Here is a 238,395-nt window from a genome sequence, read left to right on the forward strand (position 1 = left end):
CTCCCCCTTCCTCCTTCTTCCTGCTCACAGTGTCTTTGGAAAGATACCCCCACCCCCCGCAAAGATTAAGGACCCTGGCATCCCCTGTCGTCTGCCAAGGCCGGCCGTGAGGCCTTGGAGGAGCCCCCTGCTCTCCCCCGTGGGGTGCCTCTTCTTCCCCTCCTTTCCCCTCCAGCTGCCTCCCCCAGAGCACAAACTCCTTCTCCAAGAAGGAGACCTGACAGCCCCTTTTTGATATGTAGGCACCTCCCTCCCTTCTTAACTTCTCCCTCCCTCCGTCCCTCCCCTCCTTCCTTTCTTCCTTCCTTTCTCCCTTCCTCCTTTCCTCCCTCTCTTCCTTCTCTCTCTTCTTTCCTCCACCATTCCTTCCTTCCTTCCCTGCCTTCTTTTCTTCCTTTGCTTTCTTCCTCCTCTCCTTTCCTCCCACTCTTCCTTTCTTCCTCCTTTCCTTCCTTTCTTCTTCCTTCTTTCTTCCCTCCCTCCTAACTTCCTTCCTTCCTCCTCCCTCCCTCCTTCCTTGCTTCCTTCCTTCCTCTTTCCTTTCCTCCTTCCCTTCCACCCTTCTTTTCCTTCTCTTCCTCTTGTGAAAAAGAGGAAAAGAGACCAGTAGCCACCTTCTTGCCTCTTAGGATCCCCTAATTCTACTGTGGAGCGAGTGCCCTGGGAAGAGGGAGGGGGAGCCACACAAAGCACACTCTTCCACACTGACTCCATTTGCACTGTGGATGCCCCTTCCCTTTAAAAGTCACCCTGCTCTCTCCTCACAGACATACGGGTTACCCTTGCCTGTGGTTAAAAGAGGCTGCCCTGTTCTCTCTGTGGTAGCTTTTGCTTCAAAGAAAGCTCTTGCCCCAGCCCCTGGGTCCCTGCTGCTCATGGGCTGGAGGGCAGGACCCTGGCTGGTTCTCCTTTCGGTGGACCCTTCCTCCCAATACTTCTCTGCACAGCTGGTGGACACTCAGTATCCTTTGCCAACTGAATGGTTCTCTCTTCCTGTGCTTTGGGTGTTAAGTGCGATCCCTGGTCTCTGATAAAGTAGGGCAGAGAGCCTCTTAATTTTTGTGCTGGGGTCCTGGTGACCCTTTAACTTTCTTCCATCCCCACCCTCTGCCCTAAACCATGGGCTGGAAGAAGAAGACTTTGCATGACTATGCTGCCGAGTTCACAGACCTGGGGGTAAAATGGCATCTGATTGAACACAGTGAGTCTGGGGCCACCTCGGTGGTGGAGACTCTGTACTGCAGATCCTGTGAGATGCCCATCAGGGTGAGGAGGGACCGCATCTTGGAGCATCTCTCCTCTGGCAGGCATTATAGAAACTGTGGGCTCATTAAGCAGCAAGGAAGCCTGTAAGTGTCTGGGAGCCCTCTGCTTTTCCCATAACTTCAGTGGAAAGCTCACTTGGAGACCTTCAGTTGGAAAGAAGCTTTTGATAAACCCAGGATTTGCAGGGGACAAGCAGAAGACAAGTAGTCCTAGGGCATAATTGGGATTTTAAACTTCTTTCTACTAGGTTCCTCAGTTTCTTCATCTGTCATATGAGGGAATTGGATTCCATGGTCTCTTCCAGCTCTTAATCTATGATCTTCAATCAGGGTTAGCATGGCTCCTGTCTGAGCCTGTCACAATCCTGTAGATGGAAGCTTTGAATGGAGCCACTTCAAAACTAAGGATTCATTCCTAGTGGAGAGAGTGCTGGGCTCGGAGTCAGGGAGCCTGGGTTTGAGTTCCCCTTAGGTACTTGCTCTCTGTGACTGAGCAGGTTTTTATCCAGTCTGAACCTCCTCTACATTGGAGGTGGTGGAAGCACCTGCTTCACAGGGTTCTCCTGTGGATTCCGTGAGATTGCATATACAAAAAGCTCTGTAAAACTTAAAGCAATACACAGACCTGAGCAATACAGTCACAGACGCACCCGTTTTATAGATAGCTGTCAGTCGGTCAACAAACATTTACTTATGGACCAGCCACTGTGCTGAGTGTTGGTGATACCAAGGGATAAAAGTAAGCCCTTTCCTCCAGGAGCCCACAATCTAACGGGGTGGGGAAGGGGTACAGACATGAGACAAACTGGGTATGTGCAAGATGGCAGCCAAGATGACGGAAGGTCAGCATGGGGGAGAAGTACTGGCAACAGCACGATTGTGAATCAACCTTGAAGGAAGCCTGAGAGGCAGATATGAGCAGAGACAACCTTCCAGGGCCTCCTGCAATGCTCAATTCTGTGGTGTACAGCGTTGTTGTTGCTTAGTTGTTCCAGCCCTGCCTGACTCTCCATGACCCCATTTGGAGTTTTAAGATACTGGAGTGGTTTGCCTTTTCCTTCTCCAGCTCATTTTACAGATGAGGAAACTGAGGCAAACAGCGTGAAGTGACTTTCCCAGGGTCACACAGCTAACATATACAACTGCAAAATACTTTTGCAATATCTGGGTCTTAGGGGGCTTATTTTAGTTGCTTGGAAGGCAGGATAGTGTGGTGGATAGAGAGCTGTCCCACCTCTGACACATCCTGGTTGTGGGGGCCAGTACAAGTGACTTAATGAGCTCTCAGTGCCCTAGACAACTATCCAAGACTCTGCAGAAAAAAATGGCCTCCACGAGGAAGAGGATTTCTGTCCTAAGGGAATGTCCTGCAGTAATGAAACCACAGCACCAAGTATGTTCTTAATTATTTTTCATTCCTTGCTTTAGTTATTTGCACATAATAGATATTTAAAAAGTGCTTATTGATTGGTAAGAAATTGCATCTTGAATAATTCCTTGTGTCTTGTTCCAAGGCATTTCCTTAGGGACAGTTTTTTTAACAAAAATTTATGGGCTGGGCCCATTAACTATTTCATCCTTCATTAAAATTAATTTTCCTCTTTTGATCTAGATTAGCAGCCTCAGACTTCAGTAGCAGCCTCCCTGTACAGCTTGATCCTCCTCCAGCCTTGCTTTCTCAGCCCTCCTATGTTTTACCGGACATTGCCTGCCTCACCAATAACAGTGCCAGCACGGTGCCTTCACCTCCTTCTTACCACAGAGCCTTGCTCCCTGCTGATTCCACTGCCATCAGTTCCACCACCAGTGCCGTGCCCGTCAGAGAAGACCCAGCTCCATCTACCTCCATCAACCACCTTTCTGCATTCACGACTCTTCACATGAGAAGCCCAGCAGTCACCTCCAGACAAAGCCCCCAAAGGCTTGTTGTTTTGGAAGCATCCAACAGTGTGGTTTCTGGAAGTGGAGCGGGATGGCTCCCTAGTGATGGGGCCTTGGGAAGCAGCCTTGGCCTTGCTCTCTTTGGTGTAGGCAATGGGAACAAGGCACTGTTTCGGAGCTTAGTGGAGGAGGACAGCTGCTGCTTGCTCTACATTGTTGAAGATCGGCTGTCGGAGGTGGAGCAGGCCTTCAGGTCGGACCATTTGGTGAACACCCGAGTACTTGGGGAACAAAATGGTGGAGTCGTACTTAGTGATCAGCGGTATGGTTTACCAGAAACTCCAGGGCACGCTTCTTCCTGGGGCCCTGTGGGTTACGTTGTCTCTTTTGGTTAGTGGTGATTCCAAGGGCTGGACCAAACAGAATCCTGGGAGTCAGCATTTCTTATACCCTATTCACTCTTAATCTGGCTACAAAACAAATAGATCAGGCTTGGTCGCTTTGTCGGTGGTCTGAATTTCCTGTGGCTCCCAAAGACCCCTCTGCGAGCAGCCAGATGCAACTTAGCGGATTCTCTGTTATTCACAGAGCTCCATCAGGTGGCCAGCAGTGAATCAGACACCACGCCCTCCCCCCAATTTTTGGCTGGACTGTGCCAATGTAGTTACAGATCCAGCCTATTCCATTAGCTTCTCTATACCCTATTTCCTATTTCCTTCTTTTCTTGACCTGTCACATTTTGATATTCAGTAGAAGTGATAAGTCCTGCCTTGTCTTTAGTATTGGAAGTAAGTATTCTGAAAATCCTGAAATTCTGAAAGGTGACGTATAAATGTGAAGAATTATTATTGATTGGGGCAGCTAGGTGGCACAGTGAGTACAGCACCGGCCCTGGAGTCAGGAGGACCTGAGTTCAAATCCAGCCTCAGACGCTTGACACATGTACTAGCTGTGTGACCTTGGGCAAGTCACTGAACCCCAATTGCCCTGCCTTCCCTGTCCAAAAGAAAAAAAAAAAGAAATTCGACCATCATGAATCTGTTTAAATTGAATGACCTCTCTGATGTGCTTTCTCCTCGTGGTAGTGTCTCCGGAGTCATTATCTGTTCACCCCCTGAAGCAGCTTCTGAAATAGTGATGGACGCATTGAGAGCAGGTAAGGAAACTACTTGTGATTTCACTCCTTAAAAAGAACCAGGCTTGGATTTTTCCAGTGGGACCTCTTGTTTGAGAGGTTCTGCCTGCCTCATGCTGGATAATCCACAGGAAAACTTTAAAATAGACCTGAAAATTGACAAAGATGATTTTAATTAGACCCCTATTTTGTTCTAATCAGTATTAATCGGTTCCATAGGGGTCGTGATTGTTAGTGACATGCTCCTCTAGTAATATACATTTAGGCAATCTAGTCGACTAAGATGGTTATAGGAATTACATAGACTAATACATGTTTTACATATGTTAGATAGAAGAATCATTAGCAAAGGTTAGATAGATTCTTTCTTATGTTAGGTCCCAGACTTTAAACTACCAGTTATAAAGTTCACTTGCCTAATCACAAGAATGTTGATGATGGGCAGGCTGTCTTGATGTGATAAGGAAAGTCTCCCAATTTATTTTTGTACCTCTGGATCCCTCTCTGGCCCAATGTGAGAAGGGGACCATCTTATGACCATTTAGTAGAGATGACCCTTGCCTCACCTATCTTCTGACCATTTACTTTGCAGCTTCTGACTAAGGCTCTGGGGAAGGGGGGCATCTCAGATCGTGAGGAAGATTCAACGAAGGGGGTCTGGCCCCTTTAATAAATGGTTATTGGCTCAGAGCTCGGAGGTTTTTCTTGAGATTGGATCCCACATAATTGGAAACCTTCCCGATGGAGGTCCATCCAGACCATCCAGCCTGGATGGCATTGTGTCAAAACTGTGTACTGTAGAATTGGACTAGCATCGGCTCACAGGACGTAGAGGCAGAGGGACCTTTGAGAGAGCCTAGTCTGACCCCCTCCCATTTGTATGGCTGTGGAAACTAAGGCTTCATGCCTCAGACTTGCCCAGCACGACAGAGGGACAAGAGTAGTAATGACATTTACATAGTGCTGTAAGGTTTACGGAAAACTTTACAAATATTATCTTGATTGATCCTCACAACAACCCTGGGAAGTAAATATCATCCCCAATTGGCAGATGAGAAAACTGAGCTGAGGGAAGTTTAGGGACCATGCAGGGTCATAGAGCTAGTAAGGGTCCGAAGTGGGTTTTGAACTCAGGTCTCCTTAAGTTCAAGCCCAACACTTGATCCACTGTGCTACCTAAAGTGAGAATTTGAACCTCGGTGCTCTGACCCCAAAGCAAGTGCCACTTCCCTCATGCATGAGGATTGGCAGACAGAAAGGACTGGACCTGATGGCAAAGGAAGAAAAGTGTTAATTCACCATACAAATTTACATGTGGGCTGTGGAGGAAAGTTCCCGTTCCTGAACTGGCCAAGGTTTGGGTGGACTGGAGAAAAGCAGGTGCCTCCAGCAGCCTGTGACGGCCTGTGTACATCGTCATGAAAACTTGTGTCTCTCTATTCTCAGTGCAAGGTGGCCTCAGTTCAGTATCTTTCTTGTTTGTTGTTCATGTTTCACTCTTGGTCATTTGGTCCTGGAAGAGGATGCCTTCCTCTGCTTTCCATTCCCTGCTGCTGTTTGAAGATCATTATAAATTTGTATATTCAGAACATATATGCAAAACAACCTAGGGTGTGGAGGTTGGTTGACAGTTCCAGTCTTTGTTATAAAGGAACTATTAAGTAAGTCCCTCTGAAATAGAAAGTGGTTCAGTGTACAGAGTGTTGGGCCTGGAGTCAGGAAGACTCATCTTCTCGAGTTCAAATCTAGCTTCAGACACTTATTAGCTGTGTGACCATGGGCAAGTCACTTCACCCTGTCTGCCTCAGTTTCCTCATCTGTAAAATGAGCTGGAGAAGGGAATGGCAAACCACTCTAGTATCTTTGCCAAGAAAACCCCAAATGGGGTCATGAAAAGGTAGGCACATCTGAAAACAGCTAATCAGCAACAAAAAATCTGAAATAAAATCACAGGGTTATGGCCTGATGGGACCTCAGAGGCCTCCTAGTCCAGTCCCATCATGTGAGGAAACTAAAGCCCAGAAAGGTCACACTGCTGACCAAGGCAGCCTTTGAATCCTGTGACTTCAGACCAGTCCCTTAATGCTTGGCCTTTGGTCCACTAACCCACTTACCCCTCTTCCCCTTCTGGAGCCACAATCAAAGTAGGAATGCTATTCCTACTGGAAAAGGCATATCAGCCTGTTCTCCTGTGGCCCCACTCCCTATCACTGTAACCTTCCAAACCAGACATGCTTCTCTGGCTCCCACCCCTGTGTGCGTGTTGTCTTCTTCTGTTAGAAATAAGCTCTTTGAGGGCAGGAACTGACTTCACTTTTGTATTCACCTCCTTAGTACCTAGCTTGTCACTTGGTACCTGGCAATCATTTAGTAAATGCTTTTTCATTCATTCATCTATAAAATTAAGAGGTTCAACTGGATGACCTATAAGGTTCTTTCAGCTCTAAATTTATGAACCTCCAATATTACAGGCTGTATCGTTCTAGCGCTAGCAGTGGTGGATTTGCAGCGACTCTTCCTGTTGCTGTTGTCCTCCCTCCTTTCCCTCCTTACAGTTGATGTCCAGTCATCTGTCCAGTGATTCTGGCCACAAAAGAGAGGAAGGGAACAGTCAGGCATATTCACTGCCCTTTCCGCAGGGAGCAATAAACATCCCTCTTCTGACATGCTCCGGAAGTCTTGGGGTTACCTATGGCATCTTCAAGTCGGTGCTGTTTGAGGAGAGGAGGAGACCTCCTGGCCGCAGCCCCAGAGAGGCCTTTCCTCCAGAAGAGTTCTTTGGTAGCGTGGGTAATGGTGTCGCCCAGAGAAGGTTAACATGGAAGCAGATCTAGGTTCTTTCCCCACCTGATTCACCGTGGGACCCATGGCATGAGTCTGTGAGGGGGAGGGGGCATAGTTTGCGGCATCTCAGTGACCATTTAGATGAATGGCTCATTTATGTAGCTTTAAGGTCAACAAAGATGCTGTCCTCACCGCAGCCCCGTGAAGTAGGCAGTGTGCGTAGTATTTCCTACTACACCAATGGATGGATGAGACGGTATTTACTAGGTGCTTACTATATGCCAATAATTTTACCAAGTTATAGGGATACAAATGGAAACATGGGACAGTCCTTTCTCTGTCAGAAGGGAGACCGTATGAAGGAGGGTTCAACTTTGGAGCAAAGGAGGAAGCCCAGTGGTCCTTGTGATGCTGGGTCAGGTCCGACGACCAGGCCTGGTGGGCTGGAGTAAATTCTGGCTTAGGGAGATGAGGTGATTTTCCCAAAGTTACATGGCTAGTAAGTGTCTGAACGGGGATTTGAACCCAGGTCTCTCCTGTTGACAAGTCCAGTGTTCTTTCCACACTATGTTTTAAATACATTATGTCCCACAATAGATTATGATTTTTGATTCCATTTTGATTTCATTCTTGATGTTGTAGCCAGAATGGACTTTGTTTTCTTTGAATGACTCAGCTCGCCTCGTTGAGCTTCCCTGGACGCTGGGGCTTGCTCTTCCGGGGCAGGACCAGAGCTTCCTGTGTGATGAGTCGTGGCGCTGGCTGAGGGGAGGTGTGTTAATGTGGTCTACGCTGGGGGAGGGGCCAAGTCAAGAACCAATCGGCCCTGGTCGTTCAGGCGGCGCTTGATGATGTCAAAAACTCTATAAGAGGGGAGAGGACAGCTTGAAGATCCTCCTTTCCTTTTCCGGTTGGAGCCAGAGACACCTACAGCCGAAGCTGAGCTGCCGGTAGCAGAGCTGACTAGAGGCTAGTGGGTAATCTTCTTACCGTAGAGGGGAAGCATGTATACAATTTTGCCTTATACCATCTCGCTTCTCTGTGGCCTCCTGGTTACTCTTGTAAGGCGGACTTATTGGGCCTGGAAGCTTTTGATGAAAATATCAAAATGGGGATGCTGGTTTGTGGGCTTGTTATTGTGGAGTGTAAATACATGCTTTAGTTCTCCTGCCTTCTGCCTAGAGAATTCCTTATATCCTGCGGTTCCGGACCTTTTAGGCACATATGAGATTCTCTTTGAAATCATAAATTCTGCCTTCCTAATATATTTGGCGATGAGGTGGATGGGATCGCTAGATATAAGATCTCTGTTCAGAAGCAGAAGAACTTCAGAGGAAGAGATGAATACCCCAGGGTGGGAAGATCCATTTTATTCCTCCTTAGCAAAGGAATTGGCTAAAAAAGCCAGACCCTGTGAAAACTGGGAACCAAGGCTACAGAGAGGAGATCCTAAGGATTTGGAAAGGTGTTTACAAGAGGTTGGGATTCAGTCAGGGGCATCACTATCTAGGCAAAGCTGGATAGTGTTATCAGCCTACCGGCTAGTATATGAAAGATTGAGATTAAGTGAAAGAGATGGGAGCACTCCTACCCCACAGCAAGAAGGGGAATCTCAGATAGCAGGAGAACAAATTGCTGCTCAAGAACCCACTGACTCAGATGAGAACTTTTCTATTAATGTGGCTAGGAGCAACAGGAGGCCAAATAAGCCAAGAGTGCATCCCAACTCAGCCCAGACAAAGCCTGACTGCCTGCTTTGTCCTTGCCATGGTGGCAGGGGAAGCGAGTCGGGGGAAAATGAGACAGTGTTAGGGGCTGAGACAGAAAACGCTACTAGGGTTCAGGACATCCCTCGCACAGAGAATGGGAGATGGTTAAATACTCAGACAAGCGTTCGTCCCGTAGAGAGGAGGAGGACAGAAACCCGAGGTGGCAATTTAGTTACGAGGGAATTTCAGGAAGATTTCTCACCACAAGAGGTCACAGATATTTTGAGTAGATTCAGCCAAAGAGTAGGAGAACCATTAATATCTTGGATGGTAAGGCTCAGTGATCAAGGGGCCGGTGGAATATTAGTAGATAAGAGGGACTGTATGAGATTCATAGGTGTCAGCCACAATCCTCTAGTTCAGCAAGCTTTTAGGGAACATCATCAGCGAGGAGATGATGCTAGCAGGACTACTCTGTTGGCATTAGCTGCTGCGGGATGCAATAAGAGATATACTAATGATTCTATGTGGCCCATTGAGCACAGACCCTGGTATTCACTTAAAGATTGTATCATGAGACTAAAGGAGGAGGTAATGAAGACTGCTATTATGACAGGAACTGCAGACAAATATTACAATGATCCCATAGGAATCCCTCATAGGAATTTAATAATTAGGACAGCTCCCCCTGCTTATAAACAGCTAATTTTGAATCTGTTACTTGGGGAAGTAGGGACCCATCTTACAGAGGTGATAAATAAGATTTTACAGTTACATGACTTAGGAGACTGGGGAAGGGATAGATCTCGAGAGAGAAGGGTGAATAGCCAGCAAACTTGGCGCCAAAATGGAGTGACAAGAAAAGAAATGTTCACTGCTCTATTGAGAGCAGGGGTAGGTTTTGAAATGATAGATGGCATTCCAACCAATGAATTGTACAGGATGTACCGAGATAAAGGACTCGATAACAGGAGAGATAGGGAAATAAGAACTGCTCCTGCAAATGCTACAGATGTTCAACCTTCATACTCAAGTGAATCACATGCTAGGGAATACTAGGAAACAGGCCAGGCTCCAGCCCAAATTAAGGAAATACGTAAGCTGGATTGCAGACCTCACATTAACTTGACCATATATTGGAAAAATGGGTCAAGTACAGTAACTAGGGCATAAGTAGACACTGGGGCCAAGGCCACCCTTATCTATGGGAATCCAGACAAATTCAGCCATGGAACTCCTATTACCATCACAGGACTAGGAGGGACTGAAATATCAGCCAGACAAGTTAAATTAATGATGAAAATTGGACAGTTGCCCAAGAAAGAATATAGTGTGGTTATTGTGCCTATTCCTGAATACATCATTGGAATAGACATTTTGAACGGTATGACCTTAAATTTACCTGAAGGGAAATACCAATTTGCTGTGAGGAAAATAGGCATTAATGCAGTCTTAGTGGGGAAAATCAAGATGGATCCAATCACTTTGCCCGAACCTTCCCAAGTAATTACTTTGAGGCAATATCGTGTGCCAGGTGGGCAAGATGAAATTGCCAACACTATAAGAGAATGTGTTGAGGCAGGAGTGTTAGTCCCTACAACTACTCAATGGAACAACCCTGTCTGGCCAGTCCGAAAGTCAGATGGGACATGGAGGATGACAGTAGATTATAGACAGCTGAACAAAGTGACTCCTCCCTTGTATGCTGCTGTTCCAGACACGGTTACTTTAATAGAGAGAATACAAAAACATGAAGGGACTTGGTATGCAGTTATTGATTTGGCCAATGCCTTCTTTACGATCCCAATAGACCCCAAGCAATGGAACCAGTTTGCTTTTACTTGGCAAGGCTGACAGTATACATTTACACGCCTGCCACAAGGATATATTCATAGCCCAACTATTTGCCACAGGATTGTAGCTGAGCATTTGGATGAATTAAAGCTACCTGGTGTACAGCTTACACATTACATAGATGACATCATGATACAGGGAAAGAATATAAAAGAAGTGGAGGAGAGCTTAGCATTATTAATTGACCATATGAAAAGCAAAGGATGGGAAATCAACCCCACAAATGTTCAAGGGCCAGCTCAAACTGTAAAATTCTTGGGGATACAGTGGAATAGAGGACTGCGAGAAATTCTCCCACAAGCTCGACAAAAAATTCAGGATTTTCCCACCCCTACTAATAAGAAAGAGGCCCAAAAGTTCATAGGGCTATTTGGTTATTGGAGACACCACATCCCACATTTGGGACAAATTTTAAAACCCTTGTATAAAGTCACCAGAAAGAAATATGAATTCAATTGGGGCCTTGAACAAAGTAGAGCTTTTGAGGAAGCAAAGGCTGCTATACAATTAGCCCTGGACTTACGGCCTATGCAAAATGGGCCAGTGGAGTTACAAGTGACTGTACAAGATGACTATGCAAATTGGAGTCTGTGGCAAAAACAACAGAGCCGAAGTGTACCTTTAGGCTTTTGGTCAAGGAAACACCTTTTGAGAAGCAGCTGTTAGCTGCATATTGGGCTTTAGTAGAAACTGAGCAACTAACCCTGGGTTATGAAGTGATATTAAGGCCTGGAATTCCAATTATGACTTGGGTAATGAGTACCCCAGCTTCTCACAGAATTGGACATGCACAAGAGGCAAGCATAATCAAATGGAAGTGGTATATTCAGAATAGGTCCAGAGCAGGCAAAAGTGGAGTTTCTGCTTTACATGAATCAGTGGCGAACATTGGCACTGAGAGAAATGAAAAACCCCTTGAATCTAAGCAACAGATGGTGCCATCCTTAGTGAAATGGAATAATGGGTATGATGGACTAAATGTAGAACAGAAGAAACATGCTTGGTTTACTGACGGGACAGCAAAATACTTAGGACAGAAGAGACATTGGAAAGCAGTAGCCTATAACTCTGGAAAGTTCTGGGATAGGAGGAAGTAGCCAATATGCTGAACTGATGGCAGTACATCAGGCCATCAGAATGGAGAAGGGAGGACAGTGTCATATATTTACTGATTCATGGGCGGTAGCTAATGGATTAGCTACTTGGATGCCTATATGGAGGAATCAGAATTGGGAGATTCATGGCAAACAAGTTTGGGGTAAAGAGTTATGGGAAAATATATGGGACATGTCTTTGGTTATGGATTTGTCAGTTTTTCATGCTGATGCTCACACGACCCTGACCACACCAGAGTGTGAGTACAATGCACACGCAGATCGACTAGCAAAGATTGCCACTAAATGTATTGTCCCTACTCCAACTCCAACTGATGACTTAGCCTTAACGAGATGGGTCCACCAGACCGCCGGCCATTTAGGGGTCCAGGCCACCCACCGATGGGCACAGGATCGAGGTATCAGTATCTCTCATGCGTTGTTAAAACAAATAACAGAGGGGTGTTGTATATGCCAATTAGAAAAAGAACGAACTCTTCCTAGGATAGTAACTGGAGAAATAGCAAGGGGAAAAGTTCCAGCCCAAATTTGGCAGATAGATTATATTGGCCCACTACCCCAGGATAAAGGATGTAAATATGTATGTACGTGTGTTGACACCTATTCAGGTGTACTAGTGGCTTGTCCTTATAAGGACACAACTCAGAAAAACACCTGTAAAACCCTAGATATTGTAAGTTTATACTATGGAACCCCAATGCAGATTCAAAGTGACAATGGGTCACATTTCAAGGGCAAAGAAGTGAAAAGATATTGTGTGTTGAACAATATAGAATGGATATATCATATTCCATATTACCCACAAGCATCTGGGCTGATTGAAAGAATGAATGGATTGTTGAAAGAACAGCTCAGAAAATTAAGCTCTAATAATTCATATCTACATTGGAAGGATAATTTGTCTATTGCCTTACGTAATTTGAATAATAGGCCCTTAGGGGGGAGTATACCTCTAGACAGAATGATGACCCCAAATTTGCAGATTAGAGAACAGCAAACACGTGAGATCCAAAATATTGAATTTTGGACTGTGAGGGAAGATGTCCCCCTACCATGTCCAGGAACACCTGGTTCGGCAGGATATGATTTACATTGTATAGAGAATTTTAGGTTGAATAGGAAAGAGATAAGAAAAACCCCTACTGGAGTATGTATGAGAATCCCCAAGAATCATTTTGGACGGATATTACCTAAACCAGGATTAGTAGCTCAAGGAGTACATGTATTGGCTGGAGTGATAGATTCGAATTATCAAAAAGAAATTGTTGTGACACTCCAGAATTTGGGTGAAAAACCTGTACAATTTGGTAGGAATGATAGGATAGTTCAAGTGATTATTATCCCCTGTGAAAAAATACCCTTTGTGAAAACTGACCCTCCTCCCAGAATAACTACTAGAGGGGCAAAAGGGGCTTGCTCCATTGATAGAATAAAGTTGGGAGCTAAGGTATGGGTAAAACGGAAGCCAGATGATATTCCAAAGGCTGCAGAAGTCATAGCCCATGGGAAGAACAACACTGTAACAGTTGTCTATTCAGGGGAAGATAATTACCAAATCATACCCCTGAACCATGTATTTTACCATGAATAGGGCTATAATATTAGATTCATAGACCCCACAGGTATGGCTGATGCTGGTAATTGACACAAGCCACTCAGAGGGAAGGTGACCTTGTGTGATTAACGGATGAAAGCTTGTACATCTGGGGAAAGGCTGGGAGGACAATCCTAGTCTATCTAGGATGGGATCCTCCTGGTTTCCCTTGTACATCTGGGGAAAGGCTGGGAGGACAATCCTGGTCTCCATCTAGGGTGGGATCTTCTTGGCTTAGTTTCCTCATTGTGTTCCGTTTAAAAAGAAACATTTCCCATCTGAGTTTGGCTCTGATATTGGATCTCTGCATAACTGAAATTTCAACTAAACTGGAGATGATTTTATTTGAAGGATAATAGCCCATACTTGCCTACTCTTTTTGTTCTCTGTTTTAGTTAACCTTGTCGCTAGTTCTGTCTCCTGCAGGTTTAAGCACCCTGCAGTTTCCGGTGACTGCCTAAGCATGTAGCATTCTTGGAATTCCTGCCAGCTCGCTAAAGAACTGAACTCTGGAATTGGACTCTTTGGGGCAGGGACACCTCTACATCCAATTTCAGCAAGAAGAAGCTATGGAAAATGAGACCTTCACCCCTTACCCCAAGATTTTGAGCCCCAGTTGTTTGAGGGGGGGATGATGATAGTGTTCTGTGTACTTATTTTGTGTTATCCTTGCTATATTGTTTTATTGTTATGATATTATTGATCCTATGTAATGGATACGAAGATCTAGGGGTGGACATTTGAATTATTAATAATTATTTTGGGATGATTGATTGAAGAGATTATCTGGCTGGGATCTAGGGGTGGATCACATTTGAATCATAAACCAATATTTGGGAATGTCACTGAATGATATGTTTTGCTTTATTGTGAATGATATGTTTTAGTTTCCTGCATAATTGGATCACAATGTTCTAGGATATATAATTTAATTTGAATTATGATTGGATTGTGCATCCTAGAACATTGTGAGGGGTGGAGTGTAGCCAGAATGGACTTTGTTTTCTTTGAATGACTCAGCTCGCCTCGTTGAGCTTCCCTGGACGCTGGGGCTTGCTCTTCCAGGGCAGGACCAGAGCTTCCTGTGTGATGAGTCGTGGCGCTGGCTGAGGGGAGGTGTGTTAACGTGGTCTACGCTGGGGGAGGGGCCAAGTCAAGAACCAATTGGCCCTGGTCGTTCAGGCGGCGCTTGATGATGTCAAAAACTCTATAAGAGGGGAGAGGACAGCTTGAAGATCCTCCTTTCCTTTTCCGGTTGGAGCCAGAGACACCTACAGCCGAAGCTGAGCTGCCGGTAGCAGAGCTGACTAGAGGCTAGTGGGTAATCTTCTTACCGTAGAGGGGAAGCATGTATACAATTTTGCCTTATACCATCTCGCTTCTCTGTGGCCTCCTGGTTACTCTTGTAAGGCGGACTTATTGGGCCTGGAAGCTTTTGATGAAAATATCAAAATGGGGATGCTGGTTTGTGGGCTTGTTATTGTGGAGTGTAAATACATGCTTTAGTTCTCCTGCCTTCTGCCTAGAGAATTCCTTATATCCTGCGGTTCTGGACCTTTTAGGCACATATGAGATTCTCTTTGAAATCATAAATTCTGCCTTCCTAATATAGATGTCTTTAGGCAAAGGTGTGTTTTGTGAGAAACTCCCTAGTTTGGATAGAGAGATTGCTGAAATGTGCTTCGATGAAGCTAACAGATGTGGGAAACCATTAGTCTGTGGATTCTACAAGTAAGACCTGTATTTTTGGCTGTGGGTGTTTATTCACATTTGCACTTAAAAATCAATCTTTAGGGAATTTTTCTTGTAACTAATGTAACAGTCCTTATAAGGATTGAGAGGATCTCTTATTGAGAGAGAATAAACCTTTTGTTTTTTCCCCAGTACATGATGAGGGGTTCCAGACAGACCCCAGGCCTCAGGAGACCCATGGCCATGTCTGCTTCAGTTAACGGCTGTGGCACAGTGCTAGACGGTCTAGCAGTTTTGCTAGAAGCTGTAAAGTTGGTGGGAGAGACATTTCTTGGCGTCTCACGGGCTCTTCCTTACCTGGTGATCAGGTTGTGGATGACCGGGGTTCCCTCTTCCTGTTTCATGTGTCCCTCTCCAGGCGTTTTGATCCAGCTTTACAATTCTTGTACCAGCAAGTCCGTGAGAGCCACGCACTAGGGAGGATACATCGGATAGCTGTTGTTAGCAGCCTCTATCCGGCAGCTTCTCTCAGTTTACTAAGAAAGTCAGGTGTGACTCACTTCTACGGAAGTCAGTTCTGTTATATGTCTGTCAGGTAACACGGTCACACCCGGAGGCTTTCCTCATGGCTAGAAAAGCCTGTTGGGCATGTGCGTTTTTGTTGGGTGCTTCTGCCTCAACTGAAACTGTCAGCAGTGACTTGGTTTGTTTCCAGGTGGGATCTTTTATAATGCTGCTGTGCACGACATGGACATTGTCAGTCTCTTGTTGGGAGAGAGTGCTCCAGACACAATCTTTTCTTTGGGACATGCGTTCTGCTCAGGTAAGAGGCCTGGTTTGTCCTGCCACTGGCTGAAGTTTCTGAAAAGTACAGGGTCTCATTGAATAAATGGAAAAGCTTTTATTGAGCCAGACTTGAGGTACAAGATCCAGACAGTCACTACCCTCAGGGAGCTTCTCTTCTAACATGGTAGTCAAAGTTATGGTCGTTGAAACCAGAGAAGCCATGATGAAAATGTGTGCATGGTTTGCCTTTTACTTACAGGATCATACTCTTCGTGTTGGAAGAGACCTTTGGAAGTCACCCGGTCCAGCCCCCTCATTTCACAGAGGAGGAAATAGACCTAGAGAGATGAAGTGTCTTGCCCAAAGGCACCCAGATAGCAAGAGCCAAAGCCTGGACTTGACTCCCTGGCCTTCGTGTCCTGTGCTAAAATCCTTCCTCATAAAGCCTAGTGAGCTGAATTCTCTATAGAGCAGGAGCATGTAACTGTGATGCTTCCAGAGCAGGACACTTCCCAAGCCAGTTTCCTAAAATCACGGTTCCTTTTGCTCCCTAGCCTCATGGTGTCTCATCTAGGCAGAGAGGTTGGACTTTTCATTCGGGGCTAGTCACATTTACTGGAGGTTTTCCATGAGAACCATCTATCCCAGGGATTCCCTGCCCAGCTACAGAATTGTAAGAACAGGGTGATTATTAATAAATACCCTGGATGGCATCCATTCTAATCCATCCATCCCTAGCTAAAGGCAGGGATAATGCTTTCGCTAAACTTTTTCTCAGCTCCCACCCTCCACCTCCCACCACCAGCCCCCCAGTACCTCTCACAGCATTGTGCATGCAGTAGGTACCCTATAGATATTTTATTGGACTAACCTATGAGACTAGAGCCCTAGTCCAGACACTTCCTGTAGCCTCAGGAATTTAGCTGTTAACTGAATCATGTACCATTTCCACACATTAAGAGGAAACAATACAAGAGAGTATAGAACTATTTCATACATGTTACAACCAGGCTCAGGGCCTCCTGGGGGCAGGATAATAGCCTACCCTTCTACTTCTGTTATTTCCAAACATTTGGAAATGAAAATGCCCTTCATTAAACACTTACTCTAGGCCAAACATTTGGGATACAGATAGAAACAAGAGATAGTCTCTATCTTCAAGGGGCTCACATTCTAACGAGGAGGGACAGCCCATAGAGGTGGGGGCAGTGGCAGGGCAGAAGGGAAGGCCGGGTGTTCTGTGGGGCTTCAGTGAAAGGGCAGGTGGCAAGTCCCAGGTGTGCTGATGAGGAGCCCAGCTTATTGTCATGCTTTTCAGGACTCCAGCGTGGTGCCAAGCACAGTGCTAGGCCCTGGGAATACAAAGATAAAATGACACATTTCTTGCCCCTAAAGAGCTTACATTCTTTAGGGAGTGACAACAGATACAAACGTAAGTATATTCAAAATATGTAGAAAGTCATTTTGGGAGGAGACACTTGCCCTTGGGAGGTGGCATTTGAGCTGGGCTTTGGCCAAAACCAGAGAGGAGGAGGAAGGAGTGGAGGGGCCCTGTGTAAGACAAAGGATGAAAAGTGTATAGGAATCCCGGAAGTCTTTAACATGACTTTGTGCTTTTATTAGTCACAGCAGCTTAGACATTTGAAAAATAGTAATACTTCTAAGCTCAAGGTAGTATTTATTAAGGCAGCAACAGGAAAATGGGCTTCTTATTCTCTAAGTTACTTATTATGAGTCATTGATTGGGATGGACTTCTTAGGGTGACTTTGAAGCCCTGGAAGTCCATGGCCACAAGTTGAAAGCTGTCATCTTTCTCTCCCCCCTCCCCTCCAGCACAGTGTAGAAGGCTTAAGAAACAGCTCTTTTTTGATGGCATCTGGCCCCTTTTCCTCCCTGGCTATCTAGGGAGGTATTTTTAATTCCGTTCTGCAGTGGCCACTCTGTGCCAGGCACTGTCTAGGTGCCCAGGGGTAAAAAGTGAACCTGGCCCTGCCTTCAGAGAGCTTGTGTTCACTTTGGCCGCTCCATGTTGGGTTTCAAAGAAAAATCCTGCTGCTTTTGTGTGTTCAAATGTGAAGTGACCTAAAGTAATGACCTCCTTTTGTCCAGATGTGGCCTCTTTGAAAGATGCGGACAGTGTCATGATCAGCATGAAATTTCCTAGCGGGGCCATTGTGAGTTTGGATGTCAGTCAACACTGCACCAAAAGCTGTGACCTGAGAGTGGAGGTAATGTGTCCTTTCTTAAATCCCTTCTTCTTGTGATTGTAGAAACAACAATCCAGATCAACTCCCAATCTTCTGTATGCAAAAGATGAACAAGTGACTCAACTCCTGTCTTCTCCCCCGCCAAAAGAATTGGTTTAATTCTGATAGCTCAGGTTTATCCCCATTTGTCAGAGGAAGTAGATAGATGTCTCTGTAGCGCCTGCCCTTGCCTGGGCTGGGGAAGGGGAAGAAGGGAAAGGACCAAGCATTTATTAAGGAGGCACCTACTCTGTGCCAGGCACCGTGCTCAGGACTTTGCAAAGATTGTCTCATTTGATCCTCACAACAACCCTGGCAGGAAGGCACCATTATTATCCGCATTTGACAGATGAGGAAACTGAGGCAAAGAGAGGTTAAGTGACTTGCCCAGGGTCACCCAGGTGGTAAGTGTCTGAGGTTGGATTTGCACTCAAGTCTTCCTGACTCCAGGCCTAGTGCTCTGCACTGTGGCACTCCCTAGCTGCTGGTATGTTAACTTTATGTTTTGCATGTTTCACGTTCTGTCAAGACTCACTTGTTCTCATTCATGGTTGGATCCCTTTCTTTCCCCCCTTCTCTTTGTTCTGTGCAGGCTCAGAGCTTAGAAAAAGTTTGCGTTCCTGTGAGATTATTTTGCTTCTGTACCATCAATGTTGCAAAGATGTCTAAGACAGGAGGGCTTTTTAGGGGTAAAATGTTCTTTAAAGGTAATGTTTGCCACATTGCTGTTACAAGCAGTTGGTGGCTTAGAAGTGGGTTGTGTTCCCATAATGCATTTGAATCAGGCTGTACTAGGTGACTGGTATCATCCCAGCCAGCTTCAGAGCTGAGCTCCTACTATCCCAGGCCATTTGGAATTGGAGTGTTTTCCCCACAGAAATCACTTGCATTCTCTGTGTTAGCCAAGTCCACTTAGCCCCAAGTGCCCCTGGGATTGCCATCTGGCTTTGGGAGGGAGGGAGGAGGGGCCTGGGCCCACAGAGGTTCAGATTCCTGAAGGGTTGGGCTTCACCAGTAAGTACAGAGCCTCAGACCAGCAGGGGATGGGACCAGAAATGCTTCTTTCCAGGTCATTTTTATTTTAACCTCCATCCACTTCGGAATATCCCTCCCTGATCCCCTCCCCAGGGCACCATCCCTTGTAACAGAGATTAAAGTTTGACACAGGCAGGGAGGAAGTTGAGCAGACCTGTCCTTGGTCCGCCCCACATGGCCTGTGTTCTCCACCTGTGCTCCTTCTTTTGCTGTGAAGGGTGGGAGGCACATCTCGCTCTTCTCTGAGATTGAGTGTGGTCATTGCAGGGAGGCCGCTTCATTTTATTGAGGCAGGACCATGTCTTTTCTCAGTCCACTGGGATCAGGAATACCTTGAGACCTCCTTCCCCCACTTTTGGAGGATTAGAGGTTCTTGCCTGGGCAGGAGTTTCAGGAACCCAAGGGACCTGGGGATCATGTGAGAGGCAAGGAAGTGAGCATGAGAAATGGGTCTGATGGTTCAGGGGATTCAGGGGGTTCAGGCTAAAGGTCCAAGGGCCCAGGACCTCCTGCTGTGAGCCCCTGCTTGATTGACTTCCTCTGCCCCCCTGTCTTTTCATTTTGTTTTTGGTGCTTAATAAATTCTTATTGGACCAAAGCATCCAGATCCCAGAGATTGGTTTGTCTGTCTTTCTGTTGTTACTCCATGTTGCTTCTGACCAGGCTGGTCCACTGTAGAACAGGATAGTCCTTTTAAGATTTTCTAAAGTTGTTGCTTTGAATGACAGAGAGGAGAAAAGCCACATAACATTATGGATCACGAGCTGGCCTTGGACTCCAGTCCCGCCTCTGACCCATGACTCATGCTGGTTGGGTAACCCTGGGCAATGCGCAGAACCTCTCAGTACACAGGGCAGCTCTCTAAGAGGGTCAGCTGCATTAGACAAAGGAGTCTCTGCACTAGGCGTCCTTTACAGAGAGAAGGAAGAAAGATGGATAGAGAGAGAAAGAGATGGATAGAGAGAATGAGAAAGAAGAGATAAAAGGAGGAAGGGGAAGAGAAAGGATGAGAGGGAGGGAGAGAGATGGATGAATGAAGAGAGAAAGGGAGGAAGAGAGAAAAGATGGATGGGAGGGAGGGGAAGAGAAAGGAGAAGAGGAAAAGAAGATGGATAGAGAGAATGAGGAAGGAGAAAGGGAGGGAGGGGAAGAGAAAGGATGGGAGGGAGGGAGAGAGGGAGAGATGGAGAAAGGTAAAGAGATGGATAGAAAGAATGAGAAAGGGAGGGAGAGGGATGGATGAAAGAATGAAAAAGAGGGAGGAGGGAGAGAAAGGGAGGGGAAGAGAGAATGAGAAAGATGGATATAGGAAGAGCGCTAGATGGAGAGAGTATAAGAAGAGATAAATGAGAGAAAGGGGTGGAGAGAGAATGAGAAAGGAGGGAGACAGAGAATATGGACAGGAAATTAAATGACTTCTTACATCCCCTCCCTTGTTTTTCACTTCTGTCACTTCCACCCCCACCCACACATACACACCTCCAATTATACATAAATATTGATGGACTTTTGTACTAAAAGGACTGAAATATCTAGCTTGTTGATGACGTTTCAAAGCAAACAGCCTGGCTGCCCAAGGCTTCTCATGATGAGGACTGGGGCTGGGTGAGAACAGGAGAGGCGAATGCAGAAGTGACCTAGAGGCTGGGACCTAGCGAGGCCCATTCTAGTGGAGGATGGTGAGAGGAGAGACTGAGGCAGGAGTGACTGCAGAGCTTTGCCCTCCTCTGCCCCTCACTTGGTCCCTCAGCACGGCCAGCCTGTAGTGACCCCGAGGGAAGGAGAGCAGGTGGGATAGGGGTGGGATGCTGCCCGCGGCCTGCAGGGGAGAGACAAGGAGAGAGAGGATGGGAGGAAAGTCCCACCCTGCTGCAGCCCAGAGGCCAGGGGCAGCAGCGTCCACTCCTGAACACCTGTGGTTGCCTGGATACAAGGGTCAGACCTCAGTGCTTCCTGTATGTGCCATATCCCACTGAAATAATTTCGAATCATTAAATTCCATGTATTTACCCTTTTAAAAAGGGTTTAAAAAAAAACTACAGCAAAACAGCTTAGACTACTATTTGTCACCATGAGTCCTCTTTAACAACCTCACTAAATCTGTCTCCAGCAAAATAAACAAAAACCCCACACCTAGTTGCCCCCTGCCCTATTCCAGCCCTGGTGAATTCTAACACTTTTTTCTTAAACATTTCCCTAGGTCCATGGTTCTCAAGGGACATTACGGGTCGATAATCAGAATCCCTTAGGGATTACCGAGTGTGGAACCTCTGTGTCCATGTACTCACACACACATGCCCATTGGTACCAAGAAGCATATAGAGGACTCTTTTGACACTTTCTCAGAACCCTTAAAGGTTAGAAACTTCTTGATGCTTAGCAGAAAAATTGAAAGTACTTTACTTTCGATCAAAATACTCCTTTTCAAACCATTCTCAATGAATAGCCTTTGTTATTCTTGAGTTCAGAGCTCTTTGTCAACCACCTTCAGAATTTTTGCTCAGTGTGACTTTTTCCTTAGTTGGGTTTTTTTTGATCATACCAATAGCTGTTGTTTATATAGTGCTTTCTGAAGTGCCCATCATCTCACCGATACCTCACCACCACCCTGAGGAAACTGAGGCCCAGAGAAATTGTCATACAGTAGGGAAGTAACAGATCTAGGATTTGGACCCGGGCATCTGATCTAAATCACTGCTACCTCTGCCCTCTCAAGAAATTTAGGCTGTCGGACACAGGAATGTGAGTAATCTTCCACTGCTGATGTGAACACCCTGTCAGCTGTGGGCCTTTATTGAAAAAGGGCTGTAGAGCTTTTCAGAGATGATAATTCCCTGTTGGCTAAAACCAAAGCAGTGGGGCCCAAAATTCATCCTTGAAAGAGGAACCCATTTTCTCATGGTGTAGGCATTAAATTAATTCTCTTAAATGAAATAGCAATTTAAAGGGTGGGTCAATATGTTCCTAAATAGATGGATCAGATTTCTCAGTATTTGCTGAGCCTTCATACATATGGATGATGTTTCAATGGTGGGCACCCATCCACAGAGTGCATTAGATGCCTGTGCTGGAGTGGGTTGAAGAATGGGCTCGGGTAGTACCACACTGGGAAGTGACAGTATTAGAAAGTGGCCATGCACTTCAGTGGTGTGACATGCCTTCGTAGATGGCATCCTACATTGTTGTGGCCAAAAATATCTGTCTCATCTCTTCTTAATGATGAGACTCTGAACTTAGTGAGGCAAGTCATTGGCCCAGATACCCCATCCATGATTGGGCTAGGCCTGGAGGCCCCAGATGCCTCCAGTGAATCCAGAATCACTTGTGGAGCCAGTGGATGAATACCTCACTGTTCTCCCTGAATCACTTTCAACCTACTGCCTCTCTCCCCATAGGAAAAGAATCCCCAGCTATCTCCAAAGAACAGTTTCTCTGGACCATTCAGGTGGCTGCAGCAGCTGAGTAGTCCTGGAGGAATGGGTCAGCTGTGGACCTAAGCAATGAAGGACAAGAGGCAAATGCAGCATGGAGTATCAAGACGGAAATGCTGTGAAGAGGGAAGACCTTACTGAAGTTTTGCTGAAGGAGGCAACCTTTTACCTATTTCCATTAACATTAATTTTAGAAATTTAATTGCAGAGTCTTTTGTGACTTTATTTTCATTGGAAACCATGAGCTAGGAACTTTGGGGAAATGTGTGTATACAGTAATGGTGTAGAAAATAATTTTCTTAGGATGTTATGTTAGGCATAGAAATGAAGCTTGGAGGGCATCATTCTGGCGGTGTGTATCTTTCTTTGTGTTTGAAGGAGGCTTTTAGGTGAGAAAGGCTGACATTTTGTTTTTAAATAACCTGTCAACACATATGCATTATCCATCCCGAGAAACATACCAGCCATTTACTTTCCACACTGTGCAAGGAAACATGCTTATATGAAAGTAGTATTTTTGACCCATGTTGGATATATGATAGGGGCGGGGTGGGGTGGTGGCGGGGAAGAAGGTTGGAGTGATACTCCTTTTTCCTTTGAGACACGGTGGGACAAACAATTTTAGATAGGGCTCTTCCCCCTCGCCCCCCACCACCACCCCAGACAGTCAAGTCTAGATGGGATTATGTGTAAATGTTACAGAAAAAGATAGTGCCTTCCAAAATGGGCCACTCTGCTTTAAACCAGGTTTGGGGGTGCCTTTTTTATTTTACGTCAGACTTACTGCAGATGTTTTTATATACTTGAAGATTCTTGTCTGTAATTTCTCATATCCTACTTTTTCAAACAAAAGTAAGTTTTCTAACAAATAAATTAAAATCATCCTTGTGTTGAATGTGCCAGTGTCACTCCGGTCGTTTTTTTCTTCATGGAGGACTCTTTTAATGCAGTCTTTTAATACCTGTTTGCCAGAAGTATCACTAAATTCATACAGAGTGGCTAACACTTGTGATTCAACACTATGCTTTGCGGGACTCGTTTTTCACCCAGATCACCAAGGCCTTAGAAAGCCATGTGCTTAGGACACATCACACAGCCTCCAAAGCGGCAGTCATCTTTATAGGCCGATTTCCTGGTGACTTTTATATGAAGTTGGTTAATGAACAAGAAGTAAACTTTGTGAGCCCAAAGGCAGTTCTTGTCGACAGTCCTGCAGTTGGAGGCTTTCCCTTCAGCACGTACGTGGATGGATATCTGTGGGTTCAAAGCCTGACTCATTACCAGAATTGCTTCAGCTAAAGAGAAGTCCAAGTTCTAATCCCAACGACCTCTTGGCAGCTCAGCATGATGTAGCTTCCTGTGCTCAGCATGCCCTCAACCATACGTAGTGTCCCTCCCACACAGACTCGTCCATAGCATACACTCATGTCTCAAACAGGACACCAAACTCTCTGGAACTTGTGGCAAGGCAGACATCTCTCAGAATCACAACTCACTATATTGCTTCACCTCTCTTCTTCCCTCCATCCTCCACCCCCTAAATAGGGGGAGAGGCCGTGTGGAGCAGTGGAATGAGACAGCTTCAAAGTCACAAAGACCTGAGTTTGAGTTCCAGCTCATTCTAGCTGTGTGACCCTGGGCAAGTTGCTTGACTGCTCCTTGCTCTAGGCAGCCTTCGAGGACTTGGGTGTCATGCTCCTTTGGCAGAAGGACTTTTCTCACCAGGAAGCCCCCTTCACCAAGAAAATCATAGGTGCAGTCTACGTTACAAAAGCCATCGGGTAGCTGTTGGGGGTCTATTCTATTCCAGCCTGGTAGGACCTACCTTGGACCCAGGGAAGAGCTGCGTCTGCCCTTCTCTAAATCCAATTACTTGGTCAGCAAGTAACTGACTCAAGTATTTCTGTGTTGGGCCAAGTGGAGATGGGAAGTACTGCTCAGTTATTGAAAATGGGCTGAATAGCATTGTTAAGTCCTGCATGAAGGACTTCAAAATTATTCTTAAAAATTATTTTAATATTATTCTTTTTTTAATAGATAGACCAGTGATTTCATTGGTGTGGGGGAACTTCCAGTGTAATTTGCTTCACCAATGCAGAGCTGCCACCCATGTTTAACATCATAGGCTTAGAGCAGGGGTTCTTAACTTGGGATCTGTGAAATTATCTTTCTCTAATATTTTGATGACTATATTTCAATATAGTTTCCTTCGTAATCCTATATATTTTAAATTGTTATTTACCAGTTATTCTGAGCAAGGGTCCATAGATTTCACCAGACAGCCAAAGGGATCCCACGACGCAATAAAGGTTAAGAACCTTTTAGAGTTGCCCAGGGTCACTGAGAAGGGTGTGTGACTTGGCCAGGGTCACGCAGCCAACATATGTGCGAGGTGAGACTTGAACCCAGGTCTGCCTGGCTCCAAGGCTGGCCCTCTTTTCACCATGCCTTTCTTCTTAACTTGGATTCAGAGGTTTTGGATGCAGTACTCAGACTTTGCAGAGAATTGTTCTCAAAGGCTTGGGTTAGCAAACACAACCGTTGTCAGCCTCCAGAGCTGTTAGCCTGCCTGCTAAAACCTTCCCTGTTATTAGTAGCATTGTTTTCTGCAGGTCCTGAATAGCAAACAAGTCAGAATAAAAGTTGACTTTATTAAACCAACTTAACAGTTCTCTGCCTCGATTTCTTTATCTGTAAAATCGGGATGATAGCCTTTGCCTCTCCACAGGATGGTTATGAGAATAAAATGAGCTAATATTTGTAATGCACTTTGCAAACCATAAAGCATTACATAAATACTAGCTGGGATTGTTATTATTAATTAATATTATCCTTTACACGCGTTCAGGCCCATTGGCGGCCTTATATGAACTCACAGCATTTGGGGAGTTATCGTATAACCACAAGAGGCTTTTCCATTTGAACATGTGCTTTATTATGTTATAAACCCACAAAAACACAGCTAAAAAAATAACACATTTTCCCAAGATAACATTACCCAAAAAAAGTTAACAATATTGTTGGAATAGATCCAGTAATACTGCCTGAAGAAGCATGATATAACATTGAAAACATGAATGATTTTTTTAATAAGTCTTAAAGCATTTAAAGTGCTTTAATTTGCTACTAACATAGAAGCATGTGTCTGTGTATCGAAAACACTGGAGGGTTCTAATCCCCCACACTGCAGAACTCGTACCTGTAGCTGGTTCTGGTTCAGTTCCTAAAGGTGATGTCACTGAGTGCCTGATGGGTAAATTGCAATGAAATGACCTTTTTCTCAGCAGAGGAGGATCAGGTAATCTACCTTAAGACCACCATGTATGGCCAATTCAGGACCATTTTCTTATTGAAAGTTAATATGGTTTAGTGGCCTTAGAGGAAACTTTAATAGATGGAGAACAGTGAACTATAGTACCTACTGAGACTCTGAGGAATGGACTTGTGCCAAGTGCCTAGACAAGGCAAGTGCCAAGACCTAGACAGCGCCTGGTAAACACTTAATAAATGCTCATTACCTGCAATACTTTAGAAACCAAGATGAACCCTGGAGAATCTCAGCCCTACCCCCTCCTTTTTTAACCAATCACCCAAAGCAAAGTAACCTTAGTCCTCTTGCATTATGGCCAGAAGAGTGTGTTTATTTCTCCCTTTTTTTCTGCGTCTCCAAGATTTTTTCCCCCTTCTTTGATTGTTTTATTCAACAAGGTACTTAAATGTGATAGACAGCCTTTGGAATCACAGTGCTAAAATGTAGAATTTGGGAAAGGTATAGACTTGAGCTCCTTAGAAGGAGCTTGATACTCCAACAAAGGGGTTGCCTTTGATGGTGAAGGACTGGCTTCATTTTAATCTTTTCTTAATGCATCTGAATTCTGGATCCAGGAAGGCAAATTTGCCCTGATCCATTCACTAGATTGGCCCTGTTTAACCTGAACTTGGCGTTTTTCATGGGACTTTCTCCTCCCACCCTAGCCCCTAATAATCAGATGAGGCTAACACAAGTCATGCCCAAATGTACTGCCAGGGGCTTTTGTGAAAACTCCCCCTCTACCCTCCCATACACACACCAAGGCACAGGGAGAAAAATCTCATTTTAAGAAATTAGCCTAGCCGTGACTTCCCTGAAATACAGATCACCCATTTAATCATCCAAACTTTGTCCCGTAAGACAGAAAACATAACTTTATCTGCTTCAGCAGTTCTTAACGTGGGTTCTGTGGGTTCGTGCTTCTGAAAATATTTCGATAACTTTATTTCAATATCATTCATTTTCTTGTAATCCTATGGATTTTATTATATGCATTTAAAAACAAATCTGAGAAAGGGGTCCATAGGTTTCACCAGACTGCCCAAGGGTTCCAGAATGAGAAAATGGATAAGAACTTTTCTAAGTCACTTAGCAAGAAATATGCTGGTTAACCTGGGATTAGGCTATGTGAACTGTTACTTATCTGCAAATACGTTGTTTTTCCTCTCTAGCAGAATGCTGCTCTCCTTGAGGGAATGGATGTTTCCCTTGTATAGTCTGTTAGTCACCACACACAGAGCCTTAATAAATGCTTACTGAGGGAATGAATGAATGAATTGTCCTAGGAGGAACTCATCTTGGGGATAAATATTTGGATCAGTTCCTTAGTGAGCATAAAATATTCCTTGGCATATCACACCTAATTTTTGTTTCTTCTCTGATTCTGCAATTCTCCTCCCCACCCACTAAGCCAAATGGTCACAGATGATAGAGTAAAACTGTTCCCATAGAAGAATATTGGGATAGAGAGCAGACCGGTTGAGTTCAGTGGTAGGTAAAGGGAACTTCCAGATGAGAACACTCCCTCCTCCAAAGCAGGTTAGCAAACTTCTTTCCAAATCATAATCTTGGAGAACTGCCAAGAGCATCGAGAGGTTAAGTTGCTTGTCCAGGGTCATGTATGGAAGAGAATGCCCCGATCAGATCCCTCAGTTGCAAACATTTAATTGCCCTTTCTACAGATGACATGCAGTACCCTGACCTGGTACCAGGACTGTATTTTTAGACCTTCCAAAAGACCCCCCATAAACTGGTGGCAGGTTTGAATGGATTTGCTATCAACCTTTCTTTAGCTCATTTTGTTGGCTGAAAATCTGGGCATGAGACCTCCACATGTTGAGAAGGAAACATTTTTAAAAAATCCTGAACTTTAGTGCAGAAAAATGTTTCACTTTATCAAATATGAGTAAATACCGGTAGTGTGAGAAATACACTGTCCCCCTTTGTGCTGAGCAGAGGTCACGTGAGTGTCAAATTCTGGGGCCACAGCATTCCAATGTGGTGGTCAGTTTCCCAAAAAAGATTGAGCACTTCAGTAAATCCATCTTTCCCCACTGAATTCAGAATCCAAATGGAAAGAAACCACATCATGGAGGATTTGGGGAGCGGGGATCAGGGAGTTCGGGGTGGAAAAGAAGGAGGCCAGGGTATGGGGGAAAGGAGCAAATTCTAAAAAGACTATCTGATTCTTGGCCAAACTGGCCACAGCTTCTGAATGGATCTGATTCACCCTCAAACTGGCTTTGAAAATGGCTTTGATTGGGCCTCATTAGTAGGGGATGAATAAGCTACTTTGAAAATGGGCTTGAAAAATCAATGATTTCCTTTATAGAGCAGATGCAGGGGGTGAGCTCACACGTACACAGACAGAATTTGAAATACAACGACGTAGTCAAGCTTCTTTGTGGAGAACTGAAGGACGTTGAAAAATACTTTTTTTTTTTGGCAGTCCATCAGAAAGGCAGATCCCCTTGTTACAAAGGGTCTGAAAGCTGGCAGAATCCCTTCAGAAGCTAAGACGCAAAAGATTTGAAGTCAGTTTTCATGATGACACTCATCTTCCCCATTCAGACATTTCTGAGTGGACAGAAGGAGGGTGGAGGGCAGAGAAAGACACTGTCTCTCCTTTTTATATTAAAGATCTTTTCATGAAATGTGATATGTACTTATAATAAATCAATTGGATGCACAAAATAAGTCTGTGCTGGACTACAAAATATTCAGGCGGCCCACCCTGAATGGGCTACTTTGAGGAACCTCCACCCTCTCCCTTACACCTCTCCCAAATCGAAGGACATCAGAAATGTTTTTCTGGAAGAGGAACCCAGCAGATGGACAGACCACTCTGGCTGGCTCTGAGCTGCTTATAACTCAAAGCTCCAGTCCTGGGAACAAACAAATGAAAGAAAAAAAAGCAAAACCTTCTCCAGGGGCTTAAGGCTGTAAACTCTTTGCCATCTCCCATACCTGGAGTTTTTCTTTTCTTTTTTTCCAGTCTGTTTGGGGGAACTTGCACCTTGGGAAGCCCCTCCTGGATCTTCTCCAGCCTTTCCTTCCCTCATCCTCAGTTGATCTCTCCATCTGTGAACTCTTCTTTAATGGACTGTTTGCGGGATTTGCAATCAGGGAGGTCAAAGCCAAAGTCTGCCCACTCGTCTGCCCCACTGCGATTGGGGATGGTGATCGTGTGGCGGACTCGGAAATGCACAGCCTCCATCACGCGCTGGCGCTGAAGTTCCCCCGAGCTCCCAATGGAGATGGTCGAAGCGTTACTACTCGAGCGGATAAGCTGCTGGGCCCCGTAGTCATGGCTCTGCTTCAGCTCCTGAAGACCCCTCCAGATGGTCATTCTGTATTGATCAGGAATCTTCAGGGCCCCAAGATCCTGCAAGATCCACGTAGCAAATACACCAAGATTAGAATGAGATAGAGTGGGGAGGCCAGGGGCAAGAGAAAGTGTCCTCTCTCATCCTACTGGGGACAAGGGAGTGGTATATTTCTGTCTTCAGTGATGGGGAGTAGAACCTCCACTCTGGATCAAAGCCAAAACCTGGTGGTTATGGGGCCATGCCTTACCACAGAAAGGAGCTAAGTGGGAATGTCCCGTGGCTTTGACACTAATGTGAACATGAAGGGAGCAGATATCTGTGCTGGAACTCCCAGGACTGATATCCATCCATCCATCCATCAATATTAATTGGCTGATTTCGTCCACAAAGTCTCCATAGTAGAGCCTGGCTCTCAGTACAGACATCTCCTCTCTTGGCTAAAACACGTATGTGTTTCTAGAGATGCTCTTGGTTCTGTAGGGAGGAGGGGCATTTCAGAGAAGCATCATGGGAAGGCAAAGCCTTGGGCCTCTCTAGTTTATGGGAACAACCACATGCCATCTGATCTGGTAATGTCAACTGAAATAGAGCTCAGCTAGGAGAAATGAAATTCCAGAAGGCGGCTGCCAATAGGAAAAGCTAATAGAATGGAGACGTGAGTGACTATGACTGGAGGCCCAGTGGCCATCACTGGCCTGAGATGTTACTGGAAGACAGAAAACAAGGAGGGTGGTAAACTAATCTACTACAAGGCTACTCCCTTAAAAAAAAGATGGGGGAGGAGGACAGACTGGACCTACAGATTCAAGGCCAACTTTGGAAAAAGTGAATATAATCCCAAATCCACCCCCAACACTGATGTTAGAAACACAGGCACCACACTTGGCAAGATGGGAGTTAAAACTTTCACTCGGACACAGCTTGGCAACCTGATGGCCCCTGAATTCGGCCACTGGAATGAAGGTCAGAAGGCAGCAGTTGGTTACCGAGCACACAGACTGCCTCCCTCCAGGAGTTAGTGATGACAGCATCTGAAGGCTGAGCATGGCCCCAGCTACCAATGACAAACCGTTGTTTTTCCTTTGGTGATGGCCCTGGACTGGCAACAGCCTTGGGAGAACCCTGAGTGCAGTGAGTCCAAAGGAAGCTAAGGAGTGGGCAGGGTGTCCAAGGGGCTCAGATGGTACCACTCAGAGAGTCCCAAGGTTGCTATTTGTGTTTGTAGGAATTAAAAAACACGGGTTTGAATCCCAGGTCTAACGGTAGCTACGTGACCTAGGGCAAGTCACTTAACCTGCTTTTTACTTTCTCATCTGTAAAATAGGGTAATAATACCATATAAGAGGCCACTAGGAGGAATGTGCTTTGTCTTAAAGCCTTCTGTTGGTGTGAGCTACTACACATCTCTCCAGCCATAGCAAGGGAATGATGAGAAAGCCTCAGTGACAATTGTATGTGTCTGTTTTAAATTGGAGAAGTGTTAAACCAAGCAGATTTTTAGTTCAACAGAACCACATTCCAATTTATTAGATTAAAATAGCATGTTTATTATTTAGATTAAGAATAGCGTCACTGTGTTTTAGTCACTATCCCCAGAGCCCTATCAGTTCTATGAACAGTAAGCCAGTGGCATTCTAATAGCCATGTAACCTGAAGAAAAGCGTCTAACTCATGGGTCCCAATTTCCTCATCATGCTGAGAACTTACTTTAATTGTATGATGCTTTAAGACTTATAAAAGGGCTCTGCACGATGAGAGGACTGGATTACATGATTCTCTGAGGCGCCTCCCAGATTGGACCTTCTGTGTTCTAGGGTCCCTCTTAGCTATTGCCATTCTATGTTCTAAGGTCCTGCCCATCTTGGAAGTCTGTGTTCAAGGCTTTCCCCCAGTTCTGACCTTCTGTGTTCTAGGGTCCCTTTCAACTCTTGACATTCTATGTTCTAAGGTCCTGCCCATCTTGGAAGTCTGTGTTCAAGGCTTTCCCCCAGTTCTGACCTTCTCCGTTCTAGGGTCACTTTCAACTCTTGGCATTCTATGTTCTAAGGTACTGCCCATCTTGGATGTTGTATGTTCTAAGTTTCTCCCGGCTCCCTCCCAGGTCTGACCTGTTCAGATTCTGTATGACACCACTAACCAGGAATAACAGTAATAACCCTGATGGCTATTTCTATTACATTTATGTAACTCGTTCTGGTTCCAAAGCACTCTACAGAAGCTCTCTCATTTGAACTTCCCAGCACCATTGTGAAGACAGTAGAGCAGCTAGTGGCATTCCCATTTGGCAGATGAGAAAATTGAGGTCAAGTGACTTGCTGAAGGTCACACAGGTAGTGAGTGGCCCAGGCTAGGAATAAACCTGCATCCCCTGAGGACAATTTCTCAGTGCTCTTTCCACTAGACCAAGGATGCCCCAGGAATAGCCCTGTTGAGGTGAATATAAAATAATAAAATATAGAAAGTCTAGTTCCTGCAATCTTGCACTACGTGCAGTCTGAGTGCTATAACCATGAAGATGGGAAGGGTCACCAGCATGGGGGTGGGCAACTGATCTGTGACTCAGTAGATAAATCCTATGGACTTGCCCAAGACATTAGGAGGTGAAGTACCTTCTTTGGGATTGGTCAATCAGCCAAAGACATATCATAGGCAAGACTTGAACCCAGGTCTCTCTGATAATGCCATCTAGCACCTCAAAATGCAACCAGTATCATTTAGCTACACATAGTTTTCTTATCCAACTCAATCTATTTTGACCAAAATTTGTTGCAGTTTGACTTCTAAATCATAGCCAAGTTTAGGGGAATGGAAGACCCAATTCTTTTTTTAAAAAAAAGGAAGATGGAAACTCAAATAGAAATCAGGATTATGGAGGAAGGGAGGCTTTTTTTTCCCTCATCATTAGACAGGAAGGAAGGAAAATGCTCTTTTCCTTTCCATGGCTGTCCCCCCCCCCCCATCTTTGTTTTTGTTTTTGTCTAAGTGTCGAGAACTTAGGCCCGATAGAGCTAGTGGAAAGAAGAGATCTGCCCAAGGCATTTACCTCTATGGTTAGATTCTGCAGGTGGTAAATGTTCTGCAGCCCTTGGGATGTGAAATACTCGATGCAGTTTGGACACCCCAATCCTGTTAAAAAACTGAAGAAAGAGGTTGGGAAAATAAAGTGATGTTAACTTCTTAAGTACGTAAGCCCTGGCCTCATATATCACCAGGACAGGACCTGCAAACCCTCAGGGAATGGGCTGGCTCTTCTCAGTGACAGACACTGGGATTCCTCCTTAGGCTTCCTCCTTTAACACACTGGCAAAGGCCTCAGGACTAGAGACACATCAAACCTTGGATAAACTTACACATGGAGCAATACCAACAGTGTAAGTCAATGCTCAGCCCTTTGCACCCTCCCTCTTTCCCCAGTTGGCTGTTTTTTTTTTCATAGAATCATGGATTTTTGAGCTGAAACAGAACTTAGAGGTCACTGAGTACAGCCCTCAAATTATACAGATGAGGAAACTGAGACCATAAAAATCACATAAGTAGTAAATGGAAGAGTGAGGATTTGAACCCAGCCTTTCTCATATTAATTAACAAGGAGAGTAAGTTAAATTGGAGCTCTTTGATGCTCTTGCTTCCAGCATCTGAAATTATTTCCTCTTTTCAGACTCTACTAATAGTCTGTGGATGGTATAGAGAAAAATGGACCCCACCACAGGAGACTCAGAGTCTCATCACTAACTATTTGCCCACTTAAGCTGCCTTTAGGGACTATCACCATGGTTAGCCTAGCCCACAGACAAGCCAGATTGCAGTGCCCCCTTTTCTTGTACACGGAAAAGACATTTGGGAGACCTGGGGGATTTTTCTATACAATGGTCACTGCCTGGGGTCCAGAGCCTTTATCCTCTTCCAAACCAATTAAAAATCAGACATGCAAGGCTCCGTTGGAGCCCAGGTAGACAGGAATCTCCTGGAATGCATGGATACTCTTCTGTTTCTTATGCTTCTTATCCTACTCTCCAGCTCCTTACTCCTACTGAATAAAGGACTCCATCCACAGCCAACACTTGCTAACCAGTAAGACCCAGTAATTACTGCCCATTGTACAATGTGTCCCAAAAGTCTCAGTGCGGCTGGAGTGGCTTTACACCTTTTGGGACAGTCTGTCTGTGCTCAATACACCCTCCCTTGAATCACAGCCCTGACCTCTATAGTCCAGAGAAAGTTCTGTGGGCTGGGCCTCACTGATATGGCTCTTATAAAAAATCGACCTGAAATCCCCACAGTTGCCTTGGGTTTGCATGGGAGGAAGGGGGTGAGCTGAGTACTGAGGCAGAAACAGCTGCTTTCCTACTCTTCCAATTTCAAAAGGAGGATGCATTTTTAATAATGGGAAAAGGGAAGTTTCTCGGGGCTCAAGATTTGACTGAAGTCAGCGTAGCCAGCCAATAGCCAGATTTCTCCTTTGACTCCAGGGCAGAAAGATGCCCTGAGCAGTGATTTCTCAGTTGGAACTGGTGACCAGTTAGTGGAATGGTAGCAGCAGACAAGTTCTAAGGTTAGCGGACAGGAGAACGAGGCAGGGTGCAGGGGTGGGGGGGAACAAGAAAGCTAAGCTATCACACAAGTGTCCACATGCCACACGGGAGGGGCCCAGAGAGAGGCGTACCTGACGAGGCTGGGGTCAGCATTGTATGGGGGAGGAGGGGTGCAGTGCGACCCTGAGACCATGGACTGGGAGGAGTGGCCACCATTCATTTCACCGTTGGACTGCATGGGGTGACTGTGGCTGTTCAGCATTCCAGGGCCTGTGGACAAAAACAGCAAACCTGCTATTGGCAAGGAAGGGAGAAAGCTCTTTGCTTTACCAGGTGAGAGACTGAAAAAACTAGGAGAGGAGATCCCCCTGTGGTTCATGAAGGACCATCTGCTACCTCCTTTCAAAGCATGTCGACCTCTTCCTGGATCCTGCTCTTTCCCACACACTCTACCCAGATGACCTAGTATTTATTTTACATATGTTCTCCATCTACTTGTATGTGGTACAGATTGCCTCCCCTTTCAGACTGTAACCTTCTCCAGGGCAGGAACCATTTCACTGTGGTCATTTCATCTTCAGAACTTAGCTCTTAATAAATTCTTGTTGAAATTGTGGCTACTAAGATCAAAATGGAAAAGTGGACTGAATGTCCTAACATACCCCAACTTTTCTGGAGAATCAAAACCAAACAAAACAGAAGAAAATTTCCCTTTCGCCTCTTGGCCTAGGCACATGGGACCCCCTTAGGGCCAAGAAGGCACATACATATATTTTTTAAAGTCTCTTTGCTTGTTTCTCTCCTGTGCATCCAGCCTTTTCTATTTATATTATAGTTATAGATTGTGAGCTACAGGAGGGCAGGGATTTTTTTGTCTGGATCTCGGATTTCCTAAGTATGGGGGAGCTTCCAGTGTGGAAACTCCCTCTACCAGCTGACAATGACTCTATACCTTACAGTCTTAAAAGAGTTCCCGGGGTTGCTAAGAGGCTAAAGATGGTTTGTCTAAGGACACACAGTCAGTGAGCATCAGAGGTGAAGGCTGAACTCAGATCTTCCAGACTTAAAGACTTACTCTATCCAGTACTAGCCATACTGCCTCTCATGTTTATTGGATGGAGTTCCATTGAATTGATGGCGCCTCCCTTGAAAATATATACAAGATTACTGGCCATTCTCTGGTACTGTTCTGTATTTTTCCATCTCTGTTTTTCCATGTGGGAGTGATCATCCCCCAAGCCTGGAGCTCACTCCCTGCTCATTCCCATCTGTAAGAGTTAAGGAGACTCCTCTCCCTTCAGCAATGTTTTCTGGGTATTTTATCCGGATGGTGCAGATTATTATCTCCTTGAGGGCTGGGGCTGTTTCATTTTTGTCCCCCATGCCTCCCACAGGGCTAGGTAGGGTAGATAGTTAACAAAATCTGTTTGTAAAGTAGATACAAACAAATTTGTTGAGTATAGTAGACACTCAACAAATGCTTTTTGAATTGACTTGCTTGCCTCTCCTCCTCCCCTTCACATTCCACCTCACAGTATGTCTATCTGCCTTCAAGTTACACCCTCACCTACCCCACCCCAAGAAGTTAAATTCCTTAAGGGCAAAAACTTATTTTTCATCTTTGCATTCCCTAACACCTTACACACAACAGCTGCTTAGCATTTGTTGAAAATCATATTTTAACAGTAAATATTTATGGAACTGATAGATTTACTGAAATGAAGTGATGAAAAATTTGACCTCTCACTGTAAGAGGGTATTAGTAAGAGACCAATGAAACCCAACTGAGCTTCCCAGGATCAGAGGCACCAAGCAGATTGCCAGAGGAAGTTTTTTCTTCACCAATGCTACAAACTCAGCCTTCTCATGTTCTCACCTTCTTTCTCTACTAAGCATATTTTGAGTTGGGAGGCCACAAAGATGTCCCAGTATCTCCTGGATGATACTCTGAACACCAACATTTCTGGATGCTCTCCACCAGTCCATCCATTTCCATTCATTAGCCTGGTTCTTTTATCTAGCTCTAATTGGACATCCTACCACCTGGAGGGGGAATTTCCTGGGCCACTCTCTCTGCTCCTGTGTTAGAGTTCCCTACCTCATAGTACCACCATCAAAGCAGGCTTACCCATAGGCCCCAGGTTGGGCCCTCCTGCGGAGCTATGCTGCTGAGGCTGCCCCACAAGCTGGTTGACTGAAGGCAGTTTGTTGAGACCCCCATGGACTTTGTTCATGGGCGAGAGGACTGGGCCGTAGGAAGAGGGGGACTGTAAGTGACTCCTGCCAGTGAAATGAGAAGAAAAAAGATGAGATATCACACTTGTGAACCCAGGAAGCCTTTCTTTGAAACCACAACCTAGTTTTCCAGACAGATGTCCTATTACTTTATTTTATATTTGTTTTATATTATTTCTTGTTACTCTCCCTCACATATTTCTACATTCCACCAAAATGGCTGACCTCTCCCATATTTGTGCCTTTGTCTCTTGCTCGGAATGCTCTCCTTGTTTCTGTCTTTTCAAATCCTTGGCTCCCTCGAAGGCCCAATTCAAAGTGCCATGTCTTAGGGGGAACTTCTTCTGGTGCTCTCTCCCACATCTTCAAATGATTATGAATCTATATCTATATGGATATCTACATCTGTGTGTATATATCCATATATATGTATACACACACATATCTACATCTACATATATATCTAAACAAATAAACATACACACATGCACATACAATCTGTGTACCTGCATCACCCCAGTAAAATGTAAGACAGAAGACAGGGTCTCTCTTGTTTTTGTCTTTGTTTTTCCAGTGTCCAGCCCAGCACTTGGCATACTGGAGGTCTTAATAAATGCTTGTTGGGGGCAGCTAGGTGGCTTACACCAGCCATGGAGTGAGCAGTTCAAATCTGGTCACAGATACTTACTAGCCTGGGCGAGTCATTTAACCCCAATGGCCTCCCAAATAAATAAATAAATAAATGCTTGTTGAGTGAATTGGACAAATAAATAAAATTATATTTCTTTCCCCTGACCTTACATAGCAATTTGTGTGTCTCTGATTTTCTTTTAATTCTCTGTCAATATGTCAAGGCCCCATAGTTCCATCAATCCAGTCTCCCTGGATACAGATTTCAAGTCTTCCACCGTTTTCTGAGTTGCTATGGCTGGGAAAACTCATTGCCTAGTGGCTGACCTGCTGGTGATGAGCCACTAGGTATTGAGACAGACTGGACTGTGGATGGCAATCCACTGCTAGTCACTTGGTCTGTACCTGGAGTCTTCCTATCCAAAGATGGTGGTGGTAATGATGCTGTGCTTGTTGATGACGATAATGCCTTTAGGCTTTTGCAAACCTTCTAAGTGAAGTGCTTCCCGCATAACAACCTCATGAGATAGGCAGTACAATTATCATACGCAAAGTTCGGAATGGTTGTGATTGACCCAAGATCACACAGCTAGTAGGTACTATGTACTTAATGTTACCTTTTACTAGCCTAAAGAACAAGAGACTTCAAGGAGATGGCCAGGTGGAGTAGAGGATGGATAAATGGATGGATATGCATATGAGTGAATAGATAAATGGGTATACAGATGGAAGGATGGATGGAGAGATAGGAAGATGAATTAGATGGACTGATAGAGAGATGGGATGACTGAATGGATGGGTAAATGTATAGAAGGGAGGATGGATGGAAAGATGGATGGAGAAATAGGATGAATGAATGGATGGATGGATGGATGGTTATAGAAGGGAGGATGGATATACAGCATGGAGGATAGATGGATGTATGGGTGGATAGTCATGTAGGCCTGTGGATGGATGGAGAAATGAATGAGAAAAGGGTCAGAGGGGAGATAGGAGGAGTAACTAGTACTCACGGCCTCTGGAGGAGCTGCTGCTGCTGCTGTCGATAGGAGTCAACAAGTTGTTGAGGTACCAGCTCCATAAGTTCCAGGCTTTCCTTGATCTTCATCAGTATTTCAAAGTTCTCTCGTCCACGGACCTGAGTTGGAAGCAAATCAGGACAGAGATAAGCCCCCTGATGCGTGAACCTACTCATCTTTCCAAGACCCACTAAAATGCACCTCTCCATTGAAGTCTAACTCCCTGACTCCAAAACAATCCCTCTTCTCTTTGCTGTGGTACGACAGAGCAGGTGTTAGCTGAATCACAAAATTTAACATTTTTAGCCCACATTGTGCGATATTATTCTCTGGTAGATTTGGGGCGCATGGATTTTATTTCTCCAATTAGACTGTAGAGGCCTTGAGGGCAGTCCATCTTTTTTCCCATCCCCTACAGCACATGGTTCGGTGCTAGATGCATAGAGATGCTTAATAATTATTTGTCTGCTCATCCAGGCCCTCATCCATCTTGCCTAGACATTAGCATCCTTCTGCTCTCCCTACTCCCCACTCACTTCTCTCTCCAATTCATCCTCCATATAGCCTTCATCATCATCTTCCTAAGGTAGAGGTGTTTCTACGTCCCTCCTCCACTCCAAAGTTTTCGGTGGCTTCCTTTTGTTTCTAAGATAAATGATCAACTTTTTAGCCTTGCTTTTGAGGTCTTCTCCAATATGGCGCCAACCTACATTCCTACCTCACCTCACATTAATCACTGCCCTTCACACTCTCCCTAATCCAGCTCCACACTGCCTCCTCCTGCCTCAGTGCCCACACAGGCCTTCCCCTATGCCCGGAATGAGCCCCTTTCTCATCAAGACTCAGCTCAGGTGCCACCACCTCCCTAAAGCCTTCAACGCTTCCCCCGCAGCTGAAGGCCTTCTCTTCCCTCCACTATTCCCAGAGAACTTTTTCTTTATTTTGCATTCATCCTCCATTACCCTGTAATGTTATGTTCCTCACATGTATCTCCCATCTGTGCACAAGTTTGTCTCCCCAACAGAGTATAAGTTCTGTGAGGGCAAAGATTACCCTGTTTTTGTATCCGCAGAACCTAGTATGGTACATGGCACATGGAAAGTGTTCAATTGCATGGTGTGTTTTAAAAATCAGTTTTATGGACACTTTTAGTTTTCCCATTGCCTAAATTTCTCCCCTTGAGTAAATGCTGGTTCAATGAGTCAATCCTCTTGGAACAGGGTGCAAGTTCCTTGAAGCCAGTTACTTCTGTTTTCATACCGCCTGGACCTAGCATACCTGGAGCAGCTTGGGGGCGCCATAGTATACAGAGCACTGGGCCTAGAGTCAGGAAGACCTGAGTTTAAATTCAGCCTCAGATACTTCCTAGCTGTGTGGCTCTGGGCAAGTCATTTAATCTGTTTGCCTCAGTCCCCTCATCTGTAAAATGGGGATGATAATAGCACCCTCCCCCCCACCCCCACCCCCAGGGTTGTTGTGAGGATCAAATGAGATAATGACTGGAAAGTGCTTAGCCCAGTGCCTGGCACATAGTAGGCACTACATAAAAGTTAGTTATTATTCTAGTGCCTGGCACATAGTAGGCTCTATATAAAAGTTAGCTATTATTATATTGCCTGGCACATAGCAGGCACTGCATAAAGATTAGTTATTATAGTGCCCGACACATAGTAGGTACTACATAAAAGCTAGCCATTATTATAGTGCCTGACACATAGTAGGAGCTACATAAAAGTTAGCTATTATTCTAGTGCCTGCACATAGTAGGTGCCACATAAATGTTAGCTATTATTCTAGTGCCTGGCACATAGTAGGCACTGTGTAAAGATTAGCTATTATAGTGCCTGACACATAGTAGGCACTATATAAAAGCTAGCCATTATTGTAGTGCCTGACACATAGTAGGAACTACATAAAAGTTAGCTATAATTCTAGTGCCTGGCACATAGTAAGTGCTACTATTATAGTGCCTGGCACATAGTAGGTATGTTGGATTTGTTAAATAGACTTTCCAGGCCATCCCTGGTCCTAATCCCAAACCCACAACGCTTCTTGACCAGGAGTCTTTCATCATCCCCAACCTGGTCAGAGGCCCTGCCAGCAGGGGGCTACTCACAGGCATATAGTATATCTCCTCATCCCCATGTCTCCTCTTTTTCACATTGGCCACCAGGGCAGGGATGGCAGGTGGGCTTTGCTTGAATGCTAAAGTGAGACAGGAAAGACCACTCATTAGCACGGACAGCAGAGGGGTTCGGGAGGAGGGGAGGGAAGGTGATAACCAGGAGGGTGTAACAGGGACAGGAGGACAGAAATCTGATAACAGCCTGGTAAGGAAGGCACTCACTATTTGGTTCTCAAAAATATGTACATCTCTAACATCCTCATTTCCCAGTAAGGCCAAGTCATGATTTCAATGCTTAAAAAATGTTAAGCTGATTAAGTTATTTCAGGGGTCTGGGAAGGATAAGTATGGAAGTAAATCTTACCTTGGCCCGTGCATAGATGGGCATATGCTCAAGTTTATATATAAACACAAGAAAGAAAATACACACATGTACACAACAACCCGAATGTCTGAAGACCATGGAAACATCTTCCAACATGCTAGCCCAAGCCCCTCTTCAATTTACAGGAATGAATTAGGAGAATACAGTCCTCTAGTATGACTAGGCCTAGTAGGATTTGGGGTGGTTGTGCTAGTGACCATAATAATAGTTAGCGGTCTAAAGTTCGCAAAATACTTTCTAAGTATGATCTCATTTTATTCTCACAACTCTGGGAAGTGGCTGCTATTATTATCCTCACTTTACAAATGAGGAAATTGAGGCAGAAGTTAAGAGCAATCAGTTGCCAAATCTTGTCAATCTGACCCTTCTCCAGCGTTGTCTCCAGCATCAGCCTCCTCTCCACTCATGTGGTTAACATTCTAGGCTAGGGCCTCATCACTTCTCACCTGGACTAGTGAAAGGAGCTCCCTTTTCTGAGACTGACTTTTCCTATCTTGCTAAGGCTGGAAGTGCACTGGCCACTGGAGAGCCAGATCCCATTACTGACCAGTAAAGGAGCTGTAACCTACCCTGTTTTTCCAGCCTGGGATGGTGGCAGACTGGGGGGCCCCCTTGGTGCCGGAAGCTCAATATATTGGTGTCAGACTTGGTGTGTATGTTACCAACAGCTTAGTCTATTTTTTTTTTGTGTATACACACACACACACACATAGATTCTTCTTTTTCCTCCTTTCTTCCTTTCCTCTTTCTCCTTCTCTTCCTTCCTTCCTCTTCCTTCTTTTCATTTTCCCTCTCTTTCCTCATTCTCCTTTTCTTCCTTCCTCCCTTTCTGTCATTCTTCTCTTCCTCCCTCTCTTTCTTCTTCCCTTCCTTCTTTCCTTCCTCTCTTCCTCCCACACATCTACAAATATGTCCAACCTTTCCTATCTTTTTTAAAAAAAAAACACCTTTCGTTAGAATCCATCATTCAAACAAGCTATCATCCTCGTGCCCCTTTCCTTCACAGTCAGACTCCTAGAAAAAGCGGCCTCCATTTTCTCACTTACTGCTCACTTCTCAACCCCTTATAATTTGGATTCCCACCTCAACATTCAAATGAAACTGCCTTCTCCAAGGTCACAAGTGATCTCTCAATTACTAATTCTCAAGGACTTTTCTTAGACCTCTTGACTTCTCTGCTGAATCTGATACTGATGACTCCTCCTATGTTTTAGATACTCTTCTGGAGGCTTTAGTGGCTTTTTCCTTGTCTTTCCTTTTATCTGTCTGACATCTCCTCGACCTCTGTTGCTGGATCACCACTGTATCAGATTCCCTAAGTGTGGCTGTCCCTCAAGGCTCCTGGTCCTGTGTCCTATTCTCACTACCCTCTCTCGGTTTGAGGGAGTCCAAATTATCCACAGTCAAACTCAACCAGGTCTTTCAAAGACAGCCTGGAAAGCAGAGATTTATTAACCGCCAGAAGTTTCTATTAAAATCATTTTGATTCATCAGCTCCCACAGATTCAACTGTCAGCTCTATGCAGATGTCTCCCCGGTTCACCGACCCAGCCCTCCATTCTCTTGAGCTTCACTCTCCGAGTTCTGTTTAATTTTGTCTTTGTATCCTCCAGTGCCAGGTGTGAGGCAGGCACTTAATAAGGGCTTGTGGAATTGAGTCACTGAATTAAAACTCCCCACCAAGGAGCCAGACTTACTGCGTTTGGTAGCGTTCCCATTCTTGGCTGCATTCTCGTTCAGAGCTTGCTGTTCCCGGTAGTGATCTTCATCTGCTTTTCGGTCTCTGCCAGGGCAGGCACAGATCCGCCCCTCGAATGACCTCCGGCCTAGAACCTGCCCACTGTCAGGCAAACAGAAGCAGAGACTCACTGGTTCATTCACTCATCTCTGTGGCATGGAGAATGCCAAGGGTCTCCACACACCCACAGCTCCAGTCTATACCAACTGACCCCAACCGACCCTTTGGCAAAGAAACTTGGGCCAGAACCAGCCTTGGCAACATCACTCTTTTGGTCTTTTCCCTGTTTTCTTCTTAGAGACAGGAAAGGGGAAGCGGTGGGAATGGAACTCAGGGTATTCACTCCTGAAAGTGAAATGACCCATTCTTCCCACCAGGAACTGAGATGATTCAAACCTTCACCCAGAGAATCTAGTAGGACCACAGGACTATGGATAAGCCCTCAGAGGCCCATAATGCAATTCCCTCATTTTAACAGATGAGGAAGCTGAAGCCAGGAAAAATGAATGGACTCATCCAAGATCACACAAGTAATAAGGGGCTGAGCAGAAACCTGAACTCCAGTCCCACCCAGTAGTGCTCTGGTGCTTAGGAGCTGTCCCTGGGGAGGCCATCACCCTATGCAAACACTTTGAAGGAATTAAAAAGTTCCTGCAATTTCAAAATTGTCTTCCACTCTGGGACAAAAAGAGAAATCAAATAAATAAAAGTCATCGGTCTGTAAAAGCTGGAAGGGACATTCTGGAAAACTAGTCCAAACCCCTCATTTTGGGGATAGGGAAAATGAGTTTCACATAATAAAGCCTAGACCATGGGATTTTCAAATGGGAAGGGACCAGTAAGATGGTTTAGCTTTCATACAGATGTGGAAACTGAGGTCCACAGAAGAAAGTTCGACAGTGACAGAGGTCAGATTCAAACCCAAGGATCCTAACACCAATGTTCCTTCCCTTTCACCAAATTGTCTTTCCTCCTGAAGCCCAGTGACGACATGCCTCACTTTCTCAACACAGCAAATGACCGGCCTGTTGTCTCGTAGGGGAACATTAGGAGACGCATTCAGTCCAACATCTGAAGGCTTCTTGTCTCACACTATCTCACACTGCTATCCTTCCATGTATCCCTCCCAAGGTATTTGGGGAGGCAGTTTGGTGCAGTGGATATAGAACTGGGCTTGGAGTCAAGAAGTCTTGGATTTAGATCCTGTCCCTGACACTGACTAGCTGTGTGATTCCAAGCAAGTTACATAACTTCTCTGATCCTCAGTATCACAATCTATAAAATGGGAATAATATTATCCCCTTCTTTGAAAGGGTGTTGTGAGAACCAAATAACACATATGTAAAGAGCTTGGAAAACCTTAAAAGGAATAGGAACTGGCCTTGTGATTCCAGTGATGTCACACTCAAATCCCTACCTGTTACACATTGACTAAGAAAACAACAAATTAACATTAGCTATCTTGTATTATATTTTTGTTTATTTTGTTAAAGATTTTTCAATTAAATTTAAATCTGGTTGGGCCCCAATGGGGAGTTTTGTAGGCCATGGGTGCTTCTCTGGCTCTGAGTTTGACACTTCTGGTACAAGGAACTCCCCTGTCAGGAAACTCCCTCTACCAATGCAGGTCTACAACTTCTTTGCAATTTAATCTTTTCTCATCCCACCTCATCCCATCCCACCCCGCCCTCTCTCTTTCTCATCCTATCCCATCCCATCCCACCCCATCCCATCCCATCCCATCCCACTCCATCCCACTCCATCCCACCCCATCCCATCCCATCCCATTCAAGTTCCCCATCTGACTCACTCTCTAGTCTCCAAGGTGATGATGATGAGAATGGGCCTCCGGTTCATGCCTCCCACACAGCTACTGTTGCACATGAAGTTGTATAGGATGGTGGTGAATTCAGTCCCCACCTGCTCTCGGGAGAAGTGAGAAAGGCACAGGAATGGACTACAGCTGCGGTACTCTAAAAAGCATACACTGCCCACTGAATGGTTCAGGAGACTCTGTGGGCCTAGACGCAGGGTCTAAGGGAAGGCCAAGGCTGTCCAACTCAACACCAGACAAACTCAACTCTGGCTTTGGATAAATCTGTAAGGCAGGGGCTCAGTTACCACTAAAAAAAAATTTCCATTAAAATCATTTGGAAGCATCCAACCATTTTTTTTGGAGGGGTGGGTGTTTGTGTTGGTATTTGAAAAATCTTAATAGAAAGAAAACGTCAGCCACTAGCTACAGAACCAAGGTTAATTGGCCACATGCCAAATGACTAGAATGCATGAAAATATTCCACTAATATTATAGAAACAAAACTTCTGTTCTAATCATTGTTTTAGTAATTTGGATCTCTGGGGATTTGCAATATTTTGATCTCAACCTGGAGTCCCTGATGCTCTATGGTACTGATTTGTCAAGAATTTAATGACAGAATTATACTTTTGACTTGTTTCTTCCCTCCTTGCTGCCTTTTCAACTCTCTTTTCTGTGTAGTCTTGTTCCATTAGAATGTAAGCTCCTTGAGGACCAGGACTGTCTTTCATTTACTTTGCAAAGTTCCTTAGTAAATGCTCAATAAATACTGATTGCTGCTTGTTGTTAGATAAACACTCTGTCCTGGAGTCCCAACTATAAAGTAAACAGTGTGGTTGTAGATAACTGCTCAGAATTCTCTAGCAGCTCCTTGGAAAGGCATATAAACCACCAGATTTCTCCTGTAAATTGGAATTCTTGTGAGGTCAATCAGCTATCTTGTGGACTGTGAAGAAGAATCAGCATCATCAATAGGACCTTTAGCCATTGCTTGAGAAATTAATATGCCTATGTTTCTAGTAGGCCTGGTTTCCTAGAACACAAGAAGGAGTAACCTGAAAGTATTTAAGAAGAGCAAAACCTGGGGAAAAACAGGAATGATTTAGTTTATTTGGTTCTACTATTTACATGGTCCACATGTAAAAAATGCACCTACTGAACTGTATGTGTGTCTGCATGTTTAACCAATGAGGTGGAACAGTGGATAGAGTGCTGGACATGGAGTCAGAAAGACATTACTTCACATCCAGACACTTACTAGTTTTGTTACCTTGACCAAGTCACTTAACTTCTGTCTCCCTCAGTTTCCTTGGCTGTAAAATGGGGACAATATACCTCCCAGTTTGTGGTGAGGATAAAATTAAACAATATTTGTGACCTGCTTTGCAAATCTTAAATTGCTATAAAACTGTATATTTCAGTACATGCATGAGACTATCTCAAATCTCACTCCACCTCTACAGACACTTGTATAGTAATAGAAACCTGAGTCTGAGATGGAAGATGCCTGATTCACTATCTCAAATTATGGACCTATAGGATGGCAGAGCTGGGAGGGGCTGTAGAACAAAGAAAGTAAGAGGCTCTTAAAACAGAGAATGTCAGAGCTTCCAGGGACCTACTTGAGGATATGGAATCTTAACAAATTGGTCAATAAGGATTTATAAAGCTCTTACTGCTAAGCCCCGGGGATACAGGAATGGGGAAAAACAGTCTCTACTCTCAAGGAGGCCACACATATGTTATGTGGGGTATTCAACGTATAAATAAATAGAAACAAACATAAGAGAAAGGGAACCTCAGAGGAAAAGGCTCAAGTGGTCAGGGGGACCAGGAAAATCCTCCTGCAGAAATAAGGATCCCTGGAGAAATGCAAGGATTCTAGGAGGTGGAGGTGAAGAGAAAGAATTCCAGGTACATGGGACAGCCTGGGTAAAGGAGTTGGGAGATGGAGTGTCTTGTGGGAAGAACATCAAATGAACTAATGCTACTGGATCATAGAGTTTGAGAAAACAAACAGAAGGAGGGGACCAGGTTATGAAGAAGATTTTCTGTTTAAGCTTGAAGGTAAGAGAGAGACCCTGGAGCTTACTGAGTTAGGGAGAAGCATGACATGGTCAGACCTGTGCCTCAGGAAGAAAACTTAGCAAGCTGAGGGGAAGATGACTGGCGTGGAGAAAGACCAACTAGAAGGCTATTGCAGTAGTCTAGGCAAGGGGTGATGAGAACCAGGGTGAAGGCTGTTTGGGGAGATGGGGAGAGAGCACAGATGAGAGATGTTGGGAAAGTAGGCTTGACAGGACTCCCCCATTAGCTTCACGGTCATAGGCTACATGTTTGGAGTGTTCTCCGTCTCCCCTCATGCACAAAGAATATTGGCCGCCAGTGGATCGAGGGCTCTGCTCCTCAAGATCAGCCCCCTCAAGGGCAAAAAGCATCTTGGATTTAGGGGGAAGAGAGTGGTGGGTCAGGGATGACGCTGAGGTTGCAAGCCTGGGTGACCAGGAGGATAGTCTTGCCCCTTTATGGTAAGAGGGAAGAGCAGAAGAGGGAAGGGATTTGGGGAAATGACGGTGAGTTCTGTTTTGAACATAGTGGCTCAAAAATATACTGAGTTTCAGGTGCCTATGGGATATTCAGCTGTAAACGTCTAACAGGAAGCAGGACTGGATCTTGGAAGAGAAGCTGACTGATCTGGGAGTCAACTCCATAAGGACTTTATACCACAGAATGCCACAGCTGAGAGGGACCTCAGAACACAGAAGACTGAGGCTGAGAAGGCCCCAATAGCAAGCTAGAGGTAAAAGGGATCTTATATCTCAGCACATAGAATGCAAAATCTGGAAGGACTCTTAGAACCTAGAATGTCAAGAGTTGCAAGGGCCCCTAGAACCCAGAATGTGAGAGTTGGAAGGGTCCCTAGAACCAAGAATGTCAGAGTTAGAAGAATCCTTGGAACCTAGAATGTCAGAGTTGGAAGGGTCCTTAGAACCTAGAACGTCAGTGTTGGAAGGGTCCCTAGAACCTAAAATGTTAAGAGGTGGAAGGGTCCCTAGAACCTAGAATGTTAGAGTTTGAAGGGTCTTAGGACCTAGAATCATCAGAAGTGGGAGAGATCTCAGAAGCTAGAATACCAGAAAAGGGAGACATTTTGGAATATAGAATTTCAGAGGTGGAAGGGGCATTAGAGCATAGGCTATTAGAACCAGAAGAACCCTAGAATGTCAGAACTGGGAGGAGGTTTAGACCACAAGATATGAGAGCTATAAGGGCCCTTATCACTAGAAGAACCTTTAAATTATCATTTACCACAAAGAACCCCTGTGCCACCCTCCCCCGGAATTTCAAAGATGGAGAAACCAAGAAGAAATTTAACCACATAATAAGTTAGTGGCAGTACCAAGACTAAGCTCTAAGACTCTGGACTCTCTGGCCCAATCATTTGGACTTTCTGGGAACATTCAATGGGATCAGGAAGAACTACATTCTGACCTAGCACCTCCAACACTTGCTAGCTGTATGTCCGGGGGCAAATAACTTAACATCCATTTCCTCGTCACATAAAATAGAGATCATGACAGCACCTACCCCAGAGCTGTTGTGGGGATCCATGTAAAATGCTCTGTAAATCTTAAAGTGCTCTGTAAAGTCAGCTGTTGATTTCTTTATTGGTTTCCCTCCTCCCCCCCATGTTGGAAAGTTGGTTGGGAAAACCGTGCAGTCCTAAGAGTGCTATGCCACTTGAGACCACTAGAGGGAGAGCTAGGTCTTGCTTGTGAACTTGTAGAACATGAATCTAATCCCTTCATTTTGCACAGTAGGAAACTGACCAAAAACATCGAAAAGACTTGTCCGTGGTTGCAGAGCTAATTAGGGGTTGATTCTTGAACCAGGTCTCTTGTCTGCTGTTTGCCCCTCCCCCCCATTCCCATCTTCTCCCCTACCCCTGCTTCCGTAGCACTAAGTAGTCTCTCTGTTAGTCCTTGGTTCTTGAAGAGGACCATGACATCATGGAGATGATGCCATGACGTGCAAGTGAACTGGATTTAAGTGAGGCAGGGCTGTGCAAAGTCACCAGCCTCACTTTCTCCTCTGGAGCCAGCTGGGTCCAGTGGCCAGATACACAACAGGATGACTGGAGTCTCTGAGCTCTTATTGGAGGAAAGCTGGGATAGGAACTGGGAAATGCTTTTTCCCCTTAAGGGGGCTGATCTTGAGGAGCAGAGCCCTCGTTCCACCGGTGGCCAATATTCTTTATGTGTAAGAGGGGAGACGGAAGGCTAGTGCCTTCCCTTTGGAGACGGAGAACAGCTCAAACATATAGCTTATGGCAGTGAAGCTAATGGGACAATCCGGACAAAGATGAACAGGAAAAACACCTGAATTCACAAGAGCCTCAGATACTTCCTAGCTGTGTGACCCTAGGCAAATCACTTTACCTCCCCTTGCCCTGGTGTGCTCAACCGTAAAATGGGGATCATGCCTATTTTTCAGGGTTATTGTGAGGATCAAATATTCATAAAAAGCACTTAGCACAGTGCTGGCATACAATGGGAACTGTATTAATGTTTATTCCCTTTCCCCCCTCCCCCCTATATCATGGCTTCCAGGTCCATCACCATCACAACTGGTTCTCCTGTGAATGTTTTCCTCAAAATATGGTCCCCCAAAACTGATTACAGTCCTCCAGATGGGAGAGATAAGGGAAGAATGAGGAAATGAATCCATGAGGACAAGAAGCTAGAGGAAGTGGGGTTGTTTAGTTCTTGGAAGGGAAGGCTACAAGGGCTGACTTGGGTGGCCTTAGATGAATCCCAGAGGCATTGCAGTGAGCTCTAAGCAAGACCTCTTTTTCACCAAGGTAGATGGACATGAAAGATGGGGGGGGCCGAGGTGAAGTCTCCAACCTTTCAGGGCTTCAGGGAAGAAAATGAAGGCCATCTGGCTTACCTGGGGTGGCTCATATGGCACCATCACACTCTGTCGCCCGGTGACAGGATCGTCCACATACTGAGAGAGGTTACTGCCTTCCACTCGGATGAGGTGGCTCGCTGGGGCTGACTGTCCTGCCAGGAGAGAGCTCAGAGTCAGCAGGAGCAGTGCCTCCAATCCTGGACCCCTATCCCCTACCCCTATTCCCTTTCCAATGTTGCGGAAGGCCCACGTTATAATGACACAGAGCCCTGTGAAGTGCTTTTCTATGTGGGGCTGTCCCCAGGCCATTACAACAGAAATAGTTGTTCTGCCTCTAATCCTTTGATGGATTAATTTCTCTCATTCCTAGGTCTGATCAGGTCATTCTCCTTGCTTAAGAGCTCTGCAAGTTCCTTAGTGCCCACTGGAGAAAGTTCAGGCTCTTTAGCCCCGAGTCCCAAGGCCCTCCACAATCTCACCCCAGCCTACCTTTCTACCATTCCTTTGAATTGTACCCGCTGTTTATCCACAAGGTTATAGGACTGTTGGATCAGAGATGGGGACCTCAGAAGCCACTCAGTCCAGCCCCCTCATTTGACAGGTGAAGGAACCAAAGCCCAAATAAATCAAGTGACCTGCCCAAGGTAGGGAGTGTCAGGGCAGGGATTGCCAATGGAGTGTGCCACATGCCACATTTCAACCAGTCTGATCATCCTGCCATTCCCAGAACAGGCCCCACATGTTCTACTATTCTGTATACCTAGAATGCCCAAACAACCCTCCCATTGTTATCCCCACTTATTGGAAAATTATACTTGCCCTTCAAGGCCCAGGTCAAATGCCACCTCCACCAAAAAGTCTTCCTTGATCACACCTGTTAGAAACTGTATTTCCCTTTGTTGACTGATAGGGTAGAGAAAATGCTGGCCTGAGATCAAGTATTAGCCTTGCGTATACTAGATGTATAACCTAGGAAGCCTCTACCTGCCTCAGAGCTCCAGCTTCTTTATCTGTCAAACGATGGGCTTTGGGCCTCTTGCCCATCTTGTGCTGTGAAGGATGATTTCCAAATCCTTCTTTCCTATGAGACTGTAAGCCCCAGAAGGACAGGGCCTGTGTCATATCTATCTCTCAAGCCCCAGCAGGGTCTTACACTCACCTCTGCCTCTTAGAATGCTTGGCTATCTTCAAGATTTTGATCAAAAGTCTCCCCCCACAGGAGTCCTCCCAACTGCTAGTGCCTTCCCTTTGGAGATCACCATTCTACATACTCTGCATATACCTTGTATGTACATGTCTACCCCATTAGAGTGTAAGCTCTTTGAGGGGAGACACTGTTTCCCCCCCCCTTACTGTTTGTATCCCTAGCATTCAGTACAGTGCCTAGCACCTTGTAAACCTTTAATAAAGGTTTGTTGATTGACTGGTGGGAACCTTAGAACTGTTTGATGAATCGAGTTACTCATCCTTATATTCCTTTGATACAGCAGATAGAGTGCTGTGGCTGAAGTCATGAAGACTCATCTTCCTGAGTTCAAATCTGGTCTCAGTCGCTTGTTAGCTGTGTGACCCTGCTTGCCTCAGTTTCCTCATCTGTAAAATGAGCTAGAGAAGGAAGTGACAAACCACTCCAGTATCCTTGCCAAGAAACCCTAAATAGGGTCATAAAGCGTTAGACATGACTGAAAAACAACCTTCCTTCTAGAGGTGGTCAAAGACCTAGGGAATGTTTACTGAACTGAATTTATGGGCTTCTAGCTGGCACAGTGGATAGAGTCCTGGGCCAGGAGTCGGGAAGACTCGAGTTCAAATTTGGCCTTGGATACTTATTAGCTGTGTGACCCTAGACAGGCATTTAAACTGTTTGCCTCAGTTTCCTTATCTGTAAAATGGGACAATAATAGCACCTACCTCCCACCGTTGTAGTGAGGATCGAATGGCATGAAGAACTGTGCCTGGCACCCAGTAAGTGCTACGTAAATGTTAGCTATTGGTCCATCCTGGCTTCTGGTCTTCGCCAGTTCTGCTGCTGGGTGGCGCTTAATGCACAATGTAAATGCCACCCCATGGAGCCCCATAAGAACCCACCTGGGAAGTGGGTGCTACTAGTATCCCCATTTCACAGATGGAGAAACTGAGACAGATGGAGGGACACTGACTTGCCCAGGTTCACACATCTCTGATGTGTCCTAAGGCCAGATTTGAACTCGGCTCTTCCTAACTCTAGGTCCCGCACTCTATCTACTGTACCATGATGCTTCTAGACTTTAAGCCCCTTGAGGGCAAGCCTAGTATCACATCCATATCTGCACCCCCAGCACCAAGCATTCTCCATGATTGTGAACAAAAGCTCCTCTTCCCCCTACCCAACCCCACCTTCATTGAAGTCTCTGCCGAGCTCATGGTTGGGACATCGCTTCACCACCTCGGTCACGTGCTCTGCTTTCTTGTAGACGGGCATGGCCCGGATGACAGTGCCAGGCGGAGGGGGTGTTGACACCTTGATCTGGATGGGGCATGTCTTGGCGATCTGGCAGTACAGTTTCTTCAGCAGTGGTGAGTACTGGAACGGAGAAGCAGGTGAGAGCTGAGGTGGGGGGGAGGTTTGGCAGGAGAGGGAGGAGAAGGGGAGGCAAAGCTGGAACTAGGGCTTTGCCCCAGGTGCCCCAGTTAGGGGGCCTTATCACAGAGTTAGCGGAAAGAGTCATGATCGGGAGCCACCAAGTAACACACTCTCCAGCCCCATTTGCCATGTTTTGGTGGTATCCCCCTATTAGAATTTAAGCACCTTGAAGGCAGGGGCGATTTCATTTTGTCTTTGTATCTCCAGTACTTAATACAGCGCAGCACACATTAATAAATGCTTGTTGACTGATTAATCTCACTGCATTCCATTCTCTTCAACAAGCTTTTATTAAGTGGCTACTAAGTGCAAGGCACTACAAATCACAAAAACACGATGGTGTCTGCCCTCAAAGAGGCTGTACTCTGTTGGGGGTGGGGTGGGATAGAGATGTAACATCCACATAGATCAGCAGAAACAAAGTTACTCCAAAAATCCAATGGAGATATGATCTCATCAATGTAGGTCTTCCCTCTAATGATAACAGCTTTCATTTATTTGTGTGGCAAATACTATGTGCCTGGCTCTGTGGTAAGCATTTTACAAATAGTATCTCATCTTGTCCTTACGACAACCCTGAGAGGTAAGAGCTGTTACTATCCCCACTTTATAGATGAAGTAACTAAGGCAAGCAGAGGTTAAGTGACTGACCCAGGGTCACACAGCTAATAAGTATCTGAGGCTGGTTTTCAACTCAGGTCTTCCAGACCCCGGGCCCAGCTCTCTATCCATTGAGCTATCTAATGATACAGCACTTCATCCATCCATTCCTGCCCATCCTGTGTGATTCTCACATCCATAGATTTGTGTATACATATACACAGTCATCTGAGGGGGAGGGGTACCACCAGCAAATGGGGGAGGGGCATTGGGAAAGACCTAGAGTAGGAAAAACTATGCTCTGAGGAAAGCTGGGAAATCCAAGAGGGAGGGGCACACTGTAGACAGGGGACGCTACCTATGCAAAGGCATTAAGGGAGAAGATGGAATATTGTCTATTGGGTACAGCTAACAGGCAAGTCTGATTAGAGGGGCAGCTAAGGGGCACCATAGTGCACAGAGCACTGGACCTAGACTCTGGAAGACTCATCTTCCTGAGTTCAAATCTGGCCTCAGACACTTCCTAGCTGTGTGACTCTGGGTAGGTCACGTCACCGTTTGCCTCAGTTTCCTCATCCGTAAAACAAGCTGGAGAAAGAAATGACAAATCACTCCAGTGTCTTTGCTAAGAAAACTGGAGGAGGGGCAGAGTGGTGGGACATAGAAAGGGGAATAAAACAAAACAAAGAGAAAAAGATAAGAGGAATTCACATGAGGGTTCCATATAGCTGGCAGTCGACAAAGGCTGAGAATGGATCTCTCCCTGCTCTGGATTTCTCCAGCAATTTAAAATGTGTATTCTGTAATTAATTAGCACATGCTTTGAACCTGAGCTCTAATGATTCTACCTGAGTCCTAACTCTTTAGCTAAACTGGGAGCCTCTCAAGGCCAGGGATGATGCCCACTCCTTCTTTTGTCTCCCCCAGACTGTGCCTCAAACAGTGCTGAACAGAATAGATACTTCCTAAGGGAGATTTAACCCGGGGGTCCATGAACATTTGAGATACACACACACATATATGTATGCATGTGTGTATATGTGTATGTATGTAGATATGCAATACATAGATAGATATATGTATTTCAATATGATTTATAATCTTATGTATTTTCCTTTGTGTAGTTAAAGACATTATTCTGATAAGGGATCCATCAGCTACACACACACACACACACACACACACACACACACACTGTTAAGAGCTCCTGTCTCACAAGCTTGATGCATTGACGCGAATCAGGAATGAGTCACAGAGTCTCAGAAGTGGGAAGGACTTCAGCAGATGTCTAGTCTCATCTGCACATGAACAAAAACTCCCCTCAATAGCAGCTCCAGCAAGTGGTCATCCCTGCCACGATCTAAAGACCTGCCATATTAGAGAAGCCGCTTTCCAAGGCAGCTCATCGGACTCGTGGACAGCTCCTAGGATGGGGAATTTTTCTTTACCCAGAGCTGAAACCTCTGCCCACTGTTCCTGGTTCTGCCTTCTGAGGCTTGCCAATCTCTAATCCCTTTTTCACATGATGGCCCTTCTGATACTCAGGATAGTCACCATTTCCAACCTCCACAAACCCAGCTCAGTCTTTGCTCTCCAGGAATGGAACCCAAGACACCTAAACTGAATTTAGGGAACACACATCATCTCTCAAGTTCTTCTTCTCTGACTTCTGTCTCCTAATTCCTTTTTTCCTCCTCCTCTAGCATACTGAAGCAGTTGGAATTTCTCATCTGTACCATTTGTGATGAGAGGCCTTAAAGTTCTGCCCACTAAGCCCTTCGAGCTTTTCTGAGTAAAGGGACTGGGTACTTTTGGGGGGAAGAAAGGTTGTCCCCAACATGCTCAAACAGGCAGCCTTTTCTGAGGGATCCCAAATATTCACCCGGAGTGCCGGGAGCTGTTCCATTCCAGTTGGCCCCTCCAATGGATTTGCTGAGACAAGTCAGGCTTAAGTGCCTGAGAGTGAACAGGGAGAAGACCTTTTTTTTCCAAGGCTCAGATGAACCCCACTTTAAAAATACCCAGTGGTATAGAGCACAAAGAGATTTTTATCTTGAAAACTATCTTTCCCTCTTGCCTTTTCCTTCCCACTAACTCTGAAAAATAATTCATCTATCCATCCATCTATCCATACATACATCCATCCAACAAACATTGCCAGGAGAACCTGTGGTGACTGGCAACATTTCCTAAAGCCTTTGGAAGTTATCCCACTATCCCAGGACAACACTAGGGAGCTCCTAGAGGGGTGTGGTGTACATAGGGTGCAGGTACTATTAACTTACACTGTTCTATCTGGATTCAGTCCCTACCCTTTATCCCAGCTCAGTGGAATTGCCTGGGACCAAAGTAGAGGGCTGACTCATAGATTCACAGAATCATAGACTGTCCAATCTATAAGACTGGAACATCTAGTCTAATCTCTTAATTTTACAGAGAGAGAGGAGACTGAGTCTCAGAGTTGTTAAGTGGCTTGTCCAAGATTACAAAAGCAACAAGTGGCAAATCTGGATTTCAAAGGGATTTCATAGCACATCATCATTTTTTCATCATTCCCACCATGCTAAACAGCACCGTCATGGTCAGCATCTACAGACAGTATATGTAAAACCATATATAATGAAGCTGGAGATTTTGTTCTGGCGATCGAAGTGATGGAGGCTGGCACAAAAAGTGGCCCAAAGCTTTTGCCACAGCTAAGGAGATGAGTGCCAATTAGTGCACTAGAAATTTTAGAGACCCATGAAACATCAAATCCAGTCACTGGGGGCAGTCAGATGGCAGGTCCTATGGGTTATCCCAACGGCATTCTAACTGTTCTATCCCAATTCAACACACATTTTGTCATGTGAAAATTTCTCAGTGTTTTTATATGAACTTTTTGGTGCTGAATTCAATATTCAGAATTTTTCCATCACCCTGTGTTACTGAGTGACACCTACATTTTGATATAACTTATGAGACATAAGGTGGTAATGCGGTGGTTTGGTTGGAGGGGGGACAGGTGGGTTCGAGGGAGGATAGCGAGAAGTCACTCCATGAGTTGTGCATGAATACTCTGTGACATCCCTTAGATGCTTTAGCTTAGATGCCGTATGGGAGAGCAGGCTGAGACATGCTCATGTGTGTTCAGTCATGCAGTGGAACACTCTACATGGAGGAGACTGGTCTCCCAATTGTATGCCAGGTGTCATCTGGTAAACATTCCTCTTATTTATAATCCTATTTTCTACTTTGTAGGCACTGGTGTGCATTACTTAAATTCTTCTAAGTGTGTCCGTCATCCAAAAAGTTTCTGTTATGATACGTGATGTTATCATACTTTTGAATCTCAAGAGACGGAACTTCACTGCTCTGGTAAGAAAACAGAGGGACCATATTTTGGTTATGAAAGAGGCGATCGGGATAAGGCTCCTGGAGCCCCTCATATGTAAGGTCTCTCCGTTAAAACGACAACTTGGCTTCATGTCATATGGCCTTTCTGGCTCCTATGATTTAGAAAGAACAAAAAGACCATTCAACAGATGGCTATTTTGCTCAATATATACATCAGGGATATGCAGATTTAGTTTAAGCATACTTGTGAAATGTCAGATTTGCCATGAGCTGTGAGATCTGTTCTGTAGAGACAACCACCTGCAGTATGCAAAGCACCAGAGACTTGGGAGATGGATGAAGAAGATGAACCTAATCCACAGCCATCAAGCTTTACTAAGTGCCTAAAATGTGCAACCCAAGTATTAAATGCTACTGTTTTATGTGTGAATGAAATAGCATGGATAGGAAAAAACCCACAACATTAAAAAACAAAAAAGCTGGTGTTAAAGGAAAGACTTAATTCTAGAAAAAAAAAATGTGGCAAGCTAAACATTTCTGACCACCTCTTCATTTTAGCAAGCTGGTACAGTGGATAGGAGCTGGACTTGTAAACAGGAATATCTGAGTTCAAATTCTATGTCTGATCCTTACTAGCTATCTGACCACTGGCAAATCTCTCTACCCCTCTCAGATGCGGTTTCTTCCTCTATAAAGTGAGCAGGATGGACCCAATGGATTCTAAGGTCTCTTCAAGCTCTAAAAATTTGTAACAAAAACATTTTCAAGGCAGTAGGTCAAAATGATACAGGTTTCTTTGTCCAAAAAATAAATGCCCACCAGTCGGTGTGGCTAAAATCAATGTGGGAGATATCTATGTCTCTCAAATAAGAAAAAATGAAGAATGATGAATAAAACTGAAGGAACAGCATGGGAATCCTTTTTTTTTTGAGCAATCAAAAATTTTTGGGAAGATTGTATACAAAGCAGAAAGGTATCAAGAAATTGTCAGTCACCTCTCTAAGTTTACAAAGTTATGGGATGTCATTCAAGATTTCTCTCTTGGACGCACATTTGGACTTCTTCCTAGAATACCTTGGTGTTATCAAGTGATGGGCGCAGGGAACAATTCCATCAAGAAATCCACAAGAGAAAAGCAATGCCAGGCCAAGAAGAATCTGGGCATGCTGGCAGACTCTGAGGAGGGAGGCCCCATAAATATAGCCAGAAAACAGCAGCATGACATTCCAGGTCAGTCCAACACATATAATTTTATTTAGTAAGAACTATTTTTAAAGTATAAAATTAAAAATATAAAGTATATAAAAATATAAAATTATAAATTATAAAATATAAAATTCAGACTGCTATGAAGCAGGTGAAGGATGGACAAAATCTGAATTCATCCTTGAAATCAGTATTAAAAAACACTATACAGCGTGGCTAGTTTTGTGAATGTAGGAGGACTAAAACCTGTTTGGTTGTTACTGTTGTCTAGCTTATACTAAGCTCATAAGTTAATCTTGAGCGCAGCCCAGCCAAGCCCAGGTCCTTGGATGCAATCATAGAATTAAAGGATCTTCATGTCCATGGGCCCAAAGGGTTTAGAGCAGGGAGTAAAATGGGGACAGTTAAGCTCAAGGGCTTTTTGTCTGCTTCTTAATAGATTTCAGGGGGATTGTGACTTTAAGAGATGGGGGAAAATTACATCTTTATTTTCACTAATCTCTAACTGAAATTTAGCTTTTTCTTGAATTATTACAAGTATAGATAACAAAACCTTTTTCTAGGAATGGTGTGCCCAAGCTTTACCAGACTGTCAAAGGAGACCCTGATATACATGAAAAAGGCCAAGAATTCTTGCTGTAAGCTGATGCCTTCTTTTTACAGATTGAGGAGACCAAAGTTCTGAGAGGTTAAGTGATTGCCCAACATGACCAAAAGGCAAGTGGTAGAGATGATCATGAAGCCCAGGTCCCCCGACTTCATTTGTAGTTCTCTTTCTATTAGAAAGTGGAAGTCAATCCTTTGAGAAAGGAAGACAGAAAGAAAGAAAGAAAGAAAGAAAGAAAGAAAGAAAGAAAGAAAGAAAGAAAGAAAGAAAGAAAGGAAGGAAGGAAGGAAGGAGGAAAGAAAGAAAGGAAGGAAGAAGGAAAGAAAGAAGGGAGGGAGGAAGGAAGGAAGAAAGAAAGGAGGAAAGGAAGAAGGGAGGGAAAGAGAAAGAAAAAGGAAGAAAGGAATAAAAAGGGAAGTAAGGAAGAGAGAGAAAGAAAAAGAAAGATGGAGCAAAAGAAGGAAAGAGAAAAATAAAAAGGAGAGAAAGGGAAAGGAAAAGGTGAAAGAAAAGCAGAAAGAAGAAAATAAAGAGAGAGAAATAAAAGAGAGAGGAAAGAAAGGAAAGAAGGAAGGAAGGAAGATGGGAAAAGGTCAATGATTTTGCAAAAGATCAGTCTATATAACTCTTGGCATGGGAACCTCCTTATGCCAGTGAAGACTGCAACCAGTCCATGCACTTAGTAGTTCTAAGTTCTAGGGAGTTAGTTAAGATCCCAGAGCTAATGAGTAGCTGAAGCAAAATGAGAGATAGACAACTGGGGAAGCCATCCTTGAAATTAGCAGCAAAAAATACTATGAAGTTCCCCGATTTTTATGAACATGACATGAATAAAACAAACTGGCTTTTTGTTGCCTAGTGTATCCTGAGCTCTCCATATATACACACACTGTGCCCTGTACCCCAGTTAAAGAATACTTTAATTGTTCTCTACAGGTAGAACCATTCTCATCAGCTTCTCTACAGGGCAGCTGTCCTAGCAGGGACACGTGAGAATTTCTGTCTCTCTGTCTCTCTCTCTCTGTCTCTCTCTTTCTCTCTTTCTCTCTCTCTCTCTCTCTCTCTCTCTCTCTCTCTCTCTCTCTCTCTCTCTCTCTCTCTCTCTTTCTCTCTCTCTGTCTCTCTCTTTCTCTGTCTCTGTCTCTCTCTCTCTCTGTGTTTCTCTCTCTCTCTCTCTCTCTCTCTGTCTCTGTCTCTCTCTCTCTCTCTCTCTCTCTCTCCCTCTCTCTCTCTTTCTCTCCCTCTCTTCCTCTGTCTCTCTCTCTCTCTCCCTCTTTCTCTCTTTCTCTGTCTCTGTCTCTCTCTCTGTCTCGCACACCCTGGCCTGCTACAGAAAAGCCAGCTGCCCCCTTGTGTTTCCTCTGTGCCCTGCTGTGTCCATGCCAGCACAGACTTGGCTGGCCAGCAATGAAACGCGGCATGGGATCAGAGGACCCTAGATCTGTAGCCGGAAGAAAATCTCTGAGTCCAACCCTTTGTTTTACAGATAAGGAGACTGAGACCCAGGGAGGTGAGTGACTTGCTCAGGGTCACACACCTACTAAGTATCTGTGTCAGGATTGGAACTCCAGCCCAGCACCTTACCATTGTATGGGATGGTGTTTGTACTCATGAAGAGCACTGGATGCGTGCTGTGGGTCCCAGCACAGCGGACACCTAACCTGCACTCTGCAGCCTCCTTCCACTTCTGACCCAGGCCTCAGTCCTTCAGCAGAGTACCCACAAAGCCCCAGGGAAAGCTACGGTGGCCCTTGCTTTTCCAGGGACACATTCTGGAAAAGTTGCATGTACATTAAGCTTGTACGAATAGAGTATTTGCTTATAAAAGGAGAGACCTAAGTTACTGAAAGAAGCCTGGTACAGGATCATCGTGCCCACCGGAAAAGCAAAGGAAAAAGCAGAGAAATTAGATCTGGAAAAGACAGTTGGGCATCACCTGGTCCAACTCTCTCATTTTACAGATGGGGAAACTAAGTCACAGAAGTGACTTGCTCTGTGTCACTCAGGTTGTGGATGTAGAGGCAGATGGCACCACAGAGAACATTTAGCTCACCCCTTCATTTTACACATAGGGAAACTGAGGCCAGGGAGGCTGTGACTTGCTCAAAGTCATCTGGATACTTTACCATGGGACCATAGCTTTCGAGCTGAAAGGGACCACACAAGTCACATATTCCTATCACCTCATTTCACAGATGGGGAAACTGAGACCCAGAGCATAGAAATGACCCACCCAAAGGCACAGAGGAGGGGACACAACCAGAGCTCAAACCACATCCCCTGACTCAAAATCCTTTTTCCTTTTCTCTACAGTCTCCAGGTCAAACTTCTCAGAGGATTAATGACCAGAAGGGACCCTGGAGGCCAGAGTCCAACACTCTCCTTTTATATACAAGAAAACTGAGACACAGAGTCAAAAGGATCTGCCCACAGCAAAGGGCAAAGTCAGTATGCAAACTTAGGTACTCTGAACCTAGAGTCAGGAGGACCCGAGTTCAAATCCAGCCTCAGACACTTCCTAGCTGTGTGACCCTGGGCAAGTCACTTTGCCCTGTTTGTCTCAGTTTCCTCATCTGTAAAATGAGCTGGAGAAGGAAATAGCAAACCACTTCAGCAACCCCAAACGGGGTCACAAAGAGTTGGACACGACTGAACAACAAAGCTGAATCTAAAGCCAGCGTTCTGCTCACTAAGGCACGAAGGCAAAAAAAATCATCCCTAGTGCAGGAGATGAGAGGCAGGAAAAAGGAATGGACAGAGCCCCGGCTCTGACATCTATCAACGTCGTGGCCCTGGGCAAGCTGCTGAGCCTAGAATCAGAAATGAATGAACAAGGAGACCCCTGAGGAGCATGACCTCCCCGGCTCCAGGGAGATGAAGCCCAAGGTCACATCTCTGAACCGACGTGTCCTCATCTGGAAATGAGGGATAATGCTGCTTTCTTGAAGCAAAGTAGTGTCGGGAAGAGAATGCTGACCTTGAGATTCAGGAAGAACTGTGTTCAAATCCTGCTCTTGATCTTTACTGTTTACATAGTTCTGGGTGGGTCACTCAACTTTCTTTCATGGTTCCTGCATAATGCAATGAATTGCATTTACTGCTCGTCAGTATAATGAGGATGATGAAACTGAGTAAGCATTTATTAAGCACCTGCGCTTAAGGCTTGCACTGTGCTGAGGGCTTTACAAATATCATCTGAGCCTTTGTGACAACCCTGGGAGGGAGGCACTATTATGATCCCCATTTGACAGTTGAAGAAACTGAGGCAGACAGGGTGAAATGACTTCTCCAGGGTCATACCTCTGGGAAGAAACTGAGGTCTGACTTGAACTCAGGTGTTCCTACATGGCACTTTAGATCATGAAGCTCAGATGAGATGCTTTTTGTAAAGGACTCAAGAATTCTTTTGAAAATCCCCACAGAAATGTCAGTTCCTATTTGTTCAGGTTAAAGGCAGTGTGGTGCAGTAGAAAAAAGAGCTGATCATGGAGCCAGGAAGATCTGAGTTCAAATCCTGCCTCTAACACATACTCACCCTGGGTAAGTCATTTGCCTCTCAGAACTGTCACACTCAAATAGCCTTGGAAGCCACTGAATTCTCCAGAAACATCCCTGGGGGCTGCAGACTGGCTTAGTTTTAAGATGTGTCATTATTCCTGTTTTCTTGTGTTTTTATTTTGTTGACTATTTCCCAATTACACATGAACCCAGTTCAGGCTGCAACTGGGGAGAACTGTGGGTTGCATGTGGCCTCAGGTCTGGGTGACAGGTAAGGTCCATAACCCCCTTACATTAGAACAGAAACTTGGCTATCCTTACTTCCTGGTTGTTTTTTCTTAAGTAAGTTTTTATTATGGTCTTTCTATCTGCTTACCTCTATATACTGAGTTGTCTCAAAGCATGGCCCTCTTGGGATCATTCATTTACTCAACAAATCTTTGCTGACTGCCTGGTCTCAGCTAATCTAGGAAGACTTCCCAGAGGGGGTCTATGGAAGGCACAAGGACCCACAGGTATGGGTTAAGCCTTCTACCATCACCTAATCTTTTTTCTGTAAGATTCCGGAAACCACCCTGGAATTTTGTTTGTACAAATCTCTACAGCGGATTCAAACAGGAGCAGCTGTTATCTCCCCAAGGAGCTTATTTTTTATGACTTCCCAGGCATAGCCAGTTTCTGAAGAAAGAACCTGAGACATTACTTACAGTCAGTGTAAACACAGAGATTTGCAGAAAACACAGCCCTGGGCTGTGTGTGGAGGAGGGAGGTGAGAGGGAGGTGCTGAGGGGGAGATTGAGAAACCCAGAGGAAGGGTCTCCCATTGGAGGGAGGAGGCCAGAGGAAGGGAGAGTTAATGACTACAGGGCTGGCCAGGGGTGAATTTTACCTGGCTGGGATGGAGAGGGGTAGGGGAGAATAGGATAACAGAAAGAGAATGGCCTTGGAGTCAGAGGTTCTGAGTTCAAGTCCCGCCTCTGCCCCTGCATGACACCTCACTCAAACCCATCTGCAGATTCATCTGCAAAATGGGTGGATGAGTGGAGTTTGTACTAAATGACCCCTAAGGCCAGTACCAGTTCTATGTCTATGATCCTAAGTCACTTAAACTCACCGGGTCTTAGTTTAGATATTTTCAAATTGTAGGGGCTGGGGAGAGATGCAACTTAACATTTTCCAGCCCTGAATTAATTTATTAAGGCCCACTATGGATAAAGCAGGGCAGCTAGGTGGCACCATAGTGCATAGAGTGCCGGGCCTGGAGTCTGGAAGCTGCGGTAGTCCTGAGTTCAAATTCAGCTTCAGATATTTACTAGCTCTGTGACCCTGGGCAAGTCACTTCACCCTGTTTGCCTCAGTTTCCTCATTTGTAAAATGATCTGGAGAAAGAAATGGCAAATTACTTCAGTATCTTTGGCAAGAAAACCCCCAAAAGGGGTCATGGAGAGTCAGATACAGCTAAAATGAATCAATAAACAACCACTATGAAATGTATCAGACACTGTCCTAGGTACTGGGGATACAAGGTCCAACACACTGTGAAACAGACTCCCCCTACAGCTCTGCCTTTTGAAATCCTTCCCTTCCTTCAAGGCCTAGTTCCTCTGAGTAGCCTTCCCAGATCCCCCAGCGCCTGGCACATAGGAGACATTTAACAAAAGAGTGTTCGTTGGCTGACTGGTCCTCCAGGTGAAAATGTTCTAAGAGTTCTCTGCGTTTGGTGTCTGAGCATCTGGCTCCAAATCCTGGATCTGCCACCGACAAGCTGAAGGACATCAAGCCCATTTCCTCAACTCTAACATTTGGTGTTTGAACTAAAGGCCTCGGAGCTATAATCCTCTCACCCTCAGGTCACTAGGCCTGACCTGTCCCATAGGCTTAGCCATAGCTGAATTAGAATTACAGAGGTGTTTTGTGTGAATGTCACTTGCCCTTCCGAGCTTCCTGAGGGCAGGGGCACTGTCTTCTCATGCTGTGTAGCCACTATAAGCAAGCATGGTGCCCTGCAGAGCGAGTATTTCATTGATGTTGAATAGAACTGAACTGACCTGGCTTCAGTTGGAAAAAGGGTTAGCAGGCCACTTCCTGAGTCCCACAATTCACGTTGGAGAGGCTGAGTCACCAAGCAAATAGATAGCTCCTATGAGGCCATACTCTCACCACTTACCTCCCCTCCCCCAAAGTATGACCAATATGAAGATATCTGCCATAAACCATCAGAAGTGCCAGTCAAGGTGGAAGGTGTAGGGTGTTTTTGGTACAGTGGACAGAGCACTGGGCCTGGAGTCAGGAAGACCTGAGTTCAAATCCAGCCTCAGACACTTACTACCTGTGTGACCCGGGGCAAGTCACTTAACCCTGTTTGCCTCAGTTTCTTCATTTGTAAAATGAGCTGGAGAAGGAAATGGAAAATCACTCCAGTATCTTTGCCAAAGAAAACCCCAGATGGGGTCATGAAGAGTCAGACACAATTGAACCGACTCAGCAAGTCAAGACGCATTAGCTGTAATCCCAGCTCTGCCAGTAAACTCACTCTGCGACCGTGAGAAAGTTGCTTTCCCACTTATGATCTCAATTACCCTACTGTGAAATGCTGGGGTTGACTTCCTGGGAATGTCCCCCTCCCCCCAAGAAGGCCAATGACAGGATGGTTCTATATATGCCAAAATAGCAATGGTTGCGCTTTGGGGGGGGTGGGTAGCAGGAATATGGAAACACAATGGGTGCCCATGGAAATGATTGAGGGTACTGTGCATGGCACTATCATGGAACGGTGTTATTGCATTTTAAAAAGTAAAGAAAATGAGGAATTCAGAGTCACTTGGGAAGACTTCTATGGAGTGATGCAGAGGAAGGAAGAACCAGGAGATCGGTATTCACAATGAAACAGAGGCCATTCCCATCCCTTCTCACCTGAACTACAGCTAACTCCTCACTCCTCCAATCCACGCAGCTACCAAGTGATAATGCCAACGTGCAGATGTGACCATATCCTTCCCCTGTTCTAAAAGATATCATAGCTCCTTCTTGTCTCTAGAACGAAACACAAATTTGTGTTTGGCTTTTAAAGTCCTTCCATGGAAGGACTTTATGGTCCAGCCAACCTGGGCTTCTTGCCATTTTTCATAAATGAAATTTCATTTCTGGTCTCCATGCCTATATATAGGCTGTGCCCTATGCCTGGAGTACCCTCTTTTCTGGAATATCTTCCATCAAAGTTTAGCTGAAGTGCTACTTCCTATATGAGGTTTTCCTGGATCCGTTCAACTACTAGTGCTCTCTAAAAGGGAAATATGTATTTTGTATTATTTTTTCATTTAATAAAATGTGAGTTCCTTAAGGGTAGGGGCCATTTTGATTTTTGTTTCTGTACTCTCAGCACCAGCACAGTGCTTGGTGCATTGCAGGCCTCAATGGATGTATGTTGGCTGTTTGTAAACCACACTCAAAGAGCACAGATTAAAAAGGCCCAGGTCTCTCACTGCATCCTGGGCCATCTCCAGTTGTCCTGATCTATGTCTGGCCCACTGGACCCAGATGGCTCTGGAGGAGAAAGTGAGGTTGGTGACCTCGCAGAGTCCTCCCTCTTTCAAATGCAATTCAAGGCATCATCTTCCTGATGTCATGGTCTTCTTTGAGAATGAAGGACAACCCCCCCCCCCCCGACAAACACGCACAAAGAGTACATGATTCAGTGCCTTGAACACAGTAGATATCTAACAGACAGACTCCATGAGAAGGGTCAAAATACTAAGAGGTGAAAGGGGGCAGGGGGTGCGGGGGAGAGAGAGAGAGAGAGAGAGAGAGAGAGAGAGAATTTCAGGCTTGAGGGACAGCCAGTGCAAAAGCATGGAGGTGGGAGATGATGGGTTGTATATAGAGGAAAATAGCAAGTAGTATCACTTAGCCAGAACATAGACCAATCAAACAATAAACATTTATTAAGTGCCTACTATGTGTCAGGCACTGTATTATGTGTTGGAGGTGCAAAAAAAAGGGTGGGAGGGAGACAGTCCCTGCCTTCAAGGAGCCTACAATCTAATGGTGTAGAATAGAGGAATGAAGTGGGACCATATGCAATAAGCCTTGAAGGGTGGGCAGGATTTCGACTATGGAAAGCTCTAAATGCCCAAGAGAAGAGTCTATATTTCATCACAGAGACCACAGGGAGTCAGTGAAGCTTTTTGAGCAGGGGAGTGATCTGGTCCAACTCATGCAGCTGTATAGAGGATGGATTGGAGCTTTGCTGAATTGAATAGAATTTTCACTCCCTTGCTTGGAGGAACTGGGTCTCCCCATGCCATGAAGAACCATACCCCAAGGCAAGTGGTGGGCTTTCCAAGGGGGCAGGGGCTTCAGATGCCCTGATGGCTCAGGCCAAAGACATAGCCCAATTTCATAGGCCAAAGACATAGACCCCAATTTCAAAACCACATCCAGTTGCTTGGCAGGGTTCTGAAAAACCTGTGGAGTTCCAGGAAAGAGGGGCCTGAGTTCTCCCACTTGGCAGCCGAGGAGGCTGCAGGTGAGCTCAGCTCCTCGCTGCCTCTGTCAACACTAATTTCGGCTGTTGCTTGCTCTCCCCTCCACCCCCATGGGTGAGCAACTTCGGGGCTTCCTGAGCCAGCCTACCCTTTTCAGGCTTGTCCAAGTTCATGCAGGCACCACTGCTGGCTTCCCTTTCTCCAGGTTTTCAGAGGTTCACAGATGGAGGAAGGGGCAACTTCTTTGTTGGGAATGAGAGGCAGAGTGGAAAGAATGCTGTCTGGGGAGTCAGGAACATGGGTTCAAATCTCAGCTCTGCTACTTAACTTCCTTTGTGACCTTGGGCTGGGTCTCTCTGGGATTCAGTGTCATCTGTAAAACGAGGGAATTGGACTAGATGATTTCTAATGTCTGTCCCTTCCAGCTCTATCTAAGTCTATGAGCAGAGGCCAGGACAAACAGAAAGGCCAGTGACCCACTGGGTGGTAAAGATTTAGACCTTATGCACAGTATCCAAGACTAGGTTCAGTTTTAAGGAATAAGAATGGCTTGAATTTACATAGAGCTCTAAGGTTTGCAAAGCATCTACATAATTAGCTGATTAGAGTCTCACAACAACCCCCATTTTAAAAAGAAGAAACTGAGACCGAGATTGAGACAATGTTAAGTGACTTGCCTACTAAGTGATTAAGGCAGGATTGGATCTCAGGTCTTCCCAACTACAGGTCTAACACCCTACCCACTGTGACACCCAAGAAGGTAATTGTTAAATCACAATGTCCACATAAGGACTAGGGGAAGACACAGAGGATTTGGGGGCTGCAGATAAGGATATTGGTGGAAGTTGGGGCAAGGGAGGACAGGGACTGATTCTAGCTGTCTTCATGTATTTCATGGATCCAGTGATGCAAGAAACTTCAGCAGTCACTTAGTCCAACATTTTAGAGAGGAGGAGGAAAGTAAGGCTCAGAGGTAGTAAATAAGAGAGCCAGGATTTGAACCCAGGATCTCTGACAGCAAAGCCCGTGGTGCTCCTTCCATCACAATACAGGGCCTCACATGGAAGGACAGATTTTGAATGATTCTCTTTGATCCCCTGGAGCAGAGCTGGGAGCGAAATGTGGAAGGTACAAAGAGGTCAACATAAGCTCCTCTAAGAGAAGGAGAGAGAAGTCATGGACTGCTGGTGCATAATTCCGATGTCAAGAAATAGCTGAAGGCCCCCAGAACCTCAGGTGAACCCCCAATGGGGAACTTAGGGGAAGACAGGAAGAAGAGCCACCCAGGATGGGTTGTGATCTGCACAGCTGAAGGGAATGTCCAGGTCCATGAAATGGAGTACATGAATAAGGAAAAACAAGGAGAACTCCCAAAAGTGGAATGGGTGACTTCCCCCCACTCCAAGGCTCTCCCCAGAGGTAAGGGGTTTTGACTCAGGAGAGGTCTTCAAAGGCTGTGACCCCTTGTTCTGTAATGGGGTAGTGGGGATCCTTGAGTTGGAATGGATGGATGGATGGCCGTGGAGGTCCCTTACCACTCATTCTGAGAGTCTATGAATCTGGGATAAGCGCTCATCCCATGTAATCCCATCCAGGGTGAATGAAACCCTCCACCTCAAGCTTCTCTCCACTCCACAGACAAAGTGACTTCCTTAAACACAATCTGTTTGGCCTGGTCTCTCCCTAATCAATCAGCTCTAATGGTTCTGATGGGGTGCTTGTGCTCAGACCCTAATTCTAACATCACATTTCTCCTTAGCCTCTGCTTGGGTGCCTGTGCCTGGACCCCAATTTCAAAACCACATCCAGTTCTAAAATCACATTTTCCCCTAGCCTCAAAATACTGTCTCAGGCAGTTACTCTCCAGTTCAAGGGCAGCATGCCCTAGCAAAACACTTATCTCTCCTCCTGATACTACAGCCAGCTGTGCCTATAGAATTTATTAGTTTGGACTCCCTGTGTACAGCTAACTGGCTGTGCATGGGCCATAATGATATTTACTACTTACTGACCTTACTGATATGTATCGTAGACATAGTCAAATATATACTCCCTTACATTCATCTTGTCTAACAAGACATTTGATGGAAGCAACCTGCATTCAGTCCTGACCATTAGCTGACTTAGTAACATTTCACAGTCAAAACCATACTGCCATGTCACTGCTGCCTCCCCCCCCCCCCCCCCGCACCAGACTATTTCCTAGTGAACTCTGTGTAAGATACCTGCGCAGTAGATACAAAAAGTGCATGTTCCTTTAAGAACTGACCACCCCTTAACCACTCCCTAATCCTACTCCAAAATACCATACTTAAACTTTCCCTGCACCCCTGTAAGGTTGCAGGTTCCCTAAGAACTCTTGCCCACTGTAAAGCATAATAAATCTTTGCCACCTTGACTTAAAGAATGCTTGAGATGATGAATTCATTCCAGATGGCCCTGACCCTCTCTAGTACTTGGGTCCTTGAGGGGTACTCCCCGCCAATGACCCTGTCTGGGAACTCCAGTCTTGGGTTTCCTGGACCTTATCTCCCCCAACACTCAACAGCTTCCCACTGCCTTTAGGATCTAGTACAAACCAATCTGTGGAGCATTTCAAGCCTTTCATGGACTGGCCTCATCCTGCTTTTCCAGCCTTATTATACAGTATTCCCCTGCACAGACTCACTCTGTGGTCCAGCTACCCTTCACCTGACTTCACTTACATCTCCCATCCCCAGTCCTCCATGCCTGGAATGGCCTCTGTCCTCCCCCCAGCCTCCCAGCCTCCCTGCCTTCCTTCGACTCAGCTCAAATGGCACCTTTTACAGGAGTCCAGGCCTCCTTCCTCCCAACCCATCCCCTATCCGCAGCCTTCCTTCTAAGGACACCTCAGAACCCTCCCCGTGTGTCTAATGTGCACCTGCTGCCTTCTCATTAGAATGAATGTAAGTTCCTTGAGAGCAGGGAAAGTCTGGCTTTCTCTCTGTACTCCCAGTACTTAGCATTTCCTAAATTTGTAATAAATGTTTGTGGACTGCTAGACTGATCCACTGACAGACTAATTAGTGGAAGTCCCCCTAGGGCATTCCCATCCCTAGACTGTGAGGTCTTTGTTCTAGCTCCTAGAGAGCCTTAGGTCAGGTAGAGGGAGAAGGTCGCTCCACTTCCACCCTCACGGCCAGCACACGCCAAGATTTTGTGAGCCAAGACACTGGAGGACCCTCCACCACTGACTCTGCCTGATTCTTTCCCCCTGTTTTCACATCATTCCCTTTCACACACTCTACGTTCTCGGCCAAGGGGCTTACTGCATATTTCCTGAATTGGACAGTCCAGCTGCCTCCAAGGTTTTGCATTGTCTATACCCCAGGATCTGGAATCCCCTTGCTCTTCCCCTCTCCCTCTTAAGACCCTTAGCTCTCTTCGGAGGCTTACTCCAGCTGCCACCAACTCTGCGAGGCCTTCCCATGGACAGCTCTCTGCATCTCAAACTGTCTCCTGTTTGTAGAGCTCTGTACATATTTGATTCTCCACACCGCCCCCCCCCCCCATAAAATGTAAACTCCATGAAGGCAGGGAAGGTTTCATGTTTGTCACTGAATTCCGAGGACTCAGCTCAGTCTGTCTGCAACCCAGGGAAATGCAGAAAATGCCGATTAGTGCATCCACTGTGCTAGATTACAGGTACACAAAGAAAACTCAAAGTAGCCCCTGCCCTCAAGAAGCTTATATTCTGCCAGAAGCTTCATAAATGTTTGCTGAGTTAAATCAAACAGAGAATATGTATTCTCAGCAGATGCTCTATGTTTCACCCTAAAAGGCCTTCTAGCTCCATCCTCTCTCCCATTCTATAAATGAGGGGACCTCACTAGCTAAAAAACCAGGTTGCTAAGGCCAAAAGAGTGACTGGAGTCTGGGAAACAGTATTTGAGCCCTAGTGAGGAGCAACTAGGTGAGGCAGTGGATAAAGCATTGGCCCTGGAGTTGGGAGGGCCTGAGTTCAAATCTGACAAAAGATACTTACTAGCTGTGTGACCCTGGGCAAGTCACTTAACCTTAAGTTCCTTCCCCTAAAAAATTAATGTAAAAATCAAAGATAACAAGTATGAAATAAAAATCATACAGGGGGTTAGCAGCAGAGCCAGGAAGTCTTGTCAGTCCAGATCCCAACTCTCCTGCATCTTATCTTCTCCACCCCCGCCAGACTCCAGGACCTCCCACAATCCATGCTCAGCAGATAGGGGCTGAATGATAACAAAGGGTGATGACTTCTGGGGATAAGTTTCCAAGAGAGAGGAGGGGTTGTGGTCACCCAGCCACCAGGGAGGGCTCCACAGGAAGTGAACCCGCCGCCAGCCCCGACACGGGGCCACCTCCATGGTTGAGTCAGCAGCAATAGACTGCAATGTTGTAAGACCTATCTCTGGCTTAGTCAGAAAGCTGGCAAACAACCTCGAGGAGATGCCTACTGTGGGCAGAAAAGGGTGTCACTCTTCCCATGGGACAGCTCCCCTGGAAGGCTGGAGGGACGAATTTATAACTATAGGCCCTCCAACAAATTTTAAGTCTAATATGGGGAAACAGGCAGTTATGGCAAAAGGGCCGCTAAGTGATGCCACAGTTCACAGAGCACCGGACTTGAAGTCTGAGATCTTCCTGAGTTCAAATCTGGCTCAGACGCTTTTTAAGCTGTGTGACCCTGGGCAAGTCACTTGAACCTGGTTACTTTAGTTTTCCATCTGTAATAGACAAAAAAATGGCAAACCACTCCACTATCTTTGCCAAGAAAACCCTAAATGGGGTCATGAAGAGTCAGATACTACTGAAATAACCAAGCAACAACAGCAGCAAAATGGGGAAACAGAAGAAGCCAGCTTTTTAACAATGAAGAGGTGATAAGGCATAGTTCAGAGGTGGAGAACCTGTGGCCTTCTAGGTCCTGAAGTGCAGCCCTTTGAGTCCAAGTTTTATAGAACAAATCCTTTTATTAAGGGGATTTGTTCTGTGAAGTTTGGATTCAGTCAAAGGGCAGCACTTGAGGACCTAGAAGGTCACATGTGGCTTCAAAGCCACAAGTTCCCCACCCCTGGCATAGTTGTTAAAAGCATGATACTTGACCACAGGAAGAGCTGGGTTCAGATCCTGCCTCTGGCATTTACTAGCTGCGGGACCTAGGCAAATCACTAAGCCTATCTCAGCCTCAGTTTCTTTACCTGTAAAGCGAGAGGTTTTGGATTTCAATGACCTCTAGGATTCCTTCCAGCCCTAGATCTAAGATCCTATGATCCCACCTTTGATCCATCTTGGCCGTGTGATGCCAAGCAAGTCCCTTAAACTCTTTGACACCCCAAGGATCTCTTTAAGACCCCAAACTGCAAAGCAACTGTCAATCTGGATTGGCAGAGGGAGTCTTAGGAAATAACAGGTCTGGTTCAAAAACAACCAAGCAAACAAAACACAAACTCAGGAAGATTTGTGTTACCCTGGAGTCAGCACCAGGCTGGGAGTCAGGAGATCTAGTCCTGGCCTTGCTTTCCTCCTGATAACCCAGGTGACTCTGAACAGATAATTTCCTTTTCTAGGCCTCAGCGAAGGGACAGGGTGTTGGGTTAGATATCTTCTGAGGTCTTTTTCCTGTTCTAAATTTATGATACTATGATTTGTAAAAATGAAGGGTTTCAGCTAGATTTTCCTCTGAAATCCTTTCCATCTAGGATCCTAGGAATAGAGACTAGAGAGATAATCTAGTCCATCTTCCTCATTTTAAATAGAGGAGGAAACTGAAGTCCACAGAGGACCTGAGAGGGTCTTGGTGTCATTTAGGGAGTGAGCAAGCCCTGATAGAACAGGAAGTCGCCCAGGCTGCTGACCTCATAGACCAGTGATCTCAGCCCAGCCAGCTGTTGCAATGGCTTCCCTCCTATGGGGGCACCAGGGCAAAGCCCATTATCAGGTTATTCAGGGGATGGGGAGGGGAGGTGATGTTTGGGCCAGGTGTTAACATGCTGACAGCTCCTGTCTGAGAAGCCTTTCATGTCCACATTCCCGGGCAGCCCCCAACATGCCTGGGAAATAAAACGGCCCTGGAAGAGGAGGCCATTGTGGTGAGTCCTTTGGTAACAAATTCTCTCATTATACCATGTTATGACATGGCTAAGACTCCGTTAAATAGCAGAAGGATTGCCCTGCAGGGAGGAACGCCGCCGTCCCGCACGGGCATGCCTCCCTCCACCACCTTATCATGTCTCAACAATGCCGGGATCGTCTTCAAAGATCCCGTATCGAGAGCATCCATTCTGCAGGGATGCCCAGGTAACCTGGGGTGGGTGGCAGGGGGTTCACAGGGCGAGGTGGCATGAGCCAGGCCACATTCTTCTTCCTCGACTCCAAGACCCCCAGCTCCGGCCACTATTCCTCTGGGAATCTGTCACCCTGGTTTGGCCTCTCAACCACACTTTGGCCCGCCTTGCCTAGCTTCTCCTAGACCATCTCCAATGGAGACAAGAGGCTCCTAACTTCATCCTCCTTGGTTCTGTCCCCTGACCTGACCCACACAAGAGCTGGGCATTTCTGGTCAGAAGAGTCTAGGAACAGTGTGATTCCACCAAGACACGGAGGTTCCAGACAAGGAAACCCCCTCCATCAATGCAGCTCACCACCCTCTCTGCAATTTAAAGTTTAATATAGAGTTGCCTACACATACACACACACACACACACACACACACACCTTTTATAGGGTTATATAACTATATATCAGGCAGCCAGGTGGTACAGTAGATAAGGGTGCTGGGCCTGGAGTCAGAAACACCTAAGTTCAAATCCACTCTCAGACACTTGCTAGCTGCTGTGTGACCCTGGGCAAGTCACTTCACCTTGTTTGCCTCAGTTTCCTTATCTGTAAAATGAGCTGGAGAGGGAAATGGCAAACACTCCAGTATCTCTGCCAAGAAAACCCCACATGGGGTCACCAAGACTTGAAAACAAATGAACAACATGTCTATATACAGCTATATGGTTACACATATCTGTTTGTGTATGTACGCTTATACATTTATGAATAGTATATATATGTACACACATAGTAGTTATTGTTCAGTCATTTGAGTCATGTCTTACTCTCTGCAACCCCATTTGAGGTTTTCTTGGCAGAGATACTGGAGTGTTTGCTATTTCCTTTTCTAGCTCATTTTACAGATGAGGAAACTGAGGCAAGCAGGGTTAAGTGACTTGCCCAGGGTCACACAGCAGCTAGTAAGTGTTTGAGGCCGTTTTTGAATTCAGAAAGGTCAGTCTTCTTGAATTCCAGTCCTGGTGCTCTATGCACTATGGTGCCACCTAGCTCCCTCATTACGTATATATGTGTAGATGCGTATACATTATATATGTACATGTGTATTATATAGATATATACAATATACATCTATGCATACATTTGTACACACTTACTTATATCTATATAAATATATATATATACATATATACAAACAGAGTTTTATAGAATTTCTTAGAGAAGAAATATCAAATGTCTAGCCCATGGGCTATATAACACTAGCCAGTGTAGCCCCAATTAGATTAAAATATAATTGGGAAATATTTAATAAAATAAAAACACTATAGAATACAGATAATGCTAATGTATGGTTTTCTAAGTCAATATGTGGCTGGCAGGTAGCCTTATGTATGGTTTTGGAATGGGATCTCCTTTTATTTGAGTTTGACATCAGTGACCAAGGGCACCAAGAGGTTAAGGATCACATAGCCAGGATGCGGCAGAGGTCAGATGCCAACCAGATTGTCTTGGCCCAAGGCCAGATCTCTACCCACTGTGCCATGGCTGTCTCTACAGAGCATTGTAATGGAAAGAAAGTTGGCAGGTGGGAAGTAGGAGAGAGAGAATATAGATTTCTATAAATTGAAAAAATAAAGTTGGACTAGGGTTAGGATATCTGTTTTCACTTGCACGCTGTATGACCTTGAGTGCCTTCCTTTCTCTGAACACCAATTTATTCATTTGAAAAAGGGGTCTGTGGGAGCATAGAATTTTAGAACTAGGTCTCCTCTAACAGCTTTGTTTCATAGAAGGCAAAAGTAAGAGTTTGTCCAAGGCCATACAGAAAACATGCCTCAAAACTGACATTTGAACTCAGGTCCTCCCTGTGACTCCAAATGCTTTGTGTACCATGATATCTTTCACACACTGCACTGCCTTCTGGAGGTCCACGCCCATGTTAGTATAAGAGTCTCCAAGTGTCAGATCAATGTCAGTGAAGGAAAATCTGCAGTCCTTCACTGGAGACTTATCACCAACCAGTATCCCCATTTCATAGATGATAAAAAATGAATTTCACTGAAAGCAGAGCTCAGTATTGGCCCATTCTGAATGGGACAATAGGAGTAACCCTTCTCCTATTTCTCTTTTGCTCTTGGTGTCCACATCCCAAGAAGACAAGGTGTCTGAGCGATTTGTGAAGTTTTCCATGTACCTAAAAATTCCAAAATATTTCCTTGTGATTGCCCCAGGCCAGGTGTGAATGGAGCTTCTCCTGGAATGGCAGAAGCTACAAGGATCCCTGAGCTAGTGTGTGATTCTGAGATTGGCTATCATCCCACTTAACCGGCTGCCAAATGGAAAGGAATTTCTAAAAATCTAGACAGGGGACAGTCCTTGTCTGCTTTAAATTGGACTTGTTTAGCTTGGGAGTGAGAGAGGGAAGAGAAGAGAAAAGGGGAGGGAATGGAAAAGAAAGGAGGGGAAAGGAAAGTCAGAAGGAAGAGAAGAGAGGAGAAAGGAGAGGGGAGGGAAAAGGAGAGGAGGGAATGAAAGAAGGGGAGGGGGAAAGGAGAGAAAAAAGGAGGGGAGAGAAGAGAAAGGAAATGGAGAGAAGAAAGGAGGGAGAGAAGAGGAGGGAAGCAAAAGGAAAGGAAAAGGAGGGAAAGGGAGAGGAAGTAAGGAAAGAAGGGGAGGGGAGGAAAGGGAAAAGAAAGGAGGGGAAAGGAGGGAAAGAAGGAAGAAAAGAGAAGAGAAAGAAAGGAGAGGGGAGAGAAAAGGAGAGGAGGAAAGGAGAGAAGAGGAGGGGAGGGGACAAAAGGAGAAAGGGGAGGGGAGAGAAGAGAAAGGAAGTGGAGAAGAAAAGGAAAGGAGAGGAGGGAAGGAAAAGAGTAGAGAGAAGAGGAAGGAAGGGGAGGAAAACAAAAAAGAATGTGTGTGTAGAAATTGACAGTATGGCATCATGAAAAGAGCCTGGGAACTGGAGACTTGAACTGGAGGCAAGACATGTGAGTTCAGATCCTGGCTCTGACACTTAATAGTAACATGAACTCAGGGCATTCTCCTTCCCTACGTCGAGCCTCAGTTTCCTCATCTGTTTCCTTCACAGGCTCAAATAAAATACAGTATATTAAAGGGCATAAAACCATAAAGCACTATTGCATTAATCAGCTATTGTTATAAAACAGAATCTGCATTTGTGTGGGTCCATATTGGCATAATAACAACAGTGTTTACACAGCATTGTAAGGTTTGCAAAGTGCTTATATATGTTATGATATGTTGTCTCAGTAGCAGGCTGTCTTCCTGCATTTTCTTTCCCTTCACACTGATGGCTCTGAAACAAAGACCTGTAACGTGAGGCTTTGAACTGGCTGATCTCTAAAGTCCTTTTCACACTGACATTCTGTGATCCTGTGATTCTGGGTCCTTCTCCAGGGGAACTGTTAAACAGGTAGAATGATTAAAAAAAAAACCCCAACTCTTGGCCACTGTCCAAGGGAGCTGTCCTTGGTACATGTAGGAGGTAGGAGAGTCCCACGTCAGGTGGATTGGGGGCACTGATCAATCACTCAACAAGCATTCATTGCCTACCACATGCTAAGCACTGTGAATACAAAGACAAAAGGGATATTGCCCCTGCCCTCAGGGAGCTTACTTTCTACTGGCTTCTGATTGAACAAGTTAGATGGGGCTTCTGGTAGAATAAGAGACAGCAACATCAGAATGCTGATCATTGCCCCATGGGTTTCTCAGTTCATTAGTTCACCTCCCCTCCCCAGGTTCCAAGAAGTCCGACAAAAATTTCTTTGGCAAAGAGTCACAACTTTTCAGATACAGAATGCAAATAGTACAAATCATAGCCTGGCCCAGCAGATAGTAAAGCTGTCTTATCATCTTTTAGTCAGTCCCAGTCCAATCTCTGGGGATGGGTCCAATAGCCCTAAGATCTATAAAAGTATCTGGTGGACACCTAAGAGTACTGTCTGTTGGCTGCTGTTCCGCCATATGGTAAGCAAAGCTAAGCAAGACACTCTGAGTCATGAAAAGAGCACCAAATTTGGAGAGAAGGCCTGGGTTGGAACCACTTCCTACCTGTGTGACCTTAGATAAGTCACTTCCCATTCTGGGCCCTAGTGTTCTTCTCTGTAAAATAAGGGGGCTGAATTAGAGGATCTCTTCCAGCTCTAATTCCTATAACCCTAAACCTTCCAAAGCCAAGAAAGCATGAGGTTAAAAAGCCTTGGTTATTCTGTAAGTTTCTAAGTCGAATTCTTATGGTCACTTGATAGCCCTCTGATTTGGTCTGCACAGGCTCTCTGCATTTGGGAGAATAATCAACTGAGAACCACCATATCATTAGAAGTTCCAGCCACACTGCTCACCTCCCCCTGCTCCTCTTCTTCAGTCTGCTTCATTTCCACAGTGGGCTGCCTTATGGGTGCCCACCTCCCCTGGCTTTCTACAACTTTTTATGCGTTGTCTTCCTTCATTAGACTGTAAGGAAAACTTGGGAAGATTTACATGAACTGATGCAAAGTGAAGTGAGCAGAACCAGGAGAACACTGTACACAGTAACAGCTACAATGATCAACTATGAATGACTTAGCTATTCTCAGTAATATAATGATCCTAGCCAATCCCAAAGAACTCAAGATCAGTCTGGCAGCTAAGTGGAAGAGATTGGATGTTACAGAGAGAGACCTTGATTTTCAACTATGACTTGAGTCACCACCTTAAAATCTGATTCCCGCCCCCTGGTACACTCTCACTCCCATCCAGGAAAGTGGAAAAATACAAGAGACACAGCAGTTCCCTCCCAAGTCCTACAACAAAGGGCCCAAAGGCTTCCAGAAGAATGGAGAGTAGGGAGGCTGTTAGATCAAAGATGCTCCATTAGAATACAATCCCCTGGAGGGGCCAGGGTTGTTTGGTTTTTGTATCTGCATCCCCAGCATCTAGCACGAATAGGGCTGGCTAATGCTAGGGGCTCAGTGAATGCTGGTTGAAATGAATCAGATCTCTTGGTCTAAATGGTCATGCAGCAACCAGGTTTCATGTTTTGCTGGGTGGGTGGTGGAGGGTGGGGCAGGGGGCCCATTGCCCAAGAGAGATGCTATTCAGGAGCCACTTAGGAGCTGTGCTGCAGCTGTTTCTAGAGAGACTGGTATGCCAGCTCCTCTTTGAACCCAGGCCCAAGGAAAATAAGGGTGAGTTCTCTCTGCAAAGCATGGAAATTCCAAATACCAGTGGCAGGCTGATTCAGGCATCCCCCAGATGGATCTTCCTTCCGGCAAGCCCTGCTCCGAAGGAGCAGTGTCCCAGGCTCTGTATCTGCCAGACTAATCCTCAAGAAACCACCAGCGAAGGCTACAGTGAATGGGCTTTCTGGATTCAGTCCCTTTATGAGCCTCCGAAAGGAAGGGCATGGAAAAGGATGAGGAGGGATTAAGTTTTTGTTTAGAATTCTGAGATTTTAGGAATGAAAATCTGTCTTAATATTTAGTGGAAAAAGCCAAGAGAACTGTTTCTGTCATTCTGTGCCCTTTTCTGTCTCTCCTCCCTCTTTCTAATGATATTTTTCTCTTCTCTTTCTTTTTTCTACCTCTTTGCCCCTCTCTGGCTCTGCTGCTCCCTCTCCCTTTTTTAATCTCTCTCTCCTTCCTGTCTCCCTCCTATCTTTCTCTTTTTCTTTTGTGTCTCTCCCCTCCCTCTCCCCTTGCCCCTCTTTCTCCCCTATGTCCTTCCTGCCTCTCTTTTATCTCTCTCCCTTTTTCTCTTCTCTCTCTCCCTCCTATCTCTCTTGTCTCTCTCTCCCTCTTTCTCTTCTCTTTTCTCCTCTCCCCCTTCCCTTCTCTTTTCTCCTCTTCCCCTTCCCTTCTCTTTTTCTCTTCCCCCTCCCCTTTTTACTCTCTCATTCCACCCCACCCTCATCCTCTCCCTCTTCCCCCTTTCACTCCATTTTGTTTGTCTTTGTATATGTCCCTTTTGACTCTCCTGTGAGTGAGCAAGTGCTGTTTCATTCACTGTATTTGTATCCCCAGCACCTGGCACAGTATACAGTAGGAACACAATAAATGCTTGTTGGTTGACTGATCTCTCTCTATGTGTCTTTCTCTGCTTCTCACGGTCTCTCTCGTAATCTGTCCCCCCCCTTCCCACCTTAGTAGGTCTTTTTCTGCTTTTCCATCACCCTATCATAATCTCTGGGTTTCTTACTCTCATTCTGTGTCTCACATAATTGCTGTTTCTCTCAAACACTCCCTTTATCTCTTGTTCTGTCTCCCTCATAATCTCTGTCTCTTCCTTGTTCTCTCCCAACCTCTCTTCCTGTCTCTTCCTCCTCTCCTATTCTCTTTGTTGTTTGTTCTTTCTGTCTCTTTTCCCCTTTCTCCGTCTTGTTTATAATCTGTCTCCTCCTCTCTCCCATGAGCTTTCCCTCTCTGTCCCTTCTTTTTGTCTGTCTCTCTCCTCTCTCCCTTCCCTCCAAAGCTCTCTCTCCCTTCCTGCTTCTCCTTTTCTAGAACCGCTACATGGATGTGTTTCAACAGATTCCCAGCTGATAAAATCTGATTTATCTTCAACTGTTGACACAGAATTGTCTAGACTTGTCTGCTGCAGGATCATTGTATCTCCAAGTTTTTATTCTAACTTGAAGGAAATGATTTGCCCAAACAATTACTTTTGTTCCTGCCTCCCCCTCTCTCTCCTCTGCCCCTTCCATCATCTTATCCAAGACTCATTCCCTGCTGCAACCCACGCAGCTCAATAGAGCTGCCATCTTGGTAGGAGAGCTAGATGCAGAAAGAGACCCAGAGAGTAAGTGGGGAGGGGGAAAGGGAGGAGAGAAGGAGGATGGGGGGCACCTAGGGCTGTTAATTTTCTTGTACTCCCTAAGAGGCAGCTGCGATGCCCTGTCATGGTGCAGGTTGGGACAGGCAAGCAGTGGAGAGGTGATAATAACTTGTCTGTCATTTTCCTAGGACATGTAGCATCTTGCAAACCGCAAATACCGTTAACCAGCTTGGGTGAATCTGTTACAACAAATTCTGGAAGACATGTGGGCTGTACTGGGATAGGGGTTTGTTGTTGTTGTTGTTGTTTGGTGTTTTTAAAAATGATTTTTAGGGACCGTTTTAGACCACTTTCAGGGTGGATTGCATGCACGTGTGTATAAGTGTGCATGCATGTGAGGGTGGGTACGTGTGTTCAAAGTCCCTGTGGTGGCTCTTATTTCTCTTTCAAGGTAAGAGAAGGTCTTCATCTGGGGACTGTCCAAACACCCTGAGAGGCAAGGAGACCTGAATGCTTCTCTTAAGCTCCCTTATTCTCTCCATCCCTCAAACACGATTCAACAATATCGGCAATGTGCCATCTAAATGTGGACCTAGAAGCTGGGGAGGACCAGGGACAAGGACAAGAGATAGGGGTTATGCACAGAAAGCAAAATCAACATAAGGCAGGGAGGACCACAGCCTTGGGAACCAGACTACAAATGTGAGACCTATGTAAACCAACAATCCTACAAGTCAAATGAGATGAAAGGAGAGGGAAGAGATGAGGAGATTCTGAGTAGCGAGGGATTCAATATACTAAAGAAACCATAACTCATGAAATCACAAAGCATTGGAGTCAGAGGGGACGTGGTAACACAGAACATCATCAGAGCTGAAAGGGACCACAAGGCATAGACCACTCCAGGCTAAGAAGGGCATTAACACCGAGAATGTCTGAGCTGGAAAGGAACTCGGAAAACAGAATGTATCATAGTGGGGAAGAGCCTCAGCACATAAGAAATAAGAGTTAGGAGAAATCTGAGAGCTCTCCTAGTCTAGGGGCAAACATGGCTGTTTTTTTTTTTAATCATTTTGTTTTTCTTTTTTCATTTTGTATTTTAAGTTAAAATGAATAAAAAATTTAAGAATAAAAAATATTTGGATAACTATTTCAGTTTGGTTTTCTTTGCAATCCTATATATTTTATATTATGCATTTAAAATGTCATTCTGAGAAGGGATCCACAGACCTCACCAGATTGCCAAAGGAGTCCACGAAACAAGAACAGATTAAGAACCTCTGGTCAAATCCGACCTCCTTCTTGAACAAATGAGGAAAGTCACTTTCCCAGAGTCACAGAGTGAGTTCATTTCTGAGCCAAGGCTAGACGCCAGGTCTCCCCTCTCTAATCCTCTCTCCACTGCACCCATTTGAGTTCCATTCTTAGCTTTTCCTTTTATCTGGTGTGGATGTGAATGTAATCAACACAGATTAGGAAAGACCAGCCAGGAAGATTCTAGAATGGGTGATCCCTTTCTGCTTCTTCCCTTCTGTGCCCCGGCATCCGAGGCATCTCTTCAATTCTGCCCCAGCCTGCCTTTCTAGCCTCTTTCCCACTATCCCCCGCATCCTGGACGACTCACAGTCCACAAACACACCCTCTAGCTTCCTGCCTCCACACCCTTGTTCATGGCAGACTCCTGTCTGGAATGTCCTCGACCTCTTCATTCTTCAAGGTTCAGTTCAAATGCCACCTCTCATATGAAGAGTCCATAATAAAGTGGTATGGAAAAAACACTTCATCTGCTATCAGAGAGCCTGGGTCAGACTTTCAGCTCTGATAGGCTGATTGACCTTGAGTAGGTTTATGAAGCTCTTAGCACAATGTTAGGCACAGAGAAAACACTCTGAAAATGCTAGATATTATTATCTTCATCATTATTTCACTTCTATGGATCTCAGTTTCCTGATCTGTAAAATGGGTAACATGATGGGTATTTGCAGTACTTCTTCCCTGGGGTTGCCCTGAGAAGCCAAGTGAGATACCATAAGCAGCTTTAAAAAGCACACAAGGAGAGGTACATAGAGCACCCCCCGAGAATCTTGGGAGTGGGAAGGGCTATCAAAGGGCATCAAGTCCAACCCATGCCCGAACAGGAATCCCCTCTTGCACATCCCTGGTGAATGGCCATCCAGCTTTTGCTTGAGGACTCCCAGGGAGAGGGGCCCACCCCACACCCTGCAGGGCAGTCCATTTCATGTTGGATGATCTCATTGTTTACTTACATTGTGTGCCCCACCCCAGCTCCCGGTTCTGCCCGTTGGGCCCAAGGTGAATAAGGCTTATCTAGCTTTGAAAGGACAGCCCCTCAAATACTTGAAGACAACTAATAGCTTCACTCCCTCTCTTCCCTCACTCATCCTTTCTCTCTCTCTGACTCTGTCTATCTGTCTCCCCCCCCCCCCCCCCTCTCTCTCTCGGCAATGAGGTTAAGTGACTTGCCCAGAGTCACACAGGTAGTAAGCGGCCTCTCTTCTTCAGGATAAATTTCCTCCATCCCAGCAGCCCTGGTGGCTCTCCAGAATATCAGTATTCTTCCTAAAATGCTGGATAAATTGGGACAGCATTCTTTTAAAAAAGATTTCTGCCTCTGCCCTTGTGAAATGCAGGGCATTTACCCTCTTTTCTCTTGTGTATTGGCAGGAAACAGTTTGATTTCCAAATACCTGAAATGAACCCCATATTCTAGATGTGGTCTGACCATGGCAAGGGAAGGGGGAACTGTCACTGTATGAATAAGCTATTCTTTGTCTCTCCAGGGCTCAGCACATTGACAGGCACATAGTGAGTGCTTAATAAATACTTATGCTGCTTCCGTTTGTCCTTTGTTTTGGAAGAGGACCACAACATCAGGGAGGTGATGCCGTGACTTGCAAGTGAATTGGATTTAAGTGAGGCAGGGCTGTGCAGAGTCACCAGCCTCACTATCTCCTCCGGAGCCATCTGGGTCTAGTGACCAGATATAGATCAGGAAGACTGGAGATGGCCCAGGATGCAGTGGGAGACATGTGCCAGCCACAGTGGGTTAAATAAGAAAAAGAAAGACAGTCCCTCTTCTCTTATTACTGATAGACCGACTCACTGATATTAAAAATGAAGGCACAGAAATGGTGCTGTGGGGATATGGAAGATAGGAAGGGGGCTAGTACTAACATAGAGTAACCTTTCTTTATAAACTAAGCACATTAAGGTCTGTATAACACTTTACACTCAGTTGGCTCATTTGTTTCTTATAGCAACCATGTGGCAGTAAGTGCTATGAATAGCCCCATTTTACAGATGAGGAAAGCAAGGCAGACAAAGGCAAAATGCCTTGCCCAGAGTGCCACAGCTAGGAAGTATTTGAGATGAGATTCCAATCCAAGTCTTACTGCCTTCAAAGTCGATGCTCTATCCATGTTACCATACTGCTCTCATGGGAAAGCATACAAAAAGAATTTTTGGCTTGATTCATTAATAACAAATGAATTAACTGATACTCCTTTCTGTTTGCCCAGGAGAATTTTCTCAGGGTAAAGGAGATGAGGAGGGTGTTTGGGTGGATAAAATGCCAACCCAATGCAGGGCAAGGTGGATATGCTAGGAAGGTGAAGGGAAGCTGGTCCTAGCCCTGGCTGGGACAGAGACAAAGTATGCCAACCAGGCATGATTCATCGATTTGCCACTCCCTGAAATGCACAACAAACCCAGGGCATTCCAAACCTATGACCAAGAGAACCAAACTTATGAGAACCATTGTGTACATGTATATTTTATATATTATACACACATATGTATATATTTACACACACATATGTACATACAGGTGAACTGTATTTCTTATAAGTCTAGTTCTCACACACATAAACACATATGACTCTCAGATATGTATGTACACATTTGTTCACATCTATATTATTTTTCTAAATAATACTTTATTTTCCCCCAGTTACAATTTTTTAACATTCATTTAAAAAAACTTTGAGTTCCAAATTTTTTCTCTTTCTTCCTCATCTTCTCCCCTCCCTGAGAGGGTGAGGAATTTGATATCGGTTATACATGTTCAATCATGCAAAATATATTACCATGTTAGTCATCACACATACATTACATGCACACACACACACACACACACACACACACACCTTTAAGTTTTTCAAAGTGTCTCATTTAAGCCTCATAACAGCCCTGAGCGGAAGGTGCTATGCAGGTATTATCACTCCATTTTACAGGTGACAAAACTGAGGCTGGGTGATGAGGTGATTTGCCAATGGTCACACAGGAAATAGCCCTTCTAAAGGTCTTTAGTGACAGTAAAAACAACAGCCACCTCCGAGTAATAATAGCCGACATACACACAGCACACACGAGGTGTCCCCCCATCTATGACTTAATACTGCACTAAGACTTTTGGGACACCCGGTAATTTTGCTCCCTTCATCATCTGAGAAATCATCACCTCCAAATTGCCCCCTTTCATCTGACAGTTAATAAAACTGAGGCCCGGGGAAAGGAAGTAACTATAAGTAACCTAGTAGAATAAATAGTAGAATTGACTTGTGGTTTCATTAGTCTTGGGAACTCTCAAGGGAGGAAATTCTATGTACTAATGCTGCTCAGTACCTGCTCCCCCACTCTTGGGCTTAGACAGTTTCCTGGGACACTGAGGGGTTAAGCAACTTGCCAGGGTCAGATCTGAGGTGCAACTTGAACCCAGGTCTTTTTGGTTTCAAGGTGTACTCTCCAGCCGCGACACACATACCAATTATTACATTAAAATGCTTCTCCTAGCAAGCACTGTCACTGGTGCCCACTGAACAGTAAAGTCGGTGAGCTCTTTACCTGTGGTCCATATTACCAATGGTCTATGACTACACCATGGGAATCACAAAATTTTAAGATGGGAAGAAGCCTTCAGGATTATATAGCGCCACTCCCTTATCTTTAACAGAAGAAGATCTGAAGGTCTAGGGGATGGAATGACGCATCTACTTATGGTTGGTATGAAGAAAAATCCCAGGCCAGCTTGGAATCCTTTCTCATTAAACCACCGCCTCAACCCTCAGTGCCCCCTTTCCTAGCTTCTCTCCTCAGTCCTGAGCAGCCAGCCCTCTTCTGCCTCTCTCCCCCAGACAGGGGCCAGGCTGAAACTGTCCTAATAACAGCTACCACTTCTGCAGAACTTTCCAGTTTGCCAAGCTTCCCATCCATCTTACTGACTTCAAAGTCTGCCCATCCTGCCCATCCAACCCACCACTCTACCAATGCTGTCACACTGCCTTCATGGCAAATACGCAATCAATTTGGGATTGATTAATGAATAAAAAACTGATGAACCAGTTCCTCCTTCCAGCGGCCTTTCGTGCCTGCCCAGGAGTATTTTCTCAGAGTGATGGACCTGAGGAGGGTGTCGGGGTGGATAAAATGCCAACTCAATGCGGGGCAAGGAGGATATGTTAGGAAGGTGAAGGGAAGCATGTTCTAACTCTGGCTGGGACAGACAGAAAGTATGCCAACCAGGCGTGATTCATTGATTTGCCACTTTGCTATTTTACAGAGAAGGTAAACTGAGGCTTTGGGACTTTAAATGACTTGTTTAAGGCCACAGAACTGTTAAGGGTTAGACTCAGGATTTGAGCATAGGGCTTCCTGACTCCAAGTCCAACATTCTGTCCACTAAATCAAGCTGCCTCAGTTTGACTTAGCGTCCATCGACCACACACTCTGCACAGGAGGAAGCACTTTCAGGCTGGCCTGAATCTCACCTCTGACACTCACCTGGCTCTGTTCCCCTGGGCAAGTCACCAACCTGTCTGACCTTTACTTTCTCTATCTGTAAAATGAGTTTTATAATAATAGCACTTTGTGTAAAGCCCTCGGCAAACCTTAGAGCGCAGTACAAATGTTAGCTGTCATTACTGGGATTCTCACCACCATCATTGTTATTTGAATTATGACTCAGACACTTACTATCTAGGTGACCCTGAACAAGTCAATTAACCACACTAAGCCTCAGTCTGTTTATATTTAAAATGGGGATAATAACATCATTTACCTCACAGGGCCAAATGAAATCACGTATGTTGAGCTCTTTGCAAACTGTAAAGTCTGGCTAACTCTTGTACTACCCCTAAATAAGTCCCTAAGGGATAGCCCAGGAAGTCTCCATCAGAGATGAGAATCTTAGAATAAAGAAGACGATTCTTAGAATTTATACATTTTTTGGAGCTAGAAGAAACTTTAGGGACCTCAGTCCACACCCATCACTTTGTGGTTGTGGTTCAGTCATTTTCAATCATGTCCAACGCTTCGAGACCCCACTTGGGGTTTTCTTGGCAAAGACAGTGGAGAGGTTTGCCATTTCCTTCTCCAGCTCATTTTAAAGATGAGGAAACTGAGGCAGACAGGATTAAGTGACTTGCCCTGGGTCACACAGCTAGTAAGTGTGTGAGGATTTGAGGATCTCATTCAATCATCACAACAGCCCTGGCCTATTATTACCCCCATTTTACAGACCAAGGCTAAGAAAAGTTATGTGATTAGCCCAGGGTCACTAAGTGTCTGAGGCAGGATTTGAACTCAGATCTTCCTTATTCCAAGTCTCTCTGGCTATCCACCACACCACATAGCTGCCAAGTAAGATGGGGAAAACTGAGAACCAGAGAGGGGAAGCAACTTGGTTAGGGTCACACAGCAGGTAAGAATGGAGCCAGTGTTCAGCCCAGGCCTTTCCTAACTCCAAGTACAGGACTCTCTGCACTGTATAACTGCCCTGACTCTAGTACTAATAGCAGCATCCTTGTCCATGGTACTTTATGCCCTGTCAGACCCCCTTCCCTCTGCCCTGCCTCCCTGAAGACCCTCTTCTGTAAGGGAGCAATTACTAATTAGTAATTACAAGCATCATGAATGTCCTTTTCCAAGCAGGGCACCAGAAAGGGGAAGAGGCCACCCAGAGTAATGCAGTTCAAGGCAGAGCCAGGATTCAAGCACCAGCTCTAATCCCACCCCTGATCCTGCTGGGACTCACTGTGCCTTTCTGGGCTTCTGTTTCCTTATCTGTAAAATGAGGGGGTGGAAAGAGGAAGTGTTGCACAGTGGAAAGAGCTCAGGCTCTAGAGACAGAAGACCTGGCTTCAGGTGCTGTCTCTGATACTCATGACCTGTGTGACTTTGGGTGAGTCACTTCAGCTTGGGCCTCAGTTCTCACATCCGTAAAATGAAGGAGGCTGAGCTAGACAGCCTCTAAGGTTCTTTTCAGCTCTAGACCTAGGAGACTCTGAATTGAATGATCTATATAGGATAGAGCACTAGACCTGGAATCAGGAAGACCGGAGTTCAAATCCAGCCTCAGTCACAAGCTAGGTATTTGACCTTGGGCAAGTCACTTTATCTTATTTGCCTCAATTCCTTCATCTGTAAAATGAGCTGGGGAAGGAAATAGCAAAACACTCCAATATCTCTGCCAAGAAAACACTAAATGGGGTCACGGAGAGTAGAACCTGACAGAAAAACAACTCTACAACAAGTAACCTTCCAGCCCCAGATACTGTGGTCTGAAGTGAAATTCACGCTTTCCAACTTAAAATCCGGTGTTCCTTCTTCAGCCTCAGGCAGCCCTCACCTTTCCCTGAAGGCTGGATGACTGGATAGCGCCCCGTGGAAAGACGCTTTCCCTCTACACACAACCTAGACTTTGGTTCAGCCTCAGGAAAACCCCTCACAACCAAGCCCAAGTTTGACATTTGTAGCAAGGGACTGTTTCCCAAAGCCACAAAGCTCTAACTTCTCAGAATGAAACTGGGGCTTGTTGGTCTTTTCCCTGGAAGGCCAGGACCCCCCCCGCCCCACCCTGCGAACTCCCCTGGAGCATAGTGAGAAGGAAGAGAGGGGACATGGTGTCTGCAGTTTACACTGAGATGAATTACTTCAGACCCCCATCTGTTCCACCTTCCTTTTCTCCATTCAAACCTGCCTCCCTGAGCACATCGGCCTCTCCTGAAGAACATTGGCTGCTGCTTTTTAGGCTTCTGTCCCCTCTCTCATCTGACTTGACTTCTAATTGGCAACAGTGAGAACCTTCTCCTCTGCAACCTCTGACATCTGGAATGGCCACACCATATCCCTACACACTTCCTCCCCACCACATAATCAAGAAACAGTTCACAAAATAAATAAAAATACAATAAAATACAGGTAACATTATATTTAAAAACTAAGAAGGGGCAGCTAGGTGGCACAGTGAGTACAGCACTGGCCCTGGAGTCAGGAGGACCTGAGTTCAAATCTGGCCTCAGACACCTGACACACTTACAAGCTGTGTGACCTTGGGCAAGTCACTTAACCCCAATTGCCCTGCCTTCCGCCCTCAAAAAAATTAAAAACTAAGATAATGTGTGGTGCCCCAGTTTCTTTCTTATTTTTCCTCCTACACACTTTTTATATCTTTCCTTACAGGTTCTCCTCTCCTTTCCATTTTCTATCAGGCTCAAGGATCCTCCTGGCTTTGATGTTCCTACAACACGTATCTTTCACCCTGCTAAAGAAGTCTCTGTGGCTCCCTACTGTTTCTAAGATAAAATACAATCTTTTCAATTTGACATTCAAAGTGCTTCACAATCTGGTTCCAACCTCTTTTTGCAGTCTGAATCCCCATGACTCGCCCTCTACCACCCTGTGTAGCTTCTTCCTCTGTACAATGAAGAGACCTGCCCCTTTCAGCACCAAATCGAGCATCCTATGAGAGACACATTAAAAGCACTTTTTAAAAAAGAGCTCTTGGGTTTTTTTGGTTCTGCTTCTTCTTTCTCATCATGCCATTGGCCATAATTCTTCTTTACAACTTCACTAGTGTGTAAATAAGTTCAATGAGAAGTTATATGTAGAAGATATATCGGATTCCATGCCATCTTGGGGAGGGGAGGAAAGAAAATCTGGAACTCAAAATTATGTAGAACCAAGTGTTGTAAACCAAAAAGTAAAAATTAAAAAAAAAATAAAAAAGTGCTGTAAGTGTGCTGTGTTCTAATCCTCAGGAAGGTGTCGCATAGTTTCATTAAATTATTTGATTTTTTTAAATCTGTGAGTGAACAGAGGAAACCTGTATTTTTTAAAATGTCTTCAAGATTCAAGTCAAAGTGCAAACCTTCAAGGCAGGAGCAGCTAGGTTAGAGCACTGGGTCTGGAGTCAGGAAGAGCTGAGTTCAAAACTGGCTTCAAACACTTACTAGCTGTGTGACCCTGGGCAAGTCATGTCACCCTGTTTGCCTCAGTTTCCTCATCTGTAAAATGAGCCAGAGAAGGAAATGGCAAATCTCTCTAGGATTTTTGCCAAGAAAACCCCAAATGGGGTCAAGGATAGTTAGACACAACTGAACAACAACTTTATCTCTCTTGGCCTCATTTTCCTCATTTGAAAAATGATGGGGGTTGGCCTAGATCAGGGGTTCTTAATTTTTTCCTTAGGATCTTGACCCATAGGCAACGAGGTGATGCAGTGGCTAGAGCGCTGAGCCTGGAGTGAGGAAGACCTGAGCTCAAATCTAGCCCCACTCTTGCTAGTTGTAGACAGTGGGCAGGCAAAACTCCCATTCAGTCCTGACATTCTCTTGTCTCTAGTGCCTCTGTCTTGGGACAACATGGGGACTAAAGGAGAGAGACCGTTCTGACTACTTGCTCAACTCCTACCCTGGTGTGCCCACATCTGGATGATTGTATTCAGCTCTGGGGGCCACAGTCTAAGAAGGACACAGGTAAGCTGAAGACTTTGCTGAAGACAGCAATGATGTGTCCATGGGTGTCCATGAGGTCACACCATCAACCACAATGGCGGGCAAACTTGAGGTCACACCATGTCAATTTTGGCTGAAGGATGTAGAGGCTTTGGGCTTGAACAAAAGAAGATTCTAAGGGTATGTGAGAATGATCTTTTAAGTATTTACAAGAAGAGTAACACGAGTCAGAAAAAAAGACATATTCTCCTTGGCCCCAGAAAGAGGAACCGGGAACAATGGGATTTATAGAGAGGAAAATACAGGTTTGATGTCAGATAAAACATAACACTTAGGAATGTCCCAGAGAGGAAAGGGTCCCTCTATGAGCTATGGGATTCCCTCTCTTTGGATGTCTCCAATCTGAGAGTGGAGAGGCCCACACAGTGCAGGGGAGATCTTTGTTCTGGTGTGGGTTGGATTGGCTGGCTTCTGAGGTCCCTTCCACCTCAAGGATTCAGTGACTCTGGAATGCCCAGAGGCAGGAAAATGACTTCAGAGTAGGGGTGTCCTAGCCCAGTGGAGATGGGACGTCAGGATTCAATCACCCAAGTTCTCTTCCAATGGTAAGGACTCTGGGGTCTGGGTTTACAGATGCATCCTGGGAGCTCAAGGCTTCATGTACAAGTTCACAGACTGAAAAAAGTCCCAATTGTGTCACCAGAGACCTCACATGTGGCAAAGAACAGAAAGGAAAACCCCAAGTCTGGAGATGGTTTCTGCCCAAAGCTCCCTCCTCAACTTACAGATCAGGCACTCTGGGAATTTAAGAACTGCCATGAGCACTCAGAATCTTGGAGGCCTGACCTCTGCCCTGACACTAAGCCTAGGCTGGGGTTTGGGGCAAATAAGTGCATTTTCCTGCCTCTGTTTTCCCCATCTCTTAAATGGGGCTAATAACATTTATCAGTAGGTCTAAGAGGGCTAATTAAGCCATGCCCGTGTGTGGTTATGGGGGGCACTTTAAAGAAGGCAAAATCGAGAACTTCCGCAGATAGGTATTGCTCTGATATTAGGGTGAGCACTGAACTTGAAGCAATTCAATAAACATTTATAAGTACCTACTATGTGCCAGCTCTGTTCTAAGTGCCAGCCCAGGCACCTGGGTTTCAGTCTCCTCAGTCCTAACAATGGCAAATGTAGCCCTGAGGGCTCTCTATTTCTCTCCAAGGTGGGTCAGCTACAGTTCACCCTAATTATGGAGGACTCTTCCAGAACTTTCATGCGTCAGTCAATAAAAACCCACAGCACCAGGAACTTTGGGGGAGGTGTGGAGAAGAGGAGAAGGGACCAAGGCTAACATTTCCCTCTTCTTTTGGAGTAGTTTTAGGGCCCAACCCCAGAAACTGCTAGGGGAGGGGTCCAATCACAGAGCCAAGGTTATGTGAGCTGTACGTGAGCTTGGAGCTCACAGGATCTTAAATGAACCCAAGGAAGGGGCCACAGAGGTCACCTAATCCCATCCTAGCCTCTCAGTTCCAACAGTAACCCTCAAATGAAAAGACCTGGATTAAAGTACCAGCTCCTACTCTAGGAGAAATGGAAATGACATCGGGAAACATCAACCCATCCTGGACATGAGACCCTGGGCAAGTCCCTCAACAACCCAGACAAATCTCTAAGGCCATGTTTGAGAACAGTGGCCAATGTGCATTGGGTGGGGGTGGGGGTGGGGGTTCTCAAACAGGAGCTCCTCACACCAATAACATCACAGTTCTGAGGGAGAAATGTAAATAATAATAACAAAGGTCAACTAATTTTTCTCAGCCTCAGTTTCCTAAATGATAAAAATGGAATTCGAGCCCTTCTACTGACTGACCCACACCAGATAAGTGACCCTGGGCAAGTAATGTTAGTGTCTAAGGCATCTCGCTAAGACCATGAATCAATTTCCAGTCTATACCAGTGGAGGAGAGTTTCCACACTCCTTTAAAATCATGGTGCTGGACTGAGACACGAATATCTAAATTCACACAAACACACACTACCTACTTCAGAAGGCTGGTGTAAGGTAAGCTGTGTGTAAGCCCTTGAAGGACCATTAAAATATGGGGTGACTCGATTATTTTGATGAGCCAGTCTTTTTCCAATGCCTCGCCATACAATCGAGATGACTCCAGGTTTTCAAAGACTATTTCAGCAGAAATCCACAGAAAGGAGTCCTGGATTTGCGGTCAGAGGAACTGGATACAAGTCTTGGCACTACCTATGCAACCCTTGGCAAAGTGATCACCCTCTCTGGGACTCAGTTTCCTCATCTGTAACATAAGGATGTTAATAAAAATAAAAACCAATTTTCATTTTGCCCTTTAACATCTGCAGAGCATTCTCCATGAATTACCTCATTTGAACCTCTCCAGCAGCCCTGTAATTCTCCTCATTTTACAAATGAGGAAACTGAGGATCTATGTCACATAGTAAGGCAGGATTTGAACCCAGGCAATCCTGATTCCAGATCCAGAATATTGCTCACTCTACCACATTGTTCTCCAACAATCTTTAAATTTCCATCCAGGTCTAAATCTCATATTCTAGGAAATCCAACTTCTAAGGCAAGGTTCTTCACACCTTTTTTATGTTCTGGACCCTTTGGCAGTTTAGGGAAGCCTATGGACCCCTTCTCAGAATAATGTTTTTAAATATATAAAATAAAATACATAGGACGACAAATATATTGAAATAGTTATCAAAATATATTAAAAAAACCAAAAACAAAATCATAGACCCCATGTTAAGAATCCCTAGACTAAGCAAGGCATGGACAAAGTGCATCTTAGTCAGCGGAGGGAAAACCCATACCATTACACAGAGCTACGGAGAGGATTGACTGTCAAGCATAAATCCGAGAACCTCATCAGGCTTCCAGAGAGTGGGACAACCTTCCCAGAGCAGATGTCCCAGGAGGCCAGACTATGAAACATCACTCAAGAACTCAAGACAGTGCTACCCTGCAGGTTCCCCCCAGAGAATCTATCCCACAGTCCTGTGGGTACACAGAACCCTAGGTCTGTCTCAAGGGAGCAGACACCTACTTGGCTTGGGAAATTCCTGGGCTGAACTCCTTTGCATGGAGTTCCTTCCCTGGCCCAATGTCCTGGCTGGGTCATCCTTACCCACCGCCCTCCCCTTGGGTGCTTCCAAGTCCATGTGCTGCCCAGTGGGCAGAACAATTATTCCAAATTTCCCCTTAAGTGTTCCTGTTTCCTCTTAATAATCCCTGTTTCATCTTCACAATAACAATCATTAGAACTCTTCCCTCAACTCTAACTGCACATAATTGTTTCTGATGCCAGTAAAAAGTATTCATTCCACTTGGGCATTCCATAAACTTTTGGGATAACGTAACTGATACCATTGTCATGTTGGAACATCTCAGCTATTATGCTCCTGCTTGAATACCTCCGTGGCTGTTGGAAGACTCTTTCCCAAATTCATTAGTCTTGACTCAGTTCCATTAGCTTCTGGATTCATCTGCAGAAGGCACTGAGATTCCAGGGCTGGCATTCCAAGGCTTCCCACTTGCGTTGTTCTTACCAGATGGGCCTCTTTTGAAGGAGATGCTATCTGCCTCTCACCCAGGGCCAAACGTAAACAAGGGTGCCTGCATGAGTGTGCACACACCATCTCAAGGAAGAGCGGTGAATGGAAATTTGCCCCTTATCTTACCCTGGCACTCTCCCATGCCCAGAATGGCCTCCCTCTTCACCTCTACCTCTAAGAATTCCTACTTTCCTTTGAAGTTCAGTTCAAACATCATCTTAAGATGTGGCACTAGTCTTGACCATGAGGTTCTTTTTGACCACCCTCCCCTCCAACGGCAAGTGCCTCCTCCCACCCCGGAAAATTATCTTGTACTTGTGATTTTATATGTCCATCCATACTGGTACATATGATCTCCCCTGACAGAATGTCAATCAAAAAGCACTTATTAAGTACCTGATACAAAGAAAGACAAAAACACAGCCTGCCTCTGTGCTTTAGAAACTCACCGAGGGTAAGAGATGTTTCTTTGTATTCCCTGTGCATAGCACAACGCCTGGCACAAGGTTAGATTTTGAGCTGGGAGGGACCTTATATGCTGTCCAGTTCAACTTACTCATTTTACAGATGAGGAAACTGGAGCACATGCTTAGGTGAGATCTGAACCTAGGTCTTCCTTATGCCCTATTCATCCTGCCTCTCAATATTCCAAGCATCCTCAGTGGGATCTGAACATATACCTTTAGGTGAAGACAAGAACTGGAGTCTGGTCTAGTGGTTAACTTAACAAATGCTCATTGACTGACTGAATATTGGTACTGGCCTCCTTAGCTGGAGGAGTTCTCTCTGGGAAACATCCCATATTTGCAAAAATATTTACAGTAGCATTTTTTTTTGTTGTAGCAAAGAGGTAGAAACAAAGGGAGTTGCCACTGATTGGGGAAATGGCTAAACCAACGTGCCACATGATGGTGATGGAATACTATTGCGCCATAAGGAGTGATGAATATGAAGAATTCAGGGAAACTTGGTAAGACTTGTTTGATCTGATGCAGGGCGATCCAGGAGAACAATTTACAGGGTTACCACAATAAAGCAAAGGAAAACAACATTAGAAGGCATCAGGATTCAGATGCGTGCAGTGATCAGTTTTGACTTCAGAAGACCAACAATGCAATCTGCCTAATGTGTATCGCTGGAGAGGTGGAAGATTCTGACTTCTTAGTGAGGCATGCATAGCTACTGCGTTGATATATTTTGCTTGGGTCTATTTCATTGTGAGGTACTTCTCACAAGGGGAGAAGGGGCCTGGGGGTGAGACTGAGTCATTGGGAAATCACAGTGATTTTTTTTAAGCATCAGTAAAACTTGATCCTCAAGGCATTATCTCTGCATGTCCCTGAACTTTCAATTGGCTGTGTAATCATTCCATATACTAGAAAGGGTGGCCATCCAGGGTGCCCTGAAGAGTTTGGGACCTGTCATGGGATGGATGGTCTCTCCCATTCACAGACACGTGATGACATTCGCAGCCAGCGGGATCAGATGATTTCTCTGCTCTAAAGCTATACTGCAGTTACTGATCACTGAATAACTTGTTTCACACTAGTAATCTCCATACGGTTTTTTATTCTTTCTGATCCCTTGGCGGGCAAGGCACCCACTGGGCTCTGTCGAATCATTCTTTTGCCTTAATAAATACTTTGAGTCTTTGTAATCTCACAGGTATGGGTCGTGCCTCCACTGATGCAGATTGCAACTTCTACAACCCACTCCTCCCCTCATCCATCTCGTCCTTTCAACCTTTCCCTGAATAAATATTTCTATATCATCACTTTCCTTTTTATCTATACCTCTATTCAACTTTCCTGCCCCTCAACCAATAGCTTCGAATCAACATCTTTTCTTCTCTTTGTATGAATTTCTCTCTTAATCTCTTTCAAGGAAAGTCAAGCAACATTTATTAAGCGTTTATTATACGCTAGGCTTCATAGAGCTGGGGGGTGGTGGTGGTGGTATAAAGTAAGGTGAAAATAGTTATATTCACAAACTCCTGGTTCTCCCCCCCCCAAAAAAAAGTCACCATCTGATCACCAGCCCTCCAGTTATCTGAGCCTTTCAGCACTTAGTCAGGCTGGTTCAAGGGGAGAGACCTAGCTCATCAACTCATGGTACACTGGAACTCTAGAGTCAGAGGTCCTAGGTTCTAATCTAGTCATTTACTACCACAGTCAAAGTGGGCAAGTCTCTTCACTCCTCTGTGACTCAGTTTCCTCATTTATAAAATGAGTTAGATGGTCTCTAAGGTCCCTCCCGGCTTTAAATCTACCATCCTGGGGGCCTGTAACTTGGCTCAGATTCAAAGTCTTCTTAACTTGGTAGAGACAAGAGTCATCCTCCGATATTACTAGGCATTGGCTGGGGATTTTTTTTTAAAAAATCTTTTTAATGACCAAAGGGAGATGTGTTGGCATCCAGTTCAGTCTCCTTTCTCCAGAGCTCCAAAGGACTGTCCACTTCACAGAACCACATTGTTAGGTTTGGAGGACTCTTGGAGATGCGTGATCCAGCCATTTCATTGTACAGAGGTGGCTTGCTCTTCTGAAAAGGTTATGGATAGCATAATGATAATAATTACGATAATGACTAACATTTACATTTGTTGTTGGTGTTCAGTTGTTACAGTCAGGCCCAACTTTGTGACCCCATTTGGGGCTTTCTTGGCAAAGATAATGGAGTGGTTTGTCATTTCCTTCTCTAGTTCATTTTTTACAGATGAGGAAACTGAGGCAACCAGGGTTAAGTGACTTGCCCAGGGTCACACAACTACAAAGTACATGACGCCAGATTTGAACTCAGATCTTTCTGACTCCAGGCTCGACTCCACTCTACTGACTGTACCACCTAGCTGCAACATTTATTTATACAGATAAATTTACAGAACATTTATATATAGATAGTGCTTTAAAATTGTCAGAGTACTTTTGTACACATTCTCTTGTTTGAGGTAGAAAATACTGGCATTACCATCCACATTACACAGACAAGAAAACTGTCACTCAGAGAGGTTAAGTGATTTCCCACACTTTCCTAGCAAGTTAGTATCAGAGGCAAGATCCATCCGCGGTCTTCCTGACTCCATGGGTGGTCCTCTGTGGCACCATGCTGACTCTCTGAGGCATGCTACAGACACAGAGCTCAGAAGGAGGACTAACACACTCGAGGGAAGGAGTCAGAATTCCAAAAACATGTCGGCAGCCTAGAGCAGTGCGGTGAACTGAATGAGATGAAATTGAAGAGGGATAAATGGAAATTCTTGCACTTGGCTTCAAAAAATCATCTTCACAAGTACAGGATAGGAGGAAGAAGCATGGGTGAATAGGGAGGCAGTCGCACATAGTGGACAGTCTTGCGCTTGTAGGCAGGAGAGACCTGAGTGGGGAGTCTGCCTCATGTACTTTACCTAGGAGCTGTATGACCCTGAGCAAATCACTTGTTGGGCTTTCATTACCTCATCTGTAAAATGGGCATCAAAACAGTATCTACTTCACAGAGTTGTTGTGAGAATGAAATTAGATCATGTAAAGTACTTTATAAACTGTATTGTACTATGTATATGAGCTACCGAGGCAGCTAGGTGGTACAGCAGATGGAGCACCAGATCCGGAGTCAGGACTACTTGAGTTCAAATCCAGGCTCACACACTTACTAGCTGTGTGATCCTGGGAAAGTCACTTAGTTCCTATTTGTCTCACTTCCTCATCTGTAAAATGGGGATAAAACAGAGAAAAAAATGGCAAACCATTCCAGTATCTTTGCCAACAAAACCTCATGGACAACGCCCATGGGATCATGTGGTGCCAGACACAACTGAACACCAACAACAATTGTGAGTACTGCAGTTGTTATCACTAATAAGAATAGCAATGATATAGGATTGATATTATTACATGCATGAGCTATTATAGTGGTTATTAATGTCATCCTTATTATTAATAACACATACAGTTATTATCATTAATAATAATAACAATGATATAGGAATCATATTATTACATGCATGAACTATTATTATATTAATTATTTATAATTATAATAAAATATATTTATTATATATAATAAATATACAATAATATATTTATAATTATATTTAAATATAATTAATTACTAATATCATCCTTATTATTAATAACATATATGTGTTATTACATAGTATGGAGCTACTACAGTTATTATTATCACTAATAATAATAATAATGATATAGGAATCATATTATTACATGCAGGAATTATCACTATATTGATTATTTATAATTTTAATAAATATATTTCTTATATATAACAAATATAGAATAATATATATTTACAATTATATTTTACTATAATTAGTTACTATTAATATCATCCTTATTATTAATAAAACATACATTATTTTGTTATTACATAGTAGTGAGCTACTACAGTTATTACCATTAATAATAATAACAATGATATAGGAATCATATTATTACATGCACGAGCTCTTATAGTTATTATGGTTAATAATGTCATCCTTATTATTAATAACACATATTATTATGTATTATTACACAGTAGGGAGCGGCTGCCATTATTATTATCACTAATAATAATAATGATATAGGAATTATATTATTGCATGCACATGAGCTATTATAGTTATTATGGTTATTAATGTCATCCTCATTATTAACACCTACATTATTATGTTATTACATAGTAGTGAGCTACTAGTTATTATTAATTATTGTGTGAATTATATTTTATATGAATATGAACCACCAGCTATTAATACCTCTACTTATTAATAGTCATAATAGTTCATTTACAATTATAATGATTAATACCAACTGTGTTTATTAATAGTTGTTATAATAGTTTATATAACTATACAATGTTTATGAAACTTAATTCTGCTTATTAACAGTCATGATGGTTATCAATATACAACTTTATAATGATTGTCATTATGATAGCTAAAATATAACTGTGTTGTGAATAATTTGACTTATAGTCATAATAGTTATTAATGTATAACTACAAAATAGAGGAGCACATAGTAGTAATTAATAATTCTAATTACCAATATATAACTATTAATAGACCATATTCATATGGTAATATTACTAGAAATAATAATAAATAGTAATTTGTCTGAAAAAGATCTGAGGAGGATAGGGTCCAAGTGGACAGCAAGCTGAATATGAATCATTGGTAGACAATGGTAGCCAAGAAAGCTAGTGTAATCTTGGACTTTGCTGAGAGAGGTTTAGCAATTAGGACCAGAAGAATGTATTCTACTCCAGTCAAACTACATGTGGAATATTGTGCTTAGTTGATACCATATTTGAGGAAGGAAAGTGTTCTAAGGTGGATGACAAAAATAGAGGGAGGGGTAGCGTTTGACTCATAGGATGGTGATGGGCCAAAGGAACCAGAAAGGTTTGTTCTAGAGGATGAGGGACTTTAGACAGATACAAGAGCAGTCTCCAAGTACTTGAAAGTCTGTTACATGGAAGAGAGAAGAAAGTTGTCCTGCTTGGTCCCAGAAGGCAGAATTACTAATAGCAATGAGTGAAGATTTCGGGGGCAAATTTGAACTTGAGGTAAAGGGGAAATCCTCATATGAGAACTCTCCAAAAGCATGGACTTCCTTAGGAAGCAGTGAGCTGCTCCTCTCTGGAGGTCTCCAGACAGAGACTGGAGGACCATCTGTCTGGGGTGCTGTAGAGGGGATTCATGGCCAATTACCAGGTTCCTCTGGCTGGCCACTGAGATCCATTTCAACACTTGGAAATGAAACTTGGAAAGGGAAGGGATATGTCCATGGCCACACTTTTGATTTGGGGCAAAGCCTGGCTTTTAACACCAAACAGGAGAACCCTCCCCCCAAGGAGAGTGGAGAGCATGGGCTAATCCTCAGCAAATCTCCCTCATTTCCCATAAGGAAGAAGCCACTGGGCCAAAAGACTGCTCTGGGAGTTCCATGCACACTCCCAAGCCTGGCTGCTGCTCTTGGAATCCTTCAGTGATGACAAGAATCCCAGATGCTTCCTGTTCTTCGCTAAGGTTGTGCAACTACTTCTAAGGCAGAGATGAGGAAGGCTATACTGCAGTGACCACCGGGATGGGGAAAGAATAGGATTTTCATTCCCCTAACAAGCCCTAATCCTTTCATAAAGGCAGCTTCTCCACAGTTCTTTGTAAGACACAATCCTCACACTAGAGCTTCTATCTTCCAACTCTGAGCATTTTCACTTGTTTCAAGCCTGAATTCCTCCCTCCTCATTTCCATCCCCTAAATTCCTTGGCTTCTTTCAAGTCTCATCTAAAACCCTACCTTCTGCAAGAAGCCTTCCTCTTCCCTCTTAATGTTAGTGCCTTTCCTCTGGCGATTATCTGCAATTTATTCCATTTATACCTTGTTTGCATGGTGTCACCCCCATTTAAACTGGGAGCTCCCTGAGGGCAGGAATTGCCTTTTACCTTTCTTTCTGTCCTTTGCACTGTCCCTGGCACACAGTAGGCACTTAATAAATGCTTGTTGAGTGACAATGACCCTGGTTAAACCAGAGTGATTTTTCTCATCATCCCTGGAATAACTGAAAGGTTTATTTAACAGAGGGACCCTGGATGGCCAGGGATGTTGTATAGCTTCCTGGGAAGGTAAGTGAACCAGAACTCTAAGCTTCCTCACTGAAATGAGAATTAGAACAATTCTTAGAGTACGGAATGTCCAAGATGGAATGTTCCTTAGAACACAGAATGTCAGAGGTGGGAGGGACTTTAGTATGTAAAATGTTAGATAGAGCTGGGATGGTTCTTAGGATAGAAAATGTTACAGCTGGACAGGAACAGGAATATAAACTTAGAACACACAATTCTGGAGAGAACGTGGAACACAGAATCCCAGAGTTTGAAGGTTTCTTTGAACACAGATGGTGAGAGCCAGAGGTGACCTTGGAACATAGAATATTATGTCAGAAAAGGGACTGCCCAAGGTGGAAAGGCCTTAGAGAACATCTGTTCAATAGTGTCAAAAATCAAACAGAAATGGGGCCTCTAAACAGTATATAGGGATTCCTGTGGCCACATATTGACTCAGAAAACCACATATTAACATTATCTATGTTCTAGTGTATTTTTCTTTATTTTATCAAATATTTCTCAATTACATTCTAATCTGGTTCATCAGCACTCCTGTGAGCCAATGTAAACTAGCAGGCCATGGGTTTGATAACTTTGATCTAGTTTAACTGACATGTGACCACTAGGTGGTGCAATGGAAAGAGGGCTACTGCTAGGGTCAGGAAGACCTAGGTTCAAATCTTACCTAAGATGTTTAGTAGCTGTGTGACTTCACATCTCTTAACTTGTTTCTTCATCTCTTAAATGGGGCTGATTATAGGCATCTACCTCCCAGGATTGTTATGAGGACCAAATGAGATAATATTTGTGAAGTGCTTTGCACACCTAAAAGCGTGATATAAATGTTAGTCAATTTTCAGTCATGTCCTTCCCTTGGTGGCCCTATTTGGGGTTTTCTTGGTAGGAATACTGGAGTGGTTTTGCCATTTCCCTCTGCAGCTCATTTTACAGATGAGGAAATGGAGGCAAACAGGGTTAAGTGACTTGCCCAGGGTCACACAGCTAGTAAATGTCTAGGGCTAGATTTGAATTTGGGAAGCTGAGCCTTCTGACTCCAGGCCTGGAACTTCAGCCACTGCACCACCTAATTATTATTATTGTTATTAAACTAGGAATTGGAGAAAAGAAGTAACTGACTCAAGAACACACAAATTAGTATGGAGCAGGAGTGCGATTCCAGCCTGAGTCTTGTGACTAAGTCCGTGCTCTCTTCTTTATGTCCTGTGGCCCACGTTATGCTCAGTTCCCAAGGCTTCTCTGTAACCTGGATCTATTACCTCCCATGTGGTCATAGATTTTCCCCCAAATTGAGAACCATCTTGGTACAGGAAAAGCCTGAATATAGTCCCTGTGTCCATTCCCTTCCATATAGTGCTGAGCCCACTTTTATCACCACTTTGGACACTTCTATAGGTCTTAATACTTTCATATTATACACACACACACACACACACACACACACACACACAAACACACACACATATACATATATACATGTGTACACACACATATGACATATAGGCCTTAATATTTCCCCCAGAACTTTTACAGTGTGGGATGAGGCAGTGACAAGGGAAGGAGATACGCTGCTCTTCAATGTCTAGGGTGATGCCCATTACACAGCATTGATAAGGGTGAGGATCAGACTGGAATCACAGAATCAGATTATAAGAATGTATTGTACCCCAGCCAAACTACATGAGGAATACTGTGCTCAGCTGATACCGTATTTGAGGAAGGAGAGTGTTCTAAGGTGGATGACAAAAATAGAGGGAGGGGTAGCGTTTGACTCATAGGATGGTAATGGGCCAAAGGAACCAGAAAGGTTTGTTCTAGAGGGTGAGGGACTTTAGACAGATACAAGAGCAGTCTCCAAGTACTTGAAAGTCTGTTACATGGAAGAGAGAAGAAAGTTGTCCTGCTTGGTCCCAGAAGGCAGAATTACTAATAGCAGTGAGTGAAGATTTCGGGGGCAAATTTGAACTTGAGGTAAAGGGGAAATCCTCATATGAGAACTCTCCAAAAGCATGGGCTACCTTAGGAAGCAGTGAGCTGCTCCTCTCTGGAGGTCTCCAGACAGAGACTGGAGGACTATCTGTCTGGGGCGCTCTGTCTCTTATCAGGACTGCATCTAACCTTAGCTTGACCTACATTATGCCCATGACATTCCATTGATTATATCCAAGCTTTTGCATAGACTGTCTCATACACCCAGAATTCTCTACTGCCTTACCTAGGCCACACCTGAAATGATTTTCTATTTACCTATCTGTGGGCATTTTTCCCCTTTGTAGAAGCTGGAGGAGAGTTTTTTCCAACTTTCCCAGCTCTTTGAGGGAAAAGACTATTTAGTTCTTTCTTTGTATTACTAGGGCACAGTGTATGGCATGTAGTAGAAAACAAGATATTCATATTCTCTCCCCCCCTTTCTTCTTCTCTCTCTCCACCATCCTCTCTCTCTTTCTCTCTCTCTCCCCCTCCTCAATTTCTCCTCACATTAACATTTCTATAGCAGTAGTTCCCTCTATATCTTTACTTCTCTCAAACTCTCACACTCAATATTTCCCTGGATCAATATCTCTGTGCCAGTCTCCTTCTTTCAATCTTTCTCAGTTGCTCTGTCTCTCCCTTTCAATATCTTTCTGCCTCTTATCACTCTTCATTTTCAATCGCTCTAATAATTATATTTCTCTTTTCTCTCTTGTTCAATTTCTCTCCTTCAAAGTATTTCCCCTCTCTTCTTCCCACAGACCTTCTACAGAAATCTCTAGGGAAGTGGGTTTTTCCCTTTGTCCTGGTCACCCACCTAATCTATTGCCTAAAAACATCTGGCTATGAGAAAATCCTTTCTAATATCTAACTCTGGCTGATATTTAAAAAGTCTTTCCCGTGGCCCTGCACCAATGGAAATGGAACTCTCCTTTTTGGGCCCCAGCAAACTAATCATCCATGTTGAAGTTCTGGGGTGAGAACTAACCATCAGGACCCTGGACAGCTCTTAGCCATTACACAGTGTTCCTCCAGGCTGGGTGGGATGTGTTTCCATACATGTGCATATGCATATTCATGTGTAAATCTGTGTAAGGGTATATACGTTGTGGGAAGTCCCAGAGCAATCTTAACAATGATTAGCTTCAGGAGGTCACAGAAAGGAGTGAGGACACTTACAAGGAGTCAGGGAGTTGTGTCCCCTCGCACAAGGGAGGGAAGAGACCACCTGGACACTTCAGGACACTCTACGGGAGGTAAGCCTGCAGCTAGGCTGGGGCCAAAGACCCTATTAACAGCTCCCAACACTTCTACCAACCGGGGGGGGGGGGGGGGCTCAGGTTGGAAGGGGGATGTTTTCCTCTTCTCTGAGAGAGCCACGAGAAAACTGCACTCAATTTGGAATTGTACTTGAGAAAAATCCTAATTATCTATCAGTTACCAGCTGGCTGGCGTGGTGAGGAGCTGAGCGCAGGGAAGGAGCCGAGGCCTCCTGCCATCCCCAGCAAGTACAGGCAGCTCCGGCTAACTGAGGGCCCTGATAGCTTCAAACAAGCAGGCAAGTTCCCTGCATGCCCAATCTTGCACAGTGGTGATGTTTCCATGCCCCTTCTGCCTCCCCCTTTAAGAAAAAAAAAAGCTCGGCAGGGGGTCTTCTCACAGCCAACCTAGGCGCAAAAAATCTCATTTCCAATGTTTGTCCCACCTCCACCCCCTGTATCGATAAGAGGCTAGGGAGGCCTACGGTGGGGAGGAGGCACTGGAGTATTCTCATTACCTAGCTCAGTTTAAGAAACTTTGTCTGGAAAAAGCAATGGGGAACAAGCTAGGGACGTGCGTTTGTGTGTATATATGTGTGGGGAGAGGGGAGTGTTCTTATGAGCTCTGAGAGTGGACAATGAGACAGAACAAACCAATATAACAAGCAGTTTGGTAATGAGGTGGGGGCAGGGAGGGGTATAGAAATGGATATAATTAATGTCACTCTCTACTCCGCAGAAACGGAAAAGACTTCCCCTCTGACAGTTTGGCACAGATGCCTTTTCTTATGTCGTGAACTCTAAGTCCACTTAGCATGACACTGGGGCTGGGACATTGTCCAGAGGTCCTTCAGCGAATCTCTGCCTTCCAAAGGAATCACCCGCCTTGGGTTTTGGCCAAGAATTTTTCTGAAACCTGCCAGAGGCATGACAGACAGCTCCTGGCACAGCCTGGCAATAGGGCAACATTATCCCCATACATGAGGATGATTCTCATCAAGTCGCTCATGTCCTCTATTACTGAACTCTGCGAGAGAGAATGGCACAGTATATATAAAGGGCTGGACTGGATTCTGGAGGATCTGGGTTCAACTCTATCATCAGAAAATTACAACCTTGGTGATAGACCTTGGACAAGTCACGTAACTTTCCATAGCCTCAGGAATTGTTTCTTTCCTGTCTCTGTGTCTCCAAGCACATAACAGGAAGTTAATCAGCATTGGTTGATAGATTCCCTCATTTTACAAGTGAAGACACTGAGGCACCAAGATGTTAAATGATTTGGTCAGGGTCGTATATCTAATACACCTGGCTAGAGCCTGGACTTAAATATAAATTCTCATCCTCCACACCCACTAGACTAAACCTAATAGGATATTGATAAGAAAAAAGACTGCCTTCCCTCTCCAGATTATTTTCTACACCTTGTTTGTACAGGCTTGTTTCCCCCATTAGAGTTCCTTGAGGGCAGGGACCATCTTTTACCTTTCTGTGTACCCCCAGTGCTTAGCACAGTGTCTGGTACCCAGTAAGCGCTTAATAAATGTTTATTGACTAAGTGACCAAATAGATCACAGGACTTAGATATAGAGCTTAAACAGTTGGAGATCATTTGTGCAATTTGCTCACGGTACAGAAGGAGAATCTGAGACTCAGAGAGGACATGGGTCGAAAGTAACAAAGATGCTAACTGGCAGAGTTGAGATTTAAATCCAACCCTTTTAACTCCTGGTTCATCTATCTTTCTACCCTGCCATGCTTTCTTGTAGAACACCAGAGCTTAAAAGTCATCTTGTCCCATTTTAGGGATGAGAAAACTGAGGTCTAAAGAGAGAAGTGAGGGACCTGTAGCTGCACAACTAAGACTTAGAATCCAGGGCCCCCAGTTTTGTCTGTGGCTCTTTCTACTGAACCACAGGGTCTCTTGCATCTTCTTAAAATTGGGAGTCAGGAAGACATAGGTCTAAATCTTTCCTCTGATCAACACTAGCTGTCTGACCATAAGCATGTCACAACTCTCTCCGGGCTTCAGCTTCCTTATCCATGAAATGCGGATGACATAGTCCTTACCTCACAGGGTCCCCATGAGAATAAAAGAAGCTAGTCTAGAAAAATCACCCTGGAAACCTTGGAGAGGTATATAAATGTGTACTGTGATGATTACGACAAACATGCTAAAATGAAAGTTTTCATCTTTTCAATGCAGTTCAGATGCCAAAGGTCCAAGGACAAGGTGCCCTCCTGCCATTACTGTTACTGTGTCACATTCTACATTCTATGGATCAGTGAGTAGGTGGATAAATTAACTGCTTCGTGTGTTTGAATGAAGATATTGAGATGTCGGCTCATCTTTTTTTTTTTCCTTTTTTTTTTTTTTGCAGGGGGGAAGGCAGGGCAATTGGGGTTAAGTGACTTGCCCAAGGTCACACAGCTAGTAAGTGTGTCAAGTGTCTGAAGCCGGATTTGAACTCAGGTACTCCTGACTCCAGGGCCGGTGCTCTACTCACTGCGCCACCTAGCTGCCCCCATCGGCTCATCTTTTATAAGCTCACTGAAAGCATCCGAGACAATTCCAGGAGCACACAGCATGTCAGAGAGGAAGAAGAAGATTTTTTTTTGTTCTTATTATCTATCAGGTCTGACTTGTCACAAGAAGGTGGTGTGATCACGGGGTGGGGACATGCTGAAGACCCGTTTCCTGAGGAGAGAGGTCAGCCTTCTCTCAGTTTACTAGGGGGTGGTCTTGGAGCCAGGCCATCTGATGGCCATTGAGCTATATAATCCCCAATATAATGGCAGAAACAAGGAACTAGGGAAATAGATACCAGAAGGAGGTTTCCTGGTACCTTTGGGAGACTGATGCATCACCAGCTGCGAGCACGAGACCAGTTAGGGGTTGGGACTAGACAGGTGTCTTGTACAGAGCCACACGCCCAGATGGGACACAAAAAATATGAATAAAGAAAACATCCCTAAAGCAGATGGGAAATTTCCCTAACTTCCTTGGCAGACTTGTGGGTAAATGAAGAGCTGGGGGTGAGGCAGTACAAGGCACTGAAGGGTGGTGGAAAAGTCTTCTTCCTCCCCCAATTCCCTTCCTTGCTCAGAATGGTTTAGTGGAAAGAGTGCCAGATTTTAAACCAAAAGACTTGGGTTTGAAACTCTTCTCTACTGCTTACTAATGGCTTAAGTTTAGGCTGGCTACTTTTCTTTTCTGAGAATCAATTTTCTTGTCAGTAAACCTCAATGTAGATCAAATGTAGATGGTGCCTTGAACCCTTTAAAATGTTATATGTAGTGTCCCAAAGGTCTTATTGAAATTTTAAGCTTAAATTAGCTTTTTAGAGCTTATTATTTAATTTTAATTTAAATCTAATTTAATTTAACTTAAGCTTATTCAAGCTTAAAATTCCACTAAGACTTTTGGTACATCTTATATAAATGGCAAATATTATTATTCTCGAGGCAGCTAGGGGGCACAGTAGAGAGAGTACCAGGCCTGGAGTCAGGAAAACTCATCTTCCTGAGTTCAAATCTGGCCTCATACTCTTCCTAGCTGGGTGACCCTGGGCAAGTCACTTCACCCTGTTTGCCTCAGTTTCCTCATCTGTAAGATGGAAATGGCAAACCACTCCAGTATCTTTGCCAAGAAAACATCAATGGGGTCAAGAAGAGTCGGAAACAACTGAACAACAACATTATTTTCCTATTGTCATTATCATCTGCTTTACAGAGTTATTATTCCAACTGGTCTATCTCATGTTCCTTTTTATCAATCACTCAGCCAACAAACATTTACAAAGCACCTACTATGTGCCAGGCACTGTGCAGAGGATACAATAACTGAAGACAGTTCCTGCCCTCGAGGAGTTTACAGTCTTTCTGGGGAATACAATGGGGATATCTATAGATATACACAACATAAATACATGATGATAGGCAGTGGGACTAGCAGCTAGGAGAATAAAGAGAGGTGTCATGCTGGAGATGGCATTTGAGAATTAAAGGAGACTAAAGGACTCCAAAAATAGTGGTAATATTTGATCCTAGAGGTGATGGGAGGCATTGAAGTTTCTTGATTAGGGGGTTAAAATGATGAGACCCACATTTCAGGAAAATCACTTTGGCATCTGTGTGGAGGATGGCTTGGGGAGAGATCTGAGGGAAAGAGATCAGTCAGGAAGCTCTCAAAATAGTCTAGTCAAGAGGTGATGAATGAGGGAAGTAGAGAGAGAAAAGGAGGAGATGGGTAAAAGAGACGTTGGGGAGACAGAAATGTCAAGATTTGGCCACTGATTAGATATGGGGGTCTATTCCTTTGCACAGGATAGAATGGATTCCCCCCTTTCACTTCTACTCCTTAGAATCTCTAGTTTCTTTCAAAGCTCAGTTCAAGCACCACTGCCTACATGAAATGGATCCCCAGTTACCAGGGTCCTCACACTCCAAATTACTTTATCTATCTATCTATCTATCTATCTATCTATCTATCTATCTATCTATCTATCTATCTCTCTATCCATCCATTCATCCATCCATCCATCCATCCATCCATCCATCCATCCATCCATCCATTTTTCTATTCATCTATCCATCTACCTACCTACCTATCTATAATACTTTATATATAGAGATACATACATATATATAGACGTATATGTATTTGCTATTTATCTCTGTACTTACTGTTCCCTGAAAAAGACTCTAAGTGCTTTGAAAACAGAAAAGGTACTTCTTGTCCTTGTTGTAGGCCACCATGCCTACCTAGCACAGTGCAGGGCACATTGCAGATACTTAAATGCTTGATGAACGAACGATCAAACAAGGTGTGGTGTAGTGGGAACAACACTGCATTGGGAGCAAGGAAGCCACTGGGTTGAAGCTGCCTCTAACATTTACTAGCTGTAAGCCACTAAACCTTTGCTTGCCACAGTTTTCTCATTTGTGTAATGGGGATAATAACAGCATCCACCTCACAGATTTGTTGTGTCTCAAATCAAATAACGGATGCAACATACTTGGTAAGCCTTAAAGAAGAAAAGGGAAGGGATTAAGCATTTCTAGAGCATCTGTTATGTGTACCAGACGCTTACTATCTGTGTGACCCTAAGCAAGTCACTTCTCCTTCTTTGCCTCAGTTTCTTCACCTGTAAAAATGAGCCAGAGAAGGAAATAGCAAAGCACTCCCACATCTTTGTCAATAAAGTTCTAAATGCTGTCACAAAGAGTTGGACATGACTAAACAACCACAACAACAAATGTGAGAGGTGCTGTTAAGTGCTTTACAAATATTTTCTGATTTGATTCTCACAACAGCCTCAGGAGGTTGATGCCATTATTATCTCCTTTTTATAATTGAGGAAACTGAGGCAAACTGAAGTAAAGTGACTTGCACATGATCACACAGCCACTAGATGTCTTAGGCTGAATTTGACTGACTCAAGGCCTGGTGCTCTATCCGCTGAGCTACCCAGCTGCCTTGGGGGCCATGTCCAGTTGTCCCGATCTATATCTTGACACTGGACCCAGATGGCTCCAGAGGAGAGAGTGAGGCTGGTGACTGCACAGTCCTCCCTCGCTTAAATCCAATTCACTTGCTTGTCATGGTATCACCTTCGTGATGTCATGGTCCTCTTGGAGAATGAAGGACAAAGCAAGAACAACCTAGCCAGCCTGAATACTATGTGGATGTCAGCTTATTAAGCACAACACAAATTTCATCGCTAATTATCATTTTAATTATTGCTGTGGTGTGGGTAGGGGTTGCCAGACCTATGATTTCATCATAGAGAATTCCCAGTAAGGAAAGTCCCTCCACCAATGCTGATGACTGCCTGCTCTATTACCTATAGAGACCTTCTGTGGTGCATTGACTTGGTTTGGGTCCCACAGCCAAGATGGAGACAGGATTTGAAATGAGGTCTTCCTAAGTTCAAAGCCCTATACCATGCTCCCTCTATATGGTTATGACTATTATATTTGGTGTATTATTACTGCTTTTGTTATTGTTTTGGGTGCGGGTATGTTTGGGTCCACCCCAAGGAGCCATGTGATTGCCTTGTTCTGTTTCTGCCATTATTCTTATCATAGAAGGTAACTTTCTTGAGGCCAGGGATTTTCATTTTTGGTCTTTGCCCTTAGCACTCTGTCTGGCCCATAGCAAGAACTTACTAAATACTCGTTAATTGTATTTGTCTTGTATATATTTATATGCATGAACATTGTCTTTCCCCAACACGATGCCTTTGTTTTCACTCTTGTTTCTAAATCCCCAGATGCTAGTACGGTGCCTGGGACACAATAGACACTTAATAGATGCTAGGTTCCTTGATTGCTGATTGATTCTATTCTTAAGGGGAAAGGGTTCTAGCGCTAAGTCTATAATCTCTCTCTCTCTCTCTCTCTCTCTCTCTCTCTCTCTCTCTCTCTCTCTCTCTTTCTCTCTCTCTCTCTGACTCAGAACTCTGCCAGCTCTTTTCAGCCGGACACTTGTTGGCAAATCCTGGACCACATGCCAACTCCATCCCAAGGGACCCACCAGTAACAATGGGAGGGAGAGTAACTAAGTTCAGAGCTCTATGATACCTTTGCGTTTGACTGGCTGCCTCCTCTGGCAGCTGCTGGGGAAAACACAGCTCTGAGAACCTGGCTCTCCCAATCCAGACAGCCCTGAGACACCAAAGAGCAAAGTGCTGGGAGCAACATCCCAGACGTCGTGTGCTCCTTGGAAGAGAAAGCCACCCAGTGCTGAATTCCTCTGCCAGCCTTTCTCGATATCTCCCTTCCTCCCTGCCTGCGCCACCCCTCCCCCAATCCCTCATCACCTGAGAGAGCATCACCTCCCCAGAACCCCCAGTGGATAGAATTACAAAACAAGATAATGTGCTGAGGTTCAGAGGAGGGACGTCCCTCTCTTCTGTGCTGGGCAGCCTCTGTCCATGGCATTTGCCTAGGAAAGTAGACAAAAGGCAAGACCTGGGAACTCCCAAAGGGATGGGGGCTGACGGTCACTCCCCAAATACTTTCCCAGCAAGGTCATCACCTGTCCCCACCAGCCTCTAGTCTAGGGGTCTCTCCAAAGCCCCAACATCACAAGAAGCAAAGACATCCTCCCTTCACCAATCAAGAGGGGTCAGAGCATTATAGAATCTAGAGCACTATAGAACTAGAGTCGGAAGGGCTCTCAGAGCCTGCCCCGTCCAATGCCTCTATTTTATAGATCAGACAACTGAGGCACAGTAAGATAAAAGTTTATTAGCATCAAAGGACCTCAGATTATAGAACTAAAAGGGGCCTTGGAGACAATTTAGTTTAATCACCTGACTTTATGGATATGGAAACTGAGGCACTGAGAGGAAAAGTGATTTGTTCACATAGCCAAGTACATTAGTAAACATGTAACAGAAGCAAAATTCAAACCCACGTCCCCTAACTCCAAAGCCATCATTGTTTCCACCTCAGCAGGCTAACAAGCACCAACTGACGGCCGAATATTGTAACCTCAAATTTAGAAGGGACCCTGAAAGCCATGGAGTTAACAAGATTCCTTTTGACATCATCCCCAGTGAGTGGTCCCTTAGCCCCTTCTTGAAGACCTCCAGGGAGAGAAAGCTCAGAAAATCCCAGTGAATCTCAGCATGTCACACATGAGAGGGACCTCTATGGTCATCTCATCCAATCTAGACCCCGAAGGAATCGCTACGGCAGAGTGTATGACAAGTAGGCATCGAGCCATTTCTTGAAACCCTTCAGTGAAGAAGGACTCACTCCACTCTTCAGGCATTATATACATATACATACATACATACATACATACATACATACATACATACATACATTCATACATATATATACACACACACACATATCCACACACACACACATATACGTGTGTATGTCTATACACACATAATATATATATGTATACATAAAATATAGAAATATATAAAAATTATAAAAGCTAACATTTCCATACTGTCTACAATGTAACAGGGACTACCCTTTACAATTTTTATTTCATTCGATCCTCATAACAACCCCAGGAAGTAGGTGCTATTCTTATTATCCCCATTTTAGAGACAAGGAAACTGAGGCAAATGGGTTAAATAGCTTGTCCATTCCACATCGAACAGTTTTACTACTTAAGCATCTGTTCCTCTTAAATCTTCCCGCCTCCCAATTAATTCCTTTGGGTCTAGCAGCTTCGAGGTAGAGGGACGGCTGTGCCTGTTAACCACTTTCATCCTCTCCCCCCACTCCTCAGTCCCCCAAGCAGCCGCTGAGGCAGAAGGACCGAATCAAAGCTAAACTGGCCGACAGACAAGTCTGCCGATAACGTTTGATAACGCTTGAATCGCTCAGACGATGCTAAAGTTCCCAGCTCCATCCTGACCCCTCCTCCTTGTCCAGTGATGCCCCAGAGAGGCACCAGCGGAAGGGAGGGGATGCAGACAGAGGGATCAAAAGCAAGAGATGAAGAAGGGGAACGATGAATCAACTCACTGTCCAAGTGGCCGACTTGGCGGTGCTGGACTGCTGAAAAGTGACCTCAAAGTGATGGGGGCCGGGGTAGTCCGTGTTGGAAGGGATGACAGGCGCAGGGGACATGGTGTCAAACGTCGAGCTGGGCTGGGAGTAGGGAGAGTGTGTCGGGACGCTGGCAGAGTGCTCTGGGTTGTAGGGGCTGGTGGAGGCCGCTCGGCTGCTGCTGTTCTGATCCATGGTGTTGGTGAGCAGATTGAACTGGGACTGGAGAAGGGAAAAGGGGGAGGAGGGAAGGGGGGGTGGTGAAAAAAACACACACAGTCAGTTCAGGAGAAATGGAAACATCAGCTACCCTTCTTCAGGACCAGAGGTGTCCTGTTACAGACTTCTTAAAGGGCCAGCCAACCTCAAGTCATCCCAAATATTTCCTTGGGTCTCTCCCCACCTCCCTAACCCTCCCCCCTCCCCATCCAACAGGTCACCACTTGCATGAAGGGATAAACTGACATGTTCACCTCACCCACTCTATCAGCCTTCCCAGGTGCCAAGTTTTCGGGAAATCTAACCAAGCATTTAACGGGGTGGAAGAGACCAAAAAAAAAAAAAAAAAAAAGGCAAACGCTTTGCTAGCTCTGAGGGAAATTGTCTGGTGAGGAAAACATCCTTGTCCCCTTCCGTTATCTCTCCTCTTCCCCAGAGCTGCCAGAGGATAGTTATCAGCAGCCTGGATCAGCCACTTCCTCTCCCCTCCTTACAGGGCCCCTCTGCCCAAGAAGCCCAAAGCACCAGCCTGGGGGGACCCCTTGTCACCCAGGGATGGGAATGGAGTAGGATAGATGAGCGTGCCCATTTGATAGACGGTGGGGAAACATATTCAGAGAAGCTTTCCTGAGGTCACCCAGCAAGCCAATGGCAGAACCCGTGGATTAGACCTCAGGTATCTTGACCAAGACACATGAGACGCATTAGCCAAAGGGCCCTCAGAGGCCATATGATCCAACCCTTCATTTTCACAGATGAAAAAACCAAGCCACAAAGAGGTTCTGTGTCTCACAAAAGGTCACACAGGAAGAATGCCTCAGAGAAGGGATCTGAACCCAGTTCTTCAGACTCCCATGCTCTTTTCCTCTGAGATATCCCATAGCTCTCAAAATGTCAGGAATTGAACGCTCATGCCTCTGAGGGAATAAGCATTTATGTAGTGCCTACTATATACCAATCACTGCACTAAGAGTTTTTACAAATATTGCCTCATATGAAACTCCTAACAATTCTTGGAGGTAGGTGTCACTATTACCCCCACTTCACAGGTGAGGAAACTGAAGCAGATAAAGGTTAAGTGACTTGCCCAGGGTCATACAGCTAGTAAATGTCTGAGGCTTCATGTGGATCTGAGTCTTCTTGACTCCAGGTTCAGCCACCTAGTTGCCTCTACAGGAATCTCATGTGAAATGTCTAGAAAAGGAGAAGCCAGATTGTGAAGGGTTTTAAAATGCCAGTCTAGGCAGTTCCTATTTTATCCTAGAGGCAGTGGGGAGCCATTGGGGAAGAGAGAGGCTAGAAGCAGGAAGCTCTTGCAATAATCCAGAGGAAATCCAGTGAGAGTGTTCAGAGTACAGCCAATGGTGTGAATAATGAATCCTGTGGTCAGAGAAGAGTTGACTAATACTATCGAAAGTCATAATAATATAAAAATAGGGTCATTAGTTCTAGCTCAGACAGAGATACACTGTGCAAATTCAAATAGTACAAGACTGTACAAGTCAAGAGAGGGGGACAGGCCAGAGAGACAGAGCTGAGATGATCCTAATGTGTGTCCCCTCTCCAATCCATCCTTCACCCCTCAGAGAACCCCCAGGGCCACCTTCTATGTGCAGCCTTCCCTGACTCCCCCCAGCCGCTAGTGTTTTTGACAAATCACCTCCCACTGATTTTTCCTATGCTTTATGTGGGTGTGTTATTCCCTCCTAAGGAATGTAGACTCCCTGAATGGAGGAACTATCTCCTTATTACTGTCCAGAATCTAACTCAGGGCCTAGAACATGGCTGGCATGTAATGAATGCTTATAGACTAGTTGATTGGCAAGACCTGGACAATGATTGGTTACGGGATTCGATGGACAAATCCCACAAGCAGAGCCTTCCATGGAGATGAGAGAAGGGAGGGCCCACTACCCCTTCCTAAGTCTCTCCAGGTCTCCCACTCACTCCTTACCAGATCACCTATTATATCCTCTCTACCACTTTGCATTCAATTCAATTCACTGTTTCTGTGGAGTGTCTGCCAAATTGTCAGTCCTGTGTTCAGACACGCAGGGTTTCCCTTTGGTCCTCTTCGTTCTGCCCATGCATTAGGCCCAGAAGGGGTGACCAAGCCATATGGCTTCAGTGATTTTTAGTGAGTGTGCCGTCCTTAGTCATAGAGACGTGAGACAAGAATAAATAATGCACTCAGGCCCACCCATATAAACCAGTGACCGTAAAAGAGAAGGAGATTGGACTCAGGTCATTAACAATGACAGCCTCAACAAGAAAACTCCATTAAATCCAAGGAGCTACACTTGGAGAACTGGACCTGGAGAGAGCCTAGCACCTGAGGAGCTTCATCTAGAAAGTTTCATCTGGAGAGGAACGCCTGGAGAGCTTAGGATTTGGAGAGTGACTCCTGATAAGCTTAGCACCTGGAGGGTGATACCTGGAGAGTTTAGTACCTAGAGAGCACAGAACCCTGAAAGCTTCACCTAGAACCTCTATCTCTAGAGTGACACCTGGAAAGCTTAGAACTTGGACAGCGTAGCACCTAGGGAGCATAGAACCTTCAAAGCTTCACCTAGAACCTGTATTTGTAGAGTGATACCTGGAAAGCCAAGCACCTGGACAGCTTAGTACCTAGGGAGCACAGAATCTTGAAACCTAGAACCTCTATTTGTAGAGTGACACCTGGAAAGCTTAGCACCTGGACAGCTTAGTACCTAGAGAGCACAGAACCTTGAAAGCTTCACCTAGACTCTCTAGCTCTAGAGTTACACCTGGAAAGCTTAGCACCTGGACAGCTTAGTACCTAGGGAGCACAGAATCTTGAAACCTAGAACCTCTATTTGTAGAGTGACACCTGGAAAGCTTAGCACCTGGACAGCTTAGTACCTAGAGAGCACAGAACCTTGAAAGCTTCACCTAGACTCTCTAGCTCTAGAGTTACACCTGGAAAGCTTAGCACCTGGAAGGTGACACCTAGGGAGCTTAGTACCCAGAAGGCTACACCTGGAAAGTGAGGGTTGGACAGCTTAGTACCTGGAGAGCTGAATCTAGACAGCTGCCACTGGAAGCTATATCTAGGGAGATGCACCTGAGTGACACCCAACAAGCAAACTCCTAGACAAGATAGCACCTGGGGAATGACATCTGGAAGGTGGCACCCAGAGAGTTAATCAACTGCAAAACTGGACCTGTACGCACGGAGGGGTAAAGATGGGCACCTAGGTAATGCCGTGGATATAGCTCTGGGCCTGGATTCGGGAATACCTGAGTTCAAATCCAGCCACAGGCACTAATTAGTGATGTGACCCAGGCAGCTCCCTTCAGCTTGGTTTGCCTCAGCTTCCCCATCTGTAGAATGGTCAGAATAGTAGCACATGCCTCCTGGGGTTGTTGTGAGGTGCAAATAAAACAATATTTGTAAAATGCTTAGCATGGTACATGGCACACTGTGGGTGCTTAATAAAAGCCTATCTCCTTCCTTCCTACACCTGGATAGCGACACATGGAGAGTCTAGCAACTGGACCCCTGGATCTACACAGCTATTCCTGGAGAACGGCACCTGTCAAGGAATATGTTTCTAGAGTATGTATATAGAGGAAAAGGAGATATATACATATATGTATACATGTATATACATGCACAAATGCATACCTACCCTGTAATATACAATATAGATTGTATAATATATTCATATGTTATAATATATACATATACACACATGTATATATACACTATAATATACAATATATTATAAATTATAAAATGTATTATTATATAAACATATACATGTATATACACTATAATATACAATATATTATAAATTATAAAATGTATTATTATATAAACATATACATGTATATATACTATAGTATACAATATATTATAAATTATAAAATGTATTATTATATAAACATATACAGATATGTATATATGTATAGCATGTGTATATACATATATACACACAATACATATATACACACTCAAACTTTCCAGATCTTGACCCTGCCCTTGAAATCAGCAGGTACCTGTCTTAAAAAGAGATATAAAATAGGACCATGTAACTTGGAGCCGGAAAGGGCCTAATTGGCCATTAAGTCCAACTCCTTCTTCCCCATTTTACAGATGATAAAACTGATGCCTGAGTGGTTAAGTGACTTTACATACAGAGAGCAAGCAGTTTCTTGCTGCTGTCCAGTAGTTTCCATCATGTCCCACTCTCCATGATTCTAGAATGGTTTGCTATTTTCTTCTCTGGCTCATTTTATGAAGGAGGAAACCAAGGCAAACAGGGTTAAGTGACTTGCTCAGGGTCACACAGCTAGTAAGTGCCTGAGGCTGGATTTGAACTTAAGAAGATGAGTCTTCAGAAGTCCAGGCCTGGCACTCTGTGCACTATGGTGCCACCTAGCTGCCCCAAGTAAGCAGTAGAAAAAAGATTTGAATTGAGGTCCTCCTATCTCTTCTAGTGCTGGTATTTTATGTTCTAGGGTCCCTTTCAGCACTGACAGTTTGTGTCCTAAAGACCTTTCCAGCTCTGACATTCTACGATCTGCAAGATTTCTTTATTCAAGATAAACCTATCAATACAGTTGCTACCCTCCCTTCAAGCTTTCCAATGTACCCAAGTGTACCTAGGATACTACTGGTTCATTCTTCCCAGGTCACTTCTTGCTTTGACCATTCTTGGGATACACTCCCTATACCTTGTGATAGGACTACCCCACTCTGCTGGAAATATCTCACTGACAACCTCTCCAGGGCAGCATGAGTTGACCAATTTGTTTCGGGACCACATTCATCTCTTCCTTGACCGCCAAATCCTTGGCAGGGCTGAATTCCCAACAGGCCCCAGTACCTAATCTGCCCTAGGCTGAATCCAGATATCTTTATCCACTGCAGTCACTTCCTTAAGCCTCAGATTTAGAGTTCATATTTGAACTATTTGAAAGGGTGTGAATTCACCTAGTCCAGGCTTCTGATCGCCGATTTGTATGGGCCCATCTTCTGGTATTGACTTAAATTCCCAGCTTCTGAGTTAGGTCAGTAAGAAGATCAACTGTCCACCAAGCAGATCACTGCTGGCAAAGCTCCCTAACAATCACCTTCCTGGCTGCTGGAACCCTGAAGTTGGAAACGTTAATAGGAACAAAAGGCTCAATTCAATGGGGGCAACCCCAAGCCTGAGAAGAGGTGAATTCACAGCACATCCAAGGACAAAGATGGCCAGGAGTCACAATGCACTAACTTCTGGACCTGGAATCAGGAAGACCTGAGTACAAATACAGCCTCAGATGCTTACTAGTTGTGTGACCCAGGGTGAATCCCGTCACTTGTTTGCCTCAGTTTCCTCAACTGTAAAATGAATAATAATAATAAAATGATAATAATAGCACCTATCCTCCCAGGGTTACTGTGAGGTTCAAATGAGATAACATTTTAAAGGGCTCAGCACACAGTAAGCACTTGACAAATGTTTGCTCCCTCCCCTCACTCTTCTCCTCCTGGGGCATGCCAGTACACTCACAACAAACATTTAAGGTAGAAAATGCATTTTGCAGATAAGAGAACAGAGGTACAGAGGCTTGCCTAGGATTGCACAGCTAATATTAGAGCTGGGGCTCAGACTCAGTTTTCTTAATTCCAAGATGAAAGCTCTTTCCTGTGAACTATATTGTAGCTAAGCTGCTCCCACTCAAAAACCCTCTGCAAAGTAGGAGACTTTGCTAAATGTTTTACAAAGTCACAAAATTTGAAAGCTGAAAAGAACCTCAGTTGCCATCTAGTCTAAGCATCCATGAAAGAAATCTGCCATTGCAACCTACAGGACAAATGGTTATCCAGCTTCTTGCTTGAAGATGAGAGATGAGAGAGAACCCACCACCTGGTCAAGGGACTCCCCCTCTGAGCCTCAGAGGTCTGTTCCTCTGTAAAGTGAGGAGGTGGGATGTGATGGTTCTCCATCGATGACCCTATGACCTCCTGAGTCAGAGCTCTCAGATTTTGTACAGCTCTCCTTGGATTTTCCTGAATTAATCAAATACAGACTCATGGTTTTTGGCTCTGCCCTTTGGGGCCAAGGAGAACAGATTTAATCCTTCTTTGGCATGACAGACCGTCAAAGATGAACGGACATCATGCCCATGCCCACCCAATCTGGTGATTGCATGGTTACTCTGGGGTTCCAGGAGGTTTATCGAGGTAGAAGTTTCTCTCTGATATCTTTCTATCTAGAATGATCTGGACTAGAAGCTCCAGGGAGAACAGGCAGCACCCCATATTTCTACCATCTCAACCCAATCCCTAGCACCATTCCATGGGAGGGGAGGGGTTGACTAAGCTGAACGAACTAATCACGGGTCAGATAGTGATGCCAAAGAGTGGGTCTGAGATCCGGCAAAGATTCCTTTCCTGTTACGTAGCTGCAAATGCTCAGGAAGAAGCACTGCCCCCCCACCACAAACACACACACACACACACACACACACACACACACACACACACACACACACACACGCTAGCCCCTTCCCTCCTGCACACACAGACACTCTCACATCGCTGAAGGGGTGCTGATCTCTTCATCAGCCTCTCCCCACCCTTGGCAGCTCCTTTACATTTTACATGGGTTAGTCTACCCCCAATGGGGCAAAAGTCATGGTCCTAAAGTCTGAGCAGAGAGGATGTGCCCGTGTCTCTCCCACACCTCTCCCCCTCCCCCTATTCTTCTTCCTTTTATCTTCCCTTTTGTGGAAGACTCACACCTTTTCAGAAAAGAAGCATAACCAGCTGGGGGCTTCTGTGGCCTTCAGCCTGTTCCCAGAATCTTCATTTTTTCAGCCAGAGTTAGGCTAAAGAACGGGGTCTTTAAAACCACAAAGAAGGTTTGGAAACCAGGGTCTGGCACAACTTTTCCATGTAACCCCTGGGAATTTGACTCCCCTTCTCTGGGCCTCTTTTTCTCCCATCTGTAAAAAAGGGTGCATTGGCCTAGATGACACATCCAAAGTCCCTTGCAGCTCTAACATGTTAAGACTCTCCGATCTCCAAGTCAAATCTGGAGCAAAATGAAGAAGAGCTGAGGAAAGGGGCACCACCTCTGAAGTCATAGGGTTCTGAAGTTGGAAGGGACTTTAGGGACCTAATCTGGCTCATTCATTTGATTGGGAGCATCTAATAGTGGAAAGAACATTGGACTTTTAGTCAGAAAGACCTGGGTTCAAATCCTGCCTAAGATACTTAGCTGTGTGCCTTGCAACTCTCTCAACCTCTCTGGGACTCAGTTTCCCCATCTGTAAAATGAGGGATTGAACCTAATGGCCTGTAAAGTTTCTTCCAGCCCTATATTTATGATACTATGAAACTGGGCCACGAGGAAGTTAAGTGACTTACACAGGGTCATAAAAGAGCTAAGTAGCAAGACCAAGATTGTGACTTAAATTCAGGTGTCCCTAACCATCTTTTCCCATGCCCAGTCCTGCAGAAGAACCAGCCCTCTCAGGGACATTCCCTACTTCTGGCTCCATTCCTCAACAGCCCTATTTGCCCTCCTTCCCATGCCCAACCAGTGACTGGGGAAAAGACCTTTTTACTTCCCACATGACATCACTTCATACCTTTATTATCAAAATTAGAAAAACTTTTTTAAAAAAAAAAGCCCATAATGAGAAGTCATTTATGTTGCCAAAATTTGAATCACAATCACAGAATCTTAGAATCAGAAGGGACCTTGGAGGCCATCCCATGCAACCTACTCCTGAATAGGAATCTTCTCCAAAACGTACCCATCAAAAGGTCATCTCCAAGCCTTTACTTGGAGACCTCCAACGAAAGGAGATTCACTGCCTCCCAAGGCAGCCCATCCCACTTGGAGGCAGCTTCCATTGGCAGGATGTTATTTGTCTTTTGTTTTTTCCCTCTTCCATCAAGTCTAAATCTGCCTTTCTGCAACTTCCACCCACAGCTCCCAGTTCTTCTCCCTGGGGCCAAGCAGAGTAATCCTTCTTATATATGACAGTTCTTCAAACACTCAAAGACAGTTATAACATCTCCCACTAAGTCTTTTCTTCTCCAGGTGAAATGTCTCCAGTTCCTTCAACCACCCAATGCCCCTGTGGCCTGCGCTCAACGTCCTGCACCATTCTGACGTCCTTCCTCTGGATGCGCTGCAGCTTATCAACATCCTTCTTAATAAGTGACACCGAGAAATGGATGCAGCTCAAGTACTTGATGGTTCAGACAGACTGGCCCTCTGGCAGGCTCCAGGAGATCACATTATATCCCGTCTCCATGCATTTGCACATCCATTTCTGGAATGTCCTCCCTCCTAACCTTGGCCTCTTAGGAACCATGGCTTCCTTTGAGGTTCAACTCAAGTGCTAATTCCTACAAACAGCCACCCTGCCCATCCCCCAGCTGATGGGACACCTTCTTCTCAAAGTGCTTTGCATATATTTTGCATTATATAGTTCCCTTTGCCCCCTAAACTGTAAGCTCTTTGATGGCATGTTCTGTTGTATTTTTGTCTTTGTATCCTAGCTGAAGGTATTTAATAAATGAGGAAAGAAGGAAGGAAGGAAAGGAGGGAGGGAGGGAGGAAGACAGGAAGGAAAAAGGAAGAGAAGAAGGAATGAAAGAGGGAAAGAAAGGAAAGGAAGAAAGGAGAAAGGGAAGAAGAAAGGAAGGAAGGAAGGGAAGAAGGAAGGAAGGGAAGAAGGAAGGGAAGAAGGAAGGAAGGGAAGAAAGGAGGAAGAGAAAAAGGAAGGAAGGAAAGGAAAAAAGGAGGAAGAAAGGGAGGGAGGGAGGAAGGAAAGAGGAAGAGAAGAAGGAATGAAAAAGGAAAATGAAGGAAAGGAAGAAAGGAGAAAGAGAAGAAGAAAGGAAGTAAGGAAGGGAAGAAGGAAGGAAGGGAAGAAAGGAGGAAGGGAAGAAGAAAGGAAGGAAGGGAAGAAGGAAGGAAGGGAAGGAAGGAAGAAGGGAAGAAGAAAGGAAGAAAGGAAGGGGAAAAGGAAGGAAGGAAGGGAAGAAGGAAGGAAGGGAAGAAAGGAGGAAGGGAAGAAGAAAGGAAGGGAGGAAGGGAAGAAAGGAGGAAGAGAAAAAGGAAAGAAAGGAAGAAAGGAGGAAGGAGAGAAAGAAGGAAGGAAGGAAGGAAGGAAATCTGACCAAGGCTCAAAACATCCTTTTGGTCCAAGCCACACTGAGCTATGGGAATTCTGACCCAATGTTCCACTTCAATCCCATATTTAGAACCCACAGAAGTCTTTCTGCCTCTACTGGGGTAGCATCTGAATACCTATAAGCCTCCCATGGCTGGTTCTCAGCACTCTGGGTCTCCTTAAACCTTACTCTGTTGTCAGAAAGGCAGATTAGGGGAAGCTCCAGATGCAGCTCATTTCCTGACAGATGTTGGAGTCCAACCATGCAGCAATAACCAGACCTGAGTCTCCACAGTTTTAGAAAGTGAGTGAGCTGCAGTTCTAGGAGAAGGCATTCACATTTTAACTTGTCTACATTTTAAAACTCCTTGGCAAGTATTCAGACGATTAGTCATTAGAACCCAAGGGAGAAGGAGTGATAGGAATCTGAGCGCCCAAATGTTGAAGCAAAACAAGACAGAAACATCAGAAAGAAACATCTCAGTGATGTTTTCATGAAACAGGAAGAAATGGAACTCTTGGAGAATGCCTTTCAAGGAAACCCCGAGTGCCCACCTCTAACAGGTCTGACTCTACTGGGTCTCAGGAATATGGTCTTCAGGACCTGAGGAGTATCTTAAATGAGCAAACTTTCTTCCCAATTCCTGATTTTAGAACCCCAGAAACAGAACTGGTTAGAGCCAAGGAGGTCTTTAGGGACTATTTACAGTGAAGGAAACTGGGGCAAAGTGCAGGAAGTCATAAAAATAGAGGACACCGAAATCAACTAGTCCAATCCATTCCAATTAAAGGAGGAAGAAACTGAGACCCAGAGCGGGAAAGTCACAGCACTTAGAGCTGGAAAAGAAACCCGGACTTCTCTGGAATGATGCAACCGGGGAATTACAAGGAGGCAGTATAATCTCTTCTACCAGGATAATTGCCCTCATTTTTTTTAAAAAGAGGAAATTAAAGCCCGAAGAGGGAAATGACTTCCTCAAGATGAAACAGACAGCTTGGTGGCAAAGGTAGAGCTCAAAGCCAAGTCTTCTCCCTGCCAGGCTCTGCCTCCCTCTACCAAGGGCTGGAATCCTGTCCTGTTACTGTCACACTGTGGGTTAAGAGAACCTTGGGGACAGATCACTGAAGGATGTTGGGCAAAACATTCCTCTGATGCTTCCTTCTGAGGTGAATTAGGACATGACTGGCCCCCATGATGGCATCTCCAGAACTCTCTGTGCTGATGGCCACATTTTCAGAGGAGGATGAAAAAAGATTCCACACATTTCATCCTACCTCCTGAGTGCTTTCTTCACTCCTGACTATTGTGGCAACTCTTTAGGACTCATTCAAGATCTCTCATCCCTTTGTTTATTTTCTCTAAGGTTTTATATATCTATAGCTACACATAGATAATGCCAGATACATCAGTCTATACACACACTTTGGTTGAAACTGTGAATTTCATTGATTAGTAAAGCTGAAAGTCTTGAATGACAAAGCTCTAGATGCCTTTTCACTAGGAATTACACTTTTTTCAATTCTCTATTTCCCTCTCCTTCCCTTCCCTCTCTTTCCCCCATCCCTCCTTTCTTTGTATTTCCCCTCTTTTGCCTCATTATCCATCCCTTCCCACTCATTCTAACTCCTGCCTTTCTCATTCTTATTTCCCTGGCTTTGATTTTCCCTAGCATTCTGTGGGTAAGACTGCAGTTCCCCCCCACTAGCTCCAAGTCTGTCTGTCTGTCTCTCTTCCTTCCTCCCTCTTTCTCTCTTTTTTCTCTCTCTCTTCCTCCATGCCTCCTTCTCTGTCTCTCCTTTTTTTCTCTCTTCCTCCTTCCCTCTCTTCTTCCCTCCCTCCTTCCCTCTCTATTCCTCCCTGCCTCCTTCTCTCTCCCTCTTACACCTCTCTCTCTCTCACCTTTTTCTTCACGTAATACATTGTCCAGACTTGTGGAGCTCACCTCCGACTCAGGCTCCCACCACAGAGAAAGCTGACAAAATGAAAAGACAGGGATCCGGACACAGAACACCGTTCAGATGATGGAGCCAGGAGGATCACTGCAGCCAGAGAGGACACCCTGAATGCTTGGGTCATCCTAGGCAATAACGGGGAAGGGGACTCCCCAGTGTGCGACAGGCACCCCTAAAGCAATGGGGGAGATCACTTTGCAGCTGAGAATAATTCCAGAGAAAACAACATTTTTTCTAGCCTAAAGATAGTGGGCTAATTAGGACATGCCCTGCAGCAGCCAGTGCACATGTGCCTACATGCAGAAAAAGACATTTCCTGGGCTCAACCCAAGCAAACACTGCTTAGCGGCCTCATCAGACTACACAGAAAGGTCGAGCCTGGCTAGCTGAAGGTCACTGTGCTTTGAAGTTCTCTAGGTCGAGGTCCTTCCTTTTCCCCGTCCCCCAAGCTAGTCCTTTGCCTGTGGATTTGAATAAGCACATCAAGAGAAAAGGAGAGAGAGCTTCTTTTGTTGTTGGGAAGGACTCTTCCCTGCCCACAAGCTCTGCCACATCTCATGCAAATTATCACCCCTGCCATGAAGGCTTCCCATGTTTCCCTGGACAGTCAATCAGTCGGTCAACAAGCATTCACTAAGTACTCACTATGTGCCAGGTACTGTGCTAATTGCTCAAAATACAAAGAAAGATAAAAATGAAGTCCCTGCCCTGTCCAGAAGTTCACATTCTAACGGGGAGCACAATATGCAAACAACTATGTTTTAGCATAATTAACACCCAAACAGCTGTCCTCACTGTAGATAATATTATTCCCCCTTGGACCTCACAAAGCACTTTTGGAGGGTAACTCTCTAGTGCTAACATTATTTAAAAGCATGCCTGAAGCCCTAACTATATTTAAGATGCTATTCTAAACACTGGGGATAAAGACAAAAACCAAAATAAAAGCAAGGCATGCCCTCAACTAACTTGCATTTACATTCTAGAGATTCAAAGCTGGAAGGGTCTGCAAAGGCCATATAGTCTAGCATTTTAGATTCCAGGTGAGGAAACAGGCCAAGAGAAGTTTAGCAAATTGCTCAAGATCACACAGCATGAGAGGGAAAATTCGAAACCAGTGCCTCTCAATCCAATTGCCCTAGTTCAATCCATTTTTTTTTAAAGATGGAGGAAAATGAGGCCCAATGAAATAACGTGACCTGTCCAAAATCATATAAGTAGTGTCAGAACAAGGAATGGAGCTCAAGTCTTCTGAGGCCATATCCAGTGTTCTTTCCACTGTGTAACATACTCTCCTCTGGTAATATCACTTCCTTTTTGTCTTTATATTCCCCAACCTTAACACAAGGCCTAGCAAACAGAAAGCACTTAATAAATGCCTGTTGATTGACTGATTAGAGGTAACAGTTCTCTGTGTTTGTGTCTTGCCTTCAAGGACTGGAAGCTCCATGAGGGTAGGGATCATGTATTATCCAAACTTGGTATCTTGCCTAGCTGGGATAGTTCAGAATCCTGCACACAGTTGGTGCTTAATATATACTTGTCAAATTGAATAGGGAGGACAAGATCTCTATTATTAACCATTTGAAGGATTATACTGTGGAAAAGCCTCCAGAGGGGAGAGCCAAAAACAATGAGGGGATGTTTAGGAAGGGGGAATCTAGGTCTGCTATCGGGAAAGGCTTCCTAACAATGAAAGCTATCCAAAAGAAGAATCGGCTGCTGTGGGAAGTGATGGCTTCCTCCTCACTGGATGTCTCCAATTAGAGGCTGGGTAACCACTGTATTGTAGTTGTTATGTAGGTAAAGATTGGACTGGATGGCTGGAGAGACCCCACTCAGAGCTTGTATAAATGTCTACTACCTGTGGCAGCAGCCGCTGGATTGATTTCTACTGATTCCCTGACTGCCTTCATTTCCTGTCTTTAAGTCCATTCTCTTCCACTGAATTTCAGGAAATGAAAACCTGGGCCAGCCCTGGGGCCTCCAAGGAGCACAGATTCAGGCATAGGTGATGAGCTAGAGAGTTCCAGTGCAGAGAGGAAGGAGAGGTCATCTTGGGGGAAAGGATTCTGCAAACAAGTTCAAAGAGAGAGAGAGAGAGAGAGAAAGAGAGAGAGAGAGAGAGAGAGAGAGAGAGAGAGAGAGAGAGAGAGAGAGAGAGAGAGAGGGAGAGGTGGAGAAATGGAAAGATAAACCTAAATAGAGATAGAAACATATAGATAATGGATACACATACAACATATAGATAGATGGATAGATAGATAGAAAAATGGATTGATGGATGAATGTGTAGAGAAATGGAGAGAGAAACCTAAATACAGATAGATAGATGATGGATACACATACAACATACATACATACAGACAGATAGATAGATAAATGGATGGATGAATAGATGGATGGATGTGTGGAGAAATGGAGACATACCCATAAATACAGATAGAGAGACAGAGACAGATAGATGATGGATACACATACAACAGATAGATAGATGAATGGATGGACGGATAGATAGACAGACAGACAGACGGATGGACGGGCAGATGGCTGGAGAATTGGAGACACCCATAAATACAGATAGAGAGACAGAGACAAGAGATAAGAAATGATAAGACATACACATACGATGTACAGATAGATTATGGAGAGATGGAGAAATATACATAAATACAGATGGAGAGAGAGACGATAGATAGAAATACAACATACAGGCATACAGATGATTAGATAGACAGATGGATAGACAGTGGAGAGATGAAGAGATATGCATACAGACAGAAAAGGACAGATAGATACATGGATATGTGGAGAGATATGTATAGATAGATAGATAGATAGATAGAAAGACTAAGACAGATAGGTAGATAGATGATGGATAGACAGAAATACAAATAGACATACAACATACAGATAAATAGATAAATGAATAGGTGTGTGGAGAGATGTGCATATATACAGTGACATGGAGAAACAGGGAAAAATAGATGATGGATGGATAGACATAAATACAAGTAGATAGATGATGGATAGATAAACAGACAAACAGATCAACAGCTAGATGATGCATAAACATACAGGCATAGCAATAGATAATTAGATAAAATACACACATGTAGACATACAGATAATTAGATAGAAGATAGATACATAGATAGAAACAGATCAGAAAGAAATCGAAGAGATATAGAGCATTTACTATGTGCCGAGCATTTACTATGTGCCGAGCATTTTGTTAAGCACTAGAAAGACAAATCAAACAACAAAAGAGAGTCTCTCATGGAGCTTACGTTCTAATATGGGAGACTACACATAAAGGAGAGTTAGAAAGTGGGGCAGTGGTGGTGGGGGCAAGATGGCCAGAAAGTAAAGTGGAGATTTAGATATATACATGATAAGGCAAAAGACTGACACTCCAAGCCCAGAGTGGTTCCAACAAGTGGCAAGTAGAGATGATGGACTCAGCAGAAGAAAACCCAGAGAGAGAAAGAGAGGAGCTTCCTAGGACTAGGAAGTTAATAATGGGAGTTGAGCTGCAGCTTTAGCAGGGAGATCTATCTGAAGAAGGGAGCTCTGATACAGCTCTGGGCTGCACCTGTACCTGGAGAAGGGGACTGTGGACCACATATGCCTAGGAGCTAGCAACAGAGGAGGAAGGAAAAATTCAACCCAAACTGGGGAATTATCCCCCTGGAAAGAAAGTGAGAGAGGAGACAAGAAAGTGGGAGGCTTTCAGCAGAGAAAAAGGATCAGCACTGCAGGGTACTCCATTCCCGTCTATGACTCCCCCCCTTGCCCCACCTCTTTCTGAATTTGGATCTGACAATTTTTGAAAGGCGGAGCCCAAGGATGTAGCTCAGATGAGGGGACTAGTTCCCAACATATCTCAGGGTCCAAAAAAAAACATCAATGAGGCAATAATGAATAAAGATGAGGGAATTCTTACTTGTCTAAGGAACTTAAGAGTCTCAAAAAGGAGGAGGGGCTTACTTGGTAACATGAGACATGTTTGGGAACACACTTTCTCTTCCCAGCGAAAAAATTTTCAGTTCCTGCAAATGCACTAATGTGCCTTCTGCTGCCCTGGCCCATGGATCCAATTCTGGGTATGAATCTGGGGATCTGAAGAGCCTGAACAGTATCAGGTAGCTTCTCAAGTAGTATGGTAGCTTCATTATTCTCCTTCCCAAATATGTTTTCCAGAACTCTCTTCTAAAGAGTACAGGGCAGTAGGGAAAGGAGAGCTTAGGTCCTCCAAACATCATCTATGTCTCCCTTATGGGCACTGATAAAGCTGTTGTTTGACAGAGAAGAAAACAGACAAAAAGTCATGGTGGCCACTCACCACTAACACACAGGCAGGATGTATATGGTTCACACTTGCCTGAGTACATACAATCATCCCCAACTTAAAAGTGTTTCCTGGACTTCCAAGCTCACCTATGTTGATCATCACAGGAATATTGTTGAAATTTAGACACTACTAATGCAGAAAACCTAGTGACCCTAGGCAAAACCTCAAAGGGCATCCCATGGCCTGTATCACCACAGAAAAGGAGCTCATAGAGCCAATCATATGGCTCCAAGGTGAAGACCTACTCAATACTATTCATCTGTCTCCTTTTAAAGGCCCAGACAAATACCTGAACTTCATCATGTTACTTTTAACTCAGTAACCCTGGTATAGTATACCCAAAGTTGAGAACTTGATTCTGCCTCTGAATCAAAAGGCCACGGAGCAACTTGCCCCGGCTAAGATGCCCCAAGGAATGGCACACATTATTCAGGAAGCACTAGAAGGGAGATGACCTTACATACTAGAAACAACTTCAACAGACCGTCTTCTCTCTGGTTGAGTTGGCTTGGCCACTCCAACCCTGATTTGGTACATTCTTTGTTTCCTGATGAGAATAAGGTTAATAAACCCAACAATCGATATTTATTAATCACCAACTATATTTCATGCACTGTGCTAAACGAGAAACATAAGCACAAAAAACAAATAATTTTGCTGTCAAGCAACTCACACTCCAATGAGGGAGAAAACATGTGCACGTACAAGGAAATTACAGAATAAATATAAAGAGAAATAAAAGAGGCTTGAGAGGGAAGGCACTAGCAAGAAAGGGCTCACATAGAAGATGGTGCCTTAGATACATCTTGAAGTTAACAAAAAAAATTTTTTTTAAGTATTCAACAAATGATAAACACCAGGGGATTTTGCAGTCTCTTCACCTTTCATTCAATTGTGTGACTGTAAAAATTAGGTCTGCTATAGAAAATCGTTTGGGCAAACCTGCCTATTGCCTTCTCGAATTTTCATCAAAGATGCCCTCAGGTGTAAATTATTCTCATAAAGATTTTTTACAGGGAAGAAAGGGATATAGGTTGGTAGTTATTGATGGTCTGTCTATAAAGACATCTGTGATTTTTTTTTCCCCAAGCCTTTGGTGGGCTCTCTCCTTTTTGAGATATCTTGAGAATCGCCCTCCCCAATACCTTCAAAATCGTGCTCTCTTCCCACCCCCAGCACACAGTTTCTCTGGGTATCTGTGATCTGGTCCAACTGTGTTTCCCATCTTTGTGTTTGTTTGTACTATTTCCTAAGTGCTCAGCATAGTGCCCTGGCACACAGTAGGTACCACATAAATGCTATTACTATCATCACTATTAATGTTATTATTATTATAACTTCCTTATGCCACCTGAGCACAATTGGGACTAGCTGTGGAAACTCTACTGGAATTGATGGAAGAAATAGTTGGCTTTAGAAATACTGATAGATCTGGTAGAGAAGAAATCATACTTTCAATACTCTCCTGCAGGGTGTCTTCTATACATAAGTTATGTATCATACAGGAGTCTTTGAAAGATACAAAACGTATCATTGTCAAGACTCTGATAATTAATACCGAGCAAGGTACAAAACCATGAGGCATATGTTTATCAAACATGTCTGGCATGTTCACAGGGAAAGCCCAGAACAGATTCCAGATCAAAGAGAGACTATCCATTGAAAGTTAGGTCCTGTATATGTTTCTGTTTGAGGATGACCCTGTGTTTAATTGAAGTTTCCTCAATGAGATCCACATTCACTCAAAAGTAATTAATCTAACAATCCACACAGGAAAAACCAGGTGGATGAATAATGAAATTCTCTGAAGTTTATTGTTTATGTTATACTATGCAGTCAGATAGAAAGCCCACAGAGGCTGGCCATCAGAATACATACACTACATATATCTTGAATAGAGATGAAGATGGACAGCAAGTCAGGCTCAGGTCTGCGTAGTAGGATAAGAACAGGATCGTTTGTAACTGGGGAATTCTGTAGCACTTTCAATAACTCATAGCTTCTCCTGGTAAGAAAAACCCATCTTCTTAATATCAATATTCTAGTAATGATGATTCTGGAAAAAGTAAAGTGGTATGTATGGTGGAAAGACAGCCAGCCTTGGAATCAGAGAGAACTGAGGTCAAATTCCTGCTTCAGACACATATGGGATAAGCAAGTCAACCCACCAGTAGCCCAGGGAAGCTGCTGAGCAGCTACCAATCTACACTGATGGGGGGGGGGACTTTCGTTATTGGTAGTTCTCTATGTCAGCTGCTTTCAAGGTGTGGTCTGGGAGTACTTGGGGGTCCTTGAGACTCTTTCAGGAGGGTCTATGAGGTCCAAACTATTTTCATAATAATTCTAAGATGTTCTAATTCCTGATATGGTAAATATTGGTGGCTATAACCTATATAAGCAAAAATTCTTTGGGGGAGAAGGGTGTCCTCAATAGTCTTAAGAGTATAAAGGGGTACTGAGACAAGAAAGGTTGAGAATGACTGCTCTATACTAATAGACAGGAGAATAGACAATAAGCTGGGCCCACTACTGTGTGGAAAGACAAGAGCAGGATGGGCTTCAACAGAGGAATTGTACAGCACGTCCCCAGAAAGAACCAGGAAATGGCTTCTGCAAAAGATGATTTTTGAACTGAGTTCTGAAGGAAACTGGGGCTTCTGGGCAGGGAAGCATTAGAGGAAGGGGAGACACCAAAAGCAACAGCACAGAGATAAGGAATCATGCATGGAGCACAGCAAGTAGGCTTTACTTTTGGGTTACCCCGTAGTATGCTAATCCCCCCAGGCTCTTTCCCCAACATTTACATCATAAACACACTTCGATATGAATTGAAGGATCCAGGATTTCATCTCTTCAATAATTCGGGTCCCAATCCTTCCGTAATTTGGATGAAGCAGTTGGATTGGAATCCTAGACTCTGGAGTAGGGGTTCTTAGTTATTTTTTGTCGTGGACCCCTTGGGCAGTGAGTCTGGTGAAACCTACAGGCCCCTTCTCAGAATCATGTCTTTAGATGCGTATAAAATACACAGGTTTACAAAAGAAAGCAGTTATATTAAAATACAGCTAAGGAAATACTTTAAAAACAAGTTCACAGACCCCAGGTTAGGAACCCCAGCTCTCAGCTAAAGACCATCTACTGCAACCTCTTCATTTTACAGATGAAGAAAATTAGTCCTAGAGAAATATAGTAACTGCCCAAGGACACACAAGAAGCAAGTGGTAGAAGGAGGATTTGAACTCAGATACTTTTACCACCAATCTGGCAAGGTTTCCACCGTGATCTCAAAGGATCTAGATAGGGAAGGAACTTTAGAAGTAATTTCATTTAGCTTCTTTTTACAGTTGGGGAAACTGAGGTACATAGCACATAAGGGAATTGACCAGAGTGCATTTCTTAATTAGTAGTAGAACCAGAATTGAAACCAGGCCAATTCAGTCATATTCACCTCTATACTACATGACCTGGAAAGCTCCCTTCAGCTCTCAAGACAAGGAAGACTCCGAATAATCTTCACGAATTGAGGCTACCCACACTTCCCCCCCACCAAAAAGGCTCGTCATTTAGTGGCCAGCCCTTTGGTGATGAATCTCTCTACACTTTGCTAGACACGTAAGTTATCAGCAGGACTTGTATTTAAAGCCTTTCCAGTTTGGCATCATGAAATGAGCTAATATTTGTTTAAAAAGTGCTTAATGCAATGCCTAGCACAGATTAAGTACTACAGAAATGCTTGGAAAATGCCAGAGCTCACAGGATACATTTCAGTAACAGGTTTAGAGCTGGACACGACCTTGGAAGTCCCTGAGACCAACTGTCTTATTTTACAGATAGGGAAACGGAGGCTTAAAATCACTTGTCCAACATTACGAAGCCAGCTAAGTGTCAGAGACAGGATTTGAACCCAGGACTTCTCAAATCTGAGTCCAGCTCCCTTATCCATTATGTCACACTGGCTCTTCTCTATGGCACCCAGAGGCTCCAATAGAGGATTTAATAAATAGACCTTGCAAATAGCAACCTGATCCATTTAGTAATATCCATTAGAATGAGCTCCTTGGCAGCAGGGATTAGTAGGTTCTTCTTGTTGGGGGGAGGGGTGCCTTTTTTTGTATCCCTAGTGCTTAGTGCAATGCCTGGCACACAGTAGGGAATTTATAGCGATACTTAGCACAGCAATAATCACAGTGGCACTCCACCCCAAAATTCATACCCTGAGATATGTCTAAGATTTGTGCAATGGTGCAGTATGATGGAAAGAATGCTGAATTTGGAGGAAGATCTGAATTCAAATCCTACCTGGGGCACATATAAACTTCATGGCCTTGAATAAATTACATCCTTTCTCTGGGCCTCCATTTCCATCTATCAAATGGGGAATTTTGATTCAGTTGTGTCTGAGGTCCCTTCCAGCCATGGATCTAGTACCCTATTACTAAAGGCCATTTGTTAGACCCACAGATTATGAGTTTAGGCAATTGCTACCAACCTGAAAAGGCTTCAAATACAGGCTCAGTCAATGACTTGTGTCTCTCCTCTGAGGGCTGTTCTAGCTAAGTGTTCATTGTCAAACACTGAAGGGTTGGCCAACAAGTTATGACAGGGGAGAACCTGGGGAGTAGGCAAGTCATGAAGATTACTGAATTTTCTTTGCCTCGAAAAGGCAGCTAGGTGGAGCAGAGGATAGAGTTCTGGGTCTGGAAGTAACGAAGCTGTCGTTGTTCACTTGTGTCCGACTCTTCTTGACCCCATTTGGAGTTTTCTTGGCAAAGATACTAGAGTACTTTGCCATTTCCTTATCCAACTTATTTTACAGATGGGGACACTGAGGCAAATGGTGGTTAAGTGACTTTCCCAAGGTCACTGAGCTAGTAAGTGTCTAAGGCCAAATTTGAACTCAGGTCCTCCTGACTCCAGGCCTGGCATTCCATTACACTGAACCACCTAGCTGCCTCTTCAAGGTAAAGAAAACTCTCAATCGTCTTCCTAACTTGATTTATCCTCAACCCCTCCTTCCTGAGGTCCACCTCCAGCCATAATTTAGAGCCAGGGAGATCTGAGTTCAAAATCTTGGCTCAAATACTTCCTAGGTGTGACACCCTGGGCAAGTCACTTCACCTCTGCCTGCCTTAGTTTCCCTCTGTAAAGAGAGATAACAACAGCACCCACCTCCCACGATTGTCATAAGGCTCAGATGAGGTATCTGTAAAGTGCTTGGCACATAGTAGGTGAATAATAAATACTTATTTCCTTTCTAAAGAGTTGGAGGGGACCTCCGACGTCCTGTCTTGTAATGTAGTGATAACTGTAATGGAACTGGCCAAATTTCCAATCCTGGCTCTGCACTAAGTATTAATAAAGACTAGCAGACCCCACCTAACCTTACCAGGAATTGAATCTAAGGTGGGGAAGCTCATTGTGTTCTACTTGGGTGGAGACAGATCCTTTTGTCTAGACAGCCCAAGACTGGGGGTGGTCTGGGTATAGAGATAGTGTCTCCTCCAAGTATGGCATGCTGTCACTCTCAGCCCCTCAGGAACAGCAACTCTTTGAAGGGTATATAAACTGTGAGCCTGCCACCAAGATTATCTCTGGTCCAAATAACCATCCTTTTATTAATAATATACTGGCCTTATTAATAAAATGATTAAATTACCCGGGGGTGGGGAGGGGAAGAATTTGAACAGGAACAAGTTAATTGCCATCTCTAGGTTGGTCTCAGTTTTGTCATCTAGAAATCCAGCCAAGTCAACAAGTATTTATTAAGCACCTAATGTGTGCCAGGCACTATGCTAAGCCCAGGGGATACAAAGAAAAGCAGAAAACCAGTCCCTGTCCTCAAGGAGCTTATAGTCTAATATCTGGTAAAGTGAGGCTGGTGACTTTGCACAGCCCTCCCTCACTCAAATCAAAGTCAACTGCAAGTCATGTCATCATTTCCCTGATGTCATGGTCCTCTTTGAAAACAAAGGACAAACACAAGTCTAATGGAGGAGACACATGTAAACAGTTATGTTCAAATGAGATATAGAGGGGATAAATGGGAAATAATCTCAGAGACAAGGCATTAACTGGGAAAGTCATCTTACAGAAGACGGTGGACTTTAGCCAAGACTTGGGGGAAGCCAAGAGGCAGAGATGAGGAGGGAAGGCATTCCTGGCATGGGAGATGGCCAGGACTAAAAGACCTCCAGGGTCCCTTCCAGGTTCAAATCTATGACTTGACTCATTTTAAAGGCCTAGTTGCTCTTTGACAACACTACCATATGGTTTCTCCCCAACCCTGCCCCCACTTCCCAAGTAACTATGAACTCTCAGACTCCCCAAATCACAGTCCCAGAGTTGAACATCACCTCAGTAGTCATCCAATCCAACCTACGCCTGAGCAATACTCCACTTAAGGACATCCCAAGAAGTGGTCATCCAAGTCTGCTTGGAGACCCACAATGAAGAGGAACCCACTACTTTGTGAGGCAGCCTGTTTCGTTTTGGGACAACTCTGATTGTTACTAAGTTTTATTTTTCCCTTCTATTGAGCTGAAATCTACCTCTTGGAAACATCTCCTGTTGCTCTCGGTTCTACTTTATGGGGCCAAACAGAATTAGTCTGATTCCTCTTCCACAGGGCATGCTTTCAAGTACTAGAAGATGGTGATGATACCCTTCTTAAGTCTTTTCTTATTTAGGTTACACTCCTGAGGTCACTGAATCAATTCTCATTTGTCAAGTGCTTCCATAGTTCCCACTGTCCTTGCCCTCTTATGGATATGCTTTAGCTTGTCCCAATCAATTAAGTGACTGATGGAGTTGGAAGGGGTCTTAGAGAACATCTTATCCACCCCCCTCATCTTACAGATGAGGAAACTGAGGCCCAGAGGGAAGAAATTACTTGCTCAAAGCCATACTGCTAATAAGTAGCAAAGCTAGAATCTGAACCCAAAGTCACCCATTCTAGACCCATTGTTTTTTGCATTACACAATTGGGGAGTTCTTCTGTTGAAGTAAATAAGAGAGGAATCCAAAGTTTGGCTTGTTGGGTTTGTAAAGGGAAAGGAAAATTGGGAAAGGTGTGTGTATGGGGGGGTCAATTCCTCTATCTTGTTTTTGAGGTTTCAAGCGAAGGACAACACTCTTTCCTTATTTATTAACTTGATGGGAACCTATTGACTAACCTATCACTGGAGGTTATCAGGACCAAGGACACAGTTTATTTGGACACAGAGCTGTTCTCTAGGTCATGTGCATGCCTCTGTGTGTGTTTGTGTGTGTGTTTATGTGCATACACCCACACCCACACCCACACGCTCCTGGCCACAGGGGCTCACCTCTTCCTATAGGCTGGCACATCCTCTGACCCCTGCCCCTTCATCCCTATTCCCACTTCTGGTAGAAGGAAATCTGACAGCATGAGGAACTATCTCTGCACCCAGGGAGTGAACATCCTTCCTGTACCTTCAGTCCCACACAGATATAACAACCTACACATATGTATACACAGACCTTAACTCAAGCACACACGGACATGCACGGCCACACAGAAAGACATAAATAGACATATGGACAAAAATATACAGACATTCACAGACACAGACAGGCATAGCTATACAAAATCAGGGACAGATACACAGACAGAAATATAAACAGAAATATATAGAGATATAATAATATCTATAGATATATAATATAACAGAAATATAAAGGCCCATGCACATAAAAACATGCACAAACATAAGGCAGAAATATACGATATGAACAGATACAAACACATAGACAAAGACACTCAGAGACAATGGACAGAAATACACAGAAACATGCTACAGACACATACAGGCATGCCTATAGACACAGGCATGTTGAAGCACACACAGACATATAGACAGATGTATAAAGATATGTACACATAAAGATATGTGTACAGAACTATGCAGACACACAGATAAACAAACAGACATACCCACAGACATACAAAAACATGCCCAAACATGCAGGCAGAAATATTCAGGCATGCACAGACACAAACAGACACACAAAGGAGTGCACAGACATATGAACAGAAAGATACAAACACAGATATATACAGACCTATGAAAGACATGTTCGGACACTCAGAAACCTACATACTAATGCTCATAGATATGTGCATATACAAACACACACGCAAAGACATACACAAAACCACACATAGGACATGACGGCCCCATAGACAAATGACCAGTCTGTCATCTCAGTGAAGTCTAGCCTCTTCTTCCTGCATCCTAGTAGAATGCTACAGGAAGAAATCAGTGAGTCTCCCAGCACTACCTGAGTTCTCTAAGATAAGGCCGCCTTCATACTCCAGCTTTCACTTATGCATGAATCCCTTCCACAACATTCATGACAGGTGGGGTACCCAGTCTCCCCTTGAATACTTCCCACAACAGGGAGCTCACTATCATCATGGCTAATACTTATGTACCATTTCAAAGTTTACAAACGTCATCTCATTTGATCTTCACAATAATTCTGTAAGAAGTGAGAACTCTAGGTCCTACTAGGTTCATTTTACAGATGAGGAAACTGAGGTTCACAGAGGTTAAAGTGTTTGGCCTATGGTCTCACAAGTAGCAACCGTTGGGGGAAGGATATGAACTGAGCCTTTCCTAACTCCAGCCAAATTTCCAATTCCATTGCCAGACGACTCTCATTCCTAGTATAGTGCTAAAGTTTGTAAAGCAATTTACATATGTTAACCCCATTTGAGATTCATAAGCTGGAAATCAGCCTTCCTACAAATGGCTCTGGGGCCCCGTGGAACAGAATGAACCCCTGGAGATGCCTTTTAAAAAATAAAATGGGGGAAAAACAGAAAAAATGCTGGATAGGCATTATGACTCTCCAGCCAGGAGGTACACGCCCACGCACCCACAGTGCTCACTGGCTGTACTGGCCAAAGACAGAGCAGAGTAGGTGTCTTCTCACCCACGGCCCACGGAGCTGGGCAACTGATGGGACTAAGACCTGCTGCTCATTTGAGTCCCTGGAGCACCCTCTGTCTGTAAAGCCTGGGATTGTCAGGTCAGCAGGAACTGTCCATCCTCCCTACCAGGCACTGAGCCCTGCCATAACCCCCAGGCTCTAATAGCAGATTCGGGAACACACAGAGCAAGAGAAGGATCCCTGGGTATGCAGGAGCTCTGGGGTAATCTGACATCAGGGCTGAAAGGGTCCTTAGCAACCATCTGGTCTTGTCTCCTCATGGGAATGAAGGTGAAATAAAGGTTCAGATTTGAAACCATGGAATCTTGGAACTGGAAGAGACCTCAGGGACCATCTCTCAATCATCAATCAACAAGCATTTATTAAATGCTTACTGTATGCCAGGTGTTTTCCTTTGTTTTGTATCCCTAGCATTTTGCATTAGTTGCTGGAGATACAAGGAATAGATTCTATTCTCAGAGAACTTATATTCAAATGAGGGAAACAACATGCAAAATAATAGACTTTAATTAATTAATAACAAGTGAATAACAACTATTAACAGGGGTATTAAGAGATACATACAAAGCACTTGTATCTGGGGTGGGGAGTGGGGGCACACCAATACCTTCATTTTATAGTTGAGTAAACATCGGGAAAACTAGTACCGCTTATATGGAAATGATTCATTCAAAGACATGCAAATAAAAATAATGTCCATTATGTTGACTGTCTCCAATTTATCCTGTCGCTATCTCATTTGTACATAGTTGTCTGCATGTTGTCTCCCTCTTACACTGTGAGTTCTATGAGAAAGGGGGCTGTCTTTTGTCTTTCTTTGCATCCCTTGCACTTGGCACAGTGTGTGGCACATAGTAGGCATTTAACGAATTTGATTGATTCATTATTAATTGCCCACTGTGAATAGCACTGTGTATGGCAGAGGGGATAGTACAAAGTTTAGCTAAGACACAGTCTCCAACCTCATGAAACTCAAGAGTCTCAGGGGAGATAAGACGCCAACATTTCTTCAATGTTTCAAAGATCAGTAATGGCACTGGTATGAGGAAACACTCCAATGACACAGATCTCAGCTCCTCTCTGACATAGTATATGATCATTGAGAATTGCCATGGCTGAAAAACTTGATGCTCGGGAGCCAATCTACACTCATACCTATCACCCTAGTTCAAGCCCACGGCCATTGAAACACTCTTCTAACTTGTCTCCTTGGCACCTCCAACCTCTCTCCTCTCCAATCCATCCTCCACAGAATTGCCAAGGAAATATTCCTAAAGCCCAGGTCTGACTATGACGTATCCCTCCTCAAGAAGCTTCAAGGGCTGTTGGCTGTAGGACAAATTACAGACTCCCCTGCCTGGGATTTAAAAGCTCTTTTACAATGATTCCAACTTGTCTTCCTAGACTGATTTCCCATTGCTCCCCTCCACACACTTGACTATCTAAAGGCTATAAATTGTAAAAGAAGCTTTTCAGTGACAAAATACAATAGTGCTTGGTGCTCCCTTATTCCCCCACCTCACGTCCCAAATTACTTCAGATTTATTCTGTATTTATTTGTATCAACCTATTCTTGTACATGTTGCCTCTGCTAATAGAATGTAAACTCTATGAGAGCAAGGACTGTTTTTTTTCAGTCTTTGTATCTTTTCCCCCCTCCCTGCTGCTAATGCCTTCCCTCTGAGATCATCTGTTTACAATGTATAGATCTTGAAAGTACCTAGTTATTTTATTACAAGTTCTCTCCTCTAATAAATGTGAACTTGTCAGGGGCAGGGACTGTGTTTGCCTTTCTTTGTATCCTGGTTGGTTGGTACAGTGCCTGACACATAGTAGGTGATTAATAAATGCTTGTTGAGATGATATAGAACCTAACTACAACATAAATGGAAGGAACAGTAATAATGAAACTGTCTCAGAGGAGAGTTGAGAAAAAGTATCTCTCCCTCCTTTGCAGAAGTGGTAGAATATTACATACACTATTAGTTAAGAGTTAATGTGTTTAGTTTTGCTAAGCTGCTTCTCTCTCTCTGTCTCTGTCTCTCTGTCTCTGTATTTATCTCTCTCCCTCCAAAAGCAGAGCTAGACTACATGGCCTCTGAGATCTCTTCCCTCTCTAGATCGAGGATCCTAAATGACTTCTCTGGGCTTCAGCTTCCTCCTGTAAAATGATGGGATTGGACCACATGACCTCTAAGGTCCCTTCCAGTTCTAAACCTCTCCTAGTATCAGTCTCTTCCAGTTGGTCACCTCAACCACTAATGGGTAGCAGGAAGACAGACCAGCAACACTTTGCTTCTATTGAAGGAAGCCTGGATGTTTCCCTGCCCACTGCGCAGTTCCCACAAGGCACGGGTTGTCTATTGCTAGCTAAATGTTGACCCCATATCCCTACCTTTGAGGGACATATCCCCAAATCCCTCTAACTCTTGAATCCATCATACTCTTGGCAGGGAATCATCTGCCCGCCATTACTTCCCAAGTTCCCCCAGCCATTGCTGTTCAAGAGTTACTTGAATTTTCCATCTGCCGTGACTTGAACGTAATCACAAACCCTCCTTTATGTGTAGAGTTCCTTCAGGATGGTGACTTCCTAAGTTTTTCTATCTGTATCCTCAGTACTTATCATAGTAGCCAACATATAGTAAGCAGTCAATGAATGCTTTTCCATTCCACTCCACAGCTACTGTGAGAGATCTCCCAGACAGCCATCTACCACCCCCAGCCCTTCCCATCCCAGGACATTGTTCAATGATCCCACCAGAGGTGGTACCATTCCAAGATAAGAAAGTCTCCATAGTCAAAAAGCATGTGCTACTACCATCAATATAGTACCATGAAGCTCTCCTTGAAGTGCACAAATGGGAGCCTTAGTGTGAGAACTCCCCATCAAAAGATCTTAGAGGTCATCTCATCCAATTGCTCCCAGAAGTATGAATGCTGAGGGATTAAACTTGTCCCTGGTTGGCCCCAGAGCAGAACCAGAAGCAATGGGTGGAAGAGGTAGATTTGGATGTGATGTTAGGAAGAACATCCCAAGAATTAGAGCTACTGGAGGGTAGAATGGACATCCTCAGGAGTAAGTGGATTCCCCCTTTCTGGAGGTCTTTAAGCAAAAGCTGGATAACCACTTTTTAATTATATTTCAGAGAAGATATTTTGTCAGGCATGGGTTGTACCAGATGGCCACTGACGTCCCTTCTGACTCTAAAATATTGTGACTCTATGAAGGCATGGAGCAGGCTGCAATCAGCACTGATGGAGGGATCAACCACACCAATGAAATCATAGGTTTGAGGAAGTACTTACATCCTAAGAAACTACTGAAATGGTTTAAGTAATGAATACGTACTTTCCCCATTTGAAAATCAGAGAATGTGTGCCAAGAGGTCAAGCAAAAAATTTAGCCATTCCTCATAGTTCTGATAATAGTGATCATGCCTCTAAGAGCTGAGGAAAGGGTGTTTTATTGCAACTTGTCAGGTTTCCCAGGTAATCTCCAGCTGGAGAGACAGCTGAAGTGTGGCTATCCCCTTGGAAGAATTTGTTCTCTGTGTGAGATCAGGTTTGAGAAAGGTGGATACCTCATCTGTAGCACGTACTGGGGCTGAATGGAAATTTCCCTGCTAGAATGAGCCTTGAGGCCTCAGGTCTTTGCCCTTGCTCTCCAGCCTTGAATCTGGGCTCAATTAGTATAACACAAACGTTGAACCCATTCCCAAAATGCATCCCCCACCATAACATATCCAACAAGTGGTCACATACCCTCTACTTGATGACCTCTATTGACAGGCAGCCCAATCCACTCTGAGATAGCTCTCACTATTGGGCCCTTTCCCTGAAATCAACCTTACACCTGCCAACCTACAACTTCCATCCATTGTGGCTAGTTGTATCCTCTGAGGACAAGCAGAAAAAGCAGAATACTCCAGTACTCATGCTTCCAGGGAGCAATTAAAGAAGAGGACCCTCAAATTCCACCAGTTCTTAGGTTCCACAATGCTAGAGTGCTCTTCGTCTCTCTTGGCCAGGTCAGAGAGAGCTTCAAGGTAGCCATGTTAGCAGCAGCCCATGAACTTCTGGGAGCATACAGACAAAAGGAGCAAGGGATTGGCAGGCTGTAGATGGTCCAGATTATGGAAGGAACATCAATATGCATCAAATACAAAGCCTCCTTGAAATATCTGGGTATTTTTAAAGGCTCTATCTATAGGGTGATGGTACCCTTGGGGCATGCTGACAACTTGGAGGGAGCCAGGGGGCACCCTGACTCCTTGGAGACTTGGATATCTGGCTTTTCTGAGTTGTCTTCCTGGGAGTCAGGGATGGAGGGTCTTTCCCTGGGCATTGGCCTCAGGATTTAACAACCGACTTAGGTACAGCTAAGGGAGAGAAAGTGTCCCTCCTGCCTTCCCAGAATCCCCATTACTAATGGGGAATTAGTATGGTACAGTGGAAATAGCAGAGGAGTTGAGATTCAGAAGACATAAATTCAAATCCCACTCTTATGCTTACTACCTATGTGACCTTGGGCAAATTACCTAACTTATCCAGGCTTCAGTTTTCTTGGCTATAAAATGAAAGGGTTGGACTGGAGAACCTCAAAGATCTCTTTCATCTCTAATCTATGATGCTAATGACTTGTGTTCAGCACCAAGCCTCACTCTTTTCACTCTCCTGTTCTGGGCAGGCCACTCCATGGAAAATGGAATGGGCCAATGTCAATTTAGAACTTGTCATAGACTTCCAGGAGCAGAATGACAGTGTCTCTTGCCAGCTCAAACCTCGTGTGGTCTGGGAAGTTATTTAATCACCTGTTTCCTGAAAAGCAAGAACCTCCCCCCGAAAGGTCTGCCTTCTTTCTGCTGGCTGTATCCTGCTCAGGTAGATATTATGGGTGTATGCTGTCTGGGACCCAGATGGGTGGGGCCAAAGCTTCAGGATTTCTAAGGAAAAAAAAAGGCCATGTAGAAGATGTGGAAAAGCTAAAATCCCAGGAGTCTTAGGCTGAAGGGAACCTCAAAAGGTCATCTTTGCTCATCTCCTTGACTCTAGAGAGCATCTCTCCAAAGCCATTGAAGGAATTCAATTAAATAAAACCGACATGTATTGAGTGCCTAGTATGGATGATGTGAGAAGGCAGCATGGAGCAATGGTTAGAAAGCTGGGTTCGAGTCCTGTCTCAGACACTTAAGAACTGCGCAAATCCCCTAACTTCTCAATGCCTCAGAAAATACTCTAAGATTTTATTTAACAGATGAGCTGCTGATCTACATCTGGAGAGGCCATTTCCACACAGTCAACTAGCATTTAATAAGTGCCTACTATATACCAGGCTCTGTGTTAAGCACTGTGAAATAGCAAAACCAGTCCTTTCTCCCCACCCTTGCTTCCTGTGACACACACAAGGGCAAGATAAGATAGTCTAGGTAGTTAGAAATAAAGATAGAGATATAGACAGTTAGATAGCTGGAAATAGTGATGTAGATAGATAGATGGATAGATGGATGGATAGATGAATAGATAGGTGATAGATAGAAGGATGGATGGATAGATAGAGAGATACAGAGGCAGCTAGCTGGAGATAGTACGGATAGAGATCAGAGACAGATAGAGATAGAGATGAATATAACTAGACAGGGCCAGAGATAGAGCTGGATAGATAGGTATTGTTTGGGCATAGTTGTTTGCATGTTGTCTTTCCTATCTTTCACCTTTCAATTACTATTTCATTTGATTCTCATACCAACCCTGTGAAGTAGGTGCTGTAATTGTCCGCATTTTACAGATGAGGAAACTGAGACAAACAGAGGTTAAGCGACTGGCCCAGAGTCATACAGTTAGGGAGTATCTGGGGCCAGATCTGAACAAAGCTCTTCCTAATTCCAGACCTAGTGTGTCACTTAGCTGCCCCTATAAATGCCTGTTGACTGACTGACTCAATCTATGATCCCAGAATCCTACCGGAGAGACATTATAGTGTAATAGGATATGGGGCATAGATATATAATTGGAAAGAATCTTCAAGACCAAGGCCAACTCATTCATTTGGCAAAAGAATAAATTGAAACACAGAAGGTGAGAGAGAGATCACTTACCAGAGGTCACACAGGTAGTTCGTGGCAGATCACTGAGGGTTCTTTGAGTACAGCACCCCCAATGGCTAGCAGCCATGTACTGTGTGAATTTAAAATGCCTGAATATCTGGTCTCCTACATATTAAATGAGAAAAATCATCTACCGCTCCTCCCCGAGTTACTTCGAGGACAGAAAGAGAATGGATGTGAAAGCATTTTGTAAATTCTAAACTATGATATGACTGTAAAGTTATAATATGATTATAACAGAACTTTCTATTCTCTCTTTGACGACCCTTCTGAATTTAGACTATTTGTTTGTGATAATACCAATGTCTGCCCCCAGTGTTTCTGGGACATCTTCTAGTACCCATGACAGTAAGCCTAGCCAGGTAGATCTGTTCAGAGTCACCGACCAGTGAATTCTATCAGTCCTGAAGCCCTGCACTGCCACTGAATAAGATAGAAGATGCAGCCCACCCAGTGAAAGGATGGTTTCTCCCCCCTCCCCCAAGACATTGATGATGATTGGACAGTTGCCACCCAGATGGGGAGGGACAGGGCCTCCAGGAGCCTGCGATTTGAAAATGACTTTTCCTGAAGGAGGACAGATCCAGAGAATCTAAAAAGGCATCTTAAAGCTCTCCTAAGCCAGTGCCATCACTTTACATGGAAACTGAGGCCCAGGGGTGGGGTGGAGACGAGACCTGTCCAAGGCTATACAGAGCAGAGAAGAGAGCCAGGATTAGAACCTGACTCACAGTCCCAATATCTTTCAATATCCCACAGTATATTCAGCTAGTGTGGTGCTGAGCTTCCATTCCAATCTGGGTCTAATTCCTAACAGACACTGAATGGGGATGAATGGGGACATTCCTACCTTGACCTTGATGCTGAGAAGATTAGGTAGACAGTGCCTAGACACTAAGAGGAGGTGCAGCCTCTTTCAAAGGGGAATCATGGTGGGGTTTTTTTTTTCGGATTTGACTACGAAGTAGATAATACCACTGGCATGTCCCTCCCTGGGAAATCCAAAGGCCTTTTCTCCAACCCCCTCTTCCATCATCCCTCTGCAACATTTTACATTGTTGACCAACCACTCCTTCTTAAAATCCTTCTTGCCTTCCATGACACTTTGCTATTGTGCATCTCCTTCCATCTTTAAAGGCAGTTAGGTGATGCAGTGGAGTGCTGGTCCTTGAGTCAGAAAGACCTGAATTCAAATCCAGACTCACACATTTACTAGCTACGTGGCCTTAGGCCAGTCACTTAACTTCTGATTGCCTCAGTCTCCTCAGTTCTAAAATGGGCATAATAACAAGTACATCCCAGGGTTGTTGGGACGATCAAATGAGAAAATACTTGCAGTAGGTGCTTAATAAATGCTAATTACCTTCCCTTATTGTTCCTTCTCTTCCTGTCATAGAATCTCAGCACTGGAAAGAACCACCAGAAGCCAACAAGCCTGTTGCCCACCTGAATAGAAATCTCTTATACCAGATATCCAAGAAATGGTCATTCAAACTCTTCCTGAAGATTTTTCACTGATTTTTCACCTATTAGCTCCCAAGATAACATGTGTTATTTGAGGACATCCAGACCCTTCACATCCTTCATGGCCCATCTCATATTCTACCTGATCCATGAAGCAACCCTTCCTTGGCTACTCCAGCCTACATGGAACTCTCCCACCTCTCCACTGTTATTGTACCATTAGCCACTGCCACACACAGAATGTCAGGGTTGGAAGGCACTTGAGTGGCCGTCTGGTCTAATCCACAGCTGACAGCACTTCCCCAGTCTTCCCTTGTAGACTTTCAGGATGAAGAGAACTCACTACCTTCCACAGCAGAATCATCAAATGTCAGAGTTGGAAGCAATCTAGTTCAATTCACAGCTGAAAAATCCCCAGCTTTCATTAAGAGACTTCAAGCGATGAAGGGAACTCACTACCACTCATGGCAGCTTATTTCACTTTTGGACAGCTCTAATTACTAAAATATTCTTCCTGACAACAAACCCAAATGTTCCCCTTGCTACCTTCCACCCACTTTGCTTAACCTTCTTCCAAATAACAGTCCCTCAAATATCTGAAGATGACTATCATCTTTTTCTCTATGCCCCACCCCACAGTCTTCCCTTCTCTGAGCTAAACACCCTCTGTTCCTTCAAATGGTCCTCATATAGAACATACTTCTCATTATAGTCCTGATTTCCTTCCATTGGACATGCCCCGGGTTACTGTTATCCTTCTGTGAGGGAACTGAACGCAGTACTCTCAATGTGGTCTGACCATGGTAGATAAGAGCAGAACCTGCTTTATCCTGGACAGAGCCAAGTAATCTGTCTTACTGTTTCATGACGGCACATGCAGTATCTTGGACTTGGACTAGTAGGCACATCATTACCATTCACTAACTATTTGCTCATGGATTCATTCATTATACCTTTGCTCTTTTCTTCAGGGTAAGGGAGGACAACACATGCCAGGCCCCTGGATTTATCCCAGAGAGGGGAGATTGGGTCTGATCTCTTAAGAATTAGTCCTACCTGCTCTGGTGGAAATTATCCTACCTCAATCTTTCTGTTCATTTTCTTCTCCCCTCCCTCCATGGAATAACCCCTCTACAACTCTATAATCTCCATTCCTCTGGCCAAACGTTGGCTAGTATGCAAACACTCTGAGAAAGAGTCTAGGAGGGGAAGTCTTGCTCCTGCAAGACCTAGGAAGACATGGCTCTTATTTTCCTTTTTTTTAAACAAAGATTATGAAATGTTTCAAACTCTTGGGCATGTTCAAACTTGGGGCTCTAACCTCACCCAGAGGTAAGTTACTAACGAGTAGTCATGGTTTTATTTTTAAGATAACCCATCCCACTCAAAGAGAGACCTCCATCTCCTCTTGGTTATTTCCCACAATATCACCAGTATTCTGTGATTAAACTCATGGAAATTTGAACAAGATTGGACTTGTGTTTGGGGGGAAGAAATGTATCACTCTTCTCCTGAAAATATGCATATGAAACTTTTCCTCCAGTCCCATGACTGACTCAAGAGTTTGCCCAATAGACACCAAGGGCAAGTGGAACTTTCCACCATTATCCGGCACTGGAAGATGAAGAAAGGTGCCCCCAGCAGCGGCAGCAATAGCACTCTGTTCTGACAGACAGAGACGAGACGTGTGTCTGCAGGACCCCGGGCAGGCGTACTCCGCCGCCAGCTCATTCCCCCTCAGCTTGCACAAAGAGCCTGTGTTTAGGTGATGAGAGAGGGGTATAGATTGGGCTACAGCTGTAGCATCTGCACTGGGACCAAGGGTGGGGAGCTGGCTGGCTTCCGAATCCTAGTTTGGCTGTCCTGGCAAAAAGTACAAAAATTTCTGTTCTTCTGCATGACATCTAACATCTAACCTTCTGCCCCTATCCCATCTATTTTTTTTTTTACTTGTCTTGTCTGGAATAAAGGCACCTAGCAATGGACATAGTGCTGTTAATCTGAAATAAAGGCATGGTACCTTGAGATTGGCAGAAGGCATTTTCTGCATGTCAAGTATAATGAGGGGAAGAGAGAAGGGAAGGCAAAGGAAGAGAAGGGAAGTCAAGGCCAAGGAAATCAAGAGAAGGAGAAAGGAAGGGAAAGGAAAAGGAGAAGAGAAGACAAGAGAAGGGATAGGAAGAGAAAAGAAGGAGAAGAAAGACAAGGGAAGGAAAGAGAAGTTCACTTATACTTTGGTCCACTCTAAAAGAAGTGTCAACCCATGGGGTATCTAGATATTAACCAAAGGGTCTAGTTAACCAGAATACACTTTCTCCAACCATCCTGAAAAACAAGGAGTGGACCACACTTGAAAAGTCTATACCAAAACCATAACCATCCCAGAACACAGTGGGACACTACTGTTTAAGAAGGACAATGATAGGGTAGAAGGCTTATAAAGAGGGCAACCAGGACAAAGAGCATCCAATCCATTCCATGTGGACATCATTTGAAGGAGCTTGGGATGCCTAACCTGGAGAAGAGAAGGGTCAGGGTGGAGGGGAAACATAATGGCTGTCATATGGATGAAATTAATCATTTTGAGTTCAGCTGTTTTAGTTATGTCTGACTCTTCTTGACCGTTTTCACTTGCCCCTTGGCAAAGATACTGGAGTGGTCTGTCATTTCCTTCTCCAGCTCATTTTACAGATAAGGTAAAATGACTTGTTTCTTCCCTTCCTTTTTACGGATAAGGTAAAGTGGAGTCTAGTTGACTTATAAATAACAGCTAACACTTTAAATAGCCAACCACAGTAAGCAACCCATATTCAAAACATTTGCAAAGCACTTTGCAAAGGCTATGTCATTTGATCAAACAGGGGGAAGACCAGGATTGCACAGCTAGGAAGTGTCTGTGGCCAGATTTGAACTCATGAAGATGAGTCTTCCTGACTTTAGGCCTAGCATCCTACCCACTGCACCACCTTGCTGCCCATATTAATCATTTTATATAATCGTTAATTATTAATATTACTAAACTTGAGTCTGCTAATTTAGTCTGAGTTGAAAGATAACTTTTGCTTTATCTGAGAATGAAAGTTTTCAGGGCAGCTAAGTGGCGCAGTGAGAACACCGGCCCTGGACTCGGGAGGACCTGAGTTCAAATCCAGCCTCAGACACTTGACACTAGCTGTGTGACTTTGAGCAAGTGCCTTGCCCTCCCCCCTCAAAAAAAGAGAAAGATTCTACGCAAGAATACATCATGTTTGAATCACAAAAGAGAAAAAACACTTTCTTCCCCCAAATAACTCGAGTTGCCCACTGAAACAAAGATGTTTGTTAAAGCTGGACCAACATTCTGTCACTGCGTTGTTGTTAATGTTGTCCTATTAGATGACTCTATGAGACCGTTTCAAGTAACTATAAATCCTTGAAAATAACCAAATTACTTTTGTTTTTAGATATTCTTAAATCTATGCTAAGGAAGCAATAAAAAATGTCCATTGTCTTTACCTGGGAAATCTCAGTGTTAGGCATCTGCTTCAAGGAGGCAAAGGTGGAAAGAAAAGTCCTATAGGCCAAAGTATTCTTAGGATTACTTTTTTGTGGTAACAAAGACCTGGAAACAAAGCAGATGCCCACTGACCGGGGAAGAGATAAACAAGCTGTGTTACATGAATGTAACAGAATGTTGCTGCCCTATGAGGAACAATGAATATGATGAATAGAGAATTCAGCAGAAGACTTTTATGAACTGACAGCAGCAGAAGCAGGAAAACAATATGCAGAAGCAGGAAAACAATATGCACAATGTCTGCAACAATGTAAACAGAAAGGGCAACAATGTATCAAAATGGAATGTTGTGCAATTAGAATGACTTGGCTCCAAAGAGAAGATGTGAAATGCAACCTCCTTCCCTTCTTTTTGGGGGCAGGGGACTATGGGTGTGAAATGCTGCATATATTGTCAAATAGGTGATATGTTGGTTTTGCTGAATTTCATTTTTGCTCTTGCTTTTTTATTGTTTGTAGGGATGCTTCGCCAGGTGACAGGAAGAGGAATATATTGGAAAATGAAGGTGAAACAAAATATTTTTTTTTTAAATCACTGTAGGCTGAGTAGAAAACGGGTTGGAGAGGAGAGAGACTAAGGTAGGGTAAACATCTTTGCAATGACTTGAACTCATCATCCTCTCAAAAACCTCTAATGAGGAGAGGCAGCTCGGTAGTGTGGTGGGTAGAACATTGGACTTGGAGTTAGGAGGACCTGCGTTCAAATTCTGCGTCAGACACTGTGGGATCCTGGGCAAGCCACTTAACCTCTCTCACCCTCAGTTTCCTCAACTGTAAAAAGGGGACAATAAAAATAGGACCTCCCTCCCAGGGTTGTTGAGGATATCAAATGAGATTTGTAAAGCACTTAGCATAGTGCTTGGTATACAGCAGATGTTTAATAAATGTTTGTTTCCTCCCATCCTTTCCTATATCTAGAAGGAAGGAAGAGAGACAGAAAGAGAGAGAGAGAGAGGGAGGAAGGGGGTGGGAGAGGGAGAGAGGGGGGGGGAAGAAAGGGAGAGATGGAGGAAAAAAGTAAGGAAGAAAGATAAAAGAACAAAGAGAGATGGAGGAAGTGAAGAAAGAAAGAAGGGAGGAGGGAAAGAGAGACACAGAGAGAGAGAAGAGAGAGATTCCAGACAGAGAAATTCATTATAAAAGGAAAGCACTGTCAATAGCCTTTCCCTAACTAGTTTTCCTTGTTACAATAAAGGGTTCCACTCCAAGGGATAGGAATATCCAGAAATGACTGTGATATAAAAACAAAAAGCATCAGCAATTGTCTAAATCGCCAACCTCTTAAATGGGATCCTTCAGCCCTACTCCCAAATTTCAATTATGTTCACTTTGTAGATACTTTGCATTGACTTTTCTGTGCAAATGCTCTTTTCCCCCCAGCAGAATGTAAGTTTCTTGAGGGCAGGGACTTTGTTCTTTGCACCTCCAGCACCTAGCACTGTGTACTGTGGTACCTGACACATAGTAAGTACTTTCCTAGGCACTTCAGCTATAAAGGTAAGTGCTAGCCTTGGAGAGAATTTGAATCCGGCCTCAGGTACTCCTCAGTTCTTCAACCTCGGGAAATCACTTCACCTGTCTGACTCAGTTTCCTCATTTGTGAAATGGGCATAATAAAAACTTCCCTCCCATATAACAAATAGGGATAATAAAAGCCTCCTAGATAATAAAATGGAGATAATAAAAACCTCGCAGAGTTGTTGTGAGGATCAAATGACATTGCCTTTGCAAAGTGCTTTGCAAATCTTTTGAATATGGGTTGCTTATTGGTGCAAGCTATTTAAAGTGCTAGCTGTTATTTATAAATCAAATTATTGGCTAGTGAGGCCCCTGGATATTTGAGCTTCTGTCATTGAAAATGGCCACACGCACTTGCCCGAGAAAGGGAACAGGTGGCTTGCTTTGGAATCTGACCTACAGAATGGATGTAGAGTTAGGGTTTTCTCCATCCCTTTGTAGGGGTGCTCTCAGGCCCCTTGCCCTCTTTATGGCCATGCGCTCAAGAATGGAATGCATGGGTTGGTGTAAACCTCACCCACCCATCTGTAAAATGTTATCCTCTCTGGAGCCTTCTTCAACTGTAGAGGGGATGGCGTTTGGAAAAGCTTGACCAGTAAGCAAATTTACAACCCAGAATCGGAAGGTGTATGGGTAATTATGACAACCGACTTGCACTTAATAGTCTTGGTGTTAGTAAGAGCTGGTGCCGTCCCTGAAATACCATCAAGGGTGTTACGGAAGCCCACCGTTACTGGAAATCCCCCCACAAGGCCTGCCTTGTCTTACCAAAGAGTGGGAATTCCCCTACAAGGGGAACCCTACCTAGGGTTTACAGAGGACATAAGTCCCATCTCTCTAGGAAGAACACATTTTAAAAATGCACCAATAGAGAATCTTATCCAATAAAATTCAATACAATTTCTCACACAGAACTTCACTGATTCCTGTTCCTGTTCTGGGGTGCTTTCAGACAAAGGAACCTGCCAGGGATGAGTTCCACGTCAACAAAAAAGGCACCCTTTGTCTGCAAGAAAACTCTCTCCACCAATGCAGGTTGCATTTTGTTCTGCAACTCTTTGTAACAACAGTACTAACCAGCACCTTCTCGTCAGCTCATAGTCTTAGAGAGCTGCTCAGTACACTGAGAGGTTAAGTAACTTACCTACCATCACACAACTAGTACATGTCAGAGCCAAGCCTCAAACTCAGGTGTCCTGGTTTCAAGTCCTGCTTTCTGGGAGCTATGCTGGGATTCTCCCTCTATAGCCTGGGATGCTATAGAAATAAGGGACAGATTAACCAATAAGGTGAAAACCACACTAGCTTGAGATCTATCTCTCTCCCCTTTATTCCTGCCCTCTCTTTCCTTTCTTCCTTCTCTCTCTCTCTCTCTCTCTCTCTCTCGCTTCCTATTTCCTCCACCTTATTTCTCTCTTCCTTCCTTCCTTCTGCTAGATATAGGAAAGGAAGGGAGGAAACAAGCATTTATTAAACACCTGCCCTGTGCCAGGCACTATGCTAAGTGTTGATATCCTCAACAACCCTGGGAGGTAGGTCCTATCATTACTATCCCTTTTTTACAGTTGAAGCTGAGAGGTTAAGTGACTTTCCCAGGCCCAGTATCTGAGGCAGAATTTGAACTCAGGTCATCCTGACTCCAGGTCCAAGACACCATGGCATAGAGGATAGATTGTTGGTTGTACTTGGAGCCAAGAACATGGATTCAAATCCTGCCTCAGACACTTACTAGCTATGTGACCCTGAGCAAATCAACCCATCACACAGAACCTCAGTTTTCTCATCCATAAAATGGGGGAAATAGTGGGGCCCACTTCACTGGGTTTGGGTCAATGTTTTATCTATCTTAATGTGTTAAAGAAATGTTAACTATTTTTCTGACATCCTGTTTATCTCTGAAGCAAAATCAGGCATTTGATTAGCCTAAACAGCACTTCTCCATAACACCCCAACAGTCAAACCCATTGAAAGGCAATGTGGGGTAGTGGTTAACATGCTGCTCTTGGAGTCAGGACACCTGGGTTCGATTCCAGGCCCTGATACTTAGGAGCAAGTCAAATACTCTCATGCTGCCTCAGTTATCTCAGCTGTAAAATGGAGGTAATACTACTTGACTCTCATGAGAGAATAGCAGTCAGTGGCTTAGTAAACCTTGTAGGCAGGAAGGAAACAAGGACTTTTGTTACACAATAATGTGTTAAGCTCTTTATGAACATTATTAGATAGGTATCAAATCAGGTCCACGGGAATCCAAGTACAACTCTCAATCCATTCTGGCCATGCCGCCTTTCTGGGGATCCTTCACATTATCTAAAATCAGGCTCAGGTTTGTTTGTTTCCTATCAGATAGCTTATCAGTTATCTCCAGAATGTTGGGAAAGAAGGTCCTGGTTCAGGACCAGCCTCCGACACTAACAGTATACTGTGGACCAGTCATTTAATTTCTCTGTACCCTGAGCAAATCTGTAGGACTATAAATTCTAGATAAATTGCTAATTGCTATCAATGGAGGGAGTTTCAACACTGGGAGATGGCTTCATGAAGAAATCCCAGGTCCAGACTCAAAGGCATCTCTCTAGCAGGGCTATTGGAAGGCCAGGGTTCCACAAACCTATAAGTGATGCAGGGATGTCGGCTATTTGATATGCATCTCTTGATTGCATGGGGCAGGGGGAAGGAAAGGGGACCACCAACCTGGGCACACACAGGGCTTAACTCAACCACCCAAGGCTGCCACTGGTAAATGCCAGTGTCTCGGTCACAAGAACAGAGCTCTTATTTCTCAGCTGCCTGGCTCTGCCCATTCCCAGCTTCCTCCCAGAGGCCACAAATACCAGCAGACTCCAACTGCAGCCCTGAGGTGGCCAGAACTTAACTGTTTGTTCATGGGCGTCAGCCCCACCCCATCTCCCACCATCCTGGAAGCTCTTGTTTGAACTATACACCTGCAGAAACAAAGAATTCCTCAGGGAACTAGCTGCTACCGCCGTAGCCTGCTCCACAAATGGGCACAGCCACCACAGGTCCCATATGGGGCTCCCAGTGAGCCTTGGGAGTGACACCAGCCAGCTGCCTCTGAGGCTGGGGAGACAAGCAGAGAGAAAAAGCAGCATCCTCCAGCCCTTTTCTCTTTCACCCAAAGCCCAGAAAACTTTACAGCCTTTCCTTATTCTCTGGCCAATATGGACAGGAGAGACACCTGACTGGGGAGGGGGGGCATCACTTTGTTTTTAATTGTATTGCTTTGTTTTTATAATCAAAATCACTTTGGGAAATACCACCTCCACTTAGTTCCCTTGAAACTTGGTACAGTCATTAGGAGTTCTTAACCGGGGGCCTGAGAACTTTCTAAAAAATCTATTTTTACACAGTATTTCAATGTAAGGATTCCTTCATGAGCTTATGTATTTTACTTCATGCACTTAAAAAAAATCTTATTCTCAGAAGGGGTCCATAGGTTTCCTCACACTACCAGAAGAGTTCATGACCCAAAAAAGGTGAGGACCCCATGGGTTCAGTGGCTAGAGCACCAAACACAGAGTCAGGAAGACCTGATTTCAAATACTTCCTCAGACACAGACTAAATGTGTGGTGATGCTGGGCAAGTGCCTTCACTTCTGCCAGCCTCAGTTTCCTCATTTGCAAAAAGAGCTATAATAATAGCCCCTCACAGAGTAGTTGTGAAGAATGAGATGATCTATGGAAAGCATTTTGTAAATTTTAAATTGTTATACATTAGCTGTTACTATTAACAAAGAAAACCAATTGAGGAAAACCATCCAGCTATGTTTTTCAAGTCCTTCATTTAACCTTAAGTCTCAGAAGGACTGGACCAGATGCATGGTGGTACAGCGGAGGGACTGACAGAAGCCAGGTTCAAATCCCAGCTCCTCTGCTATAAATAAGTCATTTAACTTCCCTGAGATTCTTTCCTCCCCTAGAAAACCAGGGTGTTGGATTAGATGGCCTCTGAGTTTCTAATGCCAAACCTCTGATCCTATGACCTCTCAAGTCTCTTCCAGCTGAAAAATTCTCCATAAAACAGTACTGTGATGAGAATCCAAGGACAGATGAGCAAATGTCTCCTGACACTGGGGTTAAATGAGCAAATTCCCAGCTGAGGAGGCTTCTCAGCTCGGGAGCAGCTGCTGTTCAACAGCACAAGCCAACCGAGCAAAGGTGATCTCCGGGGCTGTCCAGCTTGGAGTTGTCCTCAAGCTGAAAGATGGGAATAGGAGCGGCCCCAAGGAGAGAACATCGAGGGGCAAATTGTGGACCACTGAGCCTACAGAACAGCAGACCAGAGAAGCACTTCTGGTCACCCTGAAAGTCACAAGGCAGCCCCAAGCTGTAAGCCATCCCCGAAGAGTCGCTGCTCTTCACCAGCCATCTAACCTGTTCTACCTCTCCTCCAGCTTTCCTTCATCCCCCAGAGCCACTAGAGGAGAGGAGCTTGTGCTCCTACACTATGCCCTCTGTCCGTACCTTAGAATCCACTCTCCCCACACCAGCTTCGGTCCTCCCCCCAGAAGACCGTCCCACTCCAAAGACCCGATCTGGAAAACAAGTCCCAGCCATGATCAAAGCATCCCACCAAAGAACAGGTGCCTGCCCCCACAAAGACGGCCAAAAAAACCTGACCTTGCAGAAGCCAGCACCTTGCAAGGACCCTGTGGAAAACCAATTGGAAGGAAGGAAAATCCACTGTCTTTTCTACAAAGAGAGGATGAAATAAAGAATACTTACTGTGGTGAAATGCTGCATTGGGTCACTAATGTACAGCATTTTAGCCTTCCTGGGAACTAAACACAACTGGGAACTTTCCAGCTCCAGGAGGAGGCATGGGGTCAGGGAGGATGGTCAGGGACTGAGGATGAAGGCAAAGTGGGGATGCAAGCTAGAGATCGCCTCACCCGTGGCTAGGGAAGCAGGTGCGGAGGATGCTCTGGTACATGGGTTGGGTTTGGTGGCATTTTCCCTTTTTTCATTCTCCTTAGTTCTGTCAACTGGCTGCATCTAGCAACAAACCCCATGGCCCACCCCCTTTATTCCTCATGACTGTTCATTAAAGCACAGGGCAGGTCCCAGCTTGCCCAATGATGTATTGGACTGCACCAAGCAGGCTGTGGAGGGGGGGCGGGGAGCGGCTAAGGAGGAGGAACAGTACTTGCAACCACAACCTGGCTAATACTGACAAGCCGACAGAGGACAGCCTGACCACTACCCCAATACCACACCCTAGAGGGTCCTAGTGAGTGATGCGGAAGCACCTTCAAATAGGCCACCTACATGAAGGAGAACGTCAATATGATCCTGCTGGTGGCGCCTTGACAAAGAGTAGTGATGACCCCTGTAGAATTCCTGTTGAATTAACACTAAGGACCAAGACTAAAAATCTCCCAAAAAAAGCAGGCCTTTCCCAAAGCCCACCACATGCAATATTTGCAGCAAAGAAAAAAATAAAGAGCATCCCGTTTCTCTAGTCCCTGGTCCCCAAGAGGGAATTTGATGATAGGGAAATGAGCACTCCAAGGAAGTGTGTGAGATTGAAAGCCCCAGAGAACAGGCTCCCAGAGCAACTGCTGAAGGGAGGCCCAAAGCTCGGGTCTCCTTGGACTGTCTTTCTCCCCTCTCATGCCCACTCGACCAGAAAGAGGTAGGAGATTCTAGCAGAAAATGAGTCAAAACTGCCTAGGCAAGGAAGTGAGATACAGAATACTAAAAGCCGAGGAGGAGGATAAATCTACATCTCTAAATATATATACAACAGCTCGTCAGCATCTGTCAAATAGGGGAGGATGGAAAGAGCTCACAGGTGGGAATCCAGAGACCTGGTCCAAGCCCTGCTATGGATCTGCTGAGTGACTGTGGGCAGGGGATTTAACTTTCTCTAGCCTTGTTTGTGACTAAAAAAATAAAGGAGCCTGACTAGGTGACCTATCAGGTACCTTCTACTTCTGACATTCTGTATTCAAAAGTTCAACTCTGATGCTGTACGCAGTGAGAGTCCTTCCATATTTTATGTTCTATGATCGAAGGTTTTCTTTTCAACTTTAATATGCTATGTTCTAAGAGGCCTTCTAGCAATAGCATTCCATGTCCAAAGCCCCTTTGAGTTTTGAGATTTTCTATTGTAAAAGTCCCTCTGGAGCTGATATTCTATGTTCTAAGGCCTCTTCCAGCTTTATCATTCTCTGATCAAAATCCCCTCCAGGACAAACATTCTTTTTTCTAAAGTGACTTACAGCTTAGCTGTTCTGTATGCTAGGGTCCCTTCCATCTGGAACAGCCTACATTCCAAGGTTCCTTCCATCTTGAACATCCTACATTCTAAGGTCCCATTCATCTAGAACACCCTACATTCTAAGGCCCCTTCCATCTCAAACATCCTACATTCTAAGGCCTCTTCCATCTAGAACATCCTATGTTCTAAGGCTTCTACCATCTAGAATATCCTACATTCTAAGGTCCCTTCCATCTCAAACATTCTATGTTCCTTGGCCCCTTCCATCTAGAGCATCCTATGTTCTAAGGTCCCTCCCGTCTTGAACATTCTCTGTTCTAACACCCCTCCCAGCTCTCACATCCTATGACTCTAGGATATTATTTGAATTCTCTCTCTAGAATACCCATCAATACAAAGTTCTCCAATGCCCTTCCTAACATTAAGTTTTCTCCCTTCCTGAAAGGCTTGCAGATGTAGGAGGCCAAAATATCCAGAAGATGCCAGAAAAAAAGACACAAAGATCTCTCTGGCTTCTTTTTTCTTTTCTTTCCAGATCACTGCCATCAGTGCCTTCTAACCACTGGATCCCCTGAGAGCCCCAAACAGTTGGGGCTTGGAACGGTGACTGCCCAGGGCTTCAGGGAGCTGTTGCTAGAGGGTTTGCCCAAAGAAGGTAATTCCTTGGCCGTGGCTGATTTTTCAGCCTCTTCACACTTCAAAGTTGCCTAGAAATGAATGGGCAGAAGTAGGTATTCAGAGGGCCCACACATCTCCTCTGTGGGCCTGGGGTTTTCTTTGGTTAAAGAGCAGGTCCCCTGATAAGAAGTAAAATGGCTACTCTTCTTTTGAAGAGTAACTGGATTCACAGTGGAAAACAGCCCCACCTAGCCTGATCCCACTGGGTATTTTCTTTCTTTTCTAAATTTTATTCCATTAAGATATTACTCCAATGCATCCTTGTGTTACGGGGTTGACCTTGGAGGATTATAAACTGTTCTGTAAGACCTCAGACTCAGGCAACTCCGATGAATCTGGCTGGCATAGAAGCTAAGAAAAGGAGAAGGAGAAGGAGAGGGAGAGAGAGAGAGGGAGAAGAAAAGGGAGGGTGGGAGGGAGGGGAAGGGAGAGAGGGGGAGGGGGAGGGGGGGAGAGAGAGAGAGAGATTCAAGTGACGCCCATCCTAGCTACTTTTAGAGAATACATCATTAGCGTGGCTACAAGGGAATGAATTTTTTTCCAACAATATTAATTCTCCCAGGCCATTTATTGAGTTTTATAAGAGGTAATGGCATGTAGTAGCGTATAACACTTTGATTCCTTAAGGAGGGGACTGTATGTCAGGGATTTTGCCAGGCCCAGCTTAGTAGACAGAGCCATCCTCAGAGACAGGAAGACCAGGGCTCAGGTCCTACCTGCAACATATACTGGCTGTGTGATCTGGGGCAAATATCTTAGCACATCAGTGCTCTGGGCACTCCAGGCCTACACGTCCCAGGGAAGGAGCCACCCTGCACCACTAGAGGGAACGTCCTCATTCACAAGTTCCCTATACCAAAGAAATCACAAATTTAGTCCCCACCCCCAACCCCCTATTCTTTGCACCTGTGCCTGGCACACAGCAAGGGCTTAATAAATGCTTACTGAACTAAAGAATGAGGGAGTAAACACGCTGAAGACAGCAGAGATTTTCTGTATGCTAAAAAAAAGCCCTTTGCCTATTGCCCAAGGCATGTGGCAGCTGTAAGTTGGGGGGAGGTGACACACGAAGACATACATACATTTCTCTATCTTTCTATTGACTCCCACTATCCTTAATACCTTGGCTTACACCAATTCTGCTTCTCTTTTTTTGTTTTTTGGAGGGGGGAAGGCAGGGCAATTGGGGTTAAGTGACTTGCCCAAGGTCATCCTCTTCTTTTTAATACACTTAGGCCAAAAGTTTCAATTAGGGGAATGAAGGTAAAATAGAAAAAAAAATGCAAGGATTACCAAGTGACTCAGGACAGTTACTCTAATTAAAGATCCCACTGATCTATCCAGAGGCCAGAGTGAGTCACTTTGGGATGCTTATATAGGTGAGACAGAGGTTGCACAGTACAGAGTGTTGACTTTCAGTTATGAAGACCTGAGTTCCAATCCTGCCTCAGACATGTACTAACTGTGTGACCCTGGGCAAGTCACTTAACCTTCATGGGGAGAAGGTGTTTTCTCAGCTGGGACTTCCCTATACCAAGGAAATCACAGATCTATAGCCTACCACCTTCCTGTGGAGCCTTATTCTGCTTGGCTCATGCGGCAGAGCGAGGGAAAATGGGGGAAAGTTGCAATGAGGCAGATTAATGATGGGAAAATGAAAAATAAGTAATAATTAGAGCTTAAAACTGGTTTTCTTTTTCGTTTGTTTTGGCAGGGCATTTGGGGTTAAGTGACTTGCCCAAAGTCACACAGCTATAGTACATGTGTCAAGTGTCTGAGGCTGGATTTGAACTCAGGTCCTCCTGACTCCATGGCTGGTACTCTACTCACTGTGCCACCTAGCTGCCCAAAACTGGTTTTCTTGGAAAATCTTGGAAGACCTCACTGTAGGTCTTTAAGTAAAGGCTGAATGGCTAATTTTTCAGCTGGGTGTCATTGGGGGTTAAGTGCTGGGTGTGGATCAGAGTTCTACTCTTGCTTGCCTCAGATATTTACTTGCTGTGTGACCCTGGACAAATCTCTTAACCTCTCTGAGCCTTATTTTCCTCATGAATAGAAAGATACGCAAATAGAAAGATAATGGATGGATGGATAGATAAGACAGATGTATGGATACAGATGATGGTGTTTTGAAAACATTAAAGCACTATATAAATGATTTGAGATATTATCATTTTTCTTATAATCATAAGCATGAACAAACAGAATATGCCTTCCCTGAGTGTCCCAGGTGACAGCAAATCTCTTCCTCCTCCCATTTTTCGAAATTACTTATCTGCATTTATCACTCTCTCTCCTGTAGCCACCTTATTTGTGTAGCTGGCCAGATCCTCCTCCGCTCCTGTACAAAGACAAGCTAGCAGGAGCAGTGCCTTGCCTATGGTGGGTGCTTAATAAATATTGAAGTGCATTGAGTTCAGCTGCAGGAATTGATTTGAATAAACTCGAGGTGCTAGGTGGAGATGTTCAATGTGCATGAGAAGAGGTTTAAGAGGGATGTGATGCTGCTCCAGGAGAGAATAGCAAGGAGATGAGCCAAAGGTGTGGCCAGTCGCTGCCTCTGATGTGGTCCTGCTGGGGGAAGCAGGGCATGGGATACCATCAGGCATGAGAGGAGGGGGTAGACAGCTCCTGGACCATGCCTTCCTCCTGAGGCAAGAAGCCCTCAAGAGATGGTAGAATACCCATCAATACAAAGTTCTCCAATGCCCTTCCTAACATTAAGTTAGTTCCTAGATGTCTGCAGGCAAAGAAGGTAACATGCTTATTGGGTTGATTGTAGAGGGGATTCTTGTTCAGGGAGAGGATAGATTAGATGGTCTCCAAGGTCCTTTCTATAGAGGAGATTCCATGGTTGTCTGATTCAAAGAGGGATGATATTTGAGCTGCCTGGTCCCATAGGACTAAACAAGGTATGGCAGAGGAAAGTTGCAGGAAAGGCTTCACAATATGGAAAAAGATATTACAGATGAAAGCTGTTCCCAAGCAGGCTGGGCTGCCTCAGGAGGTGGGAGGAGGACCTCCAGAGAGACCAGATGACCCCTTGTCAGGGATGTCATAGAAATAGATACTAGACTAGATGGCCCCAAAGATCCTTTCTAACTGTTGAGATTTTGTAATTCTGTGAAATGAACCGAATTGAATAAAAACCATGATTAATCTCATTAGGGGCTAATCAAAAGTAGCCCTACTCATATATCAGTCACAGGTGTCAGAGTAACATATGAGAGAAAAATATGTAGGTTGACTTGCCATAAGATCCACATAAACACTTGTTACATGAATTCAAGGATAGATGGATGGAGGGAGAGAGGGATGGATAGAAGGAGGGATAGAAGAATCAATAGAGGGATGGATGGATGGATGAATGCGTGAAGGGAAGGATGGAGGGAGGGAGGGATGGATGAATAGAAGGAGGAATGGATGAATGAATGAATGGATGAATGGATGGATGGAGGAATGGATGGAGGGATGGACAGATGAATGAATGGGTGAAGGGAGGGATGAATGGGTGAAGGGGGGATGGATGGAGGGAGGGATGGAGGAATGGATGAATGGATGGAGGGATGGATGGATGGATGAATGAATGGGTAAAGGAAGGGATGGATGGATGGAGGGAGGGATGGATGAATGGATGGAGGGAGGAATGGATGAATGGACAGTGGGAAGGATGGATGAATGAATGGGTGAAGGGAGGGATACAGGGAGGGAGGGATGGATGAATGGATGGAGAGAGGGATGGATGGAGGTAGGGATGGATAAATAGAGAAGGGATGGATGAATAGAAGGAGGGATAGATGAATGAATGGAGGGAGGGACAGGTGAATATATAGATAGGTGGATGGATGGATACATAATTGGATAAATGAAGAGACAACTATTAAACCATAGAAAGGTAGTTTCATAGCACTATGCCTCATGCATAGTAACTGCTTAATAAAATGCCTCTTGAATGAAAAAAATACAGTACTGAGTTTTCACCTCACACCCACAGATTGGTAAAGATGACTAAAGACAGAAATAAAAAATGTTCAAGGGACTGTAGCAAGACAGGCATGCTAATGCACTGTCGGTGGAGGTGAGAATTGGTTCAATCATTCCAGACAACAACTTAGAATTGCAAGAGTAAAGTCACTAACTGTACATACCCTTTGACCTAACAATATTATTACTAGGCATATCCTCCAAGGGAATTAAAACCAGAGGGGAAAATCCCATTTATACAAAAGTATGTGCAGCAGGACTTTTTGCTGAAGGAAAAAAACTTGAAAGAGAGTGCCTATTGTGAAAGGATGGCTAAACAAATTGTGGCAAATGAATAAAGTGGATTATTATTAGCACCATTGCATAAGAAAAGCTGGAAATGAAGAATTCAGAGAAGCTGGGGAAGACTTTTACGTGCACTGACTGATGTAAGGAGAGCCTAAACAACGTATACAACAACCTCAAGAATGTAAGGGGAAGCGACGTTGAATAACTTCACAGTTCTAACCTGGTCCAGTCATTCCAGAAAACAATTTGAAAGTGCCCCAAAGCTAGTAAACTGTGTGAAAATCTGACCCAGTCATACTGCTACTAGATCTGTGCCCCAAATGAGATCAAAGAACAAGGGGAGAGATCCCTCATGCACAAAATATAGCAGCTTTTTTTCTGATGAAACCGAAGTGGAAACCAAGGGGATGTCCCTCAAATGGGCAACAGTTGAGCAAATTATGGTACATGATTGTGATGGCATATTATTACGCTATAAGAATTGCTAAAAGGGGATGGTCTCAGAAAAACTGAGAAGACTTATATGAACTGATGGGAACAGAACTGAGAATAATTTATACAATGTAACAATAGTTTAAAAAAAAAAAAACAAAGGTAACTCTGAAATTCTGACTTAGGAACTCCAAATGATCCAATGACTAACCACAACTGCAGAAGATTCATGATAAAATATTGCCGAGTGTGTGTGTGTGTGTGTGTGTGTGTGTGTGTGTGTGTGTTTACGTGTGTATTTGGAACTGCCCAGTGCAGGAAGTTGTTTTGCTTACTAAATATATTCATAACCAGTTTTATTTTTCTTGTTTTCTCCCCCCTACCTCAGGGGGAGGTGGGAGGGAGAAAATACAGATCTGAAAATAAAATTAAAATTGAATTTAAAAATAATTATTATAAAAAAGAAGACTTCAAATAATGGTGAAACAATCTTCCTCCCTCTCATCAAAGAAGGAATATAGCTGTGGAATGAAACATGAATGTTTACTTGGTTTCATGCAAATTTCTTGAGGGCAAAGACCATGCCCTACATTTCTTTAAAATCCCCTTAGTGCCTAGCATGTGCTGTGCACAATTAGTTCCTTCTATAAATGCTTATTGGGTGAATGAGTGATAAAAGAATAATTGTGTCCAGTTCCTTATACACCTGGATGCTCATGGAAAAGGGTACACACACACACACACACACACACACACACACAAAGACTTTGATGATAATATGCAGCTCAAAAGGGATACAGAAAGAAATGGGAAGAGGAAAAGAGGGCAGCAGAAGAAGGACGGAAGATTCAAAGAGAAATTAAGCATAAAGAAAACATTCTTTAAAACGACTTTAAAGCTTGGAGAGGGCATAGTGCAGAAGGGGTTAACAGAAAAAAGGTAGAAGAATCTGTACAAAGGGAGAGCAGAAGTAAAGAGAAGAAAATGTATAAGAGAATGGGATAGAGAGAAATACACATAAAAAAGGAAATGAATGTTGAGAATACATATATGTATATGTAAACATTAAGAAATATATCTACATTATATATCTTTATTATATATTTAAAAGGAATAGCAAGTTGTATATAATAGATTTGCAGTCATGTGCAATCATCTGTTTTATTATGTTATGTAATTGCTTGTTTTATTCCATAAATTAAAAATAAAATAAGAATTTATATATATATATAATATATATATAAATAACATACACACATATGGCATTAAAGGGAAAATTTGATAAAGAAGTGTTAATGGAGGAAATCTAATAGAGAAAAAGAAGGAGATTTTGAAGATGAAGTTTTCAGGATGTGGAAGGATGAATTTTAGGTAAGAAATGGATATGTACATTAGATGGGTTGTCTAGCATAGGTAAGAGATAGCAAATGTGTTTTATTATGAACATCTTTGGTGACATTTATGCTTCTTTAAACAGAGTTTTATACTTCAAGGAATAATGTTTTTAAAGGATAAAATAAGTCTTCCACAAGAGGAGCTCCTCCTTGCCTCTTCAACACCCCCCCTCATTTTTCCTGCCTATAGCTTGTTGGTACACAGTTGTTTGCATGTTGGCCCTCCCGTTAGACTGTGTGTTCCACGTGGGGAAGAAATGTTATTTCCTTTCCTTTTTATCTGTGCTGAGTATGGTGCCTGAAAACAGTAGGTGCTTAATACATGCATGTTGACAACTCAGAACAAGAGAACAAATGGATGGATGATGATGACGATGACAGGGACGACAACAGTATATCTGTCTAAGATGATGTGCCCAATGAGGACAGGACTGAAGGAAGACGTCAAGAGTCCCAAGCTCCAATTCTACCTATTGTGGTCCTGTGGGAAAACTCCTGGGTTTGGAGACAGAAGGGATAGTGCTAGGGCGTGGGACTGTGACCCCATTAGTACATGGAACTCCCACTTCCAATGAAGGCTGGCACCTTCTCTGCAATTCAGAGTCGCGAAGAGCTTGCCGGGGGACACTGTCCTGAGTTAGCTAGCATGTGTCAGGGCAAGTAGGGAGTCAAAAGACCTGGGTTCAGTCTAGCTCTAACATTTACCACTGGTATGATCCTGGGCAAACTGCTGCCCACCCAACCCTTCCTGCTCCCCCTACCTTAGACTTCAGTCTCATTTTTGAAAGGTGAGGCCTTTACTTGATAGTCTCTAAGGTCTCTTCCATATCTACAATCCCATGAACCAGCTTCATATCCTGCTTAGCCCTCTATCCTGGATTGAATAAAACCCTTCCCTTGTTGGTAGTGAATCTATGCCTTTATAAGGCAAGCCCACATATCACCTTAATTTGAGGTTGGCAGAGTCTATATATATATATATATATGTATATATATATATATGGAGAGAGAGAGAGAGAGAGAGAGAGAGAGAGAGAGAGAGAGAGAGAGAGTGTGTGTGTGTGTGTGTGTGTGTGTGTGTGTGTGTGTGTGTGTGTGCTGGAGGATACCATGGTTAGAACCCCATAACCTGGAAGTAAGCCATACCTCCCCTTGCTGAGCATGCTTGCTGTGACCAGTGACAAAGAGGCAGGGGTGACCTGCGTGAACAACTGCCTGAGGTGTTGTCTTCCGCTAGGATTCTACCAGCCCTTGCCAAGTCCTGACAAGAGGGGCTGCCAGGTCTGCACATGGACCCTATCTCCCTGCTCTGGCACCAGCCATTCTTGCCAGAGATGCAGGAGGGTGGCAGGCCAGAATGCCTTTGCAACTCCAGGATCCCCAGCTGGTAGGGGCTTCTGTTTCAGCAGACAATACGCCATGGAGGCACAGCTGCCGTCAGGAGCTGGCTTGGTGAGGGTGGGGGGCAGGGGGGGGGGGCTACAGACCTTCTGGTTGTTTTCAGCCACAGCTGTTTGTCAAACAAAGCCACAGGGAGAGGCGGGAAAAGGATGCCAGAGAGGAGGGAAGAAAGAGGGAGGCCTGGGATTTATAGAGTGGAAGGAAGGGGAAGGAAGGGAAGAGAAGACAAGGGAATCACTATGGGCAGAAGACTCGAACACTGGGCTTCAAAGCGTAGAGGGGAGAAATCTCCAGCAGACTGAACATGGACATGAAAAGAGAACAATGGGCTGGGGGAGGAGTCATTGGTGGAAAGGAGGACAGGCCCAAAATACATTAGAATCAGAAAAAAGATTTAGAGGAGATGAACATCTCCCCAAGGAAGGCAGGAAGTTTCAAAGTCTAAAAGATCAGATTTTCAAAGTGGCCCAACCCAGAAGAAACTGTGTGTGTGTGTGTGTGTGTGTGTGTGTGTGTGTGTGTGTGTGTGTGTGTGTACAGCCTCCTTCCAGTTGGCTGTACTGTGGCCCCCCTTTCTTCTATCCCCTCTGAGTTTCTCTCCCTGTGATCTTCCCTTCCTTCTTACACAATCTTAGAGCTAGATCCAAGGCTCTCAGAAAGAAACAAGGTCTAGAAGAAGGGAATTTATCGATCACACGGAGAACTCGGGGAGGAGGTCAGGCACGGACCCCGAGTCTTTGGATTCCAGAGCAGGGCTCTCTCCATCACACCTCACTACACCGTTACTATGACTACAACCACGAAGGACAGGGATGTACCATTATGATAAAGGGTTCCTAAGAACCTCCCAGTGCAGGTCAACGCATGTTTTCAACCTCTGGTCACAGAGCTAAAAATGGAGAACTATAAGAGACTGTAGAGGCCTAGTGATCCAAGTCCTTTACGGATAAGGACACTGAAGCCCAGAAGAGCTGAGCAGCTACCTTAGGATGCACAGCCACAAAGGGCTAGAGAGGGTTTGAACCTGGGCTGTCCGCATCCACCACCACTGCCCTTTCTACCACACTCCCTCTATTGTTTTTTGGCTAAGAGCTGCATAAATTCTTTCATTTGGTCATTCAACATTTGCTGAACTCTGATTTGCAGGAGAAGCAGTGTGGCCTAGTGGATAGAAGAGTTGCCCTTGGAGGCGAGAAGACTTGGGTCTGTGTCATGCCTCTGATACACAATGGCTATGAAATGCTCATGCAGTTACTTAACTGTCAGTGGCACTGGCAACTAAGACTCTAAACTGCAGAACAGTGACCTAAAAGATGGTGCAGTGGGTAGAACTCCAGGCCTGGAGTCAGAAAGACCTGACTGCAAATCCACTCTCAGATACTTGCTAGCTGTGTGACCCTGGGCAAGTCACTTAACCTTGTTTGCCTCAGTTTCCTCATCTGTAAAATGACCCAGAGAAGGAAATGGCAAACCACTCCAGTATCTTTGCCAAGAAAATCCCAAAGGGGGTCACAAAGAGTCTCAAATGAGACTCAGCAACAACAACAAAAACCAGAATTGGTAGGGATGGTCTCCTCACCACAGAGTATTGGTAGTGACAGTCTCCTCTGCACAGAGTATGGCTACACTGATATAAATAACAAGTCTGAACAAAAAAAAATTTGGTGTGTATATATTTTGTATTTAATAATATGTTTGTATTTACAAATAGACATGCACATATTGTAGCCACTCCTTCCCCAGTAGATTGGAAGCTCCTTGAGGGCAGTCAGTCAACAAGTATTTATTAAGCACCTCCTATGTGTCAGGCATTGTGCTGTGATACCTGAGCAGCCAGTTACTGCTAGAAAAACCCTGCCCCCAGCCCCTAACTACAAACCCCAGTTTGCACAAGAAAAACAGGCTGAGTTCCTGCCATTTGGCATTCAGCAAGTGTCCTGGGCCCTCAAGACTTTTCCAAGGAATGTAAGCTAATTACCAGAAAAAGCCTGATGCCTAACGGTCTTCCTTTGTCTAACTGAGTGGGCTCAGAGATGTCTCTATCTTGTGTCAACAGACTAAGCTGGAGCATCCCTTGGTCTGTCTATGGCCATTAAGGATGAAAGCCTCAGCCCTAGACATTATTTTGAATCATATGACCTCTGCCTTATCTTGAGCCTTCCCTTTGGGAGTTATGGCAAGTTGGAGACAGGGATCCTGGGTGGTAGTTTCAGTTGACACTTTGTCAGCTACCTGATATGCTGTATCTACAATCTATTGAGGAGGTTCCTTTTATCATGGTCATAAAAGGTACAGACGTGCCAAGTCTGCAAAATAACATTTCAAGAGATAATTAACCACTGTACCCTGTATTTTCTATATAAACTACTTTTTCACCCCAATTCGAGGCCATTTTGATTTGGGCTGTCAATTGCCCCTAATGGATGCCGGCTAATAAACTTCTCCATTTAAAACTTATACTCTGTGGCGGCTCTCACTGTTGATATAACAGTGCTAAGCACTGAGGTTACAAACAAAGGCAAAAAACACCACCCCTGCCTTCAGGGAGCTTCTAGTCTAATGGGGGAGACTATGAAATACTCAGGAACAAATGAAATACATATGGGATACGTTGGAGATAATCACCAGAGGGAAGACACTGAGATTAAGAGAGCCTAGGAAGGGGCAACTAGGTGGCGCAGTGAGTAGAGCACCTGCCCTGGAGTCAGGAGGACCTGAGTTCAAATCAGGCCTCAGATACTTCACACACGTACTAGCTGTATGACCTTGGGCAAGTGACTCAACCCAAATGCCCTGCCCCCCCCCAAAAGAGAGACCCTAGGAATTACTTCTTTTTTTTTTTAAAAGCACAACTGGAGTTTTATTAGGAGCATGTGTATACATTTAAATATGCAGTCTATCTATATTACAAGATATTCTATTTGGCTGAATTCTTTTAAAATACACAAAAAAAGATGAACAGGCAGTTGGTTATTGCACAGGGTGTCTCTAAAGTTTGAACACATAGGAAAATTGACGGCAATGTGGAGTTTTTGCATTGAGTTCACGTGAATCTTGAACAGCACATCAACCTTTGTATTACAAATGATGGTAATCTTATCGAAGACACTATTTGTTAATATTTCAACTAAATAAAGTGTGGTTGAAAATTTCATTCATTTCATTTCTTGAAAACATGCATTTTTTCCTATGTGTCCAGACTTTAGGCATACCCTGTAGATTCCACATAACACAATCATGTTGGGTTTGCAAATAGGGGTATACACAGGTACACCCAATTCTGTGAGACCCCAGTAGACGAATACCAAAGAGAATATTGCTTCTGTAACTATTTTATTCCTCTTGTAGAATGTAAGCTCCTTAAGGGCAGACACTGTCTCCTTTTTATCTTTGTGTCCATAGTACCTAGCATAGTACTTGGTACAAGGTCAGCATTTCATAAATGCTTGTTTAATTGCTTTGCATTCCATTGAACATAAGACTACCACCTGTCTCTCCACCTTCATTGCATGTTAATTGCTGTGGTTGTTCAGCTATTAATCAGGTCCAACTTTTGGTGACCCCATGGACCATAGCATGCCAACGCTGTCTGTCTGGTTTTCTTGGCAGAGATACAGGAGGGATTTGCCTTCCTTGGGGGATTAAAGCAAAAAGAGATTAAGTGACTTGCCCAAGGTCACACAAATAGTAAGTAGCCGAGGCTGGATTTGAGCACAGGTTTTCCTTACTCCAGGCTCAGTGCTCTATCCACAAAACCACCACCTAGCTGCCTCCACATTAATTACTACTCTCTCCTACACCTGGGATCTTGGATCCATCCAAACTGGTTTTCTTACTCATCCTCACACACGGCACTCTACCTTCCATGTGATGCTCCATTTCCTATCTCTGTGCCTTTGTAGTGGCTGCTAGGAAATACTTCTTGCAGAAGGGACCTTGAACTAAGACTCTAAAAAAGCCAGGAAGGGGAGATGAGGCAGGAAAGGGTTCAGTTCAAATCCTGTTCCAGACACTAACTAGCTGTGTGACCACGGACGGATTGCTCAACCACAACTATAAACTGGAGATAATACTTCTAATATCTATCTCACCAGGCTTTGGAGCATTTATTAAGCACCTACTATGTTCCAGGCACTATTCTAAACACCAGCGACAACAAAAGGAGGCAAAAGACAGTCCCTGCCCTCAAAGAGCTTATAATCTAACGAAATAACATGTGAAAAGTACTTTGTAACCGCATAAAAGTCAACATGAACATTACTATTGTGCAGCCAGAGTAAAATGATTGAACCCAGCATCATTTTTCTCTCTTCGCTGGGGATAAATTGCGAGTCCTCCAGACTGCAGAGGGTGAGAGCTATTCCGAAGTGTGTCCCCTGACACAGCTGTATGAGTCAATCCCATCATGTCCTGCTCTGTTACAGGTCGTGGGTTACTGTGCTGGCTGGCCTCTTGGCATGAGGACTGCAGCGGAAGTCCACAGTAAGGCTTCCCAAGGGCCTTGTGGCCAGAGCATGAGCCTCTGAGCTGGATGACCTAGGTTCAAGCCTGGGCTACAGCAGTTCTGAGACCTGTGACTGATGGTGAGTTATCTGAACTCCCAGAGCCTTGGCCTCCTCATCTGGAATATTTGCACGTATCACAAGATTGCTACCTTGGTAGAGGAGGCTAGAAAGCACAGTGGGAAGAGTGCTGGGCCTGGAGGCAGAAAGACCTGAGCTCAGATCTGACCTCAGACACTTACTAGCTGTGAGACCCTGGGTGAGTCACTTCACCTGTCTGCCTCAGTTTCCTCATCTGTAAAATGGAGATAATAAGATCCCCTAAGTCATATGGTTGTTGAGACGAGTGAATGAGATAATCTTGGTAAAGCACTCAGCACAGTCCCTGGCACACGGTAGGTGCATAATAAATGCTTATTCCCTTCCTCACCTTTCAAGCTCCCAAAGAACATCCTCCCAACAGGGGAGACTAATCCTGTCTCGGAGAGAACATGCAGGAAAGTACATTGTAATCCTTAGTGCTCTGGCTCTGGGGTCAGAGGATCTGGGTTCAACAAAAGCCTCCTGCATTCAGCTAAAGGAGATTCCATGAGATTAATACAGATTAATAACAGAGAACGAAGATCCCCCACCTTCCATGGTAGGCTAGGCTGTTTTTGGCTTTAGCTCCCAAGATCTCCAACAAGTGTTATGTGGGTGACGGCATTCTTCAGGACCCTCTGGGAAATAGAGTGCTCGATTCAACCTTAAATATATAGATTTAACTCCCTTCAAAGTCACCTGCCATTAAACTCAGTTACAATGAATACATCCCTCAGAGCTACCACCATGTGGAGTCTAACTGTTACAAGACAGGGCGAGATTATAGGAGAGCTAATGATGTGTTCCCTACCAGAAGGGCATGAGCGGGGGAGAGAGGGCGGGAGAGGGGGTCACAAGGAGCTGGACACAACTGAAACAACTGGGCAACAACCAGGTAGAAACTTAAGATCAATGAGATCTTGGGTTTAGAGATGGAAAGGACCTCAGAGGCCACGGAGCCTAACTCCCTCATTTTACAGATGAAGACCTGAGGAATACACACACAGACACACACACATGTGTTCCTGTTCAGTCGAAAGAAGAAAGGAAAGAAATATGGATGGAAGGGAGGAAGGGAGAAAGGAAGAACAGGAGAAAGAGGAAGGAAGGAGGGAAAGAATGGAGAAAAAAGGATGGGAGGAAGGAAGAAAGAAAGGAAGGAAGATAAAAAAGAATGAGAGAAAGGAACAAAGGAAAGGAGGATAAAAGGAAGGGAGAAAGAAAGAATAAGAGAGAGAGGAAGCAAGGAAGGAAAAAAGGATTGGAGGGAGGAAGAAAGAAAGAAAGGAAGGAAGGGAGGTAGGGAGGGAGAGAAGAAAGGAAGAAGGAAAAGAAAAGAGAAAAATGAGAGAAAGGAACAAAGGAAAGGAGGATGAAAGGAAGGGAGGGAGAAAGAAAAACCAGAGAGAGGAAGGAAGGAAAAAAGGATGGGAGGAAGGAAGGAAGGAAGAAAGAAAGAGAGAGAGGGAAGGAGGAAGGGAGTGAGGGAGAGAGGAAAGGAGGAAGGAAAGAAGGAAGAGAGGAAGGAAGGAAAGGAAGAAAGAAAGAACCTGATAGAGGAGGGAAGGAAGACAGGAAGGATGGGAGAAAGAAAGAAAGAAAGAAAGGTAATATTTTTAAATGAGCAGGAGAAAACAGAAGGAAGGCCAGAAAGAATTATGGACAAATAGAACAGTGTTGAAAATTGCATGCAGAGCGTCATATTTTTAAAAGACAAGCCAGCTGTGCCTAACAGAGATTGACAGTTTCTGTTACAATCTTCTGTTTCTGTTCTACAACATATAGGGAAATGCTCATTTTATTGGATGTTTGTTAAGAGGAGAAGAGGAAGAAGAGGAAGGAGAAGAGGAAGGAGAAGGAGAAGGAGAAGGAGAAGGAGAAGGAGAAGGAGAAGGAGAAGAAGAAGAAGAAGAAGAAGGAGAAGAAGGAGGAGGAAGAGGAGGAGGAAGAAGAAGAAGGAGAAGAAGGAGAAGGAGAAGAAGAAGAAGAAGAAGAAGAAGAAGAAGAAGAAGAAGAAGAAGAAGAAGAAGAAGAAGAAGAAGAAGAAGAGGGGGAGGAGGAGGAGGAGGAGGAGGAGGAGGAGGAGGAGGGGAAGAGGAGAAGGAGAAGGTGAAGAAGAGGAGGAGGAGCAGAAGGAGAAGAATGAGGAGGAGGAGAAGAGGAGGAGGAGGAGGAGGAGGAGGAGGAGGAGGAGGAGGAGAAGAGGAGGAAGAAGAACTGGCCCGCGCGCAGACATTTCAGTGACTTGCTCAGGGCCACACAGGCTCGAGGGGTCAGAAGGGGACTTGGGCCCCAGTCTTCACCTCAAGGCTCCCTCTCTATCTACTACTTTGAAGCAGCTACCAGTCCGACCTACCTGAGACTTCTCTCCTTGTGGCTAAATATCCCCAGTTCCTTCACCTAATCTTGAAGTGAACATTAGGCCTTTAATCACATGGTGGCCTCTATAGACTTAACTTTGGGTAATGATTTTTTCCACTCAGCCAGAGCCAGGATTGTGCTGGTAAATGTTTAACAACAGGCTTTCTGAAAATATCCACACTTTTCTCTTTACTCTGTATTACTATTTTTCTCCATCATGTAGTTAAGTCTAGACAACCACAAAACAATAAATCTGGCTCCGATTTATAGAATTTGCTGATTTCTGAGTAATTGTTCACATTGAAGATTTAACAATCAGCTCGGTTTGAGCAGTCTCCAGCAAGCCTTTACTAAAGGCACAGTCTGTTGTTGCACTTCTGCTCAAATCCGTTCCACCTGAATGGGCACTACCAAAATCTTAACTCACTGGGACTAGCTTTTGAGAACCCCAAGTCACCTCCATAGCACAGCATGACCTGTAGGATGGCACACTGGGAAGAGGCCTGGATTTTAAGTAACGGGACCCAGGTTCAAATCCTAGCTCTGTCGTTTACTGTCTGCCTGACCTAGGGCACACTGTTTAGTCCCTCTGGATTTCAGTGTCCTCCTCTGTAAAATGAAGAGAATGCAGGAGGTCCTCTCCTACCTCTAGGTATATTATTCCATGGACATGTAACTAATGGAAGTCCTTCTTCATAGTAGGACACAAGTACGATGGTCCTTAAAGGCCACTTGGTCATCATAGGAGCTTAGCTCTAGAGCTGGCACAGACCTTAGAGGTACCTAGCCCAATCCTCTCATTTTACGGATGGGGAAACTGAGACCCATGGGAGGCTGAGTGACTTTGAATCGACTAACCACACTGTCCACAGGTCCCCCATCCCCTTCCCTCATCTCCCCACCCCAATCCGCTGTTCACTGTTCCTTTCTGCTTCCTTTGGAGCCATTTCTTCCTTCTCATCTCCCTTTCTGCCCTCTTCCCTTGACTTTGCCCTTTGCTCTGGCCCGTTATCACCAAGCTAACCCTTTGACTAACCCTTTTCCCCTGGGATCAGCATGTTCCCCAGGCCCAGCCTGGCTCAGCTTTCTTCACCCCTCCCCCTCCTAAACCCCCAAGTTTGAGCCAGCAATTTATGCCGGGAATTCCCATTGCCATTAAGTGTGCTATGCATGTAAATATCTCATAAATGGCTTTTTACTATGAGGCATGTTTATACCTGAACAAATTATACTCTATTTTTGTTTGGAAAGGCGTAGGGCTCCACCTTCATTATAGCGTGGGGCCCAGCAAGCTACATGCCTGAGCAGGCAAGAGAGAGCTCTTCGTATCCTGGCCTGAACCTGACTCACCAGGCTTAGAACAGAGATGGGGCTTTCAGATTCCTTCCACTCCAGCTGGGGTCGGGTGGGGGTGGGAAAGGGAGAGGAGGGAGATGGGAGCCAGCAAGCATGTCACCCCATATAGAAATAAGGGTCTTCATTCCCCTCATCCCCAAGGCAAGGTGTGAATTCTCTGGGCATCCAATGAGACTTTTATTTCTCCCAAGGGGCTAGGTGGGCAGCTCCATGACAGGCCCAGAGGTGGTGTTCCGTGGTTCCATGCTAATCCTACTTCTTCCTACTCTCTAAGTTATGAGTTACAAGGAGGCAGATTTCAGCTCAGTAGCAAAGGACTTCCTAACAGTCTGAGCTGTCTAGCAATGGCACAGGCTTCCCTGTCAAGTAATGAGCTGCCCACCACTGAGCATCCAAACAGAGCGGTTCTACAGAAGAGATTTTTGTATTGGGTGATTCATAATAAAAATTGCATCGTGTTGCATCATCCGGGCAATGACTTGCTCTAATGTTGGGCTTTTGATGTCCACAGGGCTCCAGGAAGGGGGCCTTAAAAGTAAACATAGCATGGATCACAGATACAGAGCTGAAAGAGACCTCAGAAGCCATCCATCCAATACCCTCATTTTACAGATGAGGAAACTGAGACCCAAGGTGGCAAAATGACTTGTCCAAGGTCATAAAGCATGAGGTGTCCTGGGCAAGCCCTCCTTTCTCCCATTTATCTCTTGGTACAATTTAGACTCAATGTGTTCGAAAGAGAATTCATTTTCTTCCTCCCTAAATATATCTCACCCCCAAATTTTCCTATTTCTGTTAAGGCTACCACTATTCCTCCCATTACCCAGGCCCCTCTTTGACCCTTCCTCCTCTTCCTACCCACCTCATTGCCAATCTGAGCTTTTTCAATTACAGCTCCTCAAGACCTCTTGGGATCCTCCTTCACACCTTCACCACCTGTCATCACACCTAGTCTATTTCAGGAGCCTCCTAATTGGGTGCCTTCCTTCCACGTTCTGCCCTCTCTAGTCCTTCACACAGATATCCAACTTAGGTTCCTATAACACACCTAAGACCACGCCATTCCCTTGCTCAAAATTCACCAATGGCTCCCTATTCTCTCTAGGATAAAATACAGCCTGCAAATGCCTCAGTCTGGCATTTAAAGTCCTCCACAGTCTGGCTCCCAACTTCCTTTCCACGTATATTTTTAATAGAAACCTCTCATATAGTCAAAAATCCATCTCTAGTCTCCGTAAGCACAGGCCGCCACCAACACCTCCCATGCACATCTCAGAATCCCTAGCTTCTATCTTCTTCCTCCTCCTCCTCCTCTTAAAGGCCAGCTCTCCCTGTCCTACCCAGGCTGAAAGTCCAGTGGCCATTCACAGTCAGGATCTCACTACTGAGCACTAGGGGAGCTTTAACCTACTCCATTTCTAACCTGGAACAGTTTGCCCTTCCTTAGACAACCTATTCACCCCTCCACCCATCACCATATTGATACTTCGTATGGACGCCTTATCGGCTTAGCCCACTGAAGTTCAGAACTCCTGAGGTCAAGATAGCCATCAGCCTCAGCCTTCCTGGTAGCAAGGATTACAGGTACAAGCCACCACACCTGGCTCCTAGCTCCTTTCAAGGTTCAGCTAAGGTATTACCTCCCATAGGAAGACTTGTCCGATTCCTTCTAAATATTGGTATTTTCTCTCTCCCCCAATTATCCCATATTTACTTAGCTCTATACATAGTGTATACCATCCCCAATGTCCCAATCAGTAGAAAGTAAGATCCTTTAAGGACAGGAATGATTTATTTGGTTTTGTTTTGTAGCCCTAGGGCTGTGTCTTATAAATCATAAAAACTTAATAAGTGTTTATTGGAATGGTTTAGATGGTGGCAGATAGTCCACCATTAAAAAGCTTTTTCCATTTGGAAAGCTTTTCCATAGCTCTCTATTGAAATGCAAATGTTCTATGGGAGGGATAACACCCTAAGTATTAACCATAATTCAACACTATTTAGGAACTTAGAATGAAACTAGTGGGGGGGGGGGGGCCGAGGAGCAATGAATGGGCCAAGATGTCAGAAGCAGGGAAGAGTGACTAATGGAAGGAAGAAAGATACTAGTTTTCCTGCCTTGATCATTCTGTAATCAAGCCCAGTAGCCCAGTACCCCAGTCCTGCAATTTGTCCTATAAGCCCATAATTTATAATCATGCTTGCTTGCCAATAGACAGCCAGACACAGAGTGGTCAGGAAGAAAGGGGATGAGAGTTTGAGTTCGTTCCCAACCCAGACAGCCAAATTCTTGACATTTCTGCCTAGAGGAGAACCCCAGTCATCCAGAGATGATTTAGGGAACTTGGATCTGGCCGGCTTCTTTTATGATCCCACCCCTTTAAAGAGACATAGGTAGCAGGGGCAATGGGAAAGGGTCAACATCCAAGTTCCCACTTCATTGGCTCAACCACGCTAGAAAAAAATCAACCCAAGTGTGAGCACAGTCTCCCCTGCAGGAGTTAGAGACCTCACTTACCATGACAGACTCATTCATGCTCTGCATGTGGAAGTCATCCATGCTGACCACAGTCCCACCAGCCACCACCTCATTGCCCCCTTGGCTGGACTGGGGGAGATCAAAATATGTGCTATCTGGCTCCCTGAGAAAAGATGAGGAAAGCCTTTAGCCCTACTTGAACCACTGGTCTAAAAACCCTAACCTATCAGCCTAAGGGTAGAGTTAACAGAAGGGAAAGAAGGTGGGGTATTTTGGGGAGTTATAAATTGATCTTGTTACTGTGGAGGACTCAGAGAGCATCCTGGCTTCATACTTTTACCCATTTACTTTTCTTCTTAGACACTTCTAGATAGCCTCTCTCCACCCCTCTTCTCCTCTCCTTTATTATTTCTTCTCCTTCTTCTCTCTCTTTCTCTCTCCCCATTTGTCCCTCCCCTTGTCTTCTCCTCTTGGCCCTCTCCTCTCCTCTTGATCTTCCTCTCTCCAGTCCTCTCCCCTTCTTTTTTCTCACCTCTTTTCCTCCCTCTTGCCTCTTCTCTTACCCTCTCCTCATTGTTCTCTCCCCACCTCCTGATCCTCTTTTCTCTTCGAATTGAAGAATCTAAGTTTGTGACAGAGGTCATCTGGTCCAACCCATATACGAACAGAAATCCCCTCCCCAGACAAGTGGGCATCTGTCTTCTACTTGAAGACCTCTAGATATGGAGACGTCACTACCTCTTAAGGCATTCTCCTTTGGGGGCAATTTGAATTAGTAGGAAGTTTTTTCTTTTCTGAAGCCAAATGTGGTTTCCCTGTAATTCCCATGCATTATTTCTAGTTGTGCCCACTAGGACCAAGCAAAGAAAGTTTAATCCTTTCCCATTCTAGCTCTTCAAAGGCTTGAAGACCTTGACCATGCCCTCCACCCTTAGTCACCTCTCCCAGCAGAATTCCCAATGGCCTCTTGGTGCCCCACCCCTCCACCCCTCCTTGTTCCCTGGTCATCAGGTTCTTTTCTACAACACCAAGGACCCTAAGGAGCACGGTTAGTCTGCTCAGCAAGCTCCTAGGAAGCACCCAGTTTTATGTGATGCATCCTAAGGAAAGGCCATGGCACTGGCACTCCATTTAACTGCAGCGCCTCCCCACATGTTCTGGATCTACTTATAACTGGACACCAGGCCTGATCAGAGGTTAAGCCTAGCTTGGGCTGACGAAACAGCTCCCTACTCTTCTGTTTCATCTCCCAGGGATATAGACTCAGAAGGAAACTCACAGCGTACTCCAGAGGTGTTCAAACGTGGTTCCTTCATCTGCAGAGGAAGACTGGGACATCTTCATGGAGGGAGAATCCAGCCAAGGGTAAAACACTCTGGGAAGAAAGAACACACCCTTGTGAACAAGAAGCCACTGTTCCACTTCTCCAATTCTTCAATTCTTCTTCTGCTTCTAGATGCCACCCACCCCCTCCAAGGCCAACATCTTCACTTTTCATAGGATCACAGATTTGGGGCTGGAAGGGAATGGAGGGGCCATGGAGTCCGACCTCCTCATTCTACAGATAAGAAGACTGAGAAGGCTTACATGGCTAATAAGTGTCTGAGATGGGATAGGAACCTAGATTGTCTCAATTCCAAGCCTCATTTGCCTCTCCACTATACCATTCTACCTCAAGGTCACTCTATCTGGGACCCTGTATGTGCGAAGAGAGCATGTGCCCCTAGCTTTGGGGGGGGGTGGTAGAATATTTGATGCCAATTATTCTTGGTATACTTTGAGAGAAATGATTATCTCTCTCATATTAATAGCCAATTATTCAAATTGGGGAGACCCTAGTCCCCCCCCATCCTATTTCCTCATTTAATCTCTCAAGGACAGGACTTATGGAAGATAGGATTAACATTCTCCTCATTCTGGGTGCTGCTTCTCCAGACAACTAGTTCAGGCTTGGATGGGGGATATATGGGTTCCTTGTCTAGATTGCCCAAGCCCAGGGGGGTAGTCTTTCTGGCCAAGGGTGACATGGTGTCACGCTCAGCCCCTCATTGGAGTGAACTCACTTCTCTTTGTGAAGTCTACCTCTCATTAACTTGTTAACCAGTCAGACTTGATTGCCACCCTCTGGAACACTCCTCTTCCAAGGGCATAGAAGCCATGAGCCCACCATCATGATTGTCTTTGGTTTGTGAGAGAGATGGTCAAAAGACCTTCCTTTTATTAATAAGCATGCTGGCATTATCAATAAAAGGATTGAACCACCCAGAAACTATGCCTCTCGAACTTTTTAAATGCCACAACTTTTATACTAAATCCTTTTATCCCCTAAAAGCTAACTGAAGTCTAACCAATTGCTATTAATGGGAAACACATCCATGGGAGCTCCTCAATGAGAGTAGCAGAAACCCAGCCCCTCAGGGTTACCTCCTTCTTGGGACCCTGAAAATCAATTCAAGTGTGATTGAGGACATAGCTCCAGAGAGGGTAGGACATAAACAAACAGGTAATATATACAAATTGATAAGGAGAGGAGCCCAAAGAGAAGTAACTGCTGGGGACATTAAGGAGGGTCTCATGAAGGGGGTGGTGCTTGAGCTAAGCCTTGAAATAAGCTAGGTATTCCAAGAGGCAGAGGTGGAGGAAAGAGCATTCCAAGCATGGGGGACAGCCCTCCCAAAGGCAGGAAATGTCTTGTCCCAGAAATAACAAATAGGCTTGTTTGGCTAGAATGTAGGGTGCATGAGAGGGAAGGGCAGGTAGATTAGAGTTAGATTGTGAAACATAGGCACAGGAAGGGGCAAGGGACCTTCCACGATGGCACTGGGCCCTCCTCTTTGGATCACCCCAACTCAAAGCTGTATATTTCTCATGCATTCTTAACCAGTCAATACCTAGAATAAGCTCATAGGTCTAGAATTTGACTTTGAAGGAACACTCTCCCTCCCCCCCCTCCGCCCAACACCAAGATCATTCAGTTCAGTCTCGTCACTTCACAGATGAGGAAACTGAGGCCACAGTGACATACAGGGTAGTAAGTCAAGTCTTACACTGCACAAAGACCCACCCACCTCCTTCCTGGGACTTGTGGTCCTGGAAACAGACACCATTGAACTTACTCATTAGGGAGAGATGTGGCCACTTTCTGTGCTCATTACCAAGACTGTAATGAAATCACAAATGGATCTGACCACCTGGGCCCCTAGAGGTCCTCAGTGCATGAAAGTCAGAATGAGCAGAGCCCCAGCACTGCCCCACCTACCACGCCACATGGCCATGCCAAGCCGGGCAAGCCCGAACCTGCCCAGTGTGGGTCACAGCGGGAACATACAATCTGCCACATTTTGACTTTCTACATGTAGGGCTGTATGGAGCCTTCCAGGCAGGCACTGAAGGGGCGCACTCCCCCGTAGACCTGGCCCACCCAGAAGAACCCTGGCTAATGGAGAAGGCTGGATAGGAAACAGGAAGAGCCACAGGATTGGGCAGGAGCGTGGGGATTTAGAAACCCTTCTGGAAGCAGCCACTTGATTCACTTATTCACTCATTTATTCAGCAATTATTCACAATGCCAGCCTTGGAGCCAAGATGACAACCTGGATTCAGAGTGGCTCCAGATACATATTGGTTGTTCGGCCCTTGGCAGGTAATTTCTCAAGACTTTATGCAACGCTCTAGAAGGTGCCAACCTGTATTGATGGAGAGAGTTTCTTCACCTGAGGGTTCTCTATGCCAGTGAAATCATCGGTCTAATTCCTATCCTTATCCATGTAGTGTTCTAGACACCAATGAAAATATAGAACAGTAGAAGTTATGGTCCCTGCTTTCTAAGATATTAGACTCTAGTTGGGTTCAGATAAGACTGGCAAGGTGGTATAGTAGAAAGAACATTAGTCCCTGGAAACAGATCTTGGCTCTGATGCTTACACACTGTGGCATGATGGGTAAACCACCTAACATCTCTGATAATTATCTGTAAAATGAGGAGGTTGCATCAGGTCAGGGCTCTAAATCTGGAGTCCATGAACTTGTTTAAAAATATTTTGACAACAGTATTTCAATCTAATTGATTTCCTTTGTAATTCTATGTATTTTATTTGATGCATTTAAGAACATGATTCTGAGGAGGAACTTGTAGGCTTCACTAAACCAAATGCCCAATGGGTCCAGGGCACAAACAAGGTGAAGAAGCCCTGCAGTAGATAATGTCTCCAAGGTCCCTGGTGACTTAAAACCCTACAGGCCAGACATAAACGAATCAAACAGATAAGCAGTAGGGCCCAGGATTTGTTAAGCCTTCAGCCCTACTGCCCAAACTCCCCCAGCTCAAGCCCCTACAAAACCTGGCAAACTGTCCAGCAGGTCTCCTCTCTGTTTCAGTTCACTCACTACCCAATGACCTGTTTGCCTACTTCCCTGTGACCCAGGCACAGAGCCACCAAAGGCAATGCAATAAAGTGAATGGTGTGCCAATTCTGAAACCCAGAGAACCTGAGTTCAAATCCCAGCTCTGCCACTAACTAATTGTGTGACCTTGGTCAAGCCACCCAACATCAGTGGGCCTCAGTTTCCTCAACTGTAAAGTGGGCAGTTAGTCAAGACTCGGTAAAGAGGCCATTCTCCGTCTCATTTCTTATTAAGCTTTGACGAGCATTGCCTCGGTCAAACTGACACCTGTTAAAGACCTCAGCCTGAAAAGGCCAAGGTTCCCCACTACATTTTGGCCCATCTTCAGTCATCCTGATCTACATCTGGCCACTGAACCCAGCTGGCTCCAGAGGAGAAAGTGAGGCTGGTGACTTTGCTCAGCTCACCCTCACTTAAATCCACTTCATTTGCATGTCACAGCATCCTCTCCCTGATGTCGTGGTCCTCTTCAGGAATGAAGGACAAACAACAACAGTTAGTCAAGATGGCTTCTAAGGTCCCTTGTAGGTCAAAAATCTCTGATCCTAATATACAATAATAATCATAATAGCTCACATTTCTAGAGTGCTTTAAAATTTTGAAATCCTTGACAGCCATTATTGGGCAGCTAGGTGGTACAGTGAATAGGGCATCTGGTCTGGAGTCAGGAAGACCCGAGCTCAAATCCGGCCTCAGACACTTACCAGCTGTGTGACCCTGGGCAAGTCACTTAGCCCTGTTTGCCTCAGTTTCCCTATCTGGAAAATGAACCAGAGAAGGAAATACAAATCACTCCAGTATCTTTGCCAAGAATACCCCAAATAGTGTCACAGTCAGATGGCCGTTGTTCCTCCCAATCCCAGGGAGGTGTTAGAATCATCATCATCATCATCATCATCATCATCATCATCATCATCCCTACTTTTAAGTGCCTTGAGTCATACTGCTCATAGGTATTTGAGGCAGGATTTGAACTCCACTCTTGAAGCCCACTGCCCTACCCATCCTATCTCTCTGGCGTAACTGTGGCCTGAGCTCTACAGCACCAAGGAGAAGGCTGGAGAATCTGAAATAGGTTTTACGGAGATATTCTTGTTGTTCAGTCATTTCATTTGTATCTGACTTTCTGTGACCCCATTTGGGGTTTCCTTGGCAAAGATGCTGGAGTGGTTTGCCATTTCCTTCTCTGGCTCATTTTACTGGTGGGGAAACTGAGGCAAACAGGGTTAAATGACTTGCCCAGGGTCACACTGCTAGGAAGTGCCTGAGGCTGGATTTGAACTCACAAAGAGGAATCTTCCTGACTCCAGGCCAGGCACTCTATCCACTGAGGCACTGAAATAAAATACTTAAAGGATGCATAGAATTTCAGTAGGAAAGAGAATGAGGAGGGACCTCCCCAGGAGGGTTCATAGGATTTAAGGCTTGCTACTGATTTTGCAACAAAGTGCTAGTCAGGACCTTAACATGTAGAACAATAGAACTGGGAGGATGCTTAGAACATAGCCTATCATAGCTGGGAGGGCCCTTAGAACACAGGATGTCAGAGCTGGGAGGGCCCTTAGAACACAGGATGTCAGAGCTGGGAGGGCCCTTAGAACACAGGATGTCAGAGCTGGGAGGGCCCTTAGAACACAGGATGTCAGAGCTGGGAGGGCCCTTAGAACAGGGAATGTCAGGCCCTTAGAACACAGGATGTCAGAGCTGGGAGGGCCCTTAGAACAGGGAATGTCAGAGCTGGAAGGACCCTTAGAACAGAGAATGTCAGAGCTGGGAGGGCCCTTAGAACACAGGATGTCAGAGCTGGGAGGAGCCTTAGAACACAGGATGTCAGAGCTGGGAGGGCCCTAGAACAGGGAAGGTCAGAGCTGGGAGGGCCCTTAGAACAGAGAATGTCAGAGCTGGGAGGGCCCTTAGAACAGAGAATGTCAGAGCTGGGAGGGCCCTAGAACAGGGAAGGTCAGAGCTGGGAGGAGCCTTAGAACACAGGATGTCAGAGCTGGGAGGGCCCTAGAACAGGGAAGGTCAGAGCTGGGAGGGCTGAGACCTTCGAGATGATCTAGTCTAAACTACTCATTTTCCAGATAACTACCCCGAAGCCTAGAGAGGTTAAATACCTCGCCTAGCAGTCACACAAGTAGTAACCATAAGAGCCAGGATTTGAATCCAAGTTCTTGGACTTCACATTCTGTGCTCTTTTTGCCTTCATTGCCTCTGGAAGGAGGAAACAGAATGAGCAAAGGTTCAAAGGCAGGAATGAGGCCTCCTCACAGTTTTGGGCCTCATGCCAGAACCAGACAGGTCAGGACCCTCTGATTTGACAGAAGAGGAAATTAATGCCCAGGCAGAAGAAAGGACTGGCCAAGGTCTATCATAAGTTAGCAGCCTAGTCAGGATTCAAATCCAGGTCTCCAGACTCCTGGCCCAAAGCTAATTCCACTATCGCACATTTCTCAGGCATGAAATCCTGGACAGCCCCACAAACAATACAAGGTCTGGGACTCTACATCATCTCAATGTCCAAATATCTGACCAGTTTCCAAGAGCCTAAATACCAACCAATGTCTTTTATTTAAAATAATAATGATAACCATTATTCTTGCTGTCTTCTTGTTTTTACATCATAGTCATTTTGGGAGGTTCCCCCACCACACCCCAACTCCCATCTAGAACCATGACTTCCGATGGAACCAAGAACAACAGTTAAGCAAAAACAGTATCTATAATGAATGTGATACCCCCAAACCCATAGTCCATTGCCTTTCCAGTGACAGAAAGAAGATGTATTTTATTATCTGCCTCCAGGCCCAAGATTGGTTATTACCACTACTCTGAATGTGGTTTCATAGCATCACAGAATTGGAAGAGACCTCCAAGGTCATTTAATCCAACTCACACCTGAATCAGAACTCTGCTCTCTATCCCCCCCACCCCCATTCTGACAGCATCCAGACTTTACCTGAAGGCCTCCATGGAGGGGGATTCCACTTACTACCTCCCCAGACATCGCATTCCACTGGAAGATAGCTCTAATTGTTAGGAAGTTTTTCATTACATCAAGTCTAAACCTGTCTCTCAGCAAGCTTTAGCTATTACTCTCAGCTCTACTGTCTAGGGCCAGGCAGAACAAACCCAGGCCCTCAACCACAAGATCTTATTTTACAAACAGGAGAACTGAGGCCCAGAGAGAAAGAACTAGTGTTGGCCTCCTCTTAGTGTTCATTCATTTCCATCATTGAAAGCAGTGGGTATACTTGTTCTTCATCTGCTGCACTGTTGCATCAGTTCATATAAATCTTTCCTTGTTTTTCTTTTCATTTTTTGTCATTCACACTTACTAGCTGTGTGACCCTGAGCAAGTCACTTTACCCTGTTTGCCTCATTTTCCTCATCTGTAAAATGAGCTTGAAAGGGAAATGGCAAACCACTCCAGCGTCTATGCCAAGAAAACCCCAAATGAGGCCATGAAGAGTCAGACACAATTGAAAAATGATAGAATGTCAAACAGCACAAGAGGTCCCATGGCCTTACAGACAAGAAGACCTGGGTTCAAGTCCTTCCTCTGACACATACTGTGTGACCCTAGACAAATCTTTAACCTCTCAGTGACCTAGGCCACCCTCTAAGGCTATAAGTGACAGAGATAGCACTGACTAGCATCTAGATGGTAAGCTCCTCAAGGGCAGGGACCATCTTTCGTCTCTTTTTGCATCCCCAGAACTTAGCACAGTGCCTGGCACATAATGCATGCTTAAAAAATGTTTATTGATTAATTTATTGGTAGAAGAGGGAGTTTTTTCACCTGGGAGCTCTAGATACAAAAGAAAGGAAGGAAGAGAGAGAGAGAGAGAGAGAGAGAGAGAGAGAGAGAGAGAGAGAGAGAGGAAGAAAGAAAGAAAGAAAGGAAGGAAGGAAGGAAGGAAGGAAGGAAGGAAGGAAGGAAGGAAGGAAGGAAGGAAGAAGGGAGGGAAGGAAGGAAGGAAGGAAGGAAGGAAGAAAGAAGGGAGGGAAGGAAGGAAAGAGGGAAGGAAGGAAGGAAGGAAGAAAGGAAGGAAGGAAGGAAGAAAGAAGGGAGGGAGGGAAGGAAAGAGGGAAGGAGGGAGGGAAGGAGGGAAGGAGGGAGGGAAGGAGGGAAGAAAGAAGGAAAGAAAGAAAGAGAAAGAAAGAAAGGAAGGAAGGAAGGAAGGAAGGAAGGAAGGAAGGAAGGAAGGAAGAAAGAAAGAAAGAAAGGGAGAGGGAGAGGGAGAGAGGGAGGGAAGGAAGGAAGGAAGGAAGAAGAAAGATCCCATCCGTTGTACTTACTGTTCAGTAATGATCTATTGCATTCATAGAATTAGAGCTAGAAGCGACCCCAGAGTCCATCCAATCCAACCCTCTCGTTACACAGATGGAGAAACTGAAGCCTAGGGAAGATAAATGACTTATCCAAGGTCACACAGTAAGCATCCAAAGTGGGTTTTGAATTCACATCCTCTGACTCCCGAACCAGTGGTCTTCCCACTGCTCCCACAGTTGTCCCTGACTTTTACAGATGGACCAGGGAGTAAGCAAGGGAACAGACTGAGAAATAATGTAAACTAGTTCAATTCAATCAAATCCAACAAGTAGCCAATGAGCAAACAGTGCCAGGCCCTGGACTAAGTACTAGAGAAAAGAAGGAAAGCAAAAGCAGCCCCTGCTTTGGAGAAGAACTCGAGCAACTGCTACGTGTTGGGCATTGAGAATATAAAGATAGAAATGAATGGCCCTGCCCTCAAGAAGCTTACATACTAAGAGGGAGGAATACTGTGTCTACAGATCAACACAAAAGTAACTGCAGAATGTGGATACTAGCAACTGGGAAATACCGGTTATAGTGGGCAGCATTTGTGCAAAGTGTCAATGTCAACGTGCATTTATTAAATGCCTACAGTACGCCAGGCACTATATTGAGGATACAAAGAAAGTCAAAACGCTCTTATCAAAAATGAATGTTGAAAATTGTCTTTACATATAATTGGAAAAAATAAAATATTATTTGCATTACAAAAAAAAAGGGCAAAAGCAGTCCCTATTCCTTAAGAAGCTCACTTTCTAATGGGAGGGATGGGGGGGGGGAGGGTGGAGAGAATGACGCGGAAACAACTACAAACAAATAAGCTATATAAAGGACAAATTGGAAATAATTTCAGAGAGAAGGGAGCCAGGGGTTCAAAAAGGCAGAGCATCCCAGGTTTGGGGGCTCAAGTGACTCGAGAGAGAATGTTACAAATAGGGAATGTTAAGTTCAGAATGAGCTCCAGTCTCAGCCAACTTTGAGAATCTCAGAGTTGGCAGGCCCCTCAGAGGCCATGGAGCTCACCCCAGACCTGATCAAAAATCCCCTCTATAGCATCCCCACTATTCGGCCATGGGGCAGCCTCTGCTGGAAGACCTCCATACAAATGGAGGCAAGAATGAACTGGAGAAGGCAGATTTAGACAATACCATCTCAGGTGGGGCACTATGCTTCTGACACTCGACTTCACACAATCACACATTCATCCCTTCTTTTTTATTTTTTTTATTTTGGGTGAACAACAATTAATTAGAGGACTACTAGCTGCCGGTAGAGTTTGCATAATACAAGACTTAACTGTCTCAGCATGTGAACATGCCAAAGCTTCAGACAGCCCCCTCAGCAAGGCAACGTCCCCACGCACCCCCGCTCCTTAGCTTCCAGATCACAGGGCAGCCTGCCAACCAAGATCTAGGAAGCAGGCAGCAGGGCAGACGGATACAGAAACCCCTGCATCGGTGATAGCCGTCTTCTATACAAAATCAAACAATGCCCCGTTTCAGCCTGCCACTTTTGCTTTGTTTCATGTAGAGTTTTAGGCGACTCCATGTTCACTTCTAGCAGCATCTGAGGATCTCTCTATAAGCTAATCTGAACAACTCCGAGCACGTGCATCTCTCATCTTTCTCTCTCTCTCTCTCTCTCTCTCTCACACACACACACACACACACACACACACATACACACATTCTCTCTGTCTCACACACACACTTGGGACATACAAAAATGCAGGCCCAACCTAGAAGAAACTTGGCTAGGCAGAAGAAAAGAAAAAATTGGAATAAGAATGCAAAATCTGCCTTGCTTTCTCAATTCAACGAGGCATGGTTGAACATGGTTCGCTAGAGATCACAGTGCAAGCAGAGGGATGAACTTGGCATTATGGGAAGTGAGCCTGAATCTTGGCTGTATGTGTCTAACTTGTTCAAGTCACTTCACCTTTTGGGCCCTCAGTTTCCTCACTTGTAAAGTGAGGAGGTCAGACTGGGTGGCCTCTGAGGTCCTCTCCAGCTCTAGACCTAAGATCCTTGCTTGTAGGTGGCAACATATGACCCATAAGGACTGTGCAGAAGGATGGCAGTAAAGGATGTCATTGAAGAAATACATGACAAAAAGAGATGATGGCTTGGTTATATGGGTGGGGGAGAAACAGACAGAGAGACAGATGGATGGATGGGGAGATAAGAAGAAAGGATAGAGGAGGGAGACAGAGAGATAGAGATGGAGAGACAGAGAGACAGATGGATGGATGGGGAGAGAGGGGAAGAGGAGGGAGACAGAGACAAAGAAAAATAGAAAAAGCAAGGGAGAGACAGAGAGAAGGGAGAGGGAGGGAGGGAGAGAGGGAAAGAGAGGGAGGGAGAGAGAGAGAGAGAATGAAGAGACAGAGAAAAAGAGGGAGGAAGGCGGAGAGACAGATAGATGAAGAGAGACAGAGAATGATGGATGGACGGATGGATGGATGGATGTATGGACGGATGGATGGAGAGAGAAAGAGGGAGAGGGAAGGAGGAGAGAGAGGAGGGAGACAGAGAGACAGAAGAAAAGGGAGAGACAGAGAGAGAAGGGAGGAAGAGGAGACAGAGATATAGACAGAGACACAGAGAGACAGAGGAAGAGAGAAACAGAGAGAAAAGGAAGGAGGACAGAGGAGAGACAGACAGAGAATTCCTTCCTCTGCCAATAATTGGCTCTGTGACCTTGGACAAGTCATTCCTCTGTGCCTAACTTAACTAATCTGCAAAATGGGAGAGGCTCCGCCAGATGACCTTAAAGTTCATCCAAGCTCCAGCATTCTATGTTCCATAATCTCAGGTCCTTTCCAACTCTACCATCCTCTAGTCTCTGCTCTAAAGTCTCTGCCAGCTTTGACAGTCTCTGTTCTAAGGTACCACTCAGCTCATCTCTCTTTCCCCTACATACCCCTGTAGCTCTCTCTCTGGGATCCTATCATTCTCAGCAGCTACAGGACAAAACCCTTTCCCATACAACTTATTCAAACCTCTCTCCTCTCCCTGCAGGTGCTCACAAATGCACATTCCTCCTGGAGGCCTAAGAAGACCTGTGAAGCTGGACTGGTAGAACCAAAGGGCAGCCTTCTCCCTCCCTGGATTCCGACAGCTGACAGACGCTCTCCAGCAGAGCTCTGCCAGGAGCTGGGGAAGAGGTGCAGTGAATCAGAGCAGGGGCCTCACTCCTAAATGGCCCCGAATATAACATGTGCAATCCTTTGCTGCCACCAGCAGGAGTTTCTCCCTCGCACCTGAGGACGCCAAGTCTAAGCCTGTACAGAGTAAAGAGCCCTGGCCTTTGCCTGTGGGAGCAGGACTGAAGACCCCAATTCTCATCCTGACTCCCTGAAAGATCTGGGGCAAGGCACAGAATCCCTAAATTTGGAAGAGATCTCACAGGACAGCTTGTCCAACCTTCAACCCCTCTCCAACGTGGCCAGCAGCGTGGATACTTCCAGAGACAGGGAACTCACTATTAAAGGAACTGATGCACAACATGTTTGAGTTTTTGGTTCACTATGGAAAACGGGGCTGGACTGGAGAGTCAGAGCACCTGGGCTCAAATCCTGCTTTCTGTCACAACCTTTGTGACTTTGTTCCCTCCTCTTCTGTAAAATGAGGGGACTCAGTCCCCAAAAATCCTTTCCAGCATTAGAATAATAATAATCGATGATGACAATGATGGTAACAGGTACCACTTATGTAGATAACACCTACCATATCAAACTTTTTTGATGTAGGAATTAGTTTTCCTGATTTTTAAAAATTCTTTATTACAAGGGATTCTGGGAAGGGGAGGGAGAAGAAAACAGGAGAAAAATTAGGTGATGTCAAAACAAATCAATGAAAATCTATTTTAAATAAAACAAAAATAGTTAATACCATCCCCCCCCCCCAAAGGAAAAATAAAGGGATTAGATTAGATGACTTCAAAAGTCCTAGCTCTGAAACACCCTAAACAATGAAAAAATATTCTCCAAGTAAAACTGACATTTCAACAAGTTCAAGTCTTTGGCATATTGGTTTATATCAGAAGAATGACAAATACTTGTTGCCAAGCAGAGCAAGCTTGATATGGTGTGAAGTGGCCTGATTCTAGAGTCAGAGGACCTGGGTTCAAATCTTCTCCATGACCCGTGTGACCCTAATCAAGTCATTTAACGTCTATGAGCCTCAGTTTCTCCCTCTGTAAAATGCAAGACTAGATGGCCACCCAGCTTTGACACCTGACCTGCTGATCTTACAATGACAAACAGCACAGTATAGGAGAAAAATCTAAAATCAGAGGCCTGGGAGGTGGAGCCCAGCTATACTAATTCTCAGCCTGCGAAGATTCGGGCAATTTCCACTACCTCTGTGGCCTCAGTCTCCTCGTCTGTAAACAAAAACCATTGAAATGCTGTTGTTGTTCAGTCATGTCCAACTCTTCGTGACCCCATTTGAAGTCTTCTTGGCAAAGATGCTGGAGTGGTTTGCCATTCCTTTTCTAGACAGGGTTAAGTGACTTGCCCGGGGCCACCCAGCTACCAAGTGTCTGAGGCCACATTTGAACTCGGGTCTTCCTGACTCCAAGCCTGGCACTCTGTGCACTATGGCACCCCGTGGCTGCTATTGAGACCTACAGTCTCTTTTAGTTCTTTGATCTTATACAGTGTATGGAGATTTGTTCTGTGAAGTTTGGAATCAGGCAAAGGGCTGCACTTGAGGACCTAGAAGGCCACATGCTGCCTCAAGGCTTCAGGTTCCCCATCCCTATCATACACCATATCAACATTACTCCCTTTACTCTAGAAAGCAAGCCTTCTATAAATCTACGACCTATACTTATATCCCACTCACCCCCACCCCCATCCCTCACTCTCTCGGGGCATTTTACAGTCAAACTTCGAATTCCTTGAGGGCAGGGAATGAGTAACCTTTGTATCATTAAGACCGCTACCTTCACCTGCTGTTACTGGTTAGTTCCTTCTCGAAGAGGACCAAAATGAAATCATCAAGTTTCAATATGTCCAGCTGTGGCCAACCAATAAGAGCTCGGAATGCTCTGCCACAAGTCAGGCACAAATAGTTTGCGTAAATATTTTGGGTGAATTCTCTAAATTTGCGCATCCTGTGTTTCCTTTGAACTGTTTCAATTCTGCTTTAGTACTGGAATACAGAAGTCCCTCTCAGTCATACTACTCTCCTTGGTCACCAGTGAAAGAAACTATAATTTCAGGAGGGGGATATATATTTCAGGGATAGGAACTTTATCATCTTGCATCACCTCAAGCAGATGTTTCAAACCGACAATGAAACTGACTCAGAATCTGATGAAGAAATTTGGTTTAGGTTACTTGGGGAAAATAGGCTGTGTTTTCAACAATGCCTCACTATTCTTGGCAGGAAATACTCGTCTCTTCAATAGTCTGACCACCTAGATATGACTCACAGTCAGGGCATGGGGGAATTTTTCTGAATATCATTACATTTGTATACATTGACTGCCCCAATAGGATATAAACGCCCCAAGAGCAGAGGTTTTCTTTTTGTTGCTTTTGTTTTTGTATCTGCAACACTTAGGATTGTGCCCCACACATAGCAGGACTTTAACACTTGTTGATGGATGGATGGATGGATCCATTCTTTTTTCCAATACAAATGGTTAGGTTGATTGGTCACCAAGACGACTTTATAGTGTCGCAAATACATAAAATTCCTTCTACCTCATTCTGTTTCAGTTTTGTTTTCTATCGCTTTTAATGTTTTGGTAAATTTTATTGATGCTTTCCAATTTTGACATTACAAGCTTTTCCAGAAATAGCTCACCCCACTCCCACCTCTGAACCCTTCTTTGTAATTAAGAAAAACGACTAAGCAAAACCAACCAATTCAGTGACTGTGTCTCAGAGCATGACAACATCCTGTACCAACGGACTACAACCTCTCCTCCAAGAGAAGGGGAGGGGAGGCGGGGGAGGGGGGGGAAGCGGGTCTCTTTGTCCATTACCCCTTCTCAGAGACCAAGAGTCTTTTTTACAATTCCTCAAAGTTCATATTCTTTTGGGTATCCTTTCCATTAATATTTCTGCAATCACATGTATTATTCTCCTGATCCTACTTACTTCACTTAACATTAGCTCATACATGTCCTTCCATTCTTCCCTAAATTTCTTATATCCAGTTGTAACAACGAATAAGTGTGTGTGTGTATGTATACACATATACACTAATGCCATGGTGTGTGTTCAACATCCAGTTGTAACAATGCATAAGTATGTGTGTGTGTGTGTGTGTGTGTATACACATACACACAAATGCCATGGTGTGTGTTCAGCCAATTTCTATCCAATAGGGATCCATTTTGCTTTCAGAAAAGGTAAACTCCTTTAAGGTAGAGACAGCTTCTACTTTTTCTTTTTCCCCTCAGTGCTTAGCACTGTGCCTGGCACACAGTAGGCATTTAATTTGACTTTTGACCTCCTTAGGGGATATATGCCAAGATGTAGGATTGCTGTGTCAAAGGCTTTGGACAGTTTAGTTGCCTTTCTCACAGAATTCCAAATTATTTTCCAATGAACTCCCTTTTGAAAAGAAAACTTGACATCTGTGGAAAGCTTCAGAACGAAAGTAATTTTCCATTTGCCCTTTTTCTATGTAAATATATATTCACAACTTTAATCATTGATATATAACTACATGTACATAGATATAAAATTGTGTATCGTATATAAATTATATGTATAATTACACGATAGTGTTTATGTATAAAATTACATAAATAATATTGTATAATTATACATATAATTGTATAATTTTATACATACATAAAATATACATATACATAAAATTACACATATAAATTATTTATAAAATCACATTATGTGTAATTTTACATATATAATTATATATACGTAAGATTACACATAGAAATCACTTATAAAATTACATGTTCTATGTGCAATTTTACATATATAATTCTATACATATATACTTATATATAATTAGACCTAGAGATAGATAAAAATGTAGAGAAAACATAAAAAACATAGAGATAAAAATCATGTAGAGAGATCGATACACATGGATATATAGATGTAATAGTACTGTTCTAAATGAAAGTTGGGTACCATGTGGTAGTGGCAAGACAGATGCTCTCAGAGCCAGGAAGACCTGAGTTCCATATTCCCTCTGACAGGTGAGGGCTGTCTGACCCTGTCTGTGTGTGCTTCTTAACCTCTCAGTGCTCTAGGAGGTAAATATCCAAGCCTATCTATGGGACCAAGGAAACTACCAGTCTATTTTGGTAGAGGAAGTTCGCTACCTGGTAGGTCCTTAAATTAGTGAAATCACAGATCTTGGTCCTTATTCTTATTTAAAAGAAACACTACCATTCAGAACCTGCTGCATGGTAGTGTTTAAATGTAGAGAATGGGAGAGAAACCACCAGAAAACCCCAGAATTTTGGTACAATTCACAAAAAAAATTGCAGGAAAATGGAGCCCTCCCAAGCCTCAGTGTCTTCACTTATAAAAAGGGGTTGATGAGAGTGCCAATAGTACACACAACATTTAATTATATTCATGAAATGGAATGTGTTTATTACACACTAAGAGTCAACAAATAGAAGGAATTCAGAGAAAAACAGGAAGACTCATGTGAACTGAGGAAGCATGAAGTGAGCAGAACCAGGAGAAGGCCAATCACGAAAATTACAATGACGTAAATAGGAAGGAAAAAAGAGACAACACTACAAGGCTCTTAATCTATATTAAATGCAGTGACCAATCTTGGCCCCAGAAAATAGATTGTGAAACCAACTTTCCTCCTCTATGGGCAAATATAGATCAGTTGGTTTTGCTGAACTGTTTGTTTGGGGAGCCATATTTGGAAATAATTATGGCATAAAAACCAAAAGTCATTGATAAAATTTTAAAGATAAAATAAGCCAGCTAGACTAGAAGATCTCCAAGTTTCTAAATATTATTCCATCCCCAAATTCCTGATCCAGATGGTTCCCAGGATTCATCTATTTATCAGAATTAAATTTATCAGAATTAAATAATGATGACACTCCCCACCCCCACCATGGGCTTAGACAAAGTTTGTAAAGGACCTACTACTTACTAAATAGATGAAAAAGATTAGGTAACTTCATCTCTCTGAGCCTCAGTTTCTGTAAAATGGGAAGATTAGGAAAAAAGATGGCTTTTTACTGGATGTACAGTCATAAGACAGGTTGGAATCTTGCGGCTGTGTTGCTGGCTACCTGTGTGGCCTTGACAAACCAATTCACCCTTGCTGAGACTCAGTTTCCTCACCTGTAAAATGAAGAGACTCCACTAGGTGGTCCTGAAAGTCCTTTCTGGCTCTCAATGCTATCATTTTATGACTCACCGACAGGACCTACTTAGCTAAAGGTCAGAGATCGGCCAAGAGCCCACGTCTCCTGACTTCTAGTGCCCTGCATGAAAGAAGTGGGCTTGGGAACTGGTGAGCTATTATGCCACATAATAAAATGAAAAAATAAAATAATAAGAGAGACATGGCTCTTAGGTCTTTTATGAGTTCTAAATCCTAGGAAACCAAAGGCTGTTAACCTCATTTTTTAGGCACGAATGAGCCCAAATACAGAAAAGTCATCGATTTTCAGATCCCCTTTTCCCGCTCCTGCCCTTCAGGCTTCTTCCCCCCACCTCTAACCAAAGCAGTTTTTTATTTTTACAAAGCCCTTTCTGGGGGCAGCAAAAGACCTAACACCCCTCCCATGCCCATCTGTTACATTCCTCCCTTATAAATTGTATCATAAATCTCATACTTTTTCTGGCTAAATAATTATTCTATAATTTTTTAAATTTAATACTAAACGTTGAACAGCAAAGAAACTAGCAGAATTCATCTTTTTTTGTGACAAACACATAGGACCTCTTAGAATATATTTTAAAGAGCCCCTATTTCGTGGCTTTGAGGTGATGGACAATTACAGATGTAACCCTTTAAAATTTAAATTCCTACCTGTGGGATGCCCTGAAGACCACCCTCCCTGCGTTCATGATGTCAGATGGACGGCAGACTTGGGACAGCTGAGAGGTCAGAGCCACTCCTTAAAATGGCGGGCCCCTCCCTAATTTGGTGAGTCTTGGTTATCTTCCAGTCTCAATCTTCCCTTCACCCACCCCACCCCCACAACTTGCCCTTAAACCTGTCCCACAGACATTTCTCCGGTTCTGTTCTATGTTGAAAATAAAGATTCAGCTTTGTGTGGGGACAGTGAGCAGGCTAGTGACAAGTGGGGTCCCTTCCAAAGCCTCAGAAAGCAGTCATCTTCACTTCTGCTACATGCATTTTGGGGCTATGTGGCTAAATTTGGGAGCTTTACTGCTTCCTGAGGCGGGATGGGAATCGGGACTTTATCTTCTCCCTACCTCTCGACTTTCCGAAATAAACCTTCATATGGTTTAGGATGAAAACGACACTCTAACTATAGATTTCTGACTGGAAAGTCAAAAGACAGATGAAGAGTAAGGGCCTAGTTGCCAGAACCAAACCACTGTGTGGAAACAGTTATTCAAATTCCCCTCACTATCACTACCACCACCGCTACTGCCGCCGAAACTGCCTCCACCTCCACCCACCACTACCAACTGTCCCCTGGCCTATGCTGGGGAAACCAAAGGCAGAGGAGTAAAAAAAAAAAATTAACCACCCTCTCCCACCTCCAGACTGAGCACAATAGGAAAACTAAAACCAGTTGAGGCTGCCCAGATGCTGCTCCCTAAACAGGATCTCAACTCATGGGAAAAGTTGGGGAGCGGTCGGGGGTGGGGAAAGAAGAAAAGGAATGCTACCGGAGAGTCCCCAAGGAATTCCCCCAGAGCCTGGCCCAGCCCCATCCTTAAAGGGCCTTTTGCCCTGTCCAGGGCAATGGCACAGCAAGAAATACCCAGGCAGGAAGCGGGTCACCTCATGTCCATGGTCTCAAGGCTGAGGGTTCAAGCGAACCAGGTCACCAATGGCGGACTGAACACCCATTCTAAGCAGGCAAGTGGCAAAACACCAACTCCCAACAATTTCACTCTCCGTTTTCAGAATGAAGATGATCTATGAAACGTGACCCAGTTCCTCCTGGTAGCACCCTCCCCTCGGCAGAGCCCTTTTAGTTGCAAGAGTCAGAACTGGAGTTTGATGATCAACAAAGGTCAGAGGATCACAGAACCCGAGCCAGAAGGGACCTCAGAGACCACCTTAGGTTCACAGGCTCCCAGGAATATTGATGTAGGGCTGTAGGGGACCTTACTGCAGTCAAATGGTGGTGCATTTTTATATTTTCATCAATGGGTTCAAAATTCACTGAAATTCTTCATTTGGGAAATTTTTTAAGAGATGGAAAAACTGTCTCCACATTTTAAAATATGCGGATTTGAACGTTTTCACATGTCACATTTAAATAACTTCTTTTGCCAACAAAAACTCCAATTTCCCTTTTTGGGACAATTTTTAGAATTCTGAACTTAAACATAAAAAAGAGAGCATTTCCACATACACAGCAGATTTTATAGGAAACCACAAATCAGTTTGCTTTTTTCAAAAGTATTTAACAAATTCCATACCTTTAGTTTCTAAACTATCCTGTGAGTTTGTGCTTCCTTCTGACCTTCATTCTGTTCTTTTCTGTACAGACCATCCTTTTTTTTTCTTTTCTGCATCATGCTTGCCAATCTCTCCCTCTCCCACTATATCCCCTCTCCCCCCAAAAAACCCTAAAAACCAAAAGAAATAATAATTTTAAAAAAACTGGGACTTTTCCTTTGGGGATTGCTCCTTTCAGCAGGTGATTGGTGGCTACTTTCTATCTTTACTTTTGCTCTTTAGTACTAAGAAATATGAGAAGCTTTTCATTTATGATTTCTTGAAATCGTATCCAAGCTGGTTTTTTTAATTTTGTTTTGTTTTTAATTGGGATTTTCAGCGAGTACAATGATTGTTAAATTCTCTCTCCTTGACCTGTTTTCCTGGTTGGTCAGTTTGTTTTGCTATCAGATGTGAGAATGCCATACAATTAGCCTGGTGAGTCAAGAGTTACACCGGTATCTTACATCATTTTTCAATATTTTGGGGTTTGTTCTTATCCTTTTTAACATGTCATGGAGTCATTAGTCTATTTGAATTTTCAGGGGCATCCATTTCTTGGGTGAGGTTTACCATTCTCTCATCTACGCTGCTTACTCTCCTTGCAATTCTTTCTTCCAGAGTTTTGGTTTCATGATTTATCTCCCTACTTCTTGGGTAAATTGTAGGGATTCCTTTGACGTTTATATTGGACTAGAACAGCCCCCAAGGTCCCTTCCAAAATGTGGCTCCAATGATTCCGTGATGACCGTTATTACTTTGGAAGATGGCTGAGGAAGGACTCAAACTGAGAGACAGAAGATTATCAATTTTGCCATTATCTATATCACCTGCATGTGGTTACATTATTAGAATTATCTTCAATCTATTATTTCCCTACTGGAGTCTTTTCAAAGCCTTTTGCCCCTTTTCAAGGGTTATAGTAAGACTAGATTATATAATCCTTACTGTTCCTCAAACAAGGTACTCCATCTCCCAACTCTGTATTTTCACCAGCTGTCTGTCATGCCTAGAACACTCCACGTCCTCCGTATCTCCTTCAAGTCTTACCTAAAATCCTACCTTGTATGGGTAGCCTTTCCCAATCCCTCTTATTGGCCCTTAACTCTTCTGTCAATTACCCCCCAATTTATCCTTTTTCTATCTTCTTTGCATGTAGCTATTAGACTATAAAGTCCTTGAGGGCAAGAACTGGTTTTTTCTTTCTTTGTATCCCCAGAGCTTAGCACAGTGCCTGGCACATAGTAGGCACTTCATAAGTGTTTGTTGCCTTGAATATAACCCATAAACCCACCTAACCAGACACACAGCAAAGAAGACACACCGCAGGAAAATTCTGTACTCTGCATTTTAAGCACAAGCCTCCCAGATGTGAAACCGAAGACCTCTGGATGTGCTTCTAATACCATACAACGTACAGAAGGCAAACAAATGAAAAAAGATGAGACTATCAACTCCTCCACAGTATGGCACTCCCATTTTTTCCTCAGGATACCTTGAATATCATGATGTATGGATTACATGAGAATATCAGTCAATCTGTTTATTAAATACACATAAAGCTTAAATCCTTTAAAAAAATTTTAATATAAATATACATTTAAATATTTTCTTCTTGCACCTCAAAGGATTATCTTAGCTAATTCCTTCACACTCCACCACTTTGGGGACTACTGTTCTACACCACCACCACCACCACCACCACCACCACCACTACCACCAAAAACTACAACAGTAATAGCCAGCATTTACAGAATGCTTTAAGGTTTGTAAAGCACTTTATAAATACTTTCTTTTTTAGTCCTCACTAACACTGTGGGGAGAGGGCGGTAGATGTCCAGGGTCACACAGCTAGGAAGTGTTTGAACTTAGGTCTTCTTGGTTCTATCCACCATGCTGGCTAGTGGCCTACAAAGGCCATATATGACTTGACTTTTAAACCTGTCTACCATTGCATGAGGGAAGATGTCCCAGAAATCCCTGCCACAGAAGCACAAAACTGGGAGGAGGAGGAGGCTGGAAGGGGCCTTGGGACCCTCTAGTCCTAAAGATGGCCCCTTGTCTACAATGTCCCTGACAAAAGATCATGAAGCTTTTGACTTCCAGTGAGAAGATGGACACCATCTGGAGGGAAGCCCAGTCCACCCTGCGACAGCTGTAATTGTTAGGAAATTTTTCATTGCATCAAGTCAAAATCTGTCTCTCTTCAATTTCTTCTCATTGCTCTTATTACAGTTCTGATTGCTGGGGCCAAGCTGACCAAATTTTCCACATGACCTGCAGGGTCTGGCAGATGAACTTTCGCCTTTTTTTCCCTGCTACTTCCATTTCCCAGCTACTTCCAACACCATGCTGCCATGTGGACCCCTCCCCCTTTTCAGCTAGTCTTCCCTTTCCCTGCCCCCTTCACTGTCCTGCTTTCTTCTGTTTGTATCCCCAATGCTTAGCATGATGTCTGGCACATAGGTAGGGCTTAATAAGTGCTCAACCATCCATCCATCTATCTATCTATCTATCCATCCATCTGCCTACCCATCCATCCATCCATCAATTTATCTATCTATCCATTCATCCATCATCTATCTGCCTATCTACCCATCCATCTGCCTATCTATCTATCCATCCATCTGCCTATCTATATGTCCATCTACCTACCTATCCATCTCTCTACCTACCTATCTTTCCATCTATCTATTCTATTTAATCTATCTATGTATTTGTAATATCTTTTGCATTATATTTATCTATCTATCCAATATATCTACTCTAGTATCTATTCCATCCTGCCTATCTCTGCTGTATCTGTCATATCTATCCATCCATCCATCCTACCTATCTATCCATCCAATTTATCTAATCTGTTTCTCTATCCACCCTCTCCTATCTGTCTGTCTATTGATCTATCCATCCATCTAGCTAGCTAGTAGAAGCCCAGAGACGAGACTACTTGGGAGCCAAATACCATTATTTGTCAGGGTTTTCTCTCCTTCTGTTCCTCTCAATCTCTCTGTCTGTCTTTCTTCTTTTGCTGTTTCTTTCCTCCCTTAGGCTGATTCTCTTTACTCTTTTTTGTATTTCATATTTCAAGCTCTTCTCTCTGTTCCCAGTCACTTTTCTACCTGCCCTCTCTGTCTCTCTTCTTTCTGATTGTCTCTTCTTTGTTGGGAATACTTTGACATATAAAAGTTCAGGATCTGTGTAAAAAAATCTAGGGGCCCCAGAAGACCACAAGCTCAATGAATCAACAATACAACATGGAATCTAAAAAAGCAGTGGCCGTATTAAGAAGGGCACAATGTCCTGAAAAGGTTAAAGGAGTTGTTCAAAGAATCAGAGGTCCACTAATACAGAACAACGTTCACTCACTCTTTGTAGAAGGTATTCATATTCCTGTACCGAGGGCAGGTATTTCCAGATACCCAAAGAGAGAATCTATAAAAATGACTTTATTCAGGTAAAGTGAGTCACAAATGGGCTCAATGAATTTAAACTAAAGGAAACCTCAGAGGTTATCTAAGCTCAATCACTATTTGACAGAGGAAGAAACCAAGGCCCTAAAGGTCAAGTGATTTGGTGACTGACTCCAAAGGGAATGTTCTACTGCACCAGCTTGCCTTTCCATGCGAGTTAACTGAAACGGACAGGACACCCTAGAAACATAAGGGCTAGATTAACAAGATCACAACAATCCTAGCCCTCTCTCCATTCCCTTGGGTCTTTGCCATCATTTCTGATCTCCCCTCCCCAATCCCCTTGGGGATATTGGCTTCCCCTGACCCTCAGTGAAACCACCAGCCTCCAGCTACTTAGGGCCTCAGCTGGAAGTGTTTCTCCTTTGTTCCCAATATCCACAGAACTGCAGAATCTCAGCATCAGAAAAGTCCTCAGAGGCCACGTAGGCCAAGCCAGTTACCAGAACACATCCAACAAGTGGTCCCTCAGCTTCTACGAAAAGACTTCCAGAGAGAGAGAAATCGCCCCCCAAGCAGCCCATTACACTTTTCAATAGTTCTGATTGTTGGGAGGCTTTTCCTGACATCTAGACTAAGTTTACCTGTCTGCATCCTACCATCCCTGCTCCTGGTCCTGCTCCCCAGGGCCCAGCCTCTTCCAAATGACTGCCCTTTAAATACCTAAAGAGAGAGGGCATGTCTTCCCCCCCCCACCCCCCCACCCCCCCCTGCCCCACCACCGACTCTTTTCTTCTGGTGGCTAACCATCCCTAAGTCTTTGAATCAGTCCTCATGTGGTATAAGCCAGGGGTGGGGAACCTGCAGCCTCAAGGCCACATGTGGCCTTCTAAGTCCTTAAGTGTGGCCTTTTGACTGAGTCCAAGTTTTACAGAACAAATCCTTTTATTAAAGGATAATAAAAGTCACTAACTCTCTCCCTGCCCCGCCCCCGCTTCTTCTCTCCCTCCTCCTCTTCTCCTTCTTCTCTTTCTTCTCCTCCTCTCCTTCTCTCTCTCCTCCTCCTCCCCCTCTCCTTCTCTCTTCTCTCTCTCCTACCCCCTCCCTTGACCAGGGGATAAGTTCATCCTTTAAGTCATGACACCAACGTGAATAATCCCTCCAATATGTCTCTGATAAAGCCTGGGCTTCAGTACTGCCTCTGAGCTCTCCCAGATTCTAAGGTGTAGAGAAGGTGCCCACCTGCATTGGAAGGGAGGGATCTCTCCATAAAGGAATTCCACAAACCAGTGAATCACCCATCTAGACCTCCCCCTCCCTCTCCCCCATGTCAGATGTGGTTAAGAGCGCCCACACAATATCAGAGCAGGAAAGGACCTGAAGGACCACTGAGTCCGAGTTATCCCTATGTGCTGCCATTTGCAGCATCCCTGGAAAGTGGGCATCTGGCTTTTGTTTGAAGGCCTTTAGTGAGAAGGAACTCACCACTTCCTGAATGTTTCCTACCGAAAGATGAAGGCATGTTCAGGATACAAGCTATTGTCTCCCTTCCCTCCCCCAGCTTGATGCCTAATCATACCCCATTCCTTTCTCAGAACTTTGTTTCTCCAACCATGACCACATCTAAGGCAGGTGCTGTCTGTACCTTTGGCCAGGTTCCAACTCCAAACCTTGGGCAATCCCCTTGGACACATCACCCAGGGAGAGGACAAATCTGCCTCATCTACCCCGTACTGATTAATCTATTACCCACAGTGACTTGGAAAAGCTTCTACTTAGATGACTCAGAAAGCCAAATAGATGATGCAGGAGGCATGGGCAGGTTTGCCTTGGTGCAGCCCTTCAATCAGGTTATTCTCTGAAGCCTAAACAAAGTCCAAGAATTCACAAGCTAGGTTGAGTTTCATGGGTCTCTATTTTCTGGGGCTGAGTTGGAGCTAGGGCATTGAAAAACCAACAGAAGACCTTGAAAGACCCCCAAGAAAGTCTGAGTAAAGTCTCATAAAACCAAGGGACAGTACAGTGTCTCTTGGCTCCAGGCACTTTCTGTGGCTATCTCCCATGCCTATAAGGCTCTCCCTCCTCAACTCAGTCTACTGTCTTCCCTGGCTTCCTTCAAGCTCCAAGTAAAATCCCATCTACTATAGGAAGTCATTTCCAACACCTCTTAATTCCAGTACCTTCCCTCCAGTAATTTTTTACTATTTATGGGAACACAGCTAGTTTGTATACTTTTCTTTGCACGTGGTCTCTCCTCCATTAGACTGTAAACTCCCTGAGGGCTTTTGCCTCCTTTTCTATCCCAGGTGGTTAGGACTATGCCCAGCACACAGTAGTGCTAAAGAAATGTTAATTGACTGATTGGTGTTTTGAGTACTAGTCAGTTTGACCCCAGAGAAGAGTTGAAAAAATACATCTTTCTCCCCATTTTGCAGAGGTAAAGACTGTGGGTATGGAATATCGCATATACAGTCAGAAGTGAATGCTGCATTGGTTGGTTTAGCTCAAAGACAAATATAGTTGGTTTATTTTTCTTTTTTAGTCTCTGTAATAAGGGAAAACACACTGGCCAAAGGAGATTCAGAAATGAAGGTTAAAACCCAGAGATATTAATAAAAATAAGATATAACAGATATGAATGAATGAGAGAAATTTATTGAGCACCTGCTATGTGCAAAGCATATATTCAGAAATTAAGGCCAAAAAGATCTCAATGACAAGAAGATATAAAAGACATGAATAAATAAATATTGTCAAATCTTACATGCAAAGCATATATTCAGAAAGGAATGTAAAAACAAGGTGTTAATAAAATGAGATGAGATACAAACTAATGAATAAGATTTAGTAAGTACTTACGTACATGCAAAGCATTTATTCACAAAAGAAGGGAAGAGCAAACTATAGCAATAAAAATAAGATATAAAAGATCTGAATAAATGAAAAATCAGTAAAATAGGATTTTTTTTTTAAAAGAAAGAGTGCTAGTCATTGAATCAGAAGAGAGGGTTGACTTTGAATATTGTCCCTGCCTGGTTGTATGACCAAATCTGGCCATATTACTTAAACTTGCTAAAGCTCAGTTTCCTCATCTGTGAAATGGGGATAAAAAGAAAAGCTCATTCTTGAGAAAATCCAAGGAGATAATGTTGGTAAAGTTCTGTAAACCTCACGCTGCTATATAATGATCAGTTGTTATGATCTCAAATCCCAGGTGTGAATGATTGGGATTGGCTGTTGGGTTTGTAGTGAGAAGCAAGACTAGACTTTTGGAAGCATGGGATGGATTCGCCTGGTCCTAATCTTCCCCTCTCTCCCCCTCCCCACTTTCTGGAGGTTCTTAGGAACTCTAAGGACCTCGAGGACACAATGTTCTCAGTCTAGCTGCCTCTCCCCAGAGGTGGACACACAGCCCTACCATCAGTATGGCCAATACCCTCACTCTTTCCTTGATCTCTCTAAGAGAAAGGGTACCTTCGATAATCATTAGAAGCAGAAAGGATTTCAAGGGTCCTAGACCCTACAGAATCATTTTAGGAAGAGGGAAACAGGCCTAGAGAGGGTATAAGTAACTTTTCAAAAGTCACACAGCAGTAAATCAAAAAACCAGAACTCATTCTCTCAGCCGGTACAGGACCTTTGTCATGAAACTGCACTGACTCCTCCCTTAGGGTGGGTATTACATTTGGCACCCCATTCAGTCCTCTGAGAAGTCTGCATTGGACCCCCACATCATACATAGCTCCCAAGGCCAAGGCTTCACATTCAGAAGTTGAGGAAGAATTCAGGTAGAAGGGAAAGAGCAGATAACAAAATAGTTTATTTTTATTGATTCATTTGTTTGTTTTTGAAAGGAAGGTTTGGAGAGGAAACTGAGATATAAGTGGCCATCCAACTCCAGCACTGAAGTCAATGAACCAGTTACTGATTCATGGTGGTCTCAAGGGCAGTAGTTCTCAAAGCATGATCCACGGACCCTGGGCTGGGTGGGTGGGGTGCCCAAGAGCCTTTCAGGGGATCCTCAAGGTCCAAACGATTTTCATGATAACACTAAGCCTTCTTAATTTTGAATATAGTAAATACTGGTAGACAAACCCAAAGAAACAAAAATTCTCCAGTTCCTTTATTTTTAAGAGTATAAAGAGTCTGAAAACCAAGTAGTCTGAGAATTGGTAAGTTAATAAGACAGGGAAGTTCTGCACAGACGGCAGGGAGGAGAGGGCAGGATTTAGCCCAGGACCAACAAGGCTGATAACATGGGTAGGATGAAAGAACCTCTGACCTCTTCCCTCCCTAATCCATGCTCTCCCTGGGGGACCAAAGGAATATTCCTAAGACAAAGTTTTGACCACCTCACTCTCCCCCTCAAGAAGCTTCACTGGCTCCTATCGCATCTAGGATAAAATAAGAAACCTTTTATTTGCTACTTAAAACCATTCATAATCTGCCTCCAGCCCAGGTTCACATCACATCCCCTCAGGTAGTCTCCATTCCAGTTCTGCTTACACAACAGTTTCACCTTCCATCTCCAAGGGCCAGCCCAGGCTGTCTGCCTCCTCCGCCTAGGCATGCTCCTCCTCCTTATCGATGCTCTTTGATTCCCCACCCTTCTATTCAGGAAGGCTAACTAGTACAGTGGACAGAACAGAACTTTGGGATAGGAGTCAGGAAGATCTCAATTCTAATCCTATATCAGACACTTAGCAATGGGACCCTGGACAAGTGACTTCCCCTCAGTTTCTTTATCTATAAAACAGGAATAACAGTAGTATTTACCTCAAGGGCTTCAAATGTGATAATACAAAGTGCTTTCCAAATGTTAAAAGTATTGTATAAATTATATTCTTACTTAGTAGCTCAGCTAGGTGGTACCGTAGAGTCAGGAAGACTCATCTTCCTGAGTTCAAATTTGACCTCAGACACTTCCTAGCTGTGTGACCCTGGGCAAGTCACTTCACCCTGTTTGCCTCAGTTTCCTCATCTGTAAAATGAGCTGGAGAAGGAAATGCAAACCACTCCAGTATCTCTAACAATAAACTCCCCTTCCCCTCAAGAAAGGAGTCACAAAGAGGCGGACATGACTGAAAACTACTGAACACAAAAAACTAGAAAGCTTTCCCGATGCTCCCTATTGCTTGTAACTCCTCTCTTCCCCCCACCGCAGGAACTTACTTTGCACATATTTTGCATTTACCTATCTGTATTTATGTTGTTTCTCCCTCTCACCTCCCTTACCTATAATCTCCCAGAGGGCAGGAGTTTTCATTTCTGGTTTTGTATCCCCCAGCAGGTAGCACACTGCCCGGTCCATAGTACATACTTCGCTTAACTGATGGATCCAAAAGTGAAATGGGCTACCCTAAGAGGTAGTGAGCTCTCTGTCACTAGAGATCCTCCAGAAAAAAAACAAAACAAAACAACAGGTAAATTGAATTGAATCATTCCAGGATAAGTGCTAGATATTGGCTTAGACCCATGAGAAAGAGGAACTTGAAACTAATTGATCAAGCCCTTGGGAACATACAGTGAGCTTCTCCAATCTGGAAGAAGCAACCCCAAAATGCTTTTTGCTTCTTCCTCACCCTGCCTGTATCTCCTCATCCCTGGTGGGGGGCCAGACACAGAACCATGCTCTCTGGGGCCTTGGACACCAACCATAGCAAAATCCTCTCCTTTTCTTCCAAATTTCATCTTCAGGAAAAACACCAGAGAGGAGTTAAATGTCAGAACCTATGGATGGAAGGAGCTCCAGATTTGCAGTTGGAATGCCAGAGTTTGAATCTTGACTCTGCTACATCTTAGCTGGGTGACTATGGACAAGTCGTTTACTCTCTGGGTCTTAACTTCCTCTTCTGTGCAGAAGGAGATTGAATGAAATAATTCATAAGATCCTTCCCAGCTCTAAAGCCTATGATTTTGGCTTCTTATAACCAAGATTTTAGGGGTAAAGATAGTTGAACTCAACCTATTGCTTAGAGGCAGCAGGGTAGAAGCACCACATCTAGGCTCAGTGGACCCAGGGCCTGGGTTCAAATCCTCCCTTACATGCTTACCCCCTGTGTAAACTTGGGCCCAAAACTTCCTTGGGTCTCAGTTCCTTAACTGGAACAAAAGGGAGTTTGGACTTGCTGGTTGATAAACTCCTTTCCAGCCCTAAAGCCACGATTCTGTAAGCCAGTAGCTCAGTGAATTCTTTCTTCCTCCCCAGGTTAGTTAGCCTTTCCTTCCCCCATTTGAATCCAAGCCCCTTGAGGGCTGAGACTGTTTTCCTATTTGTATTCACAGTGGCTAACAGCCGCATACAGTAGGCACTTAATAAATGTGTACTGAATTGAATCAAACCAGCCCGCATGCCCTGGGTAATAGCCCCCACCCAGCTCCAGTCTGCTCTGCCAGGCACCAGTTCTAGCCAAGGCTATGGAAGATTCTAGTGCCCAGTCTCTGCCTCCACAGTCCAGAACAGAGGGGAAAAGGTAATCATGGCCCTCTTCTCTGTCCCTTCTGGAACTAGGACAGACCAACTCCAAAGGAGTCCTCCCATGGGGCCAGGTGGTGGAAGAAAAGTGCCCTGAGTCTGGGCCGTTTCTTTAGGTTAAGGGTGATTAAGGGTGGGAGAGGAAAGCAACAGAATCACCTCCAGCTTTTCCTACCTTCTGTATGCCTCAGTGGCGGGTGGAGTCCCCTGAGGTCCGTTGGCAGAGACTGGAGGCCTGAGAGGGAAGAGACATTTACTGCTCCCCCGGCGAGCAGCGTCCCTGTCGCCTAGGAGATGACATTGGAGTGCTCAAAAATATGTGAGAGAGTGCTAACTGGCTGCTCCATTTCTCGGAACGGCAGAGCCATGCTAGCAGGGCAGGGAGGGGCTGCTAGCCCTGGGGAAGCCCCGGGTTGGGCCTCTGGGGCTGGGGGAGGGAGGGAGGAAGGCAGGTTCCTGTCAAAAGGGATAAGGACCTGCTCTCTGCTAAGAATGAAAAGAGGAATCATGGCCCTGGGTTCAAATCCTGCCCCTGATGCTTACGAGGTGGTGTGATCCCTGGCAAATCACTTAATCTTCCAAGCCCTCTACGGAAGAAGGAGGGGGGTAGATTAGATGGTCTCTGGGGTCCCTAACTTAATGATCCTATGAGCTTTGGTCCAATGGACCCAATAAATGGCCAACGGCCCTCATTTAAAGACTAAATGCAGATTTTCAGAATTAGTTTTCCACACCGTGGGAGGCATTCCCCGTAGGGGGAGGGGAAGGGGAAACTGAGAGGCACTGGCCAAGATCATTGAGTATTTGGGATAATAATGCCAGCGTAAGTATGTCCTTTTTTGGTTTGTTTGTTTTTTTTCAATGAAACAAAATTCGAATCTGTCAATGAAAGTGAAACTATGGAGGAAGAGAATTAACTCCAACAGGTGTGGGCTGGAAGGGGGGGTGGGGTGGAGGGCAGGGCCGAATGTATGCATAATGCTGTTGTTGGTAACCAGCAGGGTGCTGATCCTCCCAGGGTCAATCTTTAAACAAAGCTCGTGTTAAGATCTACTAAGTGCCAATGCTTAGGGGCACATAGTAGGCTCTCAATAAGTAAATTCGAGTTGACTTAAATTGTCAGGCACTATCTGACGCACTGGGGGTGCAAAGCTACAAATAAATAAATGATTTATTAAGTGCCTGCTATGTGGGGGGCGGGGTGGGGATAGGATACAAAGAAAGGCAAACACAGCCACAGATATTCTAATGAAGGAGACTGGCCTGCCACTTGGGCACCTATCTCCTCTTCACCTCAGCAGAGGGGCCATACGGACACTTATAAGAAGCCACACCCTGATACTGAGCTGGGGCCCAAGACCCATCTTGCCTTGTGGTGGGTGGAGTCAGAGGCTCATACCCTTGAAGATGCAGGTAACTCCTGGAGGTTCTCCAGGAACCAGCACATACCTGGAGAGTGCAGAAGCAGCGGGGCAGGAAGCAGTGGGGCAGAAAGCTGTGGGCACTTACAAGAGGTTGGAGGTTTGGCTTTGGTTCCAGGCTAGAGGGGAGAACTGAAGATCTGGGGCAAGAGACACCATTTTCCATACCCCAGGGCTAGAGGTGATTACAAAAATTAAGCTATTACTACAAAAGATGCACAGGCAAAGGAGAAAGAATCCAACCATAGAAACCTATTACGGAAATAAAGATGACTGGGGTTCATCTCTAGAGGAGGACACTTAAGGAAAGAAACCCCCCAAAGAGTAACGTCAAATGGTCACCTGCCCAAAAAGAATTCAAAGGAAATTTTAAAAAAGACTTTAAAAATTAAATGACAGAGATGGAGGAAAAAAAAAAAAGAATAATCTAAGAAAAACAAGAAGATTATAAAAGGAAAGTCAACCAATTAGAAAAGGAGATCCAGAATCTTAAGGAAGAAAATGACACCTTGAAAATTAGAATTGGGCAAGGTGGAACCAGCGAAATTGTAAGACATCAAGAAATAATTAAACAAAAATATGAATAATGAAAAAAGAGAGGAAAAGAAAACATAAAAATAGTGGACTAACTGAAAGTTATGATCAAAAAAAGAATCCTGACACAATAATACAAGAAACAATTGAAGAAAATTGTCCTGAAGCATTAGAACAAGGGGGGAAAGTAGAAATAGAAAAAATCCATCACACACCACTTAAAAGAGATCCTATGAGGAAAACTCCTAAGAATATCACAGTCAAATATCAAAACCCCCAGCTCAAGGATAAAATATTGAAAGCAACAAAAATAAAACAATTTAAATATGATGGCCCCACAATTAGAATCATAGAAGACCTAACAATGGAGACATTAAAGGACTGAAGGTCTTGGAATATCACATATGAAAAGCAAAGAACTCCAGCAGAAAATATACCCAGCAATGTTAAGCATAATCCCTGAATGAAAAAAAATGGACATTTGATCAACTCTCAATTTTCAAGACTTTGTTAAAAAAAAAAATCCTGAACTTAATAGAAGATTTGACATACAAGAGCCAAGAGAAATATAAGGTACATATCAAAGACTGATTATAAGGGATTCATTAAGGACAGACCATTTAATACTTTATATATATGTATAAGTATATTAGTATATTTTAGATATACTTTTTACATTTTATATATAAATATATATAAAATGTAAAATGTGTGCCTAAAATTCTTATTAATCATTGAGTAACTCATAAGCAAGATTGGGGTAAACCTGAGTATGATATGAATTTAAAAAGTAAAACCATTTAGGAAGAGCTAAAAAGAGTAATTATTTTATACAAACGAGGTGCAAGAGGAAGAATGGATACAGAGGAATTAGATGGGGGAGGGGGACTGGTAGTTCTGGTAACCTTTCACCAGGAATGTGTTAAAGAGGGAACCATACATACATATTTAGAAGAGTATAAAAGTCTTCTAAATTCATAAAATGGTAGGGGCATGGGGTGGGGGACAAGGGAGGGATCTTTAGAGGGGAGGGTGAGAGAATAGGTAAAAGGGGGGTATAGAAGGATGTTCAGATTTATGGGAATGGAAGGATGGGGAGAGATCCTTGGAGGGGGGTAGGCAAGTAATAAGAGGGCAAGGTAGTAGGTAGAAGTAAAATAGAAGAGGCAGGAGGGATAGGAAACGAGATATGCACAAACATAAAAACAAAGATGAGGAGTAGAATGTGGGAAAGTATATGTCTATATAGGTATGTGCATATGTCTATGTGTATGTATATATCTATAGCTGTAGAGAAAATTATCCAAACTTAATTGTAGTCTTCTGGGAGGGGGAGGGAAAAAAGTGCACAGCAGAGAACAAAAGAAAACTTACAAGGAAGCAAAGATGGACTGCTCTCAACACAACGTATATTATTTATCATACAGGCCCTCTTGAAATGAAAATTTATTGTTGCATATTTTGAATCATCTCTTATATTCTGCTATGTACATGACATGCTTTTTTTTCCTCTTTTCCTTTGTATTTAAGTTCCAGTATTTAAGTTTATGATATGTTTTTGTTTCTTTTCCCTATTCAGTATTTGTGTTCTGGAATCTAAAAAAAAAATTTTTTTTAAAAGGGAAAAAAAGAAAGTGGGAGGGTAGGCAGGGAGTCTGCCACCATCATTATCTCTTTACCTAGTGGTACAATGGGGTAAGCCCCAGTTGGAAAGTCCAAGTGACCAGGGTTTGAAGCCTTACACTTTCTTGGAGGAGTCCCTTTCCACCCCACCCCTACAATCCCCCACTGCTGCCCACCCTCCCAACACTGCCCCCAAACCCTATTTCCTTAACTATAAAAATGAGAGGAGAGGACTTTATAAATAACCCAGAAAGTTGCTTCCACCTTGAAATCTACGATCCTAAGACAGTAAAGTTATCACAGAGATTTTTAATGGTACTGCCTACATTATTTTACAATATGTTTAAAATGGGTTTCTGTGGTTATAAAATTTATAATCAATTTTTAATTCTAATTGAATAAAATACAAGCTAAAATTACTTACACGGGTTCTTTCATGAAATACTTTTTATAAAATATATTGACTAAAACAAAAGGAATAAAATAAAAATGGACATAAAAAGAGCAATTTTCTTACCATCTTCTTGCATTTTATATAGTAATCTTTTTAAAAAATTGAATGACGTAACAGAAGCTGATAGTTTCATGCACAATCCTCTTTCTTGTTCTTCATGTATTGAACCATTTCTATTTGTAGATTAGTATTAAATCGACAACAAAAACTGAAAAATTAGCAAAGGAGAGTGAAAACTTGAAAGGAAGCGCATTGGCTATCCGAAATTCAGCAACCTTCGCCCTATTGAAAAAGGGATTTTCACTTTTTCCATCCAACACTCAAGTTTCCTCATCTGTAACATGGAAATAATAACAAACCCTACCTCCCAGGGTTATGGTGAGGCTCAGACAAGATAATAGTTTTCAAGTGCTTAGCACAGTGCCTGGCACATTAAGTGCTTAATAAATGCTTGTTCCCCTTCCCTACTAAGGTATTCCAGTCCTTCACAACAATTATCTAGGAGGTGATTCCACCACGTAGTCCTGGTAGACTCAGTACACTAGCATTTATTAAGTGCCCACTATGTGCCAGGTGCTGCGCTAAATGCTGGTATAGCTACATAAGCCTTCGGAAGCCAGCCTCAAATGCCCAAACAACTATTGAGAGAAATCACTGGGGGCCTGATGGGCTTGACTGAGTCCTTCCTAACAGTTGGGTAGCTTGAGCTAGACTCATTCTTAAAATGGAATTATCATCAACCCAAAGCACTAACCCAACCCTCCCTTCCAAGCTGCACCCCCGCCCCCGCCCCCACCCCCATGCAGGACTCTATTCAGTAACAGAAGGATTCTCTCCACTTCCTTCTCCTCTTTTCCTCCCCCTTCCCCCCCCTCCAATCTTTCTTCCTCTCCCTTCCTCCCCTTTCTTCTTCTCTCCTCTCCTTTTTTTCCCTTCTTCTCTTCCTCTCTCCCCCTCCCTCCCCCATGCCCCTGTCCTCTCTTCCTCCCCTTCTTCCTTCTCCTATCTCTCCCCTTCCCGCCTCCTCTCTCTCTCTCTCTTCCTCTCCCTTCCTCTTCCTTTCTTCTCCCCTCGTCCTTCTATTCCTCTCTTCTCTCCCTCCTCCCTCCATTCTTCTCCCCCACCCTGTCTTTCTCTCTCCCCTTCATCTCCCATCCTCTTGTCCTCTCCTTCCTCCTCCTTTTCCTCTCTCCTCTCCCATCCTCTACCTTTCTTCTTCCCTTCTCGCCTCCTCCCTCTCTCTTCTTTCTCTCCTTCCCCCACCCCTCTCTTCCTCCCCTCCCTCTTCCTCCTTCCCTCCCAGCTCCCATGTCTCTCTTCCTTTCCCTTCCTCTTTCTTTCTTCTCCCTTCCCTCTCTTCCTCCCTCCTCTTCCCCCCTCCCATTCTCTCTCTTCTCTCTCCCTCTCTCCCTCTCTCTGATATCTTGAGGTGGGAAGGTTGGTCATCATCGAAGCATAAACCATGATAACAAAGGTATGGAACTTTTCTCCTCTGCTGGGGAAATGGTTTGAATTTACTTTGAGGGTCTAAAGGAGATATGTAAAGGCTCTAACTGAAGAGACACCCCACCTCCGTCTCCAGGGATAGAGAAGTATGTATGTATATTTGATAATAAAGGCAAAACACTTTGAAAACATTAAGTTTTGGTGGGGAGAAGCATTTATTAAATGCCTACTATGTGTTGGATGCTTTATAGATTTTCATTGGATCCTGGGAGGTAGGTGCTATTTGTATTCCATTTTATAGATGAAGAATGGAGGTTAAGTTACTTGCTCAGTGTCACACAGAAAGTAAATCTCTTAGGCCACATTTGAATTCAGGTCTTCCAAACTGCAAGGCATTTGCTTTATCCATCATACTATACAGCTACCACCTATGCTTCCTCGTTACAAGGGTCTGTTTGTTTGGGGGGAGAGGGGACCTGGGAGTGGTAAGTGTTTGATCATTTAAAAAATTAATTTAGAAAAAAGTAAGCTAATGTGGAAATATGTTTAACATGATTGCACATTATAGCCTATATCAGATTGCTTGCTATCTTCGGGAGGCGAGAGGAGAGGGAGAAAAATTTGGAACTCAAAATCATAAAAAATGAATGTTGAAAACTTTCTTTACAGGTAATTGGAAAAAACAAAATGCTATTTACCAAAAAAAAAGTAGTCACCTAACTAATTGTACAAATGTCCTTTTCTCTGCTTTAAAAGCTGGTGGCAGAGGATGTTTTTAGAACCTAAGGTAGGAAATGCAGGTCTGACCAATCATCTTGCTGCATTCCAACATCTTTCTGTCGGTTTGGATTGGCAAAAGGGAGACTTACTTGTAGATGTTTGCTGAGCCTACATCTCCCAGCGGAAAGAAAAGGGGCTGAGCTATTTTAAAAATGCTGCAGGAGTCAGGAACTGCACTGTAATTCCCTAATTGACGTCCAATATTTACCCTTATTGCTTCACCCTGGGTAAGTCTGAGATGGAAGTGGCTGTGCGAAATAGCTGCTGAGTTCCGGTTCCACGTTGCATAATAACAGACTTAACTCACAAAACTGTACTCAAGTTAAGCCTTAAACTAAGCAGGCTGTACGTCACCCACTCACACACAAAGTCCTGTGAAAGGGATCGTGGGAAGTGGCCAAACAATATGAACAAACAGTTCTCATGATCTGCAAAGTAGTCACAAACACATGAAAGAATTATGCAAATAAAGTGACTGCTGATTTTTCCCCCTTTCCTTTTTTTTTTCTTTAAAAAATACTAGTTGTCAGGGGGCAGCTAGGGGGCGCAGTGAATAGAGCACTGGCCCTAGAGTCAAGAGGATCTGAGTTCAAATATGACCTCAGACACTTGATATTTACTAGCTGTGTGACTTTGGGCAAGTCACCTAACCCCAATTGCCTTGCCTCCCCCCTCCCTGCCCCAAAATACTAGTTGTCCTATAGGGTGGTTTTCTGGGAGGCTGGGATAGAATACTAGAGAAAATTACAATGATGTAAAAAACAAAAGACAGCAATAAGAACTTTAAAAAGTGGAGGGATCATGGGGGTTAGAACTGGGTGAGACCTTAAGAGAGCACCTAATAACTAACTCTAGTCTGACCTGATGACCTTTTAAAAGTTTTATCTATGTCTTCTGGTTTAATAAATTACTACACGGGAAGAGATTGGCAGAGCCAGGATTCAAACCCAGGTCCTTCTGTCTAAAGACTGCCTTCTTTCAAATAAAGGATACTAATTCTCTGTCTCTTCTTTTGAACCGATATTAGTCATTACAATTACTTAGCATCACACTTAAATTTTTTTTTACTAAAAACAAAGGATCTCCTTTTAGAAAAAGAGGCATTGAGTGCCAACCCCAGCCCTGCCCTGGCCACCTCTGTGACCTCAGGCAGGTCACCCCTATGTCTGGGTCTCAGATTGTTATAGTCACTCAGTCTTGTTCAACTCTTCGTGACTTCCCAGACCACAGCACACCAGGCCCTTCTGTCCTCCACCACAAAGCCTGTCTGAGCTCACAGTCATCGCTTCCATGACACCATCTATCCATCTCATCTTCTGCTGTCCCCTTCTCCTTTTCCCAATATCAAGGGTCTTTTCCAATGAGTCTCATCTTCTTGCTTTGTGGCCAAAGTACTAAGCTTTGCTATTTGAACTTTCAGTGAATAGCCTGAATTAATTTAAGTATTGACTGAGATTCCTCATCTCTAAAAGGATGGAGTTGGCCTAGATGACCCCTTAAGATGACCCCAGCTCTAAATCTCTGTTCCTGTGATCCTACAACTTGGCTCTCCAATGTCACATAAAGTCCGAAGCAGCAACACAGGTTTTTAGGGGACTCAGGTTCCCTGATTCCAAATCTAATTGAGTTTTCTTTTACACCACCATGATCTCAAAACGAGAAGCCAGGACTGGACCTAGGAAGGGATGGAGTGGGCAGACAACCTAGGTACCACCCTGGAAGGGAGGAAATATAGGAATGAAGAGGGAGTGGGGTGCTGTCTTGCTACCACAAAAATTTTGGAGTAACCGTTCCTATAGACCTTTTTCCACTCTTCCTCTGCCTTAAAGGGAGCTATCATCTGCTGGTGGTAATCACCTAAAGTTAAAAAGGAAGTTCCCCCTTGGTGGGAGAGAGGGGTAGCACCAAACTCAGCATTGGTGTTGAAGGCTAAGGAGGAGATCAGGGTTTCCCAGAAGTGCCCAAATCAGAGATTTAAAGCTAGAAGGGACCTTAGAGGTCATTTCAATCAAACCCCTCCTTTGGTATAGAAGGACTCTGAGGTCAGTTAAATAGTCAATTAGCCAACAGGGGTTTATTAAGTGCTTACCATGTGCTAGGCATCATGTGAGAGATTTGAAGCAAGGCATAAATTATTTCTACCCTCAAGGAGTTCACATTCTAATGGAGGATTCAATATGGAAATAACTATGCACATACAAGATATATTCAGGCCATCTCAGACAGAAAGAACAGGGTATAAAGGAGAGGTCAAATGTTTTGCCCATGGTCACACCAGGACTAAGCAGCAACGCTGGGATTTCCATGTCCTTGGACCCCAACTCAAGCATACTTTATACTCTCCCACATTTCTCTTCTCAGAATTCCACATTCCATTTCCCTCCTCCATGCATCTGCTTGATGGTCCTCAGGCCTAGTATGCCCCTCCTCTTTACCCCCAAATCTTAGAATCTTTAGCTTTTTTCAAGGCTTAACTCCATGGTCTGACCTCGACAGAGCCTCACCCTCTGATTCCCTCAGGTATTACTAATCCCTTTCTCCTCGAATTGGGGTGCATTCACTCATGTACTTGCTATGTTTTTCTTATAAATTCCTTTAAGTCAGGGATTGATTCATTTTTTGTCTTTGTTACCCCAGAACCTGGCAGAGTGCCATGAATTTCAACAAGAATTTATTGCTCACCTTGGACCCATTTAATCAATACTCGCTGAAGAACTGAATTGGCATCTCATACACTAGGCCCTTGGAGCAGCCATGAGAGCCCAAGGTAAACTCTGAAATGAACCAGGTCTTTTCCACAGGTTCTGACACCATTTTCCAGGAGGAATTCCTGGGTCAGCACCCTGATTAGAGATTCCTGAGCTCTGTCCAGCATGCTAGGCAATGTTACTTTTAGCTAAGAATGTCTGGTTCAAATTTAGAATCCAGCAATGTAGGCATGAGGCGGATGGCTTCCTCATCTGTCAAAAGAGGGCGTTGGACAGGATGTTTCCTAAGGTCCCTTCCAGCTCTCAGATTCTATGAATTAGCCCCATCCCATTCCAGAAGCTGGGAACATCTTAAAATACTTTGGATCGAACAGCTGGGGGCTTATGAGAACTAAGTGCCACGTTTTAAAAGCTTCAATGTCCAGGGTGAGCCGTCTTCTCTCTTTAGCGCCTCCCACTGACCACACCCTTGCTGTAAGCCCCTACAGATGCCATTTTCTACCAGACACCTAAACTAAAATCAGTCAGCCAGTCAGTAAACATTTATTAAACACCTACTATGCGCCAATCACCATACTAAACTCTGGGTATGGAAAGGTAAAAGCTGGTCTCTGCCCTCAAAGAGCTCAGTCTAATGGGAGAGACAACATGCAAATAACTCTGTCCTAAACAAGCTTTAGGGAGGATGAACTCAAGATAATTGAGGATAGAAGGCCCTAGCATTTAAAGGGATCAGGAAAGCCTTCCTACAGAAGGCAAGATTGTAGCTGGGATTTGGAAACAGTAGGCAGAGTTCCCATTGGTGGCAAACAAATCAACCAATCACTCAACAAATATTTATAAAGCACCTACTATGTGCTGAGCACTGTTGGAAGCCCTAAAGATACAAAGACACAAATGAGCCAGTCCTTGCCCTCTAGGTGTTTACATTCTATCTATCGAGGGAAATATCATGTATACATATGAAAATTGATACAAAATAATATGCAAAGTAACATGTTATTTCTGAGGGAATAATGAAGCATGTCTGTTCCTTTTCCCCCCTCTTTGTATCCACAGTGCCTAACAAAGCAGATGGCACACAGTAGGTACTCCATAAGCTCTTGTTCTTGACCCTGATTGGATAAAAGAAGACCTCTCCCTCTACTTCTTTGCAGTGGTGAGACCACAGGTGGAGGATGCCATATACATGATCAGACTTTCCAGATATGTTGCTCAGTTTTATTTAACTTTTTTATTTCTCTTTCTTCTTATTTTTGTTACTATCATAAGGGAAGACTCCTGAGAAGGGGCGAGAGGATGATTACAAACCAATAAATAATGTATAAACTAATAAATAATCACTTGTTGAATTGGATTGAATTGAACATCACTAGCACCACAGATGCCTCTGAAAAGACATTTTGGACTAACTCAGATGCCTGGGCTCATCCCCAAGGCAGCCAGATCATTTGACAGACAGAAGCTGCTGGACAGAAGAAGCTGGTTCTAAGGGGAGGAGGGCAGGGCACGTGGGGACCTCCAATCTATTTCTGACAAGGGCACGGCTGGAGTTCTGCCGTTCTCTTCACCTCATGTTACACGGGCCCAGGAGATGAAACTCCCAAACCTCAAAGCCCTGAGGCCTTGAGCTGCTTGCTCCCAGCTCCATCTGGCAAGTGACTCTTGCAAATCCACCTCCCTACAAAGATAGGAGCTTAATGCCTTCCTGGTCCCCTGGGGATCCAGGGAGAGGCTGCTTTCCTGGAGAACCAGCTGCCCAATCCCAGACAGCTTCCATTTTTCTGGGGCTCCCATGGGGTGGGGGTAGGAGATCTGATAATTAACTTCCTTACCTCATAGAAGCTTCTCCAGCAATAGAAACAATGGCAGAATGAGTACCTGGGAAGGAGTGGTGGGAGGAGAGACTCAACCCTAGCCATGAGCTAATGGACCAGCTCTCCCCCAGATGGCAGAGTAGGAACTGGGAAGCTTGCCAAGACTACTCGCCAAAAGGAGGAGGTCTAGGATCCCTTGTTACAAAGAGCTTTTTCTAAAAAATTATTTTTTTCTGTTGTCTTTGCAGTCAAAGTAAGTATAAAAAATTGATTGCTATTCAGTGTTACAAAGTTCTCTCTATTGCCTCTTAATTAACAAGCATTTATTAAGCACCTACTAGGTGCCAAGCACTATACTTAACTCCAGGGATACAAAGGCAAAATTGAAACAGTCCCTGACCTTAGAGAGCTTAGATTCTAACAGGGGAGATGGTACGTACCTATACAGGGTATGCGAAAACTCTTCATGCCAAAAACTTTAAGCTGTACTAAGACTTTTGGGACAATCTAGATAGATTCATATATACATACATGATAAGTAGAAATATAGATAGACAGACAGACAGATACACAGGAGAGACAGACAGATATATAGATAGATAGATAAATGATGGAAAGAGATAGATGATAGAAAGATAGGACAGACAGATAATACAAAGATCCAAATAGATGACTGATAGATACAGACAGGAGAGAGACAGGATAGACAGATATCATATATACAAATCAAGTACAAGATTACCTTAGAACAATTAGGAAAGCAGAATCAGAACCAGATATGCAACTGATAATTATGTACAGAAATAGTTCAGTGATTCCATTGGCTTGGAAATCCCCTCCACTGAAATCAGATTGGCAACTGCTTTGCAATGTATAGATTTAAGTGTTTCCTTGTGGTGCTGAGAGACTCAGTGAATCTGTTCAATGTTTTAACAATTATAACAACTAGTATTTACCACAGAGCCTACCATGTGCCAGGCACTGTGCCCAACACTTTACAAATAGCATCTCATCTGAGCCTTACAACAACCCTGGGAAGTAGGTGCTATTATCATCCCCATTTTACAGTTCAGGAAACTGAGGCAAAACATGGTTAAGTGACTTGCACTGGGTCACTTAGTTACTAAGTCTTCCTGACTCTAGGCAGGGTGGGGATGGGGCTGGTCTGTCTACTGAGCCACCTGATAACATATTTGTAAAAAATACTCAGAAAATAAAAAGATAATAGGATGACCCAGGGACAAAATCAGGATGCCTTTCCTGTTACCTTGTTAGAGGAACACACACTGTCAGAAAAATGTAAATAAGGTATTAACCTAATGTTGGAAGGAACGTCTCAAATCATCTAATCCAATCCCTTGCATTTTACAAATGAGGACGCTGAGGCCCAGAAGGCTCCAGGAGCTTGCAATGGCTCCCAGTGACTATCCAACGCCCAGCTGGAATGCAAACCCAGGGAATCTTGGGAAGTTGGAAGAGCCGTCAAAGATGGGTCATCTAGTCTAACTTTTCCCTGAAAGGTGACCTCTTGAGTGTAAGTGCTGTCTCTGCTTGGCCCCAAAAGGCAGAGCTAGGAACAAAGGGAGGAGGCCTCAGGGGCTCATGAGGTAGTGAGCTCCCCATTCCCTCAGGTATTCAAGCTGAATGACCCTTGCCAGATTTCTTATAGTAGGGATGCTTGTTCAGGTATGAGTTGGACAAGATGGCTGATGATAAGGTGCCTTCCAACTCTTCTGTGATTCGGATCATTTGTTCCAAATCCAGAGGTCTCTGCACCATACTACAATAATCTGGAGAACTTGTGATTTATATCAGAAGAAAGTTCACAAATTCATCCAGTCCAAGGGGTCCAGGGACATAGATTTCAAGGGGATCTATGAATTTAATGGAGAAAAAAAAATGTTCTTATTTCAATATATTTGGTTCCCTTGGTACTTCTATCTATTTTATTGTACAACTTTATCCTGAGATGGAATCCTTCAGCACATTGTCAAAGGTAAATGACACAGAACAGGTTAAGAACCCCTGATCTGGTCCAAACACGTCAATTGACAGGAGAGGAAACTGAGACCCAGAGATGGGAAGAGAATTGCCCAAGGTCACACAATAAACATTGTGATGTAGGCCCTGAGTCCAGACTCATCGGTCTTTCCACTGTACCACACCCTCTACATAATTGTTTGTAAGTGTATGATATTGTTTTATTTGCTTATTTAAATATTTTTACTTATGACCACTAGGTTTGAAATTTTTTTAATTACTAAGTCATTTTTTAAAAAGACATCACTGGGGGCAGAGCCAAGATAGTGGCATGAAAACAGGGACTCGCTTGAGCTCTCCCTCAAATCCCTCCAAACATCTGTAATAAATGACTCTAAACAACTTCTAGAGCTACAGAACCTGCGAAATGACAGAGTAGAACAAGTCTCCAGCCCAGGCCGGCCTGCATGGTCTGTGTGAAGGGTCTATCAGACCATGCTGGGAGCAGAGCGCAGCGTGGGCCTTGCCAGGACAGACCAGGGTGACGGAGCAGGCCTCAGGGCACTGAATCACTAGCAGCTGTGGCAGTTTCCAGACTTCTCAACCCACAAATGCCAAAGACAATGTAGCAGGTCAGTGGGAAAACTGTTGGACCTGGGTGAGAGAGGGGCTAGGTCCAGGGCGGCAGAAGTGGCTGTAGTTGTAATGGAAAGGAAGAGAGGGGGTAGGTGAAAGGGAATGAGTGAACCTTGCTCTCTTCGGACTTGGTTTAAGGAGTGAATAACATATATATTCAATTGGGTATCTTACCCTACAGGAAAGTAGGGGGGAAAGGGATAAGAGAGAGAGGGGATGATAGAGGGGAGGTCAGATTGGGGGAAGAGGTAGTCAAAAGCAAACACTTTTGAAAAGAAACAGGGTCAAGGGAGAAAATTGAATAAAGGGGGATGGAGGGAAAATAAAGGATAGGATGGAGGGAAATACAGTTAGTTTTTCACAACATGACTATTATGGAAGTGTTTTGCATAATGATACATGTGTGGCCTGTGTTGAATTGCTTGCCTTCTCAAGGAGGGTGGGTGGGGAGGGAAGAAGGGAGAGAATTTGGAACTCAAAATTCTAAAAACAAATGTTAAAAAACCTTGTTTTTACATGCAACTGGGAAATAAGATATACAGGCAAAGCGGTATAGAAATCTATCTTGCCCTACAAGAAAGTAAGAGAAAGAGAATAAGGGGAGGGGGAGGGGGTGATAGAAGGGAGGGCAGACTGGGGAAAGGGACAATCAGAATACATACCATCTTGGGCTGGGGGGAGGGTAGAGATGGGGAGAAAATTTGTAACTCAAAATCTTGTAATCTTGTGGAAAAGAATGTTGAAAACTAAAAATAAATTTTAAAAAAGGGGAAAAAAGACATCACCGTTTAAAGAGTTTTTTTTTAAAAAGCATCACCAAGTCCCCCCAAACAATGACAGCTTACACTTCTATAGTGGTTTAAAAAGCACTTTTTTGGGTCCACTGTCTCCCTTTATGCACACAACAAACCTGTGTTGTTGGCACTTTAGGTATTAAGATACAACCCAGTCAGCAGCATGAGGAACTCCTGGTGTGATGCCTTCCTCTACCAACAAGCACTAATTAAACACTTACCAAGTGCCAGTCACAGTTCTGGGCCCAGGGAACACAAGCACAGCTTCTGACCTCAAGGCACTTACATTCTATGTATTGGTAGGGAAGTAACTTACACATAGGTGAGTCAATAGGGCTGGGAGAGGGTGGGGATGGAAGTATCAGGAAAGACCTCACAGAGAAGGTGACACTCGAGTTGAGCTTTGAAGAAAGCTAAGGATTCTAAAGGAGGAGGGTGTCCAATACAGATCCCAATGCATGGGTGACACAATCCTAGGAAGTGGCTTTTCCTACGTACCACAGCTAAGTTTCAAAAGCAGCATTTGAAGTCATCTTCCTTACTCTAAACCCAACACTATCCACTAAAGCCTGCCCTCTCCGTACCTTAGGGCATCATTAGCCCCATTTGCCAGATGAGGGCATTGAGGCATAAAGAGGCTAAGTTCTCAAAGTCCAAGGTCACAACACAGCTAGCCTCAGCATGGGGATTCAAACCCAGGTCCTCCTGACTTGAGAACTGCATTCTCTCCACTGTAGCAAGCCACCTAGGACGATGACATAAAAAGACAGTTTACCCTGAAGGGGAAGAAGCCTACAATGCAAAGTATCACACTTTGGTAACTGCATTTTCAGAAAGCTTGTCACACACCAATTATTCTAGCTGCTTCCTGATCAAGAAAGCTGAAGTTAGACTCTTTTAACATCTTAATACACCACTGTTTTTGTGTTTTTCTTTTTAATACAATGACCATTAGGCAATCTTCCCGGCACAGCTATTAATTTCCACTGCCTGTCCTGCATTTTGGTCCAAATTCATCATTTCCTTATCAACCCAATTAGCTCCTTGTTTACCAATATCTCACATTTAATTTGCAGCCTTGTTCTAAAATCTCGGGAAAACTTTCACCAGTTGATTTTCTCCTCCCTCATTACTATCAAATAATTAGTAGAGAAGCTGCCCATGATCGGGAATTAAGAAGCCAGGAGCAAGTCGAAGCTTGCTCTCTCTCCTCCAAAAAGAAGTGACAGGAGACTCTTCTAATTATGAGGAGGCTTTGTTGACAGCCCAGGGGACTCCTGGGACCGGAGGAAGCCAAGAAAAGGAAAGTAAAAAAGGAGAGAGACACACACACACCATGGTTGTGTGGCTAATCACATTTTATTAAATGCCAAGGTGTTGGCGTCTCTCATTTACATAATAATGATTAGATGGATTGGATTTTCTTTTATAATTGGGGGCTGGGGTGGGGGGTGGAGAGCAGAATTCCACTGGCTGGCCTTGATGATGGGTAGCTTTCAGATAAACATTTTGTGGAGTGTAAATTATGAACAATTTGACTAATGGAGACCAGATCAACGGTGATGAGCCTCGCATGAGGCCAGGGATGAAAATTAGAACTTTTCTCTCTGATTTCAGAATCCCAGAGATGGAAGAGACCTCAGAGGTCAATAAATACCTGAAAAGGGATCCTCTCTCAAAGGTCCTCCAGTAAGGGGGAACCCACTACCTCCCAAGGCAGTCACTTCCACTTTTGGAAATTCTCATTGTTAGAAGGTACCCCTGGCCCCCACCTAAATTCATCCATCCACTGCACCTGGTTCTGTCTTCTGAGGCCCAAGCAGAACAGGTCTACTCCTTTTACACATCTGCCTTTTGAATCCTTACAGACTTCTCTCATGTTCTCCCTAAGGTTTTTCTTCTCTGCAAAGAATCTTCAGTTCTTTCAATTGGTTCTCTTTTGTCATCAACTCAAGCCAACTGTCCTCTTCCAATGCCCTCTTCATCCCAACTGTCCACTTCATTCCAATGCCCTCTTCATCCCAACTGTCCACTTCATCTCAATGCCCTCTTCACCCCAATGCCCTCTTCATCCCAGTGCCCTCTCCATCTCAATGCCCTCTTCATCCCAACTGTCCAATTCATCCCAACTGCCCTCTTCTAATATCCTGCAGATTGCCAACAGCTTCCCAGAACTAAACACAAATATTCCAGATGTGGCTAGACCAGGGCAGAAGGCATTAGAACTATATCACTGCTGTGAACTGATCCAACCATTCTGGAGAGCAATTTGGAACTATGCCCAAAGGGCTATCAAAATGTGCACATCCTTTGACCCAGCAATACCACTTCTAGGCTGTATCCCAAAGAGATCATTCAAGTGGGAAAAGGACTTGTATGTAGAAAAATATTTCTAGCAGCGCTTTTTGTGGTGGCAAACAATTGGATATCAAAGGGATGCCCACCAATTGGGGAACAGCTGAACAAGTTGCGGTATATGAATGTAATGGAATACTATTGTGCTATAAGAAATGAGGAGCAGACAGACTTCATTACAACCTGGAATGACTTATACGAACTGATGCTGAGTGTAGGGAACAGAACCAGAACATTGTACATGATTATAGACACATGATGTACGTGATGACTAACTTTGATAGGGACTTGGCTCTTCTCAGCAATGCAAGGTTCTAAGACAGCTCCAAAAGACTCATGATAGAAAAGGCTATCCACATCCAGAGAAAGAATTGTGGACTCTGAATGCAGATTGAAGCAAACTATTTGCTCTCTCTCTTTTTGTTTTGTTTCTTCTTTCTCATGATTCATTCCATTGGTTAGAATTCTTCTTTACAACTTTGTTGTGAAAATGAGTTTAATGTGAAGGTATATGTAGAACCTATATTGGATTACATGCCATGGCGGGGGGGGGGGGGGAGGAGAAGGAGAGGAAGAAAATTTGGAACTCAAAAACTTATGGAACTGAGTGTTGTAAACTAAAAATAAAAAATAAATTTAAAAAAAGGACTATATCACTTACTTGGTGCTGAAAGCCACATTTCTCTTAATGAAGGCCAAGTAGCCATTTGTTTTGTTGACTCAATTTGGATTCTCAGTCTACAGAGCACCTCAGCTCTTTTTCTTTCCAAACTGATGTCTAACCACAATTCTCCTACTTTGCATCTATAAAGTTGAAATTTGTTATCCTATGTTTAAAACTTTATACTTACCCTTTACACTTTTATCTTATTAGTTTTAGCCCAAAGTTCTAGTCTGCCAAGATATATTTTACAATAGATTTTTTTGTTGCCATCTTTTTACAATGCCTATGTTTCCCCTTGTATCCCTTCTCCTCCTTCTCCCAAAGGGCCATCCTTTATAACAATAAATTTTTTGAAAAATGGAAAGGAGAAAGAAGAGGAAAAACTCAAAATTATTGGTCAATATATGGAAAAAGCCTGATATTATACATATGCAATGTTCGATGCTCATAAGCCCTGCAAAGGAGCAAGAGATGTTCTCTGCAAAGAGAATAATCTTCTCATCTCTCTTCTTAGGGTCAAACTTATTTCTTTGTAATGTCAAAACATTCATTTTCCATTTGTTTTCTGGTTGTTTCATTTAGATTGCTGTAAACATTGTGTATATTATATTGTTTTCCTGGCTCTACCAAAGAAAAAACTGGTTCTGACAGATTTATAGGAGAATTCTATTAAACTTTAATACTACACAAATTATTCTAAAAAATTGAAAAAGCATGCTACCAAACTCATTTTATATAGTTCTGATACCTAAATATACCTAAAATTAGAAGGATAAAGCACATTTTAATATGCTAAAGAGTATCTATCATACCTAATAACAAGCATCACAGTCAGTGAAGATATACTAGAAGCTTTCCAATAATAACAGGATGTAAAACAAAGATGCCTCTTTTTCGGTAATATTATTTTCTTTTCTTTTCTTTTTTTTTAACTAGATAGAAGAGGCCATTCTCTGTCTCATTTCTTACTTAGCCTTAATACTGAATGGGCAATGCCTCAGTCAAACTGAGACCTGTTAAAGACCTTGGCTTTTCTCCCACTACATCCAGGGCTACCTCCAATCATCCTGATCTATATCTCACCATTAGATCTAGATGTCTCCAGGGGAGAAAGTGAGGCAGGTAACTTTGCACAGCCCTCCCTCACTGTAATGTTAATGGAATAGGAAGATCTTCCCAGTCCATTAATAGGCCTATGTGACTACATTCAATCACAGATGTCTTACTGCTTTAAGCTTCAGCTCATAGCTGGGATACATCCTGAGTCACGTAGGAGCTTGCTAAGGAAAAGCTTGCTTAGGGGAAGCTTGCTTGCAGAAAGGCTTTCACACCTGTTGGTACTAAGCTAATTAGGCACTGAGTCATGAGGGTTGTGATGCCTTCTGGCTCTGAGAAGTGTATATATACTCTGAGTTGGTATTTTGCTTTGGGGGTTTGCTTATGAGAAGGACCTTTTGAGTCCCTGGACCAGACTCTGAGTAGCTGTTTGTTCTGAGTCCCCTGATTACTCAGATGTATCTTGTTCCCCCCATCCCATGGTATAGGTAGGTGGTTGTATTACTTTGTTCAGACAGCTGGAGTCCTATCTGTTGATCTTTGTGCTAATTTCTCTGCTTGTATTTTCTCCACATTCAGGGTACTGACCTTTCCCCTGAAAGAGTGAATGTAATTAAAGTAAGATTGTTAACCCTTTTAAAAGCTATCTTCCCTTCAAAAGCAGATCAAAGAACCTGTGCTAGCAGGCCATCTTGGATGTGCCAGGGTGCTTGCTGTTACATTCATTTAAATCCAATTCATTCACATGTCATATCATCACCCTCCTGATGTCATGGTCTTCCTTAAGAATGAACAACAAACAACAACAACATTATTTTTTATAGTTCTAACAATGCTAGAAACAACCATAAGACAAGAGAAAGAAATTATAGGCACAAAGTTAAAGAGGAGATAAAAGCATCTTATTTGATAATATGATGGTTTACTTGGAAGACTGTAGGGAATCGACAAAAACGAATTGAGAAAATACCATCAACAAAGTCACAAGTAACAAAATAAACCCACAAAATAAACAGAATTTCCTTATAATAACAATAAAATTCAAGAGGCAACAACAGAAACGGAAATCTCATTCAAAATAATCATAAAATGCATAAACTATGTGGCAATTAATCTACCAAAACAGATTAAATCCTTGGATAGATTCAAATACAAAATTTTCCTTGTGGAAATAAAGAACAACCAAAGAGTTCACAGAACATTCAGTATTGGTGGCTGGGCTATGATGTTAATTTTTACATTTAATGCCAGACAAATCTAACTACCAAAGGAATAATTTACAGTTAGATAAAATAACAGAATTCATTTGGAAGAGCAAAAGATACAGAACACCATTGGAAATATTGAAAAAAGGTAAGAATGAAGGGAGAATAGTACTTCCTGGTTTCAACTCACATTATAAAGCAGCAATCATCAAAACCATTTGGTCCCGGTTAAAAACAAAAATAAAAACCAGAAAAATAGATCCATGAAATAGACAAGACGTGAGAGAAATAACGGAATCTAATAACCCAGAGTTCAATAAGTCTGAAAACATAAAATGACCTAGGAAAGAACTCCCTAGTTTAGAAGAATTTCTGAGAAATCTGGAAAGCTGTATGACAAAAATTAGACACAGACAAACATTTTACACCATATTCCTCAATAAATTCAACGTGGTTCTGGGGCTTGAATATCAAAGCTCAAACCATAACAAAAGAAAAAATAAGGAGAGAATCACATCATATACCTTTCAGAACTTCGGGTAAGAGATGAATTCTTGCCAAGATCTTTTTGAAGCCCGACTCAGTCACTTCATGCCTTCCATATAATGGAAACTATCTATGAGATGTGTGTCATTTTCACATTGAGTGAGGTTTATCTAAGCCATTGACAGTGTTAAATGGCACAGAGACAAACATGGATCCCTGGGGCACTCCACTGCAGACCTCCTTCCGAGTCAACATATCAAGGACTACTAACAATACTGTTATCTAGCCCTCTTCTCTCCATCTTTTTCAAAAGAAAGAATGGAAGGGAAAATCAACATTTATAGAGGGCCTACTATGTGCCAGTTACTGTGCTGGGAGCTTGTACAGATATCATCTTTTTTGATCCTCAGGATGACAATGTGAGGTAAATGCTGTTGTTATCCCCATTTTACAGTTGAAGAAACAGAGGCAAACAGGGTCACACAGCTAGTAAGTATGAGGCTGGATTTGAACCCAAGCCCTTCTGACTCCAGGGCAGATACTCTATCCACTTCACTCATTGTGTGATTTTTCACATTACTTAGGTGCTTAATATATGCTTGCCTAATTGGAAGACACTCCTTTGCAACAATATTCTCTAAAGGACTCCTTTTTTCCTTTCTAAGGGCTATTTGAGAACAGAGAATCACAGATTTACAGCCAGAAGGCAATTTAGAAATCATCTAGTCCTACCCCTTCATTTTACAGAAGGGGAAACTGAGGCCTGGAGACATGCAGTGACTTTACTAAAGTCATACAGGTGATAAACGGCAGAGCTAGGATTTGAACCCAGGTCCTTGGGCTCAGAGGCAAAGCTCTTTCCCCTGCACCACACTTCCCTCTACTATTCAGAACATTCTCCCAAAATTTTCCAAATGTTTCAGAACATTCCAGAACATTTCAAAACATGCCCCTCCCCCCTTTCAGAACATTCTTCCAATTCAAGGTCATCAAGAACATTTTTACCTAGAATAATTTCCTTCTTTTCACTTGGGGACCAGTTCATGGTATTATCCCTCCCCAGAGAAGTCCCAACAAGGGCAACCAAGGAGAATGGACTGAAGTGGACCAATCCTGCTTACGCAAGGTCATCCAATGAAAGGCCAGATGGTCATCTGAAAAAGGTGTAAAAAGGATTCCTATTCCAGCATAGGCTGGGCTAGGCGGATCACACACATCTAGGGCTGGAAGGGACCTAGAAGTCCTCTAGTCCACTGTGGAAACAGTGACTTAGCCCACGTCACAAAGGCAACAGAGGGCAGAGTTAGGATTTTAACTCAGGTCCAAAGCTTCATCCCCAACATCCCTTATGAGGGTGAGGTTCTGTGAGTTGTTCAAGGAGGAGAGTCCTTTCTCCTGGGAAGAAACCGCCAGGCAGACAGTAGCCTCACAGGCTTGGGGTTCAGAGTGAGGTAAGGAGCACAAGAAGGAGAGTATCTAGGCACATTCCAGATCGAGGAAGGAAATTTGGTCCAGAAAAAATTGAGGTCCAGAGGTCACAGACCTGGGCAGGAGGGGTCCTCAGAACCTTCTCACCTCCACTGACAAATGAAGACAGTGTATGTGTGGGTGGGTGGAAGGATGCTGTGGACAGGGAAGTTTTGCACATGGTTTCTCAAAGCAAGAATTACTTTTCTTATCTGCATTTCTATTCCCCACATCTTTAAGTTCTGGAGACATGAGATCTCGGTGCTTGCTTGAAATAGGAGATTAATCAGGGCAAGGGCTAGGGGATGGCCTTCGAGGAGAGGTCTAGTTCCATCTTGCCTCCTCACTGCTGCCTGGAGGCAGGCAAGACTGGGGTTCAAATTCTGATTCCAATAGGTGGTACCCCGCTGAGTCACTTAAAGTCATTTAGCCTTGTTTTTCTTATCTCTGAAATGGGGATAAATATTTGCTCTCCCGGAGACTCCCTGGGTTGTTGTTAGGCAAAGAGCTAAGTGGCTTTGGTGTGTAAATGCCAGTTGTTGTTGTCCCCTTTGAGGTATAACCGTTCTCCCCACCCCCCATATAGGTAGAAATGCTCTATGAAGTAGCACATGTGCCCAATTAGCCCAGGAGTTCACCAAGTCGAGGCTCCCCAGAGAAAGCACCTAGCAGGGAGAAGCACCCCGTGAGCAATTAAAGTCTCAACTCCGCCCCTCGGAGTCAAGAAAGTGAATTGATTCTCCAGCTGGTGCAGAGCTGCAGACCTGTTGTTTCCAGGTGCTGAATTACATAAGGGAGTTTGCAAAGGGAGGCCAGGGCTATACAGTGCAGTGACCAGAGCACCCTTAAGTGCCTGTCTTCGTTAAGGCACCGACATCTTGGTGTAGGAGGCATGATGGATTTGGAGACAGAGAGCCTGAGATCAAATCCTGTCTCTGATCCTTGTACTAGCCAGCTGTGTGAAACTGGGCTAGTCACTCAAATTTCTTTGTGTTTCGGTTTTCTCACTTGTGAAATGAGGCAGATCGGACTCCACCGGAAGTCAGGGACTTGGAGCTCTTAACCGAGTATAAGCAGAAAATGCTGAGGAGACCAGCTACCACGATCCTACTCTCTGCTTCCTTCCTGAATCACTTGACTTTATCAAGTCACAGAAGCCCAGGAGTCCACTCCTCGACTTCTCACTCTGGAAGTTCCCTCCTCCCCACAGCGACCTACTCTACTACCCTGCCTCTCCACAGAACCGTTTCCCCGTACCCCTCCCCCAACCAGCATCTAAATCTCTTCTCAATCTAGCCCCCTTCACACCTTTCCAGTCTTCTCATTTTACTTCCCTCAACATTAAACTCCCATCTCTAATCCCGTCTTTGCTTGTCTCCACACCTAGACCTTTCTTCTCTATTCTACTTTCTGGATCCTTCAAGAACTCAGTCCAAATCTCACCTTCCTGGCTTCCCCAGCTGCTGACTCCCCCTCTCACATTACCTTCCATCAACTGTATTGTATATAGTATATGCATATACACTCACATACATACATATCTTGTATGTTCCTACCTATTTACATGTCATCTGCACCATCGGAATGTGAGCTTTCCAAAAGCACAGTCGACTTTTGTCTTTCTTTGTACCCCCAGTACCTGGCACAGTGCCTTAGCACATAATATATGCTTGTTGACTGAATAACCAACAGTCTATTACTTGGTCCTGATGACTAGGGAAGTCTTCCTGAGAAAGTATCTCCCCTATCACTCTATCCATGAGAACTCTGAAGCCCCCTGCACTTGTTAAACATCTTTAAACAAAAACAAGCCTTTGTTAAACACCTACTATGTGCCAGGTGGGCAGCTAGGTGGTACAGTGGGTAGAGTGCCAGGTTCAGAGTCAGAAAGACCATCTTCCTGAGTTTAAGTCTAGCTTCAGATACTTACTAGCTGTGTGACCCTGGACAAGTCACTTCACCTCATTTGCCTTGGTTTCCTCATCTGTAAAATGAGCTAGAGAAGAAAATGGCAAACCTACTCCAGTATCTTTGCCAAGAATGCTCTAAAAAGGGATTACAGAGAGTCTGATACAACTGAAAATGGCTAAACAATTCCTGTCAGTTGGCCCAAATGTGTGAGGCTTTACCATAGAGAGCTCATATGACCTCGAAGATGGAAGAGGTCTTTACTGAACATCTAGTCCAACGTCAAACACCAATTCAGGAATCCCCTTGACAGGAATCCTACCAGACAGCCCTATCAAAACTGTCTAAACATCTCTTGTGACACAGAACTCGTTCCCTCGTGAGACCATAATCACACCACTGGATGGTTACAATCATTACAAAGTTCCTTCTTTTCAAAAATTTGCCAGGCTCTAACTTATACATCTATGCTCTCTGAAATAATACAGAACACAGACCCTCCTCACCTCCCAGCCAGGATTACAGCAATAGCTGCTGGTGAGTCTGCCTGCCTCAAGTCTCTCCCCACTTCAATCCATCCTCGCTTTAACCACCAGAGTGATTTACCTAAAATGTAGGTCTGCACCATGACACTCCCCTATTCAATAAACTCCAAGGGCTCCCTATTGCCTTGAGGAACACATTTTAAAAACCCTCCATCTGGCATTCAAAACCCTTCATGACCTAGGCCCACCCCCTCCTGCCTTTTCAGTATTCTCCTACCTTACTCTCTGCCTCATACTCTTCTAAAATCCAGTGTCCTTCCTGGCTGTTCCAAGAACAGGACCCTCCATCTCTCAGGCTCTGGGCATTCTCTTTGGCTGTCCTCCATGCCTGGATTGCTCTCTCCCTCTCTCTCTCTCTCTCTCTCTCTCTCTCTCTCTCTCTCTCTCTCTCTCTCCCCCTCTGTCTCCCCTCAACTCTGTTTACTGACCTTCCTGGTTTCCTTGAAATTCCCACTGAAAATCCACCTTCTACAGGAAGCCTTCTTCACCCCCTCTTAATTCTAGTCCTTTCCCTCAGTTGAATATTTACTATTTATCCTGCATGAAGCTTATTTGTACATGTTTATTTGCTTGTCTCCCTCATTAGATTGTAAGCTTCTTGAGGACAGGGACTCTCTTTGCCTCTTTTTGCATCCCCAGGGCTTAGCACTGTCCCTGGTGCATAGTAGGTGATTAATAAATGTTTGTACATATTTGTTTGCTTGTCTCCCCCATTAGATTGTAAGCTCCTGGTGAGCAGGAACTGTCTTTGCCTCTTTTTGTCTCCCCAGGGATTAGCACTGTCCCTGGTGCACAGTAGGTGCTTAATAAATGTTTATTGACTATTGAAAACAGGTCTTTTCCAGAACATAGCTCTGAAAACAGATGGTCAGTGTGGTCCTGTAAAAAGAAAACTGGATTGAGATTTAGGGGACCTGGATTCCAATTCTGCTTCTGACACACATGAGCTTTAAGAACCTGAGCGAGTCATTTCCCTTCTCAGGGGCTCCGTTTCCTCAAGTGGAAAGGCTCGATGGCATCTAACATCCCTTCCAGTTTTATGTACCCAACTGTAAGATTCTATGGTCTATAATCAGGCAGTTAATAAACAAGTACTAAGTGCCTACCATGCGCCAAACACCACCAATATGTTCACATTAATAGATAAACATTAAGTATCTACTATGGGCCAAATATTGCCAATATGTTCAGATTAATAAACAAATACTAAGTGCCTACTGTGTGTCAAATACTGCCAATATGTTCAGATCTGGAAGAGCCCTTACAGACTATCCGGTCCATCCTCCTGAGAGGGGGAACTAAGAATCAGAGTGGTTGAATGCCTTGCTTGAACAGGTAAAATTGAATAAGGTCCTCTAGCTAAACAACACATTCTCCTTCCAACAGTGTTCTGCCAGCCGTTTCCCAGGGACAGTAGAAGTTGTGGCTCTGAAGTAAAAGTCAGTGGGAAGTGGGAGGTAATGATTCATAAGGGGGTGGAAGAAATGAAGCTTATTTCCAATACAACACTTGGAATGAGGGAGGGGAGTAGTACAGCAATTACATTCTTATAACAGCCCTAAAAGTAGGAATCTATTTGGTTAAACAAATACAATTAATACACTTCTCAATATATGGTGGATTACTCACACATAGCTCTTATCCTAACACATTGACTAACCGAACTACCTCACACAATTCTATTCTAAACAGGACAATAGGTGGCGCCATAGTGTATAGAACACTGTTCTGGGAATCGGGGAGACTAAATCGTCCTAAATTCAAATCTGGCCTCAGACACAGACTAGCTGTGTGACTCTGGGCAAGTCACTTAACTCTGTTTGCCTCAGTTTCCTCATCTGGAAAATGAGCTGGAAAGGATGGCAATCCATTCTAGTATCTTTGCCAGGAAAACTCCAAACAGGGTCACCAAGAGTTGGGCAGGACTGAAATGACTCAAACAGTAACAACAACAAAAAACAATTCTATTCTGCTTCATTCACTAATGCCTATAACAACCCAATGAACTGAGTAAATGCTGATTAAATAGAGCAGTGGTATCAAAATTATGTTCCCACAGCAGCTTATCTATATACAGTAACATGGCGCTAATAGTCTCTTCAAGAAAACACTTTGACTGATATGGGCACATGTATCAATATTTATTAAAAACAATCAGTCCCTTAATAAGTCAATCAAAAAAACTCTGTTAATTAATGATTAATGAAGAGGATCAGAGAATACAGAGGGCAAAGGGATCTTAAGTATTCTAAAACAACCCTTTCATTTTACCAGTGGGGAAATGCAGGCCCAGGGAGGTTCGCAAAAGTAGCAGTGCAGAATTTGAACCCGTGTCTTTTGACCCTCAATCTAAGGCTCCTTCCACCAGAGCAGAAGAGTTTCAAGGTGGTAGCCTTCTTTTCCCAAGGTAATGCTTTCCCTGGTGAATGGAAGTTATTCGTTTTAAAAGCTCAGAAGGTTGTATTGGGCGTACTCAGAAGGCTTTCTACTCAGGCCCAGAAGGGTTGCACCAGCAGCAAAGAACGTCCAAGATTGGAATAATTGAGTAAGAGGTGCCCCTAGCACATCAAACATGGTGACCCACTGCTTCTAGTTACATTTTTCCCCCAAGGCTTACTACTAAGGTTTTTTTTTTTAATGTGCTAATAACTTCTAATGGGAGCTAATAGTTCCATAGACCGTCTTGTTCAGACACCTAGGTGGCACAGTGTGTAGAGCTCTGGGCCTGGAGTCAGGAAGACCCAAATTCACATCTGACCCTCAGATACTTACTAGCTGTTTGACCCTAATCAAGTCACTTCCTCAGTTAAGACAACTGCAAAATAGAGATAACAACAGCAGGGTTGTTGTGAGAATCAAATGAGATGATAATTGCAAAGCCCTTAGCTCAGGGCTTGGCATACTGTAGGTGTCATATAAATGCTTATTCCTCCTCCTCCCCCCACCACCCCCTGGTAAACACTTATATTTGAAGCAAACTGTACCACACAGCCCAAAGAGAAGCACTGCACTATTATTCTTTGTATATTTCATTAGGTGAATTTCTGCATAAGGAACATAGCCATATACATAGTTAGGCACTTACTGTATGCCACGAACTGTGCTAAGCACTGGGGATACAAAGAAAGACAAAAGACTACCCCTGCCCATGTCCACTTAGATGTATGTGTGTGCATGCAAATAGATATACACATATACATGGACTTATTTATATATGAATATAAACCTGTACCTGTGTGACTCTGCATGACTTACATGACCTAACTGTACATCTGTAAAATGTTTTGCTCGAATATGCATATTTGTTACAAAGTTTTTTTAATTTTAATTTTTTCTTTCTCAATAGTGAGTGATGGAAGGGTGAGAAATTAAATACCTGTTAGGTGAAAAAAAATAAAGGAGTTGGACTACATGGCCTTCTGTGAGGTCAGTTCCATCCTAGATCAAACAAGATATTTGTAAAGCACTTAGCATAGTGCCTGGCACACAGGAGGCGCTTAATAAATGCTTGTTCCCTCCCTGTGATATACATGTATGTGTATACATATATGTGGTTACATACTATCTTGTTTTTCTAAATCTTGTGACTACACAGTAGTATATAAGCACATAGATGGTTCCATTTAGGTCTCTGTATCCCTAGCACATAGCTGGGGCCTAATAAAGGTTTTGGGGGTGGATGAATATGTATCGATATATAGTACAAATTTGTATACACACATATATGTGTGTAGAAATATGTATGTGTACACACACGTATTATATGTATATCTGTACATGTATATATATGGATATATATTTATGTATCTCTCCCCTCTGACCTTTATTAGGCACTAATTATGTGCTAGGTGCTAGGGATACAAAGAACATCTATACATAAATATACACATAATATATTTATATGTTTCTTGTTCCATTGTTTTAGTTGTGTCTGACTCTTTGTGACCCTATCTGGGGTTTTCTTGGCAAAGATACTAGACTGGTTTGCTGTGTCTTTCTCCCGCTCATTTTACTGGTGAGGAAACTGAGGCAACGTAAGGCAAGCAAAGTGGGAGTTTTTGCTGTTTTTTCTTTTGGAGTTCCAGTTCTTCTCAGCACTGACGCAATCAAGTGCCTTTGATTGAGTCTTGCCTTTGATTGAATCAAGAGTCTTTGAACACCTGCTTAAGTCACAAGAAAGCCTAAGTCATACGATCATGGTCCCGAGGGTTGTGATGCCCTCTGACCCTGAATAAGTGTATATATACTCTGAGGTTAGCATTTTGTTTTGGGGCTCACTCATGGAAAGAGTGTTCGACGTAGCCAGATGAGACTCTGGGTAGCCATTAAGGAGCCCAGATGTTGGTGCTTCTCTCTCTCTCTGGTAACTATGTATGTATACAATGGTCAGACAGCTAGAAGCCCTCTCTGTTGATTTGTTATTTTCTCTGCTTGTAACTCTTGCTTCTAATTTCCATTTGTATTTTCTCTGAAGTTCAGGGTGCTGACTTTTTCCCTTGAACTAAGTAAATGATGTATCTGTTTAATTAAGATTGTTAACCCCTTTAAAGTTGCTTTCCTTTAGAAAAGCAGATCGAAGAACCTTTGCTAGCATCCCTCTTGTGTGCTGGTGTTATTGGTCTTACACCCCCACAGCAGCTGCAAGTAACATTGTTGTTAAGAGGCAAACAGGGCCAAGTGACTTGCCCAGGGTCACACAGCTAGCCATTGTCTGAGGCCAGAACTCAGGAAGATGAGTCTTTCTGACTTTAGGGCTGGTGCTCTATCCACTGCACCATCTAGTTCTATACACACAGGTACAGATACACACAGATACATATAGATATATGTCTATGAATTGCATGTATATACACACATATGCCTATATAAACACATATACATATATTGTTGTATATATCTTCAAGAAAGGGGTAAGAATTACCTAGATCTGAAGAGATTTCTAGGTGGTACAGTTTTGAGCTCATCTTCTGAGGTTTAGTACTAGGATAGAACTACAAAAGAACCCTCTGGAAAAAAAAGATCTATCTCGTGTGTGCGTGTGCGCATGTGTGTGTGTGTGATGGTGCATAGAGATAGCATGGCTTAGTGCTAAGCATTAAACTTGGATTGGAGGCAGATTGGAGCCTTGCCTCTGACAACAGATCAATCGCTTATGTACCTCCAGTAAATAATTTACCCATCAAGACTTACTTATTAAGTCCTAGAAAGTTGTTGGGAGCCCCCCCCCCCCCCCCCCCCGCCAAGAAAAAACCCTGCTGATGAAAGCAGAGATCTTTAGCATATATTCAGAGGTATCAAACATTGGAAAGAGGAATGAATGGCTTGGAGTCAGGTGGGACCTGGGTCTGAATTCAGACTCAGACACTTAAGTACTATAACGTAGTGATCTCACTAAGGAGGACCAGTCATGTAAGCTGTTCGTTCTCATTTGGTTTAAAAAAAAAAAGGCAAATGGGGATGGGGAAAGGAATAATAACCATAATATGTCACTTTGTTGTAGGGAGGAAAAGTGCATTGTCCATTTTTAGTTTATTATTATAGAGAGATAAGAAATTTGAGCTAATCAGGGAAGCAACAAACTCTCAGGCTAATTGTGGCCACTGAATAGGAAATGGTGGGGCAGAGGGAGGTAGAAAATAGGTTTTTCTTTCTTCTCATCTGTGAATCTCTGACACCAATGGCAAAAGGACTCCCCGTGTATCTACTCATGTAGATCATCAACTCTTCTGCAACTTATATAAGCTGTCTAGGGCACTCAGAGGTAAAGTGACTTGTCTCGGGTCATACAGCCAGGAGGTATCAGAGACAGAACAGCCCATGTGCCTAACTCAGAAGCTGAGTCCACTTTGCCCCTCCATCCTCTTGGCTTTGCTGCCTCCAGTGGCAGAGGATAACATTTTAAAATGCTATTTCCTGAACATCAGCCCACTGTGGATCATCTGAATGGACCACCAGGCTCCCTTCTTCCTTCTTAACTGTTCTTACTGTTTCCCTCTGAACTGATGAATTTCCTTCGATCAGGAAAAGAATGGTTGAGTGGGAAGAGCTCTGGACTGGGAGGCAGAGGAGCTAGGTTCAAATTCCGCCCATCGCAAACAAGCCCTAATCTCTCACCTGGAAGACACTGGACTCAGCTACCATAGCAGCCATCTCTACTGGTCCCAATTTCAACACAGCTCTTATTCCTCAAGACAAGGACCCCTCCGCCTCAGGGCTTGCCCAAATTTTCTATTATCTGGGTCTTTGTGGGAGACTTCATATTTCATTATAAAGGGCTCGGAGAAAGCCTTGGATTTGGACCGAGAAACCCTGCCTTTGACACTTCAGACTTTGTAATTAGTCATCTCAACTCTCTGAGATGACTCAGTTTCTTCACTTGTGAAAAAGTAATGATGCTATTTGTAGTACCTACGACCTACCTCTGGAGCAACTAAGCAGTGCAATGGAAAGAGTGTCTGGCCTAGAGTCAGGAAGACCTGAGTTCAAATCTGACCTCAGATACTTCCGGGCTGTGTGACTCTGAGCAAGCCATTTCATCTTATTTGCCTCAGTTTCCTCATCTGTAAAACTGAACTGGAGAAGGGAATGGCAAACCACTCTAGCATCCTTGTCAAGAAAATCCTAAATGGAGTCAGGAAGAGATGGACACAACTGAACAACAACTACCCACTTCAGTGTTGAGGTAAAAGTGAATTAATAATAATATTAGTAACTAATATGTAAGTAGAGAGCTGTGCACATGATTTCACCGGAGCCTCATATCAGTCCTATAAGGAGAGTACACTGCTTCCATTTCACAGATGAGGAAACTGAGGCTCACAGATGTTAAATAGGGGACTTGCCTATGGTCACACAAGTAGAGTATAAGGTGAGATTTGAACCCAGGTCTTCCTAACCCTAAGTCCAACACTCAATCTAATAGTCTATTTTAAAGCGCTCCAGAAATGAAAAAAAAATATTACTATCATTTCTACATGCCGCCCCGTGTTTTAAAAACCCATGTTTCTCTCTTTTTCTTCCTAGGGCCTGCAGTGAAGAGAAGAGAGTAACTCAGACCAGCTGGACCTGGGGTTGTGACTGCCAAGGGGGTGGTCTTTGAGTGCCCTTGGTCAAGTCACTTAGCTTTCCCGAATCTCCATTTCCCAATCAGTAAAACTAGAATGAAGGAAGTACCTTCCCTTCCTTAAAGGGTCACAGTGAGGTGGAATAATTTCAATATAAATGTTAGCTTTTAGTATTATCACCATCACCATCAGAGTAATCCCTGGGATGTATTTCCTCTTTATCTCTGACTCACTGAATCTTTTTTTTTTCTTTAAGGTTAATTTTCACTCCTCCTCCATAAAGCCTTCCCTGATTCCCCTCCCCAAAGTTGTCTCCGCTCCCTCGCTCCTCGGTTTTCTTTGTTCTATTTCTACATTTTGTGCTGGCCCAATAGAATGGAAACTCACAGAGGGCAGGGGCTTTGTTTTTGTCTTTGCATCCCTAGCACCTGGATGTCTTTAAAAAGGGGGAGGGGGCACCAGGAAGTTGGGTCCTTTTCTGACTCAGTCTTCATACTCTACCCCCATCCCCAATTCCAGATGTTATGACAGATTCAGACCCCCTCCTCAGCTCTAAAGGTCCAACAAAAGTTGTTCCCACTTCATACCCAAATACCCACATCCTTTCTCTCTTCTCTGAAAATAGTCTTAGAGCATCTGACCCCACTTTGGTCTCCAGTCCCTCATCCTTGGACAAACACTGATCCTCCAGTTCAAAGACACCACTGACGCCAAAAATGGCCTTTTCGGGTGCAGAGAGGCAGCAGTATTCAAATTTCCTTCCCTCCCTCCCATGTCCCCGTGAAAGGAGGAGATGGAACAGTTTGTTACCTCGTGGGATCTCTTGCTCCCCATGGGCCATGGGGGACTCATCTGCTCGCAGTCCAACCTTGAATATAGCTTTGGAGCTGGCTACAATCATAGGAGCCTAGATTTAGAGCTGGAAGAGGCCTGTTAGCTCTTTCATCCAGACCAACCCCTTCATTTTTACCGAAAAGGAAACTGAGGTTCAAAGCTCAAGTGATTTGCTCAACAGAATGTGAGATCCACGAGGGCAGGAAGTGTTTCTCTTTTGTATTTGGATCATCAACTCGATGCAGTTTGGCACATAGTAGGCTCCTTAAAAATGCTTTGAGCATTTGAGAGTTCAAGGTCATGCTTTGAGTGGCAGAGTCCAGTTCCCCTTACTCCAAATGTAGGGCGCTGCCTGTCAGTCCCCAGACTTCTACGTTCAGCCGCCACCCCGGACAGATACTGAGCCCTAACCCCGGTCCGACACACGTTTCCCCTCCCCTCCTTCCCTCCCTCCCTCCCCCGGCCCTGGCTCCCCTACCTGGTGCGGTCGGAACTGGCTGTCTGGAGGTGCCTTGCTGCCTGTTTCTGGCATAGATGACCCGAGTCGGACTCGTGCTCAGCTGGTCCCCGGGGCTGCTGCACTGGCTAGCCTTCTGTGTCTGGGCCCCAGGCCCCGGGCTCGCTCGGGACAGCACCCCACCCGTGCCCTCCCCTACCCCTGGAGGACCCCCGGGCTAGCCGGTTAACCCTTTGGCTGCCGGTGCAGCAGGAGAGGAAGAGCCCTGGTTAGGCAATGGGGCGGGGGCGCAAACGCCCGCAATAGCTAGTGTGGGGAGACAGCGGCGGGTGGGGGGGCAGTGGCCGAAGGGCAGACGAGAGGGTCGGATCGGCGAGGATGGTTATAATAGGCTGCCGGCGTGGGGTACCGGAGAGGGAAGGGTAGGGGGGAGGGGAAGGCAGGAAAGGGAGGGGGAAGAGGGAGGAGAGAGTCCGCTGCCGCCGCAGCAAGCATTAGCCGCCTTTTCTAAGCCTGGCGGGCTACTAGCGCGGGATCGGTTTGCGCGCCCCGGGCTTCCCGAGGAGGAGTTGGCGGCGCGGCAGTGGGAGGGGGGCCAGAAGTTGCCAGCGTCCGGGGAGTAGGCCCGAGGTCCCCTCCCACCCGCCCCAAGCTCCCACAGTCCCAATGGGGCGCTCGGGAACTGCTGCCCTCCCCTGACCTCACCTTGCCCGGCCCTACCCTGCCCAGCCCAGCTCTGGCCTCGGCGAGTTCCCTCCGAGTCCCCGGGGGGCTTGCTCCTGGGCGCAGGCGGCGATGCCAATGCCCGGCGGGACAGCGCGGTTCATTCAATTAGATCTCAATTCGACCAGCAGTTATTTTGTTCCTTCTAGATGCCAGGCTCAGGGCTAGGCCCTGGGAGACAAACAAAAGCGAAACGGTTCCTACCCTCGAGCAGCTCACGAGAGAAACTGGCAGGCAGCGTCCCCTGGACGACATCCCAGACAGAGTGGCAGTCCAGCCTTTCCTGGTGGATCTCTAGTGACAAGGAACTCGCTACCTAACGCGGCATCCCATTTCACTTTTGGATGCTTAGATCAACATTCATTGAGGGCCTGAGGAGGCCAGACCCTTAGCTAGGTGCCGGGGATACAAAGAGAAAAAAAAGCAGTGCCTGCCCTCCTGCAGCTTGCGTTCTAGTGTGGGGGAGAAGCAGAGAGGTAAATCGAGACTAGACTAGACACAGTATTAACATTAAGATTCCTGGGAGGAGGTGATCCCGGAACCGATCCTTGGAAAATAAGGATTCGATTCAATACAACAAATATTTATGATAGTGGGGAATTCCCACTACACCCGGACGCTTTTGAAGGACAAAGTAAAACTCTTGACCTGAGGGGCCTTTTGTATGTAAATGTACCTCTAGTGGCTGGGAGATCGACTAACAAAAGAACTGAAACAACAGTGGCCAATTGGCCTTTGGGGCCAAGAGGGCCCGAGGTCCCACCAGGACTGACCGGGCGCTGGACTCTGCAAGTCAGATGAGGAGTCACTTTTATAGAGGTCTAGTGTTCCAAATCGCTTTGGGTCTCATATCTCGTTTGCGTGTAGGCATCACTTCAACTTTGGAGAGCCCTTCGGTCCCGCGTGTCGTGTCCTTGTGCTAGTGTTGCTGCAAATCATAAATTGTAGCTTCTTTTGTACGTGTGGATTGGCTCACGTTGGATGTGTTGTTACAAATTGTGCGTTGTTATCGCGGGTATCACCAAGTGTTGTTACATTGTGCATTTGTAGGGCGGGGAGGATTAGTCCTCTGTGCTGGAGGCTAGTTTCCCCTTGTGTGACACATTGAGAGAAAATGCGGGAACGATATGTATATATAAAATATGTATATGTAAAATATGTATATGTAAAATAAGTAAAGCCCTTGAGGGAAGAGTTTTCCTCTCCATTAAAAACCCAGGTACGGAACAACTACAGTAAACAACAGCAAAGCCGCTTTAAGAGCGATCTAAACATGAGGCTAAACATGATTCTTACGATTAGTTTAACCAGGACCTGTGAGTCCCTCCTTCTATTCAGGCTGTAGGGCACTCCTGATACGAAAATACAGGGTTTTTTTTTTAAGACTATATAAATTTAGAGCCAAAAGAGATCTATCTTAGAGTAAAGGGATCTTTCTTATTGAGTAAAAACCTGCCATTTTGTCAGATTGCTCGCCGTCTTGGGGAGGGGAAAGAGGGGGACAAAATTAAAATTAAAAATCTTATGGAAGTGAATGCTGACAACTAAAATTAAATTAATTAAAAAAAGAAATAGTTGCTTTTAAAAAACCCCTGTCATTCACAAACTAAAGAAGGAAGCTAAGGCACAGAAAAATTAATTAAATGGCCAAGGTAACACAGCTAAATGTCTGAGGTGGGAGTTAAACCTAGATCCTGGTGACTCCAAGTCCGGTACCTTATGCGTTATTTTAAAAATTGAATTTAAATAATAAAATTATTAAATTTATTTTGGTATTTATGTGATCTCCCCCCTTTCGAATGTAAGCTTCTTAAGGACAGGGGCTATTTTTTTTTTGGCCTTTGTGTTACCTAGCGCCTAGCACAGTGACTTGTACATAACTATTTCATAAACGCTAGTTGACTGACTGACCACGGTAGATTAGCATTTACTCTGCCGCTTCTAGCCTTAGAGAGCAGCCTAGAACCGGGGAGGTTAAGTGGCTGGTTCTGGGTCACATAAAAATGACGGGCAGATGTCAGAGATGGGGCTTGAATACAGGTTTTCCTATTCCAAGGCCGGCTCGCTAGCCATTTTAACAGCCTTTGTTCATCACCATTACTTATATGTGGGGGTGGGGGGCGTGGGAGGAGAGATTCGTTTCGCACGGTGGGCTATCTTATATGTCTGGAAGGGGTATAAGGATCTAGAGACTTGCCTGGTTGCACCAGCCCGCTGCAGCATTGGGCGCTCCTCTGCACTTCCGGACCAAGCGGGCCCCAGAACCCACGGTCTGTGGCTGCCCCGAGGGGAGAGACCGCCGCCTGCCCCTGGAAATAAATGGCTTAGATCTGGCTCAAACCGCTCACCCCGCCCCTGAGGCTGCTTTCTTCGAGAACTAGGTGATTCACCACCCCAACCCCCAGCAGCCCCAGTGATGGGGAAGTGGGGGATGGGAAGGGTAAATGATTAAAAGAATGAATGAACTAAAAGAAGGGAGTCCGGGTTGGGGATGAATAATACCTGAGGCTTCCACTGTTTAGAACTAGCGTGTGGCCTTGAGCGAGTGTTCCGCCTTCTCTGGGGGGTCTCAGTTTCCACATCTGTAGGATGTGGATCCCCTAGCTATCTTCTAGCTACAACTGCTACGATGTTGGCGCCCCTCGCGGTCTCATATTCTCTCCAAGCTGAGGTGAATTGGCCCTTAAGAGCTTACAGCCCAGGGCGTTACGCGATGAGCGGAGGAACACAGACCATCCTTAAATAGTGCCGCCTTCGCGTATCTCTTGTCAACAGTCCTAAGCCCTAGTCCCAGCTCTGATACTGGACTTAACGGAGGAAATGACAAAGACAAGATGGAAGAGATAGAGAACCGACTTACGAGTCAGGAAGAAGTCTGTTCGAGTCCGGCCTCTGACCCATAAAGGCAGTAAACCCCTGGGCAAATCTCGTAGCCTCTCGGTACCGGCTCACAGACTACCGATGTGGCCGAGAAGGCGTCTTACCTGCATTTTTGGAAGGAGTTTCCTCTAGGGATTTCCTCGAAGCAGATAAATATATGCTCTAGCTTTTAAAAAAAAAATGCAATGTTTGAATGGAGCTTTAAAGCATTGCAAAGCGTCTTATGTACATAACTACGTCGTTTTATCCTCACCAACACATAGGAGGGAGGCTTTGTTATTTTCCTTAATTTACAAGGCAGGAAATTGAGGCTCCGAGATGTTTGGTGACTTGTTCAGGATCTCAACTAGTTTAGGTCGCAGAACTTCTGGCTTAATTTCTCTGAGCCTCGATTTTCTCCTTATGCAAATGGAAAAACAACCGGCAGACTCCTAATACGTAAACAACAACAACTTTCTTTGATATGGAATAAAACAGTTTCTGAAGTATTGTGGTATCTCACTGAGCACAATGGAGGGGAGAATGAATTAATGAATGAATGAAAAAAGTATTAAGCGGTGGCGGTGTACCGAGCACTATGCTAAGTGCCGGAGATCCAAACACAAAAGCATTCCTTCCCTCAGGGAGTTTACATTCTAATTGGGAGAGACGACACATTTAGGGGATTGATGGCTAGGAAAGAGTATTTTGTTCTGAAAAACCGGGGGGGGGGGTGGCGCGAGCCAAAGGGAAAATTAGTCGTTGTTTAGTCATATCTGACTCTTCTTGAACCTTTTGGATGATTTTCTTGGCAAAGATGCTGGAGTGGTTTGCCATTTCCTTCCCCAGCTCATTTTACAGATGAGGAAACTGAAGCAAACAGGGTGAAGTGGCTTGTCCAGGGTCACACAGCTAGTGTCTGAGCCACATTTGAGCTAGGTCTTCCTGGTTCCAGGGCAGGTGCTGTATCTACTGAGCCACCTGACCTTATCCCCGGAGCAAAGACAGAGTTATTTTAATTATGGTTGCAGAACTAGGAAAAGGGGCGGAGTGCCTGTGCACAGTGGGTAGGGGTGGTGGCCTGGCAAGGATTGGAGGACCCCAGGATGAAATGAATGGAGCCAGTCTTAGATGTAAAAGGATGCAGAAGCACTATTTTATCATCAATCATTTACCAGGAAGGGAGG

General features: G+C 44.2%; 1 protein-coding gene across 3 annotated transcripts; it reads right to left on the bottom strand.

The window, feature by feature from the left end:
- Positions 1 to 28,902: 28,902 nt before the first annotated feature.
- Positions 28,903 to 173,510, bottom strand: TP73 (tumor protein p73). Of its 3 annotated transcripts, none has more exons than XM_036745596.1 (13): positions 173,446 to 173,510; positions 172,206 to 172,329; positions 109,650 to 109,895; positions 50,938 to 51,124; positions 48,598 to 48,713; positions 43,642 to 43,751; positions 41,791 to 41,933; positions 39,700 to 39,788; positions 37,578 to 37,702; positions 35,828 to 35,979; positions 33,831 to 33,969; positions 32,211 to 32,304; positions 28,903 to 29,223 (listed from the first exon to the last, which is right to left on the bottom strand). In XM_036745596.1, exons 1-13 carry the CDS (start codon positions 173,508 to 173,510, stop codon positions 28,903 to 28,905), a joined length of 1,911 nt encoding a protein of 636 aa, XP_036601491.1. The 3 variants fall into 3 exon arrangements, with proteins under 3 accessions (XP_036601491.1, XP_036601492.1, XP_036601493.1); XM_036745597.1 differs by having other exon boundaries at positions 172,212 to 172,329; positions 173,446 to 173,504; XM_036745598.1 differs by lacking the exons at positions 33,831 to 33,969; positions 35,828 to 35,979.
- Positions 173,511 to 238,395: the final 64,885 nt, after the last annotated feature.

This window comes from Trichosurus vulpecula, chromosome 2 (genome assembly GCF_011100635.1).
Source record: "Trichosurus vulpecula isolate mTriVul1 chromosome 2, mTriVul1.pri, whole genome shotgun sequence".
Classification (NCBI taxonomy): Eukaryota; Metazoa; Chordata; class Mammalia; order Diprotodontia; family Phalangeridae; genus Trichosurus; species Trichosurus vulpecula.

Excerpts from the sequence above, each read along its gene's own strand:
- TP73 (XM_036745596.1), bottom strand. The coding sequence starts at position 173,510 with ATGAAGATGTCCCAGTCTTCCTCTGCAGATGAAGGAACCACGTTTGAA. Across the intron at positions 48,714-50,937 it reads CGGCAGAGACTTCAATGAAG|GACAGTCAGCCCCAGCGAGC; the intron begins GTGGGGTTGGGT and ends CTCTCCTGGCAG. Across the intron at positions 35,980-37,577 it reads CAGCAGCTCCTCCAGAGGCC|GAGTCACTTACAGTCCCCCT; the intron begins GTGAGTACTAGT and ends TTTCACTGGCAG.